We start from the raw sequence: 288,358 nt of genomic DNA, 5'->3' as shown, positions 1-288,358 counted from the left end.
AAGTTCCTGTACACTGTCATGCACTCTTCTCCAAACCAGTCAAAAGGTTTAAACTTTTTTACAGTTTATTTAATGCCATTAATAGAACAACACCTTTTTAGAAAACTCTAGATTCCTGGTTTTTTTTTTTTTTAATAAATGTCCACTTTGGAAACACAAAGGGGCAGAAATTCAGATCCAGACTGCTTTCAAAGTGCAAAACATAAAATAACAAAAAAGTGGCAAAAGTTAAAGCCAGTCCAGATACAAGAGAAAGGGTGTAATTTCAAAAGAATCTAGAGAAAAATTCAAAATTGCATTTGAGGGCAGTTATGTTACACACTGACCATTTGTTGAACAGCCACAATAATCTGAGTCCTCACAGATTCAGGCCCTGCCTCAAAACAGGTCACTCATTTCTCAAGTATTTGAACCAACCATTGTATTGCAGCAGTAGAGTTTCTCCAGTGTCCAAGGAGAAATAGAGAACTGACCTTGAACAATGAAGTTAGAACATGACAGACTAAAGATCCCAGACACAGTGAGACACCAAGGAGAAATCCTTGGCATATCTTGTTCAGTAAGTTGGGCATGTTGATGAATCCCTCTTTCTGGGAATATCAGCCCAACAAATCTCATAAATTTGGACTCACCTGTGGTTATTTTATGTGTATATTTTCGACTTTTCTTATGCAATAAAAGACAGATGACTTGTGTCTCTTGTTACTTATCAGTGTAAACATTCCCAGCACCGTGTGACTGTGGTGCAGAAAGATATATGACCCATTATTAATGTTAGTTGCATCTTCCTTGCTGACCTGTCCCTCAAAGAGAATTAACACTTCTCCATTCCACTCTTGTTATCTCAAGTCCAAGCCATGTATCAGAAACTTCAAATCTAGTTTGCTTTTTAACATGTGTGAGAGAAAAATAAGTAATTTAATGTGAGAATGATGGAACAGAATTTTTTTTAATAGGAAGAAATATTTTGTGACGTTTTACCTAATAGTTAGTGTCAGTTCATTAACCACAGAATCACAGAATTGATTAGGTTGGACAAACCTCTGAGGCCATGGAGTCCAATCTGTGATTGACTCCACATCAACCAGACCATGGCACTCAGTGTCATATCCAGTCTTTCCTTAAGGATCTCCAGGGACGGTGACTCCACCATCACCATGGGAAGCCCATTCCAATATCTAATTATCCTTTCTGTGAAGAAATTCTTCCTAATGTTCAGCCTAAATATCCCCTCTTGTCCTACTGTTAATTGCTTGGGAGAAGAGGTTTTTTGAATAGCAGGTCATTAGGAATGACCCATTAACCAGTGTTCTCCGCATTGTCATGCATTTTGGTTAATGAACTGTTAAGTCCTATATCAGTTTAGAGATACTGATTGTATTAATAATCAATGACTGAAAGTCCATCACCTGTGTAGTTCTCCTTGATTACAGCCTAACACCATCTTGTTTCCCTACCTCCATGAATTATTTCTGGTAGCAGTCCTCAGATCTCAATCAAGTGACATGGTTGCTTGAGATGATGCACAAAATGGAAAATAAATGCTTGGAAGAAATTGAGATAAATTGAGAATGACTACACTGAAAGGTCTGGGGTTTATGAAAAGGGATGAAAAGTCAAAATAAAGCAGTTGTTCTAACTACTTTCAATACAGAAGAATTCTGCACAGGAGACTCAGTTCTTTCTCGTAGGATCACAGAAGAGAAACAGGTTTCTGGAAGAAAAAAATACATTCCACAAAGCTCAAAGCATCTTTTCATGAAACCAGGAGCAATAGCTCTATCTAAGTACTTATTTATATTTCTTTCACACAGTGACCCTCATTTCTTTTATTGTCATACTTCACTCTGTTTTGGATCAATCATATTCTATTTGTCGATGTTGTAAAACCCATTTTCATGTATTTCACCTCCCTGCATTTTCACTGTCTTTGTTATAGAATAGAAACACACAAAACAAATCTCCCTTGAGCAGGAGTCTTTGGCTCGGTTTTCAGAGATGCGAAATATTATGAGTTCACATCTCTGAATATCATGTCATTTACTACATTTCATGTCCTCATACAATTCAGCAAGATACTCATTTTTCCTGTTTCTCCATCACATCTATTCCTCTGGGTTTGGTTTATTTTCAGAATTTTTGCACTCTTTCAAAGAGATTTGTATTTTCTTGTAGTGTTCTCCTACTTTTTCTAGAAAACTTCTGTAACTTTCTTATTGCATGTTCCATTTTGAACCTGGAAAACTTTTCCAGGAGAATTTCTACAAATGGGTAAAATTGATGCAAAAATATATGTCACTATAATTAGCATATTCTTTGACCACTGGTTAAGTTCCCTGTTGTCAACCAAGAAGACAATTATTATGCATACGCCTTCACAAGGGCTATGAACTGTAAGAGGCAAAACAGCCTCAACTGAGAGAATTGTTATTTAGTTTAATTTATTTCCAATAAACACAAACAATATATTGACTGATTCCAGTATTAATAACAACAACAACAAAAAAAAGCATTGTTTTGGCCACCCTTTACAGGCTGTCTCTCCAAATTGCATCAATAAGGTGACAGGCAGCACAGAAGGTTGCAGCGGAGTGTATTGGTTTCTACCTGCTGCTTTTACTGTCCCAATGGCTTTTCCCTGCCCCTTTGTGCTCCTTACTGGATTTTCTCCTCTCCTCTGTGCATTTTAGTATCAGTCCATAGGCAACAGTCTTTTGGGGCTATACTTGCCCCAGTTTGGGTCTACCTGAAGGCTAAAGCCCCTTCAGACTGGAATGCCTCCTACCAAGTGATCACCCTGGGCTGTGTTTTTCCACAGCAGTGCCCCATCTCTCTGTGTGCCTCTTTGCATTTCTCCCAGTGTAACTCACCACATATCTCCTCATATGCTCCTCCCCTCGTGGCTGCTGCCCCTTCTTAAGCAGGTTTGAACAGATGCCCCATGTGCTTTCCTGGTTTACTGAATTTCTGGCACCTGATGGGTTTGGGCATATGGTTGATTTATTTTTAAAATAGATAATATCATTGCTACACTTTGGATCCCTTTTCTAAAATCTGCAGAGATTAAGAAATGCAGAAATTCTCCAAAATGTTAAAATAATTCTATGGGTTAACCATCAGAGTTTGCTGAAAGAACTATGCTGACCATGGTCTTTTGTTTCCAAACTATATATCATAACATTAATTTCAGGGATATCTCAGCTCTCCTCCTGCCTATGAAGTCTACACTTAGGCCATTCCCATGTATCAAGCTTTCCTGTGATGAAAACATAATGTCTTGGTGTAAATGTTTCCTTAGTTCTGTGTATGTTGAAGTTTTCCCATTTTAAACTTATCACATGCAAAAAATTATAGGACCTACCCCCACCTTGAGCCCCCTCAAATAAAAGTCCTAATTAAAATCAAATAAAATATGCATGGAAAAAAAGTCAGGCACAGTTGAAATTCTTGTTCCAAACTCTGTCTCTAATACTCACTGTCAGCTGTTTTCATAAAGACTTCTCAGATTTAAGCCCAAATCACATCACATGGCACTGACTCTTAGAACAGCAGGTCAGCTATCCATCACTACAGCACCCAGAACTGTAAACCTAGGAATGGGCATCAGCTTGTCAAATTCTCACAAAATATGTCCAGCATGTCTCATCAGTCACAAACAGTGAAGGACAAATGCAACAACCACCTGGTCAAAGTGGTTGAGAAGAGGGAGCAGTAAAATTAGTTCAGTTTCCTACTTTTCACCTTCCCAGCAAGAAGAGATTTTCATATTTGCAAGATAAGCTCTCTCTATGTTGCATTGACTTTCAGAATTAAGGATCAAAGGCATCTTCATCTTCAAATACCCTTTAGTCTTTTGCTTATAATGTCTTGAAAGGAATGGAGGGAGGAGGCAAATCAGTGCTTTCTCCTAATCTCTCTAACAGGGTGAAAATCCATACCGACAAAAATCTGTGGACAAATGGTATTTTACATGAGTAAAAATACCATTAATCTGTCATCCTCTATCATACTTGGATGACCACTAAGCCAAGCAAGCGATCTGTTAATGTTTACAATATCTGATATTTCCAAAAGGTACACACAAACTAATAGGAGGAAAACAACTCTAATCCTCCCCCACTGTCAATGGGGATTAAGTTCATTCAAATAAATATGTTTATGAAAATAAAGAAAAATTCTTTCTGCAAACAGCTGGTTAAGTTTGACTAGTTTCTTTAATTTATCCAAATAGAACATTTAGGCTGGGTGCAGTAATTGTTCTTCTCCCCCTGCAGTTGCTTTGCTAATTGCTAATGTTGGTGTATGTAAATACCAATTAAATCTGTTCCGATTTACTCTTTTCAACTGGTGCTTAGATTTTAAGGGGAAAAATGGCTTTTTAAATTTATATAGACAGTGTGTGTCCTTTGTGATTTTCACAGCCTGTTCCAGTTAACAACAAATGAAGATAAATACGAAGCAAAATCTGTTTGGTTCTTCTATAGAACAAATAGCCCCATTTACAAGGTGTTACCAAATACCTGGCATTTTCTTATTCTTTACTTATTTATATTTTGACCACTAAATTCTAATCTTTCAGCCCATTTGGTCACTTGCTTGTGATTTCCTATGTATCAACCGCAGAATAATGACAATGCCAAGGAAAATGTTATCTCACCAATTTACCTCAGTGTTAATTGCCAGTGTTTTGTTGGTGAAGGGTGACAGTAATGACAAAGAAGGTGACGAAGAGAAATGAAACTCAAGTGTATGAAAGTATGAAAATGCCTCCTTGGGTTTTATGTGTTTTACTTGACCCAAGTAAGCATCATTCCTTTAAATCACCATTTCAGGCTGCTTTCTTCTGACATTCGGAGGATAATTTAGCAAGCTGGTCTGGTAAAGATGATTGACTAGAGATGTAATACTGGGTAGACAAAACCAGAGGTGAATTGAAAGAAATAAGAAGGAGGGGGAAAAAGACTCCAAACTCCAAACATTATTTCATTAAATTCACATAGATTCAAGAATAGATTACAAATAAAAACTATGTGACACATTTATACTTGGCTATGATTAAATGGTGAAAACAGAAAGGAAGCTTAAAATTAAGTTTGCTCTGCAGCAATTGTTTTATTAGGTTTAGAGTGGTGAAGATCCATCACAGAGTTTTTGTGTTCGACAGTCCCATCAGTGCACCTTATTCCTGATCTATGGGGTTCAGCCTACCCCAGGGAGTCCCAGGAACCACAAAGAGATTGCAGATTCAGCCAGCTCTGAGATAACCTGCTGCTGAGGGCAACACTGGGAATTGATGGGCAGCAACAGAGTGGAGTAATAAAATCAAAGGGACTTGTTTGACATTGGATTCCTCACAGCTATATATGACCTTTTTTTTTTTTTTTTTTTTTTTTTTTTTTTTTTTTTTTTTTTTTTTTTTTTTCTCTCACTGTACTTGCTTAAACCAGAAGGGGGAGACGGCAAAAAGATACATTGACAACTTCTGCTCACAGAAAGAGGAGTAGAACTCTCTGGTTTCCATCAGGGACTAAGATGAAAAAATCTCAAACATTCAACAGCTCTAGAGCTGGTTATATAGTTGTGACTAGTTTCTGATAAGCAGAGCATTTACTCTAACATTTACTAGCATTTACTCTATCTTTTACTAGCTTATACTCTAGTTTCAGTGCACATCAAATGCAACTCTTTGGGTTCACTTCTTTCTAACATTATAAATCAATATTTACACCACTAAACTGTTCCTTTTCAGATTGACTACCCCTGCTAAATGTTTCTAGTGAAAGTGGAGGTATTTGATAGCGTTTTTACACATACAGATAGTAGGATTGCTTTTTCTTTTGTTATGTTCAATGAACACTTTAGCAGGATTTAGAGGATACATTTTAAAGCAGAATCTGAGATATTTTCTTCATTGTTTGGGTAAAATTTTAAAAAGTTGCTAATATCCAAACAAGGATACAATATCCAAAGAAGGATATAATAAAATCTCTACAATATCACAAATTATGCAGCAATTTAGAACCAAAATGGATGGTGATTTCTCTGGTGAGAATTTCCAAGGCTTTTCCTCAGGGGCTGGGCTACATTATGCTGCAGCTATTCCTGGTATTTGGTCAACTCCTAGGTTAGCAGCACATAAGATCACAGAATCACAGAATGGTCAGCTTAATCACTCTCTACAACTGCCTAAATGGAGATTGGAGCAAGGGGCTGCTTAGTCTTTTCTCCAATTTGACAAGTGATTAGACAAAAGGAAACAGCCTCAGGATGCACTAGGAGAGACTTAAATTGATATTAGGAAAAATTGCTTCACCAAAACTATAGTGAAGCATTGAGCCCAGGGAAGTGGTTGTCCCTGGAGAAATTTGTAAAATGTGTGGATGTGGCATTTGAGGACATGGTATAGTGGTAGACTTGGCAGATTAATTGTTGGACTCAATGATCTTAAAGGGCTTCTCTAAACAAAAGTATTATATGATTCTGTGATTTGCTAGCCAAACAACTTGCTTATGAAATTTAATCCCAGTTGGTAGAAAAGGTTCTATTTATTTCTCACTTATCCCTTTAAGCAAACATGCAATCCTTTTCTACTTCTTAATAACTTGTAGAAACTATATGAAATAACATTTTAAATAAGGTAAATCAATTTCACATAATATATCCTTGTTTTCCTCTTTCCATTTTCATCATCTTCTTCACTCATTGGTGAGGAAGGTTAGTACTAAACATTCTGTTAATGGTTGTCAAATCAATCATGGTTTTCACTGCTAGAGTTATTCTAGAAAGAAGCAACACAGTTTAGAAGAAATCAGAGAAAGGCTGAATGAAATAATGTAAAATTACTTATACGGACACTCTGGAGATGGAACCCTGTTTAATATTTAATATAGTCATTAACCTAAGAGTGGAAAGAAGAGGATAATGGATGGCCTATTGCTTTTACCTACAGGACAATTTTCTGTAGCAAACTGTCTCCCCTGGGGCAAGGATCACACATGCTGAAAATCTATAAAGAGGGTCACAGATGAAAGGAGATTGAGCAGATTCAAAATTCCCATGTGAGCATGGTGGAAACTGCAGACAGACCAGGTGGTGAAACTTGTCATACTACACTCAGCCATGGGCCATTGCCATCCAAATGCCCAATTAGTTTATTATGGCAACAGACACACCATGCTGGTCAAATAACCAGCGCATCTGCAGAAACTACAGAAAATAATAAATTATTGAAGAAAGCTATCCACAAGTAACATTACTCTTAGCCTTTCTTGGTCTTCTCTTTCTTTCTTTTTTTTTTTTTTAATGTCTATTTGTCCAGCTGTTAGAGATTACCCCAGAGAGCCAGAAATCCATGAACTATATTTAGATATGAGAAACATGGAGGGAAGGGGAGGAGAGGAGGAGCACTGATGAGGGAGAAGGCATTAAGTTTGGTTGATTGGCTGATTTGGTATGGATTTTTAGTTTGTGGGGTTTTTTTAAGAAAAAGACTAAAAAATGCATTAAACATTTCCAGGTGACCTTCAAAATGCTGAAGATATTTCCTATGTGGAAACAGCACAGCATACAATATGTTGTTATGCAGTGTAGCATAATATATGTCAATATATATATGTAGGTTATAATAGACAATTTCTTACCTGGAGGAGAATGGAATTTTTCAGCAACAGCAGTGTCAAATCTTAAAAAAAAAAAGAAAATGCAGAAATAGAGGTTTGGGGTGTGAATATTTTCTTGGCTTTTACCACAATATTTTATATTGTACTAACTCTATGCAATAGAGCTTGTTTCTTCCCTTAGGGACTTCCTGATCTAGGGAACAAATGCACAAGTTGGTCTTGAACTCTTATTATTTTTCAATGAATGGATTAGTTTGGTAAGCATTAAAAAAACCATAATTTTTTTCTCTACAAGAGAAAGTCTATTTTTCTAAGAATTATCTCTTCCTAAAGAAGTTTATTTTCCACAGAATCAAGGACCAAGGTCCTGTATTTTAAAATCTCATTATATAAGAAGTCTAATTTTAAAAAAATATATATATATTTCCAGAAATGAGAAGAATGTTAATGTAAGCTTTCAGGAGAAGCAGCAAAACAATTTCTGATATGCCTGAGAATCCAACAAAGGAAAATGCTAAGATGGATCTGATCTACCTGTGCTTTCACATCTGAAATCTAGCCTGTAGGCAACTCTGAGATGTTCCTATGACTTTGTTCTCAAAGATTCTGGTACAGCCATTCCTCTACAATTCACTGTTCTTCTAGCTTTTGTGGTTTCCAGACTATATTGTTTACTGTTTTAGGTAATAAGAACAGCATGTTGAGCCACAGCAGGAGAAAAACGATAAATCATTAAATAACCTTAAGAAATTATGGATGAACTCAGACATTTTTCTAATGGTTTAGTGAATCTAAAGTGGAAAATAGCTATATTTCTGTACCTGTAATTTCTGTCCACATATGAAAAATGCTTAAAGATGAATAGGTCAGACCCAGAGGGAAAGTGGCCTTTACCATGAAAGAATTTTGTGTAGTAATAATTAAAGCTGAATTTTATCACTAAAACACACTGTAAGGTCAACTGTGTTATCCATAATTATGGTAAGCAATGGGGACATTAAGATGAAATACTCTTAGTACCTGGGGGAGGGGTAGGGAGAATATTTTAAAGCATGAAAACCAAAACGTACTGTTTGTGTGTCCTTTTCTTGAAGTTCCACTTGAACATGATAATTGCTTTTAATCCTGATAAAGCAGCAGAACTTTATAGCTCAGACTGCTCTCCTCCATCATGTTTCTCAATTCATGGTCAGCTTTGGGATGTGTGAGCATACAGTATAGTTCCAGGAAGATTTTGTGGGTTTGGGATAGAGACAAGAACATGGATGTTTCAAAATAAAAGGTAAAACAGCATGGTTAATATTATATTTATTATATTTCATTTTAAAACTAAAATGAGATGATATACAGACAGACAGGTAGAAAATATTTATAGGTTTCTTTAAGAATCATGGAAGCCCCGGACTCTGATAGGATGCACCCCTGAGTGCTGAGGCTGTCTCATGTCACCGTGACACCACTTTTGATAATCTCTGATTGATCATGGCAATTGGGGCAAATATCCATACACCCCAGGTCTCAGTACTGGGTTTGGTACCATTCAGCATCTTTATCCATGATCTGGAAAACGGATCAGTTTGATGATGATACAAAGCTGGGAGAGGCAGTGATGTGCCACAGGGTCATGCTGCTGTCCAGAAGGACCTCAACAGTCTGAAGAAATGGCTTGACAGAAACCTCAGGCAGTTTAACAAGGAGTAGTACAAAGTCTTGTACCTGGGGACAAACAGCCCCAGACATCAATTTATGCTGAAGATAACCCTGCTGGAAAGCAACTTGCGGGAAAAGGACCTGGGGATCCTGGCTGACACTGAGCTGGCTATGAGCAGGCAAAGTGTCCTTGCTGCAAAAAGACGTAGTGGTATCCTGGTTTGCATTAGACAAAGTATTGCCAGCAGGTCAAGGGAGGTGATCCTTCCCCTCTGTTCTGTGCTGGTGAGTGCACACCTGGAGTGCTGTGGCCAGTTCTGGGGTCCTTAGCCCAGGAGAGATACGGAGCTACTGGAGAGAGTCCAGAGAAGGGCCACTGAAATGATGAAAGACCTTCACATAGGAGGAAAGGCTGAAAGAACTGGGACTGTTCAGCCTGGAGAAGAGGAGGCTCAGAGAGGACCTTATCAATGGCTGTAAATACCTGCAGAGAGGGAGGAAAGAGGTTAGAGCCAGGGTCATTTCAGTGATGCCCAGGGACAGAACCAGAGCCAATGGGCACACACTGCAACAAAGGAGGTTCCATCTGAACATCAGGATGCACTTTTTTATTACTAGGTTAGCTGAGCATTGGCCCAGTTTTCCTATAGGTGTTGTGGCCCTCCTTGGATATATTTAAAAGCCATCTAGACACAGTCCTGGGTAACCAGCAATAAGTGGCCGTACTTGAGCTGGGGGGTTAGATCAGACAGCCTCCTGAGGTCTCTCCCAACCTGAACCATTCTGCAATTCTGAGAATAACCACTTTTGTTCAAAAAGGGATGCAGGACTTCTGCTTTGATTTCTCTAAAATCACACTTATGTCCTTCCAATGGCTAACGTGTTACCCAGTTAGGTAAGATAGGATTTGGTTCTTTATAAAATAAGGATTTGGTTCTTTATCAGGAATGCAAATTTAAAAAAAAAGAATTGTAGGAAGTGAATATTCTTATTTACTCTTGATATTGTCAGCATGGAATCACACACAGGCTGGCATTGCCCATATGTCAGCAGAGGAGCCCAGTCACTTCAGGGAGGAGGACTAGATGCACAAATAATGAAAATCATGTGTGCAGTGAGTCACCTATGTCAGTGGACATGACAGCAGTCATTGTTTCAGTGTTCAGTCACCAGTGGCGAGGCTAAGAATGTGTTCTGTGAAATAGCCTTTCTAATTTTTCCAGTCCAAGGACAGTTCAGTATAGGTGCCTTTAAAAAGCATAAGTATAATCAGTAGTTCATTTTCCAATAAATATATCTGGTTTTCTTGCAGTATTTTTCAAGGCTAGTAGTCCTGGTGGTTAAAATCCAACACCACAAATATATTTCCTTTTATCTTACAATAAAGTTCATTACGCAGTATCCATGAAGTTTTCATTATCGGCATTTATTTACAACATTTTCAGAGATGTTGGAATGTCTTGATATCATGAATTGCAGCTCATATTGCATAACCCAAAGATAAAAAACCAGAAGTAATTAAAAATATAAAGTTAAAATAAGGATTATGCTACTAGTCATTCTTTTCTTTTATTTATAATTAGGACAATATAATCCAATCAATATCTTCCCAAGACGAAAAATCAAATCATTTAATTAAAATCAACCCTTATTTTATCACAAAATTAATAACAAAATTAATAACAATTGATCATTTTTAATAACAGCTCAAGTTCCCTTGTATTATTTTAATTGACAGCCACATATTTCATTTTCACTTGTACATGCTAGCAAAGAATTAATCTGGTGATCTTATGTTCATATATGAATATTAACAATTTAAATTGCTTGTGTTGCTACAACAATAGGTTTTCCATGGATAATTCAAGTAAGTAACTACGTACTCTTCTTCCCAAATAAAACTTGACATTTAGATAAAAAATACTGCATCCTTTTTTTGGCCAGTGCCACTATTAATCTGTGATTCATTGAATATAGAAAATGAAAGTCTTGGTACAGAGGATGTTAAATTACCTGTAGGTGGAAAAATAACAATTATGAAAAAAGCATATAAGTTTTCCACTATTACTTGATCTTTATTTTTCCAAGAGACATTTTTATCTCTATACTGTAAATAAATATGACATATATAAAAGCATGTCTAAACTAGAGTAAATACTTATTTTTTTGTTTTTCAATAAATCACGTCTAAACAGGTGGTCTAAATAAATTATGAATAAGCACAAGAAAACCATAATTAAAGTATCCTTACTGGTGCTCAAAAAATAATCCTATGGTGCAATGAAAAGACACAAGGAAAAAGGATATTAAACACTGAGCTAAGGGTAATCTTAGTAAATACACTTTTGAACTCACATTTCATATGTGGTAGGAAAGAGCTCAAGGTTCTGATTATACTAAGTGTTTAAGCACCTGTCTAATTCCTTTGAAGCCAATGGGAGTCGAACATGTGTTCCTGAAGGCAAAACAGGCACACATGCACTCAGACAGCTCAGAGCCTGTATGGACACATTCCTGTTCATCTTCTAGAGCATTGCTGAGACAACAGTGTGATGGAGACTCTGCCTGGAGAAGCTGTCTGCATTCACAAAGTAGCTCTAGGATATTTCATGCATGCCCCCTCTATGGGATTTGCATATACAGGTAAGGGATTTTAGGGATTTTTACTAGATCCTCAAGCCCAGGTAGAGGCCAGACATGTAACATTTAAGCCCTTACAGTAATCACATACATATCATGATGTACTTTGCAACTTCTTTCATTGTAATAACAAGCCCAGTGTACCCCCTTGTCCATCCCTGACACTGATGCACCAGCAGGCTCATCCTAGCAATATTAGCAACACGGGCGAAAGATATGAGATAGAGTAGGAGAAAACAGCAAGAAGCTAGTTCCCACACAACTACATCCTCTTGTGCAGATAACCTTGTAATTATCTGAACACTTCATCTCTTAAGTTCGAGCACCAGCCTTGAACCTCATCCCAGGCACACTAAACTGCATTCCTGCACAATGGCACCCTTGTGGGAAATCACATCTCGACCTTTGTATCTCCACAACTCCAGACTCACAGCTGCAGGAAGCTACAAACATCCAAGAACAAAAAGCCAATTTGTCTGTGTTCTGAAACAAAGGGAGACTGATTGCATCAGTCCTATTTCTACATCTAAACTCAATGCTGAATTGATCATGTATTAGCCTTTGGAAGACATCTATACCAGACATGAACAGAACCTGCAGAGCAACAATTGTATCAAGAAGTCCATTGCTGTGGAGTGTAAAAAAACATCTGCTGCGTGGTCTACTTCTCTTGTTCATCTGTGACATCCTAAACATCAGCACATCCCTAAACCAGGGAAGCCAATTGCACCAGAAGGCTGATAAGAGACTCTGATCCAGTATTTGCTAGGGAGGTTTGAAAGCATTCTTTGATTCTATTCTGACTAAAAAAAAAATCAAATTACAAGTCTTTTATGCACAGTTAGACCAGTTTTAGAGGGCAAGGACAAAGGGAAAACATCTGCATATTTCAGAGCTCAGATATATCTTTCCTTGTGCTACTCTTGCAATATACTGCATGGATACTGATAAGGTGAGGAAGACCGCCTCCTTTGTTTTGTTGTCTAGAGGGAAAGCTTGCTTCACCTGGGAAGATAATTGCTTTCTCCTGGTACCCACACAGTAAACACTTGTAACCAAAACACACAGAGCACTCTAATGCATGCAAAGCAGTTGAAGATCCAAAAACTGTACCAAACAAAAGGTATTTTTTCTTTGCATTCCACCTTCACCTTTCTGCCTCACCCTGAGGGAAGCTGATTCTGTTCATAGTGGGAAGGAGAAAAGACATTTCCAAGGTCTTACTAATACCTCTGCCATCTGTTTGCCATTCTACTATTACATTATAACATACAAAATCATTGGACCAACCATGACCAATGCCTAGAGATTTTTCAGATACTCCTTCCCTTCTTATTCCTTTGATGAGTCAAGTATAGCTACCCTATCTAACATCCTTATTCCATTCTTACATCTTTTGTCCATTCTCTTCCAGCATATGAACCTTACCACCTACTCCCACAAAAAGCTGCTGCTAGGTCCACCTAAGTGCTGTAGGGGGAATTTAATTTCTGCAGGTTTTCACAGGTATCGATTTAAGCTAACAGATACATATTATCTGCTGTAAAAGAAAATTACTGTTTTCATTACTAAGAAAACACTTTCCTGTTGTCAAAAGAAAGCAGAAATTATGTCCTTGCATTAAAAGGCTTTTAGGAAGAAAATAGGCATTGAAATAGGCATTGAACTCCTGCTTGCAGTCTATTTCTTATGAGACTTTTTGTTCTTTTGAGTATGAAAAGGCCATACTTCCTTCATGCCTACTGAAATTAAATGGAGCCTGTATCTAGGGAATATATTCATATAGGACACCTTATTTCAACAGGGCAAACTCAATTCAGCCACAATGTTTTTAAAGGCATGGGATGGGCCTCCATTCTTGGAACCATCTAAAATCATACATATTCAGGCTTTCTTGTGGCCTCTCCAGAAAAGGAAGACAAGAAGTATGAAAACACAGATTACTCTCACTTAGCCCTTAAAATAGAAAAGAGTTGTGATTACAGCAACATAGTAAAGAAGAATCTGCCATCTTAATGTATTTTTTTTTATATGTTGGGGGTGTTGGCAAACCAATTCTACCATCTTCATGTTCAAGGTAAGTAATAACATCTATGACTTGTCCCTGAAATATGTACTTACATCCAATCCAAGGGAAGATAGAGAGGATATTAAGATGGTGTTAGGGATGAGAGTTGGCCCTAAGAGTGTATCATATTTATCCCACTTCTTCTGTTTCCCCTCATCTAGACAGTGCTTAAGAGCTGCAATGCATTGTGAGCCCTTCCAAGCTTTCCTTTCACCATCTGCAGAATGGGACAGCCATGCTTCTCGGGAGGGGATGAACAGGCTTCAACTAGGAGACATGGTGTTTTCTTGCAGGTTGAGAGGTGGCAAACGTTCCTTGAGTTTCTCACTTTTAGGAGACCTGCCTGTAAGTCAACACAGTCTACTTCAGCAAGTGTCTCAGTGGAAGCCTGCTCACTCATGAGAGGGACTTGCAGCCTCCCTGGGGGGCCATCCTGAGGAAAGGAAGCCTGGCTGCTCTGTGACCTGGATCGGGATGAGGCTTAACTGTAGGTGCACTTAGGTGGCTGGTGGTTTGTGGTCTCTTTTCTGATCACCCTGTCTGGACTAGCAAACTGATTTTCAACGGATAGAGTCTAGTGAATGAAAAGCCTACTGATACTTTGAGGTTTCACTTTACCATTCGCACACTTCCCAATTGGAATTGTCTGCCATTGAGTAGCTGAGAGTGTTTTTCAGTGTTTCTCATCTTTTTTCAATCTTCCTCCCAGATCCAAAGATGATTCTGCTGACCTTACAGCGCAGCCCTAAATATGCAAGGTATGCCTATGATAAGAAAAGAGAAAAATAAAAACAAGTAAAGCACATGAACACCATCACCACACAAACCCATGTCCCCCAACTCTATCCATAGCAATAATTATGTGGAAGAAAAGCTCTGTGTTCTCCAGTACCAGATAATTTTGCACAGCTGAAGCACAGCTACAAGTTTGCTCTTAATCATTGTGCTATGAGAGGTGGAAAGAGTGACATCAGGTTAAGGTTGTCTATTAGTATCATGACCCTCACATTTATTTCATTCAACTTAGGTGACAAGCCAAACCTGTTAGCTGTCCAGGCTGCCTCAAAAATCAGCACTCAGAAAATAACTCCTTTCTCTGGATTATTAATCTCTGGCACCAAACTTGTTATAGACTCTAACTTGTAGGTACTTGAAGTTAAAGATGAAGAAAGCCTTCAATGTTCTATTCAAAATTTTCTGACAAAATTCTTATTAGCTGAAACAGAATTCTGGAGCATTGTACTACTTTAATACTATACAGAATACTCTGGAGTATTGGATTGGTGTACCAAATCTGAGTAAAACCCACAGTCAAATAAAAGGACAAGGGATCCTTTAAAACCATCTCAATTTGAATTGAACTATTAGCTTTCATTCCTTATGGGGCCCTAGCTGAATTGTCCCAGTTCTGCCATTTACCAACTTCTCCTGGGATTTTATTACTCATTGACAGTGCTGTATCTGCTGAGATGTGGTTTAAGGATGCCAAGAAGTATGTAGTAAAATTCCTTACACCCTTGCAGAACAGTGATGTGGTAGCAGCCTCCAAGAACCAATTCTAATGTAAATCTCCAGACAAATGCTTCTCAACAGTGTAAAATACAGAACGCATAACACATTCAGATGGATTGCAGAAACCGAGTGATAGAGGATATTAATAAAAACACTCTGGACAATAAAAATTCTGCCACTTCAACAATGTTTCATCATTGCATCAAAAAGGTTCAATCTGAATATTAAGACCCTGAAAAAATACATCCTGTTTAATATAATCTTTTGTTAGACAAGTTAATTAAGGTAAAGAAATGCAGTCTAGCAATTGTATTCTTCATAAACAGTATAACAGAATAACTGCTAAACTTCTGTAAATCATATTCTTTTCAGCAAACACATTCACAAAGACTAAAGCTAAGCCTATTCTGACAAAATCCTCATCATGTTGAAGTTCAACAAAAATAAGTAGGAAGAAGATTGTAAGCACTTCACTAATGCTATCCAGAGTGGATGTGAAGATCATGCTATATAGCCAATCAATCTAACATGTAAGAACAGAAGGATAATTAATTTCAAATTAATGGCTGGTAAAGAATTAGGTACACAATAAGCCAACTTCTCAGCTATGCAAATTGGCACAAATGTAGGACCTGGTCTGCTCTATGTCTCATAAATCATTGCAATTACAGACAGTAAGACTAGGAAACAACATCCAAAGGTTGGTTCATTTATGTCCTGCCCAAAGGTGGGATCATTTGTACTGACATCATTCCTCACAAAAGCTTGTCCTGTTTCCGAAACACCCAGGAATGTGAAGTTTATAACTTCTCAGCAGTCTGCTCCTACTCTTAACTGTGAGAATATTTTTTTCTCAATGTCTGATCTAAGTCTTACCTGCTGCAATGAAACCCTCCTTGTCCTACAAACATCTAGAGAGAGATTATTGCCTTCTGTGTCACAGCCATATTTTACATATCTTTCTGTCTTTTTCTCTCTTTTTCTCTAAACCATCTGAGATAGTCTTTCTGAATCAGCCATGGTTTATATATTCTTTTTTCTCTACCCTCTGATCTCTCTCACTAAATTCTTAACCACAGAGAAGAATTACTACAATTACAGAATACACTGTAACCATTGCATAGCTAAGTCTGTGCTCTATAAAGGTACAGGCCTTTGAATTGCCAGAAGGTTCTCACGCATTTTGAACAGAAATACATGGATAAATAAATCTGAGAATCTGGACTTCAGCATCTCCTGATAGCAAGTATCCATTAATCTCATCCTTCTGTTTCTCAAGATTGAAATTCACCCAATAATGTCAACTCTCTCTATGAGAGTGAGCTTATACACAGGAATGTTCACAAAAGGATATAACTATATTTTTTCCCCAAATAGGATAGAAGTGGTTTTGTGCTCATATATTCTGATCTGCTTTGATACTCTTCTTTTTTGTGAAGGGGTTAGTTTCCTTACTAAAGACCTTAAAATTCTTTCAAGTAACACATCACTGCCTGCTGATTCTGATGATGAATTTTAACAGGGTGAATTTAAACCTGGAAAAACAGACATTTGAATTCTGATACTTGCTATGTGATAGGAATATATTATCCCTCATAATTTCAGTCTGTCATAGTGTAGTAGCAAGGAAATTAAAAGAACCTGCTAATTATACTTATTCAATAGTGCGGTGTTAAACCATTGCCTTTGTAGAATCACCTCAACCACTACCTTCCCTCATAAATGGAATTTATTAATTGATCATCTGAATTCTCTTATTGCTAGACATTACCAACTTTTCTTTATGGATTGTTTTTTATTTTGTGTTAGATTTTGCTGCAGTTCTACCTGCAGGAAGGTATATCCTTCCTGCTTTAAACAAATGATCAAGATAACTACTTTGTTCACATCTCTGATCTCAGAAATACACATTCATAAAAAAGTTCTTCTTTGATTAAGAGGCTACTCTGGATTTTGTTAGGGGTAAGGCAAAGGAATGTTGCAAGCCTCCCATGAAATATTTTTTTTCACAAACACCATTTATTGGCAAAGTTTGCCAAGCCTACTCCTTTTGTTTGGCTATTGTTCATTGTATTGCTAACTTTTCACTTCAGTTATCACACCACTATACACATGTTAGGATGCCTTTAATAATTCCATCAATCTCCCTTTATTGACTTAAGTAACCTCATATATCATTCTAACCTTTAGCAATTAAAGTCAGGGTGAATACTTCAAATGCAGCATCTCTCCTGGTCCTTAAGTTAGGTCTGGTTATGTTGATCTTTTAACAGAGCACAGCAATACTAGCTCAGACCCTGAAAACAGTGAACATTTACTCAGATGCAGTGTTGTGCTTATTCGATTCACAGTTCAGGGTGGGCCTGTGCAACACTAGCTCTGTGTGGAGCATCATTCAGAGATGTAGGTATTCTCTGGTATATTTCACTTTAGCCTGAGGAGTATCCTCCGTTCAGCTCCAGATTCTCTTAATGTATCACTATGCATCTAAACTGTCTTTTTGCAGTTCTGAGGGAACAAGATACCATCACAATCCTTCCTATATTCATGCCCTGATTCTCTTGGGAAATTGGAAGGGTTCCAACAGGGAAAGGAAGTGCAAAGGTTAGAAGTTATGCATTTCATGCTTCTAGGTTTCCCAGACTTAAACAGTGAAGTGCTGGGACTGCAGGAGAAATTCTCTCATAAGCATAATTTTTTCCTGTGCTCGTTTGAGTAGTTGTCTTTTGTATATGATTCTTCATTAAGAATGTTTTTCACTGAAAACACCTCAGAGGTATTTTTATATGCCAGGGCATTTCTTTGCTTGAAACATTCTTTTTATATTCATTTCACCAAGAATAGCCATTGCAGGCACACACACCCCTAACAAAAAAAGACAAAAACTCATTTTTCCCAAGATCCTGGGCTTCTGCATTTGCACCTATTTTTCTGGGTTTTTTTTCCTTTTCATTTCCTTACTTTTGAGGCAGAAGGAGCCATAGCAAAAGGCTTGTCTCACCTCTCATATGAGATTCTACTGGTTGGATGTCCTTGGTATCTGACCCACAGCTTTATTTAAACTTCAATGTTTAGTTCCAAACGTATGTTCTTACCTTGAAGATTAAAAATAAGAGAGAGCCATTATCTTCCTAAATCATTCAAAATGGTTTTGAACTTTACAATCTAAATTTCAGATAATCCACTGGAGATGAAGGCTGCAGGACTGAAATTAATTTACTTTACTCTTAGAGTAGAATATGCCCCTGTGATACAATTGGGCTAATAGGGTAACACAAATAAAAGAAACTAGTTCACTTTCTCTGAAGCATCTTGCATTCTGGGAGAAAAAAAAAGGAGGTTTTTGGGTTTTTTTTTACTGTGGAAATTCAGAATTTCCTCTGAATATACCCAGAAAAACCTTGAACACACACAGATATTTCAGTGGACACTTTAAAGATGCGCTGATATTTAGCTTGTCCAATTAAGATTCAAGTTAAAAACTGAAACCTCCTCAAAGGGATGATGCAATTCGAAAGATAATAGATAAGAAAAGTATATTAAGACAAGTTGTTATTATTTCTGCTAGGTCAGAAATAGTCTCAGCACAGCACTGCTGGCTGCAGTGTCCAATGTACTTTCTAAACAAGTTGATTGAATTTCTACCACTTAGTGGATTGGAGGAGAAGGAAAAAAGGAAAATGGAAGTTTTATTCTACAACTCATCAAGAGACATTTTTGTAAATATATTTCAAATTTTCTTTTGATCACTTCATGGTAAATACAGAATCATATTCTGTGTTTGCTGAAATATAAACTCAAAAGAGAAGGTTATACTGAACTTCTATACTACACCTTGAAAAGGTGAGAGAACTGACCCAGGCAAACAGAGCAGTGTTTAACAACTGGTACTGACTGTGTAAGCCCATAGCTTACCCATAAACATAAGGGGAGTAGAGGCAAGGGTTAAAACATCTCTTTCAATCCTCAAGTGGTTTGTTTCTACCTTTGCCATTCAGGCTGCTTCTATTATCTCACCAAGCCCAAGGGCCAAGCAAGAGAGGAGAAAACCTCTTAGCTTCTTTAAGACTTTCTTACTACTACAGACTCAAAAACAATCCCAGCTTTTGTTTCCTCCCTTGACAAACCCAATTTTACCCAGCAACATTATGTCTTGTTCAAATCCTCCTACAAAGAAAGTACTTCAAAGCTACAGAACAAACACCTAAGACTATACTTTGAGGATATATGCTCTAATCCACCTTTCCTGAAGTTTGGTCTTTCCAAGGTGGGAAAAATGGAAGAACTGGGGAAGGGCTGGGATCTTGCAAAGCAAGACCTTCTGGGCCAATATCTTAACAATTCAGCCACCTTCCCCAGCATAGCTATTTTTTGCCAAAGAAATGTACTGAAACATTGGACTCTGCCTGATACTCTTAAATTGTTTTTAGTTGCTGTGTGAGCTAGTGGAGAGTCATGAACGGCATGAATTGGTGACGAGGCACCTTGACACCTCTATCCCTGGACACATTTCAGAGAAGCCAGCATACATAATCATGTTTTCACTGCAGATCCTCTGCAGAAAGATTTGTGAACTTACTGGCTCCATCATGCGTCCTCCAGAGAACACTGCAAGGGAAAAAACACTCCTTGGATTGTTCATGTTTCTAAGCTTAAAAACTGAAATATTCTTGTTTTAAAACAAAACCTTTGAGCCCCAAAAGACTGTGCAATTCCTCTGATGACTACATCTGCCTGGCTTGGAATGAACAGTCACTCTGTGATAAGAAAATCAACCAAAGTAAATCAACTATCCTTTGCTTTTGTGTTCTACTGTCAAAGCTGAATTAGAATTTTTTAAACTTGCCAGTATTTTAGAATAATAATTATTTTAATTACCAGATTGAAACATGGCTGCTACAGTCAGTATCAAGCCTGACTCTGGTTCTTTTTAATTAGCTTGCTATGGTTTTGTACAAGTCACATACTTTTTGGCTTTGGTTAATCTGCTGTTGGTACTTTGTTACAGGAGAATCAATTTTGCATATGTGTGCAGGTCATGATAGAGATTTAGAAGATCTTGAAAGAAATCCAAATGTCACAATGTGCCCCAATAAATAGTATTACTAAAAAATTATGAACTCTATTAAACATTATTTAATTAATATTTCTTGCAGATTTTTATGCAAGAGAGGTAGAATCGTTGACTTTTTGTGAGACATCCTTCAAGTGCTATATACTTTGCTGAAAGAGAAAGTACAGAAGGTCATAATGGTACTTAGGATTACGTTGCTCAGAACATAGACTAGCTGCCATTTCTGCTTGGTGTGACATGGTTAATGTAGCATCCTACAGGCAGCATGTTTATTAACTACTGTGTGAATGCAATTAATTAAACACAGGAGTCACCTGAATAAATGCACTATGTCAATAAATGTGTACGCATACATCCGAGTTAGTTCCCCTACACTCTCTTTGTAGTCACAGAAAAGAAAGCATCCTTAGGAAGTGGTCCATCCTGATCTGACACAAAACCAACCAAATCATATCACATAAAGTACAGTCTAAAACTTCCTTCCCGTGTCTCTCCAATAACTACCAAAGGAGCTGCAACGATTAGTCAAACTGCAAACATTGAGACTGTTGTTATCTAAAGGCTGGTGAAGTGAAATCTGCATCAAAAGTTGGGATATGTATACACAGGAACTCAATTCACAGTTCCACCAGAAAAGTATCAAGTGGTCTTTAATAATGTGGTCCATTTCTTCATTTAAATGAAGGTGATAATGAGATTTATTCATTAAGAAGACTTTTGCGGAACTCAGGTGAGGGGAAATGTTTCATCTCAAGCAATAATATGATGACAGGAAAGGGACGTTTTCACTTCTCCTCTAATAATGTCTGTTTTGGTTTCAACCATGTGTCAAAGATGAAATACTGACTGCAGTGACTTCTTATCAGGTTAACTCTTCTCACTGAACATTTTCTGTTTAATCATATTAAATAAACTAGCTCTGAAAATATTAAAAATTGTGACACATACGATATCATCAAAATTACTTACCTTCTTTGTGCCAACCTGTAAATATTGCTTTTTCATAACATGGGTCCTTTCAGCATAACACAGGCATAACAAATAAAAGACTGGATCTAAAGGCAATATATAAATGCTAATGGAGGTGTAGCATCATTTTTATCCCCTTCCAACAAAACTGTCCAAATTTATATTCACTGAGTAACACAATGAAGTACAGAAAGAATGAGAGAAGGAATACATAGAACTTCTTACATGACATTGAACCAGGCCTACAGGTATCCTGGCATCTGAGTGTGAAAATCAAAGCATGAAGTTTAGAATGTGTACTAACTGGAGCACTAACAGAAATGTTTTTCACTGTTGAACTTAAGTACAAGAGAATAAATACCTATAATAGAATTTTACTGCAGACATATTTTATACAACTTCCTTAAAAGGCATTGTACCATTAAAGCATATTCCTGATTCTGATAGTTCCTATGGCTGTCTCACAGTAAACAGCATTGCTCATTTTGGGTAGTACAAGCCACCCAAAATCTAGAATTGTCTGTATATGAGAGCTGCAAGACTTCAGAATATTGTCAGTTTTGGCCACGGGAGTGACTCAGAAGACACATTATACAAGCATTGCATTAAAAAGCAACACTGTCATTCTTAAGCCATCACAAAGCTTTGGTTGCTAATAAGCTACATAACACAGGTATCACTCTGAACTTAAATAGAGTACTGGCTGCTCTTCATCAAAGGGAGGTTGCAGTAACTTGAGGAGATGGATTAGTATACAAGGAAGAAAAGAAATCATGTTGAGCTGAGAGCTGATCCAGCTCTTCCACACCAAGCAGAAAATTCCAGTATGAGTGGGTAGCAAATCTCCAACTGTGTGTAGGTTTTGTTTGCTCAAATTGTTTTGTCTTGGTTTTAGCTGGAAAATACCTACATTGGAAATAAAAGCTTCTGATAAAAATACACCACTTTTAATTTAGTTCTTGTTAGGACAGATTTTAGCATGATGTAATTACAGTCAAACATAGAATGGAAGAAGGAAGAAAATTAACGTCTATTAGGTAGTCACCATGCAACTAAGGTACACCTCTTAAATATGGAAAGCTCAAGTCTCCCATTGTACTCTTTTTGAAGATAACGGAATCTTCTTCAACTCAGATGAGCTGATTGCTTGAGTTTTGACTACATTGTGGGCTGAGGTGAAGAGAGCTATAGAAAAATAGAAAAAGTCTCAGTAATCTGTAGGAAAAGCATTTCTGAGTCAGGTTTTCCAGGGCAAAAATAATCCTCTCATCATAAAACAGCAGGATTAAGTTTTAACTGAGTCTACGGTGCACGCAAATTTTCCTGAATAAGTCAAAAACCTTTCCTCTTTCACATGTCAGGACTACCAGCACACTTGCTCATCTGGGCTAAAAGACTTTAATCCTGATAGATGCTGGGACATGGAGGCATTGCATTGTAGTGGGGAATGTGTATGTATGTCCCTTGCAAAATCAGATCCTCCCATCAATATTATTTTCTGCCATAAATAGTTTAGTTTTACAGTAATTTCTACCCTTTCCCTGGAAGTAAGGAGGAGTTAAAGAAGTGCAATCTTTGTGCATCCTGTGGGATCCACAATCTCACACATTTTCAACTATAATATGGATGTGTTCACCTCTTCCCCTTGCACCTAAAAAATCTGGATGGACATTAAATAATTAAATTGTGTGCATTAAATTGAAATTAAGCCTTTTAATGGAGTTCAGTTGTTTACAGATCTCAATGTAACTAATTTATTGCCTTTGGAAACTGGGAACAATTCTTCTTTTTTGCATAGAACTAAAAATATATGTTGAGCAAGAAGTGAAAAAAAATTTATAAATGAAACAGATGAAAATCATCCTTCCTTCTTTATATGTTGTAATAAGCAAATTTTTGGGGGCTGTACCAGTCTGACTTTATTAAACAGTGAGTCTGTCCCATTTTTTTCCCACAGTTATCTTTTAAAATTTGTTTTTAAAAATGACTATATAATAGGGAGACATATGGAAATACGTGTATTATTATTATTACTATATTACTGAAAATATTTTATCTGTACTGACACTAGAAATAAAATTAGAAATCCTCCACCAAGGGAAAAATAGGGAAGAATGAAGCAGGAAAAGAGCTGCATTTTATCCAGGCATGCAACCAGTAAACCACACTCCATTTTCATTATACTCTCCTCTGAGAACCCACTGTCATGTTTGTGCTCAAATGTGCTGGTTTCCAATAGAACTTTCTGGAGACACACAACACTTAAGATCCATATATAAAATGCCACTAAAGCATTAAGAGCAATAAGGGGTTTACCAGGCAGTTACAGAACGCAAATATCACAACTTGTGTATCAGAGAAATGAAAAGGTGAGCATGGGCTAACTATATGCGCTGGGAGTTCAGAATTTGGTTTTCTGCCTTTTATGAATTTTGTGACTTCCAAATAGTAAGAGCAGACCATAGTTCACCCGGTAATCAGAGCTGTGCAGCAGCTCAAGACGAATCTGCAAAAGTTCACAGATCTTCCAAAAAGCAGCTCTGAGCCTCAGGGTCAAAGATGTATTAAGAGATAAGACAGCCCCCAAAGGTGGCAATGACATTTTTCCTGCAGCTTTTAAGGCAATTTGGACAGATTTCAACATATATACAGTAGAAAGATTGCTTCTGACTTCAGCCTGGACAGGCTGATCCTTAGGAAAGGAAAAGGGCCAGGGAAGCCTCTTCATCTTTGGCATCTTTACCACCATCTTTTACAAGCCTTGTCCTTGTCAGGAGACCTTGAACTGATGAAACATGTGTTCACCATGTGTGCAGCCAGAATCAGACCCCATGCTTTGGCCTGCTGTGTTGTGGCCACAGGTAGGCTGGCAGCCCAGCTGGGAAAGGCTGGCTCAAGAGCCCAGCTGTGTTTTGGAGCTGACCTCAGAGTCAAGGTCTGCTCTGGGGGCAGCTGACAGAATAGCAATAGCTGGCCAAACTTCAGCTCCTTTACACTGACCCAAAAGGGATCAAGAGATGAGAGGGCCTAGGAAAGGTTTGAAACAAGTAAGGAAGAAGTTATCTAACATTTAAATCCAGAAGCACAGAAGTGAGATGCAATGTAAATGCAGCTGTAATATTGTGAATCCTAAGATTTTGGATTGTTTAGTGCTGGTTCAACTGTAATAGATTTTGATGCCAATAGTGTTTAGACATATGCAAATAAATATTTATTGGTCGAGTAATTAGAATTATTACAGCTGTAGAAAAGTAAAGAAAGTACAAAAGCCTTTTGGCAGGCCATCAAAAGGTTACTGATTTTGTCTATCTGGCATAATAAAAAGCAATGTCTGCATCTACAGACTTTATCCCACTTTGCACATACACTTTAATCTACATCTAATAGAAAAATCCTAAAATAAACTCTTGATGAACCTTTATATCCTTGTAAAACTACATCAAAATGCCACCAAGGTACTTCAAAGCCAAAGAGTTAGAGGTACCAAATTCACTACTTTGAGTCCATTGTTGCCAAAATACTCACAGAGGGTGGACAAAACAATTTTCATTTCATGATGAATTGATAATGTGACTATAAACAACTCACAAACATTGAATTCTCCTTCCAAAATAGATGACTGCCTAAAGATGTGATTAAGTCCAAAGGATATCTCAGTTTGCTCATAAATATTCATGGTTCAAAAGTAAGGAGCAAAATATAAATACATGGTCAGCAACATATTTTCTAAATGTGTGCCCATTTCATTTGATTTTGTGTTGATTTATTCTTTTTAATGAAAAACAAATCATGGTAGAAAGTCAGTACATTTCACACTTTCTGACAAAAAATCACATCTTTCCCTTTTTATGTTGCGCACTACTTCATTCTTCATGGATTTAGGTATTTTTCTGTTACAGCCTTTAAAAGTTGACAAAGGAGAGATATCTTGTTCAGAGAAAAGTGAAACACTACATTCAGTTTCTTTTTTGCTTTATTTAAAATATCAACAGATTTCCACTGCATGTAATTTGTTATTTTTGTTATTTTTAATGTTAAACTATCCAGGTTTGTTGTCTGATTTCTAAATCTTTAATAGTAGTCCTAATGGCATTACTTTTTACAAATTAGAAAAAAAAAATTTGGAATGCTATCTTAAATTACATAAACCCATGGGCTTATTCATGGTTCTAAAGAAATATAAGACTTGATAGTTTAGATAGATAGATAATTCATTTGACCAAATTATCAAACAGTCTTGGGATTCCAATAACATAAAAATGTGATTTTTAAGTGTCTAAACATTCATTTCACTGTTTTAATTTCTTTAGGGGAGTTGGAAAATCTCTTAGAGATTATCTGTGTGAATCAAGTTGTTTAAAGGAAAATGGCATTCTATTTCAATAGAGAATTTAAGATTTTCCACTTGGCTTATAATTAAATGAAAAGCAGAAGTACTCTCTTTGTTCAGAGCAAATTTCAAAACCATTAGCATGAAAAGTAAAGATGTTTCTATTTCTAGTGAAAGAAAACATTTTAACATCTGAAGTGAATTTAGTATTTCACAATAATTTTAAAAATCATATTGACATTGTAAGACAAAATAGTTTTATTTGGATGCACATTTTTAAAAGTCCTCTAATCACATTGATTAAAAAATGGGGAAATAGCAGAACTGGTGGGGTTTTTTTTCATATGAATGTATATATTTCAGATTTTTGTGTGTGTGAAGAGGTTTTGAGTAGTTCTGTTGCCTAACTTTCAGGAACAAACAGTATCTAAGGTCATCAGATTCTCAGTTTGAGAAACCTACTACACTCTTCGTGTTTAAATAGAACCTGCTCAGCAAACTTATGCCTACCAGCAAAGAGAAAGTGTCATTTTCAAGGGCACCATGAAGGACAGAACATTGAAGAGCATGTTGAGGAATTCCAACACCTTCAAAGAGAAATGATCAATGCTTTCCCTCCACACATTTCTTTTCTGTATGCCAGGCACTTCCCTTTGAATGCAAAAGAGCTTGGAGGTGGAACTCCTGGATAGACACCAAGGCCTTGCAGTTAGAAGAAGAAGTTAGAAGAGTTTTCAATTAAGCACTTCCTTTGCCTCCAATACCTGGCCTTTCACTTTTTTATTTTTAAGAAAAATTCTAATTAAATGAAAATTATTTACAGAACAAGTGGTTTGGATTTTTTTTCAGGAAGATGTCTGCTTTCACAAAAAATAAATATTACAAAGAAAAATAGATATAAAAAAGTAAAATGGCATGTATTTGGTCTGAATGACTATAAACAACTACATGTTTAAACAATATTCTAAATTATAGATGAAAAATTTAAAATATTAGGAAGTAAAGTGAGGGTTTAAAATTAAATATCGAGTTAAAAGGAGAAATAATTAAATATTTACAGAAAATCAAAAAATGAAATTATTTTTCCATTGTTATATAGTTATCTACTGAACTCAGTGAACATTAACCATTACACAAAATGAAATTTCTTTAACACATAGAAAACGTTGTGAAACATGTTATTCTTTCAGCATTTTGCTTCTAGGGCATAAAGTTTAAAAAAAAGCCCTAAACCACATTAAAAAAAGGCAACAAAACCCACCTTTGGCTAAAATAACCAAACCCAGGTACTAATATAACAGCTACAACAGTCTGGCCTTCCATCCCCAGTGCTTTGGATGTGCAGATTTGTTTCTCTGAATAGAGCTGAAAGACTTTTTTCCCCAGAACTACAGCAGAAATTCTGCACACAGACCAATTTCAATACATTTTAAAATTAAAGGCGCCATGCTCTGGGCAAGACTCCTTAGATTTTTGCTTCTGTATTATTATTTGGAAACACTTTTTCTCATCAGCTTATATAGAAAGCCATAGAAAGTGAATGGTGTTTTTCAAGTACTTTGTGACATGCACATTCACCCCAGACATCACGCCTCAGTTAGGATTCTCCATGGGATATCCCTTTTCATTGTACCATATTGTACAATTTATGTCTACATTTTCTTTTCTCCTTCGTTCTATCGAGCTAGATGTTTTTCCTGGGCCATCGAAATTGAAGCAGGTTATTAATATTATGCCTGCTTTAGGTATCCACGAATTAATATTTTTTCAAGAATTCCATGTTTAGGCAGCAGCACTTCTTCACTTGCTTTACATAATGCTTTGCAATGACCTGTCTGGTTCAGAACCGCATGGTAAGTCTCAGGCACAGAAGGACACTGGGCTCAAGGAGAGATGGAAGTCTCTGTAATTTAAGCCCTGGCAGCTGGCACCACCTTACATGCTAAATTAAAGTACTTTACAGTGATGCATCAAGCAGATCCAAGAGCAGAATCTAGACCTGTAAAAACATTTGTTTTGAGAGCTAGAAGATGATGTCTGCAATTGTTTCCTCATCTTAAAGACAGAGAGACATTCTGCTTCCCCAGCACTTTGTGTCTTTATGAAAGCCATCAGTATTAGATAAATCAAAATGTATTCACTACAAGCACCCCTGGATAACTTGCTTATTTCCACAGCTTCCAGTCTGATTTGCTGGAGAAGGTCTGCCAGCCCAGTCTGTTCCATAGCCATCCCCGTGAGTCATAACACAGCAGCTCCAGATGGAAGACAGGGCAAACATCTCCCTCCAGAATTATCACCAACTCAGTTGCCATCAATCAACCAGCAGCTGGGACTGAAGAAACATTCCCTGCTTTGCCTGGCTCACTCATGCCAAAGACTCAGCACGTTAGAGCTATGCTTTCTCTCACATTCAGTCCTAGGGGTGAAAAAGCCTGAAGACTCTCACAGATTTCCCATGTGGCTACTCAGCCTACCACCTTCAAGAATCACGTCAAATTTAGTGAACAAAAGAGATTTTGTCTTAGCACTTTGGTGTTTTTAATTCAGGGAATTAAGCTTCATAGCTTACAGGTGAGATCTTGTCAGCCTCTATCCAAGAGACAGAGGAGCATTACATGTACTATTCTAAAGGCACAGGAGCAAGTGATTGGCAAGCCAAAGGCACGTCTGGGTTAACATGTGGGAAGCTTGCACACTGAGTAAATGTGACTGCTCATGCCCATTCTGCAGTTGGTGGAAGTAGTAGGAGTTGGCTGGTGAACTGCAGTAATGGTGGGAATCCAGTTTTTGCTCTGTAGTAGCAGACATGGCAGGAGGTGGCTGTTCCTTGAGCCAAGACAAAAATGGAGAGCGAACAGTTGGAGCACTCCAGCAGCAGAGTTTTGGCATGAAGCTTCACACAAATGCTTGTGCCAGGGTGACCCGCTGTGCAGTGCTCTCAGCCATCACCTGCATGTGGGGAAGGCTGCAGAAGCTAATACCTTGGGGGATACAAAAGAAACAAAACTGCATGGCAAACAAATACTTGGGTGAATATTATCCTCTCATCTGTTACAAGTACAAGCTTCAAACACCAGAGAATGTTTCTCTGATCAGAATTACCTGGGCTGGCCTATATTTCCTGTGAGTTAATAGCCCCTCATTCCCAAACAAGGATGTTTGCTTTAACAGGAGATGATGGGCCTGCCTAAGTGGCAACAGGGACCTGCTCTGCAGGTCTGACTGCTGTTTTCAGAAAGGACATTCAGTGCCCCAAATTTGCCCCTTCATGCTGGCCTAAAAGTCTGAAGTCTTCTTTTGGAGCATTAAAAAAAAAATAGCCCAGTATTTTCTAGCCATGCATTCAATAACAAGAGGGAGCAGATCTACACCACAAAATTTAGAGTCCATTTTAGGGGCACCTAAAAATTTTAGGGGCATCTAAATTTCATAAAAATTTAATCAAAGACATAGTTCTGAATCTTACCTTTGGCTAACTATTATTTTCCTGTCCTGCCTGGACAAAGTGGGCTGAGTAACTTTGCGTTATTTTAAATGCATTCACCAATTAAAAATTTGACTCAAATAATATTAGCTTTGTGTATCTGAGGCAAAAAGGAATGGTGAGCAGATAAAAAGAAAATCATACACTGCAGGACAGAGAAGAGGAAAAAAGTCAGCCCAAGAGGGACAAAAACAGTAAAGAAAGAAATTCAACTGGGAAATGAAATCGTACTATATACAAATTATATATGGAAAGAGAGAGAGAAGGAAATCTACTTCTGTAGGCTGGCCTTTTGTGAGTATCACTTTTATGTCTAGCTTCTGTATAGGTAGCACACTTTGCTATTGCAGAAAACCTGCATTAGGAACAGAAAGCTTGAATCACCTATAGGGAAAAAGAGAAAGGCCATAGGGCTAAATCATGGGAGTCAAAGATTTGAAATATTGAGCTAAAGCTACAAAGCCAAAAAATACAGTGACAAATTCATGAATTTTATGTAGTTGCTCCATTCAACAATAAGGTATTGTTCAATGTCTCTAGTCCTGGGAGATATTTTATTCACCTGGAAAATTGCCTTCAGTCTGTCCAAAATAGCATTTTAGTTCTAAGATATAGGGATGTCATTAAATAGAGAGCATTTGACATTGCCGTAGGGCTTCCCAATTGAAAAAAATGCTCTATCAAACAAGGGAATTTGGCACCATTGTATTGCTACTATCTACTGAAGCTAAATAAAAAAATTACACCTTCTTTGCACCTTTTATACTTTGGAGTCTCCAGGGAAATCAGGTAGATCACAAGCAAGTTAAGATTCCAAATTGTCAATCAGAAGAAAAAGGAGTTTTCAGCATTTTAAGTTGGACAAGTGGATCACTCCCTAGTTTTAGCCAAAGTAGTGAAATAGCAAAGAAGCCCAGTTGGACTCTCTTTTTTTATTTCCATAGTAGTACAGAACAGAACCTTTTTAGCCTATTGAAAAGAATCTGTAAGATTCTCCCTTTCTATCCCATCTCCCTTTTTCCCAAACTCATAATCACTGGAAAATTGTGTGCAACTCAGTGATAAAGCAGGCTTGCTTGTAGATTGAAACAATGTGCTTGTTTCCTTACAGCAGCGTTCTGCTCATTCTTAAGCTTTCTTCTCTCAACCCACCTATTACAATTCAAAACTGTCATGTTGATGTTTTATAGGCAGAGTCCTTCTGGATTCTTCTTAGAAACAACAGCATCCTTGAATAATTTATACCAGTCTGTTTCTGCTCTACTTTTTTCCTGCACTTCAGTAAGCTTCCATGCAGGAGGGGGAGAAAGAATCAAGTAAGCAGCTGCTAGCGAGCGTCTGCCTCTACATCCAGCATTTGTCTTCTATCATCCCCATCCCCTCACCATGTCAGGAAAGACAGGAAAGGAAATTCTTCTCTCAGAAATATTAAAGGTTGAATTCAAGTTCAAGACTAGCAAAGCTACAAGGATCACAGAAGGTAAGGCCAAGTTGAACAAATAACTGCATGTCAATAGCATATGTGGCATCATAACTGAAAGATGACTTAGTGAATTTTGGGGTTAGGAGGCAGTTTGACCATGCTGGGGTCTCCACACAGGGTTTTAAACTGCCTCCCAAACTGTTCTATTACTTAATTTTTTTATGTCTTTGCTGGAGAAATTTTAAAAACAAAGCAAAGCAAAATCAAACCACACACATACAAAACTCACAATCACACACTCACCACCTCAAAAAAAAAAAATAAATGTAATCTGCAAAGACTGCAGGACTGCTGTAGTGTTCCTTTTTAATTTGAAACACTGAGCAAGGAAAAAAGCAGAGGAGGCATCAGGGTGAGGGTCAGGCTAGAAAGCCCTTGCTCTGAAGGAATGAGCTTCTTAGTCACATTTTCGGCAAGTATGAAAACTAGAACTATACTGTTATTTTGTACCTCCCTATTCATTAGTGCAGAACCCAAGTGGATGATGTAAGCTGTTAGATGCTGTGAGGTGTGGGTCTGCCCCAGCTCTGCCCTGTGCCAAAGAGCCTGGAGACAGAAGTGACTGTTCCCTAACTACACATCTCATTGCTGCACTCACTACAGAGACTCTGCTGAAGGCTTGCTGATGTCTTGCACTACATAAACTTTGAAAAAGCCTTTTGTAAATTTTATCCCAGCACTACTACCTCCTATAACAACACAAGGAAAGCCAGTCAAAATGCCAAAGGAATTTGTGCCTTTGAAAAAAATTTGATGGCTTTCTTTGAATTAATTTTTCCTAGCCAAAATAAACAAAGGACATCTAAATCCTACTAGACTCAGATAGTGTCACAAGGAGACCCAGCCTTTTAGCCTCATTATCTTGGAAACACCCAAAGGAGGACCCTTTATTATTTAGCTATCATGTTCTTGACTGCAGTGCTGGTCTGTAGACAAGAACATTTTATCCCCATAGACATTCTCTCTCTTTGCTTGTCTTTTAATCCTACCTCCACCCACTTAAGCAAGATAAATTATTTTCAGTAGCTTTCACTGTAAATCAAAAGTAAGTCTGTGTTTTGTACAGGCCATTCCTCACCCATTAACTGAGTACAGTAGCAGCATCTGCAGTAACACAGGACAAAAACAGCATTCTGCTGAACACCTGCAGTATACTGAGCTCCAAGTCACCTGCGTTGGGTAAGAAACAATTTTGAGCTAGCTCTCAAAATGCCACTCAGGAGACTCCTAAACTTTCATCTTCCACTTTTGAAACCAAAACACTGAGCATGGATCAGGTGACAAAGCCTTCACCTAATCAGTTTCTCAAAAGTACAGAGAATATCTATCATCATTGCAGTTATTGAAACTTCTGCTAACCTACTTGATGTAACTTCACCAGCTAGTGCAGGCTAACAGGGCGGCCAAATCATCACAAAATTGCAGAGACTAACTTGGTGATACATTTTACCAGCTTTCCCAGGTAATATGTTCTAACTTTCTACAACTATTTGGTAATAGTACCAAGTTACCTTGTGATGTAAATCTTTCTCTATTATATCCACAGAGAATGAAGTTACACCTTGGACTGCAGCATGGAAATACCATAGAAAAAAACGTTATTTCTTAATTTCAAAAAGCCTCTTTCAAGTGTCAGAAGGTTTCCAAGCTGCTTTCATAGACACAGAAATGTGTTCATGTAGATTTTCTAAATGTGTTCATTGTAAATTTTAATTTTAGAAGGACAGAAGTTTAATTTTGCTAATAAAATATAAAAGATAATAAAGTAAGGGGTCAGATGTTTGTAGTCTTAAGAAACAGCACCATTATGATTTAGATATCAGTCATAAGTCAATGCCAGATCAATATTTGACACTTGCACTAATTTAAATTATATTACTCTAAAGTACATTAAGAATTCACTGCTGAGAATACAATTATTCCACAGATCAGGCTAAAGAATAAGCAATGTAATAAACAATTTATAATTGTATGTTTCTACAATGATGTTCCAATACCTATCCTAAATAAATCTTTTGTAATATCTCATTATAGCTCATTATTTAGTTATATGAAGAATTAAAGAAATAAAATATGGTTCCTCTCTAATTATCTGGATGTTTAATCTCTGCCCTTAAGAATCATTTCACATAATAACCGATGGCTGGAGCCACATTTCTTATATTAAGGGTGATTAAGAAAAACAAAATTATTTTAGAGTTTTGGGACCTATAAGAGGATGTGATAAGCACTTATCAAACCTCCAGAAGCCACAAATATATGAAACCTCTTATCACTGTATGAGGCAGGGATTAGCAAATACTCTTCCTTTATTAGCATAACAATAGATTAGAGGAAATCACAACTACATTGCATGGTCCTGAAATGGAGAGGGTAAGTGTATTTAGGAGACAGACATGTAGAGATACGGTCATGTACCACTGCAGTGCCAGGATGGAGAGAGCTGTTGGATCAACCTGAAGCTGTTTCATCTTACCAGTGTCCCTACCCAGGGATCTGTAGCATTATTGGGCTATACAGGGCTAAAGCTACAAGCTGGATGGGAAATGAGCTTGGTGTGGGAGTGCTTTCAACTTCTATCTAATTTGATCAGTTTGACATGAAAAAGTTTCACTTGCCAAACTAAACTAAAATTAGCTAGAAATTCTAGACAATAGTAATGGCTTAAGTTAGAACTTTCTTTTCCTGATGGGGGGAGAAAAAAACCCAACAAACTTTAGAAACTTCCAAGTTTAAAGGGTAAGATAAAATATCCATACAAACCTGAAGATTTAAATGGATAACTGATCCAAAACCCAATTCATTTATTGCTCTGAACTCTCTACTCCCATTTTTACCTCTTATTTATTTTCTCTTGAGAAACTATGCTAAGTTACCTCAGTCATTATCTACTTCTGCTGATGCAGAAAGTCAGTGGCAGTAGGATTGGGTCTTCTGCTATTGCAACCTGAAGTCTTGTAAAATCTATCAGAGATGATGGAAAAGCAGCTGAGCAGGGTATAAACACTTTCCAAAACAAAGCCTTTCCCTGCACAATTTCTGAGACAAGAACATAGTCTTGGTTGTGTGCGAGCTCCAACACGAACCACTGTTATTTCAGAAATCAGATGCCTCATCCACATCAAAAGTCAGAACGATCCCAATCACTAAAAGCTGTTTTCACATGCCATAGCCAGATGACAGCAGCTACTGAAGGCAGACAGCTGAAGCTAGTTGGGATATTCCTACACATATCCACAGTGTGCAAACAAATACTTAAAGTTTGTTACCAGTGTTTGCCTTACAGGATTGTAAGGCAGAAGTTTTCTTAAAGGTAATTGACAGTGGTGAAATTTCCTCTCAGTTTTGGTCTCCAGTGTGTGTGTTTGCCCTTTGAGGCAAACAGCTTAGGAGCCAGACCCTCCTGTAGTCACAGTATAGATAGAAAAAGATTTTGCCAGCCTTCTCACCCAACAGCCATGTTTGCAGATTTATGCTTTACTAACACCTTAGAGTCACACCCTGTACCACTGCTTTTTCCTACACCAAAAGTCTAGTCCATTTTCTAATTCTAGTTGCACAGGAAAATGCCAGATTAATATTAAGAGCCTGGTACTGGGAATTTAGGGAACCTTCACAATCTCTTGTGCCCCACCATCAATTAATTTCTCTTTCCATCACCCCCTTCCTAAAGAAACAGGCCTGCGTTTCTCTTTCAGGGAAGGCTGCTATGAAGTTTGTAAAGTACCAGCTCTCATACCTCATTGCTTCCAAATTTGAGTACATTATTAATCTGACTAAAGTTCATAGTTGAGGGTTCCCAAAGATTTGCCTTGAGTCATTTCTCATCAGTACCAATGACAGTCTGTCAGCTGCAATAGGAATCTGTTATTACTGTAATCCAATGTCCATGTGCATGGCAGAAGGACAGTTAAATAAATCAGGGATGACTTCTGGATTTCTAACTTGTAACTGCATGTCTCTCTTTCCATAACTGATCTGGTATCAGGCAGAGATGAAAGAATGGATGAGAGCCAGCTTGCTAAGGAGACAGCCAATGCTGATGGCAGAAGAGGAGACAGTTATTATCAAAGTGCTGTGCTAAGAGCGTGGCTTCAGGTGACACTGCTGACTTTGGAGGACTGGCGCCTATGTTTGGAAGATGAGGTAAAAGGAATGATGAAAGGTACGTTTTTCCAACTTTTTATTTTGGTGCAGATTAATCAAGAGCTAAGGAGTTCTAGAACACACAAGTTCGATTTTCATTCTTCTGGCTTCTGAAAGGGCTGTGCAACTAAGACGCTGGTGATGACACAGAGCAGACAGGTATTTCTTATAAGAAGCTGCCTCAGAGGAAAAACAACCCACCAAATCTTTGTGTTCTTTTTTGATATTTTTAAACCTTTGGCAGAGTAATAGAGCACTTTGGAACATCCAAGCAAATGCTTTTTAAATATCAAGGACAGAAAAAAAAAATGGTAAGAGAAAAAAATAATGCTGAAAACCATGCAAATCACCATGATCAACAACAGAAACATTAGAAAGTTTTTTTTAACGTAGTTTTAGGAATAATCTTTATAGCTAAAATATTCTTTTTTATTTTTGAAAAATAACAGAAAAAAAACCTCTTTATCTCTCAACGTAACTAAAGAGTCTTTTTACTCAGTGACAATTCTAAGCTTCATGTAATGAAATTGGTAAATAAATGGGGGAAGGAGAAAGAAATTAAGATGTATCTGTCTTCTCCATATCTGCTTAATTTTGGAGAATTTATTTTGTTGAAAATAGTGGGATCCAAGGTACAATTTCTATCACAGTTTTCAATTCTAGTGATGCTGAGATCCAGAAATTGGCTAAAATTCATTTCTGGGCTACTGAATGCTTCAAACATACATTTTAATTTTCTCTATACCAAACTAAGGCCAGACTGACTCCTCCACCCTAATATAGGTGTGAAGATTAAAATGCCAAAGTACTTTTCAGTGATTTCCCCAGTTTGCTACATGCTATTGATTTTTTTTTTTCTCTTTCGCATTAGTATTTCCTGAGAAGCCTGAGTCTAAAAAATAAAATCCATGGACCTGCTAATAGTAAGCGTGGATAGAATTAAGTCTTTTTTCATAGACCCCAGTTCAGTATTTTGTTCAAACACAGACAGCTCTTCTGAGCAATCTTTTGCAGCAGTGGCTGAGGCACACGCTGGCCCAGATCTTGTTGGAAGAGAATGAAAGCCACACAATTTTCCATAAAAATATACCAGACACTTATACCCCTTCAAGCACAGTGGAGCGACTCCTATATGCAGCATTTTTATTTGCTCCAAGATCCATACACTACAAGTAGCTGACCAGTCACAATGGCTGGGGGGCACTGAGTGGATGTGTTGCTACAGCAATTTTTAAAGTCATTAAACAGAAGCATGTGGGAGAGAAAGCACAAGGAGCAATCACTTGAATAAGTAATGTGCTCCATTTCTCTGTGCTGATAATTTGTTGAGTCTGAACCACCACAAAATAATGCACTCAACTGGTTCAGTTCCTTGTTACTGTAAGTTACAAAAATACACAAAGAAAATTGTGTATTTTTTTCATAGTCAAGTAATTTGGAGAGCAAGTATGATATACAACGGACAGTAAAAGAAAGCAGTATGAGAGACAGAAGGTTCCCTGTTACCCTATCATGTTTAATACCCCTGCATATGTTCTTGAGTGCAGATTAAGTGAAATGAGTTCTCCAATAGAAGTAAAAAAATAAATATCAGGGACTCTCTAATACTTACTTCTCAATTGCATTGTTCCATAATTTTGGAGGAATGGAGAGTTTAAGAAAAATAGAGGTTCTTTCTTTATGGCTGGATATTTTTAACTTATCATTTGTAAGACCACATAAAATGATTTAGTTGTCAAAGAATAACTGAATTACATAAATAAAACATTACATAAAAGACATCTCAGTACAATTTATGTGAAGTGAATTTCACAAGAACCAGTCTATTGTAGAAAATTCAACTTATCTCTTCCTGATCCTTTTATTCTATCTAAACATAGAAATTTATGTCAGTTCAAAAAAAATCTATTACTGTTTCTCATAACTGAATCCATTATTTTCCTTCCATGATCCATCAGGTAAAAACAAGTGCAATAGACAGTTCTAGCAGAGCCTTGAACATAAAAGGCCTCAAGAATAGAATGAGATCTGTTAAACCTATCTTGCTGTGCACTATAACTGGAAATGATAACCTTGAGGTTTAATTTAAAACAGGTCATAGAAAAGACTTCTGACTGTAATTGTTATCTGTCACATAAATAAAATTATTGTAAAATGGAAATGGGCTTGAAAAGGTACAGTTTTGCTTGTTGCATTGCCTGTAAGCAAATTGAACTCTGTGAAGGTTTATCACTCTTTGCTGCCTTCTTCCTCCAGTTTTTCTTAATAATGGATCCATTTGATTGCAAAAATATGGAAAGAGCTGAAAACCAATTATTAATTTTCCCTATTACTTTTTATTTCCAGAGCTTTACTGATTCTGTTGCATTTAGTGATTTTTGTCTCCTTTGTTCCCCTGTTAGCCCAAGGAAAAAAAAAATCCAAAATTAGACCTCATATTAGAGTGGCAGTATTTCCCTTGCATGGCAGCAGTTTCCAGACAGGCAAAATGAGGGAGTGAGTGCAAGTGCATGGATTAAGCCAGAAAAGGAAACCAATGGATCTCAGACCAGCACCTGCAGTTCCCAAGCTTGGCCTCCACTGGATTGCTCAGAGTGGCAAAGGAACTCTACCAGGCACCGGATTTGGTGTAATTAGAGCAAGAGGAAAATGAAGAGCCTACTTTCCTGCTTCTCTTTGCTTTTCAATTTTCTGTGAAATTAAGTGCACTAGTCTCAGAACACATAGCAGTGGGTTGGAAACAAAGCTCAGGCTTGGAAGACAAAGATTCACCACACCTTTTCACCATTTTGGGGAGGCCAGATATGCACAGGTTGCCTCAAAGATGAACACAAAATTAATTTACTTGTTGTAGTGCCTATAATGAGACACACCAAAGTGAACATACCTGCTGCTTTTCAGACAGCACTGCAGGTCTCCCACCCTGGGCCAGCCATAGGAGAGGCAGCTGGCAGACCCAAACTCCATCAAGCAGCTTCTCTTTGCAAGCACCAAAGAGAAAGACAAGATAGGGTGGCAGGATGCAAGAGCAGGGAAAGGTGCCTGCCAGCAGCAGCCCAGTGTGCCAGGCTGCATCACCTGGAGGCCATCACATGCAGGTGCCTGCTCCTCACACAGCTCAGCAGGAAGCAGCTCACTTGCAACTTCTGCTCCTTTCAGCCTAAGGTGGCTCCTGAGGCCGCATTTGGTAGAGGAAGCTTGAAACAGCTGACTGCAGTTTGCAGCAGGTGGATTATTACACACCCTCCCAGCAAAGGGTCTCGTCTCTGCCAGATTCCTTCACAGCAGCAACCACAGAGAACTCTGCCAAGGGTGCTTCCATGGAGCCCAGGAGAAATGAGAAATGAAGAGGAGAAATGAAATTTTGGGGCACGGATTCATCATCTCAAGAACCCTTTCTCTCCTTTGACTATAGGAGAAATTAAGGAGACAAAGAAGTCAATTTAGCTGGACAAACAGACTTTCTACTCCATAAATGTTGGTTTCAGAATATATTCATTGTACAAGTGGGATTTCTTCAGAATTACTCATGTCACTTCAGTGGAGTTCTGCGATATCCTGTTGACTTCCACCCAAGGGCAGAAGCCAGCACAGAACAGCTTGGACCAAACTGGTGTAATTTGGAATTCTGAAAACTTTCCTATTTCCCAGCTGTCATTTTTTTTTTCCTGGCAGCTTGTCTCCTGTGAAATGCACACATCTGTGTTGATCTTTCATCTGCAGTTTTGGGTGGGTTTTTTTGTTTTGGCTTTTTTTTTGGGGGGGGGGGGGGGGGCTTGGGTTTTGTTTGTTTTTTTTTTTTTTTTTTTTTTTTGGTGGGGTTTTTTTTTGTTTGTTTTTTGGGGTTTTTTTTTTTTTTTTGTTTGTTTTTTTGATTGGGTAAACTCAACTTTTATTTGCCACATTCTTAATGCCATATGTAATAAAAAGTTCGCTCCGGGGGCTCCCTGGGTTCCCAGCCAGTCCGGGGAGTGATCCGCGGCTGACCGGTCCGCAGGGAGGGGTAGGTGAGACCCGGATAACTCCACCAGAGATTGACGAGACGTCTCCAGAGCAGTAGAATCCGAGAGGTTTTATTGCTGGGTAAGCAAAGGAGCGGGAAGAGGAGGCAGGGAACACAAACGCTCTCAGAGGGAAACTGGCTCCAGGAGCCCAGAACAAAGGTGGGACAGAGCATATAAGGGCAGGGGGATAGGAGTGGCTAGGGTACAGATCAACCAATGGGTAACGGGTAAAGGGGAGGAGACGGGATGGGGTGACATACAATGAACCAATCAGAATACAGGAGAGGAGTGGCATTCCAACAGGGTCCAATGGGGTTAACAGAACAAGGGAACTTTCCAGAACCGGGGAATGTGTTAAACTTTGATGGGCAGCTCAATTGGGGAGGGGAGCAACAGGTGATTGACAATTTCTCTATACTGAAGCCGCCTCCCAAGGGAGAGCGGGGACCCCTCCCACAGCCATAAGTCTGAAAAATCATGTTAGAAATACTGCTTGAACAGGAAGACCACAAGTTTGATGCAGAGATCTTTCCACATAACAGCATCCCTATTATCACATCAACCCACTCTCTGGGATTGGTTAACCTCATACTGTAACAGCGTGAAACACAGCTCCTAGCTAGACAAGAGATGCATGGATTGATGGGAGTTTGATAATCATAGATAACATCTTGTTGAGGCCATGAGCCAGAAGCTAGCACAAGTCTCAAAACAAGCATGGACAGAGGACAACAGGAGACTTTCCCGGGAATCTCCCAGGTTCTTCCTTGCCAATTCTTATCAGATGGGTTTGGCAAAGCTATTCAACCTCTTCTTCTTTCAGAGTGGATGATTACTTTCCAAAATCACATGGATGCTATGACAGCTAATTAATTATAGCTGTATTATGCTTTACAAATTTAATTAGTATAAAGAGGGTTAGTAGAGAGAAACACTGCATAGAAAATTAAGTTGAACATAGACACAGTGCTGGAAAGCCACTGTAGTGAGAAAGAGGAGAAAAATGATAAATAAGGAAAGGGCTTTTGAATAATGAGTACTTAAGAGGTGTGTATGAAAGAAATGAGCAGTGTGTTGACATCTAAAGGTAGAGGAGGGGGAAAGGAAATTAAAAATTAGAAGCAAGGCAAGCAAACAAGATTAATAGATTTGAAATATAAAGTGAAAACAATCATATAGAAAAGATGTAATAAAAGCCACCCAGATCCAGTAATGGATCTTTCTGATATTAGAGGAAAATAGTAGCACACTTGCATTGACCTCACACTATGTTAACACAATACAGCTCTTTATTCCTAAATTATGTTGTTAATTAATTAACTGATTAATCATAAGTGAATAATTAAAACTTGGTTCTGTAAGCCTCACAACTGAAAAAATAAAACTGTCAAATGATACCAGATTTTAGCAGAACTGATATTGTAGTTAGGGAAAGGGCAAAAAAAAATTAACATCTATAACTAGCTATATTGACTGCTAGAAGAAGCACCTGGGCTCCATTTCTCCATGGAACAAAATAAAATGGATCATCTATTACTTAAATCTCCTGTATTAAAATTGAACCTGAAGAAGGTAGAAAAAAAGGATTGCGAGATACTCTGCAAAATACCTAGACCTGCCCTGTTGGAGGGGGTTTGTGATCTGGGGAAGCAGGATTGAAAAGACTGTCACTCTAAAACACTGAGACGGTCTTGAGTTCATGTTAAAATATCTTTTCCTCCAATATCCCCAAAATTAAGAACCATAAAATAAATCCTCACAGTTCAATGGACAATAACTCATAGATATTTAACAATATTAAGAACAAATAGCTTCTAATAATAATTCAAAATATAATTTTGTTTATTCTTGTAAAAGGAGTACAGAAGACAAAATATAAAAAGATCAGCCTGTGCATCTACAAAACAAAATAATTCCTTTTCTCCCATGAATATCTATTTATTTTCAGATATAGCAAAAGCACATGTACTTCAATTCTAAACAAGGCAATTAATTTGGATTCTAACAAATCAGAGCTATCACAGTCACAGAATTACTTTTATTATTTTTTACAATGAAAGAACTCTGGGAACACAGATCCTGCTGTGTAGAGCCATCACATTCCTTCCCATGAACAAACTGATAGGAATGAAAAGTCTAACAGTAAATAATTATTCCAATAAAGAAATGACAAAAAGCTACAATAGTTACTTAGCTAGACTCATTTCAATTGTTTGTTCTTGCAACATGTAATTTTAAAATAAATAGAAGACAATTTTTTAGAAACACCCACCCTCCAGCTTCCTGATGCTTTGTCTTGCAAAATACTTGCCAGCAGCAAAAAAATTAAAGTCTTTGAAGATCAGGGAGGGGATGAAGTGTACCAGAATTCTTCAGCACCCCCAAATAACCCCACACCTGGGATTAGGCTGACTCCACAGCCTCCGTTAGCCATGTTGGCTAGGACATGTCCTTCAGGAGCATCCTGAGGGTTCATATCCCATGGCCTGGGCCTCGGCAAAGGAATAGAGCTCGCTGTTGAAGTAGCTCTCCAGCCGCTCACTGAGGTCCTCAAAGGTGGGCCGCTCATCAGCCTCCGCACTCCAGCACTGCTCCATCATCTTGTAGAGTGGTGCTGGGCATGTCTCCGGCTGAGGAAGTCTGTACTCATTGTCCAGCAGCTGGATCACCTGGTGTCCTGGCATACCTGCAAGCCAAAATGAGTTCATCAGGCTACTCAGGATCTGCATCTGGGTGCCATGTGTTCCTCTCTCTTCAGCACAGAATCACCACAGAATGGTTTGGGTTGGAAAGGACCCTAAAGATCACCGAGTTCAAAACCCCTGCCATGAGCAGGGACACCTTCCGCTAGACCAGGTTGCTCAAAGCCCTTCCAGCCTGGCCTTGAACAATTCCAGGGACAATTACTGTTTACCAGCAATTAAAAATCACCTCCAACATTTCCCAGCCACCTCACCCTCACTGTGCCAGCTGCAAGGCATTGCAAATAGGTTTGTCTGCATGTGAGAATTTTCTTCCACCCTTCGGGTTTGTCAAAATTTTTCTGAAATCTCTTTAGCTTAAATATGTCCTAAATGCCTCTAGTCTCAGTAACTACAAAATCTCCTAAGAAAACCTGACCTGCTGCTGAATTTTCCTCACATTTAGAAACATTTTCATAAAGTCAGCCCTGTTTTCTCAAGGTCATCTGGGCAACGGTATCCCCCCTGCTCCATCATCGCTAGTTATGGAGAAGAAACTATTCCCCTATCTTTGCTATACCTTTATATACTAAGACTATTGTCCTGTTCTCTTCCAATTTTTTACTCTTTAAATTAAATTTTGAATTGTGTTTACTTCTTTTCCCTAGATCTCTGATGATGATTCCTCTGCACATTATCCACTGCCACCACAAACCAACATAAACTCTAACTAATTACTGAGAACAAACTCCTGAAAGTAATACCAAGTAAGCAAACAGTAAAATGACATTTTCTACTTTCAAGATACAGATAAACTATGCCTTTGCAAAGGGGTAATACTGAATGGGTTTTCAGACAATATCCAGAGCCACAGTGTTACATATTTTTTATACTAAAATGTTTCATTTATGTGTGTGTGTCCATATGCACACAACTATAGTTTATATAAGACTTCAGGATATTTTGCTTTGCTTTTTTTTCTTCAGAACAATTTTGCAGGAGGTGAGGGTGGGAATCAAAAAGCAAAATCAATTTTTCCTTTTACAGAAAATATCAGTTTGGGACCCTGTGAAATGTAGTTTATGGGAAATGCACTACCCCTCAGGCCTGTACAGACACAGCATAACTTTTTTTGCTTTAGTTCTTCCCTTGTGTTCTACTCACCAGCACAAAATGAGTCGCAGTCAATCATCTCACTGATATCTTGTGTTATTGGAGCCACAGTTCCTTGAGCATTTCTCACAGTACTAGAAATAGTAGCTGCTCTCAGACTACTATAACTACTTTTGAGGTTGGTAACATTTTACTTTTTAATTATTTAAATCTTATGATCTTTTCCTTTATGAAGACTTTTCACTGCAACAAGTAAATATGAGGGAGGGGGGTAAAAAAGCACTTCACAAGCATTTCAGGAAGAAGGTGTCTGAAAAATAAATGAGGGGGGTAAAAGCACCCTGATTTATTTTTCAGACACCTTCTTCCTGAAATGCTTGTGCAGTGCTTCACACATAATCTATTCTTCTATGAAATATACTAAAAAAAAAAAAAAAAAAAAAAAAAAAAAAAAAAAAAAAAAAAAAAAAAAAAAGGGCAGGTTGGGGAACAAAAAACCCTTCCTTTATTTCTTCCCTTTTTCACATTCCAAGAATTGGCATCTTTGATCTGATGATGGAGGAAAATAGCCAGCTGGCTTAGGTTCCTGTGCAGTGCAGATTTACTCCATCAAGAGGAAGCTTGAATGTGTGCTAACCACAGCCTTTGCAAAGCTGCCAGGTGGCCTGGGGAAGCCAGAAGGTCTGATCCACTAAATGGACCTCATCTGAACAACCTTCTTTCTCTCTTTAAAATTTTAACCCTTTAACATGCCCATAGTATAGGCATTCAACTTTTCTTTATTGGGTCATTCTGAAATCAAGAAAAAAATTAGACACCATTCTTTAGGTAAAAGTACTTACCCTGATAAGGCATCTGCCCATAGGTGATTATTTCAAACATGAGTATCCCAAAGGACCAGACATCTGATTTAATGCTGAATCTGTTGTAGCGGATTGCCTCCGGGGCTGTCCATTTCACTGGGAGTTTTGTTTCTGTCCTAGCTTCATATACTTTCTCACTTTCTACCTATCATGGGGGTAAAACAAAACAAGCCTGGTTTCAGATCTGCTTCAGCAAAGCACTTAAGCATCTGACTAAGCTCAGCATGTGCTTAATCTTATCTTTTAACAAAACTCTTGTTTTTCATGTAAGTACCCATTTTCTGAAGTCTACCATTAGATTCAGCTTTGCAGTTGAAAAATGCAGAGGCTTCATCAGAGGCTTTTCTAAAGCATTTATCATTTCAAGCAAGCACACAACATTGGAGTGGCTCCTGATTAATTATGACTTGCTGCTGTGAATTCTGGACCCAGCATGCAAGATTTCAAAAGTCTGTCAGGAGTGGCAGTGGCAGCATCCTGCTAACACTAGAGACCAAATGTCTCCACGTCTGGTCCACAGTAAAGAAAGAAGGCAAGAGCAGGAGCCAGTGAATTTCAGAACCTTTCTTCTGTGATTTATTGTGGTGTTTAAGGGCCATTGACTTTGATAAGAGTCGCTTAAGCAGGTTTTTGGGGAAGAAAGACTAAACTCTGACTGATTCAAATTAACATATTAGTTTCCAGTGAGCTAATTAATGTGAAGTGTCAGTGAAAGACACAAAAAAATTGTTGAGCTACAAATTTGTAGAATCATGTCCTTAAAGGTTTATCACACAGACATCTAAATTTTGTGAACATTTCTTCTCTCTTTAGTTCCTACACGTAATTTAGTGTACACAACTCACACCTAAGCCTAGGTCAAGTTTTTCACATGCAAATCCAGACATATATGTACCAGATTTTGCTTTTTTGTTTGTTTAAATACAGAATGTATGTTTCCCAGCTGCAATGCTCAACAGTTTTGAAAATACTGGTTGTTACTGATTTGTATCTCTATACTTATACAGTTGGCATCTTGACCATAACACTAATCTTTAGAAACAAGGAACATATCCATTATGAGCATTGTTCATTTAAAAATATATATTTTTATGTTAAAAAACTTGTAATATGAACTTATGCATATTTAGAAGAATCAAAATTAAATTAAAATAATTTTCAAAGTCCCTTGATGCCTTTGTTAAGCCATAATTCTATACTTCAGTATGTAATAAATCCAATTCTGTTATGATTTCATATTGAAATCCATAAAATATGGCAAAATAAATCTCTCCAACACCGATTAAATCATTTTCAGAGGTAGGAAATCTCGTTTCTAAACTACAGCTCTTTCATAGGGATACTTTGGTCAGCGATCCTTGGCATTCTCTGCCTTCAAGGACTAGAGAAAAACCAAAGCGGTTCAGTGGCAAAGAATTTGCAACTGCATCAGATTTAAAGTTCTGAGAGCTCACTTTATGAACTTTGCTGTGAGCTGTGGAGAGGAATAAGGTCCTTTTATGATTACTACCTGCAACGACAAGCACCATGGAGGCAGTGGAAAAGTGAACAACAAGAGAATATATGTCAATACATTTTTATATGCCTTCCCTTACAGGCCTAGTTGTATAATCTTTCCATCATTCCTCTCCATGTTGCAAACATTGTGGATAAAGTTGTCCAGCAAAGGGTATTGCTTGCTAGGATCCTTCCTGGGTGGCTGGGTGGGAAGGAGACACCAGGATTCTTCAGACTGGCACAAAGGCACAGGACAACTTCTAACCTTGCACGGGATAATGCAGGTAGAAGATACAAGTGAACATGTTATTTAGGTCCTTTTCTCCCTGGACTTGCCTTTGTCTCAATTCATCAATTCAGGGCTACAATTCATTCTTTCATTCTTTAGTTGGCCTCTTCCACCTTGTTCTCCAGAGTTAAAAGCAGGGACAATTAACCTTTCCACAACCTACCTTAAAAACTCTTGCAAGTCCAAAGTCTGCTACTTTGTAAACATTATGCTCACCAACGAGAACATTCCTGGCTGCCAGATCCCGGTGGATATAGTTCTGAGATTCAAGGTATGCCATCCCAGAAGCCACCTGAGCAGCCATGTCTATTTGATGTGTCAGGGAGATTTGAGAGCCTCCATCTTCTGTTTAAAAAGGAGATGACAAGAACAACATAAGAACACGAAGAAGATGCCGATTTCACACACAAATAACTGAAAACCTGCCTGGTTCAAAAAGCCAACACAAATAAACCAAACCATGCAAAGTAACATCCCAGCCAAATGACAGGGATTACTGAATGACATTACTTTCCCAATAACCGAGTAACAATGCTTGTCCCATCTTCTCTAAAAGAGTAGATACTTCACGCAGGAGTTAATGTAGGCCAGGAAGGAGCTGCTGACGCAGTCCAAAGAGAAAATCTTTTATCTACTGATAGTAACATAGTATGCACCTTTCTGACAAGTTCATAAAACTATTCCAAACTGGAAGAGTTAATGTCAGTACCCAGTGGTTATATATGGAAAAGCACAGAATTATCCTTGTTCTCCAATGATTCTGACTAAGAAAAATACCATCTGCTGTCAAGTATAACTCATTTTCACTTTCCAGTCCACTTGACTGCTTCAGACTCTTATCTCTGTTGTTGTTATTCAAGAGTAGGACTCCTTGAGATACTTTGAAGCTGCCTCCTTCTCTAGTAGAACTTTTTGAAGCAATGTGTATGTCATTCCCACCACACTAAGATAAGCAAATTCCAGAAACTGAGATTTGGCAATCGAAGATCCTTGTTCAAACAATGCAGTAGAAGAACTTTGAGCTGAGCAACTCGCCTATACAAATAAAGGAAAGTCTCAGGCCATTAAAAATGGCAGCCAAAAATTGTAAGACAGGTAACAAAAAAAAAAAAAATTCAAAATTTGTACATTAGAGTACAAATTCAGGGCCTTTGGCATTTTGGGGACAGCTAACCAACCTTCTGAATGCAAAGAATTTAAGCCAGGAGGTAACTGATTGTAAACCAAATCAGTGTTACATTCAAGGACCACTTCACACAATCCCAAATGCTGCAGCACTGAAGCATGGTTTTCTACCTCTGTAGCCTCTAATACTCAAAAACATTTCAACTTTGTTTCAGAACCTTAATATCAAAAAACTGAATCCTTGCTGCTAGTCTTACGGGCAGTTCTTTGTCATCAGGTTGGTGACTTTTACTTACTGTCTCTGTGTTACAGAAATAAAACTTCTGTAGCTGGCAGTTTTCTCTCACTTATTTTTAATTGATTTGCAGTGATAGCGTGTCTCAGCATTGTTTTAAATAGCCTCCCCCAATTCTGGCATTTTATTTGATGCAACCTTGTCATATGAAGAGTGTGAAATGCCACTGTTTACTAATGTATTCTGCAATCTCCAGGCCTTAAATTTCCTGCTCATCTGGATGCTCTGACATAATTAAAAAAAAAAAAAAAAATTAATTGTCTAATTATGTATCTTACTCTACATCCTTTTTGAGACTAAAAACTCCAACACTAAGATTATTTACTTCTATTGTTGACTCAGAATGTATTTTCCTCTCCTACACATATGGTTCATACTGCCTGGACTTTTCAAAGAGAGAGGGATAAAAATAGGGCTGTATGAAAAACCACTCAGTCCACAGAATAATACAACACTTTGAAGATTTTCAGTTCAGATAACTGACAGGCATCAACATTTATTATTCATCTTGATAGACAAAGATATAAATCCACAAATGATGTTCATGTTGTATTTAATCGGAAAATAATTAAATGTTTTCAAGCACCTTGTATTAATACTTGGGTTTTGGAAGTTAGCCTATGTCAGTCAGCTTTAAATATTCCCTTTCACACAACTTCATCTGCATGTGTTGTGAACTACTTGCTAGTGAGAGCAGACAAGGATACCAACAAAGTTGAGCACAGGTTTGTCACTGGTCCGCTGATGCTCCAAGACAGCCTGACTTAAGCTTGCTCCAAGAGGCAAAATAAGGCAATGCCAGAGGAAAAAGGGGTGACCCATCAGCCTTTTGTTTAATGAGCTGCTTCAGTGCAGAATAGGAGTTAAAACTGCTAAACCCCCCTGTTTTATTCCCTGCAGACACTCAGGCACATCATGCTAAAGGACAAGGATAAGATCCACCCCTAACAATGGAGTGGCAACTGAAAGACCATTTCTTTTGTTAGGGCTTGTTTGGAATACCAGACTGGGCTGACCTATGCCTTTAGCCTTATGCGGGCTGAGGGAGAGGAAGAGGCCACTCTTGCCCTGGCTACTGCAGTATTTTTTGGATGATCTCTCTGTAAGCTGGTTCTGCACTGCAGCCATTCTGGAGCTAAAGAAGAGAAAGCTTTAATGAAGAGCCTCAGCTGACCAGGAGGTACAACTTGTGCACAAAGACAGAGGATGAAATCACAGGTCTCTTTGAGATCTAAGGTGTAAATCATGTATGTCTATCTCATAAAGATTTCTGACTACACCTCCAAAACTCCAGACAGAGCACACAAGTTCAAGCACAACTTCTCTGGACAAAGTATCCCAGTACCTCACCAGCCTCATAGCATTTCTAAGAATTACTTAATGTAAACCTACCATCTTTCAGTTTAAAGCCATTCCCCCTTGCCCTGTCACTACCTGGCCTTGTAAAAAGTCTCTCTCCAGCTCTCTTATAGGCTCCAATTAGGTACTGGAAGGCTGCTCTAAGTTTATATCTAGCTAGCTAGCTATAGATATAGATTTGTTTATAACTTCCACACTCAAAATCAAGCACTACTGCTGAATTTATAAATTTATAAATAATCCCATGGATTATTTTTTAACTGATCAAGAAAATGTAGCACCTCCATGTCCTTTTTTACTAATATATTTTGACAAAACCCTCAACCTCATATAAAAAATTTATTAGAAAAAATATTAAAGAAATCTTGGGGTCTGCACCCTGTTCTAAGCAGTCTATCACAATCGCTCACATAGAAAAGACAGGAAAATATTCTCATTGACAGATATCTGACAAGAAAAAAGGAGAAAAATAAATAAGCGGCACTTTCTCCAGTAAGGGCATTGCCTCCACAATAATTCACTGAATTTCAAGACTGCATACCTGCCAGAACAAGCCCCAGGCCCATCAGAATTGATAAAAGCACTCATATATTTATGACAATTTAATTCACTTCCAATAACAAAGAAAAGTTTTCAGGTGCATTTTTCTCATTCTGGTGGCAGCTCAATAACTCTGCATAGCAGTGTTCATCAAGAACTCTCCCAAAGTACATTTAGAGTGTGCACAGGGAATTCCCATGTCCATCATTATTAAGTAGCTGTCATTATGGAGAAATGTGATAATAACTGTGAATAAAATATGAGGGACTTTTAAAGCTGGAAAAGCATACCATACAGTTCTAGAAGGGGAATAGGAATAAAGAATACCTCTGGACTTTCCTCCACTCTAGTTTGCTTTATTTACCCATCGTGCACACAGAGACAGAAGCCTTCTGGAAATATGTTCCTGTTTCCTGCAGAGTCTCAGAAAACTTATTTTGGGAAATAGGCTTTCCACAGAATATCAAGAAAACTTACCAGAAGCTCTGTACTCCAGCTGATATAGATCACTTCCAGTCATAGAGCTCTATACAAGCTTCAAATCTCTTTCCTTATTAGTCTTACTGACAGCAATGACTTTTCTCTGACCACAATACCTATCAAAACCCTTGGATCTCTGCCTCCACCTCTTAGTTCTGTGCACCTCCCTGTTCATTGGTCACGAGATAAGGAGGGATACCACTAGACTGGGTTTCAAGTGGATATTTTTATGGATTTCTTGATGACTGCCTGGAAACCAGTTGACTTTCCACAGCCTCTGCTGAAGAGCTACAGGAGTGAGCACTTAGGTAAGGAGCAGGGTGCTGTACATATGCTGGCAGCTGTTCCACACACTGGCTGCAGCACTGATGTGCTCTGGACATGTTTACTCTATGCACACTAACAGACCAATTTTCACCTCTGCAATAGCTGTGACTCATCCTGGCCTTGCTCAGAGCAGTTTCTCCAGTGCGAGAAATGTTTCCATGCACAGCAATCATTTCCTGATGTGCCAGGCTCTTTCAATCAGATAAGCTGAAATCTGCACACAAAGGCACCAAAGATGAGAATTTGAAGAAAAATTGTGCCTTGCTACCTCTGGCCAGCAAATGCCAACAAAACTGTGGATAATCTGGCCCAAGGTCATGGCAGACCCACTCTGAGCAGTTCCTGGTAGGGCTGTTTCTGTGTCTCTTTCTTTAGCTGTAATTGTGTGTGGACAGACCCTCATTTAAAAATGGTTCCGCAGAGAAGATGGGGGAAGGCATGTGTCATGGTAAATGCTGTCTGTGGTATTACACAGGGCTTTGCTTTATGGGCTGTAAACAGAGAAGAAATTCTGCATGACAACCGTGGCAAACATTTTGTCTTCAAGAAATCATTACAGCTTTAAAAACATTTAGCATCTCACAGACATCTGCTAAACTGAAAATGGGTAACAACAAGCATTTCCCAATAACAGGAATGAACTTAAAAGTGCAGTCATTATGCTAGTCTGTTCCAGGCTGTACAATTTTATTTTTAATTATTATTTGCCTTCAAAAGAGCACTTTGAAGTGCTACTGAGATAAAAGCCCTGATGAGATAGGCAAGGGACAAATTTGTACTGAAAAGCTATCCCTGACTAGTAATAGTTTTCAAAGCTGTTAAGTACATTTTGTAGAAGTGCTTCTATTTCATGTCAAATATGATGACCTATCCTTCTGGATACTTATATTTTTATTCCTTTGTGTATGTTCCCATCTACTCCTAGAACTGGATGAAAAAATATGGGCAATTATAAGGCAAGAATCAGACTATGGATATGATTCTTCCCTATTTTTTAAATATTTTGGTTGTCAAAAATTCATAAACATTTCTGCTTTTCTTACCCCCACATATGTCAAACAAAGCAGTTTTTACATTAAACCAGGGTGTTGTACTTCTATCTTTTATGTTAGTGTATTTACTAAACTGCAACACCCTTAAAATGAGTTTAGAGTCATTTGCTTACTTTTAAGGTATTCTAGGAGACTTCCATATCTCATCAGCTCGGTAATAATATAAATTGGGTCCTCCAAAGTGCAGACAGCATAAAGCTGTATAAGCTTTGGATGTCTCAAGTTCTTCATTATTTGTGCTTCCCTCAGAAAGTCTTTTGGATCCATTGAACCTGAAACAACAGCATATAACAAAATTGAGGTTATTACAGGGCTTTCTACCGGCAATCTTAAGGGAGTAACTGATATTGTTTTCTGTCTTTGAAAGTACATTAACATCTCAAATCTTCACAGTTCCCACAGAAATCAGACACTGCAGCTGAAACAAACATTTAATGAGTGAAACATACCAGTTGTGTAGGGACAGAGAAAATATGTGTCCCAGCCACCAGAAATATAGAGGCTAAAATCAACCACCCCCAGGACTACCCCAGACAGGAAAAAAAAAAAAGAAAAAAAAAAAAAAAAAAAGAAAAAAAAAAAGAAAAAAAAAAGTGAGGCTAGAATGTTAAGGGATACGTTTTAAACAAACAACTGGTTAATGAAAGGACCAGGAACTGAGGTGAGAACGTCTAGGTAATGAACATAAAATTTCTGAGAGAAAACTAGTGCTGCAATAAAAATTTGTTGCACTATATTTTCAGCTTCACCAATTAAAGCCTGAAAGCACTGAAATCAGTTTAGCACATGCAGAGATGATGTGTGCATTTTATATATACAAAAACAAATAGCTATTTATAATGAGCATGCAATAGCAGCCTTATCAGAAATACCAATGTATGCACAGATGTAACATTAATTTTACAATCCCTTAAACACCAAAGTGTCTTAACAGCCAACTTTTTAAGTGTTACATAAGATCATATGTATACCATATCTATAGATCAATATTCTATTCATATACATAATGAATCAATGTAGAAACTATGTCAATGAAGCAATCAGAAATGGCACAGGAAGCTGAAGTCATGGCAAATATAGGATTAAAGCTCATATGTCCTGAATAGGGGATTAATTAGGAAAACATGCACAAATAAAGAAGCAAAGTTTTCTAGATGAATGATCCAGTAGTGATCAGATATTGTCAGATGTTTGAGGAAGTTGGTGAATAATATCGCCTTCAAAATGCTTGTACATGCAAATGTGAAATTATTGAACTACTCACATGTCTCCTTTCTTCCAAATCAAAATACTTCAATTAAGAAAATGTTACAGTTAAGACTGAGGAGGAAAATATCTAGTTATCCAACTTACTCTGCTCTATGCCATGTTTAAAAACAAACTCATCTTACTCAGTAAGCAGACAAAGTAATTTAAGAAGTCAAGGCTGCAAGAGTAAGAGTCTTTATGTTGTGTTTTTTTAATATTAGGTAATCTATAAAGTTCATTTGGGAGTTTGATTGCGTACCAAACATGGATATTTAAATTAAGTGAAACTCTTCGAGGATGTTAAATGGCTCAGCAATAAAATTCCAACAGAAAATCTGTTCTACAAAAAGGACTAGAAAATCAGCCTGTTCACCCAACACCTACCTTTTGAATGCCACCTCCTGAAGAATGCCCCAGCCTATTTCCCAAAACATAGGAATGATGTGTGATTTCTTATCCTCACATCAATACAAAAGGAATGATTCAGAAATGTTCCTGACTTAGACTTTATGAAAAAAGAGCCACTTGACATTGCTACTTGGGAGAACAAAGATTACATTGCAAGGAACACGTACTCCTCACTTCCGTTTCCTCATACTTCCCCTGGCAATCCCATATTGCCCAATTTAACGAGATCTTATAGGATGTCATTAGGAGGAGTGGTCAAAGTATTTGGATTTCCATGCCATCAATAAATGGCAACCAGCCAATAATACATCTCCTCAACAGGTACAAGCTATACTTATTTTCTTTACTCACTATCAGAGGAAAGTGGAGGCCTGCAAAAAGAGTAAATGATCACACCTGGTCTGGATAAAGCAGAGATTATGACAGGGAGAAAACAAAAAATATCTGTGATGCTTACTCTATATCCTTTTCTTGTTTAGAACAGCACAATCTTTACAGATTTACTCAAACTTTCCACCAATTTTAGATTAAAAAAAAAAATTAAAATCTAGTGTTGTCTTTATAGTGTTTTGACTCATTTTGATATTGATTTAAAATGTTGCTCCGTTTACTTACTTGTTTCAAGATATATGTATTGTCATGAAAATCAACCTAAAATCTACAGAGAAGCTGCATGGTGTGAAGCATTCTGCCTCCAAAAGCAAATGAACATGTGCAACTAATGATTTAGCATCCATGCCAAAATTTGACAAGTTGATCCTAAATAGGATAAACTACTTGCTCACTTAGGGTCTACCAAATCATGGACCCTCTATGGATCATAATACAGGGTTTCTTCACTCCATAGAATTTGACAGTCTGATTTGTTCCCACCATCAAAGTTTGCCTACATGGAATTTCTCAGTTTAATCATGCTATAAACTTCTCCCAACAAACTGGAACCAAGCAACATGTTTTTCAGATATGACAACTTTCAATAAATTGATCAAGAAGGAAGTATTCCATTAGCTGAATAGCTGCAAATCCTTTTCTACACTGTAAAAGCAAGTAACAGTCACAATAATGATTAAAAAAACAGAAAAAGATCAATAAGTATTTCCTGCATGTTTTACAGAGCATATGTAACCTTCAGTTTTACTTAGTTTAGATCTTTAAATAGCACAAGTATTATATAGCAGACAGCACCCAAATCCCCCATAGGCCTGTAGATCTTATATTGTACTTAATAAGAAGATTGGATGCCAACTGAAAAAATTTTAAAAGTGTCTTTATGAGTGTTCTGCCTAAGATTAGGTTTCAGCAACTGAATAAGCAAATTAAAATCTGCCTCTAAAAGCAACCAGACATGCTTGTTACAAATTAGTTGAATAAAGCCTGTCACAATAGTGGCAAAGAATTTACAGCACATCCCTTTGAGGCAGGAAACACATGCCAAATGGAGTTTCAAATAACTGAGGGGGGTTTAACTTGTAGTTGAATGTGCATGTTTTTAATGAAATGTACATTTTCACCTGTAAGTGGTAAACACAAGATGAAGAGCATGTTACTGTAAGTAGAAACGACTTGGTCATAAAACAATTAGTTAGCATAAGCCTTTATTGAAACAAGTGGAGGTTTCTTTTGTGTACGATACCAGTTTGGGAGTAAATTTATCAGGACCTGAAGAAAATACAGTCTTGATGATCTGTTTTTTGAATGAAAAAATATTTTTCTAAATGTCAAAGTCATTCTTCAGAACAAAATGTTGGAATCTCTTTCTTTGAGATGTTCTATGTTGTGCTGCTTTGCCAGGAATCACCTCTAACTTAAGCTTACTTAAAAAAAAGATATATCAGTTCTGATTAACTTCTCTTTGAAAATATTTTGTTCTAGATCTGAGGAAGCTTCACATTCTAAGATATGTGGAATAACTGATAACCTGGAAATGAGTAAGAGAGGAAGGTTAGTTATTTTCCAGATTCTACTGGCCTAAATGTAAATGGTCCTTAAATATTTGATAAACCCATCACAAGATCCTTGGTTTGCAACTTTTCAATAAACCTTCCCAAATTGCTTCAAAGTACCCTTGTACTTCAGAGCAACCTAGCCCTCTAAGTAAATATTATAGAAAATTCATTTATGTGGAGACTGCATTAAGCATATAACTATGATCTTCTGAAGAATTTCATGAGTAATAAAGAAATAAAATTTAAAAACTAAGTATTTGGCAACACAAGAAATTAAAATAGCCTATTCATATTAACAGATGAATAATATATGTTTCTGGATGTTCTCAAGCAGCTTTGTCACCATACAGAAGTAAACTTACATATCAGTGTAAGGCCACATACTGAATTAAATGGAATAAAAAAAATCTCTTTTTTTTCAGGGAAACTGGGGTACTTCCCTGACTGCAAAGCTTTTTAAATTGCATATGTATTAAAGAGATGACAAATTAGAGAAATGAAAATGTTATGGAAAACTCCACTGACAGTACCAACCCAGACACTATTTTGGAAAAGCCTCCTGAAAAAAAAAAAATCATGCTTGGACAGTTTCCATGCAGAGAGAAGCTTGGGAGATGCTTTACAATGTGATAATGACAAATGTATGCGTCAGCTTCAACAGGCAAAAGGAACTTTATCAGATACAATTAATTGGTGATGATAGATGTCTGCTTCACATGCTGACAGCTGGAGAAGCAAGCTAGCCCAGACAATAGGTTCTAGAAAATCCATCACACTCAACGTAGGACAAAGTGAAAATCCCTGCTGCAATGATTTCTACTTAAATAGAAAAAAACAGTGTCTCAGTGAGGAAATAAAAACAGAAATGTGAAATGACATATTCAAGGCTGTGCAAAGCCAAAACCAGAAATAGCAATTGCTGGTTTCTAGACTGTTTTCCTATCTACTGATCCCTGCATCTTTTTGAAAACTATGGGTCAGTAGCTCAAAAGTCAGAGATGTTCCTTAAGGCAAAGATGTTCTTATGCTTTGTTTTTTCATTCACACATTCATGGCTATGGTTGTGGATGGTAAAATGTCACAGATGTCTCCAAAGCAGAGACAAGTGAACCAATGAACAAATAAGAGAATTATCTGGATGAAAGCATCACATTACTACTGCTTTCTGTTTGCAGTCACACTGATAAACAGATTGTAAAAGGAATAAGGAGAGGTAATGGGAAGATATTGACAATGATATTTGACAGCAAAGAGTGGAATGATCTCAGGGAATTTCAATTGTTGTAATTGTGCTGGAGGGACAAGGGGTGGATTGTGTGCAAATTGTTGACTTTGGTTTTGTCATTGTGGTGTTTTGCTTTTGGTGTAGAGAATTCTTTTTCTGGACACAGAATTTGAGGTGTGGCCTCACCGACACTGAGCACAGAGGGACAATCACTGCCCTGGTCCCCCTGGCCACACTATTGCTGATACAGACCAGGATGCCATTGGCATCATTGGTTTTAAGCCTTTTAGTAGCAATAGCTAGAGATTAGTTTAAGTCCAGAAAAAAATTGTTTGAGAAATGAGAAGGACGCTATATAAGAAGAAACTGCATTTAGCCTTTCTAAAGACAACTGAAAATTGGTTTAAACCCACCCTGTGTTTACCTCCAGAATGGAAAGAACAATTAATACATTCAAATAGGCTTTTATTTTATTACAAGAAGACAAGAAGCAAGGGTTAAAGAGAAGACATCAGACAAATTCAAATGTGAAATTAGGTGCAGATTCTTACAGTGCCTTCATCTTAGGACTAGAGGACTTCTCATTATTGTGTAGTCAAGAACAAGCTGTGTTTTGATTAAATATAAATGCTAATCTCAGCAGAGGGATGATGTGTAATGGCATATAACAGCAGAGTATTCCAACTATATATGGTCTAGAACAGATGTACTCTGCAAAATAATGCTCAACAGAAAAACCCAAAGTAACAGAAATCCTTTCTGGCTTTAAGGCCTATAAATCTATGACATTCTGATTGCATTATACTCTTCTCTATTGTTCACCATGTGATTACCCTTGATCAACCTGCTCCTGCTTGGTAATAAGAGCATTGTTCCATTTCACAATTTGTCTAGTGGTAAAGCCTTTTTAGCAGAACCCCTTCCATCTCAGCCCCTTATATTTCCAGATCACTTTGAGTTTAACACACTCCTCTGTTTTTCTGATGACAGCTTAGTGAGAAGTCTGTAGTTTAAAATACACCCCCTCCTGCCCCAGTGTAAAGACAAGTGATTTAGATCTTTGAGCCAAGCAACAGGAGAGGCGTATTTTACAGTGTGTTACACCTGAAGCCTGAAACATTGCTTATGTGACTATTGGAAGCTTCAGTCATCAGCACAGTGTATTTCTTGATTACTCATTAACTATTATATTTTCTATTCATTTATCAACTTTATGTTATGGTGAATGAAATTACCAACCGAACCCTTTGCTGAAATTTTATTAGTACCAAGGTAAGCATTTATTACTCAGATTAGAGTGTGGTTATTGTGGTTTGTCTTTAATTAGTGAAGTGTTATTCCTCTTGAGTAACAATGAGAATAAGCTATGGAAAACCAGTGTGCTGATTACTGTAAGGCACTCCAAATGCCTTTCACTATACAGTGAAAAACAATGTATAGAAGAGGATAATTCCCTGGAGAAGTGATGCTACAAGGTTAATTGCTTACATTTGTGACTGTTTGAACTGTTTGTGTAGAATGAGATAGTTCACAAAGTACAGTGATAAGAAATTCAGCATCATGGCATTATCTGGCATCATGTTATTAACTACATAACTTATCAAGACAGCTTTGGGAATCAAAGTCTTCATTCTGAGCAGCACTGTGTGCTATGCATGGCTTCCTTATTACAGTGTAAGGTCACAAACTCTCTCCTATCCAAGCACCGCATCCAGGTGGGGTTTCTGTCTGCCCTAACTCAATACAACCCAGCATGAAATCAGTGAAACTACTGCTGTTGACCTTAGCAAGAGTCAAACTAAGTGGAAAAAACTGAGATAGAAAAAGTATTGATTAATCAAGCCCTTTTTCCCTGGTGAGCTATGATACTACAAAAAGAACCACAGTTGAAGGAGTTTCTTCCATTATACTGTGCTAGTCTATACATGATAACAAGTTTGCAGTGAGTCTTACGCTTATTTCAGTGAAAAAGAGATTTCAAGCTGGTTTCTGTTTGCTGAGTCACTAGGGAGATGCACCTGTTCACTGAAAAAAAAGTGTTGTCTTTCATATGAATTATAGAAGGTCTTTAGTCTGAACAGTTTTTATATTTTCAGTTAAGCAGAGAAAAAAAAAAAAAAAAAAAAAAAAGGTGCTTATTTTCTTTCAGTTTGCATGTCCCAAACCACAAAAGATATCCTGATACAAGAGAGCCTTATATGCTTAAATTCCTCCCTGTTCAGGAGACCATTCAAGCAGTGCTCAAGCATATTGATGTTATATTGAATCAAAGGTCTGAATCTGTTCTGTTTCCTGAATCAGGTTCATTAGTGCCCAACACAAGCTTTTTCAATTAACCACAGCTCATGTTGTTATCTCTTTTTAAAAAAACGCATGTATCATCCAGGCTGCCTCTCTTATCTATGTGGTTCTTGCCATCTGCTGGCAGATATTTTATGTTGTCAATTGAAAATGCACAAATTACTTGAAGTTAATGGAACATAATTAAGAAAAATGCTAAAAGCTGTATTAGTCAAAATCTTATATTACATGCAAATAGTGGGTATAAATTGTATATTGGGTATATAGTTGTGTATCAAAAACTTTGAAAATTTTGATTTGAGCAATGCTAGGAATAAAGCACTCCTTAAGTACAAATTTAGCATAGTAAATATTCTATATTACCAAAGAAATCACTGCAATATAGTACCTAATCACTAGAAAAATTCTAGTGATGACAAACTGCTTGTAAGTCAATTACTTCACCTACAGATTATTCAGTATACAGTTACTCATTTCCACAAAACAATACTGTAAAAAATAGTTACAACCCTTGTTGTGGTTACCTTTTTATGTGACACATATGTTGAATTAATTCAGCTCATCTAGAAACAAAAAACTGTATAAAAGTCTAATTCAAAATAACAAAGACTATCTGGACCTAGAGCTTTACTAATCTTCATGTCTAGGTGTGTGGATTTTAAGCATATACAGATTTTAAGCATATACACCTCTTTGCTGCAGCATTTAATAAGTAAAGGAGCACTCTTGCTAATAGTTCATATTATTAACATTTAAGAATAATTCACATACCTGGTTTTAATGTTTTGATTGCCACAGGGGTGGTATTATTCCACAGTCCTTCCCATACTTCACCAAACTGACCAGATCCTAATTTTTTCACAAATTTCAGGGATCGTCGGTCTATCTCCCACTGATCAACAGTTTTGTAAGACAAATCAAAAGTAGCAGGAGTTTGTATCTCATAAAAGAAAATAAATAATACAGTAATTTAGACTTCAACAACATATACAAATCATTGTTAACTATGTCATGTAAAGCTGGAACAGACGTAAATAAGGTTTCCTTAGCGTATACACATGCAATAAAGTGAGCCGAGAACATAAAATACAACCCTCATACTGGGTGCTCTTTGTCAGAAATAAGTAATACGCTAAAGAAAATATCCTCCCATTAAAAGCAAAAATTAGAAATCATCCCTCTAGCAAGCTTTTTGAACAGTGACATATTGGTTGCCAGAACCTTGTGGTTTTGTCTCAGTAATAACATATGGACAGCTAGAGTTATGAAGTTGGAGATTTCATCTCCATATATATTTATAAAAAGGTATTCATAAATCATGATTTGGCATATTCCCCCCACCCCCCCCCCCAGACATTTGATGATTTTTTTCAAAATGGCATGGTACTTTATTATTAATTTGTCAACCTCAAGAATGAAACTGTAACACTACCCAGAAGTTCCTGAAAACAAGCAGATCCTTAACATTCTGAAATGGTAGAAGCAGATATGGAGTCAACACTTTCTGATAGATAGCTGATGAGTTAGCTCACAAAAAATACTTTGTACAGTGTAGCATCCACGCCTTACCTTTAGGCATGGCTGTCTGAGCAACACGCAGAGGCCATCATTGTTCTTGCTGTAATAGTCAACCAACTCATTCAAAGTTTTAAAAGTTTTCCTTTTGGTTAGGAAAAAGCTTCCATCCATCCTTCTGATCCTGTAGTGCTTCACAGATGTACCATCAAAAACTAAAAATATTTAAATACATTAATTGTCCAGGAATTATTGAAGTGGTACAATACCATTTATACCCAAACCATCACAATGTTCCTAAATATATTTATGAAGACTTTAAAATAAATTATTTTATTTCCAAATATGACAGCTAGAAAAAAAAGCCTTTTTCAAACCAAAGCCCATTGTTCAGATAGCTTAATGCATCTTGTCTATCAGTCTTCAGCTATTCAAATTTGGAGATTCTCCACCAAAAGAACTGGTGTAGAAGTACACAAATATATCTTCTGTGAGGCAGCTCATGTTTCCCATGTTTGAAGACACCAAAACCAGCCAAAAGCATCTAACTGTCAGCAATCATTTAGTCAGTTTTTAATATTTCCTTTATCCTCCTTTATTTTACTGTTAACATTCCAAATAGCAGCTGCTGGGCTGGCAGGCATTTTAGAGGAAACAGATATAGTCTCCACATAGCCACAGTTCTCTGAAAAGTTCTCACATCTTCCAAGGGATTTTTTTAAAATTTGTGCATGTTTGGAATATATAAAAATCAGATGAATAATGCTGTGTTTCAGATAGTTGATTAATTCCTTTTCAGTGGAATGTTTTTTATTCTAATCTGTTGTGTCTTAATCAATAAGACTATTCCTCACCTCCTGTAAGTTACTTATCTGCATATCATGACAGCCAAAGTGTCCCTCCCTGTGACCATTAGAGAGCTCTTTAAATGTGTCAGAAAAAAGGCTCGGCCACTGAATGCTGGGGCTAGACACGGACCAGCACAAGATCAGAGAGAGACAAAAAATATATATAAATCACACACACACAGAGACACACACAAAGAAAAAAAAAAAAAGTTTGGAGACCAATAGTTTAGAGATCTTTACAAAGGAATATCAGTAGAAGCAATAGCAGGCTCAGAATCATCAGAAAGGGCAGTTCAGAAGAGCTGAAAAGGTATTTAGTCACTTATGTGGGTGTCATTTCCTAGACCCTCCATTATTTAGACGTCACTGTCCATGTCCAATGGGCAGTAGAGAGTTTAAATTACATACAGAAGGGTAATTGATTCAGCTCCAAAGTACTCCACAGCTGTTAGTTCTAACATTAGCAGTGCTCCACAATAAACCTAGAAAATAGATTCTTTACATGCATCTTGACAATAGCTTTGGTGATAATAACAGAAGAATACATGGTTGCATATTGTATGCAGAAAAAATACAGAATCGGTTGCATGAAATAAGCAAAGCTGATAGGAAGAATAATTTCTCTCATCATCTAAGTGATGAAATAAAAGAGGAAATCTCTCCTTCCTTAAATAATATTGTGGATGATCAAATATTTTTGCACTGTACTATGTGATTGTCATCCAAGACCACCAGAGTGCAGACAGGAGCTTTTCAAAATACTCCACCTCATGTAGTGTTTTTAGAAATCTGGGAACTTAAAATTCTGCATGAGGACAGGAATGAGAATATTTGTAAACAAAATCCATATTACATTGCACTTTTCAAAATAGATTTCTTTTTGAATTAACACCCATAATTACTACTTTTTAACTGTAAAATTTATGAATGCTTTTGTGATGTGTAATTTGGAAATGGTGCTGAAGCAAAATGAAGGAAAGAATATTTCAGTAACGACAGACTGAAAATGTAATGACTTTTCCAAAGTTCACAGGAAAATTAATTCAGACAAACTGATTAGTCTTTATGATGAATTGAACAAAAGGGCAACAGGATGACTGTGTTAATCCAGTCTCAGTTGTATATCACAAGTAATAGTAGTTTGACTACCTGATTTATTTATTAGCAGTATTATAACTATTATTTGTGAAGTAGCTAATATTAATAATGCAAGAGCTGGTTTGAAGGATGTGCTCTAATTTTTTAAATGAGGCTTTTAAAAAGCCTTATGATTGACAGCATGCAGGTCAGGTGGTGATTTATGTGGAGAAACTGAAGAAAAATTTCTGCACTCATATCATCTTGTAATAGGTAGCTGAGTTTAGTACAGTACTAGACAGGGGGTTGTTTACTTTTATTTTAGAGCTGAATTTGGCTGTACAAGTCCTGCAGCACACACTTGAAGTTCTGCAGCATGGTGTGGCTCCTCTGCCAAGATTATACTGAGCATATATCACTCAGGAAAGAACTATCCATAACCCCTTCCAGTTGTCTCTACGTCCATGCCAGACTACTAACCAGGACAGGACTGTAATTTCAGTTTCACAGTGCTTGACAGTAACCGGGTTTGAAGACTGCAGAGGTTTTCTCCTCAACTTGACCTTTCCAAAAGAATTACAGCTCCCCATTAGATTTCTACATAGTGTCAGTCTAGCAGAAGGATTATCCTCTCCTAGCTATCCATCTTCACGTGATGGGTTAAGCAGAAGTAGATGTTGCCACCTTAAGAATGCAAATAAAATAATTTACTACTTCTTCCCCAGGGCACAAAAATTTATGGTGGTATCAGCAGAGTCCACACCTTCACCGAATGACTCATGGAGACACTAATTTTCTATTACTGCCAAAAACGATGTGTCCCAACATAGCTCCTGGGAACAGCCCTCCCCCAGCACTGCCACCAGCACCTCTGCTCTGCCTCCATGTCCAGAGTGGATGTGGGAGAAGGGTGACTCATGAGATCACTCTCACCAGCACAGAACAGGTGCAGAGGGAGATCCAAAATCATCCTTTTAGTATGGCCATGATTTTGCCAGTTCTATGAGTCTGCTGCCTTAAACAAATACTTGTTTTTCCTGTGCTGGAACAATATTCTTTTAGGAGCATGAAAAAAATAGCTGAAGAAAACACAATCTATTTACATTGTTATTTAATGCAATAAGTCTTTCAGATACCATTATTCAGTGATGGGCTAAGTACAGAGCCTCCTGCTATCATTGGCAATGACACTCAATTAAGCTGAGCACATCTAAATTATGGCTTTTAATTAAAATGAGGCAACATCTAAGATGGCACCAACATGTTTAAAATTTAATGCATTTCACACCAGATGCTGGAGTCATCAACATAAAAATCTGTCGACAACATGTGCATTTTTAAAATGGGAAAACCTATTTTTAAAATGTCAAACACCCTAAAATTATAGTAATACATGTCGGGGGCCTATCTGGCTTGATGAGCTTTCCATTTCACTATTCACAGATGATAAAAACCTTTCTGAACATGAATTTTTGTTTTTAATTTAAATAATTATTTATTATCCAAATCTTACAAATTAAGAGTTTTCCCAAAAAGGAAAGTTAGAAGTAAAAAGTGTAATTTTCATGAAAGATTGAACTTTTATTTTTTTTTTCCTTACTAAGGAGATAATTTGTCTCCTTAATTAATATTAAATCTCTTATATATCTCATTGTCCATATGAGTATGAAATCAAGCATGAAATACATAAAATCAGTTTATGGGTTCTTGGGTAAAAGAAAAAAAAATCTTCCTCTTCAACTTCTTTTTTACCTAAATCACATGCTGGATGGAGAATTAAAATATTTTCTTAAAGACCTTAATTCTGAAAGCTATCAGAAAGACCTTATCTTCAAGCCATTATCATCTACTCTGCAATGAAACCAAAAACAGCAAAAAAAGCCAGAGCAAAACCAATCAGACCTACAGAAGATGGGACTTTTGAGGTGTAATGTTTCTGGACTGAAAAAAATTGAGACAGAAATTCGGAACATATTCCAAAATTTCGGGTTGTGATTTCTCCCTTGTCAGTGTATCAGCTACCATGGAGATAGAAGCCGTCCTTCTGCCTCAGCTTTAGTGTCTCATAATTCCTACTGATGGCAGAAACAAGGAAGGTGCGGGAAAACTCTATTCTCCATAGAACCTGGTGAACTGAATTACCTTCTTACCTACTAATGCTTCCCACAACACAAACCATTTCATTGTTTGCTTTAGAATGCACTAGCTTTCCAAGAAGCAGACAGTAAGTAATGAGAATACGGACATAAAACATCTAGACCATGATGTATACTATTAGGTTGGAAGCAAAAGATGTCATTCAGCTAAGCCGATTCAGTAAGCAGCAAATAATATTTAGCTCTTTGGGATGAAGTAGCATGTTAAGGATAAATTATGTTCAACTTTGGGAAGCTGCTAAAGAATATAGCAGCACTGGGAAATGATGCCACCAATAGTGTCTTCAGATTACTTCAGTTTATCCTCTTTCTTTGCCTAAAAGAGCACAAACATTTAATAAATCTGAGATGATACATATATTCATGCATAACTTTTTAGAGGACAACCCATGTTTGTGCATGAAGGAGAGCTAGCTCCTGCAGCTGGAGCCTTGCCTCTGTGTATATTATTTTCTTCAGTGCCACTCTTACCTTCCTTGATCAAGCAAACCAGCATGAAACAAACACTGTTGGTTTCATATCTTGCTCTTATCATTCATCATCAAATCTCCTCTTCCCAAATAAGCTTATAAAAGAATTCTTTTAAATGTCTACCACAAGCTTTCATAATTGAATCAAATATACTAGATCAGATGGAATAAATTTTCTATCCAAAATTTGTAACAAAATAACTAAACAGCAGCATCACAGGGAGATCTTATACCACTACAAATGCTGGCCTAATATTTATTTAATTCTCTAGGATTTTTCTCTGGTTTACCTAAGATACTTCTACTTTCCTGTTAGAGAAGTGGTTAGGATGCAGGATAAACAATTAATATTTTAAATCTTTCCTAAAAGGAGAGAGAATAATAAAAATAATTTGCATTCCCACCCCCAGGTGCACAATCAAAAGATTTTTCATTGATTTTTAGTAATGTGCCATGTATTTACATGCCATCATTAAGAAGATAATACAGGCTTGTCTTTCCTTCCCTGCATAACACCACCCTGTCATCAGTCTAGCCCAGTGCTTGGATGAAATCAGCTCACTGATGAACTTGAAGGAAGCTGAAACATGTAACACAGCAATAAGTTGGCACGTGTAGAGCAAGCATTTTGAAAGGTCTGTGGCTGTAATACAGCCCCTGGACAAAAATGTACACACACAAAGGGGCCAGTTCTGTCACAGCTCAGGAGCAATCTGATTCCTTGCTAGAGGTAGTTTTCCTTTAAGCACTTCATGGCAAGGACCAACTTCCTTGAGGGCAAACCTGAAAACTGTGGACTAAACTGTCTCAGTACTGTAAATATCACATTTCTTTCAATAAACACCCCTGTAGTTCACATTTCTTTGTCTTGGCAAAGCATTCCTCGCATTACCACAAGACATTGCAGGTACATACACTTTAGTTATAATTGGGAAAGTGAAACCAAGAATATGTTTCTTCACAATATTAAGCTGTGTTTCTGTGTAATGTTCAGAAGGTAAATGACACATAATCATCCAGGCAAAAGAGGAGTCAATATGAAAGAATCTGGTTATGGACAAGGTTCCTCTCATTTTATTGACATGATTCTGCATGTGACTACTCATGGTTTATTCAAACATCAAAAGCCTTTCCTGGCTCTGGAATTAATATAGGTAGAACACATTAGGAAGTTTGGGAGTATAGCCCTGTTGTCTCAAGGACAACACTATACTCCTGACTCGCAGTTGTATGACAAGTTTGATGGGAAATGTTCACAGAAAACAACCAATGAACAATCACATTTACTATCTAAAATGGCAAATACCTACAGAATGAAAACAAAATTAAGTACTTAAATGTGAGTAAAATTATTAACAAATAAGTGTCCTAATTTGATAATCATTCAGATTCAAATAAAGCACTTAAATAAATTTCAAAATGCATCATCATCTATTTTTTGGTACAAAATTAAATTATTTTTATTTTTAAAATCTATTTTTGCTGATGTTTACAGTGAAATTTTCAATGAAACATCACTGATTCTAAAGCACAGCTTTGATGACCTCCCTATGATTTTCTCCCTGAAAACAAATAAATATAAACCTAAATGTGAGCTTTAACAGAAATCTCCTTTTCTTAAATTGCAGATATCTGTCAACATGCTTTTATTTTTATTTTTGTTTTGTGTACTAATTAGAGCTGTAGTGTACAATTTTAATGTAATTTTTTATGCTTTGGTCATGAAAATACTATCTATATTAAGGTAGCTAGAACACTGGAAGTACTAAGCATAAAAAAGTTAATTTCTGTTCTTAGTATATTGATAAACAAAGTTTATAAAATATAAACTCAAATTACTTTTGCCAAGTTTTCCTTATATATCTCCTGGGGGAAAAAAAATCCATTATTAATTTAATTTAATTTTTATGCCCACAGTTTATTGTTCTCAAAGATAAAAAAGCCCAGACCACCAGAAAAAATTTTAAAACATTGCTTCAGATGAAAAACTAGCATATACCTGAGAGTGAGTATTCGCCTTTTAGACTTTCGCTTTCTCGGATTAGGAAGGCTCCTTCCTTGTTTTCAGTGTACAACAGTTGTCTCTCGGCATCTGCTCGTTTGGTTGGGCCAAAGAACCATCTGAACAAATAAAAACCATTAATTTTACCACTCAGTGAAACATACCAGGAAGACAGTTTAGCTTTTGTAAACATGCTGCATATTTACTAAGAGATAATCTGTGCTATGTTAATTAAATGTCAATAGTACGGGAGGAAAAAAGCCAACAAGAACTACAGAACAAATTTATTGCTAGAAAACATCGCTTACACATTTGAGTGAAATCTGGATTTTATTGCTGATGAAAAGTCTTACTGCTTTCAAGGCAACAAGCATTCAGAAGAGACAGACTGGCCTTGTTCCAGAAAAAAAATCACCAAGAAAATTTGCCAAGGCTACAAAGGCAGAAACTGATGCCAAGCCCACTGATGCCACTTGAACTAAGTAGAGGTGCAGGTGTGTGCTAACAACCCAACATCTTAAAAGGCAAAAGATCTCTCAAACTACAGAAGGGCTCTCAGGTTCCAAGGCGTAAATCACCCTGCTTCCCCATTCCACTGCCATGTCAATACCTCAAACGAGTTACTGGCAATTTTTCAGCTTTGCTGCTTTTTGACAAACAAAACCAGTCTATCTCTCAAGTCTCTACAAATATCTCCACACCTGTGTTCTGTGAAAATCTACTCAGATCTATGGCTTTTAAAACATTTTTCCTCGGTAAACCCTGTAGTTCACAAAGGCTTGTTCAAGCAATAATTTTAATTTGCTCCTCTGAAGATAGGATTTAGGTCTCTCGTAGCTTTGTGCTGAGTCTAAATTAAAGAGAAATAAAACGGAGATGGGTCAGCATTTTCAGCTGGGGTGGTGTTCAGCTTCCTTCCAGCAAACATGCAAAGCTCTTTCCAAGATTAGCTCCACCTCTTACTTGAAGCAAGTGATGATAAATAGGTATCAGAAAGATGCCATAAGCTCATAGGAGAACTCCTTTTAAATTAATCATAGCTAAAACTATTATACAAACTTCAAATATAAATTAATGCACCACAAGTAAGTTGCCTACTTGATTTGTAAATTACTAGTGAAAAGTACAGACAGAGTCATCAACAAACTATTTTAGTATCTGCAAGGTTTGTAGTCATCAAGAGGAATGGAGGAAATAAATGAGAATACTGGGTGATGCCTTAGCTGATCAAGCATGAGGACTGATAAATGGGTTTGTATTAACAAAGAGGAAATAAAAAGAGGCAAATACAGACAGCACTAGCCCATGCTGAATATGCTTTATTAACAAAAGAAAATTAAAGACAGATTTTTCCAAACCATATTCCTGTCCGCTGAGTTGAAGATGATTTGGATAAAATAGGTCTTGATACATATTTGGCAAGCAAAGTAATCTCACTAGAAAGCTGTAATGTGTTAGAAGTAATTTTAATTAGTTAAATGTGTTCATTAACTCAACTAATTAATTTAATTAATTCATTCATTAGACTACAGAAAACTAAGTCATCAATAAATGTTTGAATCCTTGACTAAGGTTCTTGTCAAAGGAAGGAGAGTCCAAGTTCAACTGTATTCAAGTCTCAAAGAAAATCTGTCTGCCCTAAAATCTAAATTAGAATCTTTCTGAAATTTCTAAATATACCTGCTCTGAGAGTAACATCTGAAATCTAACAAACTATATGAGCCCAAAAAAAAAATATTTTTCCCTTTGAAGTATTAGCTATCACTCAATCATATTCAAAGTGACTAATCCTCATTAGAGTGTATATGAAGAGCGCTTAATTTTTTGTCTCCTTTCTTCTTGGGTTACAAGGGTAGTACCTTTTCAAAATAATTTAATTTTGTACCAAACCCAAAAGAGCTTCCAGTGCATTGTTAGCAAGACTGGATTTCATAGCCACAGTCAAAATATACTCTTTATGTGACTCAACATTTGAACATACACTGTTAGTAACTCAAACTTCTAAATCTGAAAACTTGAGCAGTAATACAACCTATGCAACTAGAGGAAACTGTTGGTTTGAAACTATTGGTTAGTATTTTGAATATATAAATTAATATACTATTACTCTGTGTATGTAAAACCATGTCTACAATATAAACCATGATTTGAGAAAACAATATGCACGTAAGTGCATCACATTTAGCATAAGTATCTGCTTCTTTGATTTCAAAACATTTCAGCTTATATGCTTATTTTTATTAGGTTGGAAAAACTTCACTTAAAACAATATGAAATTAGCATTAAAGGTTATATAGAGGGTATATAATATGTAGGTTCTGACTCCAGATAAGCCTAGCAGTTAAAAAGATCCTAACTTGCAAAATAATATAATTAGAGCAATGGTACTAGAGGAGGTAAGTGTAACTGGAGCAATTATTATGGAGAGTGAAAAGTGGATACATATTGTGTATCACCTCATTTGCCTGACTTTATATGATCTGATTAAACTGTTTCAGAAAAATACAGGGAAAATTAATTTTAATAGCACTTGAATATTTGATTCTTAGTTCAAAGCCATTTGGTTTGCAATAATAATTATAAAGTACCAAAAGTAATACTGAATGTGAAAAAAACAATCTCTTAACTTCAAAGCAAATAATTTAATTTGCTATTCACTTTTTTTTTTAACTAAAGCACATCTGAATTTAAAGTACTATTTTCAGTGTAATGGAAGTTTAAATTCCTTTTATAAAGCGTGAAGAGCTTATTTTGATTTCTAGCAATTGAACTTCTGCTCAAAAGGCTTAATATTTTACTTCATCCAAAAGTGTATATATTAGAGGGAAAAGTGCTCTAAAAAGTAATAATGAATCAAAGTAATTGCTCACTACAAGATATTGCTCTGCAGGATAGGAAGGTCAGACCAAAACAACACCCAATCCTCAGTAAATCTAGTCATGTTTTATAGCTCAAAGACAGATGAAAGTTTTAACAGAACACTTGGCAAACAAGAACTAAACATGAAGCACTATCCATTGAGCTAGTTAAGTAACTTCTCTGAATTCAGTGCAGTGTATTGGCACCAGACAGTCCAGAAGTTTGAATTAGCAATTCTTGCACAGTATCAGCCTGAACTTCAGCTCACAGCCAGGCCACATTGGGTCATAACTGTTGGTGCTGGATCAGTAGATAACCAGGTATGGCACAAATGAGTGCATTCAGAACTAGACACAATTTCCCATTTCCAGCAGGAGCTGTCTGGCTAGCATAGCAATAGTGCTCTTCTGTCAGCAAGACCCAGGAACATGCTAACACTGGCCAACACTGCATCCAACACCCCAACTCTCTTTTAAGTGTAGGATGCCAGATCTGTTTTTTGGGGATTGTTTCTAGCAGCTTCCTCTAAATCCCTTGCTTACACCATCATTCATCACTATTGGGAATATGTTCATTAAAAATTCCAGGGTACTTCCAGGTCATTTTGGCCATCACATATAGGACAACTTTGGAGCCGGAAAACATGGCCTTCATATAGGTCCATAACAAACACAGTCCTCACTTGTTGCAGATGATGCTCAATATGGGAATACCAGTGAGATTTTCATGGTTATTGAGAGTGTAGTAATCACTTCTGTTTTGGCCATCAGTTCCACTAGCATGTTTATCATCACCATATCACATCATGGATCATAGCAGGTTTTGTCATGGCATGTTCCCTTACTGTGACAGTATTACTGCTGAGACCTCTAAAGACCTTTGTCCAAAAAAGGAAATCTTCATCTTTCTGAATGCTGGTGTTTATACTTGAAGGGCAATTTTTTTAAGAAACAGAGATCGCACCACCTTACACTCATTCCTGCCTACCTGTTCAGCCCAATTTGAGTTAAGATGGAGTCATGAACTCAAGGGAAGTTGGTAGTGCTACCTGGCTCCACCACTGCCTTTCCTGAGAAGCTTTCTATCCTCCATGGTGCAATGCTCTACTGATCTCCATCTGAAGGTCAAAGCCCCATTTACCTGGCTTTGCTTTCTGTCTCCATGTGCTTTGCTACATAAAAATCTGCTAAATTAAAAGTAGTCACTCCTACACTTCCTATAGCAGGAAGATATGGCAGGAACTTTCAAACTGGACAGCAGAAGAGGAGTAACATGGGCCAAGAGCTAAAGCAAAGAAAAATGTGGAGGCATAGCTCTCCAATGCTATATTACTAGCAACATTTCCAGTGCCTGGTAACATGCCTAGAAAATGACAAAAGCCCCAGTGGAAAAAACAAAATTCACAAATATTCCCATAACAAAAAGAAAGAGTATGCAAATGAGTTTTTTTCCTTCTCATTAATACAAAATCCCCCTCTGATCAAATCTGTGCAATGCATTTATCTGAGATAGAGACTGAAGATTTTACAGAAGATCTCAACTAATCTTGGAACTATGGGCTTTTTCTGTCCTGAGATTAACTCTATCCAACACTCAGAACTAATCCCCTCCCAAAAAAAGGATTCTCAGACATGGTCCAGATGAAAATGCTCTCAGGGGAAATATTTTTTTGGCAGCCTGTCATTCCTTGGATACCCTTTTCACAGACCCCACACCTCCCTACATTCAACCTCTCTTCTTGGTCTCTTCTGAATCCCTAACATGCTGAATCCTGACTCTAATGCAAGGTGTGTGCTGAGCCTTAGCCAAAGCACTCCTCTCATGGGCCAGACAAAATATTTCTTTGGACATGTCACTCCTTGGGCAGCTGCTTCACAATTGTATTCCAACAGAAACTCTAAATTTATGATTAAGGACTCTGTTAGCATCCCTCTTTGGGACATGGGTACGATGCTTATGACCAAGCTAAACACTGACCCTGAAATAACATTGCAGTCTTTAACTTTCTTGGAAATCCCAGCAGATCCCTCAATGCTTTTTTGTTATTCCCACTGAAAACGAGCAGAGAAAATGATGCAGAAGTTTTTCACCCATTTCCTTTAAGGCTCACCAGTTTCCCACTTTTATCCTCTACCATTATTTAGATTTAATATATACCGGAGAAAAGTCAGAATAAACTCCACAATGTCATATCTGAAGTCACCAAATTTCCTTTAATAAGTAGTTGTAGCTGGGATATGGGAAGATTATTTTAGTTTTTCATTGAAGTTGCAGGTCACTGGAGGTAAGATAAGGTTAAAAGCAGAGGTCTGTGACATACTCCTAATTTTGTTAATGTCCAGTTAAAAGCAAAAGCCCTGAGGGCTGAGTCAGCAGTAAGGTCCAACCACATATAGAAGCTGTGATCGTTAAAACAGGAATGAGGAGGGAGGAAAGGGGACAAAAATTGCTGAAAATAGCAAGGAGAAACAACAGAATGAATAACACCAAATAAGTCACATAACCTTTATTTTCAAAAATTACTGAAGATGCTAAAATGAACAGCACAATCCTATCCTGGATCGGCACTTTGTGGCATAAGGGCATCTTGCTTCTCACTTTTCCTAAGTGCTTACAACTGGGACTTACTTTCTCATGTTGGGGTAAATCTCTTGAGGCTGCTAAATGTCAACAGCTGAGAGGGTTTTTTGAGATTCCTGTAGTTCTCAACCAGAAGTCTCCATTAGGGAACAAATGGTGCTGACAAAAAGGTTATCTGGCCTTCCAGAAGATTAACTCAAGTGTGTTAACTGGGTCTGTAGTACTAGGCTGAAAAGAATAGGTTTCTTTGACTGATAAAAGCAAAGATTACTGCATTTAGAGCAAAATTCTTGGGTGAAGGAAAAAAAAAACTACAAAAAAAAAAAAAAAACCTACCAAAAAAAAAAAAAAAAAAAAAACCACACCCAGATACTCTCTATACTGAAACCCAGTTTCTTCTAGAATGAAGAAAGCTTGTGTAAGAACTAAAACAAATATAGAAAATCACCAACAGCATATGAAGTTTACATTTAAAATGCCTCAAAATCTACTGTCATAGAAAGCTGTAACTGCACACTGACGTACTTCAAAGTTAGGAGATGATAATATTAATATTGCTTTCATGGCATCCACTCAGCCATTTTCAGAAGATCCACTGTGATACCATCTTTAATTACATGGTCATATCCAGTGCTCCCCTACAGTGTTAAAATGAATGCTGCTTGTGGTAGTGCATAGCTACTGCTGCTCACTGAATAGTTACCCTCTATTTTGTTTTGTCATTGCATAGATACTGTTTTAAACAATTTAGTTTGTTTAGCATCTGCTCTCCATGCCAGTTACAAAATTACATGAATGGCTTCTTTCCTAGCAGCCTCTATTACAGTGTTCATTATTGTAATATCCAAATGCTGTACAAACATTCATTAAATTCTTTTTGTGGCTCTTGTCCTTGTAATATATTTTCTGCACTGGAGAAACAGCCCAGAAAGGGACTAAGGCAATATGAAAATACTATGAGTATTTTCTACTAATTTTGGATGTCCAACTTGAAAAGTCCAAGGGCCTGCCTTTCAGGAATTTAACATTTTGCAGTATGTAGTGGTTTATTTGGACAGCAATAGGCACTAACCTCTGTGCCACAGAAGACAAGGAGAGATGCATGGAAAGCTAAAGAGACAAAGAGACAGAGAGATCCTCCAGGGTCTCATTCAACTACTTTCATCATATGACCACCTTGTGACCACTGCCCTTACTCAGCACATGGAAACCTGAACAGGCTTGTGTGCACCACTCTTCCCTGTTGTCATCCATGCAGGACAAAGAAGGCTGCTGAACCAGCTTTTAACCCATGCCATGTTTGCAGTCTGCTGTGGGTAAAGAATAGTGCAGAAACAGGGGCAGAAGTCCACCAAGGGAGCCACTAGCAAGTCCTCTCTATGCTGACAGGAAGGTTCCAAGCACTTTGGGTTTTCCCAAAATATCAAAAATAGTTAACGTGACTGTCAAATTTTAATAATATGTTCAGTTACTACATAAAAAATATAATTTTATTTTCAAAGCCTTGGTCATTTTGAAGCAAAGTTTTCTTAGATAGCAAAAAAGAACACACTTATGGTGCAGCGATCTTCCCTACTAAATATCAAGCCCTTTTTGCAAAGTACATGAAGAAAAGATTTCTTGTATTGTTCTGAGACACTTTTTTTGCTTTCAGGTAGAGAAAGAGGCAGCCTGTATCTCACCTGTGCCTGGTATCAATACTGGAAAATTCACACCCAATCAGATAAAGCCTGGAAAAATTAAAAGCAACTAAACAATCTCTTCTGATAGAAAATATTGTTTTAATTATAAGACTAATGAAGTAATAGAATTGCTTCAAGAGCTGATTTTTCAAAAAATTAGGAAATATCACTGCATAGATGAAAGCCTTTCAGATATAACATAAATAAGAAAAAAATGTGCTTTACATAGGATGAGGGGTGTGCATGAAGAAGAGAGTGGGAGATGAGGGCAGCCTGCTTCAATTTTTCCCTGTATAGCCTACAGTGAACCTGATGACAGTTTCCAAGGGAAAAATAAAACAAAACAACAAAACAAAACAAAACAAAAAACCAACAAAAACCTCCCACAAAACAACAACAAAACCAAAAGAAACCCAAAACATATGAGATAAAACCAAACAAAACCAGAAAAATCTTTAGTCTGGTTAAATCATAAAGATGAAACATGCCAGCAGGATTCCTTTCAAGAGCATTTTTAAAAACACAAACCTTCCCATAAATGGCCTAAGAATCTAAATAGTGAAAAGTCAGGGATTTCTCTAGGGCTTACAGACTTTAATTGGGCAGAATCCAGAAAACCTAAGATTGGGTTTCAGGCAAAGCCCTTCCTCCTTACTTCTTTCTATAGGCATGCCTGGGATCATTTTGAATTCTGTCTGTTTCTCACTGTCATTTATTATCGGATACTGAAGGGTATATGGAAGTACAAAATTTAAGAGGTTAGGAATTTAAAGCTAATGGTAAAGGAAGCCATAGGACATTACAGGAGGAAGGGAGAAAACAGGACAGTAAAAATTCAAAGCTGAGAGGACCATAGAATATTAGCAAGTGGATGGATTGAGAGAAGAAAGTCAGAGTTACTAGGTAATGATGAGAACAGAATGACAAAGCTGAGGACTGCATCCAGTGCCCAAGGGCTGTAGCCTGCTGCTGAGCTGCTGCACTGCTCAGCAAATGCTGGTTTTCATCTTACCCTTCTCCCACAGGGAGCCTGGTCTTTGGCAGCCATTTCAGTCCTACTTGGGAAAACAATTTTACAGAACATCTCTTGAAACAATTTTACAGACTGACTCTCACTGTGAGGATTGCTCTACACAGATCTTTTCTCTGTCACTTTCTTAGTTCATCACACGACTCACTTTTGTACTTGACAAAAGAATAATTTGACATTAGTTTTCATCACATATTTATTGTCTAGAAGTCATTGCTTTAAACCTCATTCACCAAAGTACCATCAGCAAAAAGTGAGTCCAGGAGAGGTTGTGCAAAAACATTTATATAATAACGCCCTTCTCTGTCTACATAAGTAAATCATCTGAGATCTTAACACATTGCAGAGAGTACCTGACTTGGAATTGAAATAAAAAAACATTTAAACTGTTTATGTACAGTGACTCGGCACAGTTCTGATTACTTATTTACCACAATAAGAATCTAATTCCTTCCAAGTGAAACCAGAAATTCAGGTTTTCAGGAACAGTTATGTCAGGTATCACGCTTAACCTTTGGCAACTACAATGAATTTGCTTCATACGGAAAGAACTGAGTCATGTATATTGCTCAGAAACCTGTTGTTGAATAACTTATCACAAACTAAAATGAAGACTGTCTTGTGCACGCTGTGTGTGGGACTTGGAGCTTCTGAGTCTTTTCACAGTGGATGGAATAAGTTTGTTTTTCTTTCCACAGAAAAAAACACAGAACAGGTGAATAGAGGTATATAAAATAGTTGTGTAAAATAAAGGCTCATTTCTACACCACGTAAGCAGCAGAGATCTATCAAAGCAACAGACCAACACTAGTTTATGTTTTTAAAAGTCTGTCTGTATGTTTGAAAGTGACTGTCGTAACACTCTCTAAGTTTTGCTGTATTTTCCACACTTCGAGATCAACATTGTGATTTTTCTTTGAATAACCATTACAGTGTGAAATACAGTTTTGGAAAATAACAGATCCCATTTTGCTCTTGGCTTTTGGATAACATTTTCCTAGTGTTCTTGTCAGCAGATATAGCTCACTGGTTGGTGTTTTTCCAGAAACACTAAATTCATGTTAGACTTGAGAGATTTTTATTGGTGAGATGGCAGAATATAAGAGGAGATATGAGAGGAGGCATAGAAGCAAAGAGGAAAAGAGAATTAAATTATACTTCTCCATCTATTTTCTAAACAAAATATTATAGTTTAATTTGAGAAAGTACTCAATTTGAATAATTTTAAAATTTAAAGGTTTTTTGTTTCTATTTTCAAATAGAAGTTCCAACAAAATATAACCATTTTTTTCCTTTTAATTTTGTTCAGAAGTGATTACATTATCTGAACACAAGACAAAACCAAGCAATACTCTTCACATTATTTCAGGGCATATTTTGATTTCATATAAAGCTAAAATGAAGGATTCTTGAGAAACCTCTCTGCTTCTTTCTTCCAGGCAAAAGGAGACATTTTTCCTTTCTCTTGTCCCATTCATATTTGATAATGAATATGTGCACTAGAACACAAGTTATACGTTCATCCATGTAAAAGGGGACCTTTAGCTAAAACAAGGCAATTTAAACCTATGATTCTAATATATTATAGTCACTGTCTTGCTGGAATTTACAATGTGCATAGATGCTTAAATACTGTCATATGGAAAACATAGCACTTTATTGAACAGAGGTAATATTTTGGGGACTGTCTATGAACCTACCACCATAATTAGGCATTACTTTTGCTATCATTTCTTCATAGCAAGATGGGAATTTGCAGGTTATTGCCAGAAAAAAGTCTTTATACTTCTAGACTGAAGGAGCAGATTCACCACACTTTCATTGTGTGGTGTCTTTAAAAACAGATGGTTTCAATTTACTAATCACTGACAACTGGACTGTAACACTGAACAGTAGCTTACTCCACACTATCCCAATGGCTGCAAATGTAAAACTCTCACCTACACTGGCAGACTGACCTTATGTGTATCTGAGACACAAAAGGAACCCCAGGCTCCACTAACAAATCACTAAAGCAGAGATGAAGAAACTGCAGGAGATTACTTTCCCATGAGAAGAGGGCAACAGATGTGTCAAAAAGGACTCTGAGCCTCTAAAGTCTGTTTTGGTCCAAGAAATACCTTTGTTTTGTGTTATGCCATTGTTTTCAGCATAATAAATAATGAGCTGTGCCCTAAATAAAGGACCCTAAATATAGGACTCTAAATAGTCCGATAAATAAAGGGCCTGTCAGGGATTCACGGGCTTTTACAGTAAAGTAACTGTGTGGGATTTTTTAGATAAGGAAAATTCAACAGTGAGTAAGTTGGTTTAAGCCCATCACAATGGCAGGCATTTCTTCTTCCAGCCTAAAGCAAATTTACTATCTTGCAACACAAACACCAAGATGACGTGTGCATTAGACTAAAACTCTGTGACACATTGTGTGTAAACCTTTCCTGCAAGGACACGGTGGGCCATGACCATACTGTCACCTGTTGTAAGGGATTACAAATGATACTACATTCATTTTTCAGTAGTTGATAATGTCAGCTGACCATGCTGGAAACATGGAAATTGATTTGCTCTGAGTCTGCTGCAGGATGACAAACCATTGCACCTTTGGCCGCTCTTGCACTCAGTAATGACTGGAAGGGACTGCTTCTCCTATAGGAATAGTATTATAAGGCCAAGGGCATGAGCTGCGTAATTTAGCATAGATCACCCAATACTGGGTTCACTGCACAACAGGAAACAAATCACAATCTGATATCATTCATTGTTTGAAATATCCATAAATTCATCTCATTTTGTGAGTCCCTGTTTTGCTATTGTGTAATTAATTTTAGCATTTGTATTCATTTTCCAAAATATTAGTCATTTGCATGCTGTATTATTTAATCTGCTCTGAAGTTCTTCTATATGAGAAAACAAACAGTAGGTGAAAGTGATATCGTATTGCTTTTTGTGATGTTTTCATTACACAAGTCCCATTTAAGTGATTAAAATCAATTGTCAACGTTTATTCTCTGTTGTAGTTTTGCACCTGAATAAGGGTTCCATTGCATTTAAAGCTTGCTCTGAAACAACGACTTGCATTTGGAGTCAATGAAAGGCTACCACTGTCTTTAACATCCATTGCTTTAGGATTTGGGGTGTGAACTACAGCCATATAATCACCTCTTTAAAAAAACCCCAAACTTAAAATACATTGAGACCCTATCTGCTGCATAGAGTCTTTCAAATAGCATTGTAAAATCTTGCATCAATGTTAGTAGTACCTGTATACATTTGTACTTCTACACTGATATAATATACTGTAAAAGTAGCAATAATTCTGCTGTTCATAACCAAGGAACAAAGTAGAAACATTGAGGTAGCTTTAATGTTAACATGGTACAGAGAACACAAATAACATTAACTGATTTAACACCATCGGAAACTGAAATAGACAAGAAAATTTTCAATCATACATTCACTTAAACCATTACAGCTTCCAAAAGCACTCAATTGATTTTCTTGAGAAAATCCTTCCAGGGAAATTAGTGTCTTTTCTCACAGAGAAATTCAGTACAGAAATAATACAGAAGCCCTGAGAAGCACAAAGCCCCTGTGCCTGCCCAAGACACTGGTGGCAAAGCAGATATCTTCATCCATTTTGTGCAGAGCTCTCTCTTGGACTTGGGTTCTCTTGGACTTGGGTTCACACCTCGACTATTGCCAGCAGTCTGGTGGACTTGTGTCCTCTGCCAGGTCAGCTTTCAGTGGAGGACAACCAGGACACTCTGTTTCCAGAGGGACTCATAAAGAACTATGCAGTCTGGCATCCTCAGGTGACTCTAAGCCAAAGGACAGAATGGTTCTTTCATGGGGCAACGAATTACTTAAATAAAGGGCCTCCAACCTTTCAGACTAACCTTTTCAGGGTGACAGATGTGAAGGGTGACATAATAAAGATACCTTTGACTTCCAGAAGTAAAGCTGGAGCACATCAAATTTCATATCAGTGTGTGTATTATCAGACCAAGACCCTCACACTGATTTGTTTTGCAAGAGATTACAATACCATGTAATGTAATGATGTTATGTCAGCATCACAGGAAGTTTCTGGGTGATTTTTCAAGCATTTTAGCTCTGTAATAACACAATCTCATTTTCTCTTTTCTTTCCTTGCACATATTCAGAAAATTAATAATAATATTATTATTATAATCAAGTTGTTATTCTGGGATAACATCCTGAACCCTCAGGTTTACATCCTTATCTGTTGCATAGTCTGAGTTTGCCTGTCATTTCCTGGTAGCTCATCAGCTAGTGTGACTGAGTTTATGTCTGTTATTGTCTTTGTTAACATTAACTCGTCAGTTTTGGTGTCTATGTGTTTGTCTCCCCCCCTTTCCTTGTTGGCAAGGTCCTCAGATAATCCTGAAAAAGAAACATTCCCACACTGCACATACCCTTCTCTGTCAATGCAACTGAGCAGCTCCTCCTCATCACCACCACCCTCCTCGTGTGCCCCTCAGGTTTGTCTGCATGTTCTTGTGTATGGCTCCCTTCACTACACACCCTTAGAGGAGTAAAGACTCCTTCCAAGTTCCCTTACAGAGACTTCCACTAACTGAAAAGATCAGTAATTTCAAAAGGAAAACTGGAGTTGTTAAGTTCTCAACATTTCTGAAATTCATGCTACATATTCATTCCCACATGTGAGTATTGGATTTCTTTTTTTTCCCTCTTCTTTTGCAGTGAGGTTTAAAAAGCCGTGCTGCAAAATTTTTATGCTATAAATACAGGAATAAAAATGTTAAGCTAGAAATATATCTAATTTAGTGAGAGAAAGCTAAGGAAAAATTCCTACTGACATTGCTGCAGATAAATTTATAATATAAAGTATTATAGAGTAGTCTGCGCAGAAGTAGTGGAACGTCAATTAGTGCAATCCTTTATGGAGCTATCACTTATCACTTAAATCACAGCTTTGTTTTTCCAGTTTTTATTAATTAAGATTAGTGCCAGCATGAAAAAAAATAGGTATTTCTATGTGGATTAAGTGATAGAGAAAAGTAATACTTCTTCATTATCAATATTTTGATCTTCTAAAAAGCTATTTCCAGATGATTTCTAGGCCTGTCTAGAGAACTGAAAACTGCACAGATGTAAATTTCCATTCTAGTTTCTTATAACACTCATGGTTTTCTTTACATAGATGTGAGTTGAAAACATGAATGTCAACATTTAAGAAAATTTTGATGAAGGACAAACTTCTTATATAAAGAAGTTTAATCTCTTATTTTTAAAGTTTAAAAAGAAGTTTAAAGTTTTAAAGAAGGACCTTCAAATTTATCCTATATAGTATTGTTTAAAAATAACTGAAAATTTTGTCCTTTTTTTTAAATATCATGCAATAAATTATATTCTTTCTCTGCTATGCATACCTTGCTTACATAGCTTGAAAGAGAACAAAACATTTTACTACAGAAAAGCACCTGAGTCTGATGAATTATATTTTTTCTTCTAACCTCTTTTAAAATTAAAGTGCAGGTAAATATTGTGTCATCTAAACTATGCTGCTGGAAGGCCACTCAGTATGAAAATCTGCAATGTCTGTTATAGCCTCACGTTGAAACAAAATGTCTTTAGGATAATAACAGGACATATTCTGGGTTTAGCACTAGGGAGCAAAATTAATTGATGGATAAATTTGTGAGGGTAAAGTCATTGATGCCTGCAGCCCGGGTTGACTTAGAGGCATTAGTGTAGATGGGGCAGATAGGTGAGATCTATAAAGGACTAGTCCCTGAATGTCACAGGGACCTGTGCAGTGCAACCAATTCCTTTTGTGCCTATTTATTTTCAGCATGTCCTTTTTTTTTTTTTTTTTTTTTTTGTGTGTCACTCATGACTAAGCAATCAACAATCTAAGAAAAAAAAAAAAAAAAAAAAGCCAAACACTTGTTTAGAAATATCAAACTTTCTGCAGAGAGGAGAGGGTTTTTTGTGGGGTTGTTTTTTGTCCTAATAGCTTGGTCTTTGCCCACCAACAAAAAAAAAAAAAAGAGTTGTGCAGTGTCAACACCTATAGTTTTGCTAAGAAGACTTGACAATAGCTCCTTAGTTAGACATGGCAGTGATGTACCCTTGACTTTGCTTATACAACAGTTCCAGCTCGCGGTGAAGCACAAAGAGACCAAAGAAAGCAGATGGGCTTGTGCACTTTTCACAAAATCATTTCTGAAAGCAATGGGGCTAGAGAGAGCCATTGGTTTGACCTTATAGGGTATCTCTTATGCTTTTATGTCTTAAATCTCTTCAGTACAGATAGAATCTTACACAAAGAAAGTCTTCTATAACCAACAGTGCTTTTCACATGTGACAAAATAATTCTTCACAGAGATACCTGACCTAGTTTGTTTAAAATGAGCCCAGCTTTAGGACTTAGCCTGGCTGAACTGTTGGTTACTATTTCTCAGTTCTAAACCTGCTCAGAGATCACTCAGCTCTGCACAGCTCTGTATTGTCCTGGGCAGAGAGCCATCAAAGAGAGCTATCAGGAAATATTGTACAATACCTGGACAATGTTTTTATCAACAACATTACTCAAACACATGCTTATTCCTACTGAGTCAGAAAAAAACCCACCAAACAGGAGTATCAAGTTGTTATGACGACTACGTGGCCTTTTTTTTTTTCCCTTTTTTCTCTAAAAGGCACTGTAAAGGCCACTAAGCTTTAGGGAAAGCTAACTAGCTGTGTCTGCAGGATGTGTTTTAAGGACATTTTTTTTGTGTTCACATGATTCATTGCCATATTCTTCGTAATAGGGTAATGAAAACTAGTAGGTAATGATTATAATATATAATACACTCATTTTGAATAAAGACAAGGTAGGATAAAATTTCCTAATTTCTCAGAATTTGAATAGACAAAGACATATATATTAAGAAAGCCACATTGCCAGAAAATGGGTGACCTTAATTAGACAAGTTTCCATGCTCATCTACAATGCCATAACTCTTTCCACTTTTCTGAGCAGAGACACATTTTCTGAACATGGATATGCACATGGATGTATAAATAGTACCAGCACTTGAAAAAAATTGTCATTTTACATTTTGGTAAACCATTTATACTTCTGTGTTCAGTATAGTCCTTGAATATTTAAGAAATAAGCAGAGATGAAGTCAAAGTTTGATATGTGCATGAAGACAGCACTGGAATGCTTAACCATCATTAAAGAAGTTAAATTATTAATTTAATGATCTTTTTGCAGTATTCCATTGTTTCAATTCAAAAAAGGCACTCCCATGTCAAAAAACATCAAAACCATGATCTAGCTTAGCAACACACACCTCATCTCACAACGCTGTATTGCATGATCTTAAAAATATCAGTCTGACTAACTTTCTCTATATTGTGTGCGTGTACACATGTATGCACACACAACCCCCCGCCCAATAGATAAAGTATATCAATTGAAAGAAAAGATGGAATTTCACATATAGGGTTTTCAATGTTTTGTACTAAATGCATATTTTGGTGATGGACACCTTTTCTACCAAAAAAAGATGTAAGAATGACTTTTGTACTTGGCAGATTCCAAGAATGTGCAAACAAACTACTAGAATTTTGTGTAGTCCTGTTAAGCAATGACCAATTTTTACAAGTTCATTTCAGTACAAGGGTTAGTGGTGGTTCTGGTGGTGTCCTCAGGAGTTTGTACTGTGACACAATAAGGAACTATGAGAGCAAGAGAGGGAACACAAACCACAAACAAGAGAGGGAACACAAACACAAAACTGATTACATTCAGTTTTCTGAGGTATTCAGTAGAATTGAAGGTTCCACTTTAAAAAAATCCTCTAGAAATTTTGACTGTAAATACCACTTTGAAAAATGACCCACATGAACCAATGAAACCCCAAAAGCCTCACTTTGCAGCAAGTCTAAAACAAGTCAGCCCAGTGAAATCTTTATTGTTCACATATAATAACTGAAATTCAGTCACTGTATGAAACAGTTAAAGCTGAATCAGGTAACAGAAGGTGAAGGAACTATGGAGATTGACGAAAATAACCTACTAGACACTTCTGCTTTCAGATGGTTGTTTAAAAAGCTCACTGTGGAATTGACTGGTGAGGTTTCATAGATTAGGTCTGGGGCTCAGTTTCCACCAGCTGGGAAATACATACATAAGATATAAGAGATAAGAAATATTTTTGAAACTGACAAAAGTTAAAAGTAATTGCTATGATCTTCTTTGACCCAATCTACGAGGAATTTGTACGGATTTGCTTCCCTCAGCACAGCAGTCTTGTGTCCATAACATTGGCATGAACATGTGGAATGAATGACGGCCAATGCCAGGCCAATAGCATCCTGGCCTGTATCAGCAACAATGTGGCCCAGCAGGACCAGGGCAGTGATTGTCCCTCTGTACTTGGCACTGGTACAGTGCCAAAACTGAACTGTGTTCAGTTTTAGACTGTTTCATTACAAGAAGGACACTGAGGTACTGGAGCATGTCCAGAAAAGGGCAGCGGAGCTGGGGAAGAGTCTGGAGGACAAGGAGGAGGAGCAGCTGAGGGATCTGGGGTTGTTTAGTCTAGAGAAAAAAGGGCTCAGAGCTGATCTCATTGTTCTCTGCAACTACCTGGAGGGAGGCTGTTGTGAGGTAGGAGTCAGTCTCCTCCAGATAACAAATGACAAGATGTTGTGGTTTGGTTTTATTTAGTCAGTTGTTTTATTAACGTTAGGTTTGTTCCTTGTACTCCCCCATTTTTCCCCTCACAGTGGTTTGTTCTTACCCTGTGAGTTCCCACCACTCGGATCCCCAGTTACCTGTCAATCTCCTCACCTCTCCCTGTTTTCTCCTTATTTGGTCCCATCAGTCAAGGTTTGTGCACTCCCTGTTGGTTGTTAATCCTGTAACCACCCCCAGCTTCTGCAAGAAAGCTCTGTATCAATCACCCCACCTCAGCCTTTCTATTTGTTCCCGGACTCTGTACCCACCTCTGTTATGTTACCATTGGTTGTTATAATTATGTCATCCCTCTATCGTTTGTCCCCATTGGGCGAAGCAGGTTTCCACCCCTGTCCACCCACCCCCTATTTAACTTGCTGCCATCTTTTGTTTCTTTGGCATTTTGTCACTGCACCCACCCCAAGAGCACCTTTGTTCCTGCCACACCTGGGGGAATGAAGACTCTTTGGGCTCGCAAACAAAGTGTCCTTCTCTCGTCCCTTCGCCTCCTCTCAGCGTGTGACGCTACCAAAGCTGCGTTACCCATGCCGCAGCGCTCAGCACTACCAGGGAGGCAGACGCCGTTTCCCTGGAGTGCCCTCTCACGTGGCGGCCACCCGGCCTCACACGGGCAGTGCTCGCCGGCGCTTCTCGACTGCTTGAGGTTGTGGCAGGTAGCCGCCGCAACAAGAAGAGAGGAAAAGTTGTGCCAAGGAAGGGGATTGGTTATTTAAAAAAATTTCTTCATGAAAAGGATTGTCAAGCACTGGAACAAGCTTACTTGGAACTGGTGGAATCACCATGCCTGGAAGTGTTCAAAAGGCATGTGGATGTGGCTCTTGGGGCCAGTGGCAAACACAGTGGTGTTGGGTTAATGGTCGGACTCAATTATCTTAGAGGTCTTTTTCAACCTCAGTGATTCTATGATTTTATGACTGTAAGTTGTCTTTCAATAAACAGACCACAGGTCCATCAGGATGGCAGGCAAGAGCCCCCTCTAAGTACAATCTATCTTTCCTCTATCAAAACTAGAATTCACATCACTCCAGCAGTAAGGTGTTTTATTTTTGCTTCATTAAAATTGACTGCAGAGCTGAGCTATATTTTTTGTCCAGAACAATTTGCATTATGTCATTTTCTTGTTTAGTTTAAACAACTGACAGTAATAAAACGAGCAGGTGAAAATGTTACTATGGCTCCTGTTTGTAGTGCAGAATAACAGACACAGGAAAAGAGCACAGAGACAGGAAGGCCACACTCTTTGCCAAGATCTATCTTTTAATTCAGATTTTGGTATTTGTCAAGTTGTTCTTTCTGATCATTCTTTGTAGGATGCAAAAATTAAATTATATGATTCTATCTCCAATAACATTTTTTGTTTTCCAAGTGTTATATGTCTAAACACAGAAAAAAAGAGCATTCCAAATTCATGGGATACAGCAGATATAACCTCATTCAAACTACCTTAGAAATGAAAAATCTGTCTGGCTCATGGTTTTGACTGCTACCTGTGATGTAGAAAGAAGCACCAAATACTCCCACAGTTGTTAATTTATCATTAGCATAGTTTGTGTCTGCTTTTGGTCAGATATAATATAAAATAATGTTTTCATGATACCAGATTTATCTCCTCATGAAGAGAAAGTTCACTATGTGACTATGGTTTGCCAGATTAATGCTTCCACTCCCCACCTGCCTTGTCCCACCTACCCCAGGTGGGGCCAGGAGAACACACCTGTCTCCAGAGATACGGAACACAATTCCTTCATGATCTCTCCACCTGACAGGTTGTTTTTGGTATAAGAAGTACAGCAGGTGCTAGAAGAGCTCAGCAATGAGAAGATGCTTTACTGGTAAATATAAAAATGAAAGGCCTTGTTTCCTCAGTCTGTCCAAAACAGACTTCATTGTGGCAGGTGTGCGCTTCTTGGATGCATTTCATCTTGTGCAGCACATGTTTGGACTGAAATGTTGCAGCAGACAGAAGTCAGGGCATGGATTTACCTTTTTTTCCCCTATTCACACAGATTGTTACTAATTTCATCCAAGTCATCCACCTACAAAGAGATCACTTAAGCCAAAGGAAGGAAGCAATTTCTTTTTTTCTTAGCAAGAAATAATGCACATATAAGTGTTTGACTTTTGATATAATGTAGTTATATTTTATAATATAAATATACTAGCAAAATATAAAAAATGCCCCCTTCAGTTGTAGCATACAATTTCTACCAATAACCTTTGGTCAAAGGAGAGCAACACAGTAAAGAAATCTCATTCTTTCTCAGTTCTGATAGCCAAGGATACATGAAAATTGCCTTTGCTATGAATAGTGTTTATTTTTTTGTTTTTCCCAAATGAGATATTGCAAATTCTTTCTGCCCTTTCCCCCAGACATCGATCCACCTTATCAGCTCTACCTCAATCATACTGGACAGTCAGAGACACCCAGGAAGAGAAAAGAAGTTATCTAAAGAAGTTTCTTACTTTCCTTCTTGCTTTACTTCATTCTTTTTCTTACCAAGGAAAAGTAAAAAAAAAAAAAAAAAAGCATGCCTTTCTCTCTGATAAAAATTCACAGACACTTCAGCAAGGAGACAAACTGGTCTGCTGCAGCACTTGTTGAGAACAAGCAATGACCCAGCATTATTCTCTGCCAGAACTGACAATACAGTGCCAGATGGACTATCTGATCTCTGTCTCTATAAGAAAGACCATGTCAATATGTTGATAAAAGAGGGCCAGATATATTTGCTTGTTAATACTCTTGAAGGTCACAGGCAAAACTGAAATGATAAACAAAAGAAATTTGACTACTCTGCAAGCAGCTCTCAAGTATTTATTGGCTAAACTTACAGAGTGACCCTGTCATTTCTCACTGTAGAACCTTTCATGCCCCTCTATTCCTTTGTTTCAGTGACTTTATGGAGTAGCCATGTATGTATACGAATGCAAATTTTAAAATAGTTTCTACACAAGCATGTTAAAATCAGCTGCTGAAGAATGTGATCAGTCTGGTTTTCTTCTCAAGCTTCCTAAGAGTCACACCATAAATTAAGTCTGTTTCTCAGAAAAGAATCACCAGTGTTTCTTTGTCTAATAAGATGGAGATGCAATCAGAAATAGAATTCCTGTTGTCTCTGCAGATGTACAGAAGCTGGCTGGTGATACAAAATGTGCATTCAATTAAATCAAAGACTGTTGATCAACTGTGCCTGGAAAATATTACAAGCATAAAAAACACACTGCAAATATATGGTAAATGTGCATTTTGGTAGGTGAACACAAAATTATGAGTCTTCCATTCTTTGTCAGTTCTGAGCTGGGACCATAAAGGATACAATGATGCCATACAGGATGCAATGATGCATTAGAAACTTTGCATATTTCCACAAATGTCTATATCATGGCCATGAAAAATTCGCCAACACCAAAGGGAATTAAAACCAAAATAGAGAGATGAGTGAAGATAAACTTAGGTTGGGGTAGAGAGAATGATTTAATCTTTGAATTTTAATTAAAGAGACACTAGAACAACCTTTTTTCTAATTGCAATATTTACTTTAGGGAAAACAAAGGGTGGTTCTTTAAACCATCATTACTCTTGGTCTTACTGTTTCACTAGAATAACAGAGATGTAAACTACAGAGGGTGGGTGAACGGGAATTCTTGGAGGAAATTGTAGCAAGGGATCTTCCAATTTGATACAAGGCAATAAAAATCTTCACCTTGAGGATGAACAGCTCAGCTGGATTGCCCAACAAAGCAAAGAAGTCTAGCTTTATTTTGGCCATGTTTGAGTTGGGATGACTCTTCAAATGTCCTGCAGAGGTCCCTTATAACCTCATTTAGTCTATTGTTATATGTGTGTGGGCTGACAGGCTTGTACATATGTGAAGACCACTAAAGCCAAGTGACTTAGAAAGAAATCTGAGAAAAGACAATATGTTTAAGCCACAGTAATCTTGCTGTGAAATAAAAAGCTCATTTTGGAGAAATTACTTCATCTGAGAACTGGAAAAACTCTCCATTGTTTCCTCTCCAGTGTTCTAACAACCTATAAAGAAAAATGTTTTCTTGTAACTTAGTCTTTACTATAAATGGAGAAAGGTATATAAAAAAAGTAAAAAAAAAAATGTTTAACAAGTAACAAGTAAAAAAACCAGAGGTTGCACAACAATGCACTTTGGCAAACTTAACTTTGTATTTGAAGCTCTAGATATAGAAAGATAAGGACATTAGGAGCTGAGATGTTGTATAACTGAGAAAAATTACTTTCAAAGTATTAATAGCACAAAGAAATCTGATAACTTCTAAGAAAACTAGCTCTTGAAAGAGAGCAAAGGCCAACCTGAGCTAAATTAGAGCCTAACACCATTTATCTAGTGATTCAGAAAATGCCTTCCGTGCAGATTAATTTCTCCAGTTGGAAGAAATTTTTTGAACATGACCATTGAAAATGTTGTCTGCCTGAATACAGAAATAGAAACAGCTGGTGAAACTCTGGAAATTAAGGACTTCAGGTTAGAGATTAATCTTAGAGTTGCCTTAAAATGCCTCTAGCAAAAATCCTACAGGTGATAAAAGACTGGCATAATCATATCTGAGCCAATTTTCCCAGCCTGTGGCAGTCCAGTGGGCAGATCAGGTCAAAGATGATGTTTCAGGTTCAAATGAGATTTAACTGAAAGGCTGCATCACCATCCCTCTAAAGTCAACATTCATTCTGAGCCTAATAATGAATGTTGCTGATGGTATTTCTTTACACAGTGATAATTTTTTCTAAAATACACCTCTGGAACTGCAGTCAGACCTATTTCAGTTGACTCTGTCTTCAACACACAGAAGTAACTGTGCAGCCCAGTCTGATTCAGACCTTACTCATCATTACTAGGGAGCTAAGTAACTGATTCTGTGTGATTCCTGATCTATTTCAGAATATTTAAAAAGATCTGGCATGCTTTGAGGGAGTAGAAGAAGATGGGATGGATAATTAAACTCTGTGAAAATTTAATAACTTCTTCTGTTCTCTGTTGTTATATCCACCTTTTCCCTTTGCAGTACTTGCTGGAGTTAATTTTGTCCTGAGAGCAGAGATTTGCCTCCAGAGAAGATGCACGTAGTCTAGAAGAAACCATTTGAAACTTACCTGTTAGGGACTCACCTATCATTTGGAAGAAGATAAAAAGGTGTAAAGGTAGCTTGCTTTAACTGATTAACTAGTAACTTTGCAGCTGGTTATTCAGGGCAGGGGTGATATATTTCTACTCTTTGGGTATTGTCTGATACACACTTACACTTATACAAACAAAATTAATGAATCATCACAGCAGTAACCAACCTGATCTTCCCAGGTTATTTTTAAACAACTGATTAGTGTATATCACTGAAGGAAATTATTTAAAACAAAATAAAACCCCTCCACACTCTGCCTTTGGAAATTTATTTTCCTGTGACCACAGTGTCTTTTCCTTGTGCATGCCAGCTAGGGCTACCACCTCTAGGACCACCGGAGGTTGAATGTGTCAGGGTAATACCCAGCAAGAGAAAAGGCCATGACCTATCTCAATCCCATTTAACATAACAAAAAAGAGTCTCATTTCACACAATGTGGGTTACTCACGGCTCAGCTTCGATGCTCTGGTCAGCAGCTATGTAGTTGGCAGGGATGTAGCCCGTGAGCTTGCGGCCAGGACAGACTGACCCCTCTGGCAGGAGGAGCTTGGCGTACCACCATCCCTCATGGGATGCATTCAGCACTTCCAGCTTATCCCCAGCTCTGAAGCTCAAGTCATCCTCAGTGCGAGCATCATAATCAAATAGTGCCACAAAGTTGCAAATGTTTGCTAGATCCTGGCCAGGCAGTGGAGGTAAAGGTTTCTCTTTTATCTTACTCTCTAAGTCCTTCTGTCCTGCTTGGAGGTCAGGTTTTATCACAGCAAGGTTGGCGAACACCTGGCCTCCTTTGTCTTCCTGCTCACCGTTTGTCCCAGAAAATAAGCAGGGAAGGTAAGGCTTCAAACAGGGACAGTGCTTCTGGAGGAAGTTTCCCATCCTGATTCTTTGTTGCTTCCTCTGCTTCTGCTTTTCTTTTGCTTTTCCTGCCTGCAAGACCCTTAGACCAATTCTTGCACCACCCACATCTTAGCTTTTGGCGGACTTCTTCTCCCCCTTCTCCTTTGGCATAAAATGAAACAACTCTTGAAACAGCTGGAAGCTCCTCTCTGGGTCCCACGGAGAGCTCATTACAGATGGCTCCCAATTAGGGAGTGAAACCTAAGCATTCAAGTGCCAGCATATGTATGGAGGGAATTTTTCACTTCCTCTTCAGAAAAAGGAAAGCAACACAACAGCTGTGCTGGGCTGAGCTCTGAGAACAACAGAAAAGTATGAGCCTCTTCTGTTACAGCAAAACAATAAAGCCAGAACATGTAAATAAGGGAGGCTTTTCAATTTCTTCCGCTCGGGATGGGTGTTTTCTTATCTCAGATGTGGTCTGGTCATATGATCAGTGGTGAATGTCTGAATTGGCAATGATTAACCAAACTGACCTGCCTGCTTCCTCAGCAGTCTGACGTGGACAGCCTGAATGAATATTTCTTTTTGTTTCCTGGTTTGTACTGGTTTCAGTTCGCAGTGGGAAGCCTTTTCTCGCCTGAGACTGGCAGAAACCCTCACCAGGAGTGCACCTGTGGCTCCTCCCTCACTCACACCCAGGCACATCCCCTGCCAAGTACCCGCCCCTCAAACAAACCCTATGGCTTCTTTTTTTTTTTTTTTTTTTTTTTTTTCCCAGCTGGGATAGGCACTTTTTTTAAGGAAAACCAAATATATATGGCTTACAGTAATAAAGCAGTATATTAAGGCATTCTTTATTCTGCATTTTAAGGAAACCAAGGCACTAGCCAAAAAGCATTTCTCTAGGTGGCTGGCTGATTAAATCAACCTTATATAAAAATAATGGCTGTTTTCCAGCCAGCTTGTAAACAATGACACTGCATTGACCAGTATATTCCTATTTCTAAAGTATCTCTAATCCAGCATACAGACCAAGCATGGGTGTCTGGATACTGTGTGGCTGTGGCAAAGCAGGCTGAAGGGTTGGCCATCATATCACAGCAGTGCAACCCAAGCTTTGTAACTCCTGGAAATCACCACAGCCTGGGGGACACGGAATGGTTGGAACAGGAGCAGCAAGCACAGAAGATACAGCAATAGCCTGTCTGCACACAGTGGTGGTATTTCAGTAAGAGACAAACTCTTACAGATCAGAGTCTATTTATTGAGATCAATGAAAACTCACACATGGACCTAAAACTTCCTGGTGATTAAAAAACCTGAGTCCTATATTTTTCTTTTCTTTTCTTTTCTTTTCTTTTCTTTTCTTTTCTTTTCTTTTCTTTTCTTTTCTTTTCTTTTCTTTTCTTTTCTTTCCTTTCCTTTCCTTTCCTTTCCTTTCCTTTCCTTTCCTTTCCTTTCCTTTCCTTTCCTTTCCTTTCCTTTCCTTTCCTTTCCTTTCCTTTCCTTTCCTTTCCTTTCCTTTCCTTTCCTTTCCTTTCCTTTCCTTTCCTTTCCTTTCCTTTCCTTTCCTTTCCTTTCCTTTCCTTTCCTTTCCTTTCCTTTCCTTTCCTTTTTCCTTTCCTTTTTCCTTTTTTTTTCCTTTCCTTTTTTTTTCCTTTCCTTTTTCCTTTCCTTTTTCCTTTCCTTTTTCCTTTCCTTACCTTTTTTTTGGTCAGGAAGCTGACTTCTGTGGTTTTATTTTACTAGAAAGAAAACAACTAAATAACAGTAAACAAAGTCACTTGCTTTCATCATGTCTCTCATTCATTTGAATGAGGAGACCAATGGCAGAGGCAGAAGGTTACTGATGAACTAGAGACTGTGGGATGACTAAAAGGTATCTCCATTGAAAGTGATAATGTTAGTATCAGGTGCATCTCCACTGAAGAGGAATGGGGAACTATTTACACACACTTCTGCAATGCTGCAAAAGAAATTAAATAAAGGAGGAAGTACCATACACATCAAGTCATCACTCATCATCTTCAGGGTCTGATAAAAAAAAAGGTATTCTGATTTTGCAGATTATGATAATCTTATTTCATTTCTGAAGCACCACGGGAGATGATTTTTTTGCCAGCAGTTATTAACCACATAATAGCAAGAACACAGATATCCAAGAGAGATTTGTTTTTCCTTGGTGTGAATAACAATATCCAAAGGAAAGAAAAGCCTTTATTGATAAAGAAACTATCTTCATTAGTCTTGTTTAAAGAATTGTCTACATTTACTGAAAGCAGAGAATATATGAAACTACTACTAAGTAGTCTAGCAATTTTCAGATTGCATATTTGATTGACTTTTCCTGTAATGGTTTTTGGTTCTGGCAACTTGGGCATTAATTTGACAAAACTTTGCAAATTCACTTACTGCCCAGAATAGTTTCATCATTAAATTCATCTTGTCCCTTATTCCATGTCCCTGCTAGGCTTCAGAAGAACAGAAAGACTTTTTCTGGAAGTGATCAATAACTATAAATCAGATTTTTTTCATCCTGTTTTTCAGGACCAGTTCTGTGTATTAACCAAGTAGACTTTAACAAATAGCCATTAAAATCATTAATCAGATTTAAAAGACTTCTCAAAAAGAGAGAAGATTGGAGTTGCTGAGAACCACTGAGCAGATGTGAGACAGAACAGTAAGTGAGCTGTGGTGACCACACTGCAGCAGCTTCTGCAAGGGTCTTTGTTCCCATCCTGGTGACTTTATTGAGGATTCACTACATTTCTGGAAATAAAGAAGTTCTCTTAACGGTTTAGAGACTATATAATTTTATCACGGGCAAGAAAAGAAAATTAGCATGTAATAAAAAAGTTCTTGCTGGTTTAACAGAAAAAAAAAATCTGATAAATCCCATAATCTTGATTTTCATATTCACAGTTTGGAACAAATGAGGGTAATCATGTATATTCAGGGGCTTTTCAATATAAACTGTTGTCCAAGTCCTCTGCATTTGTATTACATATAATTTGATAGATTAATCTTTGCATTACCTATTCCTTGGCTTAACTTACTTCTTTTGCCTTGCATCCCACTATATTTTCCTTTCTTTGCAAAATGAAGCCAAAGAGTTCTGCATTGCTCTTTGGCCTTCTGTATCTTTATTTAGTTTGTTTAGAAGTCTGAATATCAGAGCAGAAATTGTTAAAAAAAATAAGCCACTGGAGGTAGAGTGACTGTAAAAGACTTAATCAGAGATATTGATTAATTTTATTGACAAAAGTGCTTTAAGAAGAATGCAAGGGTCTCACCTCCTTCATGCAGCCAACACTAGCTAGCAAAAGAGATTAATTTATTATAATCAGAATGGCACATTTACAGTATGAATACTGAAATTTATTATTCTAGTCCCTATATTACAAAAAACCACCAAACAGTAATATTGAAAGTAATTTCTTAAAATATACAACACCTTGAAACAAAGATTGATCATTTAAAAGCTGTGTCTGACAGGACTATATAAACTTAGACTTTAGAAAACAGAGCAAATCTATTCAATCAAGCAATACGTTCCCCCCTCATGCTAGGTAATTTCCCATTTTTTTAATGTATATTTCCTTGTTCCATAAAGGAATGAGTGAACACTGACGCTATAGGTTTGAAGATGACAGATATCTGAAGTTACTTTTTATATTCTACATATTGCCTATAAACTCCAGTATAAGTAAGACTCTTGCAAGGAGCCTTGCACCTGCTTAAACAATTGATTTTAAGTCCTCTAAATCCATTAAATCAAATTCTAATTAACTTAGACTCAATATCCCTTAGGCCTTATTCTACAAAACAATCCTGTTTGAACAGGGTAGTGAAACTTATTTCCCTTAGTTGACTGAATGGACAGAAGAATAATGCGCTAACATTACATCCTTTAGTAAACTTAGTACAAAACTAATCTGCAACACTGGCATTAATTGAAGAGATCTTAGAATCAGGTCCTGCTCTGCATGAATTAAGGTATCAGTCTAAGTTGTATAAAATAAGTACAGATAAGATTTGAATCCACAATATTTCAAAAGCCTTGTTTTGATAGAAGTTTTGTTTGTTTTACATGCCTTCAAAAATTATTTTGTATGAGTTTCCATTACAGATATTTCCTACAATTACTGATTTGTATGTGCTCTGTATGGAACTATTTGCATAAATACATAAAAACTTAGGAGTTTCAGAAAAAATGAACCCTCCTTCAACACACAAATATGATGGTTCATATTTCAGAGACAAGGAGTGAACATCACTGAGACGCAGTCTTCAGTACTGATGATACATGGTGTTTGAAACCATTCCCCTATGTCATGCAGAGAAGAATTGTAGTCTGAACAGCTCTGCTGGGGAAAAAAGAATATTCCAAGGCAATATCCATCAACAGTTTTTTTATGAAATATGAGTCAGTTGAAATTGGAAATTGAAAAAGACAGTAGTTTTTCTTAATGAGATCACAACAGAAACAAACATTTTCATTCATAATTGTGTTGAATTCTGTAAAAGGAAAAAAATCTTCATGTAAGGAATTGAGAAATTAAGGCATAAAAATACAAGAATTGTAATTAAATAATCTATGATGCCTGTAGCATCACTTTCCATACAGTATAATCTTTTCCAAGACAGAAGCTGCACTTAATGTATGCTAGTTTAAATATTCGACATTATTATCTTGCTTAGAAAACCTTCATAATGCATTACAATAAAGCAAGCCAAACCTTTCAGCAAAGTAAAATATTCAAATAATGTGATCTTTAAAGAAGTTAGCAAAAAAACAAAAGCATTTTGCTTTAAATCTGTTCTTGGGGAATAATTTAAATGACTAACCATTTTAAAGTTGTGTAGTTTTTTTAAGGTAACAAGCTGAAATAAACCACAGTGATTTTTTTTATTACAGCTGTCTTTTCAGCTATATTTCTTTCCTTTTGCACATTAAAATGGAACACATTACTACCACTTTGTAGCTTTTTTATATTCCTTTTAATTAGCACTTCCATTTTTTTCTCTAATTTGCACATTGCCTTTTTCTTTCAGTGAAAAAAAATTATGTACGTAATTTTACTCTTGACAAAATTGTTTACTTTTATTGATTAATCACTTTCCTGGTTTTGTCTATTATCTTAAACCATAAATCCACAAAGACATAGAGTTATATTTGATTCTGCATTTTCCAACTTTTTGCATTTGTAATGAGAAAACTCTGGCTATTTATTTCCAAAAGGCTGATCGAGTAATCCATCTCTACTCTAGAAAAACATTAAAAGTATACTTTCAAGTGCTTTGGTGATGAGGGTTTCTTATTTATTAGCCGAATTTGGGCCTGAAACACACTACATCTGACAACAAATTAACAGAGAGGAATAAGGTTCTGTCAAGGATTGACAGAATAGAGGCTTCCTCTATTTGTTCAAACAAACAGATCCCACTTTGCTCAAATGTAATGTGAGTTTTGCCATTATCTGCAATGGGACCAGACCTCGACCATTATTTTTCATTTCATTGCACATTATTCTAAATGATATACAGCCCATAGTGTTAAAAATTGTAACTTAATTTGCTTTCTATGAAACAGCGTCTCTGAATAAAACCAAAGAGCTGTAGCTCTCTAAGGCATGAAAAATACTTCTAATCAAATTTATCTCTGTGTGGGAAAAAATATGGCAAGTGGATGACAAAGAATTATCAGTAAACATGATTTTGCCATTCTTTTAAGAAAATGTATTCCAAACCTGACTCTACTATGAATAGTTTTTTAATTTAGAATGTGTATTTATTTATGAAGAGTTTATGATGGGTCAAGATCGTTTCTCACATAACTGTATCAAAGTCTGCATGTTACAACATAGATGACTTGTGAACATGATTTACCATTTATATCTTAAGTTTGAATCACATCAAAAGAAGCAGAGAAGTGCAAAGAGAGATGGATGTAAAGCAGCAGTGTATCAAAGTACTGTACTTATTGTTTCACCTGCGAGTGAAAGTGCTTGGGTTTTTTAAAAAAAATAAAACCAGCACTCTCTCCTGACCTTCACTGTACCTCAAAAAGGCAGCACCTCACAGAGAGATGAAATTTACTATTAGATTATATTGATATACCATATAAAGGGACATGTCTTATTAATTACTTTAGATTACTGAAAAATTATATGTAAAACAGTAGAAAAACTAGCTGATAATTTTAGAATAGAATAGAACAGAGCAGAACAGAACAGTTCAGCTGGAGGTGACTTGTAATGATCATCTGCCTGACCACTTCAGGACTGGCCAAAAGTTAAAGCATGTTTAAAGGACATTGCCCAAACACTTCTTAAACACTGACAGGCTTGGGATGCTAGTTACCTCTCTAGGAAGACCATTCCAGTGTTTGACCACCCTCTCAGTAAAGAAATTCTACCTAACATCCAGCTGGAACCTCCCCCAGTTCAACTTTGAACCAATTCTACACATCCTGTTACTGGATCTCAGGGACAAGAGATCTGCATCTCCCTCTCTTACCCATCTTACTTTTATTCTTCCTGCTAGATCACATTTAAACAAAACTCATTTCCATGAACTGTGCATACATTAGGACTTTATATATCTAAAATCTCTCTATAGGAAAGGGACTGGTTCTGTAATCACTTTCTATGACTACATGAATCCTGTGCATGGTCCACCCACCCTCCTAAGTGTCCCTCTCTCCTCTATGTTTTCTAAATAGTTTTCTACTTCCTGTTCTCTTTCTGCTGTATCTGCCTTTCACAGTGAGATGCTGTATAAAGAACATTACCCAAAAGGTAAGGCACTTTCAAAGCCAGAGGAAAGGGAATTGAAAGTGCCCCACAGCAACCTCAGGACGTGCACTTATATATTTTCCCTATGAAAAGGAAAGGATAGGCAGAAAGAAAGTTATAAAGCTGGGATATACTTCAAATTATGTTAGGAAGTAGCAGACAGGTATGTATTAAACTCTGGAAACTAAAATCTTAAACACCATAGTTTAGCCATGGCCAAGGACACAACTTATTTAAAAAACATTATCTTATCTCCAGCTTCAGATACATAGGTACAATCTGAGGGTCAACAAAGGTCAATATTTAGATAACTAATTTCTATATTTGATCCAGCATAAAAGGTCTTAAAATCATGTTTATCTTATTGATAAGAAGCGACAAGACACACATTGGTTTAAATGACAGTAGGATTACCTTTTTACCCTTAGTTCATATATCATTGTTTTTAATCAGTTTTTGACTTATATTTAGAATAGCTTTACTGTAAAAGTAAAAATGCAGTATATGAAGTTACTTCTTGACTGTGTTTCAGCATCAGTCTGACCTGTTTCAAAGTTCCACAAACTGATGCAAATTGTCTTGCAAATATCTATCTTCTTACTGTTCTTCCTTTTCTTTTATTTCAGTATTCTCTCTCTAGATATGTAGAAAATTTCTGTATAGTTTCCTGCCTCCTCTTTTCTTTCTGCATGTCTTTCACAGCTATACAATGAGAAGCTGTACAAAGAACATTATCCAACATGCAAGACATGTCTTTATAAACACAGGGAAAGGGGAAGGGAAGCTAGCAGCTTTGGTGATACTCACTTTCAATAAGGACTTCTAATACAGAATTCTGTTATTGTAGAAAAAAATAATTCATCTTCTTTCTTTGAATTTTTTTTCACAAATTCATATTCCTTTGTCCTTGCTTCCACAGCTTTTAACCTTGTCAGAATTGCCTCTCTCCCTGTCAATAACATGAAGGTAGCTAAATGCAGACATACAGTTTTCCTAAAAACAGAAGAGGTTGCATTGACCTGCTTCACAGACATGTATAGAAACAGAATACAGATAATTAAATAGTTTTATCAGCATGATGGACTTTTCTTGATGCTTAGTATACATTCCTCTACAACACCTCCTTCTTATCAAAATGCAGCATACTTTTTTTTTTCCTTCCATCAGACCAGTACTAGACACCTTCTAGAAGCAGAACAGTAAACATGAAGTGTGATTATATTCAAAATAAACTCTTGTATTTTAGATTTATAAGCATTAGTATTAGCTTTTAGTTATTGCAGCCCCAAGAAATATCACTGCCATTATAATCAGCAATTAACACATACAGAAGAAAATATGCATTGAACAGAAGATCAAACGCTCCTTAAAAAAGAGGATTTATAGTTAAAGCAGGAAAAAAATGACCTCTCTACTCATCATAGCAATAGGATAAAATCTGATCTTGAAAATCCTAACATGGTAAGGATTGTAATTAATTATGTAACTTGTATATTAGTTTGAAAGCACAGATTTCTGAGTTATGTTACAGTGGGTTAAATTTTTCTGTACTCAGTCATAGTAACACCAAAACTAGAGCAATATGCCCAGTTTTTGATCCTGTATTCCAGAAAATTTGATAATGGCCAATTTGATAATAGAGTGATGAATGAACATCACCCAGATTGAGAATCAAAGACAAGCAGGCTCAAAACCCTTCAGCCTTTAAGGAAGGAACTTAAACAATTAAACAAAAGGAGTCTGTGGGAAAACATAGTTGCAGCCTTCAAATAGATAGAAGTCTGGTGCATCTGCTAGGAATAGGACACAACACAAGAGAAAAAAGATGCATTAGAGCAACAGAAACTTTGTTTTGAAATGAAGGGAGGGAGAAAACTCTGTGTTCTGAATGTAAAGACTATTAAACACTGGAAGAAATTGCCTCAGTGGCTTTTTCAAAAGGGTACTTTTAAAGAAGTAGACAGTTGACTTCTAAGGATGTTTGTAGCTGGATTGATCCTGTCCCAGGGCAGAAGATGGCTTGTTGTTAGGTCTTTCCTAGTTCTGTTATCTTCAAGTCTGCAGTGTTACAGTTGTGGCATTTCCCACCGGCTGTTCGATAGCTCTGTTCTTTTGTGCAGATTGCATATTGGAATACATTAGATTTTTTTATGCAATAACCAGCAAATGTCAGGCCTGAAATGCAAGCCTGTAACCTACTTGGACAACTCAGAAATCTTCAGAATGTCTGAATTAGACATATTCCTGGTTTACTCATGAAGAAATTGAAGCCATAAGCAATTTATATTATCTGTCCATGAATACACCACGAATGAATGGAAAATGAGGACTGAAAACTAAGTAACCCCCTGGATTTTATACTTCACATTGTAAACATAAGAGTAGGCCCAAAATAAAAGGAAAAAAATCCCAAAAAGATAGGAAAAATAAGGCAGCGTCCCATAGATCATAGAAACTTCACTGTTCTCTCACTATTAAATACAAAAAGGTGTATTTTGGAAGCATATCTTCCCCAAAAGTCCATATTTCTAGTACAATTTCTTTTGACTAAATGTAACATTCATCCAGGTCAAAAAGAAAAATCTTTCAAAGTACCTTTAAACAACTATGCAGAGGTTTAAAATATATGCTCACTAAGGGTCCAGCAATCAGTCTTGGTTATTAATTATTCTGACAAAAAAATTGATTTTCATTTCCTTCTTTCATGTTGCGTGGGAACAGCCTGAGGTAGATTACAAGATCTGAGAGAAATGATAAGGACAGTAAGAAGGCTTTTGAGAGACTCAGAGCATCTAGTGGATTACTGTCTGTTTAACCTTTTGATGAACTACTGGGTATAGTTTTGGGAATCTTGTCTCTTTAGCATCCTGATTTTCATTTCTATGCTGGTTACATAGAATGTAGGGAATATAGTACTGAGGTGCCAGATGTAATCAGATGTCCTAATCCCAGCAGGACATTATAAATTTTATGTGTGCAATTCCATAGAAAGTTGATGTGTCCGTATTTTGTACCATATAAAAAGGCTCCTAAACATCCCAATAAACAGTAAAACTTGTGAAGTCACTGGAATTTAATCAAATATTAAATCCTGATCAATACTTAAGCAAATTCACCAAGCTTCTCTACCTAGTAACAAGGAATCCTGTGTGCCACAGAGGGATGCCTTGAAAATTATATAGTATTTTGTTCAACTTTTAAAAGACTGCTAAGGAAATGGTAAGTGCTAGAGATTGTTTTTCAAAGAAAATATATTCTTGACAGATTTCACTGCCTTGCAGATACAAAGGTTATCCCTAAAATAGTGTTGATAGACCTGTCTCCCAAAATATCACTCTGTAAAAAGTCATATCCCTACTTCTGTGTATCCTGAGTTTATTCCTGTGATGGTTCCTAAACAAATGTTTCCTTCTTAGAGTCCTAAACTTAAAATCAAGGAACCAAATCCAGCAATCCTGTTTAAATGCACAAAGAATCCCATTGAAGCATCATAGGATGCTTCAGGGCGGGGATGCTGGGCTGTGAGGCATTCTTACACCTGTGCACTGAACAACTACATGGGTTAAAAGCTAATTCAAGTACAAACCTGAGGCTCATCTCTTAGCCGAATGCTAAAATTAAATCTATTAAAAAAAAAAAAAAAAAACAAAAAACCCCAACACTTTTTGGTTTGACTACTGTTACTACAAAAGTATTTGCATACATTTTTTAAAAACCAATAGAGAAAAATCTAGAATATTCTGACCTTACTTCTGCATAAGAAGGTGTTCCTTGTCTAAAATGAAAATGATCTATATTTGTTCAAGTCCTTATTTTCACATATCACTATTACATACTCTTCTGTAACACTATGAGGGCCCCCTCCCCTTTTTTTTAACTGAAAAGTTTTATAACTCTTGCCAAAATAGACAAAAGGCTACAACTGCATAGCTGGGACAAAGTCAACCTACATAGTCTTAGGACAATACACACGAAGTTTAAGGGAAGTGAAATAGACTAAGGCGCAGATGGTTCCCAGCTAACTCAGAGGGACGCTCCAATGTATTGTGCTGCTGCCCCCTTAAGGACAACGAAAGCGAGGAGCTGCACTGCTTGTCTTGCTCAGAGGCCTACAGCTTCTGGGTGACAGCTAGGATTTTGACACAGTTCTCATGCCTTTGTGTATGTTACCACACTCAGTTGTGTCCCGTTCGCTCTCCAGGGCACGTTAGTACGCTCTTGTGCTTTAAAGCTACATGACAGCTTATCATTTAAAGCTATATGGTGTTAGGAGCCTGTTCTGCATGGAAAGCAGGCATGATGCGACACGATGGAAACCAAAATGCTCCTTTTCTGTATTTCTAAAAGGCTTTAACACATCAGATCACCCAGTTCACACATTTCCTGCAGGTTGCTAAACATCAGGATGCTGAAGGTGTACGGAAGCCACTGCCTTCTCCTGCTGCCTCCATGGGGGTCTGCGCATCAGGGGTTGAGGGCTGTTCCTCCAGGGAATGTTCCTCCAGGCAGCCTTGCAGCCCCAGCTTGAGGGACTCTAGTCTTCAGGTGTGCCACACCACAAGCAATTCTATCTCTGTACAGAGTGACCAGTTATAAATTTCCCCTACTAGGACAGGATTTGTGATTTTTTTTCCCAATTTGCCAATTACCTCATATCTACAACATAAAAGAAATTATTGTGATGCATAAATTAACCATGGGGCAACCTAAAAGAAATTCAGTTAGGACCTGATAGCCCAACAGTTCAACTTCAGTTATGTGGACATCTCTGAGTGTGTCATGGTGCCATCAAACCTGAAGGACAGGGCTGAAAGAGTGCTGTATACACATTAAGGTACTTCAGTTTTTGCAGAGGATTTTTATTAAAGGCAGCTCCTTCTGAGAAAGGCCCTAGAATGGGATGTCAGTATATTTAAAGAATTCATCTGAAAGGAAGAAACTGAGAGACAAAAACACTTTTAAGACAAAAGAAAAAGAAATAAAATGTGGTGTATATGTGCTGAAAGTAGATGGCCAAGACTATTACCAGGCTTGTGTTTCAAATACTGAAGATAAAATGTTATTCTCTCATTTATCTTCTCTTTTCCCAGAACTGAAAACCAATTCTCTTCCTAGAGTATTTTCTCTATTTCTTGTTGTCAAACTTCTGACTAAATTTTCAGCTTCATGTATCTGAAATTTAACTTGCTGAATCCCTCCACGGGTAAATATTGTTCCTTGCACAAAGTGGTTTAAGATAAGTATGATTAGTACTATTGTGTTATAAATTCTATGACAGCTTATCATTGTTGTCAGTATAATTGTCCAGCATTCACAAAATCTGGAAGTTCAAGATTACATTCAGTTGACGATGAATACAGTGACCAGAGGGTTGGACTAGATGATCTTTTAACCCAAACCATCCTATGACTCTATCAATGAATACATAGTTTTCAATATCTATTCAGATGTTTCAATACTTCAGTGTGCTAAGTTGCTTTTTTGATAGTTTTTGTATAAAATGCTTTATTGGTATAGCAAGAAAATGCCATAACCTAAACACTATTTTGGAAACTACCTGAATCCTTTTCAGGAAAAAAAAAAAAAAAAAAAAGTAACTGGAATAAGATAGCTGTACTGATATAATCTGCAAGGCAGACAAACTTCATGTGAGAACAGTATGAAACTCTAACTGTGGGTGACCTTTTGGACCTTCTGAAGTCGATCAAAATTGTGGCCATCAACTTCAGTGGGACAGGAATTTGCTCTGTGTTTTCTGAAGTGAGCAGCTTTAGGAAGGTAAATTGTCTTGCGCTCCAAGTTCCCAGCTGCTGCATCATCTGGATAGTTATTATCCTTGTTGTGTGTGAGGTCCCAGATGTACCTTTTTTGGATGCTCAGGTTTCACACATGTTAAATTTTTTTTTGTGTGTTTAGACATATATGTATTTCTTTAACATATGTCTGAAACATATGTATGTATCATTATTTATACATAATTTATGGCATGCATACAAATATAATGTATGGAGTATATATTATATGGTATGCATATATATATATATACACACAGCAGCATTAGAAAGTATATTAATGTCTGTGGGAGATTCTGAGAACCCTTGAGAGAAGCTGCTGTACAATGGGCTTTGATAAAATTATTCTATTAATATTAATTATTAATTAATTAATTATTAATTATTCTATTCTGTAATCTATTGCTACCTTGCTCTGACACCTTAAATGCTTATCCTGCCCTACTACTAGCATGTTTGACCTTTATTCCTAGTTTCTATATATTTTCCTGTCTAGTTCATTTCCTAATCTGATACTGAACTTCTCAGTGGAATTTTTAAATGCATGTGAGAGGCCATGCTAATAAATTTCTCTGATCTGTGTCTTCCTGAACATAGCAAACTGAATCTTAATATATAAATACATTGTAGCTCTTAATATATAAGAAAATTGTATCTATTTACTACTTGAATGTATTTTCAAGTGTTTTTCTCTGTAATACCAAAGTATCATTGAGTGATGCTGTAAAAATCAAATAATTATTTGATATAATCAAAATTTCTGGTGCACACTACTATGGCTATGAGCTCCAACTTATCCACCTACAAAGCACAGCACTTACAGCTGTGCAAAGGTAGACAACACTGGAAAAGATGATTTGTATTAAATGTTTTTTAACAACTGCTCTCAATTCAATTACCATTTATACTATTCTATTTATAGCCATACAAGAATTTAAAAAGAGAATATATGTATTTACAATATATTCAACTAGAATTTTTCATGTTTCATAAATCAAAACAAAGTTTTGATGGCGTCATTGGTCTACTGAGAGAAAAGAATTGAAGAATAAGGAGGTCCTTCAAACAAGGCTGTCAAGCCCAGTTGTTTTAGCATCCCGAGTCCAGCCTTAGCTATATTCAAGTTCAACCACTGAGAACAAGACTATCGCAATGCAAATCTCATCTGCTTGCTTTTCTCCAAATACAGTATTTTCTTTCAGACAGCACTTTTTTTCTAATTGCACTACAGCATTATTTATTCAGCAGATACCTATCAAAAGCTCATTTGTTTATGTATTTTGGACATAGACTGTACTGTTCTTAATTTTTATTTTTTTTTTTACCAAAACTGTTAATAAATTAAAAGGTAGCTATGGAATTACCTATGGAATTTTGTTTTTTCCACAGCCAAATGCACAGCATAGTGTGGTTTACTGTTATACAGTATACCCTGCAGGGACTTTGATACATAGAATCATAAAATGGTTTGCCTTGGAAGTGACCTCTAAGATCATCCTGTTCCTGCCATGAACAGGAACACCTTCCACTAGACCAGGCTGCTTGGGGCCCCATCCAACCTAACCTTCAACTATTCATGGGATGAGGCATCCACAACTTCTTTGGGCAACCTGTTCCAGTGCCCAACCATCCTTATAGGAAAGAATTTCTTCCCTACATCTAATCCAAACCTACCCTCAGTTTAAAGCCCTTGTCCTATCACTACACACCTTCGTAGAAAATCCCTTTCCAGCTTTTGTGTAGGTTCCTTTAGGTACTGGAAGGCTGCTGTCAGGTCTCTCTGAAGCCTTCTCTTCTCCAGGTTGAACAACCCCAGCTCTCTCAGCCTGTCTTCATAAGAAAGGTGCTCCAGTCCTCTGATTCTCTTCATGACCCTCCTCAGGACTCACAGATGCACATCTTTCTTATGTTGGGGGCCCCAGAGCTGGACATAACAGGAGTGGAGTAGATGGGCAGAATCCCCTCTCTTGTCCTGCTCTCCACATTTCTTTTGATGCATCCCAGGACACAGTTGGCATTCTGGGCTGCAAGTGCACATTGCTGGGTCATGTTGAGCTTCTCCTCTGCCAATACCCCCCAGGTCCTTCTACTCAAGGCTGTTCTCTGTCCATTCACTGCCCAGCCTGCACTTGTGCTTGGGATTGTCCTGACCCAGGTACAGGACCTTGCTCTTGTCCTTGCTGAACTTCACGAGGTTCACACAGTCCCACCTCTCAAGCCTGCCAAGGTCCCTCTGGATGACATCCCTTCCCTTCTCTTCAGCAAGTGGACTGCATCACACAGCTTGTTGTCATCGCAAACGTACTGAGGGTTCATAACGAATTAGTAAGTAGAGTTTTTCTACTTACATATGCTAACTGTCCCCGGCAGGGCCCTTGCGGTGTGGCACTGGCTGTCCTGTCACTAACCAAGGCTGACTCCTGTTCCCCGCCTGCTCCCTGCTCAGCAGGTCCCAGCACACACCCCCCGAAGGCTCGCGGTCGCGGTCTGCCAGACGAGCGGGAGCCCTCCGTTCCCACGCCTGCTCCCAAGCTCACAAAGCCGCGGCGGGAAGCATGTTTTTCGAATTCGGGCGCTTGGGTACGCCTCCGGCCATCCTCCCTGCGCCCGCCCCTCCATCCCCCGGACTCGCCGAGGGGCTGTGCCGCAGGTGCGGGCGGCCCCGCCGGGGCGGGGCGGAGCGGGCCGAGGGTGTCCCGCGGGCCCCGCTCCGCTCTGCCCGGCTCGGCTCCGCAGGAAGCGCCGCCCGCGCTCCTTCCTCCTCCCGCCTCTTTCTCCTCCTCCTCCTCCGCCCGCCTGCGGCGGCGGCGGTTCGGCGATGCAGCAGCACTTTTCCCTGGCTGAGTGCGACGTGGTGGGCTTCGACCTGGACCACACGCTCTGCCGGTACCACCTCCCGCAGAGCGCACGGGTGAGTGCGGGCGGCGCGGCGCGGCCGAGGGGAGCCGCGGGAGGGGCCCCGCTCCGCCCCGCTCCCGCCGCATGCCCCGCCGAAGGCAAAGCGCCGCGTCCCGGGGCGCGGGGCCGGAACCCCTCCGGCAGGGGCAGCGAGCCCGGGGCCGGCTGTCTCAGACATCCACGGAAGATAAGAGAATCGCAAGTGTATCTCTCGCCGGGCGCTTCCTCAGCAGGCCTCTCTACCCGAGCGGAGGGGACAGCCATGTCTCCTTCCTTGAAAATGGTTCTTCTTTCCTGGCCGTAGCGGCCCTGAGGAAAAGGTAGAGCCCGCCCGTTAAATCCAGAGATGCTGCAGAATGAGGAGCCCGCAGCCCTTTGGATAGGAGACCTTTGCGAACTTTCTGGTGCTTACAATAAAACGCCGAGTTTAGAGGCACGCGGCATCTCTGACTTAGCCCTGTGGTCTCTTTCTGAGAAACTGCTGCCTGCGCTGTGCGTTCCCGCCCTTGTCACTTTCCTTTTTCAACTCCCTGGTAATCTTACATTGACTCGTCCTTCTCTGTTGATGTCAGGACTCTGTTCTGGAGCTATCTTGTGTCGCGGATGCTCATGGTGTCTCACTCTCCCCCTTTCGTTGCCTCCATTCACTTACAGTACATTTTGAACTGCACAGGACTCCCACGTTAATTGCAAGATAATTTCAGAATTTGGTATGGAAACAAATGTTTATGAGCTGTGTCATTTATTAATAGGCATCCTGTGCTGAAAAAGTGCATTGCTTCCCTTAGCTCTGTGTGAACTTAAGTGGAGAGGCGTCTTGCTTACCAAGGAAGATTCAACAGTAACAATACAATGTATGAGCTGTTAAATTTCTAGGTGGAAACTGTGTAACACTAGGCTTACCTTCCATATTCTTGCCATACGCAAGCCCATTCTTTCTGATACAAATTCTGTCTGATGAAGGCAAACATTAGACAATTGGTAACTATAGGAGTTTTTTTAAAATGCTGACCAACCAATGAACAAAGTGGTGAAAAAATCCCAAAACTTTTACTAAACTTGGTGTACTCTTCATCTTCTCACAGCAGACAGAGGCAGACTGACACATGCCTGTTGCATGCCTCCTTATCTCTTGGAAATAAGAAATACTTTAAGAGGCTGACAGGCCCAGCTGAAGATGTAGTTAGTTCTTAGTATTTCAGCGTTGGTTTTCATAATTTGTTTTTCTCAGCCGTTATTCATACTAATTCCAACGGCATCTGTTGTAATTAAAGAAAAAAGGCCAGGGAACAACTTTAATGAAAGAACCATGAGAAAAAAGGGAGCAATTACTATTTTTGGATAGTCTTTAAGGACATGGCAGCATCTCCGTAAAGCTTCTTGTAAAACTTTACAAGCACAGTACATTAATAAATTGCTGAGTGTCATGTTAGGCCATTTGAACTTAGAAATAATAACTGTTTATTTGGTAGTTGCCTATTCAGAATAAATTTCTTCAAATACTTTTAAAATGCCCTTAAGGATAAATGTTTACTGGTTTAGAAGCTGCTTGTTGAATCTCAGTAACCACAACATTAAAAAAAAAAAAAAAAAAAAAAAAATAAATAAAACAAAAAGGATGATTGAGGAGGCAGAACTACCAGCCCTTAAGTACTTACCATCTTGATTTCCCAACAGTCTTGAAGCACAGGGACTGTAAAGTAGAATGTTGTAATCTGGGTTGGGGTGAACACATTGCACCAGAACTCTTGTATGTGTTTCAGTCGTGAGAGAAATAACCTCAGACACTATTTCCCAGTGTAGGCAGTGGGACAGGACCCATAGCTCCGTGGTTAAATTTCACTTTGGAGGCATTAACACTTGCATCTTGCCACTTTTCAAGGAAGCAGTGTCTTTGATCTCACTTAATGAATATAATGAATGCAATGTTTTTTCATTTGTAGCTAATATATGATAGTTTTGCCCAGTATCTGGTAACAGAGAAGGGATATGATGAAGACTTGCTGACTCTAGCTCCAGACAGCTTAGACTTCTGGTGAGTACATTGAAAATAATGTCATTCCTTTATACTGTAACTTTTTTACAAAGCTCAGCAAACAGCTTCATTTATGAGGCAGTGGATGTTATGATTGTCAGGCCCAATGGATAAATCCAAAAATACAGTTTCAAATACTTGTTCTAAGAAGTATTTGTCATGAAATACATCTAACATGGTATTTCGAAGAGAGAACTGAGCACCCAAGCTTGCTTTGTCTATGCTTCCAGCTGTCTGGACACAAGCCTTTTAGTCTCACTCTCTTATTTTATGTATCATCTTTGTCTTCTACATTCTATTCAACAGTATCCATCAGAGTTTAGTCATTTTTATCTCAGCAGTTGTTTTGTTTGTGTAAGGCAGATTACTCCCCACAGCCTTCTGAGAAGCCACAGAAAGGTGACATGCCAGGAGGTAGCCCTTGAGTAGCACATCAGGCACAAAGCTGTGATGAAAAAGACTGAAACCCAAGTTCCTGCTCTGAACTCAGTGGTCTCTGAGCAGGAACTTAACTTGAATCTTGATCTTTTAACTTTATAAGGTTATTATCTAGGCCATGGGGGTGGAGACTTGATGGCCAAATAATCATTAGATATAGATACATGCAGATTTTTTTTTTTAAATAATATTTGTATTCTTGTTTAATGATTTTTTTAAAATTCAATATTTGACTGGACAGTTTCCAATGAGATTGATTTCAACTTCCATGAGACAAGCAATGTATCTATGTATCATATTTTGAGGCTATGATGCAAGAAAACATTTTTTCAGCTCTAGATGTCTTGGGTTTGGTCTCTTATTGAAGCAGGAGGTTCATTAACATGGACCTGCAAATCCACAGTGCTGGTAACAAGTGTGTCATTACTTCTTGCCCAGGAGTCATTCATGAAAGGTTGGCATCTGCTTGCTGCCTTCATGTAAATTCTTTCCTTTGGGTGCCTCATAGAGGATGAAGGTGTCATGGCTTCCTCAGTCTCGTTTATTCATTTGTATTCTAACCACTGAACTCTGAATTAATTTTTCAAAGAACCTAAACAAATCTGGAAGATAAAGATTTATTAGGGAGAATTAGAAATTCTTGCCAGATGTCTCCAACACTGTCAACTCTTCCCTTTGTTTGTGCTGGCTAACATGGCAATGCTTCTGCTTCATGTGTTCTTAGCTTATTGAGTTGCGTCATTTAGAACAATGTTCTACCCCTCTTTTCTGTAATAACTTGTGTAATCAGTCAAGTAGTAACTAGAGGAGTTGCCACAAAAAAAATTTCTTTAATAGAAGTGACTTAAATATCACATTTCTTAGTTTTATATATTTGGATCTTAAACTTCCAACCAATCTATACAACAGTCCCTAAATTTACTGGACATGGAACTGGGTTTATTTAGTAGGATTTTGCTTTGTAAGGAAAATCCAGTCCTAATTGTAATAATATGCACTTTCTTATAGAGAGGATTATTCAAGCATGGAAGTATTTGAAGGGTTGTGACTCGTTTGGTTTTCTGTAGCATCATAGCTACAGAAGCACCATAGCTTCTCTAACTGCATATCACTGATAGATAAGAAGACAGTCCTCTGAAAACAGTAATTTTTTGTTTCTTCCTTAAAATTAATTTATTCTTAGTTGCAAAGGCTTGGTGCTGGACATTGAAGAAGGAAACTTCCTGAAACTTGCAGAAGATGGAACAGTTTTAAGGTAATATTGACAATAAATCTATATTGGTAAATATAAGTTGTATTGTTAAATACACTAACATTTTATCTCCTTCCTAAATGCTGTCTCTCAATTTTATAAATATTTAAAAGACTTATTTCAGCATGCATTCATTTATTAGATAGATATAGAGGTTTAAATACTCTTTGGTATTGTGGTGCTTAGTTTCTCTTAATGTTACATACTGAATCTTTTGGTAATGTTTTCATGTTAGCTGGTAGTAAATAGTATCTAATTTTTAGTAAAATCTGAGACTCTGAGGACACATTGATCTTGAAAGTGTATTCATTTTTTTGGTGGCTACCAATGTACTCTTTGTCCATTTCTGCTAAAATCCTGGGTAAGGTTTTTTTCTTTGGATTGTGAGTAACCTGGTTTGGGGGGCAGTAATAATGACTAATACTAATGACTGGAATGTCTATTTTCTTTGTGCCGTAGACATTCAAAATTCTGCAAGTTTACAACTTATAATTTAAACAGCCTGAGATAAATTAACCACAGAAACTGATACATTCACTTTCAGAATTGTGGGGGCTTTCCACTTAAAAGCTATTTTGCTTTCAGTCGTCACTTTCAGTAAATCCTTGGTTCTTTTTTCTTTCCTTCCTTTTTTTTTTTTTAATATAGAAGACTGCTATTTGGAACCAAAAATCTGAAAAGTAAATGTATCTAAAATATATCAATCCTAGTCCCATTTCTCCGTAATTTTGTTCAAGACTCAAAAGCTGTGTAATTTAGAATGCAAGACAGACTGTATTTTTTTTTTCTGGTGCCTCCATGAAGGAGCTTGAAGATGCTAAGGAAAGTCAGATCTCATTAAAAGAAGAAAGAAATGCTTTTCAGTTATTGCTGTGTATCCTAAAATTCATTTAATAGCATGAGTTTTGGAGTACTAAATGCAGAATTCAAGATAACAGGATATACCTCATTAAAGGGAAGAGTGGTACAGGGTTACCTCTCTTGGCATTGCCTTCATTTTCTTCAAAATGGGACCCAAATTCATGGTCTGAGTAGTTAATTTTTAGTGCCTAAAAAGGCTTGTGTGTACTTATGTATTAAAAAGCTTCTTGCAGGGCTCAAGCTAGCACTTTTCCATAGTACTGCCCTGCATTCTGTGATGTTACCAGGCTTCAGAATGATGTATAGGCTTTCTGCACTGTGCTTTATTGTGCAGTCTATATTGATAGCTCAAGTATAGCGAGTGTCCTGACACAATTGAAAACATTCGAGCAGTACAGAGTGATTGTGTTAGCAGGTGAGGCACAGTAGCTGTGCCCCCAGCCACCCAGACCTTTGTGTAGTAAGGCCTTTATCAAGAACTGGAATGTATATGATAAAAGCTTAGTAGGTCCTGGGAAACTTCTAAACTATAAAGAGAGTCAGTTTTGATCAGCTCACATGCACTGTAATTCAGCTGCAGTGTGTTACTTTGCACGAGTAGTAGTTTGGATGTTTTCAACTCTTTTCTGTTTTGTTTTGTTTTTTTTTTAATAAACAACTTAATGCCTTGAATAGGGCAAGCCATGGTACAAAGAGCATGACAGTCGAAGAGATCCTGGAGATATATGGAAGGAAGGAGTGGAAGCATTTTAATACAGTCAGTGGGATGGTTTCACGCACAGGTAGCTATACTTTAGCCTATCCTCTTCTTTGAAATTGCTCTGGTCCCTTCAGTGCCTTGTACTGTTAGTTCTTAACACAGACTTGTAAAAATACTTGAACTGGGAATTGCTGGAACAGGTAAATGTATTGGGGAAGACTTGGTTTTTATGTTTTTTTAACTTCTAGTGCTAGAATTCATCTTAAATTTATTTCATGGTATTTATTTTACAGTAAGAGAAATGAGCTGACATTATAGGCATGTTTTGGTTATAGTGGTGGGCACACTGTCTCTTGATGAAGTAGACTGATACAACCAGTATCATGATTTAACCCAAGCCAGCAACTGAGGACCATACAGCTGCTCATTCACTCCCACCCTGCCCAGGCCCAGTGGGCAGGTGAATCAGAAACAATGGTAAATCTCATGGGTTGACAACAATTTTTAATTGAAATGAAATGTTATAATAATAAATATGCTAATAATAGTACTAATAATTATTGTAATGATAAGGAGACAGAACCTCAGAACCCAAGAGGAACAAGTGATATACAATACAATTGCTCAATACCTGCTGACTGATACCCTGTCTCATTTAGGACAAATCTTAAATTTTTCTTAATTGTTGAGTTGTTGCCGCCAGTCCTGTTACTGGAGGCCTAGGTGCAGGTGCAAAGAACAAAGCAAGTCTAGAAACAAAACTTCTCCCCTTGCATTTGAAGTTCCTGTGTTTAAGATAGGAGTCACTTTGAGGGAGCTGTGGCTAGGTCACATTCTTGCTCTGTGTTTCCTCTGTTTTAGTTTGATCTTGGCAGTTGAGAGTAACACACAGGAAGTGATCACTTAAGGTGTATTTTGTTATGTAATGGAGATACTTTCCTTGCGATTTTGCTGACTACAAATGCAATGCTTATTCTAGACTGCAGGTAATCTTTTGCAAAATGGAGGAAGAGAGAGGTTTCCTTTGGTCATTTAGGAAATGTGCTTCTCTTTTTCACTGAAACATGCACTTGGTCTCTGTTGTGTATATTAATCCCCATTTTGCTGACTTGAATATACTAAGAGACCACACAGACAAGATTATGGGAAAAAATAATAACTTGTTAAGTCGTTTCACTTCTTGAAGAGAGTTTATTGAGCATGACCATAGTTGAGCATGATCACATTTGCACCCTCCTGATACAGTTCTGTTTTGAGGACTGATGTAATAATGTGATCATGCTTCCCCTTGGGCCAAGGCACTGTCCACAGCATGTGTGTGCAAAGGACATGAGTGTGTCAGACCTGTCCAAATGTCTCTGAATTTCTTAAACACTTGTGTTTTCACTGCTAGGGAAATAGATATTTTGGAAGAGTTGAAAGATACTGTCCTAAATTAAAACTCACGGTTCTCTGCCTTTTCTTTCACCTGGGCTTTCAAATCTTAAAATGTCGTATTGAAATCTCACTGCCTTCATATAGGTAAACAACTTTTAGTTGCCAGTTATGACAATCAGAAGTTAGCCTTTGTTAATGAAGATTGGGAAACAGATAATGCTTATTACCAGTAAAATCCAAAAAGGAGCTTATATTATTATTTAAATGTAATTTTTATTTGTGATTACAGCATACAATACAGGGGTGTTTAAAGTATATTTTTAATTTTTTTTCCAGCTAAATACTATTTGTATGATAATTATTTTGACCTGCCAGGAGCTCTCTTGTGTGCAAGGGTTGTGGACAGCTTAGATCAGGTAAGAACTGGATTGTTTGAAAATTATGTATTGCATTATCTTTTTCTTCCACCATCACATTTCTTGCATGCATTATTAAATGCATAAAAATTGGGTATTGAACAGCATCAAGGTCTTTTTCTCATTTGGACTATTCCATGTTGGACTTACTGTATTAAAGTAAGTTAATTATCTCTGTAAGTTAGTTATCTTAAAGTAAGTTAAATTATCTCTGAAGATAATTGTGACCTACATGGCATGTTCAAAATAAAAGTTTTTCCACCAGAGGGCACAAATAACTAGGATACTGATGGAAATGTGCAGTTTCCTCAAGTTTACCCTGTGGTATGCACAATGTAGTTCTTAAAGTGTCCTTTAATTATGCTTGATTGTACTTGAAATAAATATAATACAAGTTTCCTGAATTACACGATTTGCTAATTTGCAAGTTGTTAAAGAGTGAATGAAGCTTCATTTCATCCTTTTTTAAGCTTGGTTTTTGTCCTAAATACATTGATCTGTGTACACAGATATAAATACACCTCTGGCATAGTAACTTTTAATTTTTTTTCCTCTGCTAAACAGTAAATTAAATTCTTAAGGTGGATAATACAATTGCTTGAACCGTTCTGAGTGCTTTTTAGGTAGACAGAATGTCCTAAATTCTACTTTTGAAATTTGGTGATAATTGTTTTGTTGTGTAAAAAGTTTAACTTGCATACAGCTGGAGGTAGGAGAGGGTTCTTCTGACAGAATAACTGTGTTGGTGTCAAAAGAGTACTGAGGTAGTCTTCTGGCCAGAGGTACCAAAGCGCTGAAGGCCTGAAAATTGTCAATACTTAACCTTGTCTGCAGAGTGAAAATCCGAGCTGTGAGATGAGTGTCTGGGGTCTTATTGGATATTAGGTGGCTTGCTGCTTTAGCCATCACTCCAAAATAGCATGCTGAGAAGATTGCTGCCTAAGTCCAAGTGCTGTATGAAGAGTTAGCTAAAACTAGCTTATCAGGGAAGCATGCAGGACAGGTGCTCAGTAAGACTCTTAATTTTCTGCCTGATTAATCTCCTTCCCCTAAGCTGTTCGCAGCTTAGAAACCTGTTGCAGTTGTGGCACCTGTACTGTGTTTACTTTATATTTAATTTAGACTCAGCACAAATCACCTACTTATTAAGAAAGAAATCATGTGTGTAGTAATCTTTCACATCCAGTTACTAGTTCACAGGCTGGAGCACTGCCCCGGGATCAGTGCTGTGTTCAGCCAGAGGGAATTAAACCTGTGCTGTTTCTCTGGAGAGCCACGAGAAGTGGGTCATGCAATCTCTTTATCTCCTGGCAGTTTTCAAGTGTTTTATTGGATGTAAGCCCTGTTTCAACAGGAGGGCTACAGTAATTCCCTGGAAGTTTAGCATCAGCCACTTGAGAAAGGTGGAAGGCAGGAGATGGTCAGCCTCTCCAGCCCAGAACTCATGCCTGCAAAATGCTGCATCCTATGGATTAGAAACCATCACATTTTCTTCTGCCACATTTCAAAAAGAAAGGAGAGCTTTCTGTGTCCTGTCCTGTGAGCCTGCTTACAAAGTGCTATTTTCTTACCATTTCCAGACAACATTATAGATTCAGGAAAGCTTTCTACTGGAAGCAGATGCAAGAATTACTGTGTTTGGGTTCAAAATGGGCTTGGACATGAGTTGGATGCTGGACTACCCTGCACTGTTAAAAATGTATCTGTTTCTGCTGTGTCCAGAGCCAGAACTCTTATGTGTTTTCAGACAAAGCATGGGAGCTTCTTAATGTTTTTGATCTTCACACTGATGAGCTAAACAAAACAGTGCTTTGTCTTGATGGTTCAACTAATAAAATCACATTTTGTAATCATGGTGGAATGGATGGCCATGCATACAGTTTTCTCTCTGCTTTTTGGGATTGGTCAGTTTTCCTTTATATCTTGTATGCAATGACTGAAGATCTGCAAGAAATTAGTTTAAGTTATTTTAATCTCCTCTGAGTTCAAATGTTTTGAAGGAAGTATACTCAGTTTTAAACTAGTATCCATCTGTCCTCAAAACAGCACTCTGAGGATCTTTTGGTTCAGTTCACTGATTTTTTTTTTTTTTAAGAGAAACAAGCAAAAAAACCCCAAAATTCCAAACTAAGGGCTAAGTCAGCCACATGGAGTGTGAGGGGAGAAGACAGTTGAATCTGTCTCGAGAAGAGTGCTAGCTTAGGCTACTTGCATTGCCACTAGACAGATGGTCCCCAGTATCTTCTGTACATAGCTTTGAATAATCACCCTTGGTTAACATCCTTGGCTAGCGGAAGCTGACATATGAAATCTTTTCTCTTTATTAGCTCTTTTTTGTATTTCTGTGGCAGTTTGCTATAGGAATGGATTAAAAAAAAAACTTCTGAAAGCCACAGCACCGTATCTTTCTTGCTCTTAACCTGTAGAGCTGATGGATGATAATCAAACTATGCTTGTCAGTTATGCACAAAAGACCTTGTTTGTGTGACTTGCTGATTGTGAAAGGCAGACTGTTCTCTGGAAGCTTCCATGGCAGGTTTGTCCTGAAATAGCAGTTTACTTCAGTATATATAAGCTACATGTTTTTAGTTTTTGTTTGGCACTGATAAGGGTTTGGATGTGGAGTTTTTTTTCAGTTTCTGAATGTTTCCCTCTCTACAAAACGCTTTATGCTTAAAAAATGGCTCATTATTCAGGTGTCAGTGTAAGTATCAATACACAGAGGGCCCTGAAAGTGCTAACAGTTGCCTTGAAATTTATCCTGATGTGGAAGGCCTATAACAGCATTACAGAAATACTTTCCACAACACATAAACTCAAAGACTATACCACCTGTTTTACTGCTGCCAAATTAGTGTGTAACTGAGCACCTCTTCCGGCATCTGTAGTTAATCCTCTGCTCTGTAATACTGGCTAGCTGTGTAATTGCATCTGTTTCATTCATCACTACTAAAATTTGTGGTATTTGAGAGTGCTGTGGGGCTCAGCTGGTTGAGGTTTTCCTCTCCCACGTGAGAGATTGAAGGAGAAGCTGAGGTCAACTGGAGCTCTGCTGTGCCTGGGAAGCTTTCTAGGAACAGTGAGAGATTTCACAGCCGTGGATCACGTCCCCCTGCCAGATCTGGGGTTTGGCAGTCTTCAGAGCACAATGCCATGAAGTGCTGCTCAGCCAGGCTTCTGGATGAGTATTTTATACCATGTTTGGGGTAGTGTTCTTGGCAGAAGGGCATTTCCTCTAAATTATAGTGAAGGGATTTGCCACTTCACAGGTGGAAGTGATATGAATGCCAGGCTGTGGATAATGTCAACATGCTAATTAAGTTCAGGATCTGCAGCCCTAGGCACTTCTTTTTCCCAAATGTCAGTGGGATGGGATGTTCATTCTGCAAGTTGCTGTTCTTGCTGATGCCGCTTTTGGCTCTAATGTTTTAGAGTTCCTCACAAATATTAAGCATTTTTCCTTCTCCCTTCCTCCTCTCATTGTAACCCTCTAAGAGGGACATAACCTGTCTGCAGTTACCCACAGTTAATCTGGGTACTACTGAATCCTGATGTCCTCAATCCTACTGTCTTGAGACTGTCTTTATAATTTTGTTAATTCATGGCATTTCTGTCACTGTTTCAATATGAAAGCTTGTAATGGCTGTTACTTGATATAATGACTAGGTTCCTTTTGACACTTACAGCATGATGGTCAGAAAAAATATGACTTCTGGAAGGACATGGTGGCTGCTATCCAACATAATTATAAAATATCAGCTTTTAAAGGTAAGTGTGTTCACTGAAGACTCACTATAACAGCTGAAAATATTACATGTGCTTGCCAGAGCAAATATGTTTGCAAGTACACTGTAGGCTACTCAGCACAGCTTTTACTTTTCAAGTTTATAAATAGTTGTATAGTACACACATGTTTTTCCTGGAATAAAATATCTTTATCATAACTATTTCTGTTTCATTTCACTCCTTTGGTATCTTTAATAACATTTCTGATGTACTATTTTACTCAATATTTCAATTTTTATTGCTATTTCAACTCATTTTAGAAGGACAAATGGTTTCTTATCGTGATTGATGTGGTAATGTGGACATCCTTGAACCATGTTTTGAATCTATTCCTTATGATCTTGTAATGATATATAAAATCCAAAATGAATTGGGGAAAGAAATTCAAGTACTAATTTTTGATTGTTTTCTTTAGCACTCTAGTTTTGATTAGTAGTATTGACACAATTGAGAGGTTTTGAGTTTCCTAACATTTGCAGAGGACTATTTTTTAATAACAGTGTTTCTCCACCCAAAACCAACATTGTAATAGTGTAATATAAATTAGAATTGGAAAACATCTTGTCTACTCTTCAGCAAATTATCTTCCTTCCTTCACAGACATAACTTCAGAGTTACTCTCAGGCATATAAAATAACAAGTTGATAATAAAGGCTAACTATTGTTTGTGCATGCAGTTAATTGAAATTATTTTGAACAATATTTCCGGTAAAATGTTTATATGCAGCTCAGTTCTGAATTCTTAACTACTATTAGAATTACCTTGGTTGATGCAACATTCACTAGGCACAAGGTGTAGTTTGCACCTTCTTAAAACTCACATTTTGTTCACCTCAGCTGTCCCACTTGCTGTATTCCTTTCAAGTGTAATTGACAAAATTGTTTCCAAGCAAAAATGGAAATTGATACCAAGATGTAAATGGTAAAAACCAGCAAGATATTCCCAAACTGCTTTCTTTGTTGTTCTTACTGTGTTTCCATTGGAGCTTAAAGTGTGATTGGCAGTTATGAATTATCCTGGGAACTCATTCGTACACAAAATAAATATATTCTTTCTTTTCTGCTGATACAAAATCAACACTAATCAACTGTACTAATTTTTTTTAGAATTTTTGTTACTTCTTTTAGTCTTTTCTTCAAACCATCACTGCTGCTTTTTTTTTTTTTTTTTTTTTGAAGTTGTGGATCATGCAGCAAAAAGAATAATTTTTAAAAGTGTTCTTTGGAAATTAATGAGATCCAATAAAAGTCTAAACCTTGAAGTCATGCAAGTAATTGCTTAGGTTTATTTATATGTGTCTGCTTGTGTGTACACTTGGACATTTATGCTAATACCTGTCAATCAGGTACCTATTTCTAATATGTAAATCTGGAATCTGCAAATAAAATTTGCAATATGACTTCATCATTTCTAGCTTCTGTCAGAGGCACATGCATGCATAAAAGTGTTAAGAATATAGGAAAGTGTAGTAAGTGATAGGAACAAGTTTTATCAGATAAAGCTCAGTAATACCAGAAGGGAAACAATACAGATTATATGCACTACTCAAAGATTGTAATACAAGAAAATGATACACTCTGTCATGCATCACTTTGAAAGGCTTCACAGTGGTTTTATTTTCCATTTAATAACATAGTCCAGTAGCTAAAGCACTGAGCAGGGAGTCAGAAGCCAGAGATAATTTCTTCCTGTATCACTTAATAGTGATATTCCCATGGAGCATCTCTTTTTGCTTCAGGTCCCTCTGTGATACAAGAATCAGGGTACTAATCTTCTATCACTGCTGGCAAAGTGATTTGTTTTTCTCAATTTCACATCTCACATAACTTCCTTAGGAAACTCTCAAACCTGGATCCCAACATCTACAGGAAGCTCCAGCGTCTTTCATAGCCCAGAATCTGGCCTTAAAACCACAGCCTTTTGACTTAACTCCATGCCTTCTAGAGGGTTTAACCCTTCAGAGAAAAGCAGTGTTCGTTAACAGTTAGTCAAGGTAAAATTTCAAAGGCAAACTTATTAAGTGGTCGGTTGAGGGGACGCAAAGTTCCCAACTCAAAACGCCGTCCTAGCGGTGCCATTGTCGGTGGCGGAGCAGAACGACTGACCGCTTTATTTTTTGAAATCCACTGAGTGTTTGCAGTTCACTTTGATTTGTTGTCAGTATGCCCTTGTGTCTCTATGTCCCTTCTCTTTTTCACAGGATTTTTTTTTGATCATAATCAGGTGTCTGATGGATTTTGCTTTTCATTGTCTTAGCTATGGTAATTGCCTTAGATAATTGCCCTATGATATTTTTCTTGGATGGCTCTTTCAGATAGGCATGATTGTCCTGACTTAACTTGATGAAGAGTATTAACCCACTCTTCTCCTTGTAAAGAAGTGAAGAACTGAGGCTTACAAAAGGAAGGGGGTTCCCAAATAGTCTTGTGTTATTTTAGACATTCCGTTGTGAAAAATAACTAAAAAAGAAAAAAAAAAAAAGAAAAAGAAAGGAAAATCTATGAAACAATACTATCAGAAAAGTGTGGTCAGATAGCAATGAATGCAGATATTTGCAATGTGGTCATTTCTTACCTAGTAATACCTGCAAGAGAGCTCTCTACAGTTGATATCCCAGCTAAGCATTACATTACGTGAGAATCCATTTCATTCTCAATACTTCATTCTTATTACTGGAGTAGTTGGTGACTGTAAGGTGATTAACATTATCTTGACCGTGTTGGATTTAGTGGCTGTTTTATAGATAGTAATAAAGAGCAATTTTAAAGAAAACATCATGGGGCAATGTATTTTACACTATCAAGTTATATGGATGTATTATGGAATCAAAGTGTGCTCTTCAGAGGATTAATAAGAGCTTGAAGTACTGTATAATTATTTCCTTGTGAAAAAATTCAGATTTGATGATTTTTTGGACAGAAAAATCAATGGCTTTTTTAGGGAAATGTTGCCAAATATAACTTCTTGAAGCAGAATTTTGTAACATTTCTTATCTTAAAGGCTACTTTCTCTCCTGAAGACTTGCCTTTCCCTGTAATTTTCCTAACACTTCTGGAAACTGTAGTATTTATGGCTATATAGTTAAAATTATATATTTGTAATATATTCAATCGGTTTATAAGATTATATTTAATTATAAATTAAAAAAATCATGGCTGGTATGGCAGCAGACTTCATCAATTGCCCATAACAAGACTTGTTAGGATACATGTCTTTGATCTCAAGTTTATGGTCTTGGCGGAAGATAACATCTGTGATATGTATTTTTTTATCTTTAATACACAATTTCAGATATAAAAAACAAAAAGCAAAGATGCTTTTCTGGCCAAAGGAAAAACAATCTTGTGCAAAATATTAGTAGTTCCTAATGCTGATGTAGCAGTGATGAGTGAGATAAATTTGTCTTAATTGTGAAAACTATACCAAAGAAGCAAGTGAAAAGTAAATTTGTTGCATTTATTTGCTGTGTTTTCCAGCTAAGTACAGGGATTGTTTGGGTGCTTGCATGTTTTTGATCACTTAAGGCTTCAGAAATTTCAGTATGTCTTTGGAAGTGATTTTGTACTATTACAGGCTTTTAAGTTTTCATTTGAATTTCATGTTGGATTTTCTTTAATATCCAAGATTCAGAAGAAATAGTGTTTTTGGAAGGGCTTTATCTTTAGATAGATTGCTGATCTTCTTGTGGAGAAAATGCTAAAAATCAAACATAAAAATTTTACAGACTTTCTCAAGGTCCCCTCTAAACTGAAAATCCAAAGCTAAAATCAAAGTATAAGTTGTGCTTTTGCCACAATTTACTGTATCATGTCTAGCTTTTCAGTTTTAAGAGTTGTTTTCTTAGTGACTTAATATCTGAGCAATTATGAAAATACTTCAAAAACCAGGCATGAGGTTCCAAGCTGTAGACTTATTTGAAGTCCTACATGTTTGAGGAACAAAGACATAAAGGACAAAACATGATTTTAAGTGGATGGATGGATGGATGGATGGATGGATGGATGGATGGATGGATGGATGGATGATAAGGGTTAGTGAACTATGCTTTTAAAAATGCTGCCTGGGCCCAGTTTCTTGTAAGTTAATTGGAATCACAGGTCAACATGGTCCTGAGCTGCTGAGCACCAATCATCTCCAACAGTTTCAAGCATGTGCTTTGGCATACATTTCATATGTGAATTAAATAACCAGAAGCCTGCTACTTAGTCATATTTTCCAGCTCCCATATCCAAATCCCTCTATTTGTTCCTGAAACAAAAGTTCCAAGTTGGTAGAGTGTATGGGCAGCAGGACGTGCTAAGTTAAAATACTGGGAAGTGCTGTTGAACTAATATTCATTTATTATTTTACTGAATTATAGCTTAAATCACAGGTTTCCTTATCCAGCAGCACTTAAAAAAAGGAAGAAAAAAAATTCAAGTTACTTTCATGGTAGGTCTTTACAGTTTCCAAAACACTATATAGTTTTGCTAATGATGGGTCAACCATCAAGCAAAAGGTATCCTAGCTTTTTTATTCATTCCAGTGAATATCAAGTACATTATCAAGTATTTAGGATATTGCTGATTCCAAATGTACACAACATAACAAGCCTCAAGCTCTGCTTCCATGAAGAAATGGTAATATCACAGAATTTTTAAACGTAGGCCTGCATACTTTCAGTGCAAGTGATTAAAAGCTTCTGTTAAAAAAAAAAAAAAGCTGAGTATAGTAGCTTTAAGGGTTCATAAGGTTTTGATGTATATAATACTTTTAAAGCACATGAATGGCAACTGTCTCTGGAAGAAATGTGTGACCAAACTGTCAAGGTTTCATAATTCATAAGCTAACTTGTCATAGTAGCATAACAAATTGATGAAATAACAACTTTTTATGAGACATGTTTGTATGGTAAATATGGTTGTGTCTACTGACTAATTATTGCCATAATCTGACAAATTTACCAAATAAGTAAAATAAATTCCTCACACTATTGTGTTTTAAAGGAATGAACTGTTCAGGAAAAATCAGGGCAAGGTTTATCTCCAGTTTTGGGGTTTTAAAGTGTCTGCATGCTTGTGAGGATATGTTTTTAATGTTTGGATTTGGTCAGTGTTACTTTGTGGTACTCTGAATGTTAGAGAATGTTAGGACATTTAAAAACACTGAACTAGTTTGTTGCATCAATGTGCATTGAAGAAAGCCAAATGGATTTTGAGGCCTCAAATCTGGTGGCTTTTTCATATTGTGAAACTTTAGATCTTCAGTAACATGTAATAATTTGTAAATCTACCTATCTCCAAGTAGCTATTAATTAATAAGAACAATAGAACTAAATGAAAACTGTGTTTATTACAGTTGTTGTTCTTGTCCTGTTGGATAGCTTAAAGATGAAGCTGGATGTAGAATGTTCCTGAAGTGTATTGTCCAGCTGTTGAGGTGACTGTGGTGTATTTGAGACCTTTTACTTGGAATAAAATGCCTTCAGTTAATTCAAGTGTAGTGGAGTATGATCTAGCATCCTTTATTGTGTTATGAGTTGTGATAGCTAGAAATTCTGATTTTCCTTTTAAAAGAAAAAAAAAAGGAAAAAAGGACAGAGACTGGTACATTATATTAATTCATAAAATTTTTATTTTGCATTGTCAGACAATCATCATTCAAAACAGTTCTTTTATGACAATTCTCTAACAACATACAATATTATTCTACTATGTTTGAACCACTCTCTTCCACTTTCTCACTCCCTCCTCCATTCCTGTTGCAACGTTGAAGTTGCATGACCTGCTAAGGACAAATCAGAGCAGTACCTGGTTAACATGGTCTGAAGGAGAGTGTGTCAGGATTGGGTAAGTAGGATATTAGATGTGAGCAAACAGGAAACCTGAGAAAGAAGAGTGAACATAGTCAGAGGAGTAGAGACCATTAGATTCTGAATTGGGCAGTTGGAGCCATACTTGGTCATTCTCCATGAGGTCGATGACAGCACTGCCAGAAGCCTGGTCAAGGTATCCTTTCTTGTACTCATCATAGGTGTACATAATTGGGGAACCATTTTTGTAGAGTGCAACCCAAACATTTGTTCCTTTTGCATGTACATGATAGGAGAAATAGTACAGTCCAGGGGTTCTGCAGGTGAAGATTCCTGTTCTAGGGTCATAGTGTTGCTGCCTATTGTACAAGATTTTATCAAATTTGATGGGGACTGTTGCCGCAGGGTAGGCTTTTGAGAGGATGACACTGAAAGCAGACACCGGCATCCCTGTCAGAGCTTGGTTTACTCCGCCTTTTATGAAAGATATCCCTGATAGGTCCTGAGACTCTCCCGCTTTAATATAGCCTTCAGGCATCTTTGGGATTACAGTTTGGCCAGGGGGACCAGGAGGACCCGGGGGGCCAGGCAAGCCAGGCTCACCATTGCTGCCTTTAGGGCCGGGGGGTCCAGGTGGTCCCATAGGTCCACTTGAGCCTTTCGTGGAAATGCCTGCTGGGCCCGGCAGTCCTGGTGCTCCTGGCTCACCCTTCGCACCGGGGGCTCCTGGCAGGCCAGGTGGGCCAATGGGACCTCTGATCCCAGGTATTCCTGAAGGCCCTCTGGGGCCTGGCTCACCATTGGTCCCTGGCACTCCCTTGGCTCCTTGTGGACCCATTGGACCAGGCAGCCCAGGGAGCCCAGCAGGGCCTGCATCACCTTTTGGACCTGGGAGACCTGGGTGTCCCTTAGGACCAGCAAGACCCTGCTCACCTGGGTATCCCGGTTTTCCCTCTAATCCTGGTAGGCCTCGTTCCCCCTTGGCCCCTGGGAATCCCGGGTGGCCTGCAGGGCCCATGTCACCTTTGGGCCCAGGTAGGCCATTCTCACCAGGCAAACCTTTGAGTCCATGAGGGCCCATGTTCCCTGGTGGCCCGACCGGCCCTGGTTCTCCTGGCACACCAGCTGGACCTTGGTCTCCTTTAGGTCCTGGAAGGCCAGGAGGACCTTCAGGCCCTCTGTGTCCCTTCATGCCTGGCAATCCTGGCTTTCCAAAACCTGGGAGTCCTGGCGATCCAGGCAACCCTGCAGGTCCGGGATGTCCCTTGGCTCCAGGGATACCTGCTGCTCCTGGTGGTCCCATTGGCCCAGGCTTGCCAATGCCAACTTCTCCAGGTTCACCTGGGAGACCCTGGGGACCTGGGAGACCAACTGCTCCAGGTGCACCTGGAAAACCTCGGTCACCTTTCAGACCTGGCTGACCTGGCAGGCCGTTTTCACCAGGCTTCCCTATCCCAGCAGGACCAGGGGGGCCCCGGGGTCCCTGTGGGCCTGGAAGACCCCTGCCACCTGGGCGGCCTGGAATTCCAAATCCATTTTCTCCCTTTTGTCCATTTATACCTGGGATACCTGGCTCTCCCTTCTCGCCAGGGGGTCCTCTTGGCCCCTGAGCTCCTGGAGGGCCTTGTGGTCCTGGCTTGCCAGGGACAGTCAGTCCTGCGGGGCCGGGAGTGCCGGGGGGCCCTTGTGGCCCTCTTGCTCCTGGGAGTCCAGCAGGTCCAGGTTCTCCTTTCTCACCATTTAGTCCTCTTGCTCCTGGCTTTCCTGGTAGACCTGGCACTCCTGGCTTTCCGACTGCAGAGAACCCAGGTGGTCCTGGTGGACCAGGGGGGCCTTGGGGACCTGGACTTCCAAACCCTGGCTTTCCTGCAGGACCTGGTTGTCCTCGTGGTCCAGCGGGGCCTGGGGGACCAGGGGGTCCTTGTTCCCCCCTTACCTGCACACCTGTGAGAGAGAGGAAACCAGATCAACCAGGGCATCTGCATATTTGCAGGCAATGTAGCATGGTGGTAAAATGCATGATGGGTTTATTTAATTTCAACTTCATGGAAGTAAAGCTTCAGCTGCTGTGTTTGTCACTAAGAAGCTGACATTCAGAGTAAAAGTGTTTCACAGCCCTTACAAGTAACAAGTGCAAATTTGTTGGAAATGTGAGATATAAGGCCTCTAGAAATTTTTTTTTTTTTTTTTTTTTTTGTGCTTCAATACATTCAGGGTCATCAAAGAGCTTAAAAAGTGCTGTGCAAGTGGATGCAGACTATTAAGTCAGGGAAAAAAAAAAAGCCAGACAGGTAACAGATTTAGGAGGTCATCAGACTTGATGAATGAAATCACAGGAAGCTGTCTGTGCAGGTGCAGCAGCCTTTCAGAAAGAACTTGGTGCTACATTTAAGTAGTGAGAATTTTGTTTTGACCTGCCCCAGACTTTCAAAAGTGGCCCATGGCACTAGTTGTTTTGTAAATATATGAATGTTATATTTTCAGATATTGTCTGAAAGACTTTTGTCTGCCATAAAAATTTCACACAGTGGCAAGGTCACAACTGATAATTCATTTTACTGCTGTCAGAATTCTGGCATTGTTATGGGGTTTTTTAGTACTACTTCATTTTCTTAGTTAACAAAACAGCAGGTGGAGCTGCTTAACCAAATGTCACCAATAGAGGAATAAGCAAACAAGCTCACTGCTTAGTTTGTGTGTGCTTTGGAGGAGCCTGCAGCTTTATGTTGGAGTTAGCATGCTTATTTGTTGGACATTACATACAAGTTTAACACACATACTATGAGACTACTTCAGCAGTTTGCAGAAAGTGGCAGCATTATAGAACAAAATGGCATATCTGTGATGGATGTTAATTTAAGAAGTCGTTTTAAAAATAAAAACTGAAGGATGCAAAAAGAGCCTGGATTCTGGTTTTTTTTTTATAATGGCAGCACATTCTATTGAATGCTTATTTAGAAAATATTATAAATTGATCAACAATTGCATCAGCTACAATTTTTCCTTTCAGTCTGTCACAGAAAGACCAGTGTATATATAACATATATGTACACATGAAAGTTTATACAATGACTCTTTGGTTGTCTTTTAGATAATAAACTGTGTTTTCCACTATGTGGCTAGTCTTGTTGAACCAAATGTGAGGTGAAGGAGGAAACTATTATTCTACATATTGGGGTGTTTTTTTTAAATAATAGAGATATACTTATGAAATACATTTGATTTTGGTTTGTTATTGGATCTGCAAGGTTGCCTTCTTCCTGTATTGACAGGGAAATTGTTCTTATCTAGAAAATGCAGAGAGTTCATTTTCTTTTCTGCTGATGCATTAAATCAGCACAAATACATATCAACTTATTTTGCACATCTTCCTATCTCATCATTCTTAAGCCATGAAGATAGTTTTTAAAATCCTACACATAGAAAACAAGCATGGTCTGTGATTTATTTGTGATACATTAACAGGTTTTTGGGGTTTTTTTGTTTGGTTTTTTTTTTTTGGTGGCAAATTGCATCAGACTTTAGCTCAGAGTGTTATCTCCTTATTACTTTTACCATATTTTAGATGCAAATATCAGTCCTAGCTTCACAGAATGGTGGGTCCTGCCAATTTTGCCTGAGATATTAAAGGCATTGTCAGCAGTCAAGCTGTTATAGAGATTTTCTGTGAGCTGCGTTGTTCCACAGTTGTGCTGCTTTTAGATTATAATTGTAATTTTAATTGTGCCGTCTAAAAGCAGTGGTTATTTCTCTGAGGAAAGGACTGCTAAAACTATTAATGAAGTAGAACCAAGAACATTATACCAAGAACACTGAAGTATTGATTGGCTACTCTTTTACATGTATCAGCACATACCTTGATGCAAAAATGGTTTACCTTCTCTAGTGCAATCAAACCCCATATATGTATTGAATTAAATATGTAGACTTCAACATAACCTGCAGTAATGGCTTATTTAAACATTGCTGAATAGTGAGATCTCATTCAATTATTGTTTTCAACTTGGGCTTTTTTTAACATTTCAAGCCAAAGAGATACTGGTTAAAAAACTATGTTCTGGAGAGCTATCAAGACCAAGGTTTTTTAAACAATTTCACCAAACTAGATGAAGCTTTAATAGGCTTTGGTGGCCAGCAGAAATTGTGTGGTCTGTTTTATGTTGTCTTGACTCACCAATTTGGGTTTACACTGAAATTTCAGTTCCAGGCTGCTTTTTGACAAAGCTATGCAAAGCAAAAAGGTAATTCATTGGTAGCTATATCTGTAGAAGACAATGTTTGGTGATCAAATTGGAAAAGTAAGCTATGATGAAAAGCTTCCCATTGCTACTTCAGCTGCTTGCAAATGGAACAACTCACTAGACAAAAGCTGAATTCATTTGGTTTTGTAGGCTCCTGTTTTATTCTTCTGAGATCATCTCAGATTAGAAGTGATGATCTCCAGCAGTCTTCCCTCTTTAAATTCTTCTAAAAACTCTCTATAGGATGCTTGTTTTCCAGACTCAGGAATAAAAGTCCTCCTGCAATGCTTGCTCACCAAAATTTGTCAAGCACTTTTGAGTGACTGGACTCAAATGTCTGTAAAAATGTAAGCTGTTCCTGCTATTGAGGTCTAGTATATAGTCTTCTGTTACATTTCCTAAATCAAGAACATTTTATAGTTCTCAGGTTTTGATATAATCATTTTCATTCTAAATATGAATTTTCACTCACATTAGATTCTGTGTTTGTATACAAAGTGAAAACTTACTTCAGGACAATTCATTTCCCCCTTTCACACCATTTTCTGTCTACCCTGATTCTTGCTTAATTTGTTGCTGGTTTCCCCCTTCCCAAATGTTTTCTATAAAGGGGGAAAGAAGAACCTATTAGGAGAAGTGGGTGAAGTATGGTAGAGAATAGCCAAGTAAATATTATACTTCACTTAAAAGTAGTAATAAATATGTAAATTATTCTAAGTAAAGTAATGGAAAAACACAAGAAAAGTTAATGAGGAAGGAGGGAGGAAATGTGCACTTAACTCAGTGAGAATTCTAGTCAGTAAGTTTTCAGAGCAGCTGTTTATTGCGCATGTCCCTAAACTTGATCCGGGAGTGCTAGGGCTCCTGGAAGTCCTTCTGCTGAAGACAAGGGATGAAACTATGACAATATTTTGGTACAGCCCAGGAGAATATTTTGGGGATAAGGTTCCCAGCCATGCTGCTCTCATTTGTTTCTTACTGCAGAGATTCTTGGAGCATGTGGGTTGGACCTGATTGGTATGGGGCCAGTGCTGGTATGAGACTAGAGTTTCTTTAGGCTCCATGTGTGCTGCACATGATAAGGCAGTCCATAGGATCTGTCAGCAGAGCTATTCTGAATCTAAATCCCCTGAATAAAGGTAATGTGGATGCAGTGCCCTGAGCAGCAATTCTGCTCTGCCGATTTGCCCATGTCCTTTCTATGGTGAAGAGAAACTTGTTTGCTAATGCTGTTTTCTGAGCCCCTCATTGAGTTTCCTCATTTCTGCCCAAGTGTGATTGCTACAACTAAATGCAGATGGGATACAGCAAAAAAATAAAGCTATTTTGAGTAGCCTGATGATGTCTGAAAGAAAATAATGCTATTCTCAGGGGGTAAGGTAGGATGTTAACAAGGAAAATTCACTATTCATTTTAGTGATGACAATTTTGAATAGTCATTATGTATCAGAAGCTTTGAATTCAAGTTTTTTTTTAAAGAAGATGTTGGCCTAAGCGTGGAAAAAGAAAACAGAACTCAAATAGTTTAAAACATTAGGAATTGCCACCTGTTCAACTTAAAGGGACAGAGAGGATTACCAGAAATAAGATGAAACAATGTAAATACTGGGAAGTTATGTGTTGCCTATCCAAGCTGCCATAAGACTGATTTATGCAATGAAGAAGTTTTTTTTTAAATATATTAAAGCTAAAATTGTTATATTACTATGTGCTTATCCTGATAATTAAAGCATAAGCTTAAATCACTCATGAAAAACTATATAGAAGTTTATGACACATTTGTACAACTATATATAATTTTATTTTGTCTTTCTAGGCCTTAAGCGGGTCTTCATTTACCCATGTGTATCATATATATATTTAAATTCATACCTAAGGTCTGTTTTGAGTACAGATAACATGACAAAATATGTAAAAATTCTTCCTGAATGTAGATAGGTTTTAGGTGACAGGTCTGTTGCTAGAAATCCCAGTGCTAAATCAAGAAATTCATAATTAGCATATTGTACATCATTATGTACACAATCATGCTGTGTTACTCCCACTATTGAAGCAGAGATCTGGGGCTTTGTTTCTGCTCTATATGCCTTTGGTGTTTATTGTGTAAAACATTTGTCTGATAGGTGTGCATCTTTGTCAGGAAGAGGTAACTCCAGAGCCACTGTAGATTCTTTCTGCAGTGACAAAATCATTTCAATAAACCTAAATTGTTAGTGAAATTTGAATACCAGTAGTATAAGCAAAGAGCTTTTGTTCATGTATTGAACCTCTAGGAATAAGTGTGTTAGTTTATCATTAAAAAATAGTAAACTTACCTTGACTCTTTACATTGTATGGTAGAAAATGCGGCCCCTTGATGCTGGATTGTTTCTGATATCGCTCAGAAAAATATCCATCACCACCATGGACAATGTTCAAACAGAACAGCATCAGTAAAGATATTTGTAAATGCATGTTTCCAAATCTGTTCTGTGTTAGAAAAGGTAGAAAAAGTTTGTTGTAAAGAAAAGCTGTTTAGCTCTGGTTTTGGAGCATGAATAAATGAGTTTTCTTAAATTATTGGTATTAAAAATAACAATATTTTGTTGTTACTTCCATCTGCTTTCACTAGTTTTGAAAAATGCTCTAAGAAAAGGGGAATCAGCATTGCTATCACTTTTGAATGATGGAGCTGTTGCATAGATAGATTAGAGGCAATAGTCTCACTCTTAGGAAAAGAATAATTTTGATTGGATGGCAGCCTATTCAAGACAAAATATTCAGAAGCAGTGACTATTTTAACTAGACCTCCAAAGTAAGTTCAGGAGTTCCATATACCAAAACTCTTGAAAAGAAGAAAAGTTTTCAGTGAAAATACATAAACACTTCCATGATCTTATTGCCTCTGTCTAATGCTATAGCAAATGAAGGATGAAGTCCTGGTTCCTTCAGCATCAGTGGCAAAAATCTCACCAAAGTTGAAACCTGGTTGAAACCTGATGAAACCTCTAGCCTTACAAAGAGCCCTAGTGGCAATGAGGATGCTGTCACTGGCCCTTAAATATCAACCCTCTTCCCTCCCCAGACAGAAAACAGGCATCCTGAAGAAGTTACCTTCAAAACCAAAGAGAATAAAATGAAATCATGACATACCAAACTGTTGTGGAGCTCCAATGCAGAGTGGTAGAGGAGTGGATCCTCCTCTACTGAGGAGGAGTTCTGCCACTGGTGAGTGAGCAGAAGCTGATGATTTCAAGTGCCACCCTTGAGTATTTATCTGGTTTTCCCTTAGTTGGGTGACTGCTGGACATAAGCTCCTCCCCCAAAATCAGTAAGCAGTAATTACCTGTGTGTGTATAAGTGTGTTTTTTAGGGGTGGGGGAGAGCTATTTTGGGCAGTCATCCTAGATTCTCTTAAGGGATTTTTTTTGTTAATTTTTTTCTCATTATTTTATTGGATTTCTTATTATTTATGAGATTATATTGCTCATAGCTTGTTTTTTCTAAAATTTTATGGCCCCTCTGTTTTTAGAATTGATACAAGTAACACTTGGAAAATCATGAACTAGTAAATAAGGTTAGTAATTCCAAGTGTTCATTTAAATGTCTCTGTAGATATTTTAAGGAAAGACATACATTTTGAACTTTGGTGAGCTGTTACTTTCAGGAGTAACCCCACTTGTTCACTGGGATACAAGTGAAGAACTTCCAATCAATTCAGATGTTAATAAGGGAGTTGTCAGAGAACCTGATTACTTTTAGGCAGTTATTTTAGGAGATTATCTTAATGTTATGTCTCTAGACTTCTGTTTTGATGTTTGAGGTATACTACTACACATATAATGCAGGTAATGTTTCTGTATTATGAAATCTTGAAATGTGAGTTCACCTTACAAAATGAGAATTTCATTGTGTCCAGTTGTAACAAATGTACTGAACATTTGCTTTATTTCACAAATGTTAACACAGGGTGCTGTTTGGGGGTTTCAGTTTAGTAACTGATGCTGGTTTTAGTGTTGGTGGTTATGGTTTTAGCTCTTAATAGATTTTGTTAAACTGGTCTTGCTTAATGGACTGTACCCACAGACTGCAACTTCCTTTGGTTTTTTTTAATAAATTTTACAGTGATTCAGCATCACTTTATTGAAGTTCAGTCCTAAATAGGCAGTAACTCTAAGCTCTTGAATTGTGACTCTGAATAATCTTCTAAAACTGAAGGTCAAATTAAGAGACAAGAAACAACTTTTCTGATTAAGGACGAAACTGTAGAATTAAATATATATTGTACTTTGCTTTAAGAAAAAATACATATAAATTATCTGTATATTGAAACTCTTTTGCCAATTGCAGACTTCTTTGATATTCATATATAGATTCAATTTTGTAGGAGCTATAGTAATACTAATAAATAATATGTACTACTGTCAATTCTCATGCATGGTAGGTACAGAAGGAACACTTGTTACTGTTCCAACCAAAAGACTGAGCTGGTGGCCCTGAACCCTGTGGCTGTCCTGTGGAATGACAGGTTAACGTGGGCTGAATTTTACCTGCTCCATGTCTTTGTTTAATTCCACACTCTTCAGCTTTTTTGGCTTTTATGTATTATGGCAAGCATCCTAGAACACAAGTTACTGTACTGAAAGGGACCAATGGACCATCAAGTCTGTTCTGCTTCCAATTGTGCTAATACCTTTGCTTAGTAGAGAACTGGATTAATGTTTTAACTTACACTAATAAGTGCAATAATTTATTCAATGTATTGTTGAACAGTTCTTTTCTTCTATTCTTCTTCCTAGCCATCCTCTAAACAACACTGTTCTTGTACTATTTTTGTAAATAACCCTTTTTGCTGCAGGGGTCTTCAGACTTAAGCCTGTTTCTTCCATTAAGCTTGCACGCCTGACCTGGTCAGTGATTTTCAGAGAGTTTGCATATCTGAGATGGTATTTCTACTCCCCACATGTGTATTCAATTTCTTTTAATCTGTCAGAGAAAGAAACTCTGTCCTCAGGTTTTTTGTGTAACTTCTCAAGGTGTTTATTTAAAAAAATATTCTCTATAAACTCAAATGAGGATCCAGTCATCCACTTTTGACAGAGGTAGCAAATATATGGGCATAAAGTTTATTTCCTCCTTGAAAAAACACAGCTCCAGCCTCTTTTTTGGTTTGTATAAATCCAAAAATAGCTTTTGATTTTTTAAAGCATTTAAATATACAGCTTTCAGTGGTAAGTGTGGTTGTTGCTAATTTGATAATATTTGGTTAAGAACAGCAGGCGACAGTTTCATGCACACACAGTTTTGTGCTAATTTCTTGCTAATTCATAAATACCCCCAAAGCAGGTACACTTATGTTACAAAAGCACCAATAATTCACACTGACATTTGCCCAGCAGCCTCGCTTCCTGCCTCTTGGCTCCCTCTGGGCAGGAAGGTGAATAATCTCTGTGTCTCTGCCTAAATAGGGATGATTGTAGGGTCAAAAGGTATATACAGGCAAACCCGTTGTCCTTGTGATTAACCTGAGCTCCACCCTATTGTGCTATCTTACTCTACTCTGGCTTGAGGTTTTGTTTTTTGTGGGTGTGGGAAGTTTAGGTAGAATTGGAGTTCACTGCTTTTGTATGTTTTCCCTGTTGCTGTGGCTATTTCATATTGGCAGAGCACTAACATGCATTTAGTGCTAAGCATGCATGTGAAAGGTGTGCTGTGGTATGTATTTACCCATGCAAAAATATGTGCAACAGACACACTTGTGTATCTCTATTTACAGTAACAGCATATTGTAAACTAGAAAGATTATTTGAAAAGCTGTTTTCAAAATACAAACCTTCAGATGCTTTTGTTTTATAGTTACACACTTAGAAAGTTGTTTTTGCTTAAAAATGAAGGAATCTTCACTCCCTCCTCCCCACAAATGTAATAGTCAGGAATAAAATTTGATTCATTCTGCTACTTCAGAACTTTCTTTTTAGTAGTGTGCTGGCTGCATCTTCCCATTTAAAAGTACTCAGGTTATGGCGATGCAGTAGCTGAAGTCCTAAGCTTAACTGCGACAAAAAGACTCCAAATAGTCTCTGGGGATCACATGAATGGTACTGAAGTCAAAGCCTCCAGTGCCATTTGCAGCAGTCTGCAGTGTTTCGTGAGATTTGCTGACTGGGTGTTCAGGTTGTTGTTGTTGAATGTTGCTAGAAAGCATACACTATGCATGCTTTCCAAAACCCCTTTATGCTTTGGTCTCTTACTCCCACAGAGTCAGTGGAAATGTGTAGCATAGAAATGATACCATGATTTGGGAAATGGGAATTGACTTTCACCACAACCCTACAAGTTACTCTCAAAGTGACTTGAGTGAGTTCCACAACAAGCAACTCCTTCAAAGGAAGAGTCATGGAACATATTAATTAAGCATAAACTGTAATGAAACAATAAACCACTCCCTGTCATGCACCCTTCAATAAAAAAAAGAAAGCTGAGAAGCAAAACTCCAGAATAGCTTGTGCTAGGTCCTTGCAGTAGCTGGGAACTGGCCAGTTATGTTCTTGATGCTGAGGATACTTGGTGTGAATATATTTATTGTTTTGACTTGGAGTATTTAATCTTAGTTTTTGCACCATCTAAGCACAAACCCTGAGCTTAGTTTCAAATAACAGAGCTCTCTGAAAGTAATAGCTCACAGATTTAACTTGAAATATGTCTTATTTTTAATAATTGGCCTTTAGTCTTAATCCTGACTTTTTTTCTTAAAATTGGTGTTATGTATTATAATTACTTTTTATGGTAAAAAGTGGTACTCAGGGAACCTCATCTGTGGAGGGGTGTTTACTCCCTTTATTTGGATTAGTTATGTCAATTATGAAAAAAGAGTCAAGAATGTGGTGGTGGGAGATTTTTTCCTTTAATTTAAAAAGTAGACTGAAAAAATGGGGAATAATTTGTTATTGACGATATAAAATCAAAACACTGTCAGCAACAGGACACAGTGCTTTTGCTGCCTCTGGCTCAGGACCAGTTTTCTTACCTGCTTGAAGTAACCTTGAAGAATGTCCTAGTCTGTGACTAGTCTTCTTCTATTAAAATACTTGTACCCAAAACACGTGGTAGTTTTGGAAAGGACTCTAACAGCAAAGGAGTCTAACAGCTTCTAGCACCATCTCTGGTGAATGAACTCTCCAGTCTCCAATTTTAAGTTTTCAAAGAAAGGTGTTTAAGAGTTTCCAGGAGAAGTTTGAAAGCTTGCCATGAAATTAAAGGAATAATTTGATTTTCTAGTTTGTGGTATGCTTTATAGCACTTTGGAAACTCCTAAATCATGTCAACTCCATGGTTTAAAGCTGTCCTCCATCCCTTTCTGTCACACAGTGGTGAGAAGTGTTCTCATGCTCCTACGATGGCAGCCAGGTAAGCTCTCAATGGGAGTGCAGAGCAACAAAGTGTTCCACTGAACCTGACAGGCCAAACTAATACAGAGGAGTTTCAGCTTTTTATTGCCTGCAGTCAAATGGACACAAAGGAATAGGAAAAGGGAAAACTTGTTAACTTGATAGCTGTGGGAAATCTGGGTGGTTGTTTGTTTATTTTGTTGCTGTTTGGTTTTTTTTGTATTTATTGTAACAGTCTATTTACATGGAGGGTATTTTCTACTGCAACACTAGCTGCTTGGACTGCACAGGACTAGAAAACATCTTGGTGAAGGAAATATTTACCTTTCTAATTGAAAAATAAATAAAATTTATTTTGAGTTTTAGAATGCATGTTGTCTTTTTTAATTAAGGGGCTTGTTAAGGTAATGTGTAGGGCTGTACAGCCCTATCTATATCCATATTTTGGGATATGATAAAGAATTCTCTTTAAACAAAGCAAAACAAATTCTGTTACTCCTACAGTCCTGTTGTACTCTTTTTATAGACTTTAAGTCCTTACACTCTTTTAACACTTGTAATTGTGGTTGAGTAAATGTTCTCCTTTCAAGTAGTTATGGAAAGATGGTCTGTATTTTTTCTGGCACTGCAAAACTGACTGCTGACCAGTTTGTTCTGTTCAGCTCAAGTAACTGTTGATCACAAGAGCTCTATTTAGTATAGCAATATATTTAAATAGATGACACCCAGTTAAATATTTATAGTTGTATTCTGGCTGAGTTAACTTTCAGGGACACTGAATAACCATGTTGAAACCTCAAGAGAAGATGTGTTCCACATAGCTTATAGAGAAAGCTTTGAGACTGACATGAATGTTTTTATGACACAGTCCTCTGAGACTGGATAGTATTATTACTTATTGATTATTGATTATTGATTATTGCTTTCTAACAGCACTACATTGTTTATCACCATGTTCACTAGGCTTCACCCATCTTAGAGAATTTCTGGTAACTGAGTAAAAGATGCCAAACAGAAGTACTAGTGTTTTCCTTGGGTATCCTGTTGGCCTGACCTTATTCCGCCCTCATTTTTATTTCTCCCTGTCTTGCTTCTGAAAGTAAAAACAACAAATATTATTTAAATGAATGAATTAATTTGAAACTCCTATCAAATGTGTGGGTTTAATTGAAAACCAATCCATTTCAAGATACTGAAAACACAAATCTGGGTTTATATATTAAATATTCATTCTTTCTTTCACAAATGCTTTTCCAATTAAATAGTGTAAATATTTAACTATAATGTTTGTATTTTCACTAGTTCTGTTTAAAAGTGCAAACATGCAGCTGATGGCAGGACTTGCATGGAGAGGAGGAGCAGAAGTATTTCATTAACTTGCTCAGGAAAGTAAAATTTCCAGGATCCTGGTCATTGAATAGCCTCAGTAAATGCAAAGATTTTGCTCTGGATTTTGACAAGGGAGTTCCACAAAACTCTTTCTGGAGCTACTTAAACATAATCAGATAAAGAGGTTTCCAGTTCATTCTAGCTGATGATGTTCATTTTCAGCCTTCTGGTTGATGTTGATTGCACTCCCAGTTGTGTCAATACAATGAATTTCTTTAAGAATTTGATTTGGATTAAAATCACTCAGACTTTCTTGGGAGTGATGGAGGATTGAAGGATGGAGGCTTGTTTTCTGTAGGTCCATGTCATTTCACAGTATGTTTAAAAATATTTTTTAAACACATTAAATAGATCATTAGTCTTTAAAAATTACTGCAAGTCTTCTTTCTATTTTAGTAAGTACCTGATGTTCTTGTTTAAAAAGAGCATTCACATAGAAATGTAAATACGTTGAGTAGTCATATTTTCACAGAGAGGACTATTTTTATTCATTTTTTTAATTCATGCTCTATTTTTTCACTGATTTTTATTAGATTATTTAATATCTTTCTCTACCTCTGTGCTTGCTGGACTCAAGGTTTCTGTCAGAATGCCCTGAACCACAGTGAATAAAGTAGAAACCATGGAAAAAAAAGAGTGGGAACCACTTCTACTTTCCCAAAGGTGAAAAAGTTCATGCAGCTTCCTTTGGTATCCCATAATTAGGGGAATCTTCCAAATACTTGGTCAAAAATAGGTGTAACTGAGCTACTTTTTCAAGTGTAGCCACTGGAGCATGTAGTCAGCCTGCTGAATAGTCTCATTCATTGACTATACTACCTGCTGTGGTTTGGACAGTTGGCACAGAGTTGTTTTTAAACTTCCATGTTTAAAAACAGGTGCCAATGGGGGAAATCCAGACTTCTACAACCAGAACAAATAAAAAGCTGTCTGGGTTCATGTCAAAAATAAGGGATTTGTTTGTTTTATTAGGTCTGGCATTTTAAATATTGCTGTTTTGTTTTAATTTATTTAAATTAAAACTTTGAAAAATTCTTTTGGTGGTTGCATGTGCATATGGTGAGTGTAAGCCCTATGAGCAGTGGTTGAGGAATTTGTTTAGCCAGGAGAAAAGAGTCTCAGGGAGGACCTTATTTCTCTCTACAACTATCTGAAAAGAAGTTAGAGTGGGTTCCAGTGTCTTTTCCTAAGTAGAGAATGATACAACAAGAGGAAATGGCCTCACGTTACACCGGGAGTGGGTTAGAGTGGATATTAGGACAAATTTCTTTACAAAAAGGGTTGTCAAGCATTGGAACACACTGCCCAAGGAAGGAGTGGAGTCACCATTCCTGGAGGTATTAAAAGACCTGTAGATGTGGTGTTTAGGGACATGGTTGGACTTGATGATCCTAAAGTCTTTTGAAATCTAAATGATTCTATGATTCTGTATCAATTCTCTCTCACGGATGCAGAATAAGCTTGAGTCCATGAAGTCTAATTGTTCCTGATGATTAGTAATAGACTAGTTTTCATTTCAATTAGCTGAAATTGATTTTTATAAGCATTATATTGTCACATAGGAGAGTCAGAATTACTTGCTTTTAATAAAGTACTAATGCAGTGTCGCTTTTATTATTACAGAAAATGAGGGCTACAAAGTTTTATAGGTGACATTTGCTGTATTACCTGACTCAAATCACAAGTTTCAATGTCTCCTGTAGGACATCTTCCTCCATAGGAGGAAAACCGCATAAATATGAGGGATGATCTTTTTTTATGAACTTTACTAGTATGCTTTTACATTCAAAGCTTTGAGGACCAAAAGAGAGTTATATAAAGAGACTCATATGTGAAGCAGATAGATACTTTCCAAACTACTGATACAAAAATGTATGGAGATACCAGGAAAGATAGGGACTTCTAAATTCATGACAGACAGGCTGACCAAACGTCATCCTGTTTCCAATTTCCCTGCTGATACTGTACTAAATGATGAAAAAACAAAGTTGAAAATTGGACTCCTGCTAGAGGTGATGTGAAATGACTTCTGCACCCATTGACAGTGATCTCCACAGATCACAGATACTCCACCAGTGTAATTCTGCTGCATACAAAAGTAAGAGTGGGGATAGGAGATGGGCTAAGGAGGGAAAGACTCATTTATCCATGTCACATAGTCCAAATTATGATGTGGACTCTGAATTACATTATTATCTCATGCAACATCTCTCTTAAAAAAGTCTTGTAGGACTTTTGGGTTTGTCCTCCAAAAAGATGTTGATTCCAGTTTTAGAGCTACTGTAAGTATTTGCAGTAAGGAAAAGTATCATATGATGATTAAGGGGAGGACTTTTTAATAGTAGAAAATAATGGTTGCTCTCAATTAGTTTTCAATGAAAAATAAGTGTGGAATCTGGGAAGCTGTGGCTAAAATGAATGCTGTTACTTGATATGGTATCTATGCTAGTGTCATCACATCATTTAACATTAAATCTGGTACATTAAATTCAGTGGTTCTATTGCCATTGCACGGCTTATCCAATTAGTATCTGGTTATCCCTCTCTGCACTGGAAACAAGGCAAGGTTCTATCTTTATATTTGCATATTTGCAATCTCATTCTGCATGCTAGCTTTCCCTTTTTTTAAAAGATACTTCACATTTTTTCAACAATAGACTTCAGTATTAGATTTAGATGTAGTAGATTCAAAATTAAGCCTTATATACAGGAGATCCACCTGCAAATTCAGTAGAAGTTACAAGAATGAGATTTAGAATTTTATTTTTTGATTGAAACTCTTTCATTTACCAGTTTGAAATACTTTTAAATAAAGCTGAGAATCTTGAAACATTCTCCTTTTTTCAGGACATAAACATAACACTGTTGAAATATTAGTTCACCAAGAATGCATGTTAGTTCATTCAGAGAGACCTTATTGTTTCAGAAAATAGACCTCCTGTGTCTATAGACCTGTGGTGGGATGTATTTGCTTACTTAAATATTAGTAAGTAAAAGCAAAATTAAAATACTAGAGTATTTTTCTCCTGTTTCCTTTTTATACTTGTCTAAATCCAGATCTTTTCTGGTATGTCCTGTGTACAGAAATTGTATTTAAAAATTGGTTTTCATAGTTGGATTCCACCTTTGGCTGTGCTGATGACCACAGGATGTTTACATGAACTATGGCAGACTTTTCCCTCTGAGCCTTTCCTGCAACGCTATATCCCTGAGACACTCAAGTCGTTTAGAACAGGGGGTTTTGTTTGTTTGTGCACCAATAGCTTGCAGGTACTTTAAGGGAAGATATATTTAGGCTAGTCACATAGGGAGTGCCAAAACTGTTGGAAAACTGAGCTGGCAGGAGCATGAGCAGAATTTATTTGATATGTGAAATAATCTCTGGTTAACCTTACAAACTATTTAATACCAATATAATAAAATTTTACTACCTTTACAGTTTCTAGAGATACAAAATGCCAAATAAAAATAAGACAAACTTTTGCATTGACAAAGCAAGATCTATTTTACAAACTTTATTGGAATAGTAGACAGTTTTGTCACATTATTTCTAAAACTGATTTGGAATGTTTAAACTTCTACTGGATCATCTTTTAGAAGCAGAGAAAACCTCACTGTAAAAATTTGTATTGTCTAAGAAAACAATCTGAAGTTTCTAGAGAATTTGATTAGAAGCTGTCGCAGTGATGGTACCTATCAATCTCACAGGGCTAAATGGTCTCTTCGGAATACAGGATCTTGGTCTTTTGACAAGGAAAAGTCAAAAACAGTCATAGATGTAAAGAACCTGCTGCTGTTGAGACGTGGCAGATTCAAGAATAGAGAGCAAGTTAAAATTCCAGTATTTTTAAATCATTTTTCTATGGAATGATGATGCAGGATGCACTACCATCCAGCTGTTCTGAGGGAAAACTGCCTCATGGTGTTTGTTCAAACTTCTGACAGAAGCCTCTCTCCCAAGTTATTAAAATGCTCCTTAGAATCTTTCATTCCTAAGTTACCTGAAAGACAAGTATGACCCCTCAGATGCAGGTGCTTTTTTATGTCTAGTAGTTGGGAGAAGTTGGCTTGCATACTTGCATACAACTGCAAAAAATTGATGATCAGCAAGACTATGTTTTGTGTTTGGAGTAGTTTATGGCCTACATCTAAAATGTCTACTTGAAATAAAACATGTTTTTTCCAAGTTATGCTAATGTTCAGGAAAGGACTTTAGGTTGTCCAAGTCTCAACCATCAGCTTATAATCAAGGCCTGATGGTATCTAATTACATTTCAGGTGACTGCCTTAATCAGCTCCCTATACCCCTACAGCGCAGCATTTTTCCTTGACTTCTGTTTTTATGCCACATGCCTGGAAGGCACGTAGGAAGCATCTCAAGTTTCTGTTCTTGTCCTAGGAGGGCAAAGTAGATGTGATGATATTCTGTCACTGCCTCTTCCAAAAGAAACACAGTCTGTTTCTTTTGGAGAGTGTTCCATTAAGCAGCTAAGTAGGTGTGAGATCTTGACTCTGAAGGTGTAGTTAAGCTCTTTGGGGCATTTAGCTGCCAAACTGTAACAAGCATTTATTGTGCAAATGCAATCAGAAATTTGTAAGAATTGCATAAAATTTTGTGGTAGTGGCAGATCAGATATTTTGTACATTGTATCACTATGTCCCAAATTCCAAACCTGTGGAAAGAACTAATGCCTCTGAGCTGCTTTGCAAGATGTATGTACAGGACTAGGGTAGAAACGTTTTTTTCCTGACTTTTTATTAAAGGATGAACAAACAGTTTTAAACAAATATTTTTGAAAAAGCAAAAACATGAGGTATAAGAAGTTGCAGTTATTGCATGAATGACATATTGAGTTGGACTGGTGAAAATTTGGCAGTGTTTTATCTGAAAATCTGATCTTGTTGAAACGTCACAGTTCACACTAAAGATGAATTACATATATTTCCTGTTATAACATCAGGTAATTATTTTAATGCTTAAACTCTTTTCTCTTATGCTTTTACAATTCAGGGCATCAGGGTTTTTTTAAGGAAAACTATTTTCACAGTCTTTGCTTTTTATTTTTAAAGACATAGTATTTCATATTGTTATTAAAAGCTGTTTGATCTATGAAAACTGGTATTGAAAGTTGTAAACTATCACTCAATTGCCGTGAATTAAAGTGAAATCTTCCCAAGGAAAAAAAAAGCCAAGAATGCAAGTGTTTCATATGTCCTTTATAGTAGTGTAATTTAAAGCATGATCACTTTTTAGCTCTGTTGTCTTGTTGAGAGACTTCTTGACTCTCTCCTTATTGGTAACTGTATCCCTCTGAAATCCTCTTGCCAAACAGATGCTAGAAGTAAGAAACTAGTGCTTTGGAAAAGTTGAAACTCACAACTAAATTAGTTTCAGGCTTGTCATCTCCTCCCAAAGGCATTTCTTTCCTTCTTCATCCCAGATATTTATTAAGTTTTCATTTGGAGAACCTTTTAAAGATGAGTACTGCAATGTTCCTGGCTCTTTTTGAAGAACAGTGGATTTTTTTAAGTATGAAAAACAATGGCAAAGTCCATAAGAACTGTATTTTTTAATTCTGTTTTCCCAAGGTCTGTCATTTGTTTTTCTTCGTCTAGAACAGAATGTTTGCTCTGAATTTCAGTTATTATCATTTTAAATGACAAAAAATTTAGAAAAACTTTCTGCATTCTCTGTGATTTGGAGCTGATTGTATGTTGTTACCCTCCTGTGTATATCAGAATAAACTGTAGAGGACTGTGTTTAAGAATATCAATATATCTGTTAACTATTTGGAGTGCAACCCATGGGGATGATTTCTGAAACTATTTGGTCATTACAACATGGAAGTACAGAGAGAAGATTAGATTTTTAAAACGCTGTGTATGTGTGCATATTTGGTTATTTTTAGGGCTCTTTTAGGGTTTTCTGTCCATGCACTTTGTTTCATTCTGGGTATTGTGGTTAGGCAGGTATTAAGGATTGTCATGATTACACAGACCTCCAGCTTTTCTTAGTGTCCTCATGACAGGAATCTTGCATGCCAAAGGCATATATATAATGGAAAATATAACACTGAAAGGGATTTGAGTAGTTGTGGCTATTGCAAAGAGTCCTTTCTCATATCAGTAAAACTGACTCCTGTAGAAACTGCTGCCTTGTTGGCCACCACACATTCTGGCATAAGTTTTGAAGGTGTTTGAAGTACTCACAATATTACCTTTATTTAGACAGTGCGACGTTTAAGCCCATGCCCCATATAGCCTCATCCTAGGTGAGGCGTCCTCTGAATGCCACTTTTATAGAGGCAGCTAACTGCTGTCCTCAGATGAGGCTGGAGATAAGAATTCATTATTTTCTCCAGTGTCTGACTGATGTATTCTGACATTCAGTATACTGTCAGTTAGAAATCCATTCTTAAGTATCTGATTGTGCCATTATTTGTGTACTTATTATATGTATTATTGTTCAGTACTGAATGCTCTGTAATGCCTGCATCTCTCTGCATCTGGCCCTTAGTGTCTGATGATGAATGGCATCCACTGCTTGTAGGCAGAACCACCCAAAAGGACTAAATCAGGCCAGGTGCTGTCCACATTTTAGTCAAACCTTTCTAAAATGCAGTTGTAAGTACTTTCATTGATGGAGGATGATAAGATCGTACAACTGACTACATTTCTATTATAGTTCTTATTTAGAACAATTAGGCAGTAGAAAATAGGGTGATTATTTCTTTGGACTTAAGCATGATGTTGGGTTTGTAGTTTGGGGCGGGGGGTGGGGGGAGGTAATAGAATATAATTAACACTAAAATAATACATTTTAAGAATAGCCCCCTTTCCCTTTACTGCAAATTTTTTTCTCAGCCTTTCACCTTTTGAAAGTTGCTTTCCAAAGTTTGCAAAATGGCAAACCATAAGGAAACAACAAAGGAAATCTGTGTTGCCTTCAGGCTCTCCTCTTTCCTCTTTCCAATACCACATCAGGATGTGGTTTTGTTTCCTTTAGAGCTGCAGGATTTCTTCTCCTGAGGACTCTCTGGGCTGGTGCAAGTGGGTGTAAAGGGAGAAGACATTTAGCTTGTAACTAGAAATGTGAACACTGCACATTTCTTTGCATAAAACATGCAAGCAATATGTATAGAACTGAAGGCTTTTTTCTATGATTTTTCTATGCATTTCTTTCCAATTTCCATATCTTTAGCTTTGCTCTCTGCTTCTCAGTGTATTTGATGCTTCCTCTTACTACTGTGTTCTACCTACACCGTTCACCACGGCATGGGTGGGTAAAAATGCTCATGCATTATCAAGCAGGGGTTCTGTGGAGTCAAGCAGCATAAGTAGGGTGAGTCCTTTTTTGAAAAGTAAGGCCACAACTGAAAAGGAAATACATTTTTGAAGCTGGCTAGTACAGAGTCTTTAGGTAGCAAGAAACTGCTGTGTTTTATAAAATGTTCTTGGTGCAACTTGTCCAGTCCATGTTGACATAGAATCACTGCTTTTAGATAGAAAAATTTAGCTAGAACATAATTAAGGTCACATTTTATTTCTCTTCAAAAACACTATATAAAACCCCCTATATTTAGTATCAGACCACCAAAAATGATAGTCTGTCCATTGAGTCACTTTAAAATACATTCCTCTAAAAATGCAACCTGAGACAAAAGTCAGCAATCCTTAAACTTCAAACAGAATCACTGTCTACTCTTGGTGAAGGCTTTGGATTTTCTGATTTTGTTATAATTTCTGTCATGCTATCCAAGATCAGAATTTTCAATCTGCCTCATCACAAATACTATATTTTTTATTCAATAGAACTGAAGATCATCTCATTTTGAGTCCTAGTCTAGACATGCTGAATAAAAAGAAGCTTTAAAATTCCCATTCATTTTATATGTATAGATGCAAAATGAAAAATCTGCTTCTTGACTCTTAGCTCCAGGAAGCTGCAGAGGAACTCAGACTGGTGATGAAATCCTGCTGTAGTGACAGCCCAAGAATGCTGTCCACTCCATCAGGTCAGGTTTGGAATTCAAGGCACTTCTCTTTTGTTTGTGTCTGTGAGTTTGAAAGAAGCTTTTTCCAGCAGGAAACAAACATGAATATTTTTATGATATGCCACTCGTTTCAAATTCGTTCTTATCGTTGGTCAGTACTTGTTTTCTTCAAATTCATATAAACTCTTTGGGACTGAAGAATCTTCTTGCTATCTGAGCAATCACTACCAGGTTTCTCAGTAATTCTCTGGAGTCTTGACATGTGTCTACAGCTTATTCTCCCTTGAGCAAAATGTAATTTTAAATATTTTCAGCATCTAAAGCCAAACTGGATCATTACAATAATTCATTCCTACTGTCATAATACAAGCCAAAGAAGCTTGCCCAGTAGCTTCTGTTTCTACCCAAAACATACTGTCAAGGGCATAACATTCTATCCTAGCCTTTATGCAGCTGTGGGTTACTCCGGTTATTTCACAAACTGCTCCTAATCCTGCTTCACACCACAGAGAGCTCCATTTGTTGTCACATCTTTCAGTCGTTTGTCAGGAGTTTCTTTTTAATCTCGTTTCCTTTGTTTTTCTGGGTTTTTTTTTTTATTTTTCTTGCTCTGCATTGGAGTGTTGTACAATACCATTTTAGCATGCAAGGAGCTATATTAACTTGTTTTGATTTGGAAAAATCTAAGCATCAGAAACTGTCACAGATGGCTAGTGCAGACACAATCTTTCCTACACATCCAAAAGAACTGTCTTAGTTTCGTATTTCGAGAACATCTTTCTTAGTTTGGTGGTTTTATTTTCATATCTTATCCTATCATCTTCCCACTTGTTTGGATATGCTAGATATTCTATCTTTTGGATACAGCACATATATTCCTATGAAAAAAATTAATGCATATATATGCATAAACTGTATTATATGCAGACTGACTGGATAACAAAATTAAACAAATAAAGGTTAAAAATATGCTTTTTCAATAAGACATCTTTTGTATATATGGAGATGAAAAATTATTAAGTATCACCTAATTTTCAGAATTTAATTCCAACACAACTTTCAGGCCATACGTAAAAATCATACATTTTCATTACAAAATACTAATCAGTTTTTGAAAAGTAATGTAAAAATTAACCCAGATAAAATTATGAAATTGCATAGAAAACATGTAACCATTTTTTTTAATCTCTGATTGCAACTAGTTCCTGACTTATAAATTCAGCTTTTATACGAATTGACATCCAAGAGATATCTGTCAGAATTAGGTAAGCTATAGAAAGCTTTATAAAATTTCTATTTAATATCTTTTTCTGCAAATTTCTCTGAAAGAGAAGCATTATTTACTTATCCGAGGAAGAATGTTCCTTGAACTGTTCACTAAGACTTTACCCTTAGTTGCATGAGCATCTTTACTTTTTCAAGTGTCTTTAATTTCCTATTTTCCAAAGTAGTTTTAAGCACTGTAATTCTATTTGAGAAATATTAATTGATGCTTTTATATAGAGAGCTCAATTAACTCATATGTTATGCATTAGAACAGCATTCATCTCCTTTGGAAGTGATGGGGAGCAGAATGACAGACTGTACTGTTCACCAGAGCACATGTCTGGACTGGTCCCTGCATCTGTAAGTAGAGTCTCTTGGATCCTAACTTCGTCCATATTGACAAAAGTCCTACTTTTGTCAAAGGTGTTCTGTTGGGGTAGTCTGCTAAATTAATCTGAAGTGTATCTTTCAAGCCAGAAAATGACTTTAAACAGGAAAGGCTAAAGTAGAAATAAGTCTGTGACTGCAAATATGAATCAACAAAGGAAATCTGGCAGGCCCAAGCCTACATGACCTACGTGAAGCCCTTCAGAATGTTTCTGTTGACAGATGCATGACTGAACTTGCATCTGGCAAGTCCTACTGAGAGACACCAAAGCAGCTCCTTTTTTGTTGACCAGAAGAGTGGGTATAAAACCTTTTCTGTGACTTGCCAAAGGTACACAAGTAAATTTGAGATGCCAATTTCTATTTGTGTCCGTGGTAGCAGGTTGTACTTTTCCTTTGACTGTCATTTATTAACTCTTTGCAAGTCCTGCATTACATCTTCCATTGCTAATGTCTAGCTGACCCCATGAAGATTTGTTGTACTTGCATTTGGTTTCTTGAGAGCTTGTATTTTCTCTAGAAGCTGCAGCTTTACAGAAAGGTGCTCCTCAGCGTATTTTTTGCCTCTGGACAGCAAATTGTGCTTTTTTCTGTTTGAACCTCTGAGCACATTGGATGTGTTTATACAGCTGGCGCCAGACTTTTGCAGTCCTGCAGAAGCCAAGTGGATGTGAAACAGGCCTTTACTGGAAGCTATGTGACCATCTAGAGTGGTGCAGCACAATACATGTGTTAGCAAGGGGACATCCATGCTAATGCAGCTTTGTGTGCAGCCAGACTAGGGTATAAGCAGAGTCTGGTTGCACCGGCCTGCATAGATACCATAGATAGACACAATCTCTGTGTTCAAGAGATGGTATAGAACTGCCAGTTCTGGTCACCTAAAAATAAGTTATCAAATTACAGCAAAAAGAAATAGTTGCACTGTTGCAAAATACAAGGAGAGTGGAAAAAGAACATGGGTGGAAAAGGAAAAGAATTTTTTTAACACCACACTATTTCCATCAAAATGCCAGAGCACACAAAACTAGGATTTGGCAGGAGCCTTTTCCATGCAGCAGTTCTCTGTTGGATGCTATGGGGAAAGTGGCTTTGGAGCTGGATGAGTGAGGAGGCTGGAAATCCTATTGTGTGTGCTTATGATTTTGAACAGAACTTCTTCCTTCTGAACTGCAAAATATGGCAGTTGGTATGTGGCAAATGGTCAGGTTTTTGACAAATATGCATAACCAATTATGGAGTATTCTATGAAGCAATGGATCTGGAGAGAACAGCTTTGGTGCCTGTTACAGTGCGTTCCTAGAACTTCACTTGGTGATTGAACGATTTTAAAGAAAGTGAAAGATAAATCCTTCCACACCCATTGGAAAAGCAGATATTTTCCTTTTAGCAGAGAACATCTGTTGTAGTTAAACTCATATATGAAATAATTTTTTTCTGGGATATCAGAGCAACTGCTGTTTTTACAAACAGTAAAGACTGAAGAGACGACAAGTACTTCAGTGTTAAAGATCCCCTTCTATACAGAACATAAAACACTTCTGATGTATCAAGAGAGATTTTATCTTAACCTTATATCTCAAGGTAACATATAAAATTACCATATCCATAATCTCTGATTAACATAAATTTACAGAAAAGAAGAAAGAGAACAAAAACATACCAACAACAAAAAAGACTACACAGGCTCATTCCACAGAGAACTCCAGAGCTGTTGTCTTTCATCACTTTAAACAGATGTGATTTGTATTAGTATTCTAGAAATGTAGGTGTATCAAAAGACCTGCTTTAAACAGCAGACAATGTGAAAAGCTAAATATTTGTGTAAGTGACATTAGGTAGTATTAGTCTTTATCTCCTAAAAAGGTTAGTGCAGATAATAGTGTAAGAGCCACCTTCTTTAGCTCAAAAGCTGACTCATGCTGTTAATTACTGATTCAGCTGAGCAGGTTCTGCTTACAGCATACAAACAGCCTCATGGAATTGCACAGACTGCTCACATGATTCAAAAAAAGATTATCTTTTTGGTTAGCATGATGGTGCTTTTTTTCCCTCCATAAAGAAGATCAAGAGTCACGGAAGACAGTTTAACTTATCTTTGAAAAATGTTTGGTGATCTACTCATAGAAGCATTATTTTGGGGCTGATTTATGGCAGAAGGAACCTCCAAACAGGGGTTAGGAGAAGTAGTGGCGGCTACCAGAAATATTTTAGAAGACAAATTTTTGGACTTAAAAGTGAATTTGATGAGAATTCCTTTAAAAAAATAAATCCAAACTAATGGTTCCTGAAGACTTTCTAACTTTTTCCAGCTATTGCAGTTAGATAAATAGGTGTAGTTATACATCAAAAAATGTGCAGGATCAGAAAACACTATGAGTGCCTTGTTTGAGGACCACTCGCAGCTTCGATGCTTGTGGCATTGACTTGGTGCTTTATACTAGCCTGACTTAATTAATGGATTTGCCCAAAGTAGGTATTGATAAAAAAGGAAAAACTAAAAAAAAAAAAAGTGTCCAAATTGTTTAGTGCTGCTACAACTAAGTACCTAGTGCAATCTGTTGATTTCCAATTCATCTATGCATAGTTTTTACCCTGTCATGGATTAGTTAAATCGACCAAATTAGCCTAAGGGAAATCTAAAATAGTAATTTACAGTGCTGCTAATGCAATATGAGAAATGAGCTGTTGGACCTTGAAAGAGCAACAGGAGCAGTTATATGCAAGATTTGGTTGCTTTTATGTAGATGGAGATAAAATGGATAAGGTTGATTAAGTGAACTGTTGAAAAATATCATTATATTCCTCTGTAACTAAATTACCTCTGTCCCTCACAAATGGAAAGTAATCTGAATAATGTTTTAAAATTTGGTGTTCTTTTTAAAAATCACTTTTTATGCCAAAATACTTTTGTTGGAAAATCTTTAATATGTTTTTTTCCTGAAAATCTTTTATTTCCCAAATGTTACTTTGAAAGATTGTCAATTTCATATGTTCTTCATTTTCTTTTACTAAAAACAAATTAAAAGTTGCACATATGTATGTGTGTATGTGTATTAATAGTGAGAAAGGCACAGGAGGGCAACCTTCAACCTGGAAAAGGTGACAGACAACTAAGAAATATTTTCCCATCACTGATTTAGCCATTCCAATTTATGGTCAACTAGTAAATTTCTCTTTCCAAACTGGCTTTTCCTAGTTAAACACAAGGTGTTTACTTTGGCTGCAGGACCTTTAGGCAGACATGGTATGAGAGGCAGACAGTGCCAAGTTAGTTGAAAGGTCTGTTAAAACATTTGAAAATGGCCAAGGAGGAACAATACTATGTATTTATTTGAACTATTTGAAATGTTAAAATATGGAACTGCTTTCTGTGGTAGTAGAGAAAGTGTACTTCTTTCTACCTGAAATGTAGTATAACACTGGCAGATGTCAATTATTTGTAGACTTAAAAGAAATCATTATCTTGTCCTATCTAGAGATCTATTTTGTTTATTTAGCAGTTTGAAAAAATGTAAAATTCAAATTGATGCTTTGGATGGAGAAAATGTTGACATTATTAATAGTAGTTCAAATTTAGCCTGGCTTTTCTGTAGCTGGAATGCAGTTGTTTTTCTTTTGTTTGCTTGAGAATTAAGTCCATAAATAATTGCAGCTCAACTGATTTGCAAATAGCTTTTAATTTGTAATCTTAATGCATAAGTTGGGATCTTTATCATTGTATTTTGAGTTTTAACCTAAAAGTCAAAAAATGATGCAATGAAATAGAGAAAAATAAGTTTTTCACAAGGCACCTCATAAAAAGAAACAAGGCATTGTATCAAAAACCAAGTAAAACGGTTGCACTATTTATTCTTTTGTCCATCTTTGTCACCATTATGTACCTCTCATCTCTTGTTAATCTCTTTTCCTTCTGGTTCCCCTAATTTTGTCCAGATTATAATTTTTATTATCAGCAACGTAGTTCATTACAGCCTTTTTTAAAAATCTACATTTATTTTTCTCATTTTCCATGTGTAAGGATATTTCTATATGGTCTTGTGTAATTGCATATGTAATTATTGCATTGTCTGTTCATGCCTGCTTAGTTTAAAAATGGAAACAAGGCATATCCTTTGTAATCAATTTGTCTACAAAGAATGAAAATAACACCTCGTTGGAATTGTGTGTTGAGCATTTTTATCCTGTTGTTACAAATATGAGAAGTTTGCTCCTACTTTCCATTGATTTTAATTGTCAAAGGTTTGTATGCAAAGGACAACAGACATTATATTTTGATGAAAGCAGAAGCATTGACTCTTTTCCAGAATTGGAAGAGCAATGTGTTTGTGAGAGATAATAACTGATACGAAATTTTGCTTTAAGTTGGTTCAGCTTAACAGTACAATTTCTCTGTGTGACCTCTTGAATACCTTATGTCCAAGTTATTGTACTTATTTCAGCTGGATAAAGGTATGTAGTGAACCAAGATCTCCATGGTTGAAAAGAGGTTTTGCTTTTGGCAGCACACCCCAGCCATCATATCATTGCTGACAGCTTCAGCACTGTCTAGTAGCATTCATATATTCATATTCATCATAAAAAAATCTTCCTTATATTACTTTGCATTATTCTTTCTCATTATAGTAAGAGAAATGAACAGAGATGTGTTCATAGTAGGTCAGCACAGGGGACAAGCAACAGGGTTTATCTTCCTGCCTCCAGACTCCTCTCTTAAAGGAAAAAGTGTTTGTAAAGAGTAAAAATAATGCATACCTGAGTGCTAAAAGTATTCTAATATTTCTATTTAAAACCAAAGATTCCTCTGAGCAATTTCCACAGATACAACATTATGTAATAACTCAGCCTACACTTTCATATGTAAGGGTTTAATCTAGCACAGAAAAGGTCATCTACATGGGACAAGAGAGACTGCGAATAGAAGATTTACCCCTTGCTTACTGGAATACCAGATTCCTGCCCTTTTTTTCCCAATGACTATTCTTGCGAGCAGTACTAGCCTAGTTCCTAGGAAAAGGGGGCTCACTGTTAAAATTGTAGTAGTGGCATTTGTTTCACAAAAAAAATTGTTTAATAAGAAAAAACAGAAGCCAAAGGAGATAATATCTTCAGCATATGCAGCTTTTTCTCGTTACTTTCCATATTGTATGTGTTCCATCCCTTTTTCTTTGTAATGTAATGCTCCTAATTTAATAACTTTCAAGATATTGTTTGGCCTAAGAAATGACTGGAATAAACCTAAGAAATCTGTAACACTAAAAGACATTTTTGCAAAAGTTAACCTTAACATCTGAAATGCCAAGAGAAGAACTTTCTTTCAATTTTCACATCTGTCTCTTACTTTTAAGCAATGGCTTTAAATAATTTCCCAGATGTTGCACAGCATTTTTATCAAATCCATGTTTTTATACTTCCTAAATTGTATCCCCTAGATTTCTGCAAAATATGTACTTCTTTCGTACTCAGTAACCCTAATTTTTGTCCCCCTCACAAAGTGTTAGAATCATTGGAATGGTTTATGTGTGTTTCCAATGGCAGCTGCTTCAGGTTAATGTTTTATGTGTAATATGTGCTACTGTAGTCTGTTAATTCAGAGTAATTTGGTGGCAGAAGGATAAGCCACATGTGGGTAAAGCCCAAATCACAGCGCTGATTGTCATTCCTCTATTTCTGTGCTTTAAGTCTGCAACACACCATGTAATGAATTATCTTGCATCAAAACAGCAAGGTGTGTATATGCACTTGCTAGTCTATACACACATGGTAAATGTGGAATTATGAGAGTAATTATCTTTATGGGCAAAGCCAGAGTTTCACAGCTGAGCCTACTTGGCTGCTTGCCACCAAGAGGTCAGCTTTTCTGCCCTAGCTCTGTCCTTTAGTCCCCCTCCTGCGTTCTCATTTCCTTCCACCATTTGTGCAGTTGTCAGGTTCTTCTGGCATCTGCTTTAGCTAAGATAGCTAAAACTAATCAAATCTTTTTAGTGATTTCATTTTCTTCCATTCTAGAAAATTGAAAGAGCATTATAGGGATGTTCCATCAGCATTAGGTTGAAAGAGTGAGCAGAGGTGAAGCAGGTCCATAAATCATTCTGAATGCTCCACAGTCCGTATTTTTAATTCAGGTCTTTGTCTCTAGTAATGAGCACAAGTGTTTTTTTTTTTTAAACCTGCACCTTGTGTATGAAACAGAGATGTTTGTTGCCTCATGTGGTTAAAGGTAAAATGAAATCCTAAAAATGAGCTGTGTTGCAATTAATCTTCTATGTCTTTAAAAGGTTGATTATATCAGTGCATGCTAGGTATTTGAAAACTTTGGATTACTTAGTGGTTTGAGACATCTTGAGTTAAAATGTGATGTTCTCCAGGAAATCAAACTGATCTGGTTCAGATTTATAAAGGCTAGTTAATTTCAAACTGTTCCTTACTGGAATGGAGAGATAGATGTGTATGTTGTAGGAAGAAGTCAAGCATTTTTCATGTCTTTGATTTTGAACTTTGGGACACTTTTTCTACCAGAAGAGCAAACCAGCTTAATTAACTTCAGTATTGTGTCTTTTCCTTTGCAGCTTTTTGAAAGGAATCTGATACTTGGGTAACTGAAGTGGTAATATGCTAACAAGGATGTAATAGTCTTATTTCAGTTACATAGATTATATTTAGCAAACCTTGACCTAATGGCTTATTGTTTTCTTCTGTTTCTTGAAATGGGGTCTGACTCTTATTGACTGCCCATTTTGAGAATAGCATAAGCTGTCAATCTCTATTCATCCAGACCCCAAGTCAAGAGCACCTACCAATTGCTGTGTATTACATTTGCACATATACTGCCATCTGCAGAGTGGCCTAACAGTGGATTACAACGTCCTTAATGCCACCCATCTGGGTGGCCATCCTAAAAATAACCAGACAATGCTACTCAAGGTAGTGCCTCAAGCATGTTGACTTCAAGCACTGCCTACTGCGCTTCCTAATAAACACCAGGCTATCATCTAAAATATAAAGGAGTCACTTTATGCTCATTTTGATTCTGACTGCTTAAGGGTTGTTCATGGCTCGCAGTTTTGCTCTCCCTGGCATATTCTGTTGTTAAAAGAATCCACTGTGTAGAGTCTTTCTTTATTTCACCTATTTTGCTACATTATGGGGGTGACAACCTCTATTATTTAAAGAATCCATATATCCTTTGATGCTGGGGCAGGAAACTGTGACCAGTGGTACTTGTGAATTACTACCTCTACAGAATTACTATCTAATTTCATAGCCTGAGTCTTAAAAGATTATGTTCTAATGTATCACTTAGTACAAGTTTAAAGGTTGTTTTTGCAAAAGGCAGACATTCTTGTAGTCTAGATGTTTTCTGGTTTCCCCAGCATTATCATTGTGCTTTGTTTCTTTCCTTGGGGTAACAAGGAAAAGGCTGGAGATCTGCAATGTCCCATATACTTGCAGAAAGTCACCAAGTTTGAAGAGAGGCTGTAAAAAAAAAATACAGGGACACCAGATAGCAAGTGAAAAATATTGTCATGTAAAAAAAAATTCCAAAGCCAAACAATATTTGACAGAGTGATGTTAATTTGGTGATTTTTAAACATAGCTCCATATAAGGTTAGTTTTACTGTGTCAGTCTTTTCCATAAATATATTAGAAGACTTTATTCATTATATCCTCATATAATAGCTTGAAGTAAATGGAGAGCATAGCTCGAAGCTGTAGTGCGCTATAAATGAGTTAGGTCCTGGCAGAATAAAAATATAAATGAAAATCTGAAGTTCTGACTCATTTATGCCCTCATACACTTTGGAGATCCTTTAGACTACCAATGGAAGATATGCTGCATTTTTAAAAATTGTATTCATTAACTTTCTATTATGGGAAAATAATGCTCAATCAGCACTGTGTTTGGGAGAAACAATATTGTCTAGTATATTCTTCTCTCACTCTATCTTATATTATTAAGGATATTCTCCTGTGATTTTTGTCACAAAATAATTTAGGGCACAACTATCAAAATGCATAATTTCTTCTTCCAAGCTGCTTTTAAGCGGCAGAATTATCAATTTGCATGGTAAGCATGGTAAGCCATGCTAATCTCTTTTACAGACCACAAAGGCTTGAACCGTGGATTTTAGGGATTCCTGGTACATCTGTTTTAAAATGAAGGCCTTTTCTTTGTAACAACTGCTTAGGTCTTCTGCACAAAGAAAAATTTTTTATAGCATATTTAAAATATGACTGCCTGCTTTATATGCAAAAATGTGTTTTAAAGTAAATGCTTTTAAATTCTTAATGCTATGTGAAGAACCAAATTAGGCATAAAGGAGGGACACTTTCTTTGGGGTGCTGTCCAGCTTTCTTTGATTTTAGTACTGCTCCTGTTGGTATGGTCTGTGAGGATAAGTGTGGGGGTAGGGCTCATGGTCGGTGTGCAGATCTTTGCAGGTGATGATTACCTGCAGCAGACCTCTTGGATCCTCTACCTCATAACTGAGGAGTTTCTAAGAACATGCTGGGATGTGGAATGACCTGATTGAACAGACCTCCTCAAAGGAGTTGTGAGCAGTTACAGAGCTAGTATTAGGAATATGACTGCAAATGTCTGGAAAAAATACTATTAATTGGCTTTTCTGAAGCACAAATCCTAATACTCAGTCTTGAGCCCTGAATTAGCCCAGATAGGGTTAAGGACATGCCTAACTTCAGAAGAGTTAATCACTTTCTAAAAGTGTATTTGGTGGTTTTATTTTGTTATACAGAAGTGAAAACGCAAAAAGTAGTGAGCACATTGTGCAAGATTGAGTAATTCCAGTGTCATGGCCTACAAGACCAGTTTGGTGAAAGGTGGGGTTTGGCGTGTGTAGATTTCAGGTGCAGTGTGGAGTTGGAAGAAGTGGATCAGGAAAAGAATAATTTTGGGTGGGAACTTGGATGCCACAAGCTTCTGCGGGAGAGAATTTGATGGTGACACCTCAGGGGAGAGGCAGACTTAACATTAGGACATATTTTACTAAGTTAGTCAAGTCTGGAATGAGCTTCCTAGAAAGATGGTCGGTGTCCCAAACCTGTCAGTTTTTAAGAGGCATATGGACAATGCCCTTAATAACATGCTTTAACTTTTGTTCAGATCTGAAGTGATAAAGCAGTGGAGTAGATGATCATTGTAAGTCCCTTCCAGCTGAACTAGTCTAGTTTAGTCTAGTAGATTCTGGTCTATTCCAAAGGATTGGAAAGTAACTGGATGTAGGTGGGAAAAGCAAGAGGGTTTAAGAGACTATTAGGAGAGTGGAACTTTTCAAGGCAAAGCATTGGCCCCCAGAGATTGGAAAGATTAGATTTGTGAGGATCTAGAACAAAAGATTTAAAGCCAGAGGCTTTAGGGAGAGAAGTTTGGGGAGGAAGACTGGAAAGATGGAGGGCTCTGCAGCAAAATGGACCAAGCCAACGTTAGCTTCTGGTACCAGAGACAGTTTTCCTCTCCCAGACATATGCATGGATTTGAAATATCTTTGCCCTGACTTTTTGCTTTCAAAAAGCCCTATATTTTAAATTCCAGGGACTTTTTAAATTGAAACAAAATTCAAACAGCTTTATGATTCTGATTTTCCTTAGATTGTAAAGTTAACAAACAAACCCAGCATTGGTATTCTGTCCTCACTTCTCCTATATAGAAAGTCTATGAGCCATGATTGAGAGCTATAGCTGTGACAGCTTTTATGCTTTTAGAGATGTTTTGGGGCATGTTGATTTATGTGTGTCCTGGTCTGTAAGTTCATGCATGAGAATAAGATACATCTGAGAACTTCTGATAACGAAAGCTGTAGTACAACTGGGTCAAATGTGTTTAAGTAAATACACTACAGATACAACACAGTAAAAAAAAAAATCATCTGCAAGGAGCTTAGGTGTGAAGTACACTTCTTAATACTGAGCAAGCTAATTCTTCTGAGTTATCACCATGCATTATTTAATTTCAGGTATGAAGAAGGTGTTTGGCAAAGATAAGCCCATACCTGCAGTTTAAAATATGAGCTGTACGATAAGGCACAAAAGAAGTTGTATTGGTGGCTTTTTATGCCAAATCTGGGCCGATCTCTATTAATGTATAACACAGTAACTCTCTGATAAGAGGATTTTTACTTTATTGAGGTGAGTACTTTGAAAATATTTCAGCTTAGTCTAGCTGTGTCCATAGATTGCAGTGATAATAGTTGGCATAGTAAGGGTTATCTGGAATTTTCATTGAAAGTTAATTTTTGTTCCTTCAAAGGACAGTTTTCAAATCTTAAAATTTAAGTAAAATAAGACAAACACCACAACTGGCTGCTGAGAGCCTAAGTTCAAAGTATTGTGGAGTAAAATTTATTCATTAAAAATTACTCTGTGAACTGTCAAAAATACCTGAAGCATTCTCTTCCTCTAAAAATAGAAAAAAAACCAACTTTTATATAAGGTATCTGTTCAAATCTTGTTTAAAGAAAAAGAGTTAGAGACTGTTTTTAATGTAGCCTCAGTTGTAAAGTTGTGGTAAGCTGCTTCCACCAAATAAAGATGATTGTTTTTGTAACCCTATTCTTCCACTTTTTCGTGCAGATACATTTCCAATGTATTTAAACAAGAAGAGCAGACATCAAAGCAGATGAAATAAAATTAAGTATTTGTTTTAAATCTAAATTCTACTGCTTTTGTGCAACTCACACTTTTTTGTAAAGCTCAAGTGGTTTTGCCTGCTGCTACTCTAAATGTTACAAGGCTACTTTGGAATATTTTAAACAGAAGTCTTTTGAACACACAGGAAATGTTCATTGTTAGTAATTTGTTAAATGATCAGGCTAGTAAAAATATAGCATATGATTAATCTGGGAGCCAAGTAGTATTTTTTTCAATTGGTTTAACTAGCAGGACAAAACCCCTATTCAAAATACATTGCCTTGGAAGTGTGAGTGAATTACAGCAGAAACAGTTTTCTGATTGTGTGCATTGCATGGAGGAATATTTAAAGCATTGGAAGGCTCAGCTAAATCATTCTGCAGTTCAAGCACTGAATATAACATAAGTGGCATACTTAGTGCTATTTTAACCTTTTGTATAATTTTCCTAGACTTGAATGGAATGTATTTTTTCCAACTTGCAATAGTGTTTATTTCTCAATTATTGAATGTTTGCTAGTATAATTATAAAATATAAATAAAAATCAGCATATTTTATGAAGCATCTATGATCAATATTTTTCTTTTTATAGAAAACACTATGGTTGAAGGGAGAGTTGTAATTGCTATGTATTTTAATCATTGATCTAATTTCCTTTTGGTGTCCAGCTACAGGAATTGGTGTTTGTCCTACCTTTTAGTTGAATGAAGGCTATCCCTCGATAGAGGGAGTGTCTGCTTGCCAGCTGCCACCGAAAATCCCTGCTTTCTTAGCTCAGATGTGCTCCTCTTGCAGCGGGCGTGATTCACAGGAGTGCTTAGCAGGCAGTTCAAAAGAGTTAGAAGGAAGCAGTCCTCTCATTCAAAAACCCTTTTTTGGTGACTTTTGGACTTTCTAACTTATTGAAAAGCTGAGCTGAATCATATACTGGCTACTGACTGATGGGTCTGCCTTCTGATTCACTTCCAGGAGAGAATAATTTTTTGTTTCCCAGCATAAAATGACTGCATAAGAGAGGTGGAAGGGAACTGGGGATTCTCACTTGTTTAACCTCCATGTTCTCATCTATCTGTGTTAAAGAGGAGCATGAAATTCATTTGGTATGTCTCTCTAATGGGATGGGCTTTTTTTGAGAGTAGAGAACAAATTCCTTTATGTTCTGTAACCAATAAAAATTCCTTCTTATGAGAAAAAATTACAGAATTTTCCTTAGTTTTTCAGTCTATTCTTGTAGCAAAATTCAGATTTTAGAAAGGGGAAACAAGCTTCCTGGAAGATCTTAGACAAATGTCTTCATGTCTGTCATCCATTTCTCTGCTTCTATTAATGTAAAGGTCAAATACCAATACCTGTGATTTTTTTTTTTTTTTTTTCCATATTAAGGAATGAGGGTAAGTCTAAAGTATTAGTGTTTCCTGGAATCCAAGAGAGTAATCTCAAATCAAGATATTTTCCTCCTTGTCATTACCACTTCTGAATCTATAAGTTCCAGTATTGAATTTGGATGATTTGAAAATTCCATATTCTGAACACTGGTTTCATGGCTATGATAGTACTGTAGCTGACTTTCAAAGATGACTGCTGTGCTTTTTTTACTTCATATTCTTATATGAACTCAAAATTCTTATATCTCTTATGCTGATACTTTGCTTCATTTAGTCTAAACAGTTCTTTGTTATCAAAGGTGAAAACCTTGCCTTTGGAGTAAACTCAGTCACTGCCATAGCCTTTGGGAGGAAACAAACAGAGAAAAGTATAAACCTTGAAGATGACAGTGCAGGATATTAATTTTCATCATATATCCCTCGGTTGAGGCAGATTCATCTTTTTTTATAGTCACCGTTTCATTTACATATTTCTCTGATGTGAGACACGTGGCTATGATATGGTGTCTGGCATTGTTTTGTTGTTTCAAAATGCAATGTCAGAAAAGTTACATACTTCTATTAATGTATATAGACAATTAATTGTCATGTCTCCTGCACCTTAGCTTCAGAGATATTTCAAACAATTTTTCAAAACATAGTGCAAAATACTTCATGTTTTAGGTATCAAGATTTTAGTCACCTCCATGGCCTTGGATTTTATCTGTAATGATATGGGAAATACTTTTTACTATTGATTTTTTTGGGCAAGTAACCAAAATCATGAGAGTAGTTTGTCTGCACTTTTTGATCCTTCTGCTACATGTAATGAGTTTTTTGAGAGCTGCTAATCTGCCTGATTTAGTTCAGTTTTAGTCTGTCCACTCTAAGGATGAGCCAGTTTCTAAGATAACATTAACTTCATTCAAATTACAAGTCAGTTACAACTCTGAACCTAAAACTCACATTTGACTGAAAATTCTAGTTTAGTGCCATAGAGAAGACTAAGTGGGAATGCCCTTGTTAGGGCACTGCTGCTCTGGGGGCAGTGGTCCCATTCATTTCTATGGAATTTTTGACACTGAGTTCAGGAAAGACAAGTTTTCCTAAACTGCAGAACTTCTCCACATTTAGAGGCACAAGGTTTTCACGAGGCATGCTTCTTTCCAGGTGATCTTTTTTTGCTGTGCTTTTATCATCGTTCAAGGACTGAGGGCTTGACATGCAGAAGGGCAGAACAAAAGGTTGTAGTACCCATGAATGGGGTTTCTCTTTATTCCTAAATTTGGAAAACAATAAAAATGTCAGGGAAAAGGGCAGCCAGAATTAGTGGATATATGTGCCACAGCATCTCTCTACCTCAGTGAACTGGGGGTTTTTGTAGGATGAGAATAGCAAAATGCCAGTATCTCTTAGGAATCTGATGAATGTTCATAAATGTTTGTAAAATTCTGGGATGCCTTAATGGGTGGTAGTGCTAACAGTCATTAGAAAGCCAATACTGATAGATTTGTGTGCAGAGTATATGTGAGCATGTAAAAAAAACATATGGAAATAAGGTAGTGAACCTGACATATTAAGAGGAAGGAATACAAGATCATTTTTTTTCGAACTTCAGCCTCAGTTGTTTACTTTATTTAAAGAATGCATGCCTTTATTTTTATGATAAATCTTATAATGAAAGTGACATTTCCTGTCCTGTATTTATTTGGCGTGTATCTGAACTTCCTTAATGCATCCCTTTAAATTCACAGTTTAGGACTGCAGTATCTACAGTCCAGAGTGGTAAGTGTTGCAGGAGTATTGCAAAAGAGAGAAATTAGGAGTGAATAAACAATGAATTTCCATAAAATAATTTCTGTGTATAAGGTTCTGAATTCGGTTTATGTCCGTTCTGAATTGTTTTGAGTTGAATGCACTTTTACTTGGCCTTTCATCCTGCACTGCTGGGTAGTTAATATGGCTTGTATAAGGACAGGATAAACCATCATTCCTTTGCAGTAAATCATTGCTTTTTTCCCCCTCTCCTTTCATGTTTTCCTGGTCCTACTGTCTTATGTCTGTTTCTTAGAAATTTTCACTGTACTTCAATACAAGAGTTGTAATCTTGGGAGACTTTTCCTCTCCAGTATACCAAGGGAGCTGAGAACTGAGAAGCTCACTGCTTTCAGCTGTGGCTGCTTCTCCACTGGGGGATGAACTTGCAGATGCTTCAAAGAGACTTGCATTGAGTTTGAAGGCAAGAATAGTGAATTATGTAATCTTACTGGCACAGCAGTGCTGTGTGAGAATAGAAAATGCATAGGAAGAATGGAATCTTTGAAGAATTTAATACCTAAATCCATAATGCAAATTTCAGACGCATGTATTTTAGATTGTTGCTGAAGTGTAAAACCAGAGCACTTTATCACCAGGAGGCAGCTTGTGCTGTTACATAAATTTTATGGATTTATATTATAAAAAGTATTCTCATTAATATGATTTTTAGGTGCCAGTGGTGGTTGTTGCTCTTGCTTAAGAACTTTTGTTTCAAGTTTGCTTCATTAATTATATTTTGCATCATGCCTATTTATACCACCATATGATAGATTAGCCAGACCACCTCTAGAATATTTTTCACAAATGAATGCCCTTGAGGTGCATTGTTTTGTCTTTTACCCTTGCCATCATCTGTATTTATTTTAGCTATAGTAGTTATTTCAAGTAGATGGTATTTCATTCAAATGTTTAAATATTTTTCAGTAGACTGACTTCAATAGAGATTTGGTCTTTCTTAGAAATTACCCATGTGTCTTCTGGATCTCCTTCTATAAAATAGAGAAAAATCTGTATGTCTAAAACTATCAAATAATTACATCTTTTCCCTGTGTTTATTCAGTAAGTAATTTCAGACTATCTGTTAGTCTGAGAAAATAATATTTAGAACTTCTTACTCTTTACAGCAAGATTTAGTTCTTTATCTGTTTTGCATTAACATTATCTGAAAGTTAACTTTTATTTCTAACATCTCAAAAAGCCATGAGGCCAAAATGATATTGATTTTCTAAATTTCTGAAACATGATACAAATACTCTTGGTATCGTCTTTGTTTCAGCGGAGAAAGAATCTTTATTTTTGCACAGAAATTGAAATGACATCTTAATAAAGATTATTTAATGTTCTGTTCTCTGGGAAAGAGAACTGGGTGTTTCTTCAACAGTGGAAAAACTTGTGGTCTCTCTAAAGCTCTGTTTGCAATTTTGTCCTCAACTTCACTTTCCTGTACTTAACTGGCATTTATTTCATCCGTATGCTTGAAGACTGCAATTCCATTCATCCATCAGATACGGTCCTCCCTTATGTACCTTCTTATTTCCTTTGCATACAATCATCTCCCTTCAAACAAGCACCAAGCTATAAATGCATAATAAATTATAGCTTGAAGAAATATTTTAGGTCCTTAGACAATCCTAGAACTTAAAATGGTTAGCTTGACCTCAGGCTTTAGCTTGGCCTATGTAGGTTTTTAATTCTTTGTGCCATAAAAAAACGCAAATTAATTCTGGAAAAATAAACAGAACTAGGGGTGGGGTACAGTCATGTGGTTAGGGAGGAAAGAATATACAATACATACCTGAAAAGAGCAAAATAAAAGAAATACACTCTTGGGTTGGTGTGAGCATTGCTTTTCATCATTCCAGTTATGTAATGATAAATGCTGCACATAGCAAAGTTTGCAAAGAGGGAAGGGTACTGCAAAATGTTTTTGACCATCTGCTTTGCTTAGGGAAAGCAGTTGGATAAGGAAATATCAGTCTGGAACTTGTAAGTTTGATAACCTTTTAACAGACAAATGTACAAAAGCTGGAAGAGCAAGATTGTTATCTCAGGAGAAGAATCTGTACATTTCTTGATCAGGCTGCTGAGCATTTCACAACTATGGCAATAAATACTTCTAGCCAAGGGTCCCAGTGCCTGTTACCAGCCAGACTCCCATAATGCCCTTGACACGTTTGGAAAATAAATGCATTGGCATTCATAAGAAACCTAGAAATTTCAGTGAGACTCTCCATAGAACTACAGATAGATAAGCAGGAGGAAAGAAAGGCACACAAAGCTTGAAACTGATTTTGGTCAATGGTAAAGAGATTTAAAGGTAAGGCTTAAAGCATTTGAGTAATCTACCGCATGATATCGAAGCATTGTGAAACTAATTAAAACATATAGGCAGGTGGACAGACAGGAATGAGATAGTAATGGCATGTATAGTTCAGTCCATATTTCCTGATATATTTTTATTAAAAATATGCAAACTATATCTTTTCCTGAATGCGTATGAGATGTGAACACATTGACACCTGCAATGATTTTCTGCTCTCCTAGAAAATGTACAGCTTCTCTTCAAAAATTAGTCATAAAACCATATTCATTTGGCATGTTACAACCAGGGTTTGACATAAATCATTTAACCTGAGAGTAGCTCAGTTTGCTTAGTGCTAATAATACCAAGATTGTGCATTTGATCCCTGCATGGGCCATTCACTTACAAGTTGGACTTGGTGATCCCTGTGGGTCCCTTCCAGCTCAGGATATTCTGATACAAGTTCACATTGGCTCTGTTTTAAAAGAATTTGTCTGTCAAAGATACACTTAATAGATAATATAGCTAATGACAAATAGCCAGCAGTGAAGACTGACTGTCTAAGTAATTGTTTGTCTGTTTTGGATAAGACTGCCCCTAACATAATATCTTTATGTCTTCAACATGCAAAATTACTCAGTAACTTCACATTAAGGAGCACAGCAAGTTCATTGTAAAATCAGTTACTACCCCTTCAATCAGTACTATGTTCAAGTGATACATTTTTGTTATTTTTATTTAATATGCAGTGTGGAAAAACATTCTAGTTGCAAAATAGTAAATTGATGTTTATTGATCTCTGAGAGCGTGCTTCTTGCACACTGATTTTTCAGGGAACCTTTGCCTGCTATTCTGCCCTGCTGTGAAATCTTTGCTATTCTTTATCATCATATGCAGATGTCACATTTCTATACAATTCTAGCTTTAGATCATAATTTCAATATTATACTGATCCTTGGCACCTTTTGAGATTGGCAAAAGAATCCTGGACGACTATTTGAGGTCTGTTCTCCTATCTTTAAAAGTTCAGCCTGACTTTCTAAGAAAACACATATGGAGTCTGTGTGAGCACAATATGTGTGCATGTCATAGGGTAAACTGAAGACCTTTGGGAAATTTCAAAGGAATTTTACAATCTCAAATGTAATTAAGTTCCTTTAAAAACTTGGTTGTGAGAATGGAGGGAGCATTATTGCATGAGAGCAAAGCTTCAGGCTGCAGTTAGAGAAGGTTGGCCTTGTCCCTGCAGCATCCATATAACTCTGACTACTCAACAGATAATTTTCTTTATGACCAAGCTGAATAGTTTGTAGAACAGTACAGCTAAAATAATTAATTTTAAGATGTACATATCCTGTGAATAGTTTAATTGATAATCCTGGGTTTGTTGGGCTTTTTTATTGTGTTACAACAGCACAGAGAAATAAAGAGATGTCTTGATTTCTACCTGTATTTTTGCTTTTGTGGAAAGCTTATTTGGATAAGCATGATTTTGGATAATCCACTTAAACTTTTCATTTTTCCATTTCCTTTATAAATTCAAGATAATGTATATTTGCTTCAAAGGATTTTTCAAAGAGGCATGAAAGAATAGGTGATATATCAAGTGTCATTTATTATCAATAATTTTTTATTAACTGTCTGCTTTTTCTTTGGTGAGGTAATGTAAGGTTGGGAATTAAAGACTAACAAATGTCTTTTTTCTATACATTTATTTTATAGTTCCAGTATTTTTATCATTAAATGCTCATTTCAACATGTTTTTCCCCAGATCTGTGCTACAAGAAGATACATTTATAAGAGAAGAATAGGTGAGATTTCAGTTCCTAGGGGAAGAAATAAAATCTGATTATTCACAGTCATTGACTGTTTATTTACACTGTGATGATTTAAACTGCACATGCAACAAAACCATCAGGTGTCTGTACAAATAAATAATTTTCTATGTAACTCTTCAAGCTGTCTTTCAAACTTACATAAGAACATCAGAAATTAAGTAGCTGTATCTCATAACAAACTTTAAACCTCCTATTTTATATGAAATTGCAAAACGTTGCTGAAAGAAAATCAAGTTGTAATGCTTATTTTAATTATGATATATTATTTTACTAATTATTCTCTTTGTTTAGGAATGTGTATATACCAGAAAAGCTCAAGGAAAACACAAAAGTGAAAAAAGATCTTTGATAAAAGGTTCACCTGCTTGATCTGACCAAGTGAAAAATTTATCTTGTTTATATTGTTCAAGTCACTCTTAGTTTCTTTCTTAAAAACATAAATAAATAGATAAATCAATAAATAAAACCAACAACCAAATATCTTATATGAATCAATTAACACACCCCCATAAAAAGGAATGTTAGCTTTGAATTCAGACATTTGACTCTGTTACTGTCATCAGAATTGACAGTAACAGTCATTTCCCTTTGAAAACCTGTATAAATATGCTAGGGTACACTGGAAAAATATTTTAAGAGCTTGGAAGATGTCTTTTTGGTGCTGTTAAATTATAAAATAAAGGTTCTCAGGGAATTTCAGCCCATTTCCAAATTATAGTTAGGAATTTAGCTTTTGAGGTCTTCTTTCAAGCCAAAATGAAGCTAGCAAGATTCTTCTGGCACGCCTCTTCTTTTTGGGCCCTGCATCATACAATCATTTCATAAAACAGTCCAGGTCACCTAAAACTCTTCAGCTTTCTGGCCTTCAGTAGCTCTTCTGGAAGGCACTCCCACAGCCTCACTGTTCTCATGTTTGAGAAAGTTTCCAGCCTAAATCTGTTCGTGGCAGGTTTCTAACCTGATGCTGTTGTGAGTTTTAAGATTAAACTTCTCCCTTGTGGTGGTGGGGGTGTAATGAGACATTTGACTATTCATATAGTTCTTGCTCTTGCATTGTTTTTCTTGCAAGACTCTCTCAGAGACTCTTGCAGAATATGGACAGCCAGATGTTGACTCAGAGATTCCACTAGTATTTTTACACTTGTATTAACTCTATGCTGCTTCAGTTGAATTTATTTTGTGTAGTATGTCTGAAGAAGTTATTTGTGTTTTATTGAGTCCTGTGTCAGAAAAGAAAATTGGGTGTTTTTCTCTTACCTGATTTCTGGCTGATGGGCTACTGAAAAGTAAATTTTCAATAGTCCTTGGGGAGATTTTTTAAAAGGAGGGTTTAAAATTAGGCACCTAAGGAAGACTTCCAAATGTACCTTATGAATGACTGTAGAAAGATGGAAGAATCTCCATTCATCCCATTTAGACATGGGTCTAAAGTAGATAATATAGAATATCAGTGGATTTGTTTACATCTTTCTATTGATTATACAGAGAACTGGGAAGTTACAAAGTTTTTAGATGGCTTGGATGAGTTGAATCCCATCTCAGCTGAGGGGCACTGTACTTTGTATTCTTTTTGTGTGTGTTTTTTTGGGGGGGGGTTGGTTTTTTTTGTTTTTTCCTGAACTTCTTGTATTCATTTCTGGTTTAGGGGTGAAATCACAAAAGTAAAATTAGAAATAAAACTAATATCAAGAGTGTTTCTGGAGAAGCTCTACTGGAGTCATCTCTTTTAGCCTGGAGGTTTCCTTTTCAGCACAGTTCATTGGCATTTCCTCTGCAGCAGTCACTTTAGTCAGCACCTTCACAGTCTTTTCTAACTTTCTTTTTTTCCAGTTTATCAAGTAATCTCCATTGTGACACCTTACTAAATGTTCTGCTGAAGTTGAGATAAAATCTAATCTCTCTGTGCAGTTCTTTTGTCTGGAAAATCAGGTATCCTATCAAAGGAAAAAATCAGGCTAGTCTGACATGACCTACCTTTTCTAAAGCCATGTTACATTTTATTCTATTGTCCATTTATCTTCAAGCCTCTAATTATTCTTTCCTTCAAATTTCATCTTATGATTAACATGAAGCCTGAGGTGTGAAAGGATAAAAAAAATTTGAGTAATTTTTTATTCTCCAGTGTTGGCACAAATGCTGTTATGAGTTCAGCATATTTTGTAGCCCTGCCTAAGTAACATCTTCATTAAAAATCTTTCTGTTGGGTCTGGTATTAATTATATGGCCATTTTTCAGAATCCTGAGATAAAAGGGAGCTTGTGAGTAGGCTCAGGTGCATTAAGGTGTTTAAACTTTGCTTGTTCCTTGACTATGATTATGGACATATACTTACATCACACATTGACTTCACTGAAGACTTCAATTTAATTTGGGAATCACATTGATTTCTGCTGTGGTATTTCAACTACTTAACTAGAGCTACTTTTATTCTCTGATAGGTGAAAAAGTTGTTGGCATTTTCTTGAACTTCTTTTCTTCAAGGAGCAATTGATTTTGCCATTTTAAGTTATTTCTTTGTATCAGTCATTTTAGGCTTTCTGCTTTTTCAAATACTGTTATCTGTCCATTTGGATCTGGAGACATCATATATAGGGATTTCCCTTTCACTGAGATGCAAGTTCCAATAAATACCTGAATATTTGATAGAAAGAAATTCAGGTGTCCTTCATCAGTGTTCTTTTTTACTTTTTTTTTTGTCTGAGAGGACCAGTATTTTCAAATAAATCTCAAGGGAGCTCTTGAAAAATTGGTTTATTTTCCTGGTAAAATAAATAGCTATGCACAGTAAAAATAAGCTTATATTACTTGCACACTTTTTAGAGAGCTTCTGGTTAGTCAAAGCTTGTTTCCAGTGACTGTATCATTTTTTAAATGGGAAGAAAAAGGCCTTGATCTTTGTGACAGGACAACTTTTACAAAAAACTTTGACTAAGATGTGAAATGAATGTTTTAAGTCATTAAAAAGTAATAGACGACAAGACATTTTGCAAAGGAAATGTAAGATGATGCTGCAGTGGCACGACATTGCTCAGTAACAATCACAGAATTGTTGTGCTCTAGGTTCTTCAGATGGACGTGGAAAGGAAAAAAGAGCAAATGCCTGGAAAAACATGCCCCACGGTAGTGGATGTGCTTCTCCCATTACATGGGGCCTTTGGCTGTCTACATTTAGAAATGCTTTGAAATGCCATCGTGTTGAGCCAATTGCTTTACAGGGAAGGAGAAACACAATTGATTAATGCCATTTTGGACTGAAGCTCTTTCGTTTCTTTCTCATAACTGACTTGGACCATGATCCAAGGAACCTAATTCAATAAATAAGGGAGTACGGTACAGTTACAAAGACCATCCCAACTGAATATTTTCTTGTGAAATTAAAATACCTCACCATTAATGACCATTGGGTGTATATTTTTACCTCTGTATCAACTGGAGAGAAAGATAATTATTTACCTAGTTTGTTCAAATGTTTAGTCGATGAGGTTTTGGAAAGTTACTAATGAAATACAGAAGCCAATATTCTCTTTTACAAGTGTTAAAGCAGGCTGTTATGTGCCCAGTTGGGAATATGCTGCACCATTTGCTGTCTGCAAAAGGCTTTGCATGCCAATCAGACATCATGAGTTTCTTAATCCAGGTTATGGAATGAAGCAGAAACAGCTGTTGTTACCTGCTGAGATATCCTGATGTTTAGGACTGGAACCAACTGGTTGCTCTGGTGTTTTTTTTTAATTCAGTTTAACTTGATCTTAAAGAGATTTTAATTTTATCTAAAAGATAATAATTTGCAGAATTTGCAGTAAAAGGCATAGTGCAAAGTTTAATGAGAAGAGTGAATGCAAGTAAAAGGAGTAAGCCCACATAATTTTACTTAGCATAAATATTAGTTCAAGGGGTTTTTTTATCCCCATGGCCTCTGACACTGGCTGTATTTAAGCTAAGACACATCATTTTCCACAGATTATGGATGTTTGCAGAAGACAGTCAAGATGTGGGGTATATCCTTTTTTATCTGCATAGTCAATGTTCATCTTTCATGAAAGAAAGGAGGAAGAGGATAGAAAAGTAGATAATTTATTTTCAGACAGTTTTATGCCTCTAGTCTTTCAGTGTTCATCAGTCCTATTAATTCTAATCATTGCTGTTTGTCCTGGTTTAGATGTTCATGTTTAATTAGCCCAGCTGAACAAATCACATCCTTCCAGCCAGACTGGCTTTCATGCAAGTGAACTCTGGACATTGACAATTAGGCATTTGTTGTCTAGATTACGTTTTTGGAGCAAAGGAAAGAAATGGGCATTTGTAGCGTGTGACTCACATGGTCTATTTTAGACATCTGTGTACACTCCAGTGGGAAGAGCAACATGCTAGAGACACCCATTTGTCTCCATCAACTATAAAAGAAGCCTTGCCATCCTGCACAGATTTAGGGATTGTCAACCTTAGGTGGGGTGATTCTCATCCTTAAGGGCTGTCCTTTTACTAGGCTAGGTTTTTACCAAACCAGTGATTCATGATGAAGTCCTGTCCTCATCTTGCAGAGCCGGGAAATTTCCATGTCCCGGAGAAAAACTTCTCATTCTCCCTCTTTGCTTACCCAGCAATTACAGTGTAGCTGTACATTATGTAGCTGGGACTGTGTGTGTAACTCAGGGGAGAGCTCCTATTTAGGAACAATCCTGGAAGGGACCCCTCAGTGCTGGCATTACTGCTTTGGGAGGTTTTGGCTCTTTTTCATGGCACTGGGGTAAAGGAATGAAAATCTGCCCTACAAGACCTGGGCTATAGACAGGAATTCCCAGCACTGCTCTTCTCCATCATCTCCGACAGTTTCATGACTTTGCCAGCATTCCACTTGCACCTGCAGATGTTCCCACAGCAAGGGGAAAGAAATTGAGGTAATCTGTACAGAAACTCAAACAAAGCAAAGCTTTCACAGAAACAGTGTTTGCAATTAGTAGAACCTTTTAGCTACTCCAAAACTGGTGTAATGGTGGACAACTGTAGAAGGCAGGGAGCATTTATAAACATCCTTAGTGTCTGAGTATGAGCATCGACAACACTTTCATTTAAGCTGAACCTGAATGTGCGTGCTCACATTCAGTGATGAACTCATGCTGGCTTAAGGTTCCTAGGGCCTCATGCAGAACATCACATTAAATAAAGCACTGCTATAGGGTGCTGATAAGATTTCTCTCCAAAACTTTGTCCCAGCAGACTTTCCTTGAGGTTCCCATCGCTTCAGCTTTATAAAGCATCAGGTATTTGATCTGCATTTAGCATAAAACCTGCATGAAGTCATAATGTCAGCATAAAGAGTTCATTGTAGTGAGCTTTGGGAAATGGGGGGGGGGGGGGAAGTGATTATGTCCACACCTGACCTGCTGCAAAATTTTATTATATTGGGTGATCTGCCAAAGGACAGATATGATATTATTGTCTATGGAGCTTAGATTTTATGCCACTACACTTCTGTGAATTTATCTGCTTATTTCAATGAGAATAAAGAGATAGAGATAATAAACCACCTAGTGAAGCTATTAAGATGACAAAGGTCTTGTATTGCAACTGCAGTAGTATTTTATTCCTCAAAGGCAAGCTAAATAAAGTTTTCTGGTGCCTGTCAGGAATAACAAAAAGGGGTCATTGCCATTGTAATTAAAATAAAAAGAAAAAAATTATTTTAATAAAACAAGAGTGTTAGTGCTTGATTTATTAATTTTTAGTTCTATATTTCCTAGTAGAAAAAGAATCAAGAAAAAGGTGACATACTGAGTCTTTAGTACCCCTTTGTGATTCAAACAATAGTCCAATTTCTTGCTGGTGTAGATTTCATTAATTAATAAATCTGGTAATATTCTCAATATCCTAGCTATTCATCTGTGTTACAAAGCACACTAGGGTTTTGGTTTTGAAAGCTAAAATATAGCAAGCTGTTAATGGAATTTATATTTGTGCTCCCAAGAGGTTTAAATGAAGTTCTGAGGGTAACCACAACCCCTGGCGAGAATTCTCTTTCTTATTAAAGCTGACCTGGACAGGACTTGCTTTCAAGCCACATTGAAATTGTCTAGAGAAAAGGAGACAGCACACATTCTTCTTGTACCTCTGCCTCTGGCCAGCCTAGCATAGCACTGCATCTTAGTCATTAGCAAGGAGGGAAAGAAACTAGTACTTCCCAGTTCTGGAAAAGAAAACCACTAAAGAAAAAATACACTTACTAGATTCCACAAACTAATAATGAAAGGTTTGCTTGATCACCAACAACTTACTCCTGACCTCATGAACTGGAAAATATTTTCTGTTGTCCTTGGGTAAGTTTTGTCAGTGGATTGTCTCAGGGTTTCTTGGGATGCATGGAGTAACTTAAAAGGTGACTTGCTTGGATTTTAAAACTTTTATTTATTCAGGACACTTCAGTTTGCTAATTATTTAGCCCAAGCAGAAGCAATTAGCTGCCAGTAAAACATTAGCAATAAGCTTTCTGTGATATTCCCTTTGCAGAGTTAGCACCTGCATAAAATTCTTCTTCTAAATCACACTCCTGGATCTGCCTCAGTCTCTGCATTAATAAAGTAGGAAAACTGGTAGAGAAAAGTTAATCAATATGCACAACTTCCCTCCTAAAAAAAAAAAATATTATTTGCATATATCTTTTCTATCAAATTGATATTTTAATGTACATTTATTTTTGCATTTACATAGCTTGAAGTTACTAAAACTATTTTATAAATCCAAAGCTGAGATTTCCTGAGTAAAAACTTGCCTGCTAAATTTAAGTTTTCTTGCTAAATTTAAAACTGAATTCTTACAGTAAAATGTATGAAGTAATTTGAAATTGGATGTATAGTGTTATTATTGTACTACTTTTTAATGAGGATGCAAAAGGAAGAATACTGATGGAATACTTTATCTAACTCTGGGCAGCGCCAGCTACTTTGTAACTCCTATCAAAGTTTAAGAAAAAGAGATCAGCTTCTTTCTAAAAATAAGTTGAAAATAATCAAAATACTTAGGAAAGGATTAAAGATGAAAAGGAACATAAGTGTTGTGTGCAGTTTTTAATTGTGGTAACTGATTTTCTGACAAAACTTTAAAAAACTTATACATGATCATGTGCTACTTTTGGAGAATTATGAGTATCAAATAAATCTGTCAGGAAGCCAGATAACTACTTGAACACAGAATTATCACCCTGGTAACTTACATCAACCTTAGAAGACGATTTGAACTGTCTTGCTGGTAGATTTGAAAACAGTGTGAAATATATCCAGTCACTGGCCATATGGTGTGCATCCACCTTCCAGCATGAAAGCCAGTATGTGGCACTAATGTGTATTTCAGAGGCAAACTAACTTTCAAATGGCTGAAGGATACCAGCCAGCTGCCTGCATGGACAGAGAGAGAAACCAAAACGCAAGGGGAGAGCACTGCTGAAATCCTTGAAGCCTCCTGTGCCTTTGCACCAACTGTTTGCCTTATGGAGCTCTGAGCAAAACCAAACAGGAAAGATCACAGACCTCTTGCACTGCCAAATATTTTGTGGTCTTCGTGAGCTTGAGAGTTGAACTGTGAGACCTGTGTGGTATGTGAGAGGGCTGGAAAGGATTGTTTCAAGTTGGGAGGCAGTGACAGCACTGCTGAATCTCAGTAGCCTGCTGAGGTGCCAGACAGCCTCTTCCTTGGAGCTTAAAAAGGACGAGTGAAGTGATCCAGCTGCTAGGAAGTTTATCCATTAAGGTCAGGTGAAGTACTAACTCCCTAATTACAGTGCTTACCAGAAGGAGTGGAAAACACTCTGTGGAGTTTGCAAAATCAGAGTTATATTTTCTACTTTGAAATATACCCTCCAATCTTTAAAAGTCCGCTGTGATTGTTTTCCTTTCTTCATCCTGTACTTTACAAGAAGGAAAATACTTTGTGTCTAGGCATTAAAAATCCTCCTAATACTGCCCGAAGGTGGCCTGGGGCAATAAAGCATTCTCTGATACTTCTTGTTTTACAGACTTTTAACTTACTTGAATACAGCTGGAGGGTATATTGTGAAGTACTGTCGTTTAGGCAGCTTTTTCTTGCTCCTTGCACCCAGGTGTTTGTTTTTTGCAGTAATTGTGGTGATCAAATCCTTGGGATGCCTTTCTCCCATGGGGTCATAATATGTTTGGAGTGAAAGAAATATGTGCTGGTTTGCTGCAACAGTACCAATCAGACCAATTCCAAAAAAAAACTGCTACAAATTCTGTTTTCGGCTGCTGTTGCTGTTCCCTGGCCAGAAACCCTCCTCATTCAAGAGGCTGTTCTTTTTCCCCTTCTCCCTCTCCTTCCCTGGCTTAGTCCTATGACTTTCTCCTCTCCTCCTCCTCCTCCCTCTTTTCTGAAACTCATTGTTCTTAGATTGAAAGCAGACACCGAAACCACCACAAAACTGTTTGCTTTGGTTTGAAACAGCCCTTCCTGTGCATTCTGTGTATACAGAATGATTTGTTGGTGATTTGGATCAGGCACCATTCACTGGAGAGAGCAACAGGGACTAAGACATGCATGCTGAAAAAATTCTTTATGAGGAGAAACTGCACTAATCATAATGTAAAGACTATTCCTGACCTTAGAGGTCCCTCAGGAGCAGGGCACCAGCTGTGAAAAAAAATCCCTTGGGATCTCACTGTATGGTGGCTGGCAATGTCTTCTGTCCAAACTGGACCCAGTATAATGATATAAAAGGATTTTTATCCCTGATAAATTTTAGACTGTATTAATAATTCAGGCATACATTGCCACTTGATCAGTCCTGAAGAGCAGCTGAAAAGTTTAAGTTCCCATTTAAGCCACAAGGTCACTTCTGAGTGAGGTCTAGTTTTTTCAGATGTGAATCATCTGGAAAGACAACTGCTTTTTTTTTTTTTCCCTTTGAGCCCTGCTTAGTTTAGTCCCTAATGAAGGACAAGAGAATATGATTTTTTGAAGTAACTCAGTTCATTTCATGGTGGATTTGACTTTAATCATAACTATTGGGAGTTTTTTTAGTGTTTTAAAGGAGTTTGTCACAACGGAGTGTGATTTGTGCTGTGAAGGAGGAGTGTGAGTCAATTTTTAAAAAAACAGTACCAAAATAATCTTTATTAGGCAAATACATCAAGGCTGTTAGCTTTTCCTCCTGTAGTCAGTAACAGATTTTTCAGCTTTGTAAATAAAAACCTGCAACTGCAACTGCAAATGTTGCACATCCTCACTTTCTCTGCTGTTTGGGATGCCTTGTTACACATTTCATCACAAATTGAATGTCTTTGCATTGAAGGACACATTCCCAGCCACTTCGGGTAATCTGACTGAATTCTTTTGTATCCTTCTAAATGATTATATACAGTAGCCAGGAGTTTGCAATAAAAGCATTCTCTCCTCTGTGAAACTTGCTCCCTCTGGTGTTTCCGCAGAGCCAGTGCTTGGTGACTTTTCAATCCAGGGTTATAATTCGATTGCATTATAGTAATGAGGTCATCTGTAATTTGTAAAATTATTATAAAAACTTACTATATCTTACTTTAAAAAAAAGTGAAAAGCAAAAACAACAAAAAAAAAACCACAAAAAAAAAAAAAAAAAAAAACAAAAACAAACAAAAAAAAAAAAAAAAAAAAAAAAAAACAAAAAAAAAAACAAAAAAAACCACACATTTTGTTCAGTCAGTGTAAAACACTCAGGTGTCATTGCAGTGAATGCAAAGAGCCACACACATACCTTCCCATCTTGGTCTGAATGCTAGCTTCCCTATATATAATCCTTTCATTTTACTATAGTATTTCATTGCATTCCCTGCATTCTATTCCCTTTATGGATTTAAAGAAAAATAATTTGTCTAATTTTGGAAGCTTTATGTGGAAAGCACTTGTTACTTTTTTTTTTTTTTTTAATACAATGTAAAGCTATTTGTAGCTGTCAAGCTAGAGAAAAAATGGCCTGTAAGCATGCTTCTGATTTAAATCATTCCCAGTTCTGCTGTGTTAGAACTTGGACATGTTCTAAAACTCAAATAAGATTGACTGGATAAAATACGAGGCTCATACCATGTAGTCAAAATTTGTACATAGCAATTGAAGTGTTTCTTGCATGCCTAAGGTTGTAAGTCACTCAGACGAGTGTCTTACTGCACTGTGGGGAAATGCTGCCACCTGTTTGGTTCAGTTCTCTGCACTTAATAAGCCAGAATACTTTCCCCAGTCTAGGACTCCTGCAGTCTTCTTTATATCTATTTTGTTTGGCTCAAGCAAAGGATATTTTAAACAAACTGGAAAGGAAGAGTTTAAACTTCCCAGGTGAGCATTGTGAAAGGCGTTTTTAGATTGGCATGTTACAGGGCATGTTGCTGAGCTTGCAAGTGGCATAAAAAGTTACTGCCTGTCAGGTGAGATGGAGTGACTGATTCTATATGTGTACATTAAACCTGTCCCCACAGTGAAATACAACACTCACCTCAATGAGGGAGTAAAGAAAGCAGGTACAGGTTCTTGTCTGCCAGATGCTTAGATTTGCTTATTTGATCTCTTGTACTCATCTGCAACAGAAATTAAAATGAAAGCAGGAGTAGGAACAAAATCAGCTTGTGTCTTTTGAGTGAATAAAGTACTATTAGCTGATGCTCTGTTTCTTATACTGGGGAGAGTAAGATCCTTGTAAACCCTTATGCCACTGGAGTCAGTGTGAATTTTGTCATGGGACTATGAACAAATCCTTAAGAGGCATACTTCTATCAAGCTATAAAATATCTTACTGTAGTGCATGGTCAGCTATGGTCAAATAGCAACCAAGGAAGACTTTTATTACCACAATGTTTCTGGTGAGCTAATCATGAAAGAGCATGAGGTTTAATAAAAATTCCAAGAAACTCTTATTATAAACTCTCTATATTTTTCTTTTCCTAACAGTATGTGATGCTGTACTCATACTTTCTAGTAATGTACTTCTGTAGGAGAATGATTGTACATGTGGAAAAAGCCGTAAGTAATTCAAATGCCTAACAATTAAAGGAGCACATAAAACTTTATAGTCCTTTCTCTAAAGAATCTTGAAGTCTTTATGTATAATTTAAAGTTTCTTTAAGTACAGTTACTGTTTTATTCTATCCACTAGCCCATAAACTTAGAACTATAATAGTAATAATGACATTCACAATATAAGTGTATTTATCTTTCTCTGCAAATACATATTACATGCATGTGCATAATATATGCAAATTGGATTTTGTTTTATAGCAATTTTTAGTAATGAATACAGATGTGAGCAAATTCTTGAGAGAATATATCTCTCAGGCATATATCTGCTATGCTATTTTCAGACAGTTATGTCTTTGATACTCAGATGGTTTTCTAATGCCTGAAAATTTGCACTTTAAAAGGAAAAAGAAAATACTACTTTTACATGTCATTCTTTTTGTTTATCTTGAGTCCTTATACAGCAGAGAAATTAATTTTAAAAAGCAGCTGTGATGTAGCCACTATTTCTGATATAATTTAACATTGGTGCTGATAGAAGTGTTTTAATGAAAAAAACATACTTCATGTCTTATATCACTATAAACTGTCTAAAACCAGTATTCATTCAAGAGACATTTCCGTATTCAATTCATTTCTTCCAGCAGTAAGGTAATAATAAAAGAAAGCATATACAACAAATTATATTAACACAATAATCTGACATTAATGTTCACATGTTAGTCCAAAAAAATAAATGAATGAGGATGTTGTCTGATTTTTGCAGAATGTAAGGTGCTGAATGCAAACATTGTGTGCATATGACATTGGCTTTGGCAGGAATGGTAATTTAAAGACTAAAGGAGAAGTGGGTCTCCTTATATGTCTGTTTTTTTGGAACTTAATAACCAGTCCTACAATCTGGAAAACAAAAGAGCTGTTTGTGTGTCATCTGGTTTGTTCATAAATATTCAGGGAAGACTTCTGTTGCTCTGTGGAAACCGCCTCTACAAACATTTTAAATATACAAATGCGAATTGTTCATGCAGTCTTTGCTTTCATAAATACTCCATCCTGTTTGGCTAAGCCCCATGTAAGTGAAATTTGAATGGCAGAACTTCCTTCCTTGCAACCTAGCAAGGGTTCGAGTGGTAACCAGGCACTTGCTTTCTGCTTTTCCTCATCAAACTGTTTCATTACAGTTGTAGTGAGAGAGCAAGAAAATTGGAGTAGAGCTGTTGGTGGTGGAGGTGCATGGAAACCCTCCTGCTCCGCAGCTTGTCCACCCAGGAGAACAGCGTGCCCAGGAGTGCCCACTGCTGTCATGAGAAGGGTGGGTTCCCAGCCACCCTCTGCTGGCTCTGCCAGCCTGCAAGAAACCTGAAACACTGAGTCCTGACAAGTTTACATTAGCAGAAACAGCCACAGCATTTTATGATATACTCTGTAAATACACTATAAATGTAAGAGATACTCTGTAGTCACTTAAATATTTTGAGGGAGATTTGGAACTACAAGATCTTTAAGGTCCCTTCCAACTTAAACCATTCTATGATTCTATTATTTTATATCAAATATATAAATTGCCTTTAATTTCCAGAATTTCTTGCTAGTAGCTGCAGAGATCCATACAAAAGTGGCCTCAGTAAGCCACAAGTTCTCATCTGTTTGATATGTTGTTGGGATAATGTTAAAACAGGTGAAGAATCAAACCAGGAGAGATAAGAATACAGAATCACAAACAGAGCATCCAGAAAAACTTGGCCATAAAATAATGGAGTCTTTGTGCTCATGAAGATGTCATTAGGCTCCTCTCCTTCTTCCTGTGGCAAATGAGCCGGTACAAATGGGAAAGAGATGGTCTGCAATGGAAGTACCATGGAGTTGGCTGTCTGTATCTCTTTTGTTTGGATAAGTTTCAGAGTACTTGTTCAGCTTAGCAAAAACTGCGATTAACAGAGCTGTGTTGCTGCTCTTTGCTGAATTCATTCCTCTTACTGCCTACTAGTAAATTTTTCTGATGTAACCATAAGTGTCATTATCCATATCACATTGATAAAAATGAACACTAGCATCACTCATTAAAGCAGTGGATGGATGTTGGGATGCATATTCATTGGTAATATGTAATCACAATACTTTAAGGAACTGTAGAAAATAACTTGCATTTAGCACACCACTGCCAAAAAGGTGTGTTAGGTGTTTTAACAGATGGCTTTCTAGCCTCTTTTTAAAGACCTGCACTGACAAAGATCATACAACTTCCTTGGCAGCTTTTCCAGTGCATCAGTACCACTCAAATCAGAAACCTTATCATTTCTAATCTAGGTTTACAGAAGTGTAAGATTATTGCTTCTTGACTCATTGACATTGGTCTCAGAGGACAGGTTATTCCTTTTTTCTTTTTTTGCCCCAAGCATGAGCTTTCTACATGCTTGAAGACTGCTATGATTTTCCTCTTAGATTTATGTGTAAGCTGTCAAATCACCCAGTGTTTTCCATGAAGCCTTCCCCCCACACCCATGCCCTGACATCCTTGCAGTTTGAGGACCACTGCCATTTGTGACTGTGGAGCTCCACGTTTCAATTCTGTTCCGTCTTTTAAAAGTTTTGTCTACAAATTTAAGATTTCAATAACTAGAGAAAAGGGAAAAAATGAACAGCTGGGATTTGTGCTCCTGGCAGCCATGGTGTCTAAACCAGGACACGGTTCTTGATAGCAGGGGGGCTGCAGTGCTTTCAGGTGACGGCGGTGCAGCCGCCGCCGCAGTGCCGGTGCCGCGGGGCTCCCGCTCTCGGGGCCCCCCCTCGCTAGATGGCACCACCGGACCGATGGACCGGGGAGGGAAAGAACGCTAGAAAGGATGAGCTCCTGCTCCGGGAATTTGCTCTTTCTCTCTCCACTGCCGTGTGTGTGGCTGGACTGTTGAGATTGAGAACAAATACACACACGTGGAGGCCTTGCTTCCTCCAGCTGTGGCGGCTTCTTGGAGATCAATGAACGCCTTTATAGTGAGTTTCAGTGTGCAGTCTGAATGTACCCTGACTCCTTGTCATTTCAGCTCTTTGAGTCTTATCCCAATGGCTCTTCTTGGTACATCTTCCTGTTAATATTTCTTTAATACACAGGGACTGAAAATATTCTTCTGCAGCCAGATCTATGCAGCTCTGTAGGCAAGAACCATGAAAAGCACTTAGTATGTGTGTGATTTGAGAGCTGTATTAACAGGATAGTTAGGGCGAGATCCCAGGCAAAAAGAGTAAGTTTATGTATTATAAATTATGTATTGTTTCATTTTATGTATTAAAATGTGATGGTAAGCATAACAACAGGTGGTACATCACCTACAGTAAGAGTAGTAATTGTTAAACGCTACTTGTAAGTTGTAAAAATAATGAGATCACAGAAAGCACGTGACTGGTAACTTTGTGTATACACAGGGAAGTCATAAACATGAAACAAGAACAGCCCATCGCAAATCTCCTCTGGTCACACTCTTCTGTAATTTCTTATTTTCTGATAGGTTTTTCTGATGCAATTTTAAATGCCTCAATTTACCCAGAGTTCTTCTCCCTACTGCAGTGTCATGGTATTGCATGGGAAACCAAAACCACTACCCATTCTTGTGGTACTTGTTGCTTGCAGTTTCCCACTGCCCATCAGATTGTTCTTGATGTGTGCATGTGGCAGCTGTATAGGAATGTTAGTTATGTAGGAAGTAAAATGAGTCTGCTTACAGCTCTTGGTCCATCTGTACCCACTTGGAAAGTCTGCAGCTGTAGGCCCAGAGATTGGAATTAACACCATTTGTTCTTGTCAGTGCGCAGTGTCTTGGGAGACAGAAAAGGATTATTTCTTGTGTTAAGAAAAAAATATTGTTTTTCTTTAATAGACATATATATATATATATATTTATCTATTTGCGTGTTAGATTGTACGTGTGCAAATATAAGAGGTAGATGATGATGATGTTTCCAGGAAAAACATTTCTGAGAACTTCTTTCTTACTGCAAAAAGTGCCTCAAAGTAGCTGATCCATTCAAAGCTTCAAAAAGAGTTGAAACTCTTCTCTCAGAGCTATTTTAATTTGAGATCTCAGAAGCAGGGATAACCTACAATGTCTTCTTGGTGGAGCAGGACAGCTGATTAGGATTTTTAGTTTATCAGCAACTGTAGTCTGTGTGTCACTGTAAGATATCTGTCTACTGTATTTTATTTCTTCATTATGCACTTCATTTCCACACCAAGCATAAAAGCACATTTTACACAAGCCAATGGACTCAAGTAACCTTCATCAGATTCATAATTGAATATTTTACTTTCTGCCAAATTAGACTGCAGCAGCATCCTGAACAGATCCCATTTCCCGCCTCTTTAGCTGCATTCAGTCGAACAAAACAATTTCCTCCTTCCATCCTGAATTGTTTTGCAGTTTTTTTAGGATGTCTCTACCAGGGGGTGTATTTTAAAGGTGTGTGAATTGACAAGAGGTAGAGTTTAACAGGCATTTATTTAAGTATGCAAAATTTGTTGGGAAAGTACGTGTTGAGTGCAAATAGTTGTAACGTATGTAGAAAAAAATCTCAAATATACTTCTATGGCAAGTTTTTATGATAAATATATGTATAAGGATCAGTAACTTCAGCAGTCTAAGTATAGGTGAAGACAGAGATTTCCAGAATTTTTATGGTAATTTCCCACTGATAGTTTGTCTTCCTGTAAATATTAATACCATGGCAATACTTATATAACAAATGATCCAAGTAAATCTTTAACAGGAGAAAAAAGTGTGGGTTGTGTTGCCTTAAGCAACCACTATGCCACCTTTCAGTCTTTTACTTCCAAGCATAAATAAGTGTGTTGTATAAATCCTATCAGAAGACATTCTTTACAATGGAACAAAGCAGATTTTTCCACCTGCAGATTATTCACTTTAATTGTTCGCACAGTGCAGTAGGGAGGATCTGAAGAATCAGACTAATTTAACTGAATGCTCGTCCAGCAAAGGATATTTAGCTTTGCACAAGTTTAGTGTTGAGCCCACAGGTTGTCAGAGTGTCAGAATTCATTGGTTTCATACAGTTTGATAAATCTGGTCTGTTACACTGCAAACTAGCATGGTAATTGTAAAGTACGGAAGTGAATTCTTTTGAGAAATAAATAATTTCCTCTAAAATATGGCAACAGATCCTGTCCTACCTCCAAAGTACATCCTTCCTTCTTTGTAGTGCTCTGGGGAAACATTGCTACAAATAAATATATATATATATATTGATATAAATATTAACATAAAACCAGAAGGAAAAGAAAAAAACAAGGAAAGAAATAAATACTCTCTCCAAGACTTGTATATATAAAACTATGGAAGGTCATTCAAACTCCCTACATCAAGACAACTTCCTTACAAGTGTCATGTGTCAGCAGTCACAGTGAAGTCAGGCTGCAGACTTTGCCACATACATGTGCTTCTTGTAACTTATTTTATTTGTGTTCTTACCCTTATCTAAAGGAAGGGATTTGCAAGCTTGGATGAGATGGGGCAAGGACTGCAGAGTGGGGCTAACTCTGGCTGTGGGAGCAGTTAAATCAGTCATTTGGGAACACCAGTAAGAACAGAGAACATAAGAAAATAGCCTGGATTTCTCTTTCAGTATCCGTGGACCTCAGTAAGAAGTAGGAATAACACTACATGCAAAAGCCATGCCAGCATCTGGCTGTGGCATTGCATTCCTAGGAGTCTTGATTGTTCTGCATCCAGGACACTGCTGATGTGGTGGGAGATGAGGCAGAGCTAACAAGCAGGAGGGTGAAGATTAGGAGCAGATTGAAAGAGGTTCTTCTTGATAGGAAATGGGGCACTGTCAGGAAATTGTACTTTCTAAGCTTGCTTGAAAAGTTTTTGGGGAAAAGTTGTTAAGAAGCTATGTTTTCAATAAATGATACAGCCTCACCTTGAAGCTGACTTTGGTCAGGGCCAGCCCTTAAAGCTTGCACATCCTTGAGGTTCTGGGCTGTCCATCAGAGGTCATTTAGTTCTACCCCTGCTACACAGGGGGAAGAAGGGGGTGATATTCAGCTAAGAAATGTCAGAGCAGTAATAGTTTCTAATTTAGACATTACGACTTCCCTTTAAATATAGCTAAAGGTTCTGTGCTGTCCTGATGGCCTTTGTCATGGGAACCTCACCTCAGAAAGGAGGGAGAGTGGTGGTTCCTACCCTTACAATATTAAGCCAGAAGAAACAACATCTGCTCTTAGCTTCCTTAGAAAAATTTCTAGTCAATCAGACCTTTTTGTTGTTGGAGACCTATCTTTAGCTACCAAGGCATTTTAAATTTTGCAGTAAATTTCTCATTAGGCCACAGGAGGAGAAAATAAGTAGAAGAGGAAATGACCCATGAAATACTTGCAGAGGTGATGTTTTGTGTGTATTCTGCTAAAATGTTTCCTTGAGTGCATTAAATGTTTATATAGCACTGCAGCCACTATTAATCCAAGTAGTCATGTTTTTCCTAGCCCACCACGGACCCTTACCTTATGGTCACCCCCTTGAAATTAATCAAAGTGAGCACAGAGTTGTCATCACTGGAAAATAGTTTATTGTTTTAGAAAAAGTGATCTATTTCTGCCTGACCAGAGCTGGATGTTGCTAAAAATATTGAGAATGTTAATGTTACATGGGTGGTAAACAGCTTCTTTAACAGATACACAGGCAAAAGAGGCAAACGAAGAACCAGTTGATCCTGTAGTTCAACTGGTAATATGTGATTAGTTCAAAACTCAAGTGCCACATACAGAGGGCTTACACTGTGATCATAAAAATACCTACTTTTCTGAGAACACAGGAGGAATAGTTTTTTTCTTTAATTTGATTGGAATTCTAAAATATGTTCCCTGTTAAAAGTGTGCATTATTAAAAGAATGCAACCTATCCTTAGTACTGGTTTGGTTTTCATTTCTCCTCATATTTCCTACTTCCTCTCTTCTGTCTGATTTTCAGGTGTTTTTTTTTTTTTTTTTTTTTTCCTTTTCTGTCCCATTTCTGTTTCATTTGTATATGCAGGAGCAGCTTGAAAGATACTGGTGTGTAAGCAGCTACTCATATATCTGGCACATAAGCTAATTCTTAGCTACAACAAGCAGAGGTTCATCTGGTTGCAAAGTTCAGCCTCATGACAGGCAGAAACTCACGGAGGTGTTATTCTGAATTTCTGGTCTTCACTGGCCAATTCACCCATGCTCTTCTTTTTTCCCCCTCTTTTATCACAGAAATGCTGCTTCACTCTTTTTTTCAGATGAGAATGAGAGATTTGGTACCATAATATTAAAATCTCCTATGCCTCCAAACTTAGTATCCTCTTTTTGTGTCTGCTCCTAATAAATGAAGAAAGTGTAAATAGCTGGTGTTCGTCCTGCCTGAACTGGACCAGGATGTTTAACCCTTTGGCCTTTTAAGAAATGGCACAGTTTTTCTAAAGAATTTCTCAGTCTTTCTAAAGAATTGAGACAATTGCAGAAAACATAGAAGTTCAAAATATTTGGTATCTGTCACTCTTCATTTTTGCTCTTATGACATTTGCCTCTTCCTAACCTCCTATCTTCCAGGACTGTCATCCTTTTATTCTGTTTTTAAAAGTTTTTATCTCCTGGGGGAAGGAGAGGATGATTTATCTCTTCCTGCTGCTCCCTGTTCCTGATATCTGCCTCATCCCAGGCCTCCAGAATGTAACCATATTTTGTCCAGTCATTCCTGTGTCACCCTTCATTATCTTTTCTTATCTTGCTTTATGTAAACATTTCCTTCCCTCTGTCTCTCATTTTGCTTCTGCTGCTCCTACTAAAACACACACTTCAGCTTAAATGAAAGGCAGTAAAAGACATCTTGCCTGATGTAATTTTAATCATCACCCCCTTTCTCCTCTACGTGCTTTCATTAGATGAAATTTAAGTTCTTTTGCAGAATCTTCCATTATGAAGTTATTTTTCCTGTGTTACTGTTGACTGTTCATGATAGTTGTTAGATTAGTTTATTTAGACAGGAGAAGAAGACAGTAACAATGGTCAAAGAAGTGTGAAAACCTGAAGTGCTGTAAGGCTACAATGGATAGGAATATACAATGAATATAGTTGTATCATTACTGATTGTAACAGTTATTGCAGCTCTAATCTGTTAATCAAATTAATAACTGTTACCTGCAAGCCAGCATTAAGACAAAAATTTGGGAAGAACTAGAAGTTCTTTCTCATGGCAGAGCTGCAGAGAATTTGGCTATGGGTATTAAGAGCTAAGCTATCATATTGCCTTTGAATTTAAAAGAGAGAAAAGTCACATTTCCAAATACTATTTTCATTGTAAGAGATTGTTAGTTGTTAAAGCCACTAAATACAAGTTACAAATTGGTAGTATAACGTTTATTTTTCTTGGCTGAATTCTAGGGATTTTTTTAGCCTCATATTTCTCTTCTTAGCTAAATTGTAGAAATAACAGATAAATTATTTTTAATTTAAACAAGTAGGTGCCCCTCAGAAGCAGTGACAATACTAAGAAATACACTGTGTTTTAGTTCTGGACTAAAACCTTGCCAGAAAGGTGCCTCTTGAACATTTGCCCACTTTATAATCCAAATACCAGTTAAGGGATGAAAACTGCAGTGTCCTAGCAGCGCAGATTTACTGACATTGAGTCCAAAGGAGTCCAGAGCCAGGTGGGTGTGAACTGACCCTGCCAGGGAGAAGCAGTGCAATGCAGAGCACAAGAGAAATCCAGAATTACTTTTTTCCACAAATAAAGGTATTATATTAGAACATCAAACTGCATACTTCAATAAAGTAATTTTGTGACTATAGTAGAGGGGGTCATTGGCTTAAGGACTGGATTATTATCTGTGCTGGAAGACACGACAAGCATTGTGCAGCCTCTCTCTGAGTATGGTCTGGGGGTTCTGCATTTCCAGAATTTCCAGCTACATAATTCCCATCACACTTGCTATCAAAACTCTGTTACACACAGTTAAACTGTGAGTCACGGAAATGTCAGATAAATGTCAGATTAAAAGTCAGATTAAATGTCAGAATAAAAATGTCAGATAAGACAAGAAAAAATGTACTCCAAACTGGACACTAAAGGAACCTCTGATAATACAGATAGAGGAAATGATATTGCTTTGAAAATACACCGGGATGTTGATCTGATAAGAGGCTCTGGCAGGACCTTAATATGTGGTGGTTCTAGACAATTCATTTTAATTGTTTCTATTTCCATCTTCAGCTTAAAAAGTATATCTCTTTTTCTGAAAGGATACTTGATGGACTGCAAAAGCAATAATTGTTTTTCACAGTGTATTTGGAAGATTATTATGAAGCCCTAGAGAGACTACTTGCTAATTTGCTATTCCAGAGATTTGAGATAAACTTCAAGTTGTTTAGTAACAAGAATGGAAATTGAAAAATTGCATTTGTTCATTTGTTCCATGGTAACATATACATAATACATTCCAAGATTCTGTATAAAATGCTTAGATATTCACTTTCCTGCTCCACATCATTGGATTAAGTTTTCTCATAAGGTCATAGGAGTTAAATATGTTGATTGTTATATTGATTGTCACAGGCTTCTTGTTTAGATTTTTTTTTTATTAAATACTTCTTTGTATTTTGTGTAAGTGTTCACACTGCCAAAGAGCCAGAGCTTACTAATGAAGGCTTTGGCCTGCTTGAAGATAACTAAAAATAGCAGAGAATTTGAGGGGAAAGTTGGAACAGTTGTTTTCTTAATGTTTTGCTTTCACTGATTTATGGGTATGTATTAATAAATATGTCCATATAGCTGTATGTTAAGTTATATTCATAAAACAGAGAGAAAAAAAGTAGTGCTTTTATTTTAGGCAGTGTACAGTTACAGGCAGGTACAAACCATCAGTTATAGATCTGGCAGTGACCACAAGTCCCCCACTTTGATACATGGAATTTGTGGACCAACAAAACTTCCCTAAAGTTTGCTTATATTTCCATTTTTAACATCATTTTCCAATTTGGGTGGCCCATAAGCATTGTCAGGGAGGTTTTACAGGCTAGAGAAATTTCTTATTTCTCCAGAACAGTGGATATTCTGATGAATTACATTTTTGTTTTTCAAGAATTGAGCTGTATGACATTTGCATAATCACTCATTTTTGCTTTCTGCTGTTGTCTCTGATAAAATATTTCTTTTCTGATTTCTCACTGGTGCTTTGCTTAATAGAGTTTTCTTATTTTTATTGATGTTTGCTTTATAAAAACATAGTGAAACATATGCCGTAATGGGAAAAAAAAAAGCTTCATTGATCATTAGGAAATCATTCAATTTGATTTTGAAGGCTTGACATGATGCTATTTCTCCATCACATGTTAAAGCTTCCACAATTCTTTCTGCCAGCAAGGTGCCTATGGCTCTACTATACTCATCAAAATCAGCTCCTGCCCTGAGTTAATGAGCAAGTTTTTTGGCTTTTATTTTATTTGGCTTTCAATCAAATCTTGCAAGCTTTGGTGGTTAAACTCATTTACAGGTATGAGTTTGTATGCCACAAAACTGTCTTCACCAGACACAATAGTATGTTAGGAATTAAGTCAAACTCTGCTTTCCTGGGCCATGCTGGCCTAATTACAGTAGAGTGTGCTTTAATGAGGATTCTTCTGAGCTGCCTCTGCCTGATATGGCAAACAGCCCAGAGGCAAATTTCAGATCCCAGTGTCAAGAACTGATTCATTGCTTGTCTGCAATTATCAGCTGGGCTTCAGGGTCTAGATAGAAAGCTAGAATAAGACTCTCTTTCAGCTGATGCATTGAACCCAGAGTTGTTGACCTTTTCCAATGCAGATGTAGATCAAAGGCCAAATATAATAGATTTGTCACATAGAAGATAATGCACAGATTATGGAGAATAAGACAGTTTTGATTAAATTAACTCAAAGGCTTTAAATTGCACATCAAATAATGGTCAGAGACCATTTGGCTCTCAGTGGAAGGCATTTCATAAGGACAGAAAAACAAAGAGCAAAGAGGAGTAAAACAGATCTTTTTGTCTGAGAGTGATAAGAGTGATAGGTCACTGGTTTTATAAATTAACTTCACCATCTTTATTTTAATTGTTTGTACCTGTAAGAGCAAATGCTAAGCCTGCTTTGTTTATGTGTCCCCCTTCCTTCTCATCTAATGTTGTGCACTTTCCAAAACACAAAAATAAAAATTGTCATAGGATAGCATATGAAATATTATTGCTAGTTATAATATGGAGAAAAAAAAACGCAGATTCTGCTCCTAGAAACTCTATTGCTCATCCCAAACAATATTCATGCCTCAGGAAAGAAGGAGGGAACACAACAGGAAACCTTCTTTCATAAATCTGCTTTGTTTAATCAAAAATATCATTGTTCTTGGCTAGCTCTCAAGGCAAATGTCATGGCATCCCATAATGCTGGCTGCAGGAACAGGCTTGTATCCCTGGTGGACACTGTTACACAGCCTGACCTAAATACAGCAAAGAACTGAAAGAGTGGCCTGGTTGTAAGTTGGGAGATTTTGTTTGAGAGACTCTTCTCAGATATACCAGTCTACTTTTTTGGAAGAAATCTGCCAAGTTGTAGTACAGAATAATACATTTTTGCCTCCTGTCTAATTCCAGGGATAACAGCCAATTTGAATCTTCTTTTGGAAGACTTTTGTTCCCTGTTATTTGTAGATGTTTGAATGTCTAGTGTATGGAACAATGTTTAGCACCCAGCATCCTTCAGTCTTTCTTTGATACTACTGTTTCAAACATGTTTTCATGCATGTTGTCTTCCATTAAATAGGTAAAGTTCAAGTGGTTTAAATCTTATTTTTTCAAACTAGAGAACAGCATTATTCACATACCAGAAAGCTAAGTAATGTCTGGGATTTATTAAATCATTCAGCAAAGTTGACCACAGACAGTTGCATATAGAACAAGTGCTGGAAGAAAAATAATCTATGATGATGTTCATTATAACACACACAGACTGAGAGCCAAATACTTGGTATCATTTCTGTCTCTACAATTATTATATTTCTTTTTAAACCTTTAACTAGCTTGACAGTTTTGATTATAGAGGGTTTGAGCACAGAGGAAATATGTAGGAAATGTTATGTTAATTTGACATCTTGGTAAAGCAGCTATGAGCTTTAACAAGATGAATATTTATTGGTGACTTTAATGAATAGGTAACTTTTACTGCCAAGTTAGTGTTGTTACACACTTTTAAAAATCTTACATTCCAAGTGTATTTGCAAAATTCTATTGCTGTTTTATTTGGCAAAAAGAACATTATTGAAGCTGAAGTTGGAACAGGGCAGTTTTTTGCATCTGTTCCTAGTATTCCAAATACATACAAGTATTTGCCAGTTTATCAACTTTATCATAGATAAAGTGCTACTTGAGAAAAATGCAAAAATAATAAAATGGATGTTACTGATCAGTCAATGCTAACGTAAAGTGTCAGAATAAGTGAACAGGTGTTCTTTGGAATTTTAGGCCCTTACTACTTTCTAAACATTTAGCTCATTTTACAATCACAAACTGAGTATCCAAAAACTGAGCAAAGGCAAAAAGAAATAATTATTTCCTGCACAAAACTATAATCTGAAATTTCTTTGCTATTAACTATTGTGAGCAAAAGAACATCAAACAAAATAATTATGAAAATTCCACAATAAAAATGTCATGCAAACTTATTTCTGCTACACTGAATCCTCTTGGTTTGATTGGGGGTTTTGGTTTCCATTATGTTACAGCCCAGAGAAAATTTTAAACTTTGCTTTGACTTATTTTAATTGTGTTGCTTGCACATAAAAGGATATTTGTTGTGTGGATTAAGTGGTTTGTGAGCAGGATTGGATAACATAATTATGTTTTCATTTTTTTAGAAAACTGTGGGATGTATTTCCCAGAAGTGAAAAATCATCCAGACAAATATTTACAAAGATGTCCCGAGTCTGTAAAAAAGTGGCTGAAACAACTGAAGAATGCTGGGAAGATTCTGCTGTTAATTACCAGTTCTCACAGTGACTACTGCAGGCTTCTGTGTGAACATGTTCTTGGGTAAGTGCAAAGTCCATTTCAAATTATATCTGCCCAACAGCAACTGGAGATAAGCCTGAGTTATTGGGAAGCTAATTTGAGTTTTGTTTATGCATGGTGAATTATTTGGTTCTGAGTTTTCTTCTGGGCCCCTCTCTGGTAGGGTGTTACAGGGTACTGAGACAAAGTAGTCCATCTGTGAGCCTGTGAGCTGTATCTGACCCACAGCACACTTATAACCTTCATCCTTTTGGAGGCATCGTGATGGGATTGAAGATGCCAGAGAATTATCTTTCAGGTTAATATCCTATACACCATCTGATTCCTAATTTTATTGTAAACTTTTGCTAGACTGTCTTATTTAAGCCACTTCCTTTCTTGCTTCTCCAGCAGTGAATGTAACTTAGTAGTATGCAACTAGCATTTCCTTGCAGTAAATCTGCAGGAAAATCTTACCAATAATTTTTCCTATTAGTGGTTTCCAAAAGATGGCTGTGCATGAGAAATGTGCTTCATCATAGCAGAAAAGATAACACAGGCAGTTCATTGCACCTGGCAGCACAACTGGTTGAGATTGTAGTTGCTGATCACAACAGCTGTTTTTAGCATAATGTTAAGAATATGGCTGGTCAAGTCAAATTCAGTGAAATTCAGCAGAACTATCACTTACCTAGAAAAATTAATTAATCAGTGATGCAAATAGTGAGGTGGGTGACAGAGTGCAACTGTTAATTTATTCTTAATCAAAGAAATAAAGTAGTTCAATGTGAGCCTACCTTGCCTATCAGGATATGCCAGGGAACAGCAGAATGAATACAACAACACTGTAAGAAAATCACGGGTAAGGTAAAAGACAGAGCTACCTTCCAAAACCAGTCCTGCCAGTATCACTTCTCTTTTGGCTCTCTAGGCTAAATGCTAAAATGAAACATCAACTGTGCCAGTTCTCACTGCTTTGCATGAACATTATACTTGCTCGTTTGAGGGGCAAATCTATCTCCTGGCAAAAAGCAATTCTCCTTTATGAGCAATATGCCTGTGAATTAACTCTTTTGTGTAAATCTGTCTAGTTATTTCCTAAATGAAAATTTGGTATAAAAGTAAATTCTTGGCCACATACACACAATGATTTTGGCTTTCTGTTCCTTGGTGAATAGTGTTCAGCTGTTTGAGGTAGCTGTAGAAATACTGCTGGAAGACAGTAAGCAAGAAATCAGAAACAATCAGTTGCCTTTCAAAACACAAAAAAAGATATCCTGCTAGAAGGATACTGCATCACTCTCTCTTTCCACATAACTGTAGGATGTTCTACAGTATTTACTACAATCATATTTTCCAGCGATTCATGCAGTGTGGCTTCCTAGTAGCTTTCGGAGAACTGAGTACTCCAGTGTCCATTAGACTTTAGTGAAGTGGGGTTATTTTCCTGACAATCTAAACTTTTTATTGGTTTTGTTTGTTCTGTGCCTCTCATATCAGACAAAAAGACTCTACGTATCTGTGCTGTTTTTTGCTGTATTGGAATATAGTTTAGGTTCACACCTATTACCTGTGCCCTTAGCTTTATTTGACCAGGCTAACAGGTTTTTATTCTTGACATCAACACTGCATTTTATTCTTGACATCAACACTTACAAATTGCACCTACATAGTCCTTTATTAATTTCTATTCCTACTCCTTTCAGTTAATCAATATGATAATGAGAAGCCCAAAATGGTATAGTACGAAATAAAAAAAATTAAAAAAAAAAAAAAGATAAATATGAAAAACAGAGATGCATGTAAAATTTTAACCTCTTACTCCTATTATCTTTACCTTGTAACTGTTTACTTTTTTGCACTTTATTAAACAAGCTCCTTTTTGGCGAAGAATTTATTGTCTTCATAAAAGCTGTGCTGGGAAATTCATGCTTAAGTGTATTTACCATTTCATGAGCAAAATATCCAGTTGTGCTCATCTGACCAAATTGCCCTTAACTAGAACACATTTTGGTAGGGAGAGGAAGTATAAGAAAAAACTTCATTTTGAAATAAAATGAGAACTGTTTCCCAGGCAGAGTACAGACATACTGCTGGGATCAGTATATAAGACATGTAAACCTTAAAAAGCAAATGCCAGTTCATTCACACAGCAGCATCATGGTGTGACTTTTCACTCTGACCTACCATGGGGATGCTGCACTGTCAACTGAAGGTTTAAGTGTTGGCAGGAGCACACCTAAAGATCAATCATCACATAGTCACTGAAGCCAAATGTATTTCACTTTTTCAGGAATGCTAGCCACCTAAAAGTGAGGAACTTTTTGAAGCTGGCCATTTTGTTTCCATCTGTGGTTAGTGGAGAGAAACCACTGGGCATTATCCTTGGCAATTCATTCTGCATTGTAGAATTATGTCTGAAATAAGTGGGATTAATTACCTTTCAAGAATGTGGATGTTTCTCCATGGGCTCTGTCTGTGGTGTCAACCACCATCTGAATTCAGAGTGCAATTTTTAGGAGGTGAAAGTTACGATAAGTGTGTAAGATACATCCTGCCCTTTGTGCTAGCTACTTACTGTAACCACAGGCCACTCTACCAATCACAGGCAGCAAGTGGAACATGCTTCATATATAGTGTTACATAATAAAGTAACACAAAGTCTCTCATAAAAACAGTAGCTTTGCACATGAGATTGAATATATTGTTTCAAAAAAGGCCACAGGTAACACATCTCCTCACACACAGCAGTTTTTCAACAGAGCAATAAAAAGTTACCAATGCTTCTGAAAAGTCTGTTTGTTCTGTTCAATTTTTTTTATACTAAGCACTTGCCATTTTTCCCACAAATCAGAGAATCACAGAGTCGTTTGAGTTGGAAAAGACCTTTCAAATCATTGCGTCCAAGCATTAACCAAGCACCTCTGTGTTCCCCACTAAGCCATTGCACCAAGTGCTACATCCACACATTATTTGAACACTTCCAGGGATGGTGACTCCACCACTCCCCTGGGCAGACTCTTTCAATGCCTGACCACCCTTTCTGTGAAGAAATTTTTCATAATATCAAATCTAAACCTGCTCTGGTGCAACTTGAGGCCATTTCCTCTCATCCTCTCACTTGTTAACTGTTACTTGTTGTGCTCTGGAAATGCTTGCTTTGTTTTGCAAATTCAAGCTTAATTTACCTGTGGATAAATTATTTGCATCAGATGCTAATTTGAAAAGTTTCTCCCTGATGATACTTTTCACCTGAAAGAAGAACTCAGCCTGTTTGCTCAGCATCTGGAATCTTCCACATGGAAGCAAATTTTAAAAACACATAATTGTAATATTTGATACTGCTTCTTTTAAAAAGGCAAAGGTTTACATATGGTCACAAGTGCAGAAAAATTAGACAAAGCTAAAATTTCATTAGAGAAAGGAAATTTAAAGGACTTTTATTTCAAGGCTGGAATACAATTTTGAGTACAACCCAAAAGCTGTCTCTCATTGGGAGAGCATTCAGTTTTTGATGCAATATCTCAGTCCCATGGAAGATCATTAATTATTTGAAAATTATATAGTTAACTGGTTTACTTCCAGCAAACTTCCTCTACTGCTGATAACATTTCAGTTCCTGTGTCCATCCTGGACTTGCCATCTGTGATTTCTTTGTTACATGCAAGAGTATCCATAATTTTTTGGATGTTGTAGGCAATGAAATATTTCTAAGCAATTCACCTAAGCAATGAAATATTTCTAATAAAATAAAGTGCATCATAGATGAGGAATGTTTTCTTATATACCATGCTGACACATTCAAACCCATTTAAACTGATGGGATTTCCACAGTTCCAATAATAGTCTATATATATGGACCCAATGATCTTCAAAAAATCTGAATTTAGTTGTGGGATTCAGCTGGCAGATGAAGACTTGAAGCTGGTGGCTGTTTATTTGTAATCACATGTCCAACCTCCCTGGAACCAGCAGGGATGTAGTGAGAGCAGCCAGCAGAGTCTGAAGAGGGAGTTCAGCTATCAAAATGGTGCATCAGTTTTGGAATATGTGAATTACAGTCTAGTTTTCATTGGATGTAAATTAAATCTCTGCTGTCTGCCAGGGGCATCTTAGACCTGTGCATACCTTCAGTATGGATACCAACAATATGAGCACCTGTGTTTAAGTGTCTTTAGTTTCTTCCTACTCCCTAATTCAGATATTCTTCTTTGAAAAGAAAATCCCTCATTTACAATTTTCTGTCCATGTCTGTGCATATGTTGCCATCTCAGATTGAAAAAATGTCATCTGTTAATGTTCTGAGATCAAGGAACATCTTTTTATAAATAATGAGTGTTCCCAAAGATCACTCACTGTGAGTTTGACTCTCTTTTGACGAACTCAGGAAAAGAAGAATAATAGTGACATTGAACAAGCATTGAAAAAAAAAAAAGTGACAGAAGCAAGTGCCTTAAAGAAATACTCTGATATTGTCTTAAGTCTTACACAGTATTTCATGTCATCTAAAGTAATTTGTTAGTTTAATTAATCACATTTACTTTCTAGGAATGATTTCGAAGAGTATTTTGACATTTTGATCACAAATGCTTTGAAACCTGGTTTCTTCTCCCATACACCAAACCAAAGACCTTTCCGAACTCTTGGTAAGTTGCAGCTGTAAGTCCCTTCTCATCTGCTTACCTCTATGGGAAAAAAAAAAAAAAGAAATAAAATTAAGGCAACTGAACACTGGCAGTGGGGTGGGAAGCGGATTAAAATTCTGTTAAGACTGAGGAGCACTGAGAAATTAAAAATTACAGTGTTGAGGACAAAAGGCAGAGCTGTGATAGTAATTAAAATTACATTGGGGCTCAGATACTTCATCATTAATGAAAAAGAATCTTTATTGTGCTCACAGGGTCATGCACAGAAAACAAAATTTAGTTCTGGGAAAAAACAAAGCAGAAATATTTACATAATTTAAAGGAAATTAGGAAAACTGTACAAATAAAATTGTAAAGCTTAAGAATGAATTTATGATGGAAATCTGACAGCATTAAGTGTGTTTACTTTGGCTAAATAATGACAGAGCAAGTGAAAAGGAAACACCCCTGTAGTCACTTAATTTAATTAAAACAATCTGAAACACTTGGCGATGTTATCCACTAGGTAATTACGGTTGTAACACAGGAGGTTTATAAGAGCAGTGCACATTGAACTACAAATAACAATGTAACATTGCTGAAGACAGTTAATTTTTCCATATTTTGGTAAATACCTTTATGGTTAAGTTACCTGAAAATTATAGCCAAAATAACTTAAGTCAGCATACACTGAGCCATAGTTCATAATTTTATGATAGGAAAGTCACCATTACAGCCCAAAAGAAATTTTGCTTGTGGAACTTCTACAGTAAAACTGAAACAAGCAACAAAAATACAGATTGAAACTAGATTTTAATGTTTCACATATTTATATGGGAAAATAAGAAGTATCTTAGGTGTGATGTTTAAAGGATTAGTTCAAATAGTTGCCAAGTTGACAATTTGAGAAAAAAGTAATCTCAGAAGGGTAATTGAAACTATTTGTATGAAAGGAGAGAGGGGAGTAAAATCATAAAGGGTGAAAAAGGCTTAGTTCTGCAACCATTTGATTTAGTTTTATATAAGACAAATTGAAAATAAAATGTAATTCCCTTTGGATTTCTTTTAAACAATCTGATTAGCCCGACTTCCTGAGGAAATCCTGCTGTGTCCCTCTGTCAGTAATCCAGCCAGCAGTTTTTGGACCTGTTGGACAGTTTCAGTAAATTTAATAGAAAGCCAAAAAGCTCCAGGATACTTTGATGAGGTGGAGGGTTTTTTTTTTGTGCAAAAAAGGGGCAGAATAGAGGGAGAAGACCAAGTTACTCTCTCCATTGGTAATATGTAGCATTGTCATAATCACCACATTGCACTGTAAGGACCAATTTTCATGAAGATGTTTCTTTCTCTGCTTTCGAACAGAAACAGCATTATCTGGAGTCCTCTTACTGACTTAGTGGTTTTCATTCAGTTTATATCTTGACAATGCAAAGGGGCTCAAATGTCAGTCAATCACTCATTATGTTAATACATTATTAATCCAAAGTAAAATGTAGTTTCTGTTTGGGACACTTCACTATCTAAATAGATAAGGGACACAAACGTAACAAAAGCAATCATCAGATAAATAATTTGTTGGAACTACTAACCTGGGAGTGTATTTTTTTTTTCTTAATGTGTTTGTATTCAAATGATAGTAACTGGTTTCTTCTGAAAGACCAACCATAACATTCAAAGCAAAGACTTATACACATAGGACAAGTTTTTAGAGACATGTTTAAAAGTACCACAGAGCTTGTTTAAGATAAGTACATGAAGTTTAAACTGTAAAAGTAGGAGCATTTATATGAGAAAATTTGCAAAATAATAATACATTTCTATAATGTTTATTTTGGTGCCCTACCTCTGTGTTCCTCGCAGCAGCTGAAACAGTATATGGTGAAGCTTCTAGCACATTGATGGGAAGCAGCTTTCCAGTTTTCAGAATTTTTTAAGGCTTTCTTTCATATCAGAACCACTGAAAATTCAAAATTTTGGTTTCTAGTTTCTTTCTTCCTGCTGGCACTACAGACTTCAGGCAGAAGAGTTTGGCCACTGTGCTGCAGATCAGGGAGACAAAATTTTCATATTTTTCCTTTGAAAAAGTAAAAATCTATAGCTGGACATCACAGTAAATATTTTCTTTAAGCACAGAGACTAAACTTTTGCTAAGGTAATTTAGGAAAAAAAAAACTTGTTCTAGGAAGAAATGTGTTGAAAAAATGAAGTAACTGCTTATCATTTTTACCCATTTCTTCAGGTCTGAGTCTCAGCCATGTTCTTTCAATGATTAGGTCGAGCTAAAATAAATTCCTAATGATACCATATTTCATAGTGCTATAAATGGACTTAAGGATAAAGCAGAAAATATGGAATGTGTTCCTAATTTCAAATATCCCAAGTGTTGCATTGCGTACTGGAGCTAAATGTTATTTATCTATAACAGGACTTCTGCTGGAGATTTACTGAAGGAAAGGTTTTGAAGTTTACTAAAGAGAAGGATAAATTCTTTTCAGTGAGTAAGTTCAAAAGGCAATTGTATTCAGTAGGCATTTGAAAGAGAACGAGAAACAGGACAAGATGACAAAGGAGGCATTGTCTGGAAATATGATATTGGGTAACAGCTCTGAAAAAGTGTTTTTTTCACTAGACAAGTAATTTTAGAGCTAATCCATTTAGAAACCATGAAAAATTATTTTAATTGATCAATTAAAATTGCATCACTATTTCATTTTCATTTCAAGATGCACACCATTTAAAGCAACTAAGACACTCTTTGAAAGCCTAAAAGATTTGTGTGACTGGGGCACTGAAAAGCACAGTAATTATTTATTTAATTCGGCATAATTTTCTTTCAAAGTACCATTCTGTTAAGTGAAGGAACAGTTTATATGCATCTTTACAGATTTTAGGACAGCTACATGTACTTTGATCTGGCAAAATGGTTTTTATCATTAGGGGTAACTTATGTAGCAAAGGATATATTTTGTAAAAACAGTGCTGTACATAAAAATACCCCCATACTTTGCTACCATAATATGAATGCTCCATAACTTACTTGTTATTCACGCAGTTGTATGTTCTTTGATATAGGGAAATTCTTCTCATGGTTCTTGAAAGTACTAATAATATCTTGATCTGCAAGACCTAAGGATCAGGTTGAAAATGTTTGCGTAAATCCTATGTTGACAAGGCAGGATTTTCTTTGCTTTCAACAGCTACATCCAGCTTAAAATAATTTCTCATTCCACAGAGGGCTTGAAGGAATATAAATAGAAAAGACAGTTGTGAATTATATGATAATCTGCAATACATGAAGATTTCTGTAACATTTGACAACAAAGCTTTCCCTTTATCACATCACTTTTTAATGCATATCAAATTACTAGCCTGGCTGCCAGTCCTGATCATTGCCAGATATATCTTTTGCAATCCAAAATTATAATTGAAATGCTAAAGATAACCCTTAATTCCCTGGAAGCCTTCTCTAAGTCTGCATTCACAGGGAAGTCTGCTTGGCCTTAAAGAAGGCTTATATATCTTTTATTTTCAGCTCAAGCACAGCTGTTTTTTTCTGATCTGGTTTGTTTTTGTTTTGTTTTGTTTTTTTTCCATAAATTTGAAATGTATTGCTGACTGTTCAGTGTCTGAATTTAAAACACACACTTAAAAACTTATGTATAGCCTCGTGTGTATATATCTGTACAGGCTGAAAACAATCCTATGGATGGAGTGCCAGTGAATGCCACATTTCAAAGCCTGTTTTCAATTACACTTCCAGGCTGTCTTCCTTTGTCCCGAACTTGAATTTCTGCCCATCTTAAGGTGCCTCCGCTGCAGAATGTAGCTTCCCATTTAAGAAACTTTCAGTCTTCTAATTTGTTATGATTTTCTGCTAACTGCCATTTTAACAGTTCTGTGCAGAAGCTTTTTCCCTCCTTCATTCATTCTTCTCCACCCTTCTAAAAATACAAGAAAATTCTATAAGCTGAAAGGACCAATTAGAAAAGAAAATAAGGAAACAGGATAAAAAACACCATGCCTCTGGACTGAAGACCATCTTTGGTTATTAGGGACTGCAAGACTTCAGAAGGTGGTGATCCCATGTCTGCTACTTGAGTTTTCTTTTGCCATCTTTTGTGAGCAACTGGGTTTGACTACACCAGAGATGGGCTAGGGGATCCAGCTGGTGGGAAGGGGGGGCATGGGAGGAGGGGGGTAGAGTAAGAGCAGAGCAGTACATGGAAGCATGGCGAGAAAAGGGATTTCACACTGATGGGGTTTTCTGAATTTCATGTCTTTGCTTTTTGACTTCTACTGTTGCCTCAAGGAGGACTTTTGCAATAAGGCTAGTGTGTCAAACATAACTTAAAATGATGTACCTGTGTACTGGGCTGACTGGGGCTCCCAGCTGGCCCTCCAGCCACAGCAGGGGATGCAGCACTGTCCTCCCACAGGGCTCCGAGCTCAGGAAGCCTTTTGCAGGGAAGCCCACAAAGGGCCTCATCTCACATCTCTCAGGAGGCAAAAGCAGAATAACAACAGCACCAGCAAAGGGCACCTGTGTAATTTTTCCTCCAGTGGTTCAGGGTGTTCCTTTATGTAATGCAGCTGTGATTGTTGCCATTCTTCTGGAGATGGTGCCTCTTCGTATAATCTGTGTGGATATGTTCTGTAACAGGAGGCCACATAATAAAGCATTTTTGCTGGGAGCTTGTGCCAGAGTGGCACATAAAGGTTGCACTGGCTGCACACTGCATTATTCAAGAACTGTCAAGTCTATAACCATTTCCCATACCTCTTCCACAAGATGCCTTTATATTGTTATAACATCCCATAGTGCTATATGGCCCTTAAAAGCCCTTTTTAAGGGAAGTGCTGTTTAGCAATTCTTTAAAGTGTATTGGCACTGTTTTTCATGTGCTTTCCAGCTGTTTGGGAAAGAAAAAGGATTATAACTAACAAGTTAGTATACAAGTATTTTGTACTCTAATTTTCAAAACTCGATCTTTTCGTACCTCACAGGATCATGACATTAAGAGTCTCTTCCTGCTCTAATATCAGAAACAGGTTCTGTAATAAGCTGGCAGTAGGAGGTCCATGGTTGAGAGGGAATAAAACATCTTATTCTATACCCAAGCCACCACTGAGAAATAATTCCCTACTCTAATCTCAGCCAGGGATTTTCATTTTATCCATGATTTCTGAGAAAAAGGAGTTTCTTTTTAAGCAACTGATTAGTATAGATGATTATATAGACAAATCTTCATATTCAGTGATAGAACCTGACTGGTTTTAGTTTTATAATGAGAAACCAAAAGGATTATGGAAGTACCTTATAAAGATGCTTCCTTCAGGTGGCACCCTCTTTGGCAACATGATTAGTGTCTGACTCCACTTTCTGAAAAGCAGGCTAGGGCAGGCCCGTAGGGCTGTCAGTGGCAGACACATTCAAAGAAATTCCATCTCATATACCAGAGTTTGTTTTCATACAGATATTCATAATCCACTGGAGAAGCTCAGAGATTATTTAAAAAAATCCACAATGTCAGGCTTCTTGGTTGACTGTTTCACCTCCTATCCTTTGTTTAAATGATCTTAGTCTAAAACTATTCCACTTTGTGTACTGCCTTTGCAAAGATATCAGCCACTCCACAGATTTTTTTTTTTTCTGACAGTGTAAACAGCTGTCTCAGAGACTTCTGGTTTCCTGATTATAATATCAGGAATGTATTTATGTCCTGTAGACAAACATTTAAAAAATCAACAGATGTTACCTTGTAATCAAAGGGATTTACCAGTTACTCTTTTTAAGTTTTGCTAGATAGTACCTGTGTGTAGCTTGATGTCAACACTTTGGGAATCATTTGAAAATAGAGGCGATCATTTCCTATCATGTCATCAGTATTCATAATTAAGCCGTGGGATACGTAAGATGGGAGTCTTTTAACTATCCTGATGGGTTGACAAACTCATTTCTAACAGTTAAATTTTATTTCATTTTTGATAAACATAGTCTTAGTAGACAGTACCAGTTTGGATTTTGGGTTTTATGTGTTCAGTACAAAGTTCTGTGTGAAAGCATTTAAAACAGGTGCAAAAAGCAGAATCAAGTTGGGCCAGCACATGCTCACATCCTTTTGCAGAGCAGGTTGTTAGACTCACAGGCTTCATTCTTTCTGATAGTTTCCAAAGTCCTTGGCTACCATATTTGATGGTCTTTGCCTGATAAAACCAAATACTTTGTACAATTTTGTTCCATTACGGTGATTATGAATTAGAAATTGAGGACACACAATTGATCACTAATTGGCAGTGCATAATTTATAAACCTTTTGTGAAATGCAAGAGACACTGCAGTTTGCACTGATAGTGTGTGTATCCACTACTGCAGTGACATAGTTAAACTGGTGTAAATTCTTCAAGTTGTGACTCTGTAGTAGTTAGACCATGTGGAAGCCAAAGAATGACTTGCAGCACATTCCTCTTGGCAATCAGAGATGGGAAGCCATTCCTTTTCTTAGGAAGAGGAGTGGAGTTTGTTTTGTGGAGTGTGTTTTGTTCTATTAGTTTGGGGTTGTTTTTTGAATGGGCTTTACTGGTACTTGCTACAGAAGTGCTGTGAGGCACAGATTGTCATCACATCGTTTATACAAATTTATTTACACAAGTGATGGGTTTCACTCAGTCATTTTACAGCACATCAGAAGCAGGAGGTTAAGCAGCAAAGCTCTATTTCTGTTTCTACCAGGAGGGCACCGTGTTGGCCTGACTACAGTAATTCACGGTAAACTTGGAGCACGGGCCAAGGGCTGGGATTTCAGCTAATGCCTGAAACTGGCCATGGGAGGTACTTAGTTATCAGCTGAAGCGGTCAATGGAAATTTGGTTTGGTGCTCCTTCTTGAGCTCCTTTGGCTCAACCATATTAGCCAGAAGAGTTAATATGGTTAGACACAGGCTAATTCTTTAACATTTACTCTGTTTGCCTGAGCATTGAGGATTATGCAATCTCATGGTATGTGTGGGTAGGAATTTCCACCCATCCCCTACTGCAAACCTCTATCAATACTGCAATTTCAACCACATTTGAGTCTGGCCTAGCATTCTATGAGATATTACAACCTCAGCAGGCTGGAGAGGAAAAGATGGGCCTATCACTGCCAACAGAGAGAAAGGCTGCAGTACAAACTTCCCCTTTATTAGATATCTGAGTATCCCTTCATGAGAGCCTAGCTACGAATGACCCAGCTACTGGAAAATCACCCATGAGATTCTGCACCCTAAGAGACTTTCAGTGAATACAACAGCATGAGAAAACTTCATAGGAAGATAGTCCCCATTATTTCCATTGTTGTTCATAAACAACTCCCTATTTAGTTGGTTTTTTTTCTAAAGAAAAAAATTAAACAGTGTTTGAAGTAAGGCATCTCTTTGTTGCTGAGTATTGAGATGCATTCTCCAATGCCCATCATTCTTTAAAAGAAAAAAAAATTACAGTAAATATGTCAGGCCAAGGTTCCTTATATGTTTGCATAGTGTTCAAAGTACTTCAGAGGATAAAAGGAACAGTAAGTTATTCATCCAAAAATCAAAACAGTGAAAAACTGCAACTTGCTTCTGTATAAAGACAGCAGGGGTTGCTTCAGCTGATTACCTTTGATATTAAATAGCGTGTTTGGCACAGAGCTGATAAGAATATTACAGAAAGCTAGTTCAAAGAAAGTTAAAACTGCTGCTTTCAAAAGCATGGTATCTACAATATTCCTTTTGTTAAAACTGGAAAACATGTTTAGCATATTTGCCAAGTACTCCAAAACAGAATTCTTCATGTATAGAGTATATTTTCATTTTTAAAAGGAGTTACAGTAACTACTACAGTAACACTACTAGAAAATCCTAGCTAATGATTATATCATGTTATATTCAAGGCCTTGAAGGATAAAACTCAAACCCCTTTTCTTTAAGCTGTTGTGTAAGGATGTGATAAGAGTCACTTTGTGTCTTCTAGGAGCCCACAGGCAGACCAGATAAACAAATGGTAGAAAAACAAAAGCACTGGCTTTTTTGTTTGAGCTAAGGAACCAAGATATTGAGTGACCTCCCATGAATCGTATCTCTGGCAGATATGCATATTGACCTAAGATATCTAATGTCCTAATCCAGAAGCAGTGAAGAACTGTAAACTGAGTTTGAATAAGGACTTTTCAGTCTTGATTGTGAAAATCCTCTTAGCCCTTTTTAAAGATTTAGCATAATGGAAAAAATTTACATTATTTCAATTAATTCTGCTAGATTTAATTTTTATGGTTCATTAATATGTCCTTTGTAATTTCAAGGAATTGGACCCATGAAATTTATGTGTTCTATATTGAAATTAATCAAATTATTTAATAGTTATCCAGCAGTTATTTCAAACTATTGAAAGTGATAAGCTCAATTAGTTGTTTATTTTAGAAGAGAACTACATACCAGTGGTTTGTGTTTCATTTTAATGAAAGAAACTTCCTTCATAGAGAAGCATGTCAAATGCCTTTAAACACACACACACACCATGTAATTGGGAGGTCATTAAAAGTCAACATCTACAGAAAATCCTCAGTCATAGTTTTGTGATCACTTTCTGGCGTTGTTTCTTTATCATCTTTTATTTCAGGACACTAGCAGGGAAAACTGTGGTACAGTGTGATCTGGATTATACCAGAGAGATAAGGCAGGGAAACTGCCACACTTAAGAAGCCAAATTAATCTAAAAAATGCAGCTTCTTTTTACAGCAGAATGAGCTAAGGGCCTGTCAACCCAACCCTCTCCTGCCAGTGGGTGCCCATAGAACATAAATTGCCATAACCTAAGTCTGTGTTTTCAAAACCAAAGCCAGAATGCCTAAATGACACTTTGTATTCCAGACAAAACTGTGTTCAGCAAACAAACTATCTGGCTTAAGGGAATTCTTCTCCAAGACATTAAAATGTTATTAAAAGGAGATGATTCTTTCCCTTCATTTTCTCTAAGAAAAACAGACAAGATGTAGAAGCAAAGCAGTGAGCACTCAACTTAGACTACATTTATAGTGTGATAATATGTGATGCATGAAAATGCTTGGGATTTATGGAAGATTTTACACTGAATGTGGAGACCCTTCTGTATGGAAGATAAAAGCAAATGCATATTTCCATACATGAGCAAGGCTTGCCAATCCTACTCTTATTAACCCTGAGATTAGCTCAGCTGGGTAGAGCATGGTGCTAATAACACCAATGGGTTTGTTGCAGCAGTAGTAGCAGCCATTCTGAAATAATACCTTGAGTTCTCATGTTTGTTTCCATAGAAATGCTACATTTTTAGACAGATTATTAGATTCAATACCCACAATTCTAGACTAGAAGGGTGAAAATATGGTTATGAATGTCTTTTCACCTTCATTCTGTTTCCCAGCACATACAAGAGTGTCCACCAAGAGTGTCCATGACCAGGGGAGAGGAACTAAATTGAAATTTCAAAAGACTGAAAGGAACACTAGAGATGCAAACCATGCACAACTCAGCAGCTGTTCTGGCATTAAGAGAACACATATTTCCATTTTATTTGTTTTGTACAATTTTATTATTAGATGGTTAAACAGATACATTTTATTTTGTTCATGGAATAATAAATGTCCCACTGGAAAGCTTATAAATTTATGTAGATTATTACCAGACTCTACTACTGTTTCTAAGTAGGATGTTACACCCTTGGTAGCTTATTCAAAACCTGGCTTTTTTACTTGCCAAATCTGTATCAGAGAAATGGATCATTTTAAGAAGCTATTTTTTTATATGGAGTTGCAAGCCTCTCACTGTCATGGTTTCACCCCAGCCAGCATCCAAGCCACTCACTCACTGCCCCACCAGCAGGATTGGGGAGAGAATCAGAGGGTAAAAGGCAGAAAACTCATGGGTTGAGATGAGATTGAAAGACAGTTTAATAGTGAAAGCTAAAGCAAAAGCTCTGCACTCAAGCAAAACAAAACAATTCACAGCTTCCCAGGGGTAGGCAGGTGTTCAGCCATGCCCAGGACAGCAGCGCCATCACATGTAACAGTGACTTGAGAAGGCAAACTCCATCACTCTGTGTCTCCCTTCCTTCTTCCTCCCCTCACTTTATGTACTTTATGTACTGGGCATGATGTCAAATGGTCTGGAATATCCCTTTGGTCAGTTGGGGTCACCTGTCCCAGTTGTGTCTCCTCCCAAACTCCTATGGCATCTCCAACTTTCCTTGCCAGCATGGAAGTACTAAAAGCAGAAAAGGCCTTGACTCTACATAAGCTCAGCAATAACAAAAGCATTTTTATTTTCGTTACTGTGCTCAGCACAAATCCAAAACACAGCCCCCTACCGGCCACTTGGAAGAAGATTAACCCTCTCCAGCGACAACCACCGTGCTCCCTGAAACAAACATTGACTGAGAATTACATTGTAAAAATCAGAGCTCTGTTTTAAAACAGTGAAGTACCAGGAATAGATGCAGAAACCACAGTATGTAGAATCTGCTCTGGCTGTCTATCATTTATCCTCAGCCACCTCCCAGTGCAGGCAATGAAGTGCCAGCAGACCGGGTCTATGGAGGGTTTTGCGCTGCCTGCACTGCACACAAGACATTGGCCCACTGACTCAGAGCTGCGTTTTCTGTTGCAGAGCCTTCACACTGTGTTTCTGTGCCTGGGTCTGAATCCCAGCTGAGGTGTGCTCATTGCTAATTACAGACCTGCAATGCTGATCAAGAGGCCCAAGGAACCCAAAGGTCTTGCAGAAGTGGCACAGACCCTATGGAAGATGGGGTGCCTGAAGGATGGATCAATAGTACAAATTTGTAAACTTTGCTGGTCCACTAACACTTAGTGCAAACCTGTGAGAAATAACTTCATGTTATAGTTCTTAAAACGATGTCAAAATCCAAACAGAATTCCTGGAAGAAAGAAAAATTGCCTGTGAAATGGAAGGCTTACCAGTATGACTTTGCAGAGCAAAAAACATTCTTTGACATATATAGCATGTACATAAACAATAGGTGATAGAAGTAAGGAGTTTTATTCATCCTTATTCTCCATGAGGTTTTGTTCATCTTTTTTCTCCATGTAATTGTTTTCATCTGTAGAATTCAAAAGAAGTAGGTGAGTAGACAAAGAACCTCATAAAGAATTACCTTGTGATTTGATTCGGAACCAATTTGGAAATTGAAACTGAGCCAGTTTGTAGTAAAACAAAAATAAAATTGTGTATGGTACATTCCTGGCAGAGAGCGAGCTGGCAGCTGATGCAGAAAGCTTCCCTTCAGCATAGTTTCCATGAATCTGTATGTGCTGGTTTTGATTAAGGAGCTTTAGAGTTCTCTTGTGTGTTCTCCAAAATGTCAAGCTTTTATTAAGGTTAGTCTGTAGAATTGTTTTTTGCAGAAAGCACATTTTGTTTTTTTGATCTGCTATTGGAAGCAAGTAGTGAAAGGAGCCCTAGAAATGAGCTGAGAACATGTGGAGGAATCATAATCAAAGCCTGGGCTGAGATCTGCTTCAGTTTGATATGACAGCTGATCTCTGCCTCAATTTCCCAGTTTCCAAATACTGCAGCTTACCCAATGTTTATGAAGCAACCAGGAGAACTGCAAAGTGGTAAGTAGCAGAGGAGATCTGCAACAAACAGCAGATGTGGATATTCACATGAGGTGAATATCAAGTGTGCAGAGAGTCACCTTGTTCAGGAGCAGGTCTGCCTCTCCCACCAAGTCCAGGGAAATAATAGGTCAGAAAATACAAAAATGGACATTTCTTGGCTGGTAAGCAATCGTGGGACACTGCATTGTTTAGGTTAGCCTAAGTCCTCCATAGCTAATGTTCCAAAAGGAATTCATTCTTGCAACCTGAAAGGTCAAAAATAAAAGTGATGTACCATCTTCTTCCTCGCTGTCTTTGTTCAATCTGTCTGTATTATTCACATTGGGCTCCAGATGTCTTAAATTTCAATATGTATGCTGCATGGTATTTCTAGGCAGAGTTAACAACCTGAGGATTTTTTCTCTTCATTAACAAACATGTTCATTCTAACTTGATTTTTATCTGCTGTGAAACCACTTCATATATTGTTACAGTCCACAGATTCCAGGTGCCTCTGTGATACTGCCAGACTAAGGCTGAATGCTCCAGTATTTTATTTTTTTCTGGAATAATAGTAGCAAGAGATTTTTATCTGTAAAATTCCTGCATAGAGAGATTTGGCACAATGCCCTTGGTTCTGAGAAACAACATAAAGCACATTTTCATATAAACACCCAAGTGGTTTTGCAAACCATACAAAATGCACAGATAAGGAACTGGGAAGGTAATTATAGATTGGAAGGGGACCTTGAGGATCATCTAGTTCCAACCCCCCTGTTGTGGACATGGACGCCTTCAGGTAGACCAGGTTACTCCAAGCCCCATCCAACATGGCCTTGAATACCTCCAGGGTTGGGGCATTCACAGCTTCCCTGGGCAACTTGTTCCAGTGCATCACCAACCTCACAATAAAAAAAAAAATTTCTAATATCTAATCTAAAGCTACTCTCAATTTAAACCCATTTCCCATTGTCCTGTGGCTACATGTTCTTGTAAATATTCTTGCCCCATCTTTCCTGTAAGTTCCTTTCAAGGCTGCAGTTAGGTCGCCCCAAAGGTCTTCTCCAGGCTGAACAATCACAGTTCTCTCAGCCTTTCCTCATAGAAGAGGTGCTCCATCCCCCTGATCAACTTTGTGGCCTTCCTCTGGACTCGGTCCAATAGGTCTTTGTCCTTCCTGTGCTGAAGATCCCAGAGCTGGATGCCGTACTCCAAGTGAGGTCTCAGGAGAGAAGGATGTTGGCGGGGAGCCCTGTCAAACCCTTATCCACTGTTGTGGTTATTCCATTACAAAGTCACTGGTTTGGTCAGACAGGATTTTCCCTTGGTGAAACCATGCTGGCTATCTGGAATCACCTCCCTGTCCTCTATGTGCCTTAGGAAGTGTCAGAGGAATCATTTTTCTTTTACTTCTTCAGAAGACTCATTACTACAAATCTTTTCACATTAGTCTTCCCTTCACAGGATAACTAAATGTACTTTGCCAGAAAGGAATAGTTTCCATTTTTACTTGCCATCTCCAGCCCAGTCATATTGTTCTGAGATTTACAGTGACTGTTTCACATGTAAGAACTCTTCCTGTTTGTTAGAACATTCATTTCCTAACATTTTTCATTTTGTTTATTAAATATGAAGTTGTACACTATCTCAACAGATCCTACAGGAACAAGATTTCGTGTTGGTTTTCATTATGGTGCTACCTGACATGCCTGGCTCCTTAGCAGACCTTAAATAGCTTCTTAAATCTCTGCCAATTGTTCTAACCCTGTCATACTCTTTGTCCTTCCTTTGAATTCATCCATGACTGTGTTCCACAGGGCCATGAAATTGTCCCCAGACCTCAAGAATGAGCTTCTTGTCACATCTCTGTCTTCCATAACATACTGACAACTTTTCCTTCCCTTCTTTTGCAATGTTTTAATCTAGAAGGAATAGTAATAATAGAAAATGCAGTAGAGACTGTAATAAAATCATCCTCATTGCAAAAAAAATGCAGAATCACCATTAGGATTCATTGATGATACATGAACAGAGAAATACGACTCCAAGGAGAGAGTCTAAAGTTAGTGATAGGTCCCAAGCTTTTTCAGTACCTCTTTAACATTTTCTTAAACAAAGGGAAACAAAATATAAGGCAAAAAATAGATCAGGAAAAAAAAAATTTTCAGTGTGCTACTAAACAAAACCACCCAGTGTGACTGTGGTTATGTTTCATGTTCTTTTATACCTATGATTTTAAACTATTAGTGGCCATTACTATATTTTCTAAGAGAAAATGGTCTTTAACTATTTAATGTCATTATATTCTAATTAAAAATTGTTTCTAAGATTGTTACTTGAGGTGCCAAGTATTATGAATAACCTATAAAAATAGTCACTATTTAATACACAAGTGTAGCAATGCCGAGGTAGTGTCTTCCCTGACAGCCATATTCAAATGGGTTTAATATCGGTATGATTTTTGCATGTGTAATGAAATGCTTCTAAGCTACCATGAGATAAAAAGAATTCTTGGGTCAACAGAAGCCAAAACCCCTCTCTCAGTAGTCTCAGATGTTAGCTTTTATTTCCAGAGAAAAAGACAGATTATACTAAGGCATCCAGTTTTCCTTAGAAATATTGGGTATTTCCTTAGAAATACTGGGTTTGGGTGGGATTCTTCTTTTTAATTACTAAAGCTGAGCAAGGCTTTATTATCCATTATCTGCAGCTATACTTGTACAGTTACTAACAGGCAGAGAGCTGCATGGGTTTATTTGTTTATTTATTTTTAATTCCCAAATTTATTTTTCTGCATTTAGAATCTTAAATCTTAAGTTAGTTCTTAAAGGTTGATATAAAACTTCCCCCCTTCAGAGGCAGCCCATATTTGGAGCTGGAACTTCAAACAGAATAAATCAATAAAATTAAAGTAGGGATTTGAGACAGTGTAATAAGAGAGGAAAAAAAGAATGGAACTACTTATAAATAATAAATCAACCTACTTGTATAAATAGTTTTCAAATAAAAGTTAATTAAAAAGTCTATTGTGTATTCCAGGTAAATCAGTGTGGTAACAATGCATGCTCATGTCTCCTATGCAATCATTATTCCCTTTGAAATAACATATTTTAGGGAATTGAATAAAGGAAAAGCTAAGGACCCTTGCAGCAGGGTCCCTGTATTGCTTTGTCTGACATGTCCTCAGAATCAAATTCTCTATTCCAGTTTTCATATATATTTTATACCTGAAGTACTAAGATATAGGGAAAAAAACTTCTTAGTTTTTCTGTAACTGAGGATTAAAGAATTTTTGTTCTTTTTTTGGTCCTTGATGTTTTTTTTTTTTTACTTCTAAGGCCAAGGTAAATGATGGCAGGGAGTTTTCCCCATTACACTTCAGTGTCAATTTTCAGTGGGGAAAAGTATGGTCCAAGAGCAAATTTCAATATGCCTTATTTCAGGAGGTGTTACTACAATATGCCTTATTTCAGGAGGTTTTACTAGAGAGACTTTAAAAGTTCAGATAAACTGGAAGACTACAGGCTACACAATGCAAAGAAGATGCTTTGTGTGTCTCACTTGAATTTAATTGAGAAATTGAGACATTTTTCTGAAGTGACAGGTTAGGTCAGAACTGTCTGATGGGCCTCGTCTCATCTTCTCTGTTTCCCTCCGTGTTCTGCTTCCACCTCATGTACTCCCTGATAAGAACAGCTATGAACAGATGCTTGAAGTGACCTGTATATTCCTGGAATGTTTATATCAGGGTTTTTTTCCTCAATTACCTACCTTTCCTAACTTACTTTAATTGGAAATGCTTCCTGGAAAAGCCTGTCTCTCTCCATAATTATATAGGGATCTCTAGGAAGACTATAGTACTGATTTTAACACAGTTATTTTTCTGAATATTGGAAGTTCCTCATTTACAAGGCTTTGGATCTTTTTACAAAACTAATGAGGTTCAGAATAAAACTGCTCTAGAGAGGGAATTTATTTCTGTTTGTACCATTTTGTACATTTTTTGGAACCTTTCCAAGATCCCACTTTCAAAAAACAAAACAGAACAAAAAAACCCTTACAAAATATGTGCAAAGAAGAATTGAAATTATTTATTTATGTCCCCCTTACCCTTGCAGAGTATGTTTTCTTATTTAAATTGCTATTAAATAAAACTAGGGAAAACTCTTGCCAAATTTGCACATGAACTACAATTAAGAATGAATTTGTAGGAGAGTCATTTTCCAAAAAGTGATTTTTCTTTTCTGAGGAAAAAATGGCCTTGCTTGTATTTCACCATATCAGTGTTTCAAACAGAAAGGCTTTGTTAGTCACAGTGATCCTGGGAAGGCAGAAAGTTAATGTTTTGACAGTTTTGAAAACAAATTACTTAATCTGTAGGGAGCTGTTATTTTCAGTTCTTGTAACACAACAATAAAAACCTTCTGGAGAAACTTATTTGCTGATTCTTCTCTAAAGAAACTACTGATTTTCTTATAAACAAGTAAAACTTCAGAGAAGTTTTGCTGTACTTCAGAGAAGTATTTGCTGACGTCTCTAAAGGAACTACTGTTTTTCTTGTAAACAAGTAAAGCTTCAATCTTATCTCTACATAGCCTGTTGCTTGGCACAATTTAAGCAGTAAGCCAAATTTTAATAAAAGTGTAAAAGGTTTTGGTAAAACTAAAAAAATAAAAACTTTTTTTTTTTAATTTGTGCTCAGAGGATTCTGTGGTTTTTATATATGCCTAGGGCAATTTGAAAATACACAAATATAAATACACAAAGTACAAATATTTTGTACTTTGGTTTTACCGGGCCTCACAAAATAGGGGAAGGACAGAAGACCTTCCTGAGAAAAGTAATTGTTAGTAATGTGATGAACACTACTTATGAATTATTATGAAATAGTTTCTTTTTTTTCCACAGGGTGGTATCTGTATTTTTTCCTCAGCTTTATCTGTGATCTTCTTCCAGAGAAGAGCCAGTTTTTAGTAATACTGTTATTTAGTCCTCCATATGACCAAACCCACTTACGTTGGGATTGCTAAGCGAAAGAAAGATGTGTCATTGCCTGTGTAAATTTTAAAATCATATTTCAGTTTTCAAAACTGAGTTTTTACTTTCATTAGTTTAGTCTCCATCTCACCACCCATAAGCCACCCCAAAAAAAGGCAGAATGATGCAAAGGCAAGAAGAGGAGGTGATCTTCAGGCTTTTAATGGGAAAAAAAAAAAAAAAAAACCAAAAAACACAATAATAAAACAGATTGGACAGCCAAGAATGGAGATGGCCAAAATCACTAGTCACTAGGAAGCCTTAACCTTTCATTTCAGCACATCAAGTTAAGGGAATAATTTGTTCTTTATCATTTCCCTGCATACAGGCATGGGACTGGCAAGTGCTGATGCGCAGGCAGATCGATTTCACAGCTGCTTCCACAGCACAGAAGTAATTCAGGGATGGCAAAACACACACTAATACCTGAGTGAATTGTGGAAACCTCACAGCAAAGTCGATTGGTCTATACCCAGGAGTTCTGGGTGATACCCTAAGAAGGATGCCCATAGGGTATGAAGTTTTAGCCACAGGAATCTTGTAAGGAATCTTGCTTTCTTCATGGAGAACATGCCTACAGGGAAACTCTACAGCTTATGCCATCCCATCTTGTTATACCTTTACAACTGGAAGAACCCACCTGTGCAGGTCCCTTTGTCCTTGTAAAACGATGCACTTAGCTGCCCTGATTTCCCTTTTGGAAAGGAGTTTGTCTTTCTTAAGTGAGCTCAAAATGCTATCCAGAATCAGACTATGTTTGCAAGTCTGGAACATAACCCAGCTTTTATATTCAGGATCTGAAATGGCATTCTTTTAAATTGCAGAGAGGCGTATCAGTGTGATAGTTGTGGACCATAGAATGGATTTGTTTTACAATAACCCCCATGTTGGTAACCAGCGCTTCACCGTGCTGAACACATGAGCCCATCTGCATGAGGTGCCTGCAAGCAGAGGGAGCCCACCAGGGCTGCCCATGGGCAAGAAGAGGCAGGAGCAGCTACAGGCACGAGCAGCAACATAGTTGTCACACGTTTTTCATACTACTGCACACCTCAAAGAGAAAAAAAAAGACCAGTAACCCTAACAGACAGTCTAACTAGGTCTGCGTGCAAAGGGGTTAAAGGCTGTCTTGAGAAAGGCAGAAGGAGGGGCTGTAGTGGAGCTGTATGCACGTTGTAGTTAAATCCAGCAGGACCTCTGGGCACCTGGAATTGCTTTCTTCCCCTGGGTCTGCCCAGTCAAGTTGATGTGAGCTGTCCTCAGGCTCTTTGGTGAGTCACTGGCAGGTCCTGGCCCCGCTGTGCCACTGCAGGGCATGCAGCCAGAGGAGCAGCGCAGGGTGGTTCCTCAGGGATGGCGAACTGAAGAAAATTAACCTGGGCATAGGTGTGGCTCAGTGTAGGTGAATAGGAGTTGAAGCATAAATTTGCCCTCACCTCAGCTTCTCTCTTAACCTCGTGCTTCCCAACCAAGAGCCCTATCCCATGGCATGTGGTCTAACAGTGTAAACACCAGCCAGGCTGGGGATAGATCCCCAGGTTCAGACCCCTTCCATCTCAGCAGGTATAACCCATAAGAGGACACAGAGCACATGGCACTAAGCAAGCTGTGCAAAGTCTTTCCCAAAAAGTGAGTCTTTGCCAAAGTAAATTACCATCAGTTGTCATTTAAATGAGAATAAGCTTCACTGATTACTTTTTGCATAATCATTCAGAATGAAACCAGATGTTCCTCAGGCCATGTTTTAAAGCTGCAGTGCACATTTAGAGGCAGGCAAGAAAATTCTCACAAGAAAAAGGATATTGAGTCTTGTTAGTGAATTGGTTTATCTGAAAAAAACTTATCTTTTATTGGTGACAAAAATATATTTCTGAATCAGAAACCATTTCCCAGCTGTTAGACAAAGCTATATGGAAATTGCCATCCCAGCAATGTTAATATTGCCCCAGCATGAGTCAAGCTTTCGTTTGTTTTTAAAAAGGAACAGTAACTTCCCCTCAGGAAGACTGCTCTGAATCACAGTTAGGTTTGGGCAAGTGTTTTAACAGAATGATTTTCTGGGGTTAGTTATTTCAATTTTAATTGCTTGGAACCTTTACATTTCTTGACATGGCACATTTTCAGTCTACAGCCAGGAATCTGGTTTTCAGTGTTACATGAGGCTTCAGAAGGAAGCAAATCACTCTATCTAAATCATCAGATCTTTTTCGTTATCCAGTCTGTTTGAAATTGTCAGGACATCTCCTTTTCCTCCTAGCTTAAAAGAGCTAAAGCATCCCCGCCTATGTATGTTTCTTCCTGCTGGAAGAATATTTATAGCATTTCTGACCTTTGAGTGAACTTTTAAGAATCAATAACAGCAAAGTGGAAAGCAGGTCAGCAGCAGTTTTCCTCTTGACTGAGTGTAGCCAGTGTTCAGCTTGGAATATCTAATATAGGAACTAGCATAATCACATTTAAGCTGCATTTTTGCAGGAAATTTACAGATGTCTTCAGCACTGTCATGTAGCTACCATCTGAAGGATACAAGACCAGAGCCAATGGTGTCATTGATGGGTTTTTAAGTTGCTGTGTATTAATCTTTTACATGGCAGAACTTCTACAAAAAGCCTTGAAAGGTGGTGCTGAAGAATAATTTTCTTAGCTGTGTTTTGCCACTGGACAAATGTAAGCTAATTAGAAACTGTTCTCGTTAATGACTTATCACAACTGAAACACCATCCATTTCCTTCCACTTCAGATTACAGTAATAAAATTGACAGAGTCACCCCTCGATGTGTGAGCACAAGCAGCCATATGAGATGGTTCAAGACAAGTTTTGTCCATTCAGTGTTGTTATCCCTATGACCCTACAACTCAAATAATTTAAAGGACCTTTCCTAATTCCTCAAATTTATGAAGTTTCTTCCAAAATGGAAGTGTTCCCATAATGAACTAGACATCTCAGTGCTGTTTGCTGCCTCCTTCTAAAGGGGAAATTAATTTCCCTTTATTTCATTGCCTAAAAGCCAAGTTTTTCACTTAATTAAATCCTTTCCTTCTCCCGAGCTGCCACCCCAGAAAATTCTTGTTGCACCATCTTTTGCCTACCACAGGTTCCTAGCCAACTAGTTCAGATTGTAACTGTGCTTTAGAAGCCTAAATTCCAAATGCATTGAGTTAAGTGGGATGAATCCCATTGCTAGGGGTGACAGTAATGGCTCTCACAGAGTGAGAAGTCTTCTACCTTGTAATTAGAGTGAATTGTTGCAGCCAGGACTTCCCCTCAGGCCATTCCATAAAGGTAGCAAGCAGGGTTTTGCTCTTTGCTGGAGCCTCCTGAAACTGCTGTAATACACAGGGCTTCTGTTTGCAAACACAATGTCATTATTTTGAAAATACCTCATAAAAGCTCACTTTTTCTCCAGTATTTTCCTGATTGACTGAATGAAGAGAAAATGACAGTTATAAAAATCTTTTAAAATTTCAAAAAGCTTTATAGCATCTCAAAAGAGTTGTTTTCATCCATTTCTTTTTTTATGTCCATGTCATTTGAAGATTGTGTCTACTTGTTCAGCCAACCATCTAAATATGTCTAAAAATACAAGATATATAAATTTACTGTTATGACAACTTCTGTTTGCTCAGAAGTTGTTTGATCAAAGGTTTTAATAGTCAGGAAATAAGGATTTTTTTTAGTGGATGCTATCATATTTATTATTATTGCATTTAGTGTTACATTCCTGAAGAAGAACAAAGGAAAACATTTCCACACAAGTTCTACATGAATTATTAATGTCAACTTTGAATTTCCTTGTTTTTTCCTAGTTTACAAAACAGCCAAACAGCCTTAATATAGAATCATTTTGTCTCCATTTCTTCAAATTTGTAGACTCACATTATTAAAGAATGGTGTCATTCCTCTCTCCACATACCCATTTCCCTCTTTTTGCTTCTTTTATAATTTCTTTCAAAGATCAATGCATTGCGCCATGTACATCTTCAGTTCTCTTAAACATAAAGCTGTCTTAGCATTTCACTGTTCTCCAAAATTTGCATTTCAGCTTTCAGCAGTCTCTAACCAAGTAGAAGTTGCTCTTGTCCTCTTATTCCTAAAACATTTTAAGTACTTTGAAAAATTCTATAAAGCAAGAGAAAAACTGAAGTTCTGTTGTTACACCTAAGTCAGATCTAAGTACTGTATTGGTTTCTAACTCTTCTGTCTCTAGCATAAAGTTTGAGACTAAATAACAAAATCAACCTTTTGTTTCACCAGTTCAATAGACAAAGGACATTCATATTAATATTTCTGATGAAATTGTAGTTTATCGGTTCATTGAGACTACTATTTTGGCTCCAGCAAGAAGCTAAAGTTCATCTGGCAGTAGCACATGGATTTGAAAAAGCAACAAGGCTCGTGGATGCTGGGACAGATCCATGCATTGGAACCAGCCAGAGACAAAGCCTATGGCAGAGCTGGGTGATGACCAGGGAGTTTCAGTTTCTACTGAATTTTCTAATTTGCTGACACTGCCAGAGTAGGTACATGTCAGTTAGGATAATGCCACCATCAGCAACATTGGGGTAGTTGTCCACTCATCATTCGTCCACTCATCATTTCTTTTAAACTGTATAACTGGAGCTGGTCATTGTTTGTGCTGATCTAAGGCTGGTGAATGCCCTTAAGAGCTACTTCAGTCTGTTTTGTTGGGTTTATGTCAGTGCTTAAAAACTGTAGGTCATTTTTATGCATGCCAAGGTACATGCTGTCTTTTACAGTCTGTTTTATCTCATGGTTTCACCTTCATTTGTGGCAGCTCCATCAGTCTGGTCTGTGTGGCCTCCTGCCTTCACTGCTGCAGTGTTTGGGTGGCAAAGTCCATGAATTTAAGTCCTTAGGTCTTCTTCTGTAGCCAGTGCACACAAGATTCAGCTGTGCCTTTTCTTGCAAATGTCTGCCTACCCCCAGCTACCAAACACCTTGACTGAATCCACGGTCAGCACCAGAACTTGAGCCAGACACTGGAGCTGGATTAATGTCAAAATAGACCAGCTGTACACGGGCAGCTTCTCACACACCTCACAATTACAGGAGGATGGGCTGGTCTCACTAACAGCATGCAATTTGTCTTGATGATTTCAGAAAATGATGAGGAGCAGGAGGCTCTGCTGTCACTGGACAAGCCTGGTTGGTATTCCCAAGGTAATGCTATCCAGCTTTATGATCTACTGAAGAAGATGACTGGCAAGTTGGATCCTAAGGTATGTTACAAGTGAGAGTCAATCTTTCTGAAAATACCCTGTTTCGGTCAAGAATTCACCAGACAATTCATTAAACTTATTGATCACAAACTTTTGTTCTGGTTACGCTTACTGCTGTCTAACAGCTTGTAGCTCAGAACTGGAAGTAGCATATTTGTCTTCTTATTGGTAGAATATGTAAACTTTCTAGATGTAAATTTTCTGTATGCAGGGTAAACATTTTAGTAGCTTTGGGAAGAATCAGGTTGTAATCAGGTAATGTCCCGGAAGAAATAGATCATATAGATTAAAAGACGGCATCAGTAAAAACTAGGAGTATGTTAAGTACAGGTCTGGATAGGTGAAAATGCCACTAATGATGGTGTAACAGCATTTTTCGTAATGAATACATTCCTCCCTGGACACAGAACAGTTTTGAGTCACCAAGAAGAATGTTCTGTCTTGTTTCCAGTTAGTCTAAAACTTGTTCCAGTTTAGTGTATTTTTTTGGTAGTCTTTCTACTGCTTCCCGTCAGGCTATTTCTGTCAGCCAAAAAACTCACACTTCCTTTTGCTGGTCCCAGTTAGGCATCCCTTTCCAATGCCCCTGGAGGGTGAGAGCAAGGAGGGTGTGTGGGGTCAGCCTTCCCCTTATGGAGCTGGTTGAAGATAAAACCCCAAACTTGACATTAATAGGATCTCTGCATGTCTTGACCAAGTATAAACATGGAGGAATTTTTGTTAGGTCATTTTAAGGCTCTTTTTCTCTCTCTGTGAAATTGTTTGTGTTTTCCTCATACACAATCAACTTCTAATTTGCTTCTTCCTTCACAGGTTGTTTATTTTGGTGACAGTATGCATTCAGATATTTTCCCAGCTCACCACTATAGCAACTGGGAAACTGTCTTCATCTTAGAGGAGCTTCTAGGGGACAAAGGTATAGTGCCTGCAAAGGCTGAATCTGAGCCCTTGGAGAAGAAAGGAAAATATGAGGTAAGGGTTCCTGCAGATGCTTCCTGGAATAGAATAAAGTAAATTACAAGAAAGCATCATGTCACCTGCATTAAGAATGAACCTGCTTGTCTTACCAGGGTGCTGGCAGCATCAGCATCCCCCACAGATGTGTCCTCCTTGTCTTACCAGAAGGATGCTGTTCTGTCCCAGCTCAGCAATGCATGAGTGACACAGCACCTGTACCTGAAGCTAAACCATGGATCTCAGAAAAGGAGCTGTATGTGCTCTCCCTTAGCAAGAACCTTTTTAGTAACAAGATCCCCCCATGCCACAAGGAGAAATGTCATGCCCACTTATTGCAAGTCCAGGGCCTGAATTCTGCTGAGTTCATGACGTTTCCCTGTGTGTTGTGGCCAACTGTAGACATGGAGGAATTTTTCTTACATTGTTTTGAAGGTTGCTTTCTCTCTGTGTGAGATGTGGTTTGCTTGTGCTTTCCTTATATACAAAGAACTTTTAATTTGCTGCTTCCCTCACAAGTTGTTATTTTGGTGACAGCTGTGCTCAGATAAGAGGGATGCCTTCAAAATCTGGCCCAGTGCAGACTTACTGATAGTTACCTCAGAGAAATAATATGATTTTCAGGTTGATCGCAGTTGGGAAGTGGGGCCTTAGCACTGCTGTCACCCTTTATATCTCCCACAGAAGGTGGGAAGTTACTATGGTTTATCCTTTCCTCTGCTGCCAAAGAGCAAAGTAGATAGGAAACAGCACTGAGATGGGTGATGAGGCAGCACTGTACTTCCAGCATGTCCCATGTAGGTAGGAGCTACAGCGAGGCTTCACTTTCCATTTGGAGTCTCTTCATTTCATATGCTACTGAAATAAATAGGTCCTTTTCTTATAATTGCAGAGAAATACAGATGTTTTTCACACTTTTCTTTGTAATACACTAAACTTTTTCTTTTAAAATAATTACTCTTTGTGATTAAAAGGTAACTTACCAATAGAAAAGATCTGGGGGGTGTGTTTATACTTGGTATGTTCTTAATCCAAGTGTTATAAAAGCTCCTGGTTTTAATGGAGAAAAGGATCTCTTCAATGGGACTAAAACAAAATAGATGTGATCTCTGTATCTTATTTTTTTAATAGACATAGCTCATATTTTCCCCCACTACCCTGATTTCTAAACCATAGTCAGACAAGGACATTTCAGTCACTGAAATAAGGAAATGTAATCATTAATGTTTAGGCTTTTTCCTGGGTTGTAACTAAACAAAAATGAAGTAAAAAAAATTCAATATCCTATCAAGAGAATGAGTTTCTCAGTAGGAAGGGGAGGTGGGGGAGGAAGAGCTAGTAGCACATACAGGTTAATACAATTTGATTTAAATAATTAATGCTTTAAAAATAACTCAAATCTTCCATAAATTTGTTCATTCTCTGACTGCTGATTCTGCTGCATTGCTGCATAAAACTTCAAGTTCGGGGGATTTGTTCAACATGGTTTCTCAAGTATGTTTAATATATGCTTTTGAAGCACACATTTTTAAACAGAGAGACAGAAAGTGGTTCTTTTCCTGGAAGTACAAAGAGTAATGGATTGATTTGTTTCTGAGCCCACGATGATGATTTGGTTTTCCCTTGTTGTACAACACCTCTGCTCGACTGCTCACAAGGTCCATCTTCTCTATCACAGCAGTTGTCAAGCAGCAAATTGAGACTTTTAGATAGGTGCTTGACATTTCACTGACACTGTAGCATTCTTGACAAGAGATTGTATCTCAAGGAGACACCACCCCTACCACACACAACCCCTGTTCGGTTTACATCCGCTACCAGTGACAGCGAGCAAGCAAGGGAGAAATGAATTGCGTTGATTAAAGGAACCTGAACCAGGGGGGCCGTGGCAGGTCAGTGGTGTTATTTCATTACCATGCTGCTCACTGGAGTCTGAACAACAGGTCACATCCATATCTCTGCAGTTGACTGGGCACCACTAACTTAACAGGACTGGTTCAAAGGGACTCCCTTTACAAACCTGTGAGAGTTTTATTTTCATTCCCCCAAGCAACTTCTCCCATTAACCCTTTGGTTAAGAAGGGAGAAAAGACAATTCAAAGGATTGTACAAAGTCAGGTGTTTCTGGAAAATTTGTCACAGATTAGATTTCATCTGGTTAATCAGCCTTAGCATTTATTGACAATAAAATACAGTACTACTGCAGATATTCCTGCCATGTGCTGTGTGCAGAGAGGGACTGAAAATTTAATACATGATGCAACTCTCAATGCTATCACTCTTTACAGAATACTATTAAAATAAGAAAGTATTACTTTAATTGGCAATTGCATCTTTCAGAAAGAAATTTTAAAAATCTGGTTTTAGTTGTTTGACTGGTGTTTCATCACTAACAGTGAGAGGGGAAGAAAACAACCTTCTCACACACCAAGTGGCAGACTTATAATTTCCATTTTCATTTGCAGTTTTTGTCTTTTTCCTTTAATTAAATGCATGATATAAGCCAGATACACATAACTGTGAAATTATGGTACCAACTGCAGTTCTTTTAAGTATGTGAGTCATAACCAAATAAGCAAGAGAATAGCAAACTAAAAACTATTTGTGCAGTTACTTGGCTCCTAAGTAAATTGCAGCATGCAGGGTGAATAAAAATACAAGGCATTGTGTTGAAACAAGATTTCCCTCCCTCCCAGAACTGGGGGTTTGTTTGTTTGGCTGGAGGCTTTGGTTCTGTTCTTTAAATGTGTGATCAGTTCCATCAATGAAAACACAAAAGGAAAGCTGGAATTTGTCCCAGGATTTCGAGGAAAATTATTACAGAGAAGCTGTCAGTGTGCAAAAACCTTGGGCTATATGAATGAATGGAGCAGAAATCAAAGAATTAATTTGTGGATATAGATGATAATTTTGTAGTTAGAAGGGAAAACTTAATTTTTACAATATTGCCTAGTGACTGGTTTATTGTAGAAGTCAGGGCTGATATCCCCCTGAATTTCCATTAACTCCCTTGGTGTGACCATAGACAAGCTATTTATTTTATGCCTTTTGGCTCTGTTTGTCTCTTTATCTTTGGCACAAATCTAACAGTACTTCCAGGAACAACTTGATGTGCTGTTGTGAAGCCTGGTGAGTTAAAGCAATATTCCTAGGGCAATACCCTGAAGTGCAGCACATTTGATTTTAAATTTGCTTATAGTGATCCCTGTTGTAGTTTAGGTACAATATTCATGTGTGAAATGTTTTATATTTGCATGATGTGTAGGAGGGCACATTCTGTGCAACAGAATTCCGACCAGTGGCTGGCTTGTCCATACCCAGCATGAGTGTGGGATTCAGGGACATCCCGTTGTTGTGGTTAGCACAGCTGTGCTGACAGAAACATCTCAAATACTGTTATACCAAAAAACCTGTATTTTGAGCATTGATTTTTTTTTTTTTTTCTGGCATCAAGAGTTAGTGGTGTGTTACTACCTTGGGAAAAAGCATACAGTCATCACTCATATTGGATGTAGTAGAATATTCCTCATGCTCTGTGCTTGCTATGGCATAAATGGCAAATCTGCATCTAAATAAAGCCCTTAAAGCTTTTTCTTCCATTCCTGTCTCCTTTATATCTTTCTTTCTTTCATCCCTTTACCAAATGTAGAAAAACTTCAGAGCTTGGCTCCCTGCTAATTAGTATTTTAAAAAGGTCATTTGTAAGCTGACAAATCAGTGTCACCCAAGGGTCCTATTAACAGATTCTGTCTATTCTGTTAACAGGCCCTATTTGTCTCAAGTTAGCAAAGCAAAATTGGTAGCAAGTACTCCAGGTGTTTCGACTTTGTGAAAGGCCCTGGAACTTGAGGATTTCTGGTAGCATCCCTATTTCCCTGAAGTGTAGATGTTTTCTTCGAGGCTTTGTACCCTCAACTGACACAATCAACATCTGACCTGCTGCTGTCTGACCAATATGCCTGAGAGCAAACACATATGCCTGGGGTATTTGCATGAGAAAGAGGGATTGCCCAGCACTTTCCAGGATCTACTGTCCTGCTGTGAGAGCAAATTCTATGTCTGGGGACTGCAGGAGTGGCTGATGCATCTTCCAGAGTTCATTAGCCCTGCTGCTGGGCATGTGCCTCCAGGCATGTGACTAGCCACAGTAAGAGGAGACTTTGGCCTCATTTTTTCACAGATGTACAGATTCATGGTGTGTGGTCTGTCCTTCATTGCAGGCTATGAGGTGTGCTGCAGGTGAGATAAGGACATCTTCAGGGCATCAGTTAGGGATGGAAGGGGGAGCAGTGTCTGATATTTCCTAGGGATGCAGTCAAAGTTTCTGCTCTTTCCAGATTTTAAATGGAGATTTAGCCTACCACACCTGCCCTGTCAGGTGTAGATAAACCAGTAGCAAAATGATGGGAGCTTCGCACCGGGTGACTTGATGACAAGTCTCATATCTAAGTGGGTTTGATTTCACAGAGGGCTTGAGCTGTAAATCCAAAATTTAACTACCTCCTCCTTAATAAGGAAGAAAATCCCACTCTAGAATCAAACATCTGTAAAAATCAGTTCATTTCCTCAGGTTACATTTTTAATTGTCTACTGAACTAACCATCAACTTCAGAAAGCAGAGCACTCACATCTTTCCTCTTGTCAATAAACAGGACCATGTCTTTTTTACAAATGCTTATGTGGGCCAGTACTGGGGTTGTTGTTTTGATTAATCACCTGAGCAGCTGTAACAGCCTTAAGAATTTTCTGCATGTGTCATCCAACTGGCAAACAGATTTTAATTCATCAGAGCATCTAAACTTAATTATAACTGATGTAAAGTCCTGGGATTGGCATGGAAAGATAAGATTTAGTGGAGGAAAAAAGAAAGTAACATTCTGTCCCTTTGTGTAAGGCATTAAAAAAAAAAAAAAAAAAAAAGCCCAGGACTTCAGTTAAATGCTTATTTTGAGACAAAAGAGAAGGGTTTTTTTTCTGTTTATTTACATCAGAAGACAGAAATTAGTATCTACATTTGTTGAAATCAGTACTTACCCCCCCCCCCCCATCTATACTCAGAGGAAAAACTGTAGCACAGACTCATGGAAGAGTGGCTCTGTGTTTACTGGTATGGTCTGTTCAGCTGCCTCAACAACTTCCTGATCAAAAGACACAGGCCTCTGTCATAAACACAAATGATTCCAGCAGATTCTCAAAACTGTTGAGAGGTTAAATGGAGAATAAAATACAAAAGTTCACAAACCTGGAGGCACAAACTGTGGTATCTGTTCTGTGCTCTGCAGGTCTGAGAAGTTACTTTGCACACAAATGACTTTAACAGATTTTCTATAGTGTAGTTTTGTTTCCCAGTTTTTCATCTTTCTGTGCTGGCATTTTTTTCTGATTGCTCATGGCAGTGTATAGCAGGTCGCAAGATGAATTTGCAAAAAGTCAATTTTCCCAATGCTGCTTTAATGCTTTCTTTAAAACATAATTAGTCTAGATGTTGTTGTCTGAAAAGATACATTAAAAAAATTCGTATTCCACAACTTTCTAGGCAAATGTCTCTCCATGGATTCTGTGTCTCTGTTTTTACTCATTCCTCAGCTCAGACACAGATAACACAGGTGGCATGATGCACTCTTTGCAGTTACTCCACCCAGCATGAGGAAGCTCCTTTTCCCCCAGGAGGAGATCCCAGCTGTAACACAGCCTCTCCAGCAGAGAAGGACAGCAAGCAATTCACACTATCAAAAACAGAAAAACAGGGAAAATAGAAGGGGTTTTTTTAAACGATTTAAAAAATATTTACAGTTAACTTTTTATGTCCTAGGGAATCCATAAGTTGTATAAACAGGAACTTGGGGACTTATAGGAAGAAGATTGTTATTGTATTGTTATTGTCTTTATATTTTAAAGCCATGTTGCTCCTGAGATACAATATAGGCTTCCCAGACAATCAGAAAAATGCTAGAGTTCCCTAAACTAATGCTTGTGGATAAACAATTTTTTTTTAAGCTTACATACTTATTTATTTTTCTTTCAGGTAGATCAGCTCAAAGTTCCTTACTTTGTATCTAAACAGTGGGGCTCTTTCTTCGTGGACAGATTGCCAGGCCTGGAAAATGCAGAGGAGACTTTAGTTCACACATGGTCCTGTAAATGTATTAGCACTTACAGCACTATTGCAATCCCTAGTCTGGAAGCAATAGCAGGTAAGGAAGATATGTGGGGCTGTTTTCTAATAAACATTCAGTGTTCATAGTAAGTTTGTAGTTCTGTAGAGCTGGTTTTGAGATTACATGTATCTACAATACATTCAAAATACTCTGTTCATATGATGCAACACTTAGCACTAGTGGCCATTGATTACTTTGATGTTTGTGCTTTTAATTGTTGTCTGATACACCAGGGGTTTTGTTTGTGCTTGCAAATGTGAGGTGTTTAATTGATGTGCTGTTAGAGATGGGATGCAGCATTTACCAGACTGTAGATTAGTTCCTGAACTTGGTCCCTACTTCCCCTCTGTGATTTGCTGTTTCTACTTTCAGTGGTGAGATACATTCGAAACAAACAACATGCAAAGTTACTTGGGAGTGTTATACTTGCAAAAATGTTTCTCACTGATTGGCTTGTTACACTTCCCCTATCAGCTCGCTGTAACTTTGCAGCTGCAGTACATTTCAATGTTTATAAAGTGGTGATGAGGACCCCCATGTGCTCCATCTACCATTTTGCAGTTCTGAACTTTGTCGATACACATACCTAAAGGAATAAACTAATTATTAAATGAATGAAGAACACAGAAAGCATTTTGTTTGCTAACCCCTCCATTCAGCATCTGTTGCCTGCTTTGTGCATAAGATCAAGGAGTAAAAGCTTTGTTGCAAGAGAGCATTTCAGCTTGCCCAGCAGTGATTTCTACAGAAGGTCTGTGGCAGACCTTTTCTTTGCAACCACTTTTACACGTGCACTTACATTGCATGGATATCTCAAAACAGAACAATCATAGACTGCCACAATTTATTTATGCCTGTGATATTTGCCATTTTGCAATCTATTTCAGCCTAAAGACACAAAGCCCAAACATACCAAGGGAAAATGCCAACAGAGAGATAATTTCTGTAAAACTCCTATCTAATGCCTTTTCCAGGGTCATGCTGTGGCATGCTTTGGAAGTGTTGACCAAGAGAAAATGGTCAGCCACAATCTGAAACTTGCCTCCCAGCCAGCTCCCCACTAACCACAGCTCAGTTTAAAGGACAAGCAAGGCCTCTCAACCTCAAATGTATGACAAGCTTTCCAGCTACAGATGAAAGGGTGCAAACCCATAAGGCATATCTGGGCAGTTAGTGAGTAGGATAGCTGCCTGCCATCAGCTGTGGAGCTCTTGCAAAGCCTGTTTCTCCACGAGGAGGGACGCCGTGTGCTGTCCCTCACTGCATTGAACCAGTGCTGGGACAGGGGGTCATGTCTGTAAAAGCTAAAGGACAGGGGAGAAATAATGTTTTAAACTTGCAGCTGTGCATCAGACAGCAGACTCAAATTTGAAGGTAGGAGAACATCTCTGCTTTCTTACAGAGAGCTGTATTTCTTGTTTGTGTGGAAGAGCAGATGTTCATTATTATGGATGTTAAGGAATTCCTGACTCCTCTTGAATACCTTGTCTGACTCCTGTCAAAGCAAGCTGTGAGAACTCCTGCTCTGCCAAGCCCTGAAGTTTTTGGCTGCAGTTGTAAGTCACATCTTAGCTACAGCTATTTGGGGATAACTAGCTAGAAGAGATTGAAATGGGTTATGCGAGTTTGATGCTCTCCAGCTTTTCCTTTCCCATTCATCTGCTTTAATTACCAGCAGAGGACTTTCCACTGCCAAGCTACAAAAACTCAGGCCTTTCCTCAAGATGCCCTGAGCCCAAGTGTGCAGCCAGGCTGCCACTATGCTGACCACATGAGCCCAGCTCCCAGCTAGTGCTGTGCTGACTGTGTGAGCTCTGTTCTGGCTGGCTCAGCCTTGGCAGCACCTCGCTCAGCCTGACCCAGCCAAACAAGCTGCCACCTCACTGGAGATGCACTGCAGCCTCCTGTGAGCTGGCAGTTGACAAGGGCTTCTCTATCAACAATGGCTTTTGTACATCTACGTGAGCAGTAGTAAGTGCCATGTACAAGTCAGGATGCCATCAACATGTGATCTGCAAAAATATTTGGTGAAATGTGGCAGATGGCTGCAGTGCTGACTTTAAGATTGTTTCTTGATGTTTGGCTGCGGTGAGTGTCTGTGCATAAAGAACAGCTTGGTTTACTTCTCAAGACACATTGAAAAAGATTATTCCAAAGACTATTCAATGTTACTTATTACTAGTAACTCACTTACTCAATACCAGTTCAAAGATGCATTAGAAGTTCTGAACTTTAATCTTACCTCTGGCAAGGAAGGTATTACTGGAATTGCAGATTATTGCACCACAGTTCGTCATCTAAACTCTCCTGAGATTCCCTGAAGAAAAGCTGGCATTTTCTTTGTGCATGAAAAAGTATCTTTGATTTGTTGTTAAAATTGCCCAAAGGAGATCTTCTGCAATACCTTCTGTGTACTTCCATCAGTTTGGATTGGAAATCAGATATGTTATATTGACAGTACATGGTTAATAAAATAGTGGAAGCCAATGTCCCCTACTCCTATTCTACATGCCTCACTCACAAATCCATCTGTTTCTCCACTTTTCTGCTCCTCATTTACAGCTCCCTTACAGATTTGAGCATTTTAAAGCACAATGATGTCATGAGACAGATTTTCCAAACTGGGATCCATTACCGTGGGAATGTTACTTTAGAGCTCCCACATGGAAATTAAAGGTGTAGGGGTCTCTCTGAAAAATGCCATTCTGCATAAACCACAATTTCCAGGACATCCTTCTCCACTCCAGAAGGTTAAGTGTGAGCCAAGTAGAGGAAGATTACTCTTATCTTTCCTACCTGAATAATCTGAACTTTACCTTCAAGGACAGTGACCACTTCTCTGTGACCATGTGACCACGTTTCCAGATTCCCATGTTAATAATTGTATTTAATGCATCATATAGGCATTCCAACAGTAATTTCAAAAATACCATTTCAGACAGGTCTTTTGATTAACAGTTCTTTGGTCCAAAAATATGATACACATATTTCAAGCTAATGCTTTGCCTTTCAATTTCACTATATTTGGTATTTTTATAAAAGCCACACTTCAAAAAATTCCATTAGGAGTTTTAGAGCTATAGAGGGGATTTTTGTAAGTTTTTTTTTTCTTTATTGCAAAGAAAAGGTTAAGAAAGTGGGCTCTAAATTGTAATAAGGAGAACATAAAAAACTTTTTTTCTAATTTCATAATTCTTAACCTAATATTGTAAATTTATCTCATAACCTCTGACTGGTGAAGTTTGTCACAGGATTAAAAACTACTGCAAGCAAGAAAAGGAGATTGAGTGATGTTGCAACTCAAGAGAATTTAATTTCAGAGAAGAATTAGTGCAAATGTAAATGTTTTATAGAGACAGAGTTCATTTCACACTTTGGAGATTTGATAATCAAGCTTGTGTCATGCATGAGGATAATGCATTTTTTTGTATCTTGTGTGCAATGTGAAATCATATCAGGATTTGCCATTATGGCTGCATAAGTTTTTCTTCATGCCTTATTGTTACTTCAGTTAGATAGAACTAGAGAAAAAATCTCCATTATAATTAACCAAAGTTGTCTCTTTAAAGATGCCTACAGATCTCTGCCACTTTCTGCGGGAGTTTGAGTCATCAGCCTGCTTGCTGTATAAATATAATGATAAAATTGCCAGTGAACCATGACAAAGAAGTTCATGTTTCTGCTTAGAGCTGCAAATTATCTGCACAATGGAAAGCTCAAGGCAGCCGTGGCTGGGGCTCCAGAACTGGCAATGTGCAGGTTGCAGATACATGGGTCTGCCCAGCAGAGATCAGCTGCAAATTGCAAACTTCACACACCATCTTCCACATGTGTTTTAAAGGTGAATGCCCCGGAGGAATCAAGTGTTATCATGGAAGACATGAATTTCACTAATCTTGTGATATACTAATCACTAATCAGCCATATACTACACTAATCAGCCATATACTGATTTCTGTATCCTGAACAGCAACATTTGTAATTGTTGCTGAAGTGAAACAAAAAAAAAAAAATCCCTCATGTTTTTGCACCTTAGTTCTATGTTTTTTCATTGACATTACATCACTTAAAGTAAAATGCAACTCCTTTTTAAAATTAAATTAGTCCTTGCTGTAACCAGACTGAAAATCGTGCTCTTATTCAAATGATACAATAATATATCATTCCCTCAAACGCATAGAACTATCTATATTATGCATTGCTAGTTAGAAGTAACCTTTCATATTTAATGCCTTATCTTACAACTGTGCTTTTGCTTGCCAACTTCAGTGTAAGACTGTATCTATAGAATAGCATCTAAACACTAAGTTTATCAAAATGCTTTGAGGATTTAAACTGCTTTGGGAATTTGCTGTTACAAATAATAGTTGCTGCTACATGGCCAAAGAATAATTTTTATAATTAAAGTTTTTATGCAAAAAAAAGTATTCTTACACTGGATGGAAAATTGGTGTAAATACATGACAGTAACATTTCTGAGGTTTTCTGGCCCTGAGGTTTCATACAACGAAGAAAAATAGGTAATAAAGATAACTGAGTAGAGAGAAGATATGTGTTCTGAGCATATAAACAGCATTTTGATCTATGTGTCAGTTGAAAAGCATCAGATAATGTAAATCTGATTCATCTGTTCCAGGAAACTAGTTTCAATGTTCTCCTTTTAGAAGAAAAAAGAAAAAGTATGCCCAACACAACTAACAAATATAAGGCATCTATTTTTTTAGCTGAAAAATACAGCTGAAACCAACAATAAACAGCATTTTAACCATAAAAAAATTGTTCAATAAATCAGGACTAGTTTATAAAAAGTCTTCAGGACTTAGTTACTTCCCAAATGGTCTGAGACCTCATCTTTACCACAGGATTTAACCACTTGATAGTGATTTTCAGTGTAGAAAGGACAGTACTCAGTGTATTACAGTTTGGTCAGGCTTTCCTTCCTCCTCCAGAAAGGTGTATTGACTTGTGCCCCTGAAGACCATGTCAAATCATGCAGAACCCAAAAGATTACTTCCTAGCCAATAGGTGACAGAAATGCTCCTGCCATCGTTATTCTGCTCTATGAGATGTCAAAGTACAGCCACCCTGAAAAGATTAAAGGGAGAACTCATGAGCAACTCATTAAGGGAGAACCACTCAGTCACTTCTGCTTTAGAGTTATCCTTCAACTCAGGCAGCATAATTTCATTTGCAGGCTGTAACTAAAACTATAATTGGGTTTTGACTGGATTGCAGGCTTATGGGGTGGGTTTAGATTGACACTTTATAAACCCTGGTTGTAATACAAAGTGTTGATAATTTTTGAGTGTGAAAACTAGTGAAAATAGGTAAATCACCAAGTATTCAAAATACTTGTCTGACCAGGTTGAAATTGAAATTGACCTGCAACCTCACATGTAAAAAAAAACATTACTGGAAGGATATTTGTGTACTCTGGATTGTGACCCTCTAGATTAAGATGGTCACACATGCACAAAAACTATGTAGGCCTTGTCCTCATGTGTGTCTCTGTGTGTATTTTTATTTTAAGGTAAAAAATGTTTGTCACCCCTGCAGAGAAAAAATCAGGGAAAAGGAAAGAAAACATTTGTTTTACAAGAGTGGGGAACATGATAAGATCATCTCTGCCTTTGTCTTAATGTAGCTTCTTCATAGTCTCAAAATGCAGCTCTTTTATTTTTTTTCTATCCATCAGAAATGCCTGTCAGCTCAAACAATTGCTTGTTTCCAGGCTAACTTCTTGAACCTACCTCAGAAGCCCTTCCTCCTCCTCTAAGATCCAGAATGAGTCATTCCCACACAAAAATTAATTAACAGATCCCTGAAAGACTAATACATCCTGGTAGGATCTTGGCATTCTTTCAAGATTTTTTTTTTTCTTTAGATTGAGTCTTCACCTAGATATATAAAAATATTATAGTCCAATATTTTCTTCTGATCAGTTCCATATCAAGCAAAGAACCACACAGGGCTATTTTCTTACAGGACTTTCAAAAAACACTCTTTCAACTAAAAGAAAAATGAGAAACATTTCCCTCACATAGAAATAATGAGTTTTCTCATGAAAACCCAAAACAGCGAAGGAATTTCTAAGGCTTTCCTTCACTGCAGACCCTTATCAGGCTCAGCTGCGAGTTAGTGCACGCCTTGTGCACAGCTGTTTTGCTCAGGAAGGGGTCAGCGGTCTCTTGGCCATAGGGTAGAACCAAAGTAATGTGACTTGTTATTCCCAAGATAATTACAGTAAAATTGCACACTACAAGCAATCACAGCAGCCACGATGGGACAGTCATTTCATTTCCCCAGGCACTCGTCCATCTGCAAAACTGGTAGTGAAGCTGCTGCTGCACATGTCCCTGCAGTTTGCCACTTGGGTTTTCTCCAATGGCACTGTCTTCTGTGTTAGATACCACAGAAAAGTAACCAGTGACAAACCTCAGTGGCACTGAAGCTCTTGCTCAGGCCAAGCTCAGGCCACAAATGTCTGCTGGCAGTGCCATAGGCATGATCTCCAGCCAATACACCTGTGTTGGCAAAAGCTCTCATGTAAGTGCAGGTAAAGCAGCAAACGTGCACTTTGACTGAGAGTAGTTTTAGTCTTTATTCCTGAATGGCCAGGAGTAAACTGAACTGGCTTGTGTCACCAACTATATCCAAACTCAGAAGCTTTCCTCTGTGGAGCAAACCTATATTGAGGAGTCCCCCTTTCCCATATGACAGCACCCAGATACTCTCCTCCTCTCCAACTTCTGAGTTATGGAGTATGCAGACAGCAGCACTGACTTTCATGTCATTGACGGAAGGAATGCTTTCCTCATGCTGACTTCACTCTTTTGGGAGCTTTGCTTCAGTACAGCAAACATCTGACCTCCAGTTTAGGAAAATCAACCTTAGAAGTTTTTCTAAAAATAGCTGCTATCAGATAAATCTACTTGTGGCTTTGGGATCTTTTTTCTTTTTGCCTCTAATATGCTGTCTCACATCCTGAGCTTTTAGTGTAACTGCTTTGACTGTTACAAAACAGAGATGGGTCAGGAGATAAAAGAACATTTCACATTTAAGAAAAAGCAACACCTGTTACAGGCTACCCACAGACTGGCAAGCCAGATCACTCAAAGGCACAACCAAACTGGTGAGTTCCCGCACAGTAATTGTGCTTACCCCACTGCTAAATAATTATTAGAAGTTGTTATCATTAAGAAATTAATATTTTCTTTCAGCAGTGACTTTGAAATACAATTAAAGATTCAGGATAAAGCTTCTAAGCTTAGAAGCTTAATTATGGAAAATCCTGTAAAAGGAAAAGAATTTATACTAGCTGATGGTTTGCCCTCTGCCCCTATAATTACCTCACCCAGATGATGAGATGTAAGATAGAGCTGTGACGGTGTTTTCTGAAATTTGACACAATTAAACAGTGTAAAGATTTTTTTCAAACTTGGGTATCACTAACAAGGTTTTAGTTCTCTTCCTTACGCCTTTTCCTTGGTGATAATCAGGAGGATATATTTGGATTCACTTAAGAACACAACCCGGCTGTTTACTAGGAGGCTTCTGCAGCATCTGGCACCAGCCCTGCTCACTGGCAGGGAGCAGACCTCAGGGTGGGAGGGGGAGTTCTGCTTTCTGTAGAGCTTCTCACTCATCCCGGCGATGCTGCTGTGGTGTCATGATGAAAAAATGTTGGCTTTGCTTTTGTTGGTCAATACTGAAAAATGATTCCTGACATTTCTGCTGTGTATTTTGGGAGAAATCTGTTTCAGTCTTGGACTGTGCTTTTAATTGAAAAACCTAAAGTGCTTAGTTAAGATTTTCTTTGTTTAATTTATTGGTTTGTTCAAGAAAAATTTTAAAAATTAGAGCAATAAGTTTATCAAGCAGGCCTGCGTCTGGTTTAAATTAAAATTGTCTTCAGTTACTCAAATACTTTCCTGATCACTCATTGGGAATATTACATTTTCCCTTCTTCTTGTGGTTTCTCTTTCTTGCTTGTGGGTGGAACTCCAAGTCTTCCTCTGATAAAAGCTTGTGGCATTGATTTAGCTGGCCTACACCAAGTGCACAGCACATGAGACAGTGAGATGTTGTAGCTATGATATAAATCCATCCATAGCTCCTAAGTACATGCATGTGTATACTTAAGCACCAGAACACAATGCTGTACTTAATGTCACAATACCTGGATCTGGATAACTGGAACACAGTAACTGACAGTAGCTACTGTTCAAATATCATCCTTGTTATTTTGTTCACACCAGGGCTGCTGGATGCCTGTAAGGGAGGCAGGGCAGGGCAGGAGCTCCTCTGAGCTTAAGTTAAGCCATGTAACCTGTGAGGGTTAACCAAGCCATTGGGAAATGCTAGCACCACTGAATGGTCACCATCAAGGAAAGCAGTATTCATCACTCACTTGCATTCAGGCTGGTGTGGAAGCAAAGAAAGGAGAGGGATGGGAACTCAGGGTGATACATCTGATAACTGGCATTTATGTAGATCTAGGACATTCTGTATTCCTCTGGGACCCTTTTGGGACCCTTCACATCTGATTTCTAGGACTCTTTGGGTCTTAAAGAGAATATACTGCTTGTCTTAGGTTAAAAAAAAAAATATTCTGGGTGGAATTACCTAAGAATGATAGAAAAATTCTGGGACTGTGGTTCTCAAGCAATTGGGTAGAGTCAGCTAGTTCCTTCTTCCAATCTCAGGCTGTTTCGTTTGTTCAAGTCTATTTTTTATGATAGTGGCAATATTGGATGAGTTTTGTGCTGAATTCATTATCAGTGCCGGTTAGGACTCATTAGAGCCTTGCTGTCCAACTGTGTCTATATATCTGCCCCCTGCCTAATTCATGACTCTCCATCAGGGTTAGGTGAGAAGTGGGTGCCAAGATGCAAAGGTCTACCATCACAGCAGCAGCTGTGAGCATGCACAACAGCAAACCCTGAAGAATTTACTGGGGAAAAGCACAAGGAAAACAACAACTTGGAAATAAGCAACTATATTTTTCCCCAATATTGGCTTTATTATTGAATACTGTTTTGGTTTTGGTTTTTTTCATGCTTTTGCAAAATGGATATGGATATTTTCTAGTCATCTTCCGAAGTCAGCTTGCTGAGACAAAAGCAACATTTAAATTGATAAACTGGGGCATGAATATATAAAAATGTGATTATTCTCTTTTGGAGCCTTTTGCATTGTTTATAGAATGGTTTGGGTGTTTAAGCTGATTTTGTAAAGCTAGTTTACCAAGAAATAGCAATGAAATTACCATTTTGATCCAGCTGATTCTTTTCCTCAGCAATTATCAACTCTGTAGCAAGTCTGTCCCATTTATGCTGCTCTTTGATTAAACTACTCATGGAAAACTCCAGACTGCTAGACTATTAAGCTAGTAAAAGCCTTTTTATAAAAGTAACTGTATGACATTTGATTTTTATAGCTCGTAAAGATATTTGGAAATATTTGCTTTCTTTTTCCATTTATTTTGTAATTTTTGAAACCTTTGTGTTAAACTGAGCGTCATAAATAGAATCAGCAGCCAGTAAATCCACTGAGCCTTCTGCATACTAGGAAAACATCTGCCTGGTCTGCCATGCTCACAATTAGCTCCAGAGATTTCCCTGTCTCAGACAAAATGAGGAAATTAACTTCTTTGACAAGCTAAAATCACCCACTTAAACAATTCTCTTCCAATTATCTTTCCTCCCATTCCTACTTTATTCCAGCCTCTATCTGATTTTTCAGCTTGATCTAAGTACTCATTTATTGCTGTATTATGTTCAATATGAGTTTGAAGCTGCAGACCTGGATGCTGTCCTGGTGCCTGCCTGCGAATCACTTGTGAGATAGAACTGGATTTCCTGTTGTTTTTGCCGAAACTACTAAAATTGTGGGTTTCTGTTTCATAGAAGCTGTTGAGTGGTGGGGGGGGAAAATTGCAGCATGTAGTGACAGGATGTCACTTCCCCAAATTTACTCCAAATTAAATTTTAAAAAATGCAATTCATAAGTTATTGTACAGATGAGCTGAGTAATAGCTTTTATGCTATTCTAAAAGACAAACCTAGAAAGGACCTAACTCTGTTTGGGGGGAGGTTAATTTTTCTTTTCATTTATTGGAAAGGGAATAGTTTCTTGAACTAAGTTTTATTTATATGTTTTTTTAATTTGGTTTCTTGAACTTTGAGTATGAGGTGAGCACAGGAAGTATCAGTTTTCTGGCTGTGAGGGTGGGTGGGTCACTGTTGGCAGCAGAGGCTTTTGAAAAGTTACAGAAAAGAAAGCTTTGACTGTTCAGAGCTATTTTAATGCATTCAGTGTTCTTTACAGACTGGAAGTGATGAGTACATCAAGTTACAAGTGCAGATTTCTAAGAATGCTTGATACAAAATGATGTTGTTAACACTGGACTGCAAGAAGGTCTAAGAGTAGGTGCCTTTTGGGAATCTTGTTTCAATAGCCATGAAAAACAAAAAAAGGAATTGATTCTTTGTTTTAAATATAGCCCTCTTATGAGTAGATTGCTGAGATAAAAGAGAAGGGTGACAAATTGAAGAATGAACTTGAAGGTGTATTGGGAGAAAAACTGCATCTAGGCTCAGTGAAGACTTTTGAATTGTATTCAAACATTCATTAAATAATTTTCTCTGATTAACATTATTTCAGCAATCAAGGAACTGAATATTCTTTACTACAGTCGAATAAACTCTGAAAGTCAATCCTTTGAACAGCTGAAGATGTCAAATAAATGTGTAATCATGCAATCTGATTGAATTCTGATGCTGGTGAGCAAACAGCTCAAGGTTTTAAGTACTGCTATTCACCACAAGCTTTTTTTTTTATGTGATACAGGCTGTGTTGCTAATCAGATGTGGTATGTTTCTGTCTTGCAGATTTACCACTGGATTATAGATTTACACGATTTTCCTCAAATAGTTCAGCAACTGCTGGGTACTACCCAAGCCCTCCAAGAGCACTGCTGCCAAATGAGGAATCAGTGATGATGAAATAGTTTGTCAGCTTTTTCCTTAGATAATACTGTGGCCCTTACTTAAACTGCTATCAAATGCTAATTGGTGAAAATGCTGTGTGATGCTTCATAAAATAGAGTGATGGATTAAAGCAGACTCCTGTGTAGATTTGTGTTTCACTTGTTTCTCTAGTCCAGCTGGAACAGGTGAGTGATGCATCTTTCTCTCTAAGGATGCACCACTACCTTTCACAAAGTGCTGCTGCCTTTTCCCATGTACTGCCCACAGCCTTCAAGAGAAATGTAATAGTAATAGCTCATCCCAAGTTGCATTCTACATTTTTGAGGACATTTTAGGTACTCTCCCTATGTAAGGTGATGCTGTTGCTACCAAAAACCCCAGGAAAGACACAAACCAGACCCTCAGCCATATTTCAATTAACAGTTGCCTTGGACAGCCCATTGGTGTTATCACCATACACCAATGTTTTGCAAGCTCTGAGGAATTTATTCTCCCACTGTAACTGTTCTTGGAGACAAAGAAAGACTGAGTCCCAAAGAGAAAGATCATCATACTCAAAGAGATATTTGAATGGGATTTAGGCAACTAAATGCAGACTGATAATTCAGAAAACCTTTATCATACTTTGTATTCCTGAAAATGCCTCACCACTCTTCAGCCATAAGGTTCCCTACATGCCTTTTCCTCCTTTAGTCTGCAATACCTTAAGCATCAGAGCTCTTCTGCAGAAGGAAGGAAACCTGCATACATTTCCCTTCTCTGATGGAGTGGATTCAAACCCACGTTCTCCACCACCCTGGGAAAACCTCCCAAGAGTAGGAAAGGTATAGCAACCAGCCATCTTTGCTAATTACAGCCTCAGCCAGAAGGGGAGCAAGACTCAAGGCATGAACTGTAAAGATGTGATTTTTACCTGCTTATTTAAACAAACATTAATCCAGTTCTTGGTGGATTTAGGTTCAAAGACCTGTTCTCCAGCACTTGGGACAAGAAGAGCTCAGTAGCTAACACAGGCTAGCAGATAAAAAGACATGTCAAATATTTGTTTAGTCAGCAGTTTTGTCACACCAGGATGGCAGATTTTTGGAAAAACTTCCCTCAAAAATTAAAGAACAATAAACAGAAACTTAATTTTCTTGTTTCCAAGGAAAAGAACTCACTTTGTTAGGCCTAGATGATTGCCAGAATGGATTTAGCTTGTGTTACCACAGTTCACTCTGTATCTTCGTGGCTTCACCAGCTATAATATTTTATGCCAGAATCAGACAAAAACACCATTCCACCTCGTTTCAGAGATACTGGCCTCTTGTCTGCATATTTTTTCCTGCCTTTACATAAAATGTTATTTTTACATTCTTGTGGACCAGTATACTTGCAAGTAATAAACAACATTTCCAAACTATCATCAAGCATTGGTTTGTTGAAAGAGAAACAAAACAAATGGGGACAAAATTGAGGAAAACTTCCTTTAAGACAAGGTGAATGAGAAAGGAAAATGAAAGTGCCATTCACCTCATAAAACATAGCCTGAAAATATTTTACTTAAGATGAAAACAGTAATAGCTGAGTTTATTTGGAAATTTTTTAACCAGCATTAATGTCTTCAGCAGCAAATCTGGCTCATGACAGTGCTATGATTTGTATTAAGGAGAGAGATACCCTGATTAAAATCTCAAATTCCTGATTACAACATTTTTGAAATTCTAGCCTGAATCAAGTAATCTGCAAATAATTTCTAATTAATTTATGGTCCAAACTCATATTGTGTGCCCTCACACTTCTGTTGTTATGAATTTGGAACTGATTTTTTTAGGTTGGGGATTTTTTTTTTCTTGATTTTTTAAAGAAAACTAATTGAATTGTTGCAGAAAATCAGACTGAAAATCTTGTAAGTCCTTGAGTCCTGGTGTCTCAGTGGAGAAGCAGTATTTTTTTTAATGGAAAGGTGGCAAATTCTAAGGACAGCCTGAACACAAAGCTCACCAGAAGAAATACATATGCCCATCTTTGACAAAGGTTGTCACCAGCCATTTGCACTTGCTGCCAGAAGGACCTCACAGCAGCAGAGAAGGAAGAGGATAACACAGAGCTGCTGTAAGCACGACTCCATGTGCCACTGTAGTCTGTGGCTGCAGGAAGACTTGGGAAAAATATGATGTTCTTGCCCGAAAAGTAGAGTTCCTCTTACTTAAAGACTCTTCAAGAATCTGTGAAAATTATACAGGTCTTATTACAAAGCAGAGATTGGCAATGCAGGAATGAGGAGGCAGTTGGTGCTGTGGCAAGAGGAGAGCTGTTGGAAATGGCATGAAGAACCAGGGACAGGAAATGCACGTGGCAGAAAGTTGGTAGAGAGCCGGCCATATTTAATATGACACTGTAAGACACCAACCATCTTTGCTTTTTCCTTATTTCTGTCTCTCCTCTTTGTTTTTTTTTGAACCCCTGGAAATCTCTGAAATTTCTTGGATTCTCTTGTGAGAGGCCATTGACAGAAAAATTGCTGAAGTGCCTGCAAAACTATCTTGAGCATTGGCAGGGAGACATAAAGTTGTAAAGTTTCCTTGAAATCACTGTGTCTGGTTAGACAGCCCTGAAAGCCACAGTTTTGCTTAAAACCAGAGATGAATACCAAGTCTCCTTTGGTGTCTGTTTTGGTATAAAGCACATGTGTCTGGATTTTAAAATAAAGAGAATTTCTTTCTGAAAAAAAAAATGTTCTCTGAATTTACTTTATAGCTGAGCAGCAAAATGAGAAAGGGGAGATAAGCTTGTCTCAAAGCAGTGCAAGGAGAGGTTTTGCTACAGTCTCAAACAAAACAAAATTTGACTTGCTCAGCATAAGACATATAAAACAATCAAAAACTTTAATAAATTAATACCTTTAATACTGATAGGGAAGTAATCTTTGATGCACAGAGAGCTCAGTGCAGATTTCCTGACTAGAGCTTCTTCATGGGAACTGAAGGCTTCTTCATCCCCAGTGAGAAGTTAAATAAACAAATGCAGGCAGATTATCTGTGCTGACCACAGGGCACTGCTGGACACAGGATTTGCCCCTTCCCCAGGCTGATGGTGCTCTCCAGCTCACCCGAGTCCCATATCTGTGGTAGTGCTGTAGCAATTCTTAAGGGAATTCCCAGGAAAATTTCTCTGGTGACAGGCACCAGGAACCAGCATTCCCAAATCTAGTTTAAGTCCTGCCTCCTGAGGCCAAGTATGCATTAAATCATGCCAAGGTAAACAACAGCAGAGCATAAGAATATGTTACTTAGCAGAGATGCCACCGGCGGGAAAGTGACATCTGAACTTCCCTTCTTCTACCACAGGGAACAGAAACACAGTAAGCATAAAACACACTTTTGTACATGAATGTGAAACATCAAGATACAGCACAGCTTCTCAGAAAGTCAGGTTTAGAAATAAAACCACCTCTGTGCAAGAAGGTAAAAGAATCACACGCTTCACCACAGGGATCTGATGGGAAGATGTTGCTTCGGACTTCCCTGGGAAGGGAGCATGGCACGGGGCAGCCTGCTGCTCCTCGGTGTCGTGGAAGGAGCAAGACAAGTTTTGCAGTACATTTAAGCAACTGACTTTTAAAACAAAATATGCCTCTCTCTGTACATATGCCTGGAGGCAAATAGCATTTCAGCTGACTCATGGCATCAGATTTAGGGGGGAAAGCACATGGCTAAGCTACAGGAACCTTACCTCTGTGGAGAGGGCCAGCAGTAATGGTGTAATGGCTAAAATGGTGTAGCCACAGACATCTATTGTTAACAACTGGCAGAAACCAGCCCTTCCAGCAAGCACATAGCTGATCCAGAACCCCCAGGGGAAAGGCTAAATCCCATTATAAATCCAGTTGCCTGTAATTTTGTTTTCTGCAATTCCAAGTGGAACATCAAACCTCCTTGGTGAGTCACAGGAGAGGAAAAAAAAATTAAAAGAGGTTTTCTTTTGAATGTTTTTGGTACAAGAAACAAATCCTGTTTTTTGGTAAGCATTATAAATAGAAATGTTTAACTGGAAAACGGAGCCTGGATTAGAGCCAAAATAAGATGGAATCCAGGAAGTTAAACAGACTCAGTAATTTTCAGCCCTAAAAGCTTGCTAGCATCTTTACAGGGCAAACTGGGGATTCCTGTCTACAGGACTAGTGCTGTGGCCAGCATGGCCGGTCATCTTCCTGAATATGGGACAGAGGTGTAAGGTAAATCTTTCCAGTATGAAGTGGGTACCCACAGCTGTTCTCTGGCAGCCATGGCAAGACCACAGAGGTTTTACAGCTGGCCAGATGTCACAGTTCACAGAAGGGCAAACATCTGAAGCAGCACATTTAACTTCTGTCCCGCTGCAGCTAAACTGATTTAATCAGAACTGTTCTAAAAATCCCTCATGCCTCCCACTCCTGCTGCCACAGTGCACACGTGGCTCTCTCACACATGGCCATAACAACTTTTAAGTACTTGCACAGGGGTGAGAAACCATCACAGCCACTTCAAAATGATGTGATGCCTTCCAGCCCCTTCTGCAAATTAGAGGTTGCAAGACACAAAATGGTAGCAGCACAAATGGAGAAGCAGTCTGCACAGCAGCTCCAACAGCCCAGCCAGAGCAGATTCTCCAGACAGAAAGATATTTCTGCTTTCCACTGGCTACTAGATTTTGAGTAAAAACACTTAAACACTCTATTTCATTCCCCCTTAAAAGGCTGGGAACTTACATTCCATTTAAGAGTGAAGAAAATCATAAACCACCTTACACTGTATACAGGAAAAAAAATAGGTGTTCTTGTTCAAAGTTTATGAGAGTATTATGAGGGTATTTTCAGGGTGTACTTTAGGAAATAAGCCCATTAACTTTCAGTAGACTTTGTTCTGTCACAACACTAAATGAACTCTAAAAATTGGGACTCCATGTGCCTAATAAATTTATATTAAACTATTCATTTCTAAAGCCTTCACAATCTCTGAGGAATAAAAGTACAGGTGAATATAGCAATTATTTTCTTGCCTTATCTCAAAATAACTCCTGAGAGTTTCAGGTTTTTTTCTGTATCATCCCCTATAACCTTAGCCCACAATGAAAAATTAAATGTGCACTCCTGGGTGCTGCCTGTAAATTATATTAATCCAGAGAAAGAAGATGCTACTGTAAATTTTGTGAAAAAGGAACAATATGTTATTAAATTAAGAGCTTAAAAATTCTTTATCTTATTCTGACAGAGGCCTCAAAACTACCTACTGGAGGGCTGCAGTTGAAGCAGCTGCAGTAATGTTGGAGACAGCAGTGTTGGAGACAGCAGCAGTGAACTTCTACCCCTGTTTTGTCCCTCAAAGCTGCCCAGAAAATGTATACACATGAACAGTCATCAATTAAAGGCTAGGATGCCATGACATGGGAACTCAGGGACTAAGGGAATGAGGGAATTATCTGCATTTCATAGGAGGCGTGGAGTTTTAGCTCAGTTAAAATAACTAAGCATTCCTAGGCAGTAAGCAGGGAAATCTCTAGACCAGTAGTAGACAGGTGATGGGAAATGGAGTATAGATGAAGGCCAAGGACAAAAAGGCTGAGGGTCAGCATAAGCTGACAATAATAGTTCAAGAGGGCAATACATGGCTAGGGGGTATCAGGGAAAGGAGTTCACAGATATCTCAGAAAATAATAATTACCAAAATATATCTATTATGTGGGATTTTCTTCTTTCCTCTAATCTTTCCCTTGTTATTGTGCAGGACTTGGAGATACCTGGTACATTACTGATATTAATCCATACACAAAATGAGGGGGGGGGGGGGGGGGGGAAAGTAACCTGAATATGATTACATTAATTTAAGAAAATAGGCTTAATCTCACCCTTGAGTCTTGGCTGCAGTAAATAGAATGCAGTAAATCAGAGGGAGAAGATTACAAAGAGAAATGGAGAATCAGCGACAAGTTCAAATACAGTCTCTGAGACAAATATTTTTCATGCACATGTCTCTACTATAAGGAAGATGAGAGACACATAGGACTATGAAACTCTAGAACTGGGGTGGGGATAAGTAGGTAACTTGTAAAAATTTTCATGAATTCCAGCAGTTGTTTAGTTGTCTGCTTGGCTTTCTGCATACCAAGTGACTCCATAAAATTGGTGGATTCTAGCATTAAAAATGCATTTCACTGAAAACAGTGAAATGCAAGTGAAAAACATTATTGTGACATATTTGGCATCCAGCGAGGGAGGCTGTGGCAGTCAGCTCTAGGAGAACACTGATGAAGTCTGGCTTTGGAAGGTTCATTTTGGTATGAGCATTAACAGTCTGTGCTCCCAGGGGATGATGCTTGGCTTATAACATCGAAGAAATTTGGAGGGAAAGAAGTTGACATTCACCATACATGTTGAGAAAAGTCACACATTTGAAAACATAAAGTAACAAACAATTCAAATAAATAAGAAGCCACATGCTGCTGGAGAGTTGCGCCTCTGCAACCTGTTTTGATAATCAGCAGAGAAAAGAAGGGATATGTGCTAAAGAGAAAGCAGGCCAGTTAGGCAGATGGACAGCTGCTAGAAGAAGATAAACCTAAACCCTGTGGACATCCACAGCAATGGAAAAGCAGTAATATGGATTCTGCTGCTAAAAGGCACCGAACAGATAATGGAAGTAATTTTTTATTGGATCAAGGTATTTCTTGGCATTTCCCATTTAAGTGCCTATGTACCTGTTTTTTGTTACTGTCTTCGTGACACGTCTCAGGACCATGAATCTGTCTCCACCCACCAGTGTTTTACCTCTGATTACTGATGCTGTGGATTCCCATTTCTTAAGAAATCTGCAGGATTTTTTTTTTTTTTTTTCATCAGACTTCCTCTCTGTTGGCCTCAGGCTAAACCAGGCTGAACACATGGTGAGAGCAAGAATGAGGGTAAGAAAGGAAATGTAAAGCAGAGAAAGATGTCCCATTTACATACAAAGAAAGCTGTTTAGGAAACATCTAGTGTTTTCCCCTTCCAGCTACCCCACTGATAGTTTGGCTGCCACGAAGTACAAGAGTAAAAGGCTGCATCTGTGGGAAAGAGAGAAGTGTTTCCAGTCTGTAGATGAAGGATTTTCCTGGGAGAGAAACTGCTTTGTGACACACTGAATGTGCCCCAACCAGACAGGTATACTGATGAGCTTAGACTAGATATCCAAATTTCCAAAATTTGATGGAAATAAGCACTAAGAATCAGAATTTTTCTAATTCTTAAGGCTGATTTCAGGCAACTTCTTTTCATCCTAGTTTTGGAGCTGTGACTATTTCTGTCCATTGCCTGCAGTGAGCCAGAACCCCAAATGTCCAAGTAGTAAATTGAAAGAATCATGCAACAGTGTCATAAACTTGAAGGATGTAGCAGGAGCAACCAAGTTAGGACACTGTCTGGTCCACACCCTGGTTGGAAAATAGGAGATAGCCAACATTCTCCCATATAAGGGATAAGATTGGAAAATTAAATCTGCCTTCATGTGGCTCTAATAAAGTCTAAGGAGAAGAGTTGGGCAGAGCATCTCAGATCAAGAAAGGCAGAGTGAGCAGTATGCAAGTATCCAGATTTGCAGTTCTGCAGGTCAGCTACAAGAAGAGTCTGGCCTGGTGCTCTTGTCGTAAAGGTTTCAGCTCACTGCACTAAGATCAGAAATCACAGCTGGAGACAAAAGGCAAAGAAAACACAAGCGTTATGGTCATAACCAAAACAATTGTTTTGAAGAATTACTGAAAGAATCTGGAGAATTTTTTGTTTCTCTCTCTTTTCATTTGAAGAAGAGTTTTGTCACTTAATGGCAACTGTAGAAGTGTTTCTTACATGGAAATTAGAGACCAAACACATCACACAGGGGTCTTTAGTGAGAGGCGGGTACTTAAAACAATAAAAAACCCAAACCAAAGCAAACAAAATCAATCAAACAAGCAAAAGAAGAAGAAAAAAAAAAAAAACCTCAAGCACACAGGAAAATTCAAAGAAGAAAAAAATGCTATTGCATAGGCTGGACAGGAAGAAAGAAAAGGATGGTCAACACTGCATAAGTGGAACAGGTAGAATGACATACAGCTTCCCTCTTTAGGCTAACATCTTCAGTCAGCAAGGAAGAGAAACAAATTCCAAACATACAAACTCCAAAAAGTGAGAATCAAAGGCTTCTAAGAGTATGAAGCACCAGCAGACACTTGGTGTCTGCCCCAGAATGAGCCCTACATCACTTGCTCCATGTGGTCCTGCTGCCTTCCTTTCTCACTGTCCTACTGAGGCAACTGGGTTTGTTCCCTCTTCACATCCTCCTGATCCAGCTTGCCACTGCAGCAGGAAAATAAAGTGTGTTTCCCTTCCTTGCAAGCCAGATAACCACTGGGCTTTCTTGGAAAGAAGGAATCTTTTCCTTCTCAAAAAGAAAGGATAGATGCTACCCAGAGGTGGCTGCTCACAGTATCTCTGATGCTTCAGACATTTTCAAGACATGCACTGTACTTAGGAGTGCAGTGATTTCTCAGAGTGTGACCTAAAAAATTTGCCATTGTTGGAAAAGAGCCTATTTCCCACATATGTTTGGCTCAGTCACACAGACACCAGACATTTGCATGTAATGTGGCTTGCCATAAAGACCAAGGAAAAATAATGAGCATGTGACGTAGGAGTAGAATATTGTCTGACCTGAACAGTTTTCAAATAATTTCCATGAAACATACTTGCACAACTGGCCAAGTCAATGGTCTTAGCTCCAACAGGTAAATTTAGCTCCTTTCCTAAATCCATTCTGGAGCAATGCCATCCAAAAGGTCAGGTTGCTGTATGTTTCAGTGTCACATGATGTAATTTAGGGAAATGACAGCTACAAAAACTATTAACCTCAGTGGGACTTTTCCAATAAAATAAAATAAAATAAAATAAAATAAAATAAAATAAAATAAAATAAATAAAATTTTAAAATAATAGAAAAAAATAACAAATAAACTAGGGTTTTGATACTTGAAAGGAGAGAGTGAGTGAGAGATTTCAGGGACAGAAGCACCAGAGGAATGGAAAATATATGATGGTATGTTACTGAGTCAGTAATTTAAACCTACTTTATGGTTGGTGGCAAGAGCCGATAGCCTAGAGACATGATTCATCACATCCTAATGAAGACATCTAAAACAGGTCAGATGAATTCTGCTGTGAAAGAATTAATTTTTCTCTGCAGGGTTATAAACAGAGTCTAACGTGACTAAATCTGAGGTAGTTACAAGTCAAGTATAGAACAAAAGTGCATGACATGTTCAGAGGTTAGATGGATCCCACCCAAAGCTGCTGCTCCAAACTGACATTGTTTCATTGTTTAATTGTTTTCTTCTTGCTGTCAGCGCTGAATTCACTGGCATGTGGCAAGGCCAGCCAACCACTGAGAGAAACTCAAACCTCTGCAAGAGGAGCTATACCCATGGCTCAAGAAGTGAAGGGCAGAAGAAGATCAAAGACAATCTGTAATCTTGCCTGTGCAAGTAGCATTTTGAACATAATCACACAAAACAGGACCTTGACAGGTCATCTGGTCCACCCCTTGCTCTGAGGCAATATTCATCAGACTTTCTAGATCTGAACTGTTCTTGTCAAATATATGTCCAACTTGCACTTAAAAAGCCTCCAGGGAGAGACGTGCTGTTCACATCTCCTTACAAATACTTTTTTTTATCCTAGGAAGAACCAAGTTTTTTTATCCTAGGAACAACCTAGCCTAAATTTCTCTTACTGCATTTTACATGCTGTTTTCAGAGGATGAGGATAAGAGATTATTATCTTCTTCTTAGCAGCTTTTACACAGCTGAAGGCAATCTTCCTCCAACTTCTATTCCTGAGGCTAATTTTTTCAGTCTTTCACTGTACACGATGCTTGCTAAAGCTGGGGCCATTTTAATTTCAAAATTACCAGTAGCAATGCTGAATTTAATCTAATGTGGACAGATCTTGCCTCTCTTAGATACTGCTGAATCATCCTATAAATGTTAATTTATCTATTTAGCCTGACAAGCACTCTGAGTTACTGGGAAGTAGAACAAAGCCCTGTTTTACACAAGAGGACACGAGGCAGAGGGGTTTTGTGGTTCTAACTGCGCACCAGAGCAAGATCCAAGCAGCATATCCAGCCTCATCCCTTAGGAGGCAGGAAGCCAAGAGCCCATGCTGTAAGGGAGCCATGGTGTGCTTTGCCTGGGTATTTGTGATCACAGGGCAGCAGAGGGCAGCTTTTCTACAATACAGAGAGATCCATGCACAGACCAAGGGCAGGATTTCAAAAGCCATCCAGACATTATGCTTTTCAGAATTGTAAGGGCTAACTCCATTTAACTTAGAGTCGGTTATTGAATATATTTACATACCTAATGAAGCAGACATGTGACAAGTACTTAAACACCTTCCTCCTGATCACTTTAGGCACCCTGGTAATTTTAGAAATTCCAGCAGAATCAGCCTATCCACCACATCTGGTCTGACTGTGAGGTCTGCAGCTCTTCACATGTTCATTTGTATCATAACCTCAGTATTTTACAACTCTACTATCAATTCAGTGGATCCTATTCAAATAGGTGTTCAGAAAGATATCTTCTAATGATTAATCTAGTGTTTGCATGACTGAAACTGAAGCACTTCATGCTTTTAGGCATGTCATTACTGGTAAAAAAGCAAGGCTTCATTCCAAGTTATGGCATTGCTCTTGGAGTTTGCAGCAACAACATGTGGATCCCTACTCTTCAGGGCTGAGATTGTTATTAGATATTGCTGAGAAATACAACAGGAATGGAAGGGTGAAGGGAAATGTATAGTTTCTGGTTTTGTCTAGCTTCCAAAAGTTTATTAGTCCTGATAGGACAGCAGGAAATCACACTTTAAAGCACAATGAATAAATTTTAAACCATCCTCAGAAAATACAGATTTTGCATTTTAGAACAGGAAACTGAGCACTTACGAGCCTGCTGACTGATTCAGTAACATCAGTAAACACATTACTAAAATGAGGAATACACTTTGTGAGACATAAGCTGTAGGTGATTGGAGATCACCTGAAGATACATAGATCCTAGATCCTGATCTATCACAAGTAAATATTTTTAGTTTCATTTCATAGTCGATAAAATATGCTCAGCTATCAAAACCCAACAAACATTCAGAATTCTTCACTTCGAACTTTGTCTTGGCTACAGTGACTGAGAAGGAAAAGAGAATGTTCCAAAGGATCATTTATTTTATCCTCTTTCGTATTACTTTCTGAAATATCTTCAATTGTGTGGCTACGAAAAATGCCGGAATGGATGACTTGAACAGTCACGGTGTTTCACTTTTATTTTTTTCTTATTTTACATGGGAAACGTTTATGTAAGTAGCCACACCACACTTAAAAGAGCAGATTGACAAATCGGCTTTTTGTTTCTTTGCTGGCTTGAGGGGACTTTGGGGTGGGAGGTCTTATTCCTGTCATGCATTATGGTGACAGCATCAGGCATGGACAATAAATATGAATGGGACACCCGGGATGCTGTCACCTCCACAGCCACCCTGCCCGCTCCGTGGTACCGCTGCCGTACTCTCTAGCTCCAGGGAATTCTCTGCCAGCACTCTGGTGTTGGAACCAAAACATTCCCTGAGGAGAAACGAGTCCTGCCGCTAAAAGGGAGAATGAGGGCATTTCCCTGAAGCTCGAGGCGGGGAGGAACGGGCGGGGGGGGGAAAGCCGTGTGCGCGCCAGGGATAAACAAACACAGGGGCACACACGGAGCGAGCGGAGCGGCCGGGCCGGACCGGGGGAGCTGCGGGGCGGGCTCCAGCGCGCCGTGCCGCCATGGCGTGAGGGGCCGGCGGAGCGGCGGCGGGAGGAGGAGGAGGACGGGGAGAGGTACGGAAGGAGGGCGGGGAAGCGGGAGGTGGAGCGGGAGGGGGGAGTCACTTTCTTCCTGCGTTGAAAAACGCACCCCTCACACCCCTCCCCGCTCCGTCCCCCGGGGCTGCGGAGGAGAAACTTTCTGGCAGGCGGGAGGCGGTCGGCGCCGGGCAGGGGCCGCGGGCGGTGAGTGCCCGTGCGGAGCGGGCAGCGCTCCGCGCTTCCATCCCGCCCCTGCGCTCCGCCGCGGCTCCCGGGGCGCCTGGCGGTGGGGCGGGGGCGCCGGCGGGTTTGGGAAGGGACGGTCAGTCCGAGCGCTGCCTCCGGCACACGGTCCCCAGGCCGTGCGGCGCCCGGGGGAGCGGCGGGAGCGGCTCCAGGTACCGGCGGGGCCGGGCAGCGGGAGCGGGGCCGGGGCGTCCCGCGGGGAGCACCCCCAGGCAGGCACGGGCTTTTCCCGGCTTGCCCCAGCGGAACGGAGCTGCTGTCGGGACACCCGCAGGACGGGCCCCGCGAGTCCGAAGGAGGTGGGGGCGTGCGGGGGGACGTGGCGCTTTCTGTGCGAAGCTTCACCTGTGGGCGCCGTGGGTAACAGCTCTGCTCCTCCGCAGCACCGGGACCGCGGGAGCCTCCGAGCCTTCTACTACCGAGTTCAGCCTCCCAAAAATGCAGGTGTGAAAGGTAAGCAGTAGCATCCTTGTCTTGCACCTAGGCAAGCTGAGAGACAGGAACAGAGCGACTTGCCCGATGCAACTTCCTGCCACTTCTTTTTTTATTTTTATTTATTTTTTTTTAATTGGGAAAGTTTTAAGTGACCTAGGACCAGAGCTGTCAACTCGGGAAGCTCAGTCTTCTCAGCCCCAGGCAGTGAGTTGCAATTCCTATAGCTAGTATTGCATGAAAGCAGTGCATCATCACTTGGTGTGTCTCATGCCAACTCTTAAAATTCAGTTTGGTATGAATGAAAGTAACCACTCTTTCTGTTCTGTCACTCCCTCTTAAAGCAATATAAAACTGTGACATTTTTCTGTGTTTTCAAGTTGGAGTGGCTTGCCATAAGCAATGGCAACATAAAAAGTAGTCACAACTGAAAAAAAATGCAAGAAATATTGCTCAACCCTGGAGATTTTTCAGTCACACTAAGATCAACTGCAATTTAAATAACACTAAAATTTTAATATAGTCAAAACAAGGACAAAGAAAATCTCAGCCTAAATATTGCCACATTATGTTTATCATGCCAACTATTATTACTGCAGTATTTCAAAAAAGGAACAATTCAGCTGAAGGGCAGCAGTGGGAGTTAATAATTCAGATGCTGTTTATTACTCTGAAAGACTCTAGCTGGGTACCCTTGGGCAAGTCACTCCACCTCTCCATGGCTCTGTTTTCTTCCTCATAAAACAGATAAATGTGCTTGCTTGCTTCACAGGGGTGTTGAGAAGTTTAATTAATTAATTAGTTTCATAACTACTTGTAGAACCTTGGGTACGTCGTTCTACAGAGGTGCTAAGTATTATTTCAACTAAGAGTTTCCTTACTGTGTCTCATCACTTATACGTGTTTTTTTTAAATGACCTGAATTATTCATGTTTTTAGGGGAAGTCATCAAAGTAGCAGTTTTGGGTTGGGATTGTCTTGACGCTCTGTAAACTTCGCTGAGATGTGAAACCGAAATATACTAACCACAGTGTATTTTAAAGAGGCAGAGCTACTGGGCCTTTTAAAAAATGTCATTTTCTTGTTATTCGAAGTAAGAGCTTGCCTTTGTTGCTTTGTTTGAAGTATTGTGATGTTTTGCATGATTTTGAATTGCTGTGAGAAACACCTGAGTGCTCTTAAGAGAAGGATATAAAAATAGTTTCTAAACACATCTGCTTTCTTTACTGTGAACACTGATCTCAGAAGACACTTGGTGCTGATTTTCCACTACACATTGGTATACAGTCTCCTTTACAACCTGTTCTTTGGTTATAGAGAATGTTGCAAGAAAGAAATGCATAAGATGAACCATTGATTGCCTATGGTAAAAGTTGATAAATTTTGGTTGCCTAGGCAAACTCAGTTTTTATTGCAATGTATATTAGTTATTGTAACTAGGTATTGAGTAAATATCTGCACTACAGTGGTGAGGAAAATGCATTTTATTACTTGGCCAAATATTAGATGTGATTTTTATAGGTTGTATACAGTTGTAAGTAAAAATGAGTAGCTGAAAGCAGGTTTTAGAGTGATATCTTTGGTTTGATACTTTTTAAAGGCTCGTGAGGTCTGTGTGTACCATTTCTTTTCCTCAAGGACAATGACACCAAGTACATTAGCTTTTTTTAAAACTGAATTCAAATAAAACCTAGATCAGAGGTAGTAAAAAGTGGTTCATATCACCAGGCAGCTGTTGGGTTGTGAATGAGCATAGGAAGTTTATATCTTAGTAGAGAAATTATCACATCCATCAGTACCCAGCAGTCTGAGCAGTCAAATCTAGGGTTAAACGAGGAGGTAAATGTCCATAAAACTGAAGTGTCCCTTCTCTCAGAAGTGATTGCATTTAACTAAAATTCAGTCACATTCTTAGTTTGTGTATGGAAACTTGCACATCTGGCACCCACAGCATACTATAGCAATGAGCAGAGATAAATCTAGTTACTATTGCTATTGTTCCTGGATATTTAGCAAGAAATAGAGCCCTTTGGGACGGGGGCGGGGGTGGGTGTGCTGAAGGAATTAAAAAATAAAGAAAAAACCAACTTTCTGCAACCATTGTTTTCTTGCTTAGACTTGGTAATCCAAGTGTGTGGTGAGTGAAAGAGGTTATGACTTTTTCTTAGCAAATGGTGTTTAATTGGTAAATATGGCATCTTAGCAGCTAGTTTGTCCTGGCTGTTCTCACCTTCTTTGCTGTCTCTGTTCAGCTGAGGTAGATCAAAGAGCTTAGTTACAGCACTGTATTCTCCTAAATGTGTTAAATCATGGTGCCAGTTCATGTTCAAGACTATGGCCACATAAAATATAAGCCAGTATAAATAATTTAGTAATAAATAGTTTAGTATTAATAATTCTGCATTTGACTCCCTTTGAGCCAGTTTTCTGTTTACATGGGTAAACTTTGTACTGATGTCTCTTAGCCCACCTGGGATAGGGTGAAGTGTGACAGTGCTGCTTTAGTAAACCCCCCAACCCTTTTGCACTGCACTATGTGCTCAGGATGATAACTGGGCAGAGAAGCCTTCTAGGAAAAAGGAAATTTAGCAAATGCCACCAGAGATCTCTCTCATGAATGCTTTGTCAGTAAAAGTTTAGCAGAAGTGAAGTGTTGGTAATGGAGAGCTGACCAAAGGGGTCTGGTCATTTTGGGAATCACACAAAGGACAGAGTACTGGAAATGTTTTCTCACATCAGGTGCTGGCGTGACACTTTCATCCACTCTTAGGACATGGTCAGGTGTGGAAGCACAGGGACAATGTGACTATTATGCACACAATCTGAAATTACCTTTGTTTAGTCTTTCTTTCTGTTTTCCCCCTTGCTTAGACTCAGAGTATACAAGAGGAATCAGCAGTAGCATTGTTTAGAGTAGGCAAAGGACTGTAGGTTATTTGACTTCGGTAGGTGTTGTATCTTGGTGCAAGAGAAATGTAATTTTAACATACAAGTTCTTTTACCATGGTTGGCCTGGTCTATGTTTTTATTTTGTGGGGAGTTTTAATCAGAAATATTAAAAATGCTGAACATTTTATATAAACCTGGTATGCCTTCTTCAGCCTTCTAATGAAGTGGCTGCTAGAGTTGTTAAAGTGTTTTGAAAAGTTGTTCACAAGCATTTCTGTGGATATCGTGTTCCTTTTAATCATATCCTTGCAATCATGGTTCATCATACTTTTTACCAAAATGATCTGTCTAGTTTTAGTTCTGCTGTGAGAGCCATGCCTGCACAACTTAGTCAGAAATGAGATCATAAGATTCTAAATTTCAAAATTAACCCATAATTTAATGACTGTGTTGACACCTGCTCACAGATTGCTCATGCACTCTGTGAGTAGCTACATTTTGCAGGAATCATGTGGCTGTTTAACTCCATCTGCAGTTGAGACTTCTGCCTTTGAAAATGTAATGATCACTTTTTTTCAAGGCTTTTGTTAAGGGTATTCTGGGGAGCACTGAGGACAATAATAGCCCTGAAGGAACTACAGGACAATACATTTTATTGTCTGTCCCAGTTTGTACTCTGAAAAAAGCGGTTTCATCTGGGTGTGTGTATATTACATCTATGGGGAGAGAGAGAGGAGCTATATGCTCTATCTCTCTGTGGAGAAACCTTAGATAATGAGGTAGCAGCAGAATCGTATCAATAATAACGAACAACACACTCATCTGTAGAGAGATGCAGCTACCAGGTAGGGTGGTACAATTTAGGCCTACAAGCACAGTGACATTTATCCTGTAACAAATGAACCAGTGGTTCTTCTGTGTGAGTACACATTTGGAGTCTGCATACTCACACTCTACGGTTATCTGTAGATAATATAAAAGCAAGTGTTGGTTTAAATTGCTTAGATTGCAAACTCTTTAGGTTCAGAAATTGACTAGCATCAGCATCTTTGGACTTTGCAGGTGCTCCTGTATGCTGTCACAATAATTTAACATATATGATTGGCATGGTTTTATCCCAGCTGTCAACTCAGCCCCACACAGCCACTTGTTCACTCCCTTCAGTGGGATGAGAAAGATAATTGGAAGAATTAAAGTGGGAACACTCTTGGATTGAGATACAATCAGTTTAATAGATAAAAGCCACACAAAACAGAGAATTCATTCACCACTTCCTGTGAGTGGGCAGGTGTTCAGACAACCCCAGGGAAGCACGGCTCTGTCACATGGAATGGTTACTTGGGAAGACAAATGCCACAAGTCTGAATGCGTCTCTCTTTCTTCTTCTTTCCCAATATTGTATGCTAAGCATGACTTCATATGTTATGGAATATCCCTGTGGTCAGTTGGAATCAGCTGTCCTGACTGTCCCCTCCCAATTTCTTGTACATGCTCAGCCCCCTTACTGGTGGGGTGGGGGGAAGAGGCAGAAAAGCTCTTGATTGTATAAATGTTGCTCAGCAGTAACTAAAACATCCCTAAATTATCAACACTGTTTCCAGCACAAATCCAAAACATAGCCCTGTACCAGCTACTATGAAGAAAATTAACTCTTCACTAGCCAAAACCATCACAATGAAAATAACGACAAAATATTAATATAGTTTTGTGTGGAACACTGAGTCATAAACAGGATATGGAAACATAATTAAAATTAGTTTTGATCCCATAGCAACTGAAGGATATGATGCATTTTAGAATTCCTGTCTATTAATATGAAGTCCTGTGGAAATGCTTTATAAATAAAAATATTTGATATCTTCAGCTAATCAAGTTTGTAGACATAGATACAGAGAGTGAGAACTGGTTTTGTAAAACTCCAGCAGAATCACATCATTTGTTTGCAACATCTTGAAGACCATTGAAGGACAATTAAAGTAATAAGCAGGGAATAATAAAACTGTTAATTATACATGGTCAAGAACAACAAATGAGGGGACTTAAAACATTTACAAGTATTTGGAAGAGTAAAGGTTAAGGCCAGCAAAATAGAGTTAGTTGGAAAGAGGATAAAAGTTGAAGTCTGAAATTAAAACACTTGTTTTGGTATCAGAAGTTTCTGGTGTTGTAATCAGCCTTCTCACAAGTGAGGGAAGATGGGCGGCATGCAATTCCCTGGGGTGGATTAGGCACAAGGAGGAATTCTGGCAGCAGTAAATTGGCTTTCCCCTTTTGCATGTAGGATTATATTTTCCTGTCCTTTATTTGTACCTCCTGGGCCTTGCCATTGCCATGTGAAGTTTTTCCAGGTCCTCCTGCACTCCATGACCATACCACTGGATCCACACAGAGACTCCAGTCTGCCCCAGGCATTCTATTCCCTTGCTCCCTTCTTGTGGCGGGTGGTTGTGCCTTAGGGTTCTAGGCTGCTCTCAGAGGAAACCCTAAACATCGTTCCTAATACCTGACTCCAAAGGGTTCACAGCCTTACTGACCCCCAGTGGGTCTCTTTGAGAGGGCCAGGAAGACAAGTTACTTCTCAGTTATTGCCAAAGGAATATTGTTTCACCATCTGGATTGTGCAGGAGTTTTTGTTCTGTGTTTCTGAAGTGCCTGTTACTGTCATAGTCCTAAACCCCAGAGGTGCCCTACATGCTGTAGTAGTGTAACATGTGGATGAGTGATTTGCTTGGCTTCTGGGACATTAATGGAGCAAAGGTAGGGAGTATATCCTCTTGGCCTAGATGAAAATTCTCAAACTGCCTTCCTATAGTGTTAAGATCTGTGAAAACATTTCTAAAGTAAAAAACAAAATCTAATTTTAATTATTGAAATGGCCTTTTGAAAATATGTCAGCACAGGATACAATGCTGGTGTTCTAGAAGGAATCTTTCTCTGGTAGCTTATAGTTTTAAGCCTTCAGTGGTAAAAATGATTGGGCTTTCATTCCCTGAATGTGGATGCCTTAACAGGCATGTCTGTACTGGTTGGGAATGATCATCTGCAGGATTCTAGATGTCAAAATTACTTCTTTACTCATTCTATAGAGTGAGATATGGAATAAAAGATCCTAGTGAGGGTTAGGAATAGTATTGTTAGTGCAACAAAAAAATTACTGGGAAAGCATTTTTTACAGGAGGATAAATTGTAAATAAAATAGAAGGACATTGTAAATTCCCAGATTATGGTTGACTATTTAAATAATGTTTTAAATCATGCAGACTATTTAAATCATGTTTTCACTTGAGGCAGAGAGAAGGTTATACATTCAGTGTGTGTGTGTATGCCCTGTTAATTTCTATACACAGTGATAAAATAGACAAATAAGCTTTTAACTGGAAGGAATTAACAAATGAAGCTTCCATCACAGATGTCTTACAGATCCTACTGTGAACTTATAAAATTATTTTGCAGTTGCTGTCTTACCTGTAGCATGGTGGAGAATGAATGCAGCCCTCCATTCTCCTGGAATTATGGTCTGACACAGCTGTGTACTGCTCTGCACAGATCCATTTAATTTTGTGTTAGATCAAAGGACAGACACAAGTTTAAATCTTGACTGCTGACAAGATGGCATATACTGATAATCCCTATAGGAACTGGCTGTTTCTGGTTGCATTGGGATTTTCATAGTGCAGCTGTTAGTCAGACATAAAAGCTGATACAAACTTCTTTCAAGGTATTTCAGATCATTTCAGAACAAGTGCAGTACTAACACCTGGGTACCTGAGCTGTACTTTATTTACAGCAGATGTAATTCTAATTATATTTGGGATTTCAGTATTTAAGTTTTGAAATACCTTTGAAATTATATAATTGCAGCATGTTTTTCATAGTGAAAAAAAACAGAGGAAGAAATGAAGTAATGTCCCCTGGTGGTTAAGGTCGTAATAGGTGTTTTTCAAGTTTTAAGCAGTGATTTTTACACCTTTCCAGCTCCATTTTTATTGGAGAGGCATATAGTCACTGGTTTTAGCTCATCAGTCAAAAGGTGGGTGAAGGACTCCTGACTGCTCCTGTCCCTTGGGACGTGGGAGCTTGCCACCCTGGTATCCTGCCCCATAGCTTTGAAAGGGTCTCAACAGTACTGCTTGTTGATGTAGAAGTTGTACAGCATGGGACTTTGGTCAATAGATAGATTGTGATTATTACAGCACAAAGATAAGTTTATAGTTTTATTGGTTCTGCCCCATCATGCACCTAATTATGCTGTATTGGATATGGTTCTCTGGAACCAAATGACAATATATATATGGGAATTAGTCTCCATTGACCCATTCACCTCTCTGTTTTCATGGACTTACCCTGCATTTTTTAGTACCAGAATGTCACTGGATTCAGTTAGAAGACTAAATTGCTCTCCCATTCTTAAATATGTTTGCAAAATATCTAGATTGGTGTTAAAACTGACTTTGTTGAACAAAACAGCTCTTCAGTTGATGTAACTTGTGACCAGATGACACAAGGGAAAACTACGCACCACAGCTTTGGTCACGATGAAGAGACTAATTTATTTTGTCCGACTCTAATCTTTTATAGTTCTCAAAAGGTGCCAGTGGATTGGAGGGTGAACGTGCTACCTCTCCAACGACACTGGACAAACTACCTGTACATCAAATTTCTCTGCCTCTATGAAAGAATGCAAAACAATAGGTTGTTTACAGAAAGTTGTGTGGGAAAGTTCTCTACAAGAATGTAAACTCAGAAGGCTTTAGAAAACTCTTGATAATCAGGGCAACAGTAACTGGCATGATTTTAGAATGCTACCATTATATAATGGTACCAAAAATTCCAACTGATATATTCCATGTTATAGATTCTGCTCTTCTCATCAGCAACAAAGTTAATTGTAATGTGTGTGAAAAGATATTTCAGATATTTAGACAAAGTGCAAAAAAAAAGAGATCCTACAGAAGTTTGCTTTTCTCCGCTGTTATCTAACCTACTGCTTCTTGTGTTACATTTTGGCAGTTGCCAGCACTGGGACAAAGACTTGCACATCCCTCTCCATTTAATGGAACAATATTCCACACACATCTCATTGCAATGTTATCTATTAATTTCACAGTTTTGGTAGGACAGCATCTGTTTCTGATGGTTGACCATTTCTTGTTGAAATACCTACGACTTTCTTACCTGTTTTAGCACTGGGTTCTAAAATTGCTTATTTTAGGTTTAATACCAGTTCTTGTGATGTAATTTGTGACAAAACTGTAGTGACACTGTTGTTCAAAATGTAACTGCATGTTATAATATTACAAGCATTGAAGAAATGGAGTAAAAAAAGTTCATTTTCACTGTCAATAATTTGTGAAATTTACATCCATGCTGACTCAGAGGTCATTTTCTAAGGTAAAAGTTTGCGCACTGAACCGGAAGATTTGATTTTCGTCAGTATGGTGGAACAGATTTTCCTTTAAATATTTGAACACATTTCTTAGGCAGACATTTGTTTCTCAGGTATCTCAGGTAACGATAATGAGAACTGTAGCCTTTGTGGAAAATAGTAGCTTCCCAAAAGAAGACAAAGAGTCTGATGTGTTCATGTCCCAGTCCTGGGCTCTGGGAAGATCTTTTATTCAGAAACCTGAATAATCTATGGTGTTGTAATGCCTCCGTTTCATGGAAGTTTTAGTCACCTGAAATCCCACCTTTTTTGTTCCTGACTGTACATGTTGATGAGGTGCCCATGTCAGAGACGGGTCATGGCTGGCGTGGGCGATGCCAGCAGAGACACCTGCAACTTCTACTTTTTAAGAAGTGTTGCAAGTTTGGTCCCAGGTAAAAGCAGCTACAAAGCAGAGTGGCTCTTCAGAACTGATACTACAGAAAACCACAGTTCTTTACCTGTTTTTAGTTTCCAATCACCCACAAGAAGGTCAGATTGCTTCAAGGACAGCTGTGTAAGCTGGTGATCCTAACAGCACCATCATTTCCTCTCCCTCCTCCTCTGCCCATCTCTCACTCCTCTGCTCTCACTGATGAAGCGACGTCTCTGTGCACATGTGGCAGAAATAAATGGGCCTCTCTTTTCTTTTAAATAGTTTATTTGGTAAAGTTATCTGTATAAACTAATGTTTAGTTTAGTTAGTGGTTTCAGTTTTACAATGTTTTTTTTCTTTCTGCAGCTGAACATCTATCAGTCGATGCAGATGGGGAGAACTAAAATTGTTAAGATTTAATCTGTGTTGGGTGTTTTTTTTCTGGAATAATTGTTGTTTTTTACTGTTTGTTTCTACTGGCAGTGGAGTGGAAATCATGTAAATGCTCTTTCAATCTAGAACTAAATGACAACATTTGCAAAGCACACTGGATAATAGCATTTTCTTCCATGGGCAAGCATCCTTCATTCTCCTTTTAATTTTTAATACTTAATCAGATCAGGGTTTCCTAACTGAATAAAACCCCCTCATTTTCAGAAAAGGTTGAGTTGCTTGGTAAAGTTTTTCTTGGAAGATGTGGCTGGTAATGATGCAGTGTAATATGAGAGTAAGAAATTCCTTTAGCTTTAAAAAATGGTATTGTGAGTGCACGTTAAATGATCAGAAGGCCCAGACTCCAATTCTTTCAAGCCTTGTGTATCAGGCGAACTCGTAACGAGTTCACACACAACTGGTAAGCTGGAGCTTATGTGGAAAGTTATCTGCACAGATCCAGCTTCACCTTAGCTATGCTGATAATCAAGGTTCGGAGGTTTGCATGGAAAGAAGGTGCACTCCTTTCCCACTGCCTCCTCCCATCCATCAGTCACACCAGGCTGAGCTCTGCAAGGTTATGGGAAAGTGCTCACTGTCCTTAGTGAGTCATGGCTGCTGAGAGTTATTGTCTTCATATCGTAGGAAGAGTGTCAGTGTTTAACCGAGAATAAATGATTTTGTACTCCTGCTTTTGTCACTGCCTATTGACTTTCTTCCAGATCGTGACTTTGAATAAATATACAATAGGTTGGTTTTCCAGTTTTTCTGTTGTTAGCCTAAACAGTGTGGTGTAGTGGTTCCTTCTCATGTAAAGGTAAAAAAAAAAAAGGGTTTACTTTCTCAGTGAAATGTGCACATGAATAAAGGGTGAAAATGTGGGAGGCTATTGAATACTTCAGAGTACAGACTTTTTGGCAACACTGGATGTGTTTGATGATGGTGTAATGCTGGGAAATGTGTGTTCAGATTTGCAAAGGAGTTCTGGGAAACTTTACTGTATATTCCCTAATGGTTGGTCAGAAATAACTTAATTTAGGGAATACTTAAAACCATCCCTAAATTTATATATGTTCTTAATTGTCACTGATGTGCAGAACACTTACAGTAATCAAACCAAAGTAAAGAATGCATGAAGTCCTTACTGCTAGCTGGGGTTTTTTTCTGCTTGTGTGAACCAGGAAGTTTTTTCAATAAATGGCTAACACAGAAAAAGCTACAGGCATTTTTGGCTTTTTTGAGGTATTTTTTACATTCTTTCCTCTGCCCACAGTTCTAAAGGATCAGAGAGGCTTTAAAAATAAACAAACTGTAGTGGGTTTTTTATTATTATGACAAAGCAATTTTTTCATCAATTAAAAAATTACATCATGTTTCAAACATAATGTATTGCTTTGGCTGATTTTTACCTCCTTCCTGTCAAAATATACTGTTGTATAGCTTCCTTCAGCACAAAGAATACAAGTAGACTTTAGTAGGTCTGGATAAACTGTGGTGCATGTGTCTTTTTGTATGTGTGTATGTGGGGAGAGACTCTGTAGATGTGTAGAAGTGTTACCAAATAAACCAGCCTGTGATAATGTGTCCTGTAACATTGGTTTACATCCAAATCAGGGCAAAATGTACTTGCAAAATCATTAAAGTACTATGAAAATGTCATCTTCCGTTACGCTCTGTTTAAGCAATTATGCTGCTCGCTGTATTAGATAAATTTAAGCAGTTACAGGGTACAATATATTTGTAGGTATGAATTCGCAACAAAATTATGTATTTCTTGGCCAAAGATATTTGCTCACAAATTAATTTTAGTATCTGAGCACAAAAAATCTAGAGGGTCTGGGCACACAGTAGTCATGAAGGGTACTTGTCTGTCAAAGTTTTCTCATATTAATGACTTTGTTGAAACAGGATATGGGTCTCTAAATAAGGTTTTAGTAGCCTCAGTTTCTATTAGAAAATTTTGGCTCTGGAATAGGGACCTGTGGGGAGTAAAGTAAAAGGTTGCTTTGTACTTCAACTTCCTATAAGTTTTATGACTGAATCCTATGAAACTGGTTTTCCATGGGAGAAAAAAAGTATCTGTTTTTAGGTTTTCTTTGCTTCTATTTCTCCTTTTAATAATTGAAAACTACTGTTCATTATTTACATAAAAGTGTCTCACTTGAGCCTGCTTTTCATAACCTTTTCCCTTGTAAGAATTCTAGGAATTTGCTGGCTTTCCTCAGGGGGATCTTGGCCATGTTTTATCTGTGACTTTAGGCCAGATAGTTGATAATTTCTAGAAAGTAACTTACTATGTTTAAATTGCATTTGCCTCTGCATAGATTTCCCATTTGAGCACGTTTCAAGAAGAAATGTACATAGAAGAATATGCATTTTAATACAATGTTCAGCCTTCTTGGTAACTGGCAGTAAATCTCAACATGTAAAATGGAAAGCCCCTTGGAAAAAAATACTAATATGCAAACCCCTAAATGCCCGGAAGGCAAAGTATTTCAGCTGTTTTTCTAAGACTCTGCCACTTACTGTTTCCCTTTTTGATTCCTGACTTGCTCTTTTTATCCCTTTTTTTTAAATGAGGACGTGTCAGAACCGGAGGCCTTGAGCCCTGTATAAAGTGACCCCAGCACAAACCTCCAGCATTCCTCATCTTTCCCTCTCTCCAGCTGCTAACATCAGCCAAGGCAGCACGCAGGCTTGGCTGCCGCCAGCTTCCTGGCTCTCCCCCTTCCTCCTCCCTTCCCGCCCTTCTCCACTTGCCAGTACAGTCAGCGCTGCTTCGTATTAGGCACCATTGCAATTATTTGAAATCCTGAGTACAAGAGCTGTTGTTGTGTCCCTTCAGCTGGAATCAGCTACTAGAGGGCAAGGTGTGGGAATGAAGGGGCTTTCTTCAAAGTGTACAGCTTTTTTTGTCTCACGTGAATTGCTCAGTAGATGTTTCGTCTGACATATTCAAGTAGAGATGATTTGAAAGTCACCTGGAGATTACATAGGGTTCTTTAGATGGAATCATATTTCCTAGAGAGGCTCCTGAATGATAGGGTCTCACAAATTCATTTTCTAACTCATTCTTTCATGTCCATCTTTCACAGGACATTTCAAAGATGGTTTGGCTGCCATTGAGACCTGGAGATCTGATGCCACAATGAGGACTCACACACGGGGAGCCCCAAGTGTGTTTTTCATACACGTGGTTTGCTTTGCCTTCGCCTGCGGCGCCAGGGAGGACCAAGACACGATGGTTCCTTTTGTCAACGCCAACTATGACAGCTACCCCATGCTCTACTTCTCCAAGGGGGACGTGGAGACTCTGCGGCTCCAGGCCAGCAGCACGCACCAGCACATTGCAGCTCGTCTGATTGAAGCAGTGCAAACCATGCTGTCAAATCCCCTGGAGTACCTTCCTCCCTGGGACCCAAAGGAGTTCAGCGCTCGCTGGAATGAAATATATGGCAACAACCTTGGGGCCTTGGCAATGTTCTGTGTGCTCTTCCCTGAAAACATGGAGGCCATCAATATGGCCAAGGATTACATGGAGAGGATGGCGGCTCAGCCTAGTTGGTAGATTTTTGTCTTTTTTTTTTTTTAAGTTATTCTTACTGTATAAACTGCTTATAGTTGGAGGAGTGAGTGGATAAGTGAATTGCTTAAATTATGTCAGTTGCACTAATATTCATTCTAACTTGCTAAATGCATTTACCCTCATCTGGACCAGCAGTGACACACAGCTTTTCACCTTCACTGGACTTATCTTCTTGAAAGTTGATACTGAAAGGAGCATGATTCTTTATGTACCACCCTGTCTGCTGTAAAAAAACAAAAAGTAATCCAAACCCATTCGAAATCAGAAGAAAGCATTTCATATCTGTTTTTTGGCAAAAAGTGCTAAAAGTTTTACTTTATTTTTTTTTCCCCAGATTCATACATATCTTTTGGATAACTAATTCTTCCTTAGGAAGAATTTAGGAAAGGGGGACCTATGAAAAACGTATAATTAGGTGTAGGTAAAAATGACACTCTTGGGCTTCTGCAGTCTGCTCTGACATCTGTCTGAGCTTTAGTTCAGGCTGGCAGCTTCACTTGGCTGCATGGTTCTTGGGCCTTTCCTTAAGACATACTAGGACATGATAGTTGTCCATCTGATTACTGGAACTACCTGAGTAACTGGCATTTTGATGACCACCTCCTGGGTTAACTTGCCCTGGATGTGAGTTGTCATCCCTACAAGTTACTCTGTCTTCTCTGTGCCACACTCTTTCTATGGGAACAGAAGTTAATGTTCGCACTATAGGAGTGATTCTAGAGTTGGGACCTCAAGGTCTCCTGCTTTTCATACTCACCTGCAATTTATCTCCTCTTTTTGCTCAGGCAGATGCATTTCCCTTACCTCCCTGCAGCAGCTGCCACTTGGTGCACCTTGCAGACTAGGGTCCAGGATTGCTGTCACTGTTGAATAGGTCAGAGGGCAGGAATGTGGGTCAGGATAGTGGCATCTGCACAGGGCAGAAAGAGCTGGATGTGGCACTGCTCCCTTCTGTCATAGCTGCTTTTCTACAGCTCTGTGGTGACAGCAGCTCAGCAGAAGTGTGAGTCAAGATTCAAGTCAGCACAAGAAGAGAAGCATTAGCTGTTCAAGCAGGATTCATTGCTCAAACTACTATTCCTTATCCTCCAATAACCAACTAGTAGTATCCTATAAATGTTATCCTTCCATGGGCCATCACTGGAATTATGCTGGATTTGAGCTAGCATAACTTGGGATCTATATCCTCCTGATTGGCATGATTGAAAAGCCATGATAGTGTTTGGGTTCCCCTGCACTAAGTATTAAAATGGTGAATGCCACAGAGTACATGAGCTAGAGCAAAAGAAGTGATGGGAGACAGAAGGGACACACAGGCCTGCATGTCACAGAAGAGAGGACGTGGGATTTAGGAAGAAAAATATTGTCTCAAAAGTGATGGTAATTTCCAAAATCTCCCACTGAAGCATAGCAATACAAAGCTTCAGTCTTAGCTCTGGAGACAATGTGGAGATAGTTTCACTTGGCACACTGACAGAGGGATATAGCCTACAGAGGTGAATCCAAGGATGTGTGACCATCTCAAATAGGAGACAGACTGCTCCAAAGTCAACACCTTCCTCCTTAGTTTCATTGTTCACACTCTTTCTTAACTTGTTTTGGGAAGGCTATAGTTACATGGCCATCTGTTTTAATGAAATAAGAAAGAGGGGGAAGTATTATTTTGAGTAGGAGGACTTGTTTGTGTCTGTTTTTTTGTTTCCTACATCTTACTCTCTGTCTCAACCTTATTTAAGTTCCCTATGTCCTGTGATTCCTGCCCTGGATTATTTCTGGATGTTCTGTCCCTTGTTATAATCCTCCCCTTTGTCCCAGTTGACCAGATACCAATCAGAACCAAGCAGGTATCCCATTTCCGCTTGGCTTTGATGTTATTTACTTGCCTCCAACTACTGTTTTTTCTCAAGCAAGTATCTTACATTACCTTGGTGAAAGAGAAATCATGTTTTTCCTGTCTTTCCCTTCTGGTGTAGACATCCCATACAGAAATCAATCAAGTTTAATCAGGGTTTTCTGCTTTGCAAAATAAGTGGCTGCAATATGCTTAGTAGTAGTGGAAGTCCAGGAGGAAATTTTAAGCATAGGTGATAGAGCTGGGCTCAGCTGCCCTTTGTATAACCTCCAGCTGGCCACCTCCTCAAATGCAAAAACATGAATCTGGTTTCCATTTTTGTTATGAACTTATGTCGAAATGCTGTCAGCATGGAGTTTACACTATAACCCCATCAGTGGTGGTAGTAAAACAGATCTCTCTCCGTTGTCCAACAGTGGTTTTCAGAAAAGTAGGAATGTGACATCTCTGAGGCATGTACTGCACTGTCTGGCTTTGCTCAAATAGGCTGGGTTAGCAGGCTGAAGAACTGGGCAGACAGATTATGTAAATCTGTTTTTCCTAAGAAACTCAATTTTAAAGTACCAGACAATGTTACTGCACGTACTTCTCCACTTAGGATAAGACTAAGAGAATAAACAATATAAATAGGAGATGTGGCTTTTCTGTGAGCTGTTCTAGCAGTGTCAGAGTGGTGGAATTTTTTGTCCAGTCTTCTAGGCATGTTTGGTTTTCCTCAGACTTTGGGAAAATACCATTCTGGATGATATATTATAATTATTGTCCTTATTAAATAATTTGAGGGCATGTGTGTTCTGTTCAGGAGGGGGAAAAGAAGGAGCAGTCTTGATGTTGCTTGACTTTGGAGCCTTGCATGTTAGGAGAGTCATCTGCCATAACTCTTTATTTCATCAGGAAAGAGGGCTTTTACAAAAAGGTATCCATAAGGTAAGTAAAATGGGCCTCTCCTTAGACCTCCTCAGTAATGTAGGTTCCAAGACTGACATGTAAATTTTATGGAAAAATATCTTTTTTATCACTGACAGATTCATCAACATGTTGGAAAGTTAAATCTGGCATTGGCAGTTTAATTCTTTCAGCAGTATAATCTGGATTTCTTTTGACTTCTACTGTCATGGCATTGACTCTAAAATAGCTTTAGAATTAAAAAAAATAAAATCATCTTAATGAGTTTTCTCTAGTTTTTGTGGCAATGTTAAGTAAAATTTAAGCCTTGCCAGAAAACAAAAGTGTATGTTTTTAGCCTATGCAGTAGTTGAATAAAAGAAATATGGTTTAAAATGTCACTGGTTATTTGTTTCAGAATGCTAGGAGATTAAGTAGACTGACATTTTAAATTTCTTCTTTACATTAGTGGAATCCTCAATAGTCCAAATATCCCAGGATACAATTATGAGAAAGTCTACTGGTAACTGATATATACATGGAAGGGGCATGTAATTAAGAACTCTGGTCCTTTCTCATCTATTAAAGTAGTCATTTTATGTCACATAATAAAGTACGCCCATAACTGAGTTCCCGTTTGTGTCAGCTTACAGAGGTTGAGCCGTTTGTCATAACAACCCATGTGGATAGGCATGCTACTCATTAGCAGAGCATCCCTAATGGCTACATCCTGGAGTAGGTTTACATTTTAAAGTAAACAGAGGGGCACTGGGTAACAGCTAACTATATCATCCAAAATAATATGGGAACGGCACTGTTGGGGAGACTAGCAACAGCAAACAAACGTGCATTAATATTTAGTTGAAATAGATGAGCATTAATGGTTTTGCCTATAAAAATTAAAAGCTGGTATTAAATAAACCCATTGGTTTTCCATGGGTTAGATATATAGATACTTTCTAAAATCTTATGGGAAGTTTGTCCTTATATTTGAATCATAATACCTTTTTTCAGAGGGAACAGAGGATATTGATGTGTTTTCTCTGACTGGCCCCTAGAGCACTCCCCACCAGAAGGGTGTTTTGGCCAAGAAGATCTGTGCTCATGATTCTTTCCATATGCCTCTGGCTTGTCCCGTTCCCGTACTGAGTGGAATGATGTAATCAGAGTCACACATTGTGCAGAAATAACAGTTCAGTCAGATTCTCTGGTTTGGACAAAGCAGTGAAAAACTTTCTTTCCTAAGCCCACTTTACAAACAAACACCTTGGAAGTTCACAAATTCTACACCCTTCTTGTAGCAAGAGAGATGTTCCGATTTGCAATGGCCAGAAAGAGATTTCTGTGGGTTTGTTTTTGGGTTTTTTTGCACATAGTTGATGCCCCATTTTTAAAGACAAGTATGTTACCAATGTGCAGTAAGGTGTGGGATTTAACAGTGGCTCTGTGGGTTTCACAGGGCAGATAATTACTGTCAAGCACGTGCAGACATTCCAGGGAAATAGCAGCAACTAAGGAGAAGGCAACAGGAGGCTTTGGATTAACAAATCTGTGTCCTTTCTGCTGCTTTCTTACAAATTAGCAATCCCGTAGCCTTCTGTTAGTCACTGCTTATTAAAAAGTATTGGAGCATCCTATAGGACCATTGCTATTAATATCCAGATAGTGCTAAATGTTGAACAGTACAGATTACAAGGTAAAAATAGGTACATGTAAATAATTAAATGTGTGGATAATAATTTGACTAAAATAAATTCATATATGCCAAGGTGAAATAAAGCAAGTCTCTGTGCTGACACCAGAAATTTATAACATCTGTTTGACTCCCAATAATCAACTAGCAATCACATTCAAAGAAAACTTAGAGGGGCTTTGTAAGACTGTGGAATAAAAGTTAGCATAAAAGAAGCTTGGAGGGTACTCTGTCTCCTACAGAGAGGAAGAAAAAGAAAAGGAAGGGTAGGAGGATGCATTTGATATCTGGAATATATGTTATGTTAGTAAGTGAAATATCAAACCCTTATGCTGTTTTTATCTTCTACATATGTAGTGTTTAAAAATAGAAATTGTGCATGTCTATGAAATTAAATGGCTAGCTGAATTTTGGAGAGCTTCTTTAATATCTAAATTGATATAGAAGATAAATTGGTGCTGACATTCTGTGGTAGCTACTGGGAGCTCACTTTGTGGCATGACTGGTATAAAAATTTGCTAAAACAAGAGCTAGAGGCAATCTCCTAAAAAAATAACATAATTAAATTTCTGTGTCTGCTTAATATGACACTGAGAACAACTAAAACAGAGTCAGTTCTAGTTTAATAATGTGTCAACACAGAAGCATCATAAAAGCAGACCCTGTGTGAGAAGGACTCGCTTGTGATCAAAGCCAAAAATGAGAGAAGATCTGAAAGAAGCTTTAGAAGCATCAGAATGACGATCATAGACCTATAAGGAAACAGAGGGAAAGTACATTAAGATTTTTAAGGAACTAAAGTTTATTTCCTCCCCATAGCACCTAAGCAGTGCAACTCTATTTTTATGGTAAGCTCTTAAAATGTCTGTCTATACGTTGCCTTTTTTCCCCATACTGACATGAATGTAGCCTTTTACATTTAACCACTGCTTTGCATTTCTTCCTGTCAACTGAGCTGCAATGAACACAGGCATGTGAGATTAGCTGTTGCTGAAACATGACTGGTATAGAAAGAGGGGCAAACCTATTTTACCTTAGACACCAGAAACATAAATCATCAGTTTTTCAAGTATGTTTTTTATGTTTCACTTTTTTGTTTTTGCAAAGGACCAAGCATGAAGGTTGGGCAGATAACGGGGTTTTTGATTTGGCAGCCAACAAGAAAGATGTGGGAAGGGTAAAAGCTGAGAAGTTGATTTTTTTTTTTCAAAGAGTCTTCTTTTTTCTTCCCAAAACTACAATTGTAGAATATTGCTCCATTTATTAAGAAAATATTCCACTTGATCAAAAAAAAAAAATACTTTGTTTTGGAGACTTGTAAGAAAAATATTTAAGATTTGGTCTGGTTTATAAAATAAATGTTTGTGGTCTTATTCCCTTTGAAAGGTGTTCTCCCTCTTGATAGGTATGCTTTGTCTAGCCACGGAAGAATATTTCTCTCTCTTGCCTGGTGGGAGGTTTAAAGCTGTATCTTCTTCCCTCAGAAGTGGGTCAGGACAATAGCAAGAGTGCCAAGGCATTGCTCTTGGCCCTGGGAAGACTATACAATTGCACAAGTGATCAAGAGGTCACTTGGCCCCATTGAGTGCCTCATTTGCATCCAACTTGACATTTTGTGTGCATTAAACTCAATCATGCTCACAGCTGGCCACCATATCTGAGGTAGATGGCATCAAAATGTACAACAGGGCTTTCTTAGAACTAACTTTCACCTCTAAGCCATTAGAAGAGAGTTCTCACTCACTTCCTTTGCATGCACTTAGTGATATTGAAAATTTCAGTACTGAGGAGTGAGTACTGCCATCCTTCCTTCAATCTCCTCCTCCAGGAGTTATTCTGCAGTGATTTGTCGTGGGAAAATTTTGAGCTTTAAAAATCAGGATGTGGATTACTTGTGTAATGCATGTGTCAGGATGTGCTTAATTCTTCATTTTGCATGCTCTGATACCATGTTAGTTGTTGACCTAGAGTCCAAAAATTAGATCTCACACTGCTTGGAAGGGTATTCTATATCTCATATTAAAGAGGGTATTTTCCTATTTACTTCAATTTGTTTTTAAGAACTGGATACACAGTGAAGGAAAGATGAGTCTAAACATCCCACAGGTCATGATCAAGGAACTCACTTGAGCAGCAGAGTTTAACTTAAATCCTGCCTTGAACTGGCCAGATAGTGGTTTTTCCCTCTTGGCTTGTATTTCTGAGGGAAATGCTAATAGAATTGTAGAAACAGAAATGTTTGCATTGGAAGGGACATTAGAGATCCTCCAGTTCCAAAACCCCTGCTCTGGGCAGGGACATCGTGGACTCGACAAGGTTGCTGAAAGCCCCATCCAGCCAAGCCTTGAACACTTCCAGGTTTATGGCATCCACAACTTCTCTGGGCAACCCATGCCAGTGCCTCAGTACCCTCACAGTCAAGAGTTTCTTCATAACTCTTAATCTCCTTTTTTAGTTTAAAACCTTTCCCCCATGTCTTATCATCATCTGCCCATGCAAAAACCCTCTTTTTTATATGTCCCCCATTAGGTACTAGGAGGTTTCTCTAGACTTCCAGGCTGAACAACCCCATCTCTCTCAACCTATCTGCATAGGAGAGGTGCTCCAGCCACCTGAGCTTCCTCTGGACTTACTCTAGCAGGTCCATGTCCTTCTTATGTTGAGGAGCCCAGAGCAGTTTGCATCACCCCAGGTGGGGTCTCACCAGGGTGGAGTAGAGGAGCAGAATCCCCACCCTCACCCTGCTGGCCATGCTGCTTTTGATGAGCCCAGAACATTTGGCTTCCGGGGCTGCAGGTGCACATCACTGGGTTGTGTCCAGCTTTTCATCCACCTAAACCCCAAAATCCACCTCTGTGGGGCTGTTCTCAGTGAATTCTTTTCCCACTGCCCCAGCCCAGGTGACCCTGCTTTCAATAAGGAGGTAGTTACTTGGTAGTGAATAGTGAGACATTAATAGTTTCTACTGAGAGAAGATGCAGTAGTAGCATCTGGAATGTTGTCAAGAAACTGAGAGGTTGTAGTGATCTTGGCTTTGTTGGTGATAGTGATTTTTACTTTCCATCCAAAATTTTATGCAAATGGTATACTTATTTAGGGCTTGGAATTTCATTTAATGAAGGTGCTGTGTATACATAGAACAAATGCAGTTGCATGCATGACGGTTCTTGATGCCGTCAATTGATCAGTAGAAAACAGGGTCTTGATCCCCCTCTTCCATATTCATTGTTCATTGTAGAAGGTGGCAAATCTAAAACAGATAAACCACATTGCACCATGCTAAAATTCTCAGCACATGTAGGAAACCATACTACTTATCCATAATTCCAGCCTTATCCATGATCTCTTTATTTCTCCATTTTCTTCATGGAGGATTTATATCAAACTCTAAATGTTTAAAATAAAATAACAAAAATATTTTATAGGATACAGATGAACAAAACTTTAAAGAACACCCCAGTCATGTGTTTACCCTGTGCCATTCACAGGATTTGTCTGGACAGCAGATTTTTGTGCAGAACAATGCATATGGCTTTGGATGTTTATGGAATTTGATCATGAGGTAGCAAACCTGTTCATCACTTTTTGCTCTTTCAAAATCTTCTCAGGTTTCCAGATATTTCCCTTATTTCCCAGATATTTCCCAGATATTTCAAGTTTCCAATATTTCCCTTCCAAATATACCTATACCTACAGATATAGGTATATAAGTGCAAAAAGGTACTGTAGGGGTGCCTTTAGCTTTCAGAATTTAAAATATATTTTAGAATTTTTATATAGTTGCCTTTGCTCAAAGTTCATATGTCTGCAACTAAGTAGTTGTTCTGTATAAAAGAACCCATTATAAATATTTTTATTTACTTTGTATTTGTTTGTTTGCTTTTGTAACATCTGATGCCTTTAAAGGCTGACAAGGCTAATGCAGCCTTGAGGTAGAGGTTACTTGCCATCGTCAGACAGTTAATTGTGAAGCTGAAGTTCATACTCTCTGATGTTCAGTTTTAGTCTTGAGTGGCTTAGAAAATAGCTTGTTGTACAGGGCAAAGTGTGGGCTTGTTTTTACCTATCTTTGTATAAATACATACCACTTTTCTTAGTAGTTAATAATTAGCCCTGAAAACACTTTTTTCACTTACGTTCAGTGCATGCCTGTGGCTCTGTGCTTTCCCCCAGTTTATCAGCCGGGCTATTTACCAAGTCTGACACTGGGAGATTCATTTGAAAAATGAGAACATAATTTAGATACAAAACCATGTAATGCTTGCTACTTGATCATTCTTCTTGTGAATCATATGATTGATATGTGAATCACCATGTTTGGTGTACATTGCTTGGTTCCCTTGAAACTAAGTTAAGGGGGGTAGCATTGATTTATAGCAACTAAAGAGTTGTTTCTTCAGAAGAGCTTCACCTTAAGAACAGATGTTAACTGTGGGTTTGTGTGTTTAGAAATTAGGATCTTTAAATCTCTAGTACTTGTGTGAATCTCCTCTGTGAAATTTTGTACAAGACTTAACTGTAGAGAAGTGCAATTTGGGGGCAGTTATGACAAAATTGCTTGTCTAACCCAAGCTGGGTAGCTGTGTCAGTATGTATGATAAGGGTGCCTAACATAAGGGTTTTTACACTGAAAGCCTGTGGGGGTTGTTTTGCTTTTGTAGGGTTTTTGTTTTGTTTTGTTTTGTTTTTTTGTTTTTTTTTTTAAATTTTCCTGAAGAGCTCAGGAGGCTAAATGCAGTTAGAATTTCTTGATTTATCCCCTCCCATGTAGAAGACTGCTTTCTATTTTGTCAGAAGCAGTGCCATGGAGACTACTATATGCTCTTACGCTGTAGAATTTGATGTGGTATTCTGTTAGAAACTAAACATAAAGTTAGCATACACTTTAACAGTGAAAGTTACAATAAATCAGTTCTACTGGCAAATCCCATTTTAAATTTAGTCAGGTAAAGAGCAGGTTTAAGCAGAATAGGTTTAGCAGAATTTAGTTAGGAGCTTGTGTGTTGTTAAAAGGATACTGAACTTTGAATTAAATATTTTAAATTAGCTCAAATTCTTTCATTGTACTTTTCTTCCACCCTAATGTATAGTTTAGCCTCAAACTCTTTGTAATTGTGCCAAGCAGATGCCTTTAAAGTGAAATTTCCTGTACGTATTTGAACTCTGATTTCTGAATAAGCAAAGGTTTAATGAAACTAAAAATACTTTGGAAATTAGAATTCATGATAGAGCTGATCAAAGGAATTTTTCTGTGTCAAAGGATTCCTGACAGGAATCATGGTGCCAGAGTGTTGCGTATATTTGGCATAGAATGTAACTTTAATTTTATGTATAGGATCAACAACATTTTAATAGTTCTTTCAATTACAAGGAAAGATGAAGAAGCAGAAATAGAGAATTAATTGAGATTGACAAATAACCAGATAACTCAGACTGATGTATTTAATTTAAATCTGTGAGACAAATATTTCATTTAAAAAAAGGAAAAAATTTCACTGCAAGCAGAAGATGGAATCAAAGCTGAGAGAAGGTGAACAGTTAAAGCTGTTGGAAATTCAGGTGATAAAAAAGCATACAGAGAGTTTCCTTACATGAGAGTATGAATATGCCAAACTTGAGTTCTTCCAATGATTTAAATATGCTGAAATAAAAATTGAAGGTCTTTTTATTTTTACTTGCACATGATGTCTTTTACCAGCACTGCAGTGCCTTAGGCTGATTCTACGTGCTTTATTAATGGATTTGAAATGCCAATAAATGCTTCTGTAGCAGAATTTTTTTCGTTTTATCTTACTCTTTGGGGATTTTTTTTCTCATCTGTTCACACTGCTGTTTACACAAATGAAGATGGAATCATATTTGTCAAGTCATAAAGTAGCTGAAACTGGAATGTGTGTGCCTTCAGGAGCACACCAACATTTCTATTGATTGCAGTAAGACACTCATGTCAACAATTTAAATTCATTTCTGTAATAAAAAATAGATTGCAAAAAAAGTGAAAGAGGAGAACATGAAAGCCTGAAAGCAACTGATAATTTTTCAGTTTATAAAAGTTTACTTTCACTATGTATTCCTTCACATTTTTATTTCTGTAGAACCATGGTCAGGAAGTACTGTAAGTACTGCAAAACTAAAGTCATTGATACACAATGTATGCCTGATTTAAGAGGAATATTTGCTCCATACTACCTATATTGTGAATTTTCTTGGTAAAAATTTACTATTTTGCTAAGTTCAGTGTAATCATTGGACACAAGCCAGTAGTTCCTAGAAAATAATTTTTGAGTATTGACAGCATTTTACCTCTTTTCTGTCTTATCATTAAAAAACCCCAGTGTTTATTAAGAATGTTAATTCGAGCTATAGTAAAACTAAGTTTCCTCTTCTCTACTTCCGTCCTTGAGTGCATTTGGGACGTGAAAAAACAGTATAGTGAGTTGTTTTATTACACTTGCTTTAAAGACAGCTTTAGTCTCATAGGCACCATTTATCATCAACTGACTCGTTTGGAAAAGAAAAAATAATTGTTACAGTAGGCTGGAGGAGTATAAACCATTGCATATTACTTTATCACAAAAATTATATGAATCTTACTTCAGATGAATAGATTCCATTTCTGTACAATCAATATTCTGCCTATTTTTCTCCTAGCAAAATGCAGAATATTTCAAACATTTTTTTCTAATATTTAGCAACTTAATCTTTCTAATAAAGTTTTTGAGCTTTGTTGTCCATATTTAGGATGGGAAAAAATAGTTTAGAGACTTGATAAGTAGCTTGCTACTGTGTTAAAATTCAACATGGATCATCTAACTTTGGAGACTTTAAGTCATATACTTATCACAGTACAGTAAGGGGGAAAACTAAGTAGGTGAAAATTAATTGCTGTCTTTATTTATTGACAGGCTAGTGAAGGATGCCCCCTGGGATGAAGTCCCTCTTGCTCACTCCTTGGTTGGTTTTGCCACTGCTTATGACTTCTTGTACAGCTACCTTAGCAAGATTCAACAGGAGAGATTTCTTGAAGTCATTGCCAATGCCTCGGGATACATGTACGAAACATCATACAGACGTGGATGGGGCTTCCAGTACCTTCACAACCACCAGCCTACCAACTGTGTGGCCCTGCTGGCTGGAAGCCTGGTTCTGATGAATCAAGGTATGTGCTAAGCCATAGGAATGTTTTTTCTGAAGTGTATCTACTCAAATCAGCCACTTATGTAGCAAAGTTCAGGATTTGATAAAAATGCTTCTTACTGTACAGCAGTATTGGGTTTGCTCTTTTGCTGCTTAGTAAAATTTAATTTACTGAATAGAACAAAAGTCTGTGGGCAGATGTACAAGGCATGATGTGTGTGTATATAAGTTCAGTTTTCTAAGTGATTCTGAAATTCTTGCCCCACAGTTTGTAAGAGTTAAAAATCCCCTTGTGTGCAGTTTGTCCAGTCCTGATTCATGGACAGTGTCTTTCAGAGTAGATTATCAATGTAGTATGATGCACTTGTCTCCTTACATAAAGCATTGTGAAAATCAGCAGTCAGAAATGCTCAGTGCTCTGACCTGGGAGCCAGACAACAGGATAACCTGGAATTTCATCCAAGACTTCTGTCCTGTCACCTGGGGGAGCTGCAAAAGTGTAACTTATCAAGTTATGAGTGCCACAGCTTAGGACCTTTCTTCCCAACAGCCTTTTCTATGGGGATATGCAATGCTGTACTTTTTTCCCTCTGAACTCTGCCATTGCACCCCACAACCAACATTTGTGCCTGGTTTCCTCTACTTCTTTGCTTCGGGGACAGAAAACCATCCTTTCCATTTCCAAGGTGAATGCCCTGGCCAGTAGCTTTTGCCTGCTCTGTCGAGGGGCTGTCCCTGTCCTGCTGGAGAATGCAAGTCACAGAGAGAGAGAAAACAGGTGAGCAATCCTGACTATAAACCCCAGAGGTACTTCAGCTGAGAGATGGAAGTCATGGAGCCAGGTCCTGCTTTTATAATAATTAATCCGTAGTTCATCAGGTGATTATTTTATATGTGCTAGAAGTATTTGGAAAACATGATTCCCAATGGAATTACTTACACACTGCAAGTCAAGGAAATCTAGTTTCTGGATGCTGATGGTGTTGCCAAGCTGCTCAGCCCTGCCAAACAGAGGCACATCTACACATCACTGGAGCTTTCAAGTGCCCAAAGAGATGTGACCAAAAAGTTGGCACCTGCTAGGTTTGGAAGGTCATTTTTTGCTAAGTGCCTGTCAAAACAGACACACTGACTGATGTGTATATGTTGAAAAGCATCAAGAGCATGTGTGGAAATTATTCCCTATCCTCTGTCTTGCCTTCCACAAATTGAAGACTCAAGCCATGTTTATTCAGTGGGTTTGCTAAATTTCATATAATTCCAGCCTTCCCTAAGCCTTTGTTGGTGCAGAAAGCTGGCAGTTTGCGAGATGGTTGTGCTTTTCATTAAGCTATAGACCATAAGTATGCCGTGTGAAAACCAATGAAAACATCACAAAGCTGGGCAATATTTTTTTTTTTCACTAAATTGATGGTGTTTGGGGGTAGGAGGAAGAAAAAAAGCAGGAAACTAATGAATTCTTGAGCAATTTGAAAATAGTAGTAGTATTTCAAATGAAAATAGGTCAAAATAGACTGCATATTTCTAAATTAAAATGTTATTATTTTGATATAGAGAAACTATTTTTTTTAAATAGCAACTTAAATGAAGTTTTTCTGTTAGTCTAAAATAAAAAAAAACCAAACCGTAATTCCAATATGAATGAAAATAATCTGAAGGAGAAAGAAAAGCAAGGGAGAAAAGGGATGAACATGTTATGCTTCTGATTCAGATACATAGTGATTGCAAATAATGTATCCCAGTGTAGGCCTTTCTCATGGAAGGTTTGAATTCCAACTAGTAAGTTTAAACACAATTCAGCTATTGAAGCCTGTAGAGACTAAACAGCCAATTTAAAAGAATGTAAATGTTGCCAAAGAAATGAAAAATTAAACTAATTGAAGTTAATTCTAGGCACGTGCGTATGGCAAAGTCTTTGCACTTAAACACTCAGATGTTCAAAACAGAAACTTGAGTAAGGCTTTGATAGATATAGATAGATGGCTTATATACTTCTAAATTTAGGTGAGGTTTTTTCTGGTTTGTCATGTAGCCTGACAGGGTGTTGATTCTTTTATTTTTTTCATTTCAATGTATTATTATTCTTTTAGTGTACTATAAGTGTAGCATTATAGCATAGATACATCCGAAGTAAACAGAACATTAATGCATTACAATGGTAAAGGTACTGTGCTGAACCATGGCAAATAACATTCTTGAGGTAGTCATAGCTTCCCTTTTATGTCACAAGGGAAAACAGGAGTGGAAACATTCAGGATTTTATTCTGACAGACCACTGTGCTTCCAGCTCCATGAAGAGTAATGAAAGAGTGTCTTAATAGCTGTGAGTGAAGTGGAAGTAAGTAGTACCACTGCCACTGTTGCTCAGGCCTTCCCCATCACAGTTTCTCTTCAGCCAGGCATTTAAAGTACTGTGATAGACTCAGGTTGTCTGTTTTCCTTAGACACTGCTATTTTTTTTTTTTTTTGTCTCTGTTAACTGAGCAGGATTTGGCAGCCTTGTCTAGTAGAATGCCTGAATTACTCATCACTCTGCTGAGCATAAATACAGTGTTGGTGGCAATGAGATGAAACACTGAGTAACAGGACTGAATGTAGCTCCTACTCCCTTAGCACATGTGCTTCATTCAGCCAGGCACTGCTTCACCATGTAGTGGGGTATAACATGTGCTAGCTGGGCTTTGCTATCGGATGGAATTAAGTCTGGTTTAGTCTGTGTCCAGATACTTTGAACTGGGAGAACACTAAGCTGCCATGTAGAAGCACAAGGCAGGTGATCTCTGTTTAGTCCTACCTCTCTTGCTACTCAAGCCAAAAAGCCTTTCCTCTGCTGGATTCCATGTGCTGACTTCTGCAATACATAAATGCGGTGCTGAGGCCCTCATGCTTGGGCTTAGTGAAAGCAGACTGGCACTGAGAAAGTTTCTCATGACTTCCTCCCGTGTCCTGATTTGTGTAGAGCAGACCAAAACAGTAAGATCTCTGAAATGCTTTTGTTTAGAAAAACTGAAATTGCTTAGGTCATGTATATGTGTATGCTGAGAATTTATCTGCTTGGAAGATAAATTTTATTCTGGAATTGAGGAACCTACTTTTGGAATTACCCATGCACAGCTCTTCCAAAAATACCTTTTATTTGGATAACCCTTTAAGTTGTACAACAAACTGAAAATATAAGTAGAATAGAGCAGGTCTTAAAATAGAGCATGAGTTAGCTCGTTGTCATATCAGTTAACTGCAGCTCAAATGTGAACTTTTCTACTTTTTTAGTCTCTGTGGATCTCCTTGCCATGCTGGTGATCCTGCCAGCGAAAAATGACTGATCAGAATTGTTGCATTATTGGAGCCCTCTAGTGGGGCCATTGGTTTGTTTTCATACAGCTTTAATTTGACATGGAATAAATAGTCCTGGTTTGGCTCTTCCCTTTTTTGCATGTCCTGAATGTGTTAAGGAAATTTTCTTTTTAATTGTAAAGCACAGCCCCATATTATTGGCAAAAAAAGGTGTTTGATAGATTTTCCAGTGCTCATGTGACCTTGCTTTGCTGCATTTAAATACAGTATTTTATTTTTCACCTTAGAAGTACAGGAATGCTGCGGCAGTAGGTTGTATTATAGACCCTGGACTGCAGATTCCTTGTTGGGAAGGACCCCACTGTGGGAGTACAGACAGCACCATCTGTGAACTATTGTGCTCTGATTAGTTTTGCCATTGTCTTTTTCTTTCAGGCTACCTTCAGGAAGCTTACTTGTGGACCAAGCAAGTGCTGGCAATCATGGAGAAGTCAGTAGTACTGCTGCAGGAGGTCACAGATGGCTCCCTCTATGAAGGGGTGGCTTATGGCAGCTACACAACCAGATCACTGTTTCAGTACATGTTTCTTGTCCAAAGGCATTTTGACATCAATCACTTCAGCCACCCTTGGCTCAAGCAGCACTTTGCATTTATGTACAGGACTGTCCTGCCCGGTAGGTCCTTTGGCTGAATGAAGATGAATCTCTTTATTTTTGAAGCAGCAATAAATTTCATACTTTAAATAGGCCATTTTAAAACAGCACTCTACTTAGATTCTTTTCAAAATAACCATTTCCTTGGGTTTTACCTTCAACAGTTCAAAACAGTAACATCCTTGTTTATCATTGCTTATTAATGAGGGACACCTTCCACTAGCACAGGCTGCTCAAAGCCCCATCCAACCTATCCTTAAACACTGCCAGGAGTGGAGCATCCACAACTTCACAACCTGTTCACATGCCTCACTATCCCCACAGGAAAGAACCTCTTCCTCTTTTCTAGACTAGGTCTACCCTCTTTCAGTTTAAAGCTGTTACCCCTTTTGTTGCTTATTTGCAGGACACTTAATCAGGAACTCACATTGCTCAAATTCCAGGTTAAAAAAACTTAGATAACTCTCTTGGAACCCCAGATCTATCCATGTATGCAAGGGGGGCTGAATGCAGCTTTGGTATGCCAGCATAAGTACATAAGGAATTGTGCTGTCTCCATGTGAGACCTCAGGGATCCTTTGGGGAGAGGTTCCTAAGAGCAAAATGAACTCACACTGATGGTTTCAAGGTGCAGCTGATTATTTTGTTCTTTGGGGCACCTCTGGTTTATTCCTTTGCAGAGTATAGGTTCCCATAAAACCAGTAAAGCTGTAAAGGGAAAAGTTACCTTTGCCAGACTTGAGTGAGGAGAGGAAGTGGATTGCATCTTACATTTTGTGTAGTACTTTGGCTGTCTGTAGCCCAAAGCCAAAGAAGAAAGCTGAATATTCAAGTTAGCTGCAGCAGAAGGAAACCATTCCTGTGTAACCTATTTATGGCTCATTTACAACCAGGTCTATAAACATCAGAAAAGGCTGCTTCTGTTTGCACCGCTTGGCTTCACCGACACGCTCTTCAAAAGCATCTTTGTGTGCTGATTTGTTCTTTCTCCTTTTCGCTTTTCCCCAAGGCTTCCAGAGAACTGTGGCCATCGCAGATTCCAACTATAACTGGTTCTACGGGCCGGAGAGCCAGCTGGTGTTTCTCGACAAGTTTGTCATGCGCAATGGCAGTGGGAACTGGCTGGCAGAGCAGATCAGAAGGAACCGAGTGGTGGAGGGCCCGGGCACACCATCCAAAGGGCAGAGGTGGTGCACTCTCCACACTGAATTTCTCTGGTATGAAAGGGAATGAGTGGGCTCAAAAGGAACTTGGCAGCTGTTTGCTGTTAGTGATAATTCATTGTTTTTAGATGTGCACCATACAGGCCGGGCTCAGGCTGTCCGTGTGCCACGCAGGGTCATGGGGCACAGAAGAACTTCTTCACTTAGCACAGGTTGCCACAGGGAACACCCTGGTCTTGTCGTACATCTGTTTTTATGGTTTCTTTCCACTGTCTATTGCTTTCATAGAATATAGGCCATTCCAAAGGAGCTGAAAATTTGCCTCTATGTAGTCTTTGTTTAATTTGGTCTGTTCTAATGGGGTTTAATCAAGTTGTGTTCTTTTATAATGAATTAGGTGAATTTTTAAAGCTTAGTTTTCATTCAAAAGTTCTGTAAAATAGTATAAACTTTCTTTTAAAAGCTAAAAAATCCAAGCAGTAAGGCTAGTGTTAACAGGATTTGCACACTAATTAGCAAGTTATGCTTGGAAAATATGCCATGCTAGATGGCTAGATGGATATTTTTCCATGCAATTTACAGCTATGCTAACTTCTATGTCAATCTTCTTAAAGTAAGATATTAAAAGATTCAAGAAGCTTTAGATCCACATATTAATTCCCTTTGTTTGTGGAGGTAACAACTATGTTTTCAAGAAGTCAGTGTAGCTCTTTCTCTCTTGCAAGAAAAATCTTATTGTGTATCTGTTGGTTTGCACATATGATGTGCACATTAGAGTGCGTCTTTGTTAGGCTCCAAGCAGCCTTCATCTTGTTACTTGCAAAATACAGAATCTCTCCTCTACAACCTCATCCCATCACTGTTTTCTCCCGTGTCTCCATGGAAATTCTGGTACTGTCTAGGGCCTGCCAGAAACTCCTGGTTAGTTGTAAGAATAAATCTGATTCTAGAACCATCTAACAGAAATGTTAGTGGGCTTAATATGGCTTTGTTTATTTTGGTTGCTTAAAAACAGTGCCAGAAGGTTAAGTTTTGTTTTGGATTTTTCTTGTTTTACCTTCCATAGATAAAATTGTAATAATTTTAACCTTTTCTGGAATTAAGGCTTCTTTTTAAACAAAATGTCTTATATCTTACAATTCATACAAGAAAAAACATGAAAATTTTTCTTCTGCATAGTTTGGAGAAAGAGAATAATATGCATTAACTGATACAAATAATAAACATTTAACTTTCAGAATGCCTTTTCATTAATTTTTCATTTATTGCCTATTCTGTTTGAAGACTACAGACTTCTGTAATCATCATTTTGGGGAAACAGATACTCTCCTTCTCTTTGTTAAGTAGTCAGTATAAATAGGCACAAATGCTGATGTCTAGGCAGTGTCTGCAGCCTGGTCTAATTTGCCCTTTTTAAAGATCTGTCTTATAGTTGGTAGGTTTATGACTATTTAGGACAACATGTGGCTAGTTAGAAATTAGTGGTACTCTTTATTTTTGAACTGTAGAAAGACTGCTTGCTTTAAATGCAGACCAGGTGCTTTCAGCTATTGTTCTGTAAAAAGCACACAACAAATTTGTATAGGGATTAGTATGATGAATCATAATTACAGCTATGTTATTAGGAAGCATAACTGTAGGCTTTATATTGTTGGCTTGCTCCTTGATGTAGCTAGTGAATGGTTTTTTGAGTTTTGTACAAGTGATGATAGTGGAATCAGTCAAGTGATTTTTGACCCCATTTTTCCCATCTTTTTTTGCAGGTATGATGCAAGTTTACGCTCTGTACCTCCACCAGACTATGGGGTTCCTAAGCTGCATTATTTTGAGGACTGGGGAGTGGTAACTTATGGAAGTGCTTTGCCAGCTGAAATCAACAGGCCTTTCCTTTCCTTCAAGTCAGGAAAGCTGGGAGGACGTGCAATATACGATATTGTTCATAAGAACAAGTACAAAGAGTGGATCAAGGGTTGGAGGAACTTTAATGCTGGCCACGAACACCCAGACCAGAACTCCTTCACTTTCGCTCCCAATGGCGTACCTTTCATAACAGAAGCTCTGTATGGGCCAAAATATACTTTTTTTAATAATGTGTTGATGTTTTCCCCTGCTGTGTCTAAGAGCTGCTTCTCCCCATGGGAAGGGCAGATTACAGAAGACTGTTCCTCAAAGTGGCTTAAATATAAACATGACTTGGCTGGTGACTGTCAGGGACGAGTGGTTGCTGCCACGGAGAGAAGCGGGGTGGTTTTTATCAGGGGAGAAGGAGTGGGTGCATACAATCCTAAACTGAAGCTAAGAAAATTGCAACGAAACCTTATACTTCTCCATCCCCAGCTTCTCTTGCTAGTGGACCAAATCCACCTAGAAGATGACAGCCCTCTGGAGGCAGCGACCAGTTTCTTCCACAATGTGGATGTGCCTTTTGAAGAAACAGTTGTTGATGATGTCCATGGGGCCTTCATTAGGCACCGTGATGGGATATATAAGATGTACTGGATGGATGACACTGGCCACAGTGAGAAAGCCACCATTGCCTCGAGGATGTATCCCCGGGGCTACCCCTACAATGGAACAAACTACGTGAATGTAACGACCCTGCTGCGGCACCCCGTCACGAGGGCCATCTACCTTTTCATTGGGCCCTCTGTGGACGTGCAGAGCTTCACCGTGCGTGGAGATTCCCCGCAGCTGGATGTTTTTGTGACCACTGGTGAGCATGCCTACGCCGTATACCTGTGGCCCGTCGAGGATGGCTCCCGCTCTGCCTTTGCACAGGTTATTGCAGACCGCCAGAAAATTGTCTTTGACCGAGCCTCTGCCATTAGGAGCTCCACAGTGCCAGAAGTGAAGGACTACATAGGGATTGTGGAGAGGAACTTGCAACATTTTAAGCCTGTCTTCCAGCAGCTTGAGAAGCAGATCCTGTCTCGTGTACGCAACACGGACAGCTTTAGGAAGACTGCTGAGCGCCTGCTGAGGTTTTCAGATAAGAGACAGACAGAAGAGGCCATTGACAGGCTATTTGCAATCTCACAGAGGCAGCAGCAGCATGGCAGAGCAAAGAAAAACAGAAAGGTAGCCAAAGGCTACAAATTTGTTGATGCTGTTCCTGACATTTTTGCACAGATTGAGGTAAATGAAAGAAAAGTGCGACAAAAGGCACAGACTCAAGCACAAAAAGAGTTGCCTGTAGACGAAGATGAGGAAATGAAAGATCTTCTGGACTTTGCAGATATCACTTATGTGAAGCACAAAACTGGGGTGTCAATCAAAGGCAGATCAGGGCTGACACAGATGGTGGCGACTGCTCGAAGTGCCCCATCAATATCAGCTTCTTATACTCGCCTCTTTCTAATTCTTAACATTGCTATTTTTTTTGTCATGCTAGCAATGCAGCTCACATATTTCCAGAAGGCCAAGAGACTGCATGGCCAAAGATGTCTGTATGCAATACTTTTAGTAGACAGCTGTATATTATTGTGGCTGTATTCTTCCTGTTCTCAGTCACAATGTTAGCAGAAGACCTCTACTAGTTGACCAGTTTATGGTCATATATATCTATGCAAAAACATTAACCCTAATAGGGCCAAAGTTTATATCGTCTCTTTTTTTTTTTTCTTTTTTTTTTTTCCTGAAACATTCCAAAAACATCTGGGGAAAGATTGTTTTCGGACCAGAAGGGATTAAAGAATAGGGCAAGCAATTAATATCTCAGAAAAATCAGTACTTAATAAGTACTCCTCCTTTGTGTTTTGAGTTGGGACTCACATCTGAGGGAATGTTATGCTTTGTTCATCAAAGTGCAGTAATGAAAAGTTGTAATTAATTTTTTTTGTGAGAAGAGCCCTTGTGATAGGTTTGTTTCTAAGTTTTTTTTAATACAGAATTTGATTTGCATGTAGTGAGTTTTCATTTCAGGCTGCTAGGGATGTCTCTGGACATTCTCCTAAGACAAGGACATTCGAACATACATATACAAGGCAGATCTTAGCAGCAGACTTAATTTCTGTCTGCCAAACCAAAGAATGGCTCAATATGGGATGCCCCTGTATCATTACTGCGGACCCTTATGTTGTCCCATGCTTTACAAATCTGGCACAGTGGGGAAACGACAATCATGTCAGTGCTTACCAAGCGAGAGGCACATCACTAGTAGGTAGTAGTAGAAGGCAAAAATGGGTTTAACTCAAAGTAGAACAGAATGCAATTCTCAGGAAAATAAAGCCATTTATATTTTAGCCAAGTGTGGGCTGTAGAATGCTGAATTCTCTGGGGTCCGTTCTCCATTTTACAAGGGTTTCAAGAAAGTTTTCTATAGTTTGAAGCATGTCTTAGTAGGGAAATCATGTCCTAGATCACTGCCCTTCCATATGTAATTTTAAAAATACAAAGAACCAAAGCAATCCTGTGGTAACCTCAGCAACTGCCAGTATGGAAAAGTATGTATTAAGGAAGTATTTAACGTCTTTTTTCTTTTCAAATGGCTAGAAAGAGGACACTTAAAATTTTGTGAACAGCCTGTTCTCTATAAAGCACCAGCAAGGGTTCTGCAAGCTCTTGGTGGCCCCAGGTCAATTATTTGAGGATTAGTGGTAAATGGAATCATGTGGTTTATGACAAAAATAAGTTTGACATCTCCACATATATTCCCCTCTGTTCATTAAACTAATTTCAAAAACTCATAGCTATTTGAGAAAATGGAAACTGTGGAATTGGGGCATACCTGTATGTCTTTACAGAAGAAGAATTCTTCAGTACATTTGCTAAATAAAAGCATTATAATTATCTCTATGGAAAAGTTGTTTTTCTTTTATTTAAGTATTTTTCCTGATAATTACAGTAATTATGTTCATCAGCATTTGCTTCAAACCACAAACCTTTACTTCCTCTTCTTTACACCATTTAAATGTATGTTATCTACATTACTCCTGTTAAGCCTTCTCCAAGTCTGTGTTTTGAAATGTGATGAGCTTTCCTTGTCTAAACAACTTCAGTGAATAGGTCAGAATATATTCACTAGGTTCCAGCTCCTGAGTCAGTTCAGAGCACTGTATTCACATTAATAAGCCCTACTGCAGTCTCCAGTGCCTGGATTTATTCAATGAAATTGGCTACATTATATCTGAGCAAAGATTTAGGTACCCGGTTAATTTCTGATCCATACATAGTCTCTGGATTATGAAAGCCTTCAGACAGTAACTCAGCTCACCTAAGACCTTGGAACACCTTCAAGACATCCCTTCTCCTTTTCCCTGATTGCAAAGGACATGTGAGGTGAATAATTGTCTATTTCAACTCACTCATTTTGTTTCTTAAGGCAAAAAGAGGGAGTAAGGCCAGTTTCTTAAGGCCTGGGGAGTATCACCCATACAGCTCCAGGTTGGTAGTGGTGCCTGCTGAAAGCAACTAAACTGTGACAGGCTGTGGATAACTGGAAATCTCTTTACTTCTGTCTTTGCACTGTGATGACATAAACACATGCAAAAATAGTTGTTGGCTTATGTTCAATTTTAAAAACACTGTTAGTTTTCCAATATTAGGTGACACTATTACTTGCCATGAAACACCAAAAAAAGCAAGAGTTTATTTCATGTCTATACACATTTCCCCTGTGTCAATTTGCTATTGCTTTGAACAACCACAAAGCCACCCTGTAGTCTAGAAGACTAAGAAGTGCCTGCAATTCTTTGTTTGCTGTGTGGCTCTAAGTTCTAGCATGGGATTTGTGTAGCTGTAAAATGAAACTGCAGAGATTAGCAATTAAGGTATGGTTTTGCATGTTAGCTCTCATTTACTATGCTTCTCTGCACTGTTCCAGCAGTGCCAAGGGAAAGAGGAGGCTGCAAGAGCTGCCCATGCTCACAGCCAGGTCTCAAAGCAGCTTTTAAAGCAGACCAGCATTCAAACACACAGTGTGTGTGCAATGATATTGTAATGCGAAATGAAATGCATCAGCCTGACCCTCTTCAATGAGAGACCAGACCCATTTCAGCATGAAGTGTGCATCCAGAGGGTTTGCAGCCTGTGCTTGGTTTGCATCTGTTAAGGATTTATGTGTATATGACTGTCATTACTTGCTGCTCCAAACTCCATTTGCACAGATGTGACTTTGATACAGATTGGGCAACTAAAGAAGCAAATTAAGCCTTAATTGTGTTGACTGTCTCTTAGATATGAAAAGAATCCTTAGTTATTCTTTTCCAGGCCAGAGCCTTTAAAAAGGCCCTCTCCAGTGGTTCTGTTTCCACTCTTTTTTCCCATTCTTGTCTCTCTCATTCCTTGCCAAGGACTGTAACTTTGTTTGATTTTTATTTTGAAACAAATTGAAGAACAGATTGTTCTATGCCATCAATAATGTGCCATGGGCAATCGGATGTTAGCTAGAAGTGTCTGTGTCACAGAAAAGAAACAGTTTGAGGCCTCAGGTGGCAGGACCCTGAAAAATCCAAGCTGCCCTTGCTTCACTAGGAAGTGCAGCAAGGAAGAACAGGTAAATGGGATCAGCCCAACAACCCTACTGGCTTGTGAGAGGGCTGGAGAAAGATGGTATTCTTCCACACTTGCTTATGCAGGAGAGAATGCTCTCCTCACCTTTGCATCCTTTGAGCTGCAGAAGAGAAGCAGCCTTGGTGGGCTCTGTGTCCATGCTAGAACCATTTAGCACTGGGTTCATCTAGACTGGGTATACCGAACAATTTCTGAAATGTCACTGTATGGCACCCAGCAGCAAAGTTATTTTTCGCTCCCTGTTTTAAATGGAGTAAAAAAACTGAGGGGTTTCTGGCACATGCTTCTGCTCCCATTCGTGTTCTACTTCTTTTTCATTTCTGCAAATGTTCATTTTCTGCATCACTGTCCACAGGAAAAAGTGGCTATCCAAGAACTCAGTGTATGTGGATGGGTTCCTGTGTTCATCTGAGACCCTGCTGACTTCACTCAATTTCTCTTCAATAGCTGTTCTTCAATCATGCGTGCTTCATTTCAGGACTGCAGTCTAATTTAGTCTAAAGTTAATTCACTGTATTCTGAACAAAGTGAATGGCAATTCAGCCCACAGGTAGTGGTGTATATGTTTGAGGGTGGAAGTGGAATCTGGTTCTTAGATTCTTTCAATTATATTTTTGAGTCCAGCCAAAAAATGTCTATCTATGTTATATACATCATTGTGACTCAAGGAAGCAAAGGGAAAGGAGCACATTACTTCATTTCTTAAAACTTGTAAGATGAAAGCTTATTCTGAAGAATTATGTGTCTGAATTTCTGTTGGTCTATGTATTTTCCACTGATGAAAAGCATTTTCTTAGTGTTTGAAACCATATAGAATTCGGAAAATAGCTGTATTTCTGCACTGGGCCATTACATTCACATTTACTTGGTCTGCAAAAGGCTCAGTTGGGATCATAAATACTTTTGTCTAACTTCAATCCCTTTGCTCTGGCTAGTCTGTTAAAATCAGTAGGGTAACTTCAGGCTGGTAAGTCAGACTGAGCTACTGAAACCAAGATGTCACTTTCTGTCCTTTCTTGGCAGCTTGACTCCAGGAGCTCTCTGCAGCAGAAGGCCTATGCAATCCAGTGCTGGATATGTCTGTATGTCATGAGAATAGAGACTGTTTTCCAAACAAGTTCAACCTTGAAACAATGTCAAAGCACTTCAAATAAGAGCCCTGGACCCTCTCAAGGAACAAAACTATTCCATGCTTCAGACAGGCAGGAGACTGGACCCAACTACACAATATATGAGTGCATTCGTTCAGCGAAATGCATGTGTAGCATTTTCCCTAGATGCTATTTTTCCTGGCAGGTTCTTCAGACTGATAAAGCATTTATAACATTTATGATGATTTTCCAGAAATTTAGGACACACAGAAAAATTGCTAGCTGAAATGCATTATTGTATAAGTCATTTAGCATGATGTTGTGACCTTTTACCCCTTTGACTTGTGTCCAAAACCATCAATGATTTTACTGGTTTCCTAACTGACCCTGGGACGATCAAGAGGAAAACTGTCCCACTCCAACCCCCAGGGCTTTGTTACCGTGAACAATAATCCATAAGAAGTACAAGCAATCCATAACATGAGTTTATGACTGACCCCAAAATATTGACATACATTTTTTCACCAAGCATTCCATACTCAGTCTAACTTTGTACCTACCTCCAGTTGGAAGGCATTCTTCAAGGAGGTGGAATGCTTCTAAAATCACAAATATAAAACCCGTGGTTTCCCACCTCATCTTCATTATTACCACAACATAGGAAGTGAGGAATACCAGGAAAGCTGGGCCCATTGGATATGCCTACAGGAAATGGTAGTGAAGAAAACCTGAGGAGGATTGGTGCATGGAAACTTCACTACACTGCCACCCTGCTGTGAGAGTAAGCTAGAGGAATTTGCCCTGTGGCAAGAAGGAGTAGGTGATCAACACGTGCATATCTTTTTATCCCTAAAGAACAGGACTATCCTTGGGATGAGGAGTTGAACTCTTTGGGACATGCTAAGGAAGGCCAAGTTTCTCCATGACCTAGTAAAGATGCTACAGCATTTATAGTTGACCTTTACTATTAATTGTAATACAGTCAAGAACTGTATTCACTTCTCTCATGCTTGTCCATTTTATATGGCATAACCCTTATTTTGATCAAGTAAAGTAATTGTATTCTTTCACTTATTAAGTTTGTCATGGAGTTTCCTCTGCAGGTTGGTAGCAATGGGGAAATAAGCAGAGAACCAGAGTCCCTGGAAGGGAAATTGAAGAACTCTACCTTTATGGAAGCTAGAGGAATAGAAGATGTTCAATAATGTTATAAAATATAGTTGCAAATGCCAGGCAAAAGAAAAATGACAATGATGTTGGAGTATTTGAACATTACAGAATAAATGAGGGCAGATTGAGAGACTTGGAAAGTTACTGCTAACATAAAATATAGGCAACTGGGAATATTTTCTCCTATGTCCCATATATCATTCTTTCCTTTTGAATCATATCTTCCCATTAAAAAAATGGAAAGCGCACACACAAGTGCTGTTGAGTGTAATAGAGTTTAATACAAGCCAGACAACCAGAGAGCCTGACACAGATTGTACAGTAGTGGTGAGCTGAAACAGCTTGGGTATTCTGTAGCTAAGGATTAGATTGATTAGAAAAAATATATGAGCAAGGGAGGTTGAGGCTCAGAAGCCAGAAACTTTTCATTTCTTTGACAACTTTGAAAAGGATAGAGTCTCAATTCTTGGGTTGCATTACTGTTAGAAAAAATTCTATGAGCAACAAAATTTTGGCAGCAAAGGAACCTGAGATGGGAAACTGGAGACAGTGGTGTACTACCATTAACTAAAGAACTGGTTAATTTGTTCAAGTTTGAAAAAAGAAAGAAGGATTAATTGAATGGAAAAGTACAGAGCATGTTTTGTAGCACATGATCAGCCACCATTAGGACATACACATATGCCCACACAGAGTGGAACAGATGAAATCTTCAGACAAGGGGGAATGGCCTTAAGATGAAAGAAGGCAGATTTAGATTAGATATCAAGAAGAAATTCTTTACTGTGGGGGTGGTGAGGCTCTGGAACAGATCACGCAGAGAGGTTCTGCCCCATCCCTGGAAGTGTTCAAGACCAGACTGGATGGGGCCCTAAGTGCCCTGGTCTAGTGAAAGGTTCCCAGTACATGGCAGGAAGGTTGATCTTTCAAGCCTCTTCCAACGAAGACCATTCTATGATTCTATGACTCTGTGAACTCTCAGCTATGCAGCAATTCTAAGGCAGCAAGGTGTGATGGTATAACCTGAAGAAAGCAAGGACACATGGAATACAAACATCTATAATAAGAGCATAGGAATATTTTGGGTTTAACATGCTTAAATTTGCAAAGTAATTTTATGGCATTTCATTTTCCATAGTAAATGAAAAAGACAGAACTTTTCTTTCTTAGAATTGACTAGTTAACTACCCAGGGTGATTTGCCCAATTAGTCTTAACTATAATCTGCCTCACCAAGGCTACTTAATTTCATCATAAAACATGACAACTTCTACCCTTCTAATCCTATGTTTCTTTCTTATAAGTTCAGCAAATATTTGTCACTTAATCTGCAGACAGCATTAAAGAATCACATCAAATTTTTTATGGCTCATATAGGCTGTAGATTGAACAATAAAACCCTCATGTAGCTGATTGCTGTGGGATATTTGGACTGGGTCACAGGACCTTCCACATACAGAAATGAGATATGCAGTGGACCCACAATGTTAAAAGAGCAGCAGTAAATAATGGCAAGGGACAGTTAGTGCCATGTCTTATGTGACTCTGTACCAAAGTTCACCCATCAGAGCCTACTTCAGAGCCATGCTTGGTTTTCCAGACCTGTTCCCTTCCTGCCTGCTAAAATTCATTTTCAGCCAAAAACTGCTAATAAATGTAATGCCTTAAAATAGCAGTATAATGTACACAAATGCTTGTAAGCTGTGCATGCCCAGGCACAGTGCTACTTCTCAGGCTGCTGTTCTACTAAGTATTAGTACTATTAATGATTTATGTGGTGCCACTGAGCTGTGTGACACTTCCTAAACTTGTAAGAAGGCTGGTTCAACCATAAAGTCAGAATAACTTCCTTAGTTTCACAAAGTGAGGCAATGGGCCTCTGGGGGAGGTCAGTCCACCTGGAGGGTAGGTGCAGAGCTGCTTGTGGACAGGACCTCCAACATTTTAAGCATTAATTTCACCTGGAATGAGACAAAAGGCATTACAAGAATTTTCCTAGAATAAAAAGACTTATTATCCATGTGTCTTTCTGAACTGGAGAACTGGTGCTTACATCTCTTTCAGTTGAAGAAGCAAGTCCAGTTCTTATAAACATAAAACCAGTGCAGAGGTTCTCTTTTCCATTGCAACCATGAATGCACAAGATATTATAGAATTAATATGAAGAGGAAGTTGAGCTTTATAAGACTAATGGAAGGAATTTAGGACAGGATGGGCCTTGGATGTAACAGCTGGAAGGAGCATGACTTGTAGGAAAACAAAACCAATCCCTGGCTATTCTGAACAAGTAGAAAAAGTTCAAAAATTTTTTTAAAATAACCTACTGTAAGGACTTACTAACATAACTAAAACAAGATCTTCACAATATGTACTGGTAAAGCCCTTCAGTATGCTTGCACACACTTACACGCACTGCATTTATGACCAGTATTATGCATTTTATGAAACCACAGAATAAGTTCAGACTACAGCTTCTTCCACCTAGAAAATGTTTGGGAATTATTCATCTGCAAATGAAAGGATAGAATTTAAAATGTCAAGGAGAAAATAAAATATTAAACAAGTCCATTTGTTTTCAGCTGACCTCTTCATTTTAATAAAGAATATTTCAAAGCAGAAAGATGTTTCAAGTAAAAAAAAATAGCACTTTGTTCTAAAAAAGTCCATCTTTTAAATTCTTGCATTGTTCCCATCCCCCTTGGAAGACATGAAATTTAATGCAAATCAATGTAAAAACAACCATTAAATTGGAATTCTGGTTCCTTTAACAGAAAGCTGTTTTTCTGAATACTTTCCATGTAATGCTTTGCAGCTGTTGTGGCCAGACAAGTGTTAATTTAGAGGGCAAGAAAGAGCTGCCCTGGGAGAAGAGAGCTCTGAGTGAACGGGGACTCTGTAACTCCCTGGCCCCACAGCTCCTCACACCTCTGGTCTTCTCCCCAGCTACCAAAGCTGCCACCAGCTGGGCTCACCCTGGCCACTCCTGCACCCCACTTGGCTGCCAGCACAGCTCCTCCCCCACTTCCCAACTAGGGTGGTCTCTCTTCCCTCGCCCACCACTCTGTGAATATTTACTGGAAACATGTTTTCTTGGAGGAAGGTTAATCCTTTTCACACAGAGCTCCCCTCCCTTTCCCCAAGAAGCTGGTTCCTGAAATAGTATTTTATTACAGGTAAATAAAACACTGCTAAAGTTAGGCTCAGAAAGAGAAGTAGCAGGGTTTCTTGGCTCTACATTTTATCCTTTGTGGTCATAATCTGTTCCAGAGACCTGCCTCTGGTCCTTTGCCTCTCTTGTTAAACCAGTGCTTCTTGGAGGCAGCCCATGTCCCTGTCTTTGTCAGGATGTCTCCTTGCAGCAATTTCATATTGCATCTGTTTCTTCTGCTGTGCTGACAGAGAATCACAGAATCATCAAAAAAGTTTGGGCTGGAAGGGTCCTTAAAGATCATCCAGTTCCACCTCCCCTGCCATGGGCAGGGACAATTTCCACAAGACAAGGCAGCTTAAACCTCATCCAACCTGTCCTGGAACACTTCCACGGATGGGGCATCTGCTAAGATGCTTTCAGGTATGGTGAATTCTGGTTTCATGGCTTTCTAACCTCTAACTGCCTCTAACTAAAAATCAAGGTTAACAATATTTACCAATAATGTAAAGTTATTTTCGATATTTAAAAATGAATCGCTGGTTTAAAGAACTGGTGAGATATTTGCTTAGGCTGCCTGATCAGAAAGCAAAATGGCATATCTAATTCAGTATAGAAGAAATGGTGTTCAAAGTGAAACCAAATCCTACCTTCATGTATGCACTGATAGACTCTGAGCTTGCTGAGGTTATCTCTCAGGTGACACTGTTGAGCAGGATGGGAACAGAGAACTCCACATAAGAAGGCTAAGAAAATGAACTCTCTCTTTATTTCAAATGTACCACTCTATATATAGAGGACATCGAGAAGACTAATTTCATTGGTCTTAGAGTAAAAACATGTCACACCATTGGTGTGCAGTGAATGATGCACAGAGGCAGAACATTATCTATAAACAATGTGAATAACAAGATAGATTAGAGAATTATTTACATTCTTCCCCAACTGTTTCCCAGGCTCTTACCTGGTTAGAAAACCTTTCTCTTTCTCTCTGACTGAGCTGAGAATACCCACACTCAGGGACTGAAGGGCTTTTTATTATAATGAATATCTTGTTAAAATATCAATTCACAGATGATTTTAAAAAATATAGAAATTATTTCAAGGAAATAGAAGACAAATCTCAGTATTCCCTTGCAGCAAAGTGTGATTCAGTTGCATCTTCAATGCACTAGAAATCTGGTATACTTCCTGTTTCTTCTCATGTGAAAAATGATGCCTGAATCTTAGAGAGCAGTTCAGGTGGCAACATGGATAAAGAAAGGATATGAAGGTATCCTTTCAGATGAGGAATGACTGTATTAGGGTTTCCCCAGCCTGGGAAAGAGAGGGCTATGGTGAAGGTGTACAAGACCATAAGGTGATGGAGATGCCAAGGATCCATTCTTTTTTCTCTTTCCCTTCCAGACCTTGGGGACATCAAATGGGATAGTGTCAGGTTCTAATGAAGGTTAAGCACACTTGCAATACAATATTTTGGATGTCAGTAAGTCTGCATGGGTTAAAACAAAAGGCATTAGATACAAAGGAAATCCCTAAAATCACACAGGGTGTGAGGGCGTTACCAAACTTCCTTTCTTTGTCCCTGTGCTCCCCACTCAGCTAGTGGCTATAACTGAGATGTGGCCAGACTAACCTCCAGTCTGACTAATTCTTTCTGGTTTTACATCCTTTTTTGATTGCTATGTAATTGTATTATACTGCTGCATAATAACAAGGGCTCCTGCAGGCCAAAGCAAGCATCTCATTTAGCAGCACGTTCTCCTCTGCAGCAGCAGCAGGTTGGCACTGAGCACGGCACATCTCCACCTGAACCAGTGCTGCCTGCTCTGGAGCCTCTGTGCCATCCTCTCAGCTGCCCAAAGAGATGAAATGGGAACTGTGAATTTTCAAATTCCTGACCTCCAAAACACCCTTTTTTTTTTTTATTGGAGTTTATCAGGCCTTGTCCAGCAAGTCCCAAAGCCTCAGCAGTTTAAAAATTAAACAAACAACAAGGTCCAGCTGCCCTTCCCCTTGGCAAAGACAAACAAATCCATGATTTAATGTACTTTAAAGTAAAAAAAAAAAAGTAAGAGTTATATAATTTCCAACATAACTACTTTAAAAAAAATTATTATCTTGAAAAATTGACATGGTTATAGTTGAATTTTCTTCCATAAGAGAACAAGCCATATTGTATAGCTAAAAATAAGGCAGGATAAAAATCTGTATATGGTTCTGGGTGGTTTTCTCACATTTTATTCACACTTTGAATCTGATGCCTCACTGAAAAGATGATGAGGTTTAAGCCATTGCTAGTTACAATGCATGTGTGGACAAACACAAACTATTTTTATAGACACAAATCTCTTCATTGTCTTGCTGTTGATAACTGGAGTGGTTTTCCAGTGTGGTTTCTGCTTGACTGTGCACTGACTGTTATTTCCTCTATGAAAGGGTATTTCTGTGCCTCATTGCATCACTACCACCAACAGAAACTGAAAGCTCTGGAAGCCTCCCTAGGCTGTGGGAGCTGCAGGAGACTTGTCTCTCCTTTTTCCTTTTCTGACAGAGATTTTGCTCTTCTCAAAGGAGAGGCAGAAAAATGGATAGGGTACGTAAGGCATTGGATTTCTGCATCCGCCACCAGACCACTCTGAGTTACAGCATCGTGTCCCTGCTGACGGCTGGCAGCGAGCACATCTTCTCATCTGTGGTGTTCAAGTGTCCCTGCAACTCTGGGAACATGCTCTATGGTTCTTCCTTCCTCTTAGCACCTGCCTTCATCCTCTTGCTGATCGGTTACATGGTGAGTGCCAGGACATGGCGCCTGTTTACAGGCACGTGCTCTCCAGAGAAGCATCTCCAACGCAGTCCCCGGGGAACCTGTGCCAGCTTCTGCCAGCTGTTGGTGCTGATGACAGCCAAAGCCTCGGTGGCACCGCTCACCTGGATAGCGGTGGCCCTGCTCGGAGCCAACTTCTACGAGTGTGCGGCCAGCGGGAGCAACCTCACAGCGAGCCTCTTGTCTAAAGTTAATGGAAATTACAGCCAAGAAATGCTGTTCAAAATGCCCTGTGATAAGGAGTTATCAGCAAGGATATCAAGTGAATGGGTCAGCCTTCAGGCTCAGTCCCAGGTAAAGCCTCGCTGCTCTTCTCCTCACACTATGGGCTTCAACCCTGGCTGCTCAATGCATAGCAGTGCTTGCTGGGGACTGTAAACAGTCCTTCTCTCTTATGTTATATAATATCATGTACCAAAAGCAAATGGCTAGCCAAAATTCATTGGTAAAAAAACAGCAACAGAAAAGCAATAGGTGTATCTTTACAATACTTTCTGGTTTTGCATGTTTGCATAGTAATGGTTTGGCACTGTCATTTACAAAACCTCATGGACAGGAAACTAGCCTAGAGAACGGGACTTTCCACAGCAAGTTTTCTTCTCAATTAACTTAGACGTGGTGTGAGTTCTTCTCCATTTTTATATCTCTGAATACCGCAAACTTCTGCAAATAGGCATTAGCTGAGGGAAAGCTGAGATCACTAACAGAGGGGAAGCTGACATCTCCTTGCAACAGAATGGTTGCAAGGAGACGTTTAGAAAGAGAAACAAATACGAACAGCTAGTTTGGCTATAAATCTCAGTGCTTGAAACTCTTAATAATTTCACACTCGTATTCTAGAAGAATAGCTAAAATAGATATCTGTCTTGTTAAAGTTTCTTGTGCTGAAGGCAAATTGCATGATCAAAACAGTAACACTTGTGGATTGTTTTCTGTTTGGTTCATTGGTAGCACTCCAGTTTTGTTTCTACATTTGTGTGGATTTTGTCTTAACTCCAGTAGGAAAATCACATATTGCAACTTTTTCTCAGGAAAACATTAAGAGTTGGTTAAGGGAGTTAAGTTTATAAGAGTTTATAATTACTTTAATTTTTGTACGTTCCTATTTAGTACAAATGCCTATTAAAACAAAAATGTGTTTATATTTGTTAAATACTTAGCATGCTGTTTCTCCAAGAACAAGGCTGGAAAGGGGCAAACTCTATACCATTGATTTTAGATAGGGTAAGAAAGGAGCAAAACCAAGGAAGACTGACTGTTACTGACATTGCAGCGGAATCTAAAAGAAACATCCAGAAAAACAAAAAAAAAAGGAAAAGTCTGAGTGCATTTTTATTACCGACCACTATTTTTAGTATCCAATATACTTTCAACAAAATTAAGAACCAAAAAGAACACAAACTTCTTTTCATTTAGCACTCAATGCTTTTTCATTTGAAGAAAAAGTCATCCTGAGGTAAAAGAGCATGTTGCAGGATCTCTGCCTGGAGCTTCCAGGTAAAGGAGGGACCAGCATCTACTAGGATACTGGTTTTGATGGGACCGCTGAGACTTGTCTAAGGGTATTAAAATCAGGTATAAAACAAGAATGAATTCCCATATTCAATAGCCAAAT

The 288,358-nt window shown here is 37.9% G+C and overlaps 5 protein-coding genes across 7 annotated transcripts in view; 3 read left to right on the top strand and 2 right to left on the bottom strand.

Moving 5' to 3' along the window:
* Positions 1-40,848: 40,848 nt before the first annotated feature.
* Positions 40,849-88,954, bottom strand: FRK (fyn related Src family tyrosine kinase). Its single transcript, XM_053973000.1, has 8 exons — positions 88,290-88,954; positions 65,797-65,918; positions 59,301-59,461; positions 58,503-58,671; positions 50,717-50,875; positions 45,589-45,770; positions 43,619-43,784; positions 40,849-41,668 (listed from the first exon to the last, which is right to left on the bottom strand). The coding sequence occupies exons 1-8, from the start codon at positions 88,718-88,720 to the stop codon at positions 41,436-41,438; spliced, it is 1,623 nt and encodes a 540-aa protein (XP_053828975.1). The 5' UTR covers positions 88,721-88,954; the 3' UTR covers positions 40,849-41,435.
* A 15,043-nt stretch (positions 88,955-103,997) lies between these two features.
* On the top strand, positions 103,998-230,218 carry NT5DC1 (5'-nucleotidase domain containing 1). The gene is made up of 12 exons (XM_053974126.1): positions 103,998-104,184; positions 106,115-106,206; positions 107,828-107,899; positions 109,433-109,539; positions 111,171-111,250; positions 114,937-115,018; positions 185,327-185,501; positions 190,008-190,105; positions 211,852-211,970; positions 212,784-212,942; positions 218,950-219,118; positions 229,975-230,218. The coding sequence occupies exons 1-12, from the start codon at positions 104,092-104,094 to the stop codon at positions 230,091-230,093; spliced, it is 1,365 nt and encodes a 454-aa protein (XP_053830101.1). The 5' UTR covers positions 103,998-104,091; the 3' UTR covers positions 230,094-230,218.
* COL10A1 (collagen type X alpha 1 chain) lies at positions 120,692-154,897 on the bottom strand. Its single transcript, XM_053974125.1, has 3 exons — positions 154,813-154,897; positions 127,385-127,538; positions 120,692-122,772 (listed from the first exon to the last, which is right to left on the bottom strand). Exons 2-3 carry the CDS (start codon positions 127,521-127,523, stop codon positions 120,878-120,880), a joined length of 2,034 nt encoding a protein of 677 aa, XP_053830100.1. The 5' UTR covers positions 127,524-127,538; positions 154,813-154,897; the 3' UTR covers positions 120,692-120,877.
* Positions 230,219-242,069: 11,851 nt separating the features above from the next.
* DSE (dermatan sulfate epimerase) lies at positions 242,070-276,787 on the top strand. 3 transcript variants are annotated; one of them, XM_053974085.1, is made up of 7 exons: positions 242,070-242,138; positions 242,564-242,633; positions 254,830-255,298; positions 266,656-266,909; positions 270,617-270,856; positions 271,845-272,052; positions 273,762-276,787. In XM_053974085.1, exons 3-7 carry the CDS (start codon positions 254,883-254,885, stop codon positions 275,515-275,517), a joined length of 2,874 nt encoding a protein of 957 aa, XP_053830060.1. In that variant the 5' UTR covers positions 242,070-242,138; positions 242,564-242,633; positions 254,830-254,882; the 3' UTR covers positions 275,518-276,787. The 3 variants fall into 3 exon arrangements, with proteins under 3 accessions (XP_053830060.1, XP_053830061.1, XP_053830062.1); XM_053974086.1 differs by lacking the exons at positions 242,070-242,138; positions 242,564-242,633 and having other exon boundaries at positions 255,259-255,294; XM_053974087.1 differs by lacking the exons at positions 242,070-242,138; positions 242,564-242,633; positions 254,830-255,298; positions 270,617-270,856; positions 271,845-272,052 and having other exon boundaries at positions 266,827-266,909.
* A 9,716-nt stretch (positions 276,788-286,503) lies between these two features.
* Positions 286,504-288,358, top strand: part of CALHM6 (calcium homeostasis modulator family member 6) — a 3,016-nt gene continuing 1,161 nt past the window's right edge. Inside the window, exon 1 of the mRNA XM_053974099.1 lies at positions 286,504-287,037. Coding sequence (XP_053830074.1) covers positions 286,504-287,037 — 534 coding nt within the window. The remainder of the gene's footprint in view (positions 287,038-288,358) is intronic.

Source organism: Vidua macroura, chromosome 3 (genome assembly GCF_024509145.1).
Source record: "Vidua macroura isolate BioBank_ID:100142 chromosome 3, ASM2450914v1, whole genome shotgun sequence".
Lineage (NCBI taxonomy): Eukaryota > Metazoa > Chordata > Aves > Passeriformes > Viduidae > Vidua > Vidua macroura.
This window is presented reverse-complemented; position numbering and strand designations above follow the sequence as displayed.

Bases quoted from the DNA above. Each gene is read 5' to 3' on its own strand.
- FRK (XM_053973000.1), bottom strand. From the start codon at position 88,720: ATGGGAAACTTCCTCCAGAAGCACTGTCCCTGTTTGAAGCCTTACCTT. The intron at 65,919-88,289 runs GTGAGTAACCCA...TTATTTGTTCAG, and splicing joins CAGAGCATCGAAGCTGAGCC to ATGGTTCTTTGGCCCAACCA. The intron at 41,669-43,618 runs GTAAGTACTTTT...TTTGGCTTGCAG, and splicing joins TGGGCAGATGCCTTATCAGG to GTATGCCAGGACACCAGGTG.
- NT5DC1 (XM_053974126.1), top strand. From the start codon at position 104,092: ATGCAGCAGCACTTTTCCCTGGCTGAGTGCGACGTGGTGGGCTTCGAC. The intron at 109,540-111,170 runs GTAGCTATACTT...TTTTTTTTCCAG, and splicing joins TGGGATGGTTTCACGCACAG to CTAAATACTATTTGTATGAT. The intron at 190,106-211,851 runs GTAAGTTGCAGC...TGATGATTTCAG, and splicing joins AAGACCTTTCCGAACTCTTG to AAAATGATGAGGAGCAGGAG.
- COL10A1 (XM_053974125.1), bottom strand. From the start codon at position 127,523: ATGCATTTACAAATATCTTTACTGATGCTGTTCTGTTTGAACATTGTC. The intron at 122,773-127,384 runs GTAAGTTTACTA...TCTCTCTCACAG, and splicing joins ATACAATGTAAAGAGTCAAG to GTGTGCAGGTAAGGGGGGAA.
- DSE (XM_053974085.1), top strand. From the start codon at position 254,883: ATGAGGACTCACACACGGGGAGCCCCAAGTGTGTTTTTCATACACGTG. The intron at 266,910-270,616 runs GTATGTGCTAAG...TTTTTCTTTCAG, and splicing joins CCTGGTTCTGATGAATCAAG to GCTACCTTCAGGAAGCTTAC. The intron at 270,857-271,844 runs GTAGGTCCTTTG...CTTTTCCCCAAG, and splicing joins GTACAGGACTGTCCTGCCCG to GCTTCCAGAGAACTGTGGCC.